Source organism: Diabrotica virgifera, chromosome 2 (genome assembly GCF_917563875.1).
Source record: "Diabrotica virgifera virgifera chromosome 2, PGI_DIABVI_V3a".
Classification (NCBI taxonomy): Eukaryota; Metazoa; Arthropoda; class Insecta; order Coleoptera; family Chrysomelidae; genus Diabrotica; species Diabrotica virgifera.
Genome location: NC_065444.1, coordinates 69,289,345 through 69,570,815, shown reverse-complemented (window position 1 = coordinate 69,570,815; position 281,471 = coordinate 69,289,345). Strand labels below are relative to the sequence as shown.

Sequence of the window (281,471 nt, the reverse complement as noted above, 5' to 3'; positions counted from 1 at the left end):
AACAGATAATTCTACATACGCACTTCACCTTCTAGATCATAATCATTCTTTCAATGAAGAGTTTCAAATTCTGCATATCGAAAATAAAGGCCTTAAGCTATCCTTTTTAGAATCTATGGAAATTAATAAATTGAAAAATACAGATATAATTCTGAATGACCAACTCGAGACAAACAGCTCCCCACTCCTCAACCTCTCCAATTAAAGACTTAAAAAGGCAAACACATTGTAAACTATATCACTTGAGAAAGGCACTCTGCCGAAATAGCTGTAGTCACTTAGTTGTAATAAATTTTGTGGAAGGATAGAAAACAAACGTTTTCAGTGTTTTATTGTTAGAATAAAAGTTACTTAAAACTAGTCAGTTTATTTAATTCCGGTCTTATTTTGGACATATGTATATTTTTTCACCCCCAAGAGGGGGTGAAAGTCACCCCCAGGACAAAAGCACACATCTGCACAATATCACTATTTTTCTTTGACATGTTAGCTATGCGTATGTCAAATTTCATGTCAATCCAAGCAGTTCTTTAAAATTTACAGCAAAAACCGTGAAAGAATGTACTACCTATAACTATTGAAGGAACAGCTATACGAGTATAACTACGAGGGTCGTTTTTTTTTCAACCTCCGTTTGTCCATAAAAAATTCCCGTGAAGCGTTTCGCCATTGCGGTGCGCAGTGGGCGACAGCGCATCTCCCCCGCTACACTCTACATTAATCCCGACTTCCACGCATCAGTCTGTATTGTGCTACACACGACACAACATGGCCGCGACAATTAGTTCTCCCGCCAAGTGTGAATTACGCGCTGTCATTCGCTTTTTGGATGTGTCAAGTGTGTGTGTCAAATGAAACTTGTGGAAATTCCATTGCCAACGATGTTAAAATGAAGCGACGGTTGTTTCTCACCGCTTCATCAACACGTTGAACATGCTCATCTGTAACGACAGAATTGCGACCTTGACCCCCTTCGTCATGCACATCATTTCGTCCTTCTTTGAATTTTCGGCACCATTCACGCACAACTCCATCACTCATAAACCCTTCTCCGTACACTTGACACATCCTTCGATGAATTGCAGCTGCACTATTGCCTTCTGCCTGCAAAAAGCGAATGACAGCGCGTAATTCACACTTGGCGGGAGAACTAATTGTCGCGGCCATGTTGTTTCGTGTGTAGCACAGTACAGACTGATGCCTGGAAGTCGGGATTAATGTAGAGTGTAGCGGGGGAGATGCGCTGTCGCCCACTGCGCACCACAATGGCGAAACGCTTCACGGGAATTTTTTATGGACAAACGTGGGTTGAAAAAAAACGACCCTCGTATGTTGTCACTATCGCCACATCCTTCTCACCGAATGCAGCCGTTGTACGTCACGTATTTGGACCCCTGAAAAAGGCATATTTTAAGGAATATGATCTATGCACGAGATCGAATAATTTATCCCAGACACACCCTATGATGTTGCAAGTATCTTGGATAAAGCATGCCTACATAAGGCCGCGTCTCACCATCAAATAATTTGATCAAACAGTTTGAGCAAACTTGACGTACTTGAGGAAGTACGTCAAAGTGACGTCACAATTGCAGTTTTTTTGAAATTCTAAAAATCTGTGCTCTTACTATCAGTCTAGTTTGATCAAATTTTTTGTATTGAGTTGTCTAACTTGTTTGTACTTTATTTAAAATTAAAATTTTTCATTATTATCCACAATGAACACTCAGGATGTGACGTCACTAACTGTCACTTTCAGTTTGCTCAAATTATTTGATCGTGGGACGCGGCCTTTAGAGTGGCCTCAAACGGTTTTAAATGCACTGGCATTTTCCAGATTCAGCCAAATATTTATACTGACAGATTTTATATCCGATTGTCAGATATCAGTTTGCTTAGACGTACAATATAACTTTGAGGATAACGCAGATATAAGCATCCACACTCATATGACTCACAAACGAACTCCCCCGAATAAGTCACCACCAGAAAGTTGATCCAGATTTGCCTCAACCCAGATATTCAAGATAGGATGACGAAACTACAGACATAAGCCTTAGGCCGGTCGTCCATTGGAAGCGTAGTCGCGCGACTCGTAGGTAGCGCGTATACGTCCGTGTATGTGCGATCATGCGACTTAGCGACTGGTATCATCCACTGCAGGCGACTGTATACTACTTAGTTCCCGACTGTCAAACTGACTGTCATCATCAAAAGAAAGTTTATTTTTGTGAATAACGTGTAAAATATACATATAAAGCATAGTTTGAAAGGAATAATTTATTACACAAATATGTATGTTATTTATTAACATTGTTATTTATTTAAAATGGTTGGTACCTTTGTACAATGGCCTCTCCTTTAACGGGAATCGACTGTTCCATATTATATTGTTGGCGATTTAAATTTACACGAAATATTTATTATCAGTATTTAATTACATTTTTCGCCAAATTGAAAAAAAAACATTAAGTAATTTGTTAATAAAAATAATTGAAAGATTTATGTAACTTTAAATTTACTTGGTTTAGATATAGGACGTTCATTATTGTAAAAATTTCAAATAAAAATTCTTTTGAAAATTTTTCATACACGGCACTAATCAGTTTTTCGTTATCAATTTCCATATCGAAAATTAATACAATCTCAAAAATACCTGCACAGATATTTATTGCAAACCATTGTAGCATCAACATGCGATTATCAGCGACTAATCCCATTCTAGGGGGATCGGTCGCCAGTCGCTTGTGGTCGGCCGAGCCCGGTCGCTCAAAGTCGTTTGCAGTAGACGTTGTTTAGTTACATTTTATTTGTTAGGATTAGTCGCTTCTATACGGGCGTATACGCGCTACCTTCGAGTCGCGCAACTACGCTTCGAATGGACGACCGGCCTTTTAGACATTCACGGTCATGTCATCGCGTCAAATGGAGTGATATACAGCCAAATTTTGATCATGAGTGTTGAATCATGTCCAAACCCACACCCACGTCCATTTTTCGTTCATTCTACGCTAAGTTCTTCTTCGGAATTCGACAATGTGCTTCTTCACTGAACCACGTCAAATACGAAATGATAACTAATTTGGAGTGATCGTGAATGGGCTATGATTTTGGCGTGGCTCCAAACGGATTGACCGTGAATGCCCAGAAATCCAAGCAATAAAGCTTAAAATAGGACAAAACCTCGCAATTTTTACAGAATGGATCGATTTGCTTGAAAATTTGAGAATAAGTAGTGGATAGTCCAAGGATTAAGATCTATATGATGCCGAAAGGCGCTTTTACTATGAGGGAGGTTGCCACCCCATCTCGGGAGTGGAAATTTTTTATTATATTTTGACCACAAAAGTTGGTAAACACATTTATTCTAAGCAAAAAACGTTCTATACATTTTTTTGATAAAATTAATAGTTTTCGATTTATTCGCTAGTGAAAGTGTTAGTTTTATATGGAAAAAATCAATGTTTTAATAAGTTTTCTGCTAAAACTCCAAAAGTTTTCGTTTTATGAAAACAACTTTACTTAACAAAAATGTACCTTTTAAAAAAATAAACAAATCCGTTTTTTTTTTAGTTTTCTTTAAGGCCAATAGTAATCGAGCTACACTTTATTATATGTTAGCTCTTCTTCGTCGAATGCTAAATATTGTAGTTTCAAAGTCAAAAGACAGGAAAACTATGCATTTTTCAAGGGTAACTTGTTCAAACTAATTTAAAGTATTTAAAAATATCTATCTCAAGAAACAAGAAAAGTCTCTAGCTCAAAAATTAAGTGACATAATGAAAAGAATGTCAGTCCCTATTTTTTTTCACCGAAAAAGTGATCGGAAGCAACCTCTTAATCACCACCCTAATTTAAATTTGGTGATGGACATTATTTGGTCTTCTTTATTTATGTACTATTAATAGGCCCCAGAAGTTTGACTGGCTTAGAATGATTAGTTAAAAAAAACGGAGTTAAATGCGAATAACGAATTTGTATAGTTTGGTAAAAATGGCCTTTTCTTCAGAACAGAAAGATTAGCATCAGAGATACGAAAAAATGTTTAAATATGAAATTGTAGTCTATTTAATTCCCAAGAACCCGGTTTACAAAAATTTTTTCTGTGGCAAAAATTGGGTGAGCTATTGACAATTAAAACTTGTAATAACATGCAAAAACCACCTTTACCAACCTGTTCGAAGTTACCTCTTTTTGCGACTGAGGATTTTAAAAAGATTCAATATTAATAGACTTGTAGATCTTCTAAAAACCTACAAAATTCTTTTTTACCAAACTTTCTAAGATAAAAAATAAAAAAGTTTCGGTTAAAAAATAAATATATTTTTTTGAAAAAAAAAGAGAAATCCAATTGGAAGTATAATAATGTTAGTTAGCGATGTTTTTAGTCTTTGGCCTTATTCATTATTCTTTATTTATGTATTATTAATAGATGCTAGAAGTTTGACTGGCTTAGAATGATTAGTTTTTAAAAAAACTGATAACGAATTTTTGTAGTTTGGTAAAGAATGGCATTTTCTTCAGAATAGAAAGATGATCTTCAGAGATAGGAAAAAATGTTTAAATATGAAATTGTAGGTTTTTTAATTCTCGAGAACTTGGTTTGAAAAAGTTTTTTCTACGGTAAAAATTGAGTGAATCGTAAATGAGTATTATCGAAAAACATTGATTTTTTCGATATAAAACTAACACTTTCGATAGCGAATAAATCGAAACTATTAATTTTCTCAAAAAAATCTATAATACATTTTTTGCTTAGAATGAATATTTTTATCAACTTTGCGGTCAAAATATAATAAAAAATTTCCACCCTCGAGATGGGGTGGCAACTACCCCCATGGTAAAAGCGCCTTTCGGCATCATATAGATTTTGATCCTTGGACTATCCACTACTTATTCTCAAATTTTCAAGCAAATCGATCCATTCTGTAAAACTTGTGAGGTGAAAAGCTTCGGTTCCTGGACTACAGCTTAAAGGCCGGATTTATGTTACAACGGGGACGGGGCACGTTGAAGGATCGTCCGATATGAAAAGCATTGGCTGATTTATCTTACGACGGAACGGGGCGAGACCGGAAAATGCCGAGGACGTGCGATTTCTATTGTTCTGCGCGCCGTGCCGTCCACGTCCCGGTGTAACATAAATCAGCCGTAACACTTCTTCAATTTCTGATATTATTTCAATGATTTCTTCCGACCCAGAAATGCCAAAGAACATAAAAAAGAATTTTCAAGACATAAACAACACGCAATAATAATTTTAACTGAAACCTCAATGAAAATATTTTTTGAAGAAAAGCAATAGAATAGACCATAACGAGAAGAAAAGGAAAATACCAATTAGTAAAAAGAGCAAACAAAAAAAAATAATGATACACCTACACCCCTAAAGAAAAATAAAAACGGCAGATTTTTGCTTCATCACCAGAAAATGAAAATATTCAACCGCCAAGTAAAAAATCAGTTTAAATATCTAGTTATTACACTACCTACCTAACTACGGAAGCTCGAAACAGAAGTAGCAGGTCAAGTGAATAGAGCAAACATAGCCGCAGGTTGCCTGAACGAAACAATATGGAGAAATAAAAATATCAGAAAGAAATGAAAGACAGAATTTACAAAATGGTCATCAGACCAACAATGACGTACGCGGAAGAAACACGACCTGACACTGACACAGAGAAGTCAAAAAGGTTGCTAGAAACAGCAGAAACGAAAACCCGTCGAAAAATCGATGGTAAGACACTATGGGACAGAGCTAGAAGTACAGATGTACGACGGAGATGCAAGGTGCAGAACAATAGCTGGGCACACACGGAGAGGATTTTTAAGAGATTTGTACTACCACCGACCAATTCCTTCATGAATCCCTCTATTTTATCTCACGTTTATGCTCCCCAGCATTCTAGATCGTTGAAATATTTTATGTAGGTTTGTTCCAACATAAACTTTTGGACGGTCCAGAAACCGCCACGAAACTACTTGTACCGTTTGTTGTGCGCATGTTCGTAATTGTATCGCCCAGTTATCGTCCCACGACGGTAATTTGGAAACCGATGTTGGAACGGTTATCTGACTGATAACTGATTTATCTGTCATTATCATTTTTGTTGGTGACAGCTTGTGTGCTTTTAGTCGATCATGATTCCCGCTTTCGATTTGCAAAAAGGCTCAAAATTTGCAAGTCAGTCCAACCAGCACATGCATTTGAAGAGGTGGATTCCAAAAGGGCTTAAGTAATTTTTTTCACATTTTGAGGTTTTAGTTGGATCTGATTCTAGAGCATCATTTCTAACATTAGAAAAACAATTCATGTCATAACAGCTTAAGTCAAGTATACTATACCAACTATACAGATTTCAAATCAGTTATGTTTTCCAAAAGTGCTTTAGTCATGCCTTTTTCTGTGCAGTTGTCTCCCACATGAATTTTCCAAAAGTGCTTAAGTCACTGACTTAAGATCGTTTTGAAAAAAACCCAATGTTTAACTTCTTAAAAGCCATGATTTTGTGTTCAAATCTTACTTTAAATTGTCTTGAAACAAGAATTTGAACCTCCAAATTTACATGACTGATTCTATTCCAAAGTAACATTTAATTATATTTTTAAAAATAGAAAAAATTCGTTCCTGAAAAATTTACTTTTTTGACTTAAGACCTTTTGGAATCCACCTCTTCATTTGCCCGATTAGGCGATTACTGAAATGATTATCACCAAACCGTCACTGAAAGATCACAATTCTTGTTGGAATAGTGGGAAGGACGATCCGATGACGATCATATTTTTGTTGGAACGGATTTTGTTTACTGCGCAGGATTGTTACCGTTTCGTGACGGTTGTTTTCGTTAATATATATTATACCGTGTGAAATGTGTATAATTATGCACATTCCATCAAAATCTTCATTCAAAGTTCAAAATATACATAATTTGGCCATGTTAAACAAAAAGCAACCAACCCTCAATTTGTAAATTAAGAGAAAATTAACTTTTTATATTTTTCTAAATATTTAATTTTTCGTCATATTTTTTTAACGATATCTTCACCAATCAATAGTTTAATTTTAAAGCAATTTTATCATACAAGTATCAAAATTATCCTAATAATTTTTTACAAAAAAATAGCCATATTGAGGGTTGGTTTCTTTTTGCTGTTCAAAAAATTATCGAAAAAACTTTTGTTTTTAATGTTTTATTTATAAAATTAAAAATTTTACAGATACTTAATTATAAAGTTTTCATCTTATTTATTATACTGATCCACATTACCAATTTTATAATTTTTCAAAATGTCAAAATGAAGCTCTTCGATGTTTAAGCCATCTACATCCTCGATTATTTTGTTGCTGTCTTTAAGATTAGTAAAGAACTCCAAAGAATCAGATGAAATTAGGTGGATCATCTCATTAAGGTTCTGTAACTTTGGTTGGGCTATGGGTTTACCTTGTGGCCATAGTGGTATCTACCAAAGCTTTATAAACAGTTCGATTAGCTTAAGGCCTTCCCCGAATATTCTTTTTAATATTAACTTTTTGGAAACTATTTGTAAATTTGCATGTGGCTTAGAATGTGAACATCCTATTCAGCACTGTTGATGATCTGTATTTAGATCGAAAACGTTCTGCATTTGTGATGTAGCCCTTTAAGGGAATTTTAATAAAATATATACTTTTATGTAATAAAGGATTTTAATTAATTTTTTTTTGCGATATATGGTATACAGCCAGCTACAGGAAAACCTTTTTCCTTGTGGATTTTTAAATCCGTTTCCATTAAATCAGAATTCGCAAATTCTTGATCTCAAATATAATAAAATGCAATCTGTAAAATCTAACCAATCCACAAAATCCATGAATAAAACCGAATAATTTCAGTCAACTCAGTAAAACCATACAGTAGAATTTCTACTATTAAACATAATATCAATACAAATAAAAAACCATAATATTTAAAAAGTACGATAAACATAGCCTTAATCCTAAAACTTACCATTTTCGGCAATTTCGCGAGCCGCTTTAATTATTTTAACAGTTCTTGATTTAAACATATTTTTCGCATTAAAGATTCAAAGATTTGTTCATATTAATAGATATACACAACAAATATTTTAGCACGAACTAATATTGGTCAGTACCTACACGTCAAAACGAAAAGATGCAACATTCCAGGAACCGCAATCGGCATAACAATATCAACCCACTTGGCTGGTACTTTTCGACAGTGCAATGTAATAGGTAATATGTTCAGTCACACAAACAATCCAAGTGGGTTGGTTGTCTTATGCGAAATTTTAAGTGAACTATTATTAAATAGAAATAATTTGGAGTAGTATTTTTCATGGTTTAATATTTAGAATGTCTTAGTTGCTTTTTACACAATGTAGAATACACATTTTTAAATCGATATATGACATTATCTTGTTTTCCTCAAAAATGTGGGTTGGTTGCTTTTTGCATAACAAGGCCCAATTTTAAAATAGTTTTTTCACTTCATGAAAAAAGTCAAATTTGGACTTTGGTCCGCCGGCCACACATATGGGTTAAACACTGCATTAAGAACATAGGCGCAAAATATCGCCCGTCAAAATGTTCACTGTGTTTTAAAAGTATTCATTTTTTTCGAATCCTGAGAAAATTAATTTTCTCAGTAAAAGTATTTTCTTCAAAAAGTATTTCTGAAAAATTTAAACTCAGAATAAAATATTACGTTATTACTGAGGGCCAAAAGTCTCCGAAAACTTCTATAATGTATATTTTAATAAGCTACATGGGTGAAAAGAAAAGAGAAAATGTAGTGTGACTTAATTTCAAATATCTTATTTAAAAGAAACATTTTTACTTGGCCTTTTTTATTTAGTGATTTCACCATACACAACCCGAGAGTGCCACTTTTATCTTTTTTTTTTTTCGTTTTAGACGACATTTTATTCCGAACGTGGCAAAATACCTCTAGATATTTTATATACCTACGCATAAAATATTCAACGTCCATTCCAGTCCCCACAAAATATGACGGAACGGCCCACTAACTAAGAGAATTGTCCCTTCGCATATCGGTACTGTGATAAAAATGAAATACGGAATATAATTAACGTTTGTGTGCAAAGACATATCCGATCTGCCGCAGACCAAATCGGTGGGAGCGTAATGACAGAGCTGATCGTAGGGATAGATCGTTCAGAAATCTTCTCCGTGTGTGCCCAGCTAATTAATAACTGAGTAAGAAACAGAAGAGTAGAATGGAATCACCACATAAGCCGAATGACAACAAATACGTATGACATAGTAAAAACGACGAGAGACGGTTCCCCAATACGAAGACTGTCAGTGGGAAGACTACGAAAACGATGGAACGACAACTTACTAGAGGCAGATTGAAAAAACAGACATAGTCATGTCCATACAAAAAGAAAAGAAAAGTAAAAAATCAGAAATAAATTAAAACCCCAACAGAAACTGAAAAACCCCAAACGCAAAGTGAAAAAGGCGTTTTCCGATGAATAATCCAATCCAGAAAGTGAAACAGGACTGTGTGATGACGATGAATGTGACGATCTTGATAATGACGGAATTCGATGTACTTATTATTTCTGACGATATTGGACACACTGAATTGTGGTATCGGTGCACTAGTTGCTGAATTTGGGCACATACTGAATATTCGGGTGCAAAGAGCCCTAAAGAATGAGTTTGTGACTTTTGTTTAGACAGGAGAATGAGAGTTTTTTGGTCTTGATTTTGTTTTTTTACCATATTCCTTTTTAATTTATTATATTTATTTATACGCACAATAGGCCGTTAAGACCTATGGCGTATTTATAAAATATAATCATAAAATTAACTAATTACAATTATTTTAAACAAAATCCATAATTAAGTACAGTGCACAGATTCTAAAGGTGCCGGTAGTGGATGGCGTATATGCGCAGTATTGTAGTCGGTGTATGAGAGAGAAAGTATTCGAAACAACGAAATAAAAAATTTTATATTACATATTTGTTATTTCATTATTTCGAATATTTTCTATTTCATACATGCATACACCGACTACGTTTACTGCGCATAGACGGCGCCCTCCCCCACCGGTACCTTTAGAATCTGTGCACTATATGTATATACAAAATTCTTAACTACTGTGAAGGACCTGATGAACAATATTTCTCTATTAAATTCTATTTTGTGCTTTTGGGGTTCGGATAAATAATCCCCACAAATTATCCCTGGACAAAAAATCCCCAGACAAATAATCCCCGGACAAAAAATCCGGACAAAAATCCCCACAAAAAATCCCGGACAAATAATACCCACACATTTTTTGGACAAAATCTCCTCACAAAAAATTCCGGACAAAAAATCCAGAAGAAAAATTTGTTGCCGAATAGTTCTCTAAAAGTTTTCCGGTGAATGCCATCGACTCAAATGTTTTTCAGAATCAGTACATAGTCCAGGGCGCATCTGTTTTGAGATGGACGTTGAGAGGTGACTCTTTTTTTTTTGGAGAAATTTCTTGGAATTAACTCCTATAATAATAATTGAGTTATCCTCCCACTCAAAAAGAACCGGAACATTGTTTAAATAATCAAAATGTCAAAAAAATAAAGGAAACACTGGATTTTTTCTTCGTTTTTTGATTATAACTTTTAAAGTGTTCACTTCCGAGAAAAATTGTACTGACATAAAAGTTGCGTAATTAAATTTCCTACAATATAGGATTGGTTACAAATTTTAAAAATTGTCACCCTTGTTGCAAAGTAGCAATAATTGCGAAAAAAACATAAAAAACAAGTATTTGCATTTTACGTTTTTCAACAATTTATTCTATACTTAGAACCTTCATATTTTACACAGAAAAACTTTATGACATAATAAAAGAACACAGTGAATTTCATTAAGATCGGTTCAATAAATTTTGCAAAATAAATTTTGCAATCCAGCTTTCGCAAAAAAAAAATCATTTTTTCAAAATGTCGCAGGACTGAAAATAAAGCAGATAGCAAGTTAAAACTTTTTTTGCATATAGAGGAATACTGTACCTTTCATTTGCAATTTTTAAAATTAAAATCCCTTAACTTCCACGGCGTCAGGAATTTTGTAAAATACACATTAATTTTTGGTGCTATGCGCAGGACAGCGGTGTTCTATTCACACAAGTTGATTTCCACCAAAATTTCCTCCAATCTTTATCTAGTATATTATTTTCTTACTCTATATTTTGTTGTATTTTAATATTTTAATTCCACAAAAACCAAACTAATTTGATTATTGTTTGTTAAATATTGTTTAAACAATTGCATATGTTTAAAAATAATAAACTTTTATTCTCTAACTTAAAATATATGAACAAAGAAAGTTTTTTCCAAAAAAAGTGTTATTTCAAAGGACAGAGTATGTGTTTTTATTTTGCAATAAACAAATTTATTTATTTATATCGAAATGTACTAAAAATTAAAATTTATCAATCACTAGCTGACCCGGTGAACTTCGTTGCACCTTAGATAGTGTGTCATAATTAGATAATCTGTCATAATTTTGATTATAGATCAGTTGCTTGAACGCAATGGCTAAAAATCAATTACTCAAAATCAACTGCTCGAAAATGAATTTCTAGACATGAAAATTGATCGAAATGCAATTTCCTCGAATAAAAAAGAAAATTATATGTCCAAATATTTTATGCAAAATTTGTAAGTATGCTCGAATGAAATCCGATAGTTTTAAGGCATTCCAGAAGCCGCTACAAATAAAATGTTTTAACAACTTATTAATCATTCAGAATTAGTCGACACTTATTAAAAGTTAAAATAATTAAGACAATAACTGGACGATAACGATTTAATGAGTGGAAAACAATTAAAAATTATTTTGCACATCATATTTGAAACAGTATTTGGTTGAAAAATCTCATTTTTGCTGGCCAAAAATATATTAATTTGTCTGGACTAAATTACAGTTCTCTTTATCTTAAAAGGGATATGATACTATCAACATTCACACAGTGTTGCCAAACTGGATTTTGTAAATTTTCCCAGCGATCTCCGAGGGTACAATACATAAGAAAGATACATAATATGACAAATTATATGATATTCCACGTATACAGTACGTAAATCGTTCAGCTGGACATAGGGAACATACAATATATAGATTTAGATACATAAATACATACATTATATTAAATTGAGATAATTGAGGCAACTGAGTTTTCTCGATGACAATATGGTTGTTAGCATTAAGGGGCATTAACCTCAAAATTTACAAATCATTTCGACTGACAAAATAAACGTCAAAATATGAGAATGTAGTAGGTAGCTAAATATTTTTGGCCTTGGCCCGGCCGCACATCAAAGAAACATGAAACGTAAATTACGTTTCATGGAAATAAACCACTGCTAAACAAATATATATCCGGCCATTTATGAGACTCTCTGAAAATAAAAATGTGTCATGAGCATGAATCACACTCGTTTCATTAGTAGGCGGACTTTGAGATGTTTTTAGCAGTGTTTTCTTTTCATGAAACATGTTTTTCGTTTCATGTTTCATGTTTTTCGTTTCATGTTTCTTTGGTGTGCGGCTTGGCTAAGAGAATGAAAAAACTGTTTAGGTTTTAAAGTAAAATAAATTTTATTATTTTAATTCATACCTTAAACTTTAACTACACGCGCTGGCGTATTTTTGTACGCCACATATAAGAATTCTACTACAAATGAATTTAAAAATTTAATTTTTGTCTTTGTTTATTTATCTAACCTATCACTGGAATGTGCTTTACACTGGATTTAGTTTCGTTATAATCGGCATTCTAGAAAGATCGTAATTTACAATTTATTATTTGTTATTTCAGGTGGTGGATAACATACGCCACAATTATAGTAATACAATTAGTAATATAAGTACATATTTCAAATGTTTTTTAGTCATTATGGCACAAATATATTTTTCTTTATAAACAATACTTTTTCTCAGGTGAAAAATATCGTTTCAAAAAAATATTATTAGCAATTTTATTTATCATGGAATCAGATTCCAGTTATATATCCCAATTTGCTTACTGAGAAGGAACTCCAAGTATCCGCTGACGCCGAGTAAGGTTTATAACAAACAAATAAGTGTAATTTTTCAAAAAAAAAACAAATCCGCTGTTTTTAAGTATATTTTCTTATGGCGTATAAAGTACGCCACGCCCGTAGTTATGTTATATTTTGATGTGCGGGTAGTTAAAGGTTAAAACCCTAAATTTTAATTAATTATCACAATAACAAAAAATATTATCAATCATTTAATACATGCAGTAGTGTACATGATATATTTCGTTAGTTCATCTAATAAACCTAAATAAACTGGATGGTTTGCCCACGCGAAAGCAAGATTTTTTGAAAATTCGTAAAATTAAAAACTTCATATTTTATCCAATTTGAGTCCAAAAGTTAATCTGTTGCACTTTTCTTTTATGAAATTTCCCATTCGTTCTTCTTCTGTGCTCAGAATTTTGCTACGGCTTACGGTTCGCTATTTCGGAAACGGACTGCGCTAGAGAAGAAAAAATAGCAGCGTTTTGTTCGGAATTCATTCATGAAAATCGGTCAATTCGTTTCGGAGGAGTATAGCAACAAAGATGTAAAATATTTAAATGGCTATTAAAAAATAACGGTTGAAGATAAAAAAGTGAAAATTTAGGATTGTATGTATCTTTTGCTTCTACATCATACAAAATTAAGAAAAAACGGTTTGTCAAAAAATTTAAAAAATATATCAGGGGGGGCAAGCCCCCTTATGACGTACGGGCATGAATTCAGAGTTATGCCTATTTCCAGTCCGGTAGAATACACGTGTAAAATTTCATAACAATCTGATGAGCCGTTTTCGAGTTATTATCAGTGTAACTAACATAACTCGACTTTCTTTTATATATATAGATGTAAAATATTTAAATGGCTATTAAAAAATAACGGTTGAAGATAAAAAAGTGAAAATTTAGGATTGTATGTATCTTTTGCTTCTACATCATACAAAATTAAGAAAAAACGGTTTGTCAAAAAATTTAAAAAATATATCAGGGGGGGCAAGCCCCCTTATGACGTACGGGCATGAATTCAGAGTTATGCCTATTCCCAGTCCGGTAGAATACACGTGTAAAATTTCATAACAATCTGATGAGCCGTTTTCGAGTTATTATCAGTGTAACTAACATAACTCGACTTTCTTTTATATATATAGATTATCAAAGGTCATTGGAATGCCCAATCAGAGCAAACTATCCGCTGTCCTGCGCGTAGCACCAAAAAATAATGTTTATTTAAAAACATTCCTGACGCCGTAGTGGTTAACCGACCTAAATTTTGCAAATTGCAAATAAAAGGTACAGTATTCTTCTACATGTAAAAAATAATTCAACTTGCTGTCTGCTTTATTTTCAGTCCAGCAACATTTTGAAAAAATGAATTTTTTTGCGAAAGCTGGATTGCAAAATTTATTTTACAAAATCTATTAAACCGATCTTAATGAAATTCATAGTATTTTCATCTTATATCAAATAGTTTTTCTGAGTAAAATATGAAGGTTCTAAGTGTAGCACAAATGGTTGAAAAACGTAAAATGCGAATACTTGTTTTTTTATCGTTTTTTCGCAATTATTGCTATTTTGCAACAAGGGTGACAATTTTTAAAATTTTTAACGAATCGTATATTGTAGGAAATTTAATTACGCAACTTTTATGTCAGTACAACTTTTCTCGATAATGAATACTTTTACAGTTATAATCAAAAAACGAAGAAAAATATCCTTCATTTTTTGACATTTTGATTATTTAAACAATGTTCCGGATGATGTTATTATTATATGATTTATTTCCAAGAAAATTCTGCAAAAAAATATGAGTCACCTCTCAACGTCCAAATGTACTAATATTTTTGCAGATGCGCCCTGGTCTAACATGAGAGTTATAGCAATCGCAATGAATCACAATGAAACCGCACGAAAATAATGATTGGCAGTTAATATTAAGTATGAATTGTAATTTCGATTATCAAATTTTGAATTCTAATTCTATGTCGAAATCTTCAAATTTTACGTGACGAAAGAGTGTGAGTTTTTTCAAAAATCGTGGAAGACATGGGGAATGAGCTAAGGCTGTGGGAATCATGTTGTAATATTATTCACTTAAATATTTTGCTCACTCTGCTTTGAATAACTATTGTGGGGATATTTTGCCTAAGAAATTTGGGGAGAGATTATTTGTCCGGGATTTTTTGTGGCGATTTTGAGGAGAAGCTGCAGAGTAACAAGGAGAGATAGAATAAATAACAGAGATTAAGAGAAGAATGGGAGTGAACTCAGGCATAATAGACTACATCGAACAGAAGAGATTAACCTGGTACGGACATGTCAGAAGAGCAGACCAAAATCGGTGGATAAACCGAATAACAGAGTGGAGCCCGATAGGAAAAAGGAAGAGAGGCAGACCCCGAAGATCCTTCAGAGATAAAGTAGACGAAGCAATGGAGAGAAGAAATCTACAGGAAGGGGACTGGCAAGACAGAAAGAGCTGGAGAGAACGGTTGAATGAAGGAATACAGTGAAAACTGTGGAAATCCTTAGTATATATATTTTTTGTCCGGGATTATTTGTCCTAGCTTCGTGCTTTTCTTTTTCAGTCCCTCACCTTCACGTGTTTAAGGTCTTTCTGCACTTTATTAATCCACCTCGTTCTGAGTCTACCTCTTCTTTTGGGACCGATTAGTTTAGGTATCCAGTTCACTGCAATTCTTTCTACATGTCCCAACCATCTGTCCTCCCAACCTCCGAATACTTGTCTCAATATTTTCCTTTCTCATCTTTCCAGAGTATTCTCTTCCTTCTTATTTAATGTCCATGCCTTACAGGGAAAATTATATGGCCTTTTTTTGAAGTTATACTTCTTTAGGCACGATTGGGAAAAAGGTTGAGATTGAATTTTTATAAAAGCGACAGTATGAAGTATGCGCATACCGACAGTATGAAGTTAGTTTCTAAATCTTTCAAGTTACTTATGTATCAATCCAAATAAAGTGTGAAAAAAATATATTGATGTTTTTAGTAAATATATTTATTATAATTTTCGTGTCTTTGGATTTGCCTTCGTTGGAAATAGGATAATTACTATTAAAATATGATGAAAAGAAAATTAAAACTTTGTGTAGAAAATCTAACGTTTTTAGATTTTCTACGATTCATCAAGGGAAAAGAGTAATTGCGGGGAGGCTACAGTTATAAAAAATCACGTATTAACGTTACCTATTTTTAATTTTTGGTATTATTTTAAGTATTAATATTAGTTTAATATTTAAATAAAAATTCAATTAAACTGTTAGAATATATTTATTTTGTTGAAGCCATAATAATAGAAATATAAATTCTTACGTGCGTACGTACAAAGTACACACACTCTTTTTTTTTTGTAGAAATTATCCTTATTTTAATTATTAAAATAACTGGTGGCTCTACCACTATCAGCATGATGGGGCAATGGAAGTCAAATCCTTTTTTTAATAAATTCTTTTATAATTAAGTAGTTTTGTTTAAAAAATGTCACATATAACAAAAATATACATGTAAACCTTTCTATATCAATATTTAAATTTGTTCAAAGGCTAATAGCATATGGTTAAAAAAATAATTCCTTAAGTGGCTCCCATTCCCCCCATCAAACCTACAAATTATTTTGTGAATACTACGAAGTTTGTTCAAGGTGTACATATTTTAATTAAAAAAGGACGTTAAAATTCCATTGTTAAATTAATCTAGACAAATAACTGGCGATATTTTTGATACATAGGTATTATGTTTTGGAATGTTTGCAGAACTATTTCGCCACGTCCTTCACCATATTTTAAGCATCCAATGAAAAGTACATGGAACAAATCGAAATCGGTTTCGAATAGTGTTTTAAAATATTACTCTTTGTGTATGAGCAGATCTTGAATTTATGGGATACGAAATAGTATATTGTGCAACAAGTGCAGAAAGATACTAATTTCTCACGAGTTTGAAAAGTTGCGGTACGAGCGCAAGCGAGTGCCGCAATTCAAACGAGTGAGAAATTATCTTTCTGCACGTGTTTCACACTATACTTTTTCTACAAGCACAGTTTTTCCTAAAAATAAAAATCACAATTTCCAAACGACGATTAATTATAATAGGTACCTACCTATGTGATAAATTTTAAACTGTATTTAATTAATACCTACTAATCAATTTAAATTCCTTATACCTAAATAAATTGCACAGAAATCAGTTAAAAAATTAATGCACTGCCTTAATTTGTTTAAATTTAAACAATTATTACACATTATTGACATTATATTTATGCAGTCACGGATTTACACAAAACCTACTTCATTCGACGTCTCTTGCACAGGTTGCTAAATCCTTATTGGTTATTTGATAATTATAAAATGTTTAATAAGAATAAAATTGTAAAATAAAACAGTTGTAACATCCATAATTTAGTTTCTATGCTATAGTTATATACAGTGCTGTTTTTGTAACAATAAAGGTTCCGGTACGCAATGTTTCGGGGGGTCTGGGGAGGGTTCATAATGGGAGTCTGCCCCCGGAAAACTTTTTAAATTTAGCCTCAATAAGGGCGTTTTAAAGCTATTTGGGAGCAAGGAAAGAAATACAGGAATTTGTTTATAATTTGGTGGTTTTTTATTTTTTGTCCCAAAAGGTGCCGGTACGGCGTACCGGCGCGTACCGTCACAAAAACAGCACTGGTTATATATAGTAATTGTCTTATAGGTTATATATTTGTCTAAAGTTTAACCACGGATGTAAACAGAATATAACGTTACTCAGAATGCGGTAGTCCACGGATGTAAACAGAATATAACGTTACTCAGAATGAGGTAGTCAACTGTGCAGAAAAGAACTTTGCGGCACAGAAACGTCACTTTGCGGCACAGAAACGTCACTTTTCTGCACACTAATGTCAAATATCTTATACTGTGAGAAAATATCAAGTTTGCTAACATAAAACCGTGCAGAAAAGTGCACTTTGAATAGTGGTTGTAGAAAAAAGTGTGCAGAAAAGTGACGTTTCTGTGCCGCAAAGTGACGTTTCTGTGCCGCAAAGTTCTTTTCTGCACAGTTGACTACCTCATTCTGAGTAACGTTATATTCTGTTTACATCCGTGGACTACCGCATTCTGAGTAACGTTATATTCTGTTTACATCCGTGGTTAAACTTTAGACAAATATATAACCTATAAGACAATTACTATATATAACTATAGCATAGAAACTAAATTATGGATGTTACAACTGTTTTATTTTACAATTTTATTCTTATTAAACATTTTATAATTATCAAATAACCAATAAGGATTTAGCAACCTGTGCAAGAGACGTCGAATGAAGTAGGTTTTGTGTAAATCCGTGACTGCATAAATATAATGTCGATAATGTGTAATAATTGTTTAAATTTAAACAAATTAAGGCAGTGCATTAATTTTTTAACTGATTTCTGTGCAATTTATTTAGGTATAAGGAATTTAAATTGATTAGTAGGTATTAATTAAATACAGTTTAAAATTTATCACATAGGTACCTATTATAATTAATCGTCGTTTGGAAATTGTGATTTTTATTTTTAGGAAAAACTGTGCTTGTAGAAAAAGTATAGTGTGAAACACGTGCAGAAAGGTAATTTCTCACTCTTTTGAATTGCGGCACTCGCTTGCGCTCGTACCGCAACTTTTCAAACTCGTGAGAAATTAGTACCTTTCTGCACTTGTTGCACAATATACTATTCCTTTCACGATGATTAAATTGAACAATACTCATACATATCTCGTCAAATCGTTGTTTAGTTTTTTCTCTCTAGGACTCGTAGGGTGCTTGTTTGTATTCAGGAATAAAGATACTTGTAGAAAAGTTCTACTCATCTCAATATTTCTTCTCCGTATTAGGTATAGGTATATAGAAACCGGACATCTTCTTGATGTGCTTATCCGTGAAGAATATTGGCGATCATCATGGCAATCTTTATCTTATCTGCAACAGCGCAGAAAAGCTGCACAGATGCTGTGTTGAACCAGGTTCTGAGGTTCTTTGACCAGGATGTTGTTCTTCCTGGACCTCGCTTTCCAAATATTGTTTCCTTGCAGAATGGCTTGTACGAGGAGATATCTGGATTCATTTCGTATAATGTGTCCAAAGTATTCTAACATTCGAGATTTGATAGTGGTCAGTAGCTTTCGGTTCTTCTTCATTCTTCTGAGGACCTCCACATTTGTGACCCGGTCAGTACATGGGATTTTAAGTATTCTTCCGATATAGCCGATAGACTGGACACTGGACATACATGCACCCAAATTTTCCAAAATATGCGCACATTTTTGTAAATACACACACCGGCAAAATTAAAGGAACACCTTAAAAATGGGACATGTTTGATGTCTCGAATCTCCTATAGCCCAGTAAATGAACGGGAAATACGGCGATACCGTGTAATTTTCAGGAGCAACTCCGAATTGCATGAAAATTTGGATTTAGGTTCTACTTACCCTCCACTTTAAAGTTGAAATTGTGCCGTTGGTTGCTTTTACGTAGGGGGTGACGGTCACCCCTTCTCGGGGGTGAAAAAACATACGTTCAAAATAAGACCGGATTCTAAGTAACTTTTGTTCTATAGAGTTTTTTATGTAAGTCAACACTTTTCGAGTTATTTGCGATCGAAAATGTTTATTTTTCGACAAAAGAACTACGTTTTCAGACGGTTTTTCGCAATTTTGAAAGGGTTATAGTTGAAAAAACTAGAACAGGTCACTAATCACGAGTGTATGCAAATTTTGAACAGCCATATCTTAACCAATTTTTGTCTTGCGGAAAAACAAAATGAAACTAGCATATTAATAATAGCAAAACCTACATTTTTTTACTCTTTAAGATTTTTCTTATCAGTAATACTTTTTAAGAGGATCGGTACGTATTTTCGGCTGCAATGCTATTCAAATGGGGATTCATTTTTTTCGAATCCTGAGAAAACTAATAAGTATTTTTGAAAAATTTAAACGCAGAATGAAAGATTACGTTATTAGCGAGGGCCAAAAGTCCCTGAGAACTTCTATAATGTTTATTTTAATAAGTTACAGGGGTGAAAAACTAAGAGAAAATTTAGTGTGATTTTTAATTTCAAATATATCATTCAAAATAAACTTTCTATTTATTCTAAGGGACTTTCGGCCCTCGGTAATAATTTAGTCTTTCATTCTGCGTTTAAATTTTTCAAAAATATTTATTGGTTTTTTCAGGATTCGAAAAAAATGAACACAATGCCGTGGTAATATTTTCCAAATCTATCTTTGTCTTACAACGCACTCAGCCGAATATAATATTGTCAGCATATATTGTCAGTCAGACACTGACAATCAGTGACAATTTTAAATATTTGACATTGCATCGGGAATATGTTGAGTTATTGATTAAATATTATTGATATATAGTGTATTTGATAAATAATTGATTTAAGACGTGAACTTAATAAAAAGTTATTTATTGTGTATTATTTGTGGAAGATCCAAGCAGAGAATATATCAGGATAATATATTCTGTGATCCAAGTATTTTGTTGTGAAAGATGTTCAAAATTGTAAGCGTTCCATAACAATATATTATTAAAAAATCACTTTAACACTTTTCCTCTTTTCTCGATTGAGTATTAGTCTTTGTTGTACAAATAAATTATTAAAATCACTGAATACATAGTTAGTGAAAAAATTATCACATTTATTAACTGAATTAATAATTTGCAATTATAAAAATAACAGTTATCCAAGAACATTCAAAACCCATCTCTTTAAATTAATGATGACATTTTCAAGTAGAATGACATTCTAGTAATGTTTACATATCCATAGCAGTGTGAATTTTACTACACGTAATTTGCCGTGTAAAGACAGAAAAAGTAGGGATACACGTAAAATATTTGCCAATTATGTACCCATAGCCTTAAGTTATTTTGAAAAAAAGAAATTTTTAAAAAATTTTTAGAAATTTTTTTTTTACTATAAAACCAATTTTTTTCAGAAATAAGCATTTCAAACTAATCAAACTTACAGATCATATAAACAATACACATACAGTTAAAATAAATGGTAAATCAGTAACGATTAATTCTATTCAGGGTGCTAAATAGAGGGAGGTTTTCACAATGTTTTTTATCAAAAAAAGGAGCCAACTTTTTTTCACTGTAACTCGTTTATTTTTGGGGCTGTAAACTTTTGCAAAAACAAATATAAAGCTTTTTTAGATACTTTAAGAATGTTATTAAGCTTTTCCCGGAAAGTGCTTAAATTTTCGGTAATTTTGCGTTGAATTATTCGATTTGGAATTAGACGAATAATAACGTATTTTTCATGAGCTACAACGTTGCTCTTTTACTCCATTTAAATACTTTACTGATACACCATTTTTTTTTGTTTTTTATAAGCTACACTTTTGCTAAGAATATTTTTTTCGATAAAATATTTACTTTTCGAGTTATTTGCGAAAAACGGTCTGAAAACGTAGTTTTTTGGTCGAAAAATCAACATTTTCAATCGTGAATAACTCGAAAAGTATTGACTTACGTAACAAACTTTATAGAACGAAAGTTGCTCATAATCTGTCAATTTATCCATTTCCGGGCTTATTTTAAACACACGTTTTTTACCCCCCGAGAAGGGGTGACTGTCACCCCCAAGTTAAAGCAACCAACGGCACAAATTCAACTTTGAAGTGGAGGGTAAGTAGAACCTAAATCCAAATTTTCATGCAATTCGAAGTTGTCCCTGAAAATTACACTCCAAAACGGTCATTTATTGGGCTACTAAACCAGTTGTCCGATTTGAATGATTTTTTTTTTTGGTATGTTGTAGCTTTATTATTTAAGAATATCGTTTATCGTTTAAGAATTTTATATTGACCATTGGCGTGCATACGGGATATATTTAAAATGTTTATACCCATATGCACGCCAATGGTAAATATAAAATTCTTAATTGTATGCCAAAAAATTCGCAATATCTACCTTTTAAAACCTACCATATTTCATTTGCATATCTCACCCGGTTTTAGAGCAATAAATAAATCATCAGTTTGCAAGAAAAAATTCAACATCCCGTATCTCGGAAACGAAGCATTTGGGGACATATGTTTATCAAGTAAACTGTCATTATTTCTTAATGCAGAATTGACCCTTAAAGTTTGTAGCACTTATTGGGAAACACCCTGTATTGATGAAGAACATGGCTAGTTGTTAAAATACCTAATTTTTTTATTATCCAACTTAAGCAAATGAATCAAAGAAGAAAATGTTAAGAAGGCCTAAGGCTACAATTGACTTTTAATTTCAATATTTTATTTAGGCTAGAATGTTCTACAGGGTGTTCCGAACTTTAAGGAAAAAACACAGTATGATTATTACACCCGGTATAAAAAGATATGTACAATGTAGGTACATGTCTAGCAACAATATTATTACACCGATATTTTAAAATAATAGGGCTACAACATACTAAAAAAAATCATCCAAATCGGACAACTGATATAGGAGATTCGAGACATCAAACATGCCCTATTTTTCAGGTGTTCCTTTAATTTTGCCGGTGTGTGTATATGCATAATTTTTATTTGGATATATATGTACATACAATAATTTTTATACTCATTATTTAGCACTTGCACATATTAAAAAACCATTTTCAAATAACATTTAATTCCGTTAATTATATTTAAATAAACATTATTTACAAAAAAACATTTTGTATATTTACTCATAAAATTAATGACAATAACATGCATACTAGTCCATGTTGTGAGGCCGGTCAGGTATTAAAAAAATAGTTATTTATGAAGCAGTTCGTGAAGTAGGGTAAACCACCCAGTTATTGTCACTTTAAGGAAAAGAGTTGTTTAAACATTAGATTTGCTAATATAGGTAACATCATAAGGGAATATTTTGAATTTTTTTATAATTTACTATTATTACTGAACACAAATTAAATGTCATTTTGTTATAAATATTGAGGAAAATACTGCAAAAATAGGTTATTTTAGACATTATACACATTTCCTAATTATTGGCAGTTATATCCTAGTTATTGGCATGTAGTAATTGGCAGTGTACTCAATCATTGGCACCCAGTAATTGGCATAATAATTTTTATATCAAAATATTGACTGAGCATTGAAAACAAAACTAAAACATAAGTACTTACGTACAAAGTGTCATTTATTTATGTATTTTTTAAAAACAAATTTTACAAAAACAATATTCTTTTTTTTTTATTAGAAAAATATGTCGCATCCACCAAAAGGTTATTAGCGACGGAACAAAATATAAATAACAAAATTAAACAATTACAGATTGTACAAAATGTTTCTGGATCTGAGATAATTAACTATATTATTGTCACAGGAACAGTTTTGACCTAGAGCCTGTGGTAGAGCGTTTGGGATCTTGTAGCGCTGTCTTTCTTGGTCATATTTACTGCATATTGTTAAAAAGTGTTCGACTGTTAATCGGACGTTACACTGATCACATATAGGTGGATTTTTCTTTGTGAATAGGTAAGAGTACGTTAATCTGGTATGACCTAGACGTAAACGCGTAACCACAATTTGTTCTCGTCTATTGCGCGACGATGGGAGCCACTGAGACACATTATTTTTAATTTTATTTAGCTTGGAATTAGTTTAACTCATTTCGCCACAAAAACAACACTTTATTTTTAAAATAAGCTTTTAAGTCACTGGAAACACACTTGTCTATCGGCTCTGAAAAATCACTTAAAATTGCCTCTCGTGCGGTCCTGTCACCTTCTTCATTTCCTATTATTCCGACGTGTGAGGGAACCCATAAAAATTGGACGCTCCTTCCATGTTCATGAGCTTGGGAAAGCTGGTATTTTAGCAACTTTTCAAAAAGGACGTTTCGGAAAAATATGTATTAATGAGTTTAGAGAGCTAAGGGAATCTGTTATGATCAGGGCTTTTGTGAGTGTAAGCTCGTTAAGAAGTTTCACAGCGCGGTATATGGCGTAGAGTTCAGCTGAATATGTGCTACATGCTGTGGCTAAACAAGTGAAATGTTTTGAATTGTACAACTGATTGGTCTTTAAGTTTGTCTCCTGTAGACAAATAATATCTGGAGAATATTCAGATAAAAGAAGCTGTAGCATCGGGAGACGATGGAAAAATCCATCAATGTTCCATTGAAGTATCGCGTTGAATGTTGTTAACAGATTCGGAGTTAGATGATACTGAACAATTGTCTACAGAAGAGTCACTGTCTAAGTCAGAAATCTCATTCCCTAAATAGTTGTGTAGTTTCTTTTGAAGTTTTGTAAACTTGGTTTTTGTAGATCTATCATTTGCATATTGATAGCTGCTTTGTAAAAGATAGAGTAAACCAGCCATATCAGTTGTAAATTCTTTAACGACGCTAATAGTGTCGGGGGAGCCTTGGACATTATCAATAAGTAAAGACAATTGGTGGTAATTTAAAACGAATGGTGGGGTATGATTATCAATAAAATTTTCAAGAGTTACCCGTGTAGATGGGACTTTAGATGAGCGCGGTTTTTTTGGTTTAGATCAGCGTTTCCCAACCGGTGGGTCGCGACCCACTAGTGGGTCGCGGGTGGATTACAGGTGGGTCGCGGCGTGGCTCTTACAGTAGCTGAGTAGCGTACAGACCGGTTTTCTCCCAGGCGCCAGCCCGACCGGTTTTCTCCCAGTCGCTCTCGTACTCGGACTCATGACCCAAATACTCACTCAGTTCTTGTTCTCAGTTTGGCTCTGGTATCCCACGTAATAACATACCATAGTGGCTTGATACTCTTTCTAGCGTTGTTTTCGTTTAAAAGTAATGAACTTTTTCACTACTTTTTATACTGTTTAACGATGGAAAACTGGCTGAAAAGTGGGTCTTATGTTAAGAGAAAACTGCAATCTACTTGCAAAGGTGATCTTATCCGTCCATCTTCCAGCAATGACGCTAAAACACCTACAATATTTTCAAATGTTAAGAAAGGGAAGAAAATGTTACGAAAATATTGTCTTCAATACCTTGAATATGGTTTCACGTTCATAGGTACGGAAAAAGAACCTATACCCCAATGTACCCCTTTGTTTAGAAACCTTGGCTAAACCTTTCGAAAGCGTTTAAAACTTCATTTCAACCACATTTCAACTAAACATCTAGAAACCTGAAATAAATCTTTGATGTTTTTTCAAAGAACTGATTTCGACTCGGTCGCATATGGAGAATGTGGCGTCAGGACAAGGTAATAAATAAAATTATCATGACCTCTTACCAGCTGTCTTTGCTAATAGCAAAAAATAGCTCTCTGCACACAGCAGGCGAGAACCTAATTTTTCCCGGGGCAGAAATAATATCGTCACTTCTGTTTGACGAAAAAGCAGATTAACAGATATATAAAATTCCCTATCTATCCCAGCGGCGGCTCGTGGGTCAATCTTCAGGGGGGTCATTTTGGTTTGAAAACTTCAAACTGTTGATTTTTTAAAGTATTTAAAAGATCTTTTAGCATTTATATTTTAGATAAAAAATACAGACTTAGATAAAACTCAATACTATTTACCCTAGTTTTCCGAAAATTAAATTTGTCTTTTTTTAGAGTAAATCTTTTAAAAAATATAGGAAAAATGGTATGAACAGGTTATTGACTGATATATAGATAGGAATATTTATAGTATAATAAATTGTAAATTTATTAAAACGAAACTTACTTTAAATATTTTTATATTTTAAGTCAATTCTTCTATCCTTTAGTTCTGCAAAATAGTCTATGACCTTCTCATTGAAATTTGGAATGCTCTTGACAAGCGTTTTCTCGATGCTCAGCATAGACAAGGCACTAAGTCTAGGTTGTCCCATCGTATTACGCAGGAATGTTTTTACTCTTTTTAAAGTAGAAAAACATCTCTCACTTTCCACGGTTGTCATAGGGAGTGTGCACAAAATATTTAATAACTTCACTGCTTCAGAAAATGTTTCAGACAAATTCATGTTAATAAAAAGCTGAAGTATGGCTACTGCACCAGCACTATTGCGAAAATCCTCACGACAATATAAGACTTCAAGTTCCGATTTTAGTTTGGAAATATTCACTGTGGGATAATTAGCCGTCACCATTTTTAAAATATTTTGCGGAAAGTTGGTAGTGTATGCTTCAAATTTCTCTATGTAGAATAACTGTGAAATCATGAGATGATCATTGAAACTAAACCTGTGATTTATTTCAGATATAATAATATCACAAATTTCAAGTGCAGTTCGTCGCTTTGGATCCTCTGCAGTAGTTTTTCTTTTTTTTGCTGTTGATGTGCTTGGTACTTCTGATTCCAAAATAGTATTTCTAATTATTTGGATATTGTTGTTAAAAGACAGGATACAATTTTTGACAGATATAACATCAATGTCTCGCATTTGCAATTGTTTAAACAATATATCAACATGGGGCATTATTTTATGGAAAAAATTTAACCAAAATAAAAAATGCTCATCTTCCAAATGTCTTTTTAAACCAGTTGCTTGATTTATATTGTTACCATCTTGCTCCTCATCAATAATTTCCTCTAAGCAAGATTTTAAATCATCTTTATAAGTGTATACAATTTCAACACATTTTGTATTGAAAGCCCATCGAGTAGGCGCAGCTTTAGGTAGCCTTACTTTAACCACTCTATCCAGAACCATCGTACGTTTTGGAGATCGGCCGAAAAAGGACGAAAATCCGTGTAAATTTGCAAAAAATATTTTTATCGGTTTGTGTTGACTCGCCGCTTTTTGGAGGATAAGATTAAATTGATGGGCATAGCAGTGAATGAAGTGTGCATTTGGGTATATTTCTTTAATTTTTGTTTGTACTCCTCCCAGTTTACCGCTCATGACTGATGCACCATCGTAACTTTGGGCAATCAATTTTTCAGGTGCTTCATTAATTTTTAATAATTGAAGTTCTTCCAATATTACATTAGTTAAATGTTGTGCTGTAGTACCTAGGGGGTTAACAAATTTCCAAAATCTTTCATGTACAATACCAGTTAATACATATCGCAATATGATAATCATCTGCGTTTTATTGGAGCTGTCTGTGGTCTCATCTACTTGAATGGCCACAAAATTTGTCTGGCCAATCTCCTTCATGATATGAGTATGCACAATGGCTAACATTGATTCTAAAATATCGTTCTGAATTGTTTTCGATGTTCCTTTAAATACTGTACTTTTTTCAATGTGTTCTTTAAACATTAAATCCAGTTCAGAAACAAAATCGATAAGGCCCAGAAAAATTCCACGATTATTGGAGCTGTCACTTTCGTCATGACCGCGCAATGCAATTTCGAAAACTCCACAAAATTTTACACAGTCGATTAGTTTGTTTAAAATATACCTATTTTTAGATACCAATTCATTAAAGTCATGCACAGATTTACGATATACACTATCAAGTTGCTGTCTTATGTTAACACGTCCTAAACTTGCGTAACTCATTGATGAATTTATATGAGTAGTTGAAGAGGCATGTTTTGTAATTTTCACTTTTAAATGCTTAATGTCAGTTACTCCATTTTTCGCCCATACAGCGTCATTCGAAAACAGTAAACACGGATAGCAAAAAAATGCATTTCTCACACTGCAGCCACAAATCCAATCACACAAATTGTACATTGATTCTTTAAAATATCTTTGAATGTCCTTACCCCTATCCTTTGTTGTTTGTTTTAAATTCATGTTTGGTTTTGGTCGACCACTTTCTTTTTTCTCAAGCCGCCGTTCATAATTTAGTGTTCCAGCAGATTTTAAGGCAATTATTTCGTCAACAACACTCATCTTGTTTTTGTTACAATCACAAAAAAATCCAACAAAACAAAATAAATTACGCAAATACGCCGCGATCGATATAGACCTGCCGTGAAGTGCGGTCAGCAGACGGTAACTAACTAAACGTGAGGCCGTCGACTCTACTAGAGGTATACGACGGAAAGGTCACTCCCACTCTCGCCCACGAAATTGCTATCTGCCGTCTCTTTTCTATTTTACATGCATTTGTCCATAAGCCATAAGAACTGTATATAGACAATTTAAAATACGGCCCAGCCACGGGCTTGTGTATAGCGCGAGGCGCGACGTTATTATATCTATTATATTTGTTTTGCCAATGCAGACTGCTGAGAGAGAATTTTATATTTCAGAGTGAAGTTTTAGATAAAAGATATTTTTAATAAAATTGGTATTTTTATGAGATTATTTTAGGGGGGTCATTGACCAATTGACCCTAAGGAGGAGCCGCGCTTGATCTATCCAACACTACTGTGAAACGTCGAATCAAGAAAATGTCTGTTAACGCAAAGGCGAGGTTAATATCTGCTATGAAAAAAAAATAATTTTATTCTTCAGATATTGCTGACAAAGTTAATTTGTTATGCTTAGTAAGGTTTAGTTTCAATGGATCGGTTGAAGAGGAAATGTTATTTTGCCACACCCTAAACACCACTACAACTGGCCAAGACATTTCCGATTCCTTGGATAGTTTTATTTGCGAAAATAGAACTAATTGGTCCAAATGTGTCGGGCTTATAACCAATGGAGGTGAGGGATGGGTCGCGAATATGAAAAAACATCACAAAGTGGGTCCCCAGATATAAAAGGTTGGGAACCACTGGTTTAGATGATTTGGGTTTTGCAAACAGATTTTGTGATGAAATTGCTGAGTCTGAAGGAGGCGTATCGATCTCACCAATACTGCGTTTTATGGAAGAACTTGCGTTTTCGCAAGTGGTATTAGAGTTTTCACTTAGATGCTGTGGCTTTATTACATTTGGAGGTACTGGAGCAAACTCATTGGTAGTGGCAGAAGTCGAGCTTGAGGTTTTATTTGTAAGATTGGTTGAAATGGTTGTTTCAGAAAATTGTGGTGATGTATCAGTTTTATTAGAGTTTTCTGCAGCTGTATCTAATGGAAAAGGTGCTGATAGATTGGAGGATATTGCCTCCGAAGTTTGTGAAAACGGTATTGCCGCTGAATGAGGTTGATTGAAAGTGTTGCTATGAGTAGGAGTATTAGTAATTTCTTGGTCATGGAGATTTGTAGGTGTAGGTGATATGCTCGAATTTGATAATGGATAACTTGATGACTGCTGAGTGTTTGGTACCTTGTGTAATATACTTGTTGGATCTGTTGGATTTGGTACTTCATTGTTTGACTCAATATGAGTTGATTCCGTTACTGAACTGTTATTGCATTGGGATGATATGTGTCCTGTATTTTTGCAAATAAAGCAGGTGAGTGTACCTTGTGACAAAAATATGCGGTGAGGTGTTTGGTCGAAATTTATTGGAATAGAATCTGGAATTGCTGATGTTATAGGGCTTACATAAACTTGCCTCCGAAAGCTCAGTATGTGACTATATTCGGGAAGAGTGGAGCTAATTTTCAGAAATGTTATTGGGGAAATAAGCTTTAAACCGATATTCTGTAATTCTTCAACTAATACTTGATGAGGAATTGACGGGCATACACCAGACAAGACTAGCCTTTCTGCTGGAGAGACAAGTCTCCGTGCTGTTACTTCGCCGAGTACTTTTATAGAGCCATGTTGTGTCATGAAATTATCTACTACGGTTTTGTTTGCTAAATACATGCAGATTCTATTATGAGATAATCTAGATGAAAAAATAATATTTTTTGGGTTGATGATTGTGCCCAAAGGAATTAAATAATCCTGCAGTTTAGCATTATCGATACAACTAAATACAATTGCTTGGGTCTTACTCGGAAAAGACTGTGAAGCGGCTGAAGCATAACTGTTTGTAATATTTGAACGTTGATTTACTGGACTGGTTAGATCGGAAGGTGTGTTTACATTTTGTGAAGTCATTTTAAGCTGCGGTGGCGAAAGCTTCAGTCCGACTCTGGTAAGTGACAAACCAACCGCATGCTAGCTAACCTCACAAAATGATTGTGCGGTATTGTATTTTTCTTATTTGACGTTATCTTTTCACAATAATAAACTAATAATTACGTATATACGACTTACGTAGTAGTATCTAGTAGATAAACACTTTAGTTTTAAAAAACTATTTAATAATACCACTTGTTTTTAGTAAAAACTAGGAGTACAATATCAGTACAACTTGACAATACCTTGCCAGGGCCGGTCTCCTCAACATACAAGTTGTTGAAGACAAGTTTTACAAACAAAATATTCTTAAATCATATTTTTCAAGACATCCCTTGTGAAATGTTCTGTAACACTTCTGGCATTTAACTCCAAACCTAATCAGGGAAAAATTGCCAGTACATGTAAAGCATATACCTTTATTCATAAAGATATTATTTTTAGGTGGTGAGCAGGGTTCTGGAACTTCTGGATCAAATCCTAATACTGACAGATTTCTAACGTGCTTTTGGAATTTACCTATTTCCATTTTTTTTTCATGGGGCTGTCGATCATCTTCTTTATTTGAAAGCTTGTTTACTTTTAAGTCCTCTAAAATACTAGGTTTCTGCTGAAATAAAGATGTTTCTTTGAGTACCTTAATCTTAGTATTTCGTTTAACACTTTTTCCTTTCATGGAATTTTCTTTACTTTTTAGAATACGTTTTGCTTTATTTTCTAACTTTGTTCGCTCCTTTTCATTTTTTTCGCGTTACTTTTCCTCTAGTTCTCTTTTATAAACTGAAGAAGAAATCACAAAACTAGATCTTTGGGTATTACGTATTCCCTTACGTTCGGGAGTTTTGGCCCAAGGCAAACAATCTTCCATGTTACTGCTTTTATTTATAGAGTTTTGACTAGTGGAGGGAACTGAATCAAAATTTGAAATTGCAGCTGATCCTGGGATTGTTTCTTGAGTATTTTCTGAAAAAGTACTAAAATTTGTGCCACTTTTGTATTTTGTTCAGGAACTTCTTCTTCTAAAAGAACAATAGGTACAGATTCTATATCGTAAGTTAAAGTCATCGCTGCTCTCTCTTCTATTACAGGCATATCTTCCAAAAACATTTCATCTATTACAATTTGTGAATTATCGCCTTCTTCATTATCTGGATTCTTTGGATGTAAAATGTTAAATAGATTAAGTAGTACCCTGAAACTTTTGCTAGTGTTATCAGAGTTTCCATTTTTTCTAGCTTCTTTTAAGAGCCGTAAAGTATCCTCATCGTATGTTACAAAAATCGGTCAAATTGATTGATTCTGTTGTGGTTTCGCAAAATTTATCTGTGGTATATTTTTTACCTAGGCATTTGCTGTAGTCAATACTATCCGCGTTCCAAGGATAGAGACCACACACTCTAAAACCACTTATAATAGCCGATGGTTTAAGAGTATCTACCGCTTCTTTTAAAATTGGAGCAAAGTTACTCTTACTTAGTTGTTCAAATGTATTTTGTCTCTTCCAATTCAACAAAGCTCTTTTCCACGCATTTTTAAGTGGCTTGAAACTAGAGACGTCGGCGGGTTGAAGAATTCTAGTGGCATTTGGATACAATGCCACTAAGATTATTTCGAGTTCTGTACATAGTTGACTTATTTGGTACGTTAAATGTGTTTTGTGCCCGTCTACAAACATTATAATTGGAAATGTAACATGTTCTTTTACTAAATAGGGATATAATATCTTAGATATATAATCATGAAAAACATCTGCTTGCATCCAACCTTTTTCACTAGTAGCAATACCCTACCCATCTGGAACACCTTGTGCGATGCTTTTGGGTAATCTTTTATAAGCATAAACGATCATCGGTGGCGTTGTAACTCCCGCAGCAGAAAATGTGAACATGACGGTAATATTTGTTTTCGATGGGCCTTGCTCTACCTGATAAACATTTTTGGCATCTTTTGGTGCAAGAACCCTATCTTCTTTCGGACAAAGGGTAAAATAAGTTTCATCTCCGTTGTAAACTCTGCTAGGATCAGAAAGAATATCAAAATAGTTCTTTTCCATTAAATATTCTTGGATATTATTAAACCACTTTCTGATATCATTTTCTGACACGTTTCCACTGGCATTGTTTACAGCTTCAGGAATTCCATTTGTTAAATTAGGATGTCTCCTTAAAAACGATTGATACCAATGATCCCCAGGAAGATTGTTTTTAAATGGATTTGGTCGGGGGTTCTGATCCAAAAATGACTTAACAGAAGCTTGGATGTCCTCTTTTCTTTTCGGAAACCCTTTTCTGTGACAATCTACTACCCATTTTTCTAATACAGTTTCTTCTGAAATACTTAAATAAGTATTTGGACCATGTGCTACTTTTTTAAATTTTTCGCTTAGTCTAAATTGCAGAGTAGCTCTGGGTATCCCATATTTAACTGCTGCCCTCGCCTTTGGCATGCCATTAATTATTTCCCGTAAAGCTTCTTGAAGCATTTCTTCATTACATTTTTTTTGTATATTTGCTTTTCTTTTGTACTTTAGGCATTTTTTTCTTCCTGAAATTAAAGGTGCCAATCACTAAATGTAAATAAACACCCCGGCTACCTAATTATTGGCAGCACTGCCAATCACTAGCATTTGCTATAATATGACATCCAATTGTTGGCATTAATAAAAATAATTATGCTTATGTAGAAAATAAGCATAAAAACGAGAAAACGGCACAATGTAATCTATTGATTAACCTGATATATCATTCTAGTTATCACAGCCAATATTACAATTATAAACTTACCTCTAACACCGATGATGCCTTACTGAAATCAGCTAAAATGTAAAGGATAACTTAACGTCTAAACTTCACTCTCGAACAACAGTGTTCCCAGATGACTTTTTTGAGGATCAGGAGGTGTCGCCACGAACGATCAGGAGATTTCAGGAGACTCGCTCGCCTCAAAAATTGGTAGAATTCTGTAGTTTCAGTCTTTACGTTTATAGATTGGCAACTAGATGTCGCCACGAAAAATCAGTAGAATCAGTTGGTGGAGTATTTTTACGTTTGTAGGTAGGCATGCAACTCTATAAAATCTGTAAGGGACGGCTGTGGCAACGCTAGATGGCGGCTAAAGCATAAAAATAAAAAAAAAATGAAATAGGATAAAATTCTGAAAAATTCAAACTCCATACAAAACCGTTCTTGAATCGTTACGCGCATGCGCAATGACGAGTGATGCTGCGCAGTAACACATTTTTCGTTACTGCGCATCCTCGTAATCATTCAAGAACGGTTTTGTATCGAGTTGGAACAAAACCAGATGATTTTCAGAATTTCATCACTTCATCAGGAGGTTTAAGGACGCCATCAGTAGGCGAGGGTCGCCATCAGTAGGTCTCCTGAAATTTCAGGAGGTCTGAGAACACTGCTCTCGAATAGTTGGCGGCATATTGACGATTATAGTAGGCTACGCCCTACCATAAATAATACATGTTGCCAGATCATTATAAAAGTGGCAGTAAGTACTTACAGTGAATTTCTCCTTAATTATTTAAAAATAAAGTGTCCACTGCCAATAATTGGGCTAGTGCCAACAATTGGGTGGTTTACCCTATGCTTTTTGCGAACGCACGCGATGTTTAGAGCACGAGCGACAGCGGAGCGAGTGCTATACATCGCGTAAGTTCGCAAAAAGTACTTCACGGACAGTTTCATAGAATATTTTTTATCTACATTAAACAAATGAAAAAACTGTAACTCTTCGTCACTGGAATTCATTTCTATAGGTACTACAATTTTTAGAACTTTGACATTTAAAAATTCTAACTTTTTTCAAACCACAAAACTGTCAAAACATTTGTTGTACCTAATTTATTGCTCCCATATGTCATCACCATAACAACGCGAAAGTTAAGAATATTTGATTATATGAAAGTGTGCCAAAAACAGTGCGAAAAAGTAAATCCCCTTTAAAATACATTGTTACTTCACGCACACTTTAAATCAACTAGTTTTGATGGGAAATAAACCACAATTTTACTAAAAAAATGTTTTTATTAGTAAAATTGTAAAACAACACTTTAAATCCTTCACGCACTGCTATCTATAATGACAGTTTTCACAAACTAAAAACTTCTACATAATATGAGATAGAGTAGATAAATTCTTATTCAGTTTTTTTGTTGCTGTTCAAAAATGCCCTCTTTAAACAAATCAGAATTCTGATTCGACTTGCACCCTTAAATTTTTGGACAGAAATTGTTTAGACAAATTCAAAAGATCACCGTTTTTGCTCCGGAAAATATTTTTTATGTTTTTGGGGTCATTTTAAATAAAAAAGGTCTCTTCATTTTTCTCAAAAGTTGATATAGATAAATGCGCTAAATGAGAGTTACCGCATTTTAGAGGCTTGAAAACTCATGTAAATTATTATATTTAAGGTTGCCAAGTGTATAAATTAAAGTTTAAACATTCAGTTTCAAGATTCTGAAGAGTAGTCTGGGCTTGTTTGAATCTATACTAAATTTACAATCAAGATGCAGTAGAAATAAACAAACCAAGACACGTTAAATGCTACTAGGAGCACTCCCAAATCATAATCTATGATCTCCAAAATTTATACATTGTAAATTATGATTCGGCAGTGCTCCTAATAGCATTTAACGTGTCTTGGTTTGTTTATTTCTACTGCATCTTGATTGTAAATTTAGTATAGACCGTTGTTTTTTATTTGTCAATTATGTGCGTCCACTCAACTTTCAAGTCGCTTTGTGTCGCACTATATGATTGGTGTATTTAATTAGCACATTGGCAATAATTAATTCTCGCGGTGCGTCGGCTTAAAATTCGAGTGGCCGCGCATAATTAACAATTAAAAATAACGCCCTACAATTAAATAAGCCCCGATTACTCTTCAGAATTTCTGAATGTTTAAACTTCAATTTAGGCACTAGGCAACCCCAAAAATAATAATTTACATACGAGATTTCAAGCCTCGAAAATGCGTATTTTGGTAAAATCGCTTATAACTCGAAAGCTATTAACTTTTTGAGAAAAATGACAAGAAAGTTTTTTTTGTTTGGAATGACCCAAATTTTTTTTAAACAATTTCTGCCCAAAAATTTCGCCCGGAACCGCTCTGATTTGTTTAAGGGGAGATTTTTGAACAGGAATCCGTAAAGAAACCGAATCGGAAAATTTTTTTATACGGGAGCGGCCCTGCAACATGGACTAAGTATAATGTACATTTACGAATAAGACACTGGCGAAGCGTCCATGTAACCATTGTTATCATTGGTAACAGTTAAAATTTGCAAATAAATATTCTATGACTACTATGAAATAATTCCATTTATATTTTTTAAAAATAGAAATATTTGTTAATAGTATCTACCTAATTCAGTAAAATAGCCAACTAGAAGCACGAAAATATCAGCGAGTTTATGTAAAATCGGTTGCACGTTATTATAATACGCCCTTACCACAGTATACAGAGGTTCCCTCTTTATACTGTGCCCTTACTTACCGTGCGCCGCGCCGTTATTTACCACTTCTGTGAGTGGCAACGATGGTACGATCTTTGTATCGGTCAGAGGACTGGATCGTCTCTGAAAATTTTGCGGGCACGATGGCTCTTAAGCCACTGTGGATTAGTATTCGTGTTACCAAATTTTAATTTGGTGACACGGCTAGGTAATGGCCGGTAGGTACTTTATGTCCCGGTTAGCTAATCGGGACAGAAAATACCGACCGTAAGAATATCAGACTTAATAAATGCAATTTTAATTATTATTATAATTATAGGTAATAATTATAATTCCATTTATGAAGTCTGTTATTCTTAGGGCCGGTATTTTCTCGATTAAACTCCGGTTAGTTAACCGTACCGGCCTTTTGGATTCGATTATTGCATAATATGCATTATTAATTATTAGTTTATAACTTGTAACTGTACTTGCTTACTATACAGATCTATACCTATCTCAGTGGCGGCTTTTCTTTATGTGCTGCTGAGCTGCAGAACTACCAAACAACCATAGCAAATCTTAATTATTAAAGAATAATTAATATAGTTTTATTTCAAATCTGCCATATTATCATATTAAACATCAACTGTTAATAATAATTCACCAACAACGATGATTAATATTATTTTTTTTACGTATTTACTCCTCTAGTGAAACCGTATAATTTTTTTACGTATTTGGTGCTCCAGTGAAGCAATCTTTTTACGTATTTGCTGCTCCAGTGAAGCCGCGTCGATAACAACCGAAACACTGGCAGCGGTAAAATGCATTTATTAGGCAAACGGCGATCTTAGCCGATGTGCTTCGGCAATCGGCTGATTAACGGCCTCGGAAATGTGTTTGCGAGCTGCAATTCACGACAGTTATTCGTGACCGTTGCATCTGTGCCGTGTTTAGAAATTCTTAGGTTACAATTTTGTTTAATTTGTTTTGTTCGAGCGTGTTTAAAACAATGGAGTTTCAATTTAAATTAGGTGTAAATAAATTTCAAAAACTTCACTATCAACAACAGTTGATTATAAAAGAACGTGGCCGTCCTATGCCTGATCTTAATATTGAAGTGTCCGGTAAAAGCCGTGGAAAAACATATACGCGTAAATTTAATAAAGACATGTATCTACGAAATCAGTGGATTTGTGGATGTTCCGAAAAAAATGCTTTTTTCTGTTTTCCGTGTGCATTATTCGGCGCAGATAAAGAGGAAAAATTGTGGCGCGAGACAGGAGTGCGGGATCTAGTGCATTTAAGTGAAAAAATAAAGAAGCATGAAAACACGCAAACTCATATGAACAATGAAATGCGATTTGCATTATTTGGGAAACTTAATATACAGGCCCAACTTGACTCTGCTTATTGGATAAATATACAAAAACACAATGAAGAGGTGACGAAAAACAGGTATGTTTTGTCAAAAATAATTGACTGTATAAAATTCTGTGGGGCTTTTGAGCTCGCCTTACGAGGACACGATGAATCTGAAACATCAGATAACCCTGGAATTTTTCGTGGTTTAGTGAATTTTTCTGCTGAACTTGATAAAACACTTAGTGAACACCTTACAAATGCGACAATTTTCAAAGGTACCTCAAAAACAATACAAAATGATATTTTGGATTGCATGCTAGAAGTATACGCTGAGGAGATTTTAAACGAAATCAATGAAGCCCCATTTTTAGCAGTGATAGCTGATGAGACAACGGATGTTTCTATGAAATTTCAAATGGTCATTGTTTTTCGTTATGTAAAAAACGGTGCTCCAGTTGAAAGGTTTTGGACTTTTTTGCTTCCAGAAAAACATGATGCTGAAACCTTAGCTAACACAATTTTGAATGTTTTAGACCCAATATTAAAGAATAACAAAAATAAGCTCATTGCACAAAGTTATGACGGAGCAGCTGTTATGAGTGGGATACATGGCGGAGTGCAAACAATAATTAAGAGAAAATATGAAACTGCTCATTTTGTGCACTGTTACGCCCATCAATTGAATCTAATAATGTCAAGAGCATGTTCTATTAATTCCCAAGTACGCGTATTTTTTGGAGATTTACATGATATACCTGGATTTTTTAGTCATTCACCTCAAAGAATAGCTGTCTTAAATCAAATAGTTGGAAAAAATATTCCTCGTTCAATCCCTACACGCTGGAATTTCAATATTCGTACAGTAAATGTCGTTTACGAATATAGAGACTTTATTATTGAGTGTATGGAGCAACTAGAAGAAGAGTCAAATGCTATTACTTCCAAGGAAGCAAGAGGACTTAGACGTATTCTGGAAGATCAAAATTTTACTTTCTGGCTGACTGTTTTTCATTATATTATGCCACATGTTGACGTTTTGTACAATAATCTTCAAAAAAAGAACATGGACCCAACCGAAGCACAGAAAGCTATACATGTTTTTGAGCAAAGTATTAACAATGTCCGAAATAAAATAGACCCTATCATACATCAAGCTTCAAATTTAAATGCGGCGCCTAGTGTCCAAAAAAGGAAACGCCCAAATAACAGCCAACAGGATCACCGTATTGCCTGTCTAGAAGTTTGTGATGTTATTATAAACAATGCAAAAGAACGGTTTGCATATACAAATCATCTAGTTGCCGCAACACTTTTATCTTCAGAACATTTCGAAAAATATAATAATAAGTTTCCTGAAAATGAATTGGATTTAACTTGTACAGCTTATAACTTCTTTGATAAAAACCGTTTGCGAACAGAACTGTCAGTTTTGTATTCCAATATCGAGTGTAGAACATTAAAAGGTGCAGTGCCTTTACTAAAATTTATAATTTCTAATAATTTAGAGGACACATTAACAGAAACCAAAAAGTTGATACAAATTCTGGTGACTACGCCAATGACCACAGCAGAAGCTGAACGTAGTTTTTCAACTTTAAAACGGATCAAAACATTTTTAAGAAATTCAATGCGCGAAGACAGATTAACAGCCCTTTCCACACTCTCGATAGAAAAAAAGTTCATCGCTTCAATACCGAACTTTAACGATAAAGTAATCGAAAAGTTTGCGACAAAAAAGGACCGGCGTATTAATTTCCAATTTAGAAAAATGCAATAAATGTAAGTTAATCAGATTTTTATAGCATGTCGTTATTAGTTACTATTAATTAGTATTAAAGCTAATTTTATTGTTTTTGTTTTCGTATGTTATTCTATTTCTATTATTTTATATTGGCCGTGGTTCATGCAGCACACCCTATAGCAGATGTCACGAGCCGCCACTGACCTATCTATACATATCTATTCTTTTTCTCATGATCATCTTTCAGTGCGTCACAGTTTTTCGATTTCTTTCTAAAGCATTAAATTGTATGTGACAGAAAAAAAGGCACGTCGGTGATTATTCTAGTTCTGTGATTATTCTAGTTGTCGATAGATGGCGCCATAATTAAAAAAAATAATTTTTTTTAATTAGATATTAATATTACAAATATAATCTGTATAATTTATAAGACTATACAAATCAAAGAAAATACCATTTTATAAATGCAAGAAACACATTTGATTTGTTTTTATTCTAAATTAAAAATAAAATGTGACAACTGTCAGATTTAACTAAAATGTCATGTTAGAATAAATGTCATAAATGTGTATTATCACGGACTTACCCTTTTTCCTATCATTTGTGACGCACTGAAAAATGATCATGAAAAGGACAATATACCTTTTTATCCTATATAAATCATATTAATCGATTTTAATTACTTGTCGAAATATATTAATTAACAACAACATTATTATATGACATATAATAATATTGATACAGTACATTGTAGTGTATAATCAATAAAATAAAAATTATTTAATATTTTAGGCTAAAAATGACAAATGAATGTACTGATTAGTATACTAATTATACAATTTGGATTTTTTAATAAAGTATAAAGGTGGTATAATACATATTTTACCTAAAAACAACAAATATGTTTTTAGTTTGTAGATACTTTATATAGTTTCTTAAATTTTTAATTTTTTAATTTTATTTCTGTATTTCATCTAGTTTTATAATAGACCTGGATCGCGAGTACCAAAAAAAAGTTGATTAATAGCAAGCTGAAAATTCACGGTGTCTAGTCGGACAAACTTTGATGTATGGGAACACTGTATATGTACATAAAAATATTTATAAAATACTTCTGGTTTTGATAACACTAAAAAAAAGTCACGCGTCGCCACTGGAATAAGAATACTGCTGTAGTTTACAATAACATGTTTTTCAAGATTGTCTACCAAAAAATTATGTTTTCTGTCAGATAATATGTATTTATATTTTAAAAATCACCTTTCAACATCTACATCTACCGATATTATTGGTGCATACCAGGGTACTAGTACTACCTAATTAATTCGGGATCTAAATTAGCAGTGATACTGATTACCATTTAAAACTTTTGCCTCTTCAATCAATATTTCCTTGATTCCAAAAAGCAAGTTCACCAATATTTCCTTTTATTAATTCTTTCACTTCTTCTTCTTCTAGTTTCATGACCGTTATCGATCGTTGGATACTTGGATATCATCAGAGGCGGCTCTAGCCCATGTAGCGCCCGTGTGCAGCCGATGCTCTGGCGCCTGGTAGATGCGCAGTCAAAATGGAATAGTCGAATAGGTACCTACCTATTCCTAGTACTAGTACATAGGGTATTAGAGGGTATTATGTACACTTATATTGTAAACAAAAATCCAGATGTAAATAGTCCAATATTAAATGATGTAGGGAGCCAATAGGTATTCACGGCGTCAGAACAACCTACCCAAAAGAGCTCCCGCAGTCTTTTTATCGGCAGATAGTTTGCCTAATTTGTCGGCCAAATATCGGCCGACAGTTTAATCAGTGTGAGCTAACTAGGACTTGCGCACACACGACGATTGTTTATCGGTCGATAGTTCAATTCTCTCCTAGTTTTGGTATCCAATACTTATGCCGTGCGAATATTTTTTTAACATTTTGCGAGGAAATGGCATCGTCTAATTCACAATCGTTAATTGTAGAAACCTGCATGGGCCAATTAGCATGACTAGCTCATTGAAGGTGACTAAGATCATCCGACAAAAGGCGAAACACTTTTTTGGGTAATCAAGTAATTTAGAATACATTGTGTAGAATTTTCCACTAAATAATCTGTCACTGAGAATTCATCATCAGCATCATCAACAGCTATTCCATCCATCGCCAGATAAAAGCCTTCCTTAGGTGTATCCATTCATTTTAGTTTGTTGTTTTTTGCATCCATTCGTGACCAGCCATTCACTTGATGTCATCAGTCCATCTTGTTTGAGGTCTGCCTCTACTTATTTTGCTAGTCGTTGGTCGCCATTTAAGAATTTGCTTCGTTCAACGGTTGTTTTCCATTCTTCCTATGTGTCCTGTCAGTTCCATTTTAACATGACAATCTTTTAGATCACGTCTTTTACTTTTAACCGTCGCGTCGTCTTATTTCTTTCACTGTAAATTGGATGCACTCAGTACTCTCGGAATCTCTTCTTGGATTTCCTCCTCCGTTATATGAGAATGATAATAACATTTCTGGATAATTTTTTCATTGTGCGACTACTAACTTCAACAGTCAAATAAGAACTTTAGTACTAAATCGTTCGAGAATAGTCGGTCGGCTGTTCATAGTGTGCGCGTGCGCCCTCTTCACCAACCCGACTGTTTAGTTGGCTTGGTATGCGCACTAACAGCCCATTCCGACTAAACTATCGGCCGATAAAAAGTCTGCAGTCTGCGGGGCTCCGCTTACTGCAGTGTTTTATCCTTCCAGTGTTTTAATTTTTGAAGGAACGAAAAAGTGTCATTATTTTGCTTTAAAAGTTCGAAGCGTTCGTCAAATTTAGTAATTGCAATATCTAATAGGTAATAGTAAGAGTTTACTTTAAAATGTATTTTCGCGTCAGTTATTGATTCATCTTCCGCCTCCTATTTAAAAAATTTTCATATTTTATGTTGAAACAAAGTAAAGGACCCGCTCTTTGGTGCTCGGCGCCCCTAACATCCCGGCGCCCGTGTGCACCGCACACCCTGCACAATAGGTAAAGCCGCCTCTGGATATCATGTTGGCTACAATATTCGCTATAATGACTTTATGGAAAACAGCTCAGAATAATGATGTAGTCGATTTTCCATATATTGCCATTGCCTTAGATTTTTCAGCCAGGATACTCTTCTTTTACCAGGACCACGTTTACCTTGCATCTTTCTCTGAATGATCAGACGTAAAAGATCTAGTCGAGGAAATGAAGCATTTTGGCTCGCAATTTTTTCGTCCAGCATGGATTTACTTGAAATTTTCACAGAAAGTAGGGAATAGTCCAAGGATAATTTTCTATATCATGCCGCTGTACGCTTAAACCTTGGGGGTGGTTGCCATCCCATCTCGAGGCTGGGAATTTTTTGTTATATTTTAACAATGTAAATCGATGTAAAAAGTAATTCTAAGAAAAAAATGGTTTTTACATTTTTTCGTAATACTAATATTTTTCGAGTTATTCGCGCTTGAAGGTAACAGTTTTTCGTCGAAAAAATCGACTTTTTTAGAGGGATTTTTGAGAATATCTCGAAAAATACGCATTTAATAAAAAAACTGCAAATAACAAAATTGTATCTTTTAGTAACACAAACTAAATTCTTTTTCTGTAATATCTTTAAGACCAAGTATATTCAAATTCAAATTATAAAAATGCCACAAGAAAATAGCTTCAGAACAACATCTTTAAGACCAGTACAAACCGAGATACGGCATGTTAAAGCTTTTCTCGTCAAATACATAATCATTTTTTTAAGTATACAATTAAACCTTTCAAAGAAAAATAATAAAAAAATTCTAGCATGAAAATAGAGCGACTTATGATCAAAAAAATGTCGGTACCTGCTTTTCTCTACGAAAAAATCAGTGAAAATAACCCCCTAACTAACTACCCTCCTAATTAAAAATTGGTCTTCACCTTTCTATAATTCCTTGTATATTTGTATTGTCAATACACCCAAGAAGTTTGACCTATTTAAAAGGCCTAATTTTAGAAAAATTGGAGTTCAAAGAAAAATTTATTTTTTGCAATTTCGTATTTTTCACCTTTTACTTCAAAATTTCTCCGAAAATACTGGAGACACGAAAAAAATGATAGACTACTAAATTGTAGCTTTTTTAATAATTAAAAATTATATTGGGCATAGATTTTCATTACAGTGAATAGTTAGCGAGATATAGCTGTTTAAAACCTCTATTTACGAGCAAACACCCCTTATTCGAGCACTTTAAACCCACCCCAATTAAAAACTAAAGGATCTAATGAAATTTAATTTACACATTCTTATAGCTCTTCAAAAATCCTACAAAATCATTTTTGAAAAACTTTTTATCGCCAAAAATGAAGGAGCTATGTTTATAAAACGATAAATTCGTATTTTTGTGTAAATAAATGTTTTTGTAATTCTTTAATTCTACTTTTTTTCTGTACCTATATACCTATCTATTAAATTATCTACTTATAAAAATTGTAATGTTCTTAAGGGTGGTTATTAAGGGTTCAAATATTATGATATTATATCCTAAAGCATGAAACGATCATTATTTTTAGCCAATCAAAACCAAATTTTACCCATATTAAAGTTTACAATATTTTTATATAATTTTTGACAATAAGGGGTAGTTTACACCCCTAAAAATAATCGACGCCCTTGAGCATGTTATATAGAATATGAAGCACAGGGTGCAATAATACTAATCCCAAATTTTTATGTAAATCGATGCAAGCCGAAATTATTCTTTTAGAATAAGTAATTTTTTATATATAGCTCCAACAAGGGTGGTTTTAAGGGTTGAAATATTATGATTATTTATTTATTTTGCTCAACAGGCCATGTAGGCCCTGGGCGTGAAAAACACAATTACATTTTTTTTACTATACATATCTAATATATACAATATTAATTTGTCTATTTAAAAAATACATCATATAAATATATACATATATATAGCTCTCATTTTATAATTCATGGCATATTCTTCTGTTACAATTTCTCTTGCGCTCTTCTTACCACTCCTCTCCATTCTTTTCGGTCTAATACCTTGTTTCTCCAGTTATCTATTTTTAATTCTCGTAAATCTGCTTGGACGCTGTCAAACCATCTTTTACGGGGTATTCCTTTCCTTTTTTCCCTACTGGTTTCCTGTTCAATATCATCCTGGTCATTCTATGGTTTTCCAATCTTTGCACATGTCCCAGCCATCTTATTCTATGCGCCTTTATTATTGCGGTGATTTTTGGTTCCGTATACAGCTCTTCCAACTCTTTATTTGTCCTTCTTCTCCATCCCATTTGTGTATTTATGCCGCCGTAAATTGATCGGAGAATTTTCCTCTCCCATCTTTCTAATCTTTCTTCATCTGCCTTTCTTAAAACCCATAATTCAGCTCCATATACAACCGTAGCTCTAATCACTGTCTTGTAAATTCTTTCTTTTGTTTTTCTTGAAACAAACTTCGACTTCATTAAGGATCTCAGCATTCCGTATTTCTGGTTGCCTTTTGTAATTCTGGATTCTATTTCTTTATCTTCATGTCCATTTTCCTTTACTTTCACACCAAGGTAAGTAAACTCTTCCACTCTGTCAAAACTGTATATGTAATCTTTCTCCCCTTGTATTTTTATAAACTCTTCATTGTCTTGCTGTGTATCACCCATTATCATGTATTTAGTTTTCTTTTCATTTATCTTTAGACCAAACCTATTTGCTTCTTTTTCTATCTTTTTCACAATTCTTTTCAATTCTTTCTTTGATTTTGCTAATATTGTTAGATCATCCGCAAAAGCAATACATTGATGTTCGTTTTTAAATATGGTTTCTTCCATTTTTATGCTGCAATATTATGATAGTATATCTTAAGCATAAAACAATCATTATGTAACTAATAAGAACCAAATGTTGACAATATTAAATAGTCCTGTCGCCAGGGGGGGTACAACGGCCTCCTTAATTCAGATGGACTTACCCAAGTTTTTTTTATGTATTTTGACCCGTAGAACACGAATTTTTTGGGTAACAGTTGATCCGGATGTCGATAAGATTGTTATAGACAAAGAACTTGAGGAATTACATAACAGCGATTTCTCGCAAAATAAAACATCTTTTTGTATTTTTTGGGTCATTTTAAGCAAAAAATATTCCTACAAGTTTTTTCGTAGAATGCATAGTTTTCGAGATAACCGCGGTTGAACTTTCAAAAAATCGAAAAATTGTAATTTTTGAACCCGAATAACTTTTGATTAAAAAATAAAGTAGCAATTCTGCTTACCGCATTTGAAAGTTTAAGTCAAATTACATCGGTTTTGATTATTTGCATTGCTAGAAATTTATTATTTTATTGTTAAACAAAGCTATAAACACCTAGTATGTGAGTGATGTTTTCAATGATTTCTCATTTAAAATCGAACGAGTAGGTAGAGTAGGTACAAGTGCAAGCGAGGCAATTTCTACGTAACATGCGTTAAAACGCATGTATTAGGCACGGGGAACACTATGTGTTTATAGATTAGTTTAACAATAAAAAAATTAATTTTTAGCAATGCAAATAATCAAAACCGATATAATTTGACTTAAACTTTCAAATGCGGTAAGCAGAATTGCTACTTTATTTTTTAATCAAAAGTTATTCGGGTTCAAAAATTGCAATTTTTCGATTTTTTGAAAGTTCAACTGCGGTTATCTCGAAAACTATGCATTTTACGAAAAAACTTGTAGGAATATTTTTTCCTTAAAATGACCCAAAAAATACAAAAAGATGTTTTGTTTTGCGAGAAATCGCTGTTATGTAATTCCTCAAGTTCTTTGTCTATAACAATCTTATCGACATCCGGATCAACTGTTACCCAAAAAATTCGTATTCTACGGGTCAAAATATATAAAAAAAACTTGGGTAAGTCCATCTGAATTAAGGAGGCCGTTGTACCCCCCCTGGCGACAGGACTAAAAGTTTAAAATGTTATTTTATAATTTTTTACAAGTAGTTTTTTAGGGGTAGTTTTCACCCTTAAAAAACGGGCAATTAAACAATTCAATGGGCACAGACCAACCAGAGTTGGTCTGTGCCCATTGAATTGGCAAGTACCTAGCATCTTCGAGCAGGGAAGCATGGCACCCTTTTAGCATGTGTTCCATTATATCTATTAACATCGACTTGTAGTCATAAAATTTTAGTAAATTATATTATGTAAACCATATATGATGGGGTTACCACTATATACAGTGTGCTAGTTTCAAACTACTCGGCAGGATGCACTGAAGATGTTCTGTATTAGAACGAAAACGTTTTGCAATCCATGACATTTTAGATAGTTTTTAAATAAACGATTTTATACCAGAATACATCTCGAAGTTTTTACTTCTGTATGAGTTTTTTTGAAAATTAAATTTAGTACCTAAAAACATAAATAATAAAATAGTAAAGTCAACCGCGTAAAGTCAGTTTTGTAACAATATTACTTCCGAGATACACGAGTTTCTCTCCCCTTTCCAGTGTGACATCTCCGACTTAAGACTCTAAAGGTCTTCTCCGCAATTATCCATCACTAATGTATTGTCGTCATATCTAATATTGTTCACGGTTACTCCATTCACAATAATATATTACAATAATTATTCTTTCATTGAAACGAAAGAATTAGAATAAAAAAATGCAGCATTGATCATCATCTTCTCGTGTAAATACCGGTTCGGGTTGCAGTTGCAGAGGAACATTATGGTAACTTTTCCTTATATAGCCCGGGAGATAATGTCAAATTTGACGGGAGCATTTTAGCATGGCTTTTTTTTAATTTAATTAGGTGTTCCAAAGCTTATTATCAAATGGTGTGTCAGCTGGCCCAAAACCGGGACATAAAATGAAAAAAGACCAGAAAAATTAATAATAAAAATAATTACCCTTTTGTAACAAAAAACTTTTTATAAAATCAATTATTTTTCAAATCAAAATGTCAATTGCCGGGAATCGAACTCGAGCCTCCAGGGTGAAAGCGTGTGAAAACCAGGGCCTAGATTCCGTGCACTGTAGATATCTACATGTCGCTTTCTATCGATATTTGAATATCAAAATATATGGATTTTTAGCTTTAATTGAATTATTTTCTAGTTTTGCTCTAGTTTATCAATTAGAGTATAACCTAGCAAAACTAGAAAAAAATTCAAATATTTTGATATTCAAATATCGATAGAAAGCGACATGTAGTGCACGGAATCTAGGCCCTGGTATCCTACCCAATAGACATAGACATAGCCACCTTTACTTTACAAGCCATGAAGAGAAAAAGGCAACGTCGCAATTGATGACGTCGGTAGTCTGACTTTCGGACTACCGCTTTCGAAACTACGATTTTAAAGTACAAATTCTGGTAAAATTTATAGTATTTTTTGAGTCGAACAAGAAAATATTATTAATTAGAAGTTTATACAAAATAATATTAAAAGTAATTGCTTGTAAGTAACGTTTATTATACAAAAAAAAACCAATAACAAGAATATAAACGGGATTCATTTTTTTCGAATCCTAAGAAAACTAATAAGTATTTTTCAAAAATTTAAACGCAGAGTGAAAGATTACGTTAGGACCGAGGGCCTAAAGTTCCTGAAAACTTCTATGTTTATTTTAATAAGTTGCAGGGGTGAAAAACTCAGAACATTTAGTGTAATTTTTAGTTTCAAATATGTCATTAAAAAAACTTTTTACTCATTCTAAGGGACTTTCGGCCTTCGGTAATAAAGTAATCTTTTATTCTGCGTTTAAATTTTTCAAAAATACTTATTAGTTTTCTCAGAATTCGAAAAAAATAATTACATTTAAAATACAGGCGTCAAAATTTTGCATATTGTTCCTTTCCCCTTAAAGTTTGTAGCACTTATTTAGAAACACACTGAATTGATAAAGAACAAATCTAGTTGTTAAACATAAGCGAATTAATCAAAAAAACAGAATGTTAAGAAAACCAGAGGCTATAGTTGGGTTTTAATTTCAGTATTTTATAAATGCCCTGTACACCATAAAAATTTAACTCGTTAGCAACAATATTATTACAGCGGTATTGTTTAAGAATTAGGCTATAACATATTTAAAAAATCACTTAAATCTAGCAACAGGTTTAGGAAATATTAAGACATTAAAAATGACAAAATTTTTAAGTGGACGGTTTTCTATATGCCCGCAAGTTTACATAAAAATATATTATATTAAACTAAAATCATCTTAATAACATACCTTTTAATGTTCTTTATAATTTGGAGCACGAAATATTGTAAAATATTTCAGTTTCTCTGTAAATACAGTGAAAATTATTTAAAAACAAATGAGAACTGTCAGAATTAATCGGTCTACCAATAGATGTTGCCAAGTTTCAACTTCATGGCTTGTTAAGTAAAGGTGGCTATGACATAGACCATATCGCACGTAGATAAATATTTGACATATAAGTTCTAGTGTTTTTTCCATCTACTTTCATAATTATTCTTTCTTGCCTAAAAGCCCCCGAATCGCGCCAGCTGAAAGACATTTTCGTTATATATCAAACAAGTACTAATCACCAAAGTAAATTCTTAGAATCCGTGCTAAAATCACTGTAAAAATTTGACACTACCTCCTAGACTATTACACACTTGAGTTCTCAAAGGAGTTTTAAGGAAAAAAAAATTGCAATTATTTATTAACAAATTGACATCTGAAAATTGGATTCTTATTTCTTCAGCGACCCTGTTTAACCCATGCAAGCGATACAGGATACATAGATTAGATATTAGATTTGCATATACCTAGAGGGCTTTTCAACAACAGTCATTTGTTTCGAGCTTCTGTCATATTTCGTATAATCCGTGTGTATTAATATTATATGACAGAAACTCGAAACAACTGACAATTGATGAAAAGTCCTATTAGTTTAAGAGCAAACAGTAGCGATCAACAGGTAGTCAAAACGCGTTCCAAGATTGCGGCTGTAATTTTGAATATTTTTTCGAGATATTTGGCACACGTATTCGTAATATAATAAAGAATGGCGGTACAGAGCCCAATTTGAAAAATATATTAGTATGTGGAAATTACTCTGTAATTAAATACAATATTAAAAAAACGAGCCTGTACCGCCATTAAGAAGAACAAAAAAATACACTTTCTTCAAATAAACTTTTTTATCCTATGCCTAGATTTTTTGTCATTTTGGAACTACTAAAATTTTAGTAGTTCCAAAATGACACAAAATCTAGACATCGGATAAAAAAGTTTATTTCAAAAAAGTTTATTATTTTGTTCTTCTTAATGGCGGTACAGGCTCGTTTTTTTAATATTGTATTTAATTACAGAGTAATTTCCACATACTAATATATTTTTCAAATTGGGCTCTGTACCGCCATTCTTTATTATATTACGGATACGTGTGCCAAATATCTCGAAAAAATATTCAAAATTACAGCCGCAATCTTGGAACGCGTTTTGACTACCTGTTGATCGCTACTATTCCCTCTTAAGGGCATAGGCGCAAAATATCCTGTCAAAATGTTCAATGTGTTTTAAATGTATTAATTTTTTTTCGAATCCTGAGAAAACTAATAAATATTTTTGAAAAATTTAAACACAGAATGAAAGATTACATTATTGTAATATATACTGAAAACTTCTACATAATGATTATTTTAATAAGTTATGTGGGTGAAAACAAAAGAAAAAATTTAGTGTGATTTTTAATTGCAAATATTTTATTCAAAAGAAACTTTTTATTTATTTTAAGAGACTTTCGACCCTCGGTAATAATGTAATCTTTCATTCTGCGTTTAAATTTTTCAACAATACTTATTAGTTTTATAGTTTTCTCAGGATTCGAAAAAAATGAATACATTTAAAGCACATTGAAAATTTTGACAGGCGACATTTTGCGCCTTTCCCCTTAAGATGTTGGCCTGCTTACCTTAAGGCAATAAGTAAGTCTCGAAACCGGTAGGGGTGCTTGTCGCACCCTCTGATTGAACTGGAATAATGATGCGGGTGTAGTTTCATGTTGCAACGAAATTGAAAATGGATATTCATTTTTGATTTACATGTTTACTTCGATTGGAGTACGAAGGGAACCATTCTCGTTGGAACTTTACCGCGCTGAGCAGATGGGACGTGAATTATAAATTGTAAAATTCCCTCATCTTCCTTAGTCTCAGCATCCGCTATGGCTTGCAAATTGTAGAAGCCTCGGAGGTGTTACCAGAGAAGGTTCCCATTATTTTGTTTTCAGTGTGGTAGGATGTAGAATAACATTTTTGGATGTTGTTTTATGTGCTATTAGGTACCCCGTCAAAATAGCCCCGTCAAAAAAGCCCCGACATAATATCCCGCACACAAAATAGCTCCGACAAAATAGCCTGCAGACAAAATAGCCGCGGAATAATAGCCCGCCGACAAAATAGCCCCGACAAAATAGCCCCGAGAAAAAAGCTCCCTTCAGAATTCATCATGAAATAATTCCTTAAAAATACATTTTTTCGGAAATGGTAATTGAATCGTTTATTTCAGAAAGGGGTCAAGTGACTAATTTTGACAAAATGAGTTTTTGGTGGAATTTTTTAATTTAAACGTAAATACAGCTTTTGTTGCAGAAAGGAATCAATTGCTGCCATATTGTTGCCTTGACAGCGCAGAGAAATTATTATCCTCTATTCAGATGTTTATCTTAACAACATTAAATAAAAATTGTCTTTTCAGAGAACTCGAGTCCTGTCTTTCCTGCCTCTTGGAAATTCGAACATTTAAGTTAAGCGAAAATCAATGTTAATTTATGATATAAACATTTTTGTCTGTTTTCGGGCAACAGTAAAATGCATTTTAAATTAAATAAATTAAATACATTCTTCCTTTTTGTCAAATAATATTAAAAAAAAGTTTTTGGACACCTTGTATAAATAATTATGTAATTGTTTATAAGAGGCTGTTTTAGCCGGGGCTGTTTTGACCGGGGCTATTTTGTGTGCGATCTATTTTGTCGGGGCTATTTTGTTTGCGGGCTATTTTGTGTTGGGGCTATTTTGACGGGGCTTTTTTGACGGGGCTGTTTTGACCGGGCTATTTTGACGGGTCACGGTGCTATTATATTGAAAACTTAGCTTTTTAACAGCAGTTGCCGCTAGGGCATATTTGCCATTCCGTACGTTGCAATCCGTGACTGCACGTCGGGGTTTGTCCTAGTTGGGTCAGAGAGAGCAGCATATGTGCCTCCTGATGAGAGACTAATAAGTTTCGAAACCGGTAGAAGTGCTTGCTGCACTCTCTGATTGAACTGGAAAAATGATGCGGCTGTAGTTTCGTGTTGCAACGAAACTGAAAATGGATATTCATTTTTGAAATACCTTTAGTATTGCTTTTTGTCGATATCAATAAAAAATTAACAATACTGCACGTTATGTTTTATGTAATAAGGTCTAAAAACAACAACTTCAAATCTTAACTGAAATATTTGGCAATAACATTGCATTGGAGATTATCACCTGTGTCAATAAACTGTGCTATCTGCTATCAATAACTTTCAAACAGAATATAGACAATAATTGGTCACTAATAGGATTGATATGAATATTCGTCGAATAGTTTACAACATAATCGTTTACATTTATCTTGTAGATAAAATGACCTATTTGACATGCACATAAAAATATTCATAATTTTTTCTTAAAAGGAAATAGAAATTTTATTTTACCAATAACAGAAATATAAATTATTTACTTAAAAGGATATAAGTTAAACGTTTCATTGTGTTTAAAATAATTTTTCATAAAAAATATTTTTACATTTGCAGCCCAAAGACAATTATAAAAACGCATATCAGAAGTTTTATTTTCTGCAATAAAGATATGTTCGATTATATCTCGATGATTCATTGATTGAGACGCGAATTCTGTGATAACTACATGCGAACCAACTACTGATTATTAATAGAATAGAAACTTTTACTACCGAAAATATGAGTATTTCACAGTCAGCAAATATTTTTTATTTACACAACAAGCATAAAGCATGGTGACAAGTTAAGTTGCACATGCGTGTGGAACACGAATCAAAACAAAAACAACTAAAACTTGAGTATAGAGCAGCGTACGCGCCACCGCGCCCAGTCTGAACGTTTTCTCTGCCTTTATGGGTTTAATTATTTTGAGTGCATTTTTAATTAGCTTACGTGTCCGTACTTAGTGATTTTACTCCGTCCATATAATGGCACTGAATAAAAGCGAAGTAGTGACGGTGGATCCAGAGAAGGACTTACAAGCTCTTTTTGACAGTGTTTTAAAGCCAGATTCCAAAAGAAACGTACAAGTACCGTGGCATAAACGCAGACTTCCTGATTCATTTTTTAATCCACCGACAACGGGATCAAAATCAATAAACCACTCTCGTGATAGTTCAGTGGATTCTTCTTGTGGAAGTAATACATCTACTACATCTGTAAGTTCCGCGTGTACAATACCTATTCACCAAAGAGCTCACAGCTCTCCAGCATCTTTTCAAGAAACATACATGGAGCAACAGCCATTACAGCACATGAAACAGAAGTCACACGATGTAAGTAAGAAATCAAAAGTTAAGAATCGTTTACCTTCAGGATGGGAACAGGGTCGAACTCGAGATGGGAAGATTTATTATATCAACCATAACACACGGACAACTACATGGGACCACCCTACAAATTCTTTAGCTGCTCAAACAGCTTCCAAAAAACATCATAGTGCCGAACAGCTTCTGTCTACTCGCCAATTATCTTCTAATCCATTTTATTATAATACGGTTGTCCAAAACAGGAACTTAGAGCATTTACCTGACGGATGGGAACAGGCAAGAACATCTGAAGGTGAAATTTATTTTATGAATCACAAAACACGTACGACATCTTGGGAAGATCCTAGAATTTCTTCACGCCAATCTACGTCGGACGGGAAGTACGCGTTGCCAGAGCTTTCACGCGCACTGCTTAAGCAAAAACATCAAAATGTTTTAAGACAACATGAAGATTCAATTTCTTCACTAGATCCTAGAATCATAACACCTACACATTTCCAACAACCTAGCTCAGAAGAGAATGGAAATGAATTTAGTTCCCAGCTACCTTCTGCTCAGCAACTACGATTGCAGGAGCTTTATCTGGAACGAGAAAGACTCAGACAAAGACATGAATATATAAGGGAACAGGAAAATATGATGACTGCTTTAGTACACTCGTTTTTACCTGATATAACAGATCGCCCAGAAAAAGAGGATATTAGAGGAGCTGTGCCTCCAGTTTCCGAAGCCTTACAGCCAATTATGGACGTCAGTAGAGAATGTCAAAATATGGATTCTTTCGATATACCCATGTTGGAAGATGACGTGAGCTCTACAGATGATTTGGAGCCTACATTTCGCCCAAACGAAGAGGTTTCTATGACAAATGTGGTGGATGCAAAATCATACTTATGGTTGTGAGTTATAATGTATAAGAGCAGTTTGAAATTGTTTATTGTTTTTTAAAAGATTTTCATTTACTTATAGCCCGATCATGGAACGCAAAATTTTACGAAAACCTCCAAAAAAATAAAGGAAGGATGAAAATGTGGGAATAGGTAGTTGAAATTGTCTATTATTATATAAGAAAAAGTTTACAACTCCATTTTACAAAAATTGAAAATACGGGGTGAAAAATTTTTTCTCGGGGGTGAAAAAATATACGTTCAAAATAAGTCCGGAATTGGATAAAATTACTAATTCTAAGTAACTTTTGTTTTATAGAGTTTTTTTACTAAGTCAATACTTTTCGAGTTATTTGCGAGTGAATGTGTTCATTTTTAACCAAAAAAAAAAATGTTTTTGGACGGTTTTTCGGAGATAACTCAAAAAGTAAGTATTTTAGCGAAAAAAATAATCTTAGTAAAAATATAGCTTAAAAAAAACTGAAAAAAATGCTGTATGCGTGAGGTCTGCAGACCCAGTAGAAGCAGAGTTGCAGCTAATGAAATGTAGGTTTTTCTTCGTCAAATTCCAGATCGAATATTTCAATGTGAAATAACTAAAAAACGGGGCACTTTTCGGGGAAAATTCATTACAACTTTTTTAAAGTGTTTAAAAAAAGGTTTATTTTTGTTTTTTTAAAAAAACTTCTAACATTAAAAGTAAGTGAGTTACGCTCAAAATATTGTTGGTCCCTTTTATTTTTGGTAAAAAAATGGCGAAAATCACCCCTTAATTAGCTTCTCAAATAAAATTAATCGTTACCGCTTTACAAGTTATTTTACTTATGTATTGTTTATATTATCTATAAGTTTCATTGGTTCAAAGTGTTCAGTTTTGCAAAAATTGGGTTTAAAATAAAACATTTTTTTTTAATTTTGAAAAAAATCGTAATTGTTTATGGAATTAACTTAAAAACAATTAGGATACCAAAAATCTCAAAGAGTACTGAAAGTTACGTTTTGCTTTTCTGACTATTTTTGATTTTTTGTTTTCTTGTTAGACAAAAATTGGTTATGCTATGGCTGTTCAAAATTTGCCTAAACTCATGATTAGTTACTCGTTCAAGCCATTTTAACTACAGCTTTTTCAAAACGAAGCACTTTGAACCGATGAAACTTACAGATCACATAAATAATACATAGACAAAGTAACTTGTGAGTGGTAATGTTAGAATTTTAATGTGATGCTATGAACACTTTAAAAAAGTTAAAATGAATTTTCCCCTAAAAGTGCTCCGTTTTTGGGTTATTTCACATTGAAATATTCGATTGGGAATTTGACGAAGAAGAACCTATTTTTCACTAGCTGCAACTCTGCTTCTACTGGGTCTACAGACATCATGTATACACCCTTTTTTTCAATTTTTTATGGGCTATATTTTTGCTAAGAATATTTTTTTCGCTAAAATACTTAGTTTTTGCGTTATCTCCGAAAAACCGTCAAAAAACATGTTTTATTTTGTTAAACATGAACATATTCACTCGCAAATAACTCGAAAAGTATTAGTGAAAAAACTCTATAGAAGAAAAGTTGTTTATGATTAGTCATTTTATCCAATTCCGGTCTTATTTTGAATGTATTTTTTTTATCTTCGAGAGGGGGGTATTCCCCTCCATTTTTATAAAATGGAGGGGATGTAGAATTGTAAACTTTTTCTTATATAATAATAGACAATTTCAACTACCTATTCCCAAATTTTCATCCTTCCTTTATTTTTTTTGGGGTCGGATTGTTCTTTGATCGGGCTATTATATGTTAGGGGCTACTTTTAAACACGTATTTTTCAATTATGACAGTATAATATATTGTCCTTTTCATGAGCATTTTTCAGTGCGTAACAAATGATAGGAAAAAGGGTAAGTCCGTGATAATACACATTTATGACATTTATTCTAACATGACATTTTAGTTAAATCTGACAGTTGTCACATTTTATTTTCAATTTGGAATAAAAACAAATCAAATGTGTTTCTTGCATTTATAAAATGGTATTTTCTTTGATTTGTATAGTCTTAAAAATTATACAGATTATATTTGTAATATTATTATCTAATTAAAAAAAAATATTTTTTTTTATTATGGCGCTATCTATCGACAACTAGAATAATCACCGAACTAGAATAATTACCAAAGTAATCACCGACGTGCCTTTTTTCCTGTCACATACAATTTAATGCGTTAGAAAGAAATCGAAAAACTGTGACGCACTGAAAGATGATCATGAGAAAAATAATAGTCGTTATTTTATGTTATTGGTGTTGCCAGGTACATGTACTTGTTTATTCTGTTTTCGATCTGCTAGCTTTATACCCATACTAGGTAGGATTCTTTGAGAGAATCTCCACTGTTGTTGAGAACACCTAATCCGTATGATCCTGCCATGGACCCACATTTATCTTGGCTGATATGTGCTATTTTCTATCTCTTCTTATTTTTTATCAGGAATCGATGAATAAATCTGTATTAAATTTAGTTTCCCATGGATTATTATCTATATACTTCTTGCGGACTTAGCTCCTGACTGGTTTTGTTAGTTTCTTGGTAAATATTATATTATATCCAGATCTGTACATCTGGAGTCACCATTATACTTAGCTCATAAGACCAGAGTCAGTCTGTATATTCTTCCTTTCTTGTTATTGCATTCTCCAGACTTAACCATGTTGTATCGTTTATTCCCAGTTTATTTCGAGATTCCTACAAGCTTCTTGCACTCTATGTCGCAATTTGTAGCTTTTAATTATTAGACCTTTGACCCACACACAAAATGTATTACCTCCCTCATTAGACTTTTTTTAATCAGTTATTCATGTCAAGCCGGACAACTTTTCTAGTTTGCAAAATTTTTGGGAGGGGAGCGTTTCGTAAATATAGAGATTTCTAAATTTGGTACGTTCGACAACTGGAGTAGGTATACTTAAAAAATTATCGGACAATATTACCAGTGAATTTTATCAAACAATCCTGCAAAAAAAATCATATATGACTCCATAGTCATAATGTCATAAAGAGTCATACAATTTATACCCTCACAGCTGATTTTTGCAGGATTGTTTAATAAAAATATTTACAATTAACTAGTCTAGCAATATTGTCCGATAAATTTTTAAGGGTACTCCAGTTGTTCGGACACACCAAAGTTTAGAAACCTCTATATTTACGAACCGCCCCCTCCCGAACATTTTCCGAAATAGAAAAGTTGTCCGAGTCAGCATGAATAACTAAGGACCTGGTTCGTAAGTGGTTGTCTGATTTTGATTTCTTAGATCTAATGCCTTCTTCTTTCGAAGGTTGGCGATCATCATGTCTGTTTGTATTCTGTTTATAGCTGCTTTAAAAAGTTGGTAAGAGAAGCAATTAAACGACTCCCTGAGATTGCGCAGCTATGACATTCATGGCCTTCTAACGCTTCTTCTTCTTCTTTTGGTGCCTATCGTTTCGAATACTGAAGATCATTCTGGTTATAATTATTTTATTAACTGTTGTTTTAAATAGATTAGTTATTGTTGTAGAGAACCATTTCCTCAGGTTCTTTAACCATGATATTCTTCTTCTCGTTGCTTTTCGAATACTGTTCCTTGAGGGATTACCTTTAGTAATCTGTATTCAGTGTCGTTTTTCATTATGTGTCCGAGATATTTTCTCCTTTTAATGATATACATCACCTCTCTTTCTTTCTCCATTCTTCGCAATACGGTCTCGTTGGTCATCTTGTCCGTCCATGATATCTTTAGGACTCGCCTGTATAGCCACATCTCGAAGACTTCAAGTTCTTTTAACGCTACGTTTTCCTAAAATCTTTCCATGCAAGATATTCTGCAGAAGCTGTTATTTTGTTCCCATTATCACGTGGCCAAGGTATTGTAGTTTTCGTAGCTTTATTTCATTGTTCACTTCTGTTACTTGAAAGTCTTCACAACACTTCTTCTGATCTAATGAGCACTTTCTTCTAATTGTAAAACAGCGGCTATGACAGTTTATGAGGGTGGTCATCTAGATAGTTTATCATCATTATTAGTAGGTAGGGTCTATGACCTAGTAGTCTTTTCAGTAAAAGAAATCTTACACTTTACTAGGACTTAAGATCTCTTCTATTTGAAACTGTCGTTATTAATAAACTTAACGATGGTTGAAATATTTTGCTCTAAAAACTCATTTATCTTGCAAAGTGTGCATGTAGGCAAGTTAAGTTTTATTAACCTCTCAAAAAACTTTCTTTTTGGTTTTCTCTGATCTTACAAGCCTCTTAGATAATCTTTTTTAATTTATTCTCCATACATAACATGATATGCGCTCCTTTTTCACATGAAAACCGTTTTTAAAATACCGTTTTTAATTTTTTTTTTCGTTTGAAACAAACAAGAACTGATCTCGGATAACAATTTAATCCTAAATGTCTCTATTAACACAATTTTAGTAATAAAATGGGTACTGTGAATACAATTGTCAACAAAGAATCTCATTTCACCAGTATTACTGTGTTTATAGTAATTTATAATTTTAGATAAGGAAAAAAATATAGATGTTCGATAGCTTTATGTACCTGTTGTTTTCTGCTTGGAAACAAATGTTTCTTAATCAGATTTGAGATATCCAGTGTGTCTACGCAAGTTGGAACCAAATGAGAAACTTTTTTTATTATTCATTTTAAGAAAAAAAGTTATTCTTCCGATCAGATCAAATCTTATCAATTTTCTAGGAGGTAGGTATGTAAAAAATATGAATTTCGCTCAAGAGTAAAGTACTTTTATATTTCACAATATCGAAAATTTGTTAGTATGAAAAGTTGTTTGGAATTAAAAACTATGTTTTAATATGCAATTATATTACATCTTTCTAATTGAAAAATTTGTTTTTCAAATTACCGATACCGAACATTGTGGTTATTTATTACAAATATGATAACTCTTCCGTTCCGATTAAAAATGATAAGCAAATTTACACAAAACAAAATTCATTAAAGGTCTAATGAACATTAAAGAGTTAATAACCTTTCACTTAGTTAATGTCTGCCTTTTAACATTTTAGCGATGCATTTAAGTTTTCAGTATGTAACAGTAGGTTAGATGTAAGGTAATACATTGAAAATCGTTTAAATGGAATAGTTATACACAGGGTTTCTGAAATTTGTTGGCCTCCTCTGTCTGCAGATTTGACGCCACTAGATTTTTTCTTGTTGGGTTTTTGAGAAAAATTTGCAAGAAATAATGTTTTTTCTACTAGAAGAATACTATTGCATATTAAAAATAATAACTCCCGATATTGTGAAATATAAAGATACTTTACTCTTGAGCGAAATTCAAATTTTTTGACATACCTCGTATAATATTGATATCTAACATTTGATATCTGACGGTTGGATCCCAGGTTTTAGATCATGCAGAACTTTTTATGAATAATAACTTTTTTTTTAAATCACAATAAAAAAAATTCCCATATGTTGCCAACTTAAGTAGACACGCTATATCATCACTAATACCTATATCTTTTCAGTTCCTATTAAATTCTGATAAATTGTAGAGTAGTATTTTGTGCTTAATTTACATTTAATCAAAAGTAGTATTAACCAAAAAATATGTGTGATCATTTATACAAGCTTGTGAACAAGTGTTAGAACAAGGTTCTATCTTTGATATGATTAAAACTATAAATATGAAATTGTGGGATACCAAATGATAATGTGTTATGAATTTTTTAGAGGATCCTTCAACCTTCAAGTTTGTATGTCGCCATCTTTTCAATATTACGTCCATCTTGTATTTTTTTAAATAGCAATATGCTTATTAGTCCAGAAAGCCACTGCGCATCCGCTAGGAAAAATATTCTGATTCGGATTTTTTGCACAATCTTACTCAAAAAGGACTCCTTTTAACAAATTTGCATGTTGCCAAGACCAAAAGGTGGTCAAAAATTTTTTAAACGTTTTTTTTTTGTTTTTTCCTAAAATTATTTTTTTTTTTGCATGGAAAAAAGTTTTTTTAGGTTTTTTGGATCATTCCAGACAGAAAAGACCTTTAGTGACTTTTCTCTAAAAATGATAGTTTTTGACATATAAGCGATTAAAAATTGAAAAATTGCGAAATCGGCCATTTTAACCCTCAAAATCTATGTGAAAAACTGAAAATTTGAATGTTGCCAAGGTAGGTAGATATTCTTTAAACATCGATTGATGAACTCCCGAAGAGTTTTTTGCAATACAATATTCAAAACTCCTTTGTTTTTTAATTGCTAATCAAGCGTGAGCGACACTATTTTCCACCGACAGTATGGTGCAAATGAAAGAAATAAATTCGTTATTTCGTAAACCGGCGACTTAAAGGAAAAATCCCGAAACAGGTCGACTTTTATTTTTAAGTTATGATATTGTGGCATATATGGTATACTAGTGACGTCATCCATCTGGACGTGATGACGTAATCGATGATTTTTTTAAATGAGAATAGGGGTCGTGTGCTAGCTCATTTGAAAGGTTCTTCAATTCTCTATTCAGTAATATAAACATTTACATAATTATTTATACATGGTGTCCAAAAAATTTTTAATAAATTAAATTATTTGACAAAAATAGAAGTAGAAGGACACTCTGTATAAATAATTATATAAATGTTTACATTACTGAATAGAGAATTGAAGAACCTTCCCAATGAGCTACCACACGACCCCCATTCTCATTTAAAAAAATCATCGATTACGTCATCACGCCCAAACAGATGACGTCACTAGTATACCATATATGCCACAATATCATAACTTAAAAATAAAAATCGACCTGTTTCGGGATTTTTTCTTAAAGTCGCCGGTTTACGAAATAACGAATTTATTCCTTTCATTTGCACCATACTGTCGGTGGAAAATATTGTCGCGCACGCTTGATTAGCAATTAAAAAACAAAGGAGTTTTGAATATTGTATTGCAAAAAACTCTTCGGGAGTTCATCAATCGATGTTTAAAGAATATCTACCTACCTTGGCAACATTCAAATTTTCAGTTTTTCACATAGTTTTTGAGGGTTAAAAATGGCCAATTTCGCAATTTTTCAATTTTTAATCGCTTATATGTCAAAAACTATAATTTTTAGAGAAAAGTCACTAAAGACCAAGACCTTTTCTGTTTGGAATGATCCAAAAAACCTAAAAAAACTTTTTTCCATGCAAAAAAAATAATTTTAGGAAAAAACAAAAAAAAAACGTTTAAAAAATTTTTGACCACCTTTTGGTACTGGCAACATGCAAATTTGTTAAAAGGAGTCCTTTTTGAGTAAGATTGTGCAAAAATCCGAATCAGAATATTTTTCCTAGCGGATGCGCAGTGGCTTTCTGGACTATATGTCGAGTTATGCAGGGTGTTTCTAAAAGTGCAACAAACTTTAAGTCAACATGAAAAAATAATGACGGTTTACTCTATAAGCATATGACATATGACCGCAAGTGCTTCGTTTCCAAAATACGGGGTGTTGAAATTTTTCTTACAAACTATCGATTTATTTATTGCTCTTAGACCGGTTGAGTTATGCAAATGAAATTTGGTGGGTTTTAATAAGTAGTTATTGCGTATTTTTAACACACAATTAAAGATTTTATATTCGCCATTGGCACGCAAACGGGTAATGGTCTGATTAAAAAAAAATAGTACGCACTGAGTTATTTTAAATTAAAAATAATTTTTAAATTCCTCGGTAAATTGGTAACAAAAAAAATCTTTTTTCCCTTTTTTTCATGCGACGCGCCGTTTTCATGCAAAAAATAAAACATCTTAAAGCTTACAAAGTATTCGACATAAGTTTCTATGTATGTGAATGTATAACAGCTTTATAGAAAGTAACTTCATTTGCGACAAAATGCAAACATTTTAGACCGATCAACTTTAAAACTCATTTTGATTTTTGTCGATAGGACACTCTGATCAAAAGATATCAAATTTTTACGTTATTGATACAAATTGTTTAAAAAATTGATTTCACGCGCGTAACTGACATTTAAAATCGCCGATTACTTCAAGCGTTGTTTCTGAGAATACGGTTCATTCTACACAAAAAGTGCTAATAAACATTTTTGCTGAAAATTATCTCAGCTACATTTCTCGTTCGAAGCATTTTTTTCTAAGGCGTACATATTCTTGTTACATCGATGTTTTCCGTTTCTCCGCCCCTACTAGGGGAGGTTTGCCGGGGTCGAAGTGGCACACTTTTTTGCATCTTTTTAGAGTCTAAATATTGATGATCTCAACAAAATACAGCTTTTTCGTCTCGGTTTTAGAGATCAAATCTTTGACGAGTGGACTATTAACAAACTATTAGTATAGTGGACTATTAACACATTTTAAAATATATAAGATGACGGTAATACAGGAAACACAATGTCAATTCTAGTACATTCTTTCACGGTTTTTGCTCTAAATTTTAAAGAACCGCTTGGATTGACGTGAAATTTGGCATACGTATAGCTTACATGTCAAAGAAAAAAAGTGATATTGTGCCGATGTGTGCTTTTGTCCTGGGGGTGACTTTCACCCCCTCTTGGGGGTGAAAAAATATATGTCCAAAATAAGTCCGGAAATGGGTAAGCTAACTAATTTTAAGTAACTTTTGTTCTGTAGAGCTTTTTCGCCAAGTCAACACTTTTCGAGTTATTTGCGAGTGAATATGTTCATTTTTCAACAAAATAACCACATTTTAAGACGGTTTTTCGCAAATAACTCAAAAAGTAAGTATTTTGTAGAAAAAAACGTTCTTAGAAAAAATATAGCCTATAAAAAAGTAAAAAAAAATGGTGTACGCGTTAGGTCTCTGGATCTCGTAGAACCAGAGTTATAGCCAATGAAAAATATATTCATATTCACCAAATTTCAAATAGAATATTTCGACGTGAAATATCCAAAAAATTAAGGACTTTTTGGGGAAAACCCATTATAACTTTTTTAAAGTGTTTAAAAAAAGCTTTATTTCTGTTTTTACAAAAAGTTTCTAGCATTAAATTTAAGCAAGTTACGCTCAAAATAAAGTTGGTCCCTTTTGTTTTGGCAAAAAAAATCGGGAAGACCATCCCCTAATTAGCAACTTAAATGAAATTAATTTTTACCGCTCCACAAATTATTTTACTTATGTTGTGTTTATATGATCTGTAAGTTTCATCGATTCAAAGTGCTTATTTTTGAAAAAATTTGGTTTCAAAGTAAAATTTTTAAAAATTTTAATTTTGAAAAATACGCTTTTTTTCAAAATAACTTAAAAATTGTTAGAGATACCAAAAATCTCGAAAAACAAAAAAAAAGTCAGCATTGCTTTTCTGAATATCATGTATTTTTTTGTTTTTCTGTTAGACAAAAATTGATTAAGATTTGGTGTTTCTAAATTGGCATACATTCGTGATCAGTGACTCGTTCAACCCATTTTAACTACAGCTCTTTCAACAATAAGGACTTTGAACCGATGAAACTTACAGATCATATAAACAATACGTACACGAGGCAAAAAACTTGTGAAGTTGTAACGATTAAGTTCATTTAAGATACTAATTAGGGGGTGATTTTCTTGATTTTTTTACTAAAACAAAAAGGGACTAACTTTATTTTGAGCGTAATTTGTTTACTTTTGATGATAGAAATTTTTTTATAAAACAAAAATGAAACTCTTTTTAAACACTTTAAATAAGTTGTAATGGGGTTTCCCCGAAATGTTTTTCATTTTTGGTTATTTCACGTTAAAGTATTCCATTTGGAATTTGACGAATATGAACCTATTTTTCATTAGCTATAACTCTGCTTCTACTAGGTATAGAGACGTGATATATACACCATTTTTTAAAATTATTTACAGGCTATATTTTTGCTATGAATGTTTTTCGACAAAATACTTACTATTTGAGTTATTTGCGAAAAACCGTCTAAAAGCGTGGTTATTTTTTTGAAAAAATGAACAAATTCACTGCCAAATAACCCGAAAAGTATTGACTTAGTGAAAAAACTCTATAGAACAAAAGTTACTTAAAATTAGCCAGTTTATCCATTTCCTGACTTACTTTGGACGAATATTTTTTCACCCCCAAGAGAAGGTGAAAACCACCCCCCAGGGCAAAAGCACATATCGGCACAATATAACTTTTTTTCTTTGACATGTTAGCTATGTGTATGCCAAATTTCATGTCAATCCAAGCGGTTCTTTAAAATTTAGAGGTTTTTCAATATTTTACCGTTAAAGAACGGACTATTCGTATTCCACAATTTCATAAATATAATTTTATTTATTTCAAACTTGGCAACTTGTTGCCAGACTCTTTCGCAGCTCTATATTATTACCTATATGTTATGTTTATTCTATAGTAATAGATATTTTATATAAAAATACAAATTCTAACATTACTAGCAAAGTATTAAGTAATTATATGTAATTTAAACAATTATATTTTTATATGTTTATTTTAATAAAATTAAACAAATCCACTTTTGCACTTGGTCTATCTGTACCTTTCTGATATAATAAATATTTCACATTTCATCGAATTCATTTCACGTTACAGGCAAGTAGGGCAGATCCGAACCTGGTTGGTTACTTTACAAGCACTTAAAATTCATTCTGAGAAATATCTGTGAAATCCATAACTCCGATTTATGTACAAGGGTCGTTTCCCTGCAAGGAAAGATCAGTTTCGTTATCATAAATCTGTTCAGTTTTTGTTAATTAACTTTTACTACGTTAACATTTGTTTTTTGCTAAACGTTTTGTTTAATTAAATTTTGCAACCATTACTATACGTGGTTCGTGGTTCTAATACCTGTTAGATACTTCAAATATTATTTGTCGATCTTCATAGTAATATTTATCAAATATTTTATTGTATTTTAGGTACACTTCACATTGTGCTTATTGTGGATATATAGGGTTATGCCATATAGGCATTAGATCTATAGTTCTGCAATCAAACTAAGAGTCATTATTAATATTCAGCTCAGCGGGGTACTATTATTGGAAATGTGTACCTACTTAAATAAACAAGGGATGTTCCATAAAACATTATGGAATTTTCAGTGCCGGATTTAGTATACTTGCGGCCCTAGGCCAAATTACCCCGAGCGGCCCCCGATAACTTCACGAGTATGTAATTAAAGCATAAAGCACATTTCATATTAATACATAACGTTTATTTTAATTTAACTTTTTAAAATTGGTACAACAAACAGAGCATAACATAAATGAATAGAAATACCACTAATGTTCTATTTGAATACGGTACATAAATAGATCGAAATGTTGTATTCGCCAATTAAATAATCTTGGTTTACAAATTTGGCTAAAACCCCAAAACAGCTCTACCAACAACTTCTATTTTTATAGAAAATATCTTAGTCCAGGGTAATAAGGTTTTTTCCATGACACTCGAGCAGCCAGGGTACTGAAGCGTTTTTTCGACAGGTTATACCTATAACAGCAAATTGTAACTATTTCCTGCGTAGGATCTGGCGGCCATTTTTATTTATAAACAATTAAGTGCCAAAAAATGTCATTTTCCCTTTTTTTCAAATCAATGGAAACCAGTGAAACTTATGGTTTTTTTAGTACAAATATTTTTGAGATTATAGAAAAAGCTTTAAAATGACGTATTACAAAATTTGATATACTTATTTATTGTTAATATAATTGCGAAAAAAGGTCGGAATTGCAAAAAAAAATTAATTTCGCAATATCTATTGTAAAAATTAGTGTACAGCTTTGAAATTTTTGTCATATAAGGGTTCTTTGGTGCTTAATATGTGATAAAAATTTCAACGCGATTCATTCGATTGTTTAAATTTTATTCAAATTGTTTATCCCAGAGAGCATTTTTTTTGCAATAACATAAGTCAGAAAAAAATGACGTTAAAACCATTCTACAGGTGTCAAATGAAAGAGCATGAGCTATATTTATTTTCAACTTGGTTTAAAAAAAGCGAATAAAAAATGCATTTATTAGTAATAAATAATTATGCAAAAGTATCATAACTCTTTCCTTATAAACTTTTTATTTTGTTATATAAGAAATTATATATATTTGTTACAATTTTTTATCAATTATGATATAAATAACATTACTTGGTAGTTTTGCACTTAAAACAGGGTAAAAAAGTAAATTTTTTTGGAAAAATTTATTCAAAAAGTTTATAAGGAAATATTTACGATACTTTTGCATAATTATTTATTACTAATAAATGCATTTTTTATTCGCTTTTTTTAAACCAAGTTGAAAATATAGCTCATGCTCTTCCATTTGACACCTGTGGAATGGTTCTAACGTCATTTTTTTCTGACTTATGTTATTGCAAAAAAATGCTCTCTGAGATAAACAATTCGAATAAAATTTAAACAATTGAATGAATCGCTTTGAAATTTTTATCACATATTAAGCACCAAAGAACCCTCATTTGACAAAAATTTCAAACCTGTACACTAATTTTTACAACAGTTATTGCAAAAATAATTTTTTTTGCAATTCCGACCTTTTTTCGCAATTATATTAACAATAAATGAGTATATCAAACTTTGTAATATGTCATTTTAAAGCTTTTTCCATAATCTCAAAGATATTTGTACTAAAAAAATCATAAGTTTCACTGTTTTCCATTGATTTGAAAAAAAGGGGGAAATGCCATTTTTTGACAGTTAAATGTTTATAAATAAAAATGGCCGCCAGATCCTACGCAGTAAATAGTTACAATTTGTTCCTATAGGTATTACTTGTCGAAAAAACGCTTCAGTACCCTGGCTGCTGAAGTGTCACGAACAGGGTATATTTTTGTCTTATTACCCTGGCCTATATATGTAATTCAAAAAGTTAGCAAACAGCAGTTATGTATTTGAAAAATTATTAATATTGCTAAAATTATTATATTATAAATTAGTATTGCAGTTAATTGTTAAAATTAAATAACATTTGTTTCATTCGGGGGGAAAAGTACAAGTGACAACAAAAGACTAAAAAAGCCGAGTTGAAAAGACATGATAAGTAAAAGAACAAGCAAAATCATATATGAACTGTAATAGTAATAGGCTACGGTAGATCGGTCAATTCTCACATTATTCTCTTATACTGAAAAATGACACTGAAAATTGACACTCACTGAACTCCATACTTATAATAAATCTCATATCTAAGCTCTACACACTCCAGCTTTTTTGGCTGCAAAATCTTTAATCAAATCGTTAAAGTCTAAGGCTTAAAAAAGCTCTGCATTTGAAACAAAACTAGCCAAACTAGACAATCTAGAATCTTCGTCAGAAGTTCGAGTTCTCAAGTAGTTTTTGATTCTTTTCAACAAGCTGAATGATCTTTCTCCAGATGCATTAGATGTCATCATCCATAGTAGAATGTCCAAAGCCGTGTCCATATTCGGAAATAATGTTAACTGTTTTTCACGAATGAGTTTTAGATACACCAAAAGTGTATTCCTCGGAGGCTTGGTAAATTGGTAATCTTGTTATGATGAAGTTCTCTTTCTTCATCAAATATACTTTCAACAAAGCCTTTGAACTGTACCTACACACTCTTCTCCAAAGTCACCGTCTATGCCGATTCGATACTTTTTAGCCAAAATAGAAGCTTTTCCCCTGATTTCTTCATTGGAAATTGACGATAAGTTGTTTTAAATCCAAATTCTTCATTAAGGCTGAAATAAATTTCGGACCTTTTATTCAATTCTGAATAAAGCCCGTCAATTACAACATTGAATGTATTAATCTTTAAGTCTTCTTTGCCATTAAATTGGGGTTCATGTTCAGTGGCTTCATCTTCTTTGTCTTCGCCAGGGAGAGCTTGTATTTTCGGTCGTCTTTTTATTTCAAGAATATATGTTTCATTTTTAGACAACTCTTTTCCTCTTTTTTCATAGGAATCAAAGTTGTCTCTCAGACTCAACACTTTCCTTTAGGGATTTGTATATGTTGCAAGTCACATTCAAGTCTGTAGCAGTATTTTGCAATGTTTTGCTACTCTGTCAAAACGTGGTAAAATATAGTACCTCATGTTTAGTAGAATACCATTCTCTAATTTGAAAAATTGTTTACTGATTCCATTAGCTTCAGCTCGGCTCACATTTGTTTCCCCTGTATCGGCTGATATTTTTTTAATTGCATCGTAGTAGCTCCAGTAGTACTAAAATAGCTTTTACAGCATGTAATTTCTTGTAACGTGTACTCTTTTTGGAAGGAGTTTCTTTTCGTTATTGCTATTTTTGACAAAGTTTTCCAACACGGCCCATCTTGAAGTAGATGCACTCATGAAAACGTAAAATTCTTGAATAAACGTTAATTTTTTATTTATTAATCAATTTTAATAATATGTAATAATTGTATATGTTACAGTTCAAGTTGATTATCCAGTTGGAGTTGACTCCAACTAGTTGGAGTCAACTCTAACGGCTGGTTTCAGTAAAAGTTGATTATAAATATAAAATGAAGATTTATATTCAACATGTACTAGTAAAAGTAGACTCCAACTAGGAAAAGTATACTCTTTCCAATGCCATTTAGTAAAAGTTGATTCTGATTCACACAAACAGCCGATTCTAGCAATTAAATGTTACTGAATATGTTCAAATTAGTCTAAGCTGTATCGTCGCCCCCGTTAGGTAAATTACTCCGATTCGAATTTTTTGCACAAACTTACTCAAAAAGAGGTCCTTATAACAAATCTACTGGGTGTCAGGCAGTACCTTGATCGATAAATTGTTTAAACAATTTTTTTTAGACAAATTCACAAAAATAATTTTTTCACTTCGAACAATTTTTTTTAGATCATTTGGGTTATTCTGAGCAAAAAAAGGTATTTTGTGATTTTTCTCTAAAATTGATTGTTGTCGAGTTATACGCGATTTAAAATTTGAAAAATGCGAAAACAGCCATTTTCAAGGCTTAATAACTCGGTTAAAATCCATTATTATGAAAGTCAGAAAGTGACCAAATCAAAGTTTATAGCCCCCTCTACAAGATCCAGCAGAAATTTTTATCACTATTTTATTACTAAGCTTTATCTTTAATTATTAACAATGAGCGCTAAGTGCGTATTAGGCGGCCGTCAATGGTGAGTGCTAAAGAGATGCACCATTCCAGCCGTCCAATGGTGAATCTCACTCGCACTTACATTGACGGCCGCCTCAATACACGGTTAGCGCTCATTGTTGATAATTAAAAATAATATCTTATTAATGAAATAATGACAAAAATTTCTTCAGGATCTTAGAGGTAGTTTTATTCTTTGATTTTTTTTAGTTTCTGACTTTCATAATATATAATATCCTATGGCATTTTTGCCTTTCGGACAGTTCCGGCGCCAATTACATATTTAACCCTGTTTCAAGTAACTAGTGTCGATGTACATTAGCCCAGGGGGACCGACTGCTTAACGTGCTCTACGAGGCACGGTGAGACGGCTCGTGTCATTATTGAAAATGAAAATGGTTTGTCTTTAGCAGGGCTCGAACCCACGTGCACTGGCGTATGAGGCCAGCGATTATGCCGTTACTCCACGGCCGCTCGCTCGACTTTCACAATAATTATCTTTAACCGAGTTATTAAACCTTGAAAATGGTTATTTTGGCGTTTTTAAAATTTTAAGTCGCTAATAACTCGATAACAGTCAATTTTGGAGAAAAAAGGCCCAACGGATCAAAAAAAAATTTGTACGAAGTGAAAAAATTATGTATTTTTGCGAATTTGTTTAAAATCATTGTTTATCGCCAAACTTCACTAAAATCATTCATTATTGTACTCATTTGCCCTCATTTTCGGCAGTAAAGTAACACTTTGTTGTATTGAAAGAAGAATGTTACTTTACCTGCCGCGATAATTAATCAAATTAACCGAAATTGAATGTAAGTGGTCAATGGCAGCAATCGATTATTTATTTGAGTGAAATTAAAATTTATTTACTTTAATTATTAAAAATATTGTACAAAATTTATCTTATTATTAATAAAATTTATGTCAAAAAGTAAAATTCTATAGTGTTTCGCAATTATATTCATACAAAATAAATCAAAACTTTACAGATTTAGTAATTAGGTAGGTATACAATATTGATATAACTATCGATTAAACATCAAAACCGGCCATCATGCAAAAGTCATCTGTCATTACTGTCATACGAGATTTTTATTTCGTCTAAAATTAAAAAAATTTCCTCAAAGTTGTAAGTATAAGTGTTAATGTTTTTTATGATTGACGATACAATTTTGTACGCACCACCTCAATACTCTTTATCGAAATTGGTTAAACAATTTTTCGACCGCGGTACCGCGTGACACCCTGTGTATTTGTTATAAGGATTGTTATACGGATGTATTTCTTTGAGCAAGTTTGTGGAAAAAATCGAATCAGAATAATTTACCTAACGGGGGCGACGTTACAGACTATACTAATAAGTAGTTGAAACGGCCAAAACAAAGAAACGCACACTCATCAAAAATGCACTTGAGATTCTCGTATAATCAACATTTACTGAATCGATCCAGGAAGAGTCAACTCCAACTAGTAAAAGTTGATTTACATTTTTAAAATCAACTTTTACTGCTCGTTTCAGTTGGAGTTGACTCCAACTAGTTGGAGTCAACTCTAACTGAGAATCAACTTGAACTGTAACATATGTTTAAGTGTATTAATAAGCGGTAATATTTATTTTTGATATGAACGTTGGTTATCTTAATTAGATTCTACCTATTGTTTATATACAAAAGTAATGTACTCGATTTACAGTAGAGGTAATTATTAATTAATTTTGGAAAATAAAAACTAAATTTTTGTACCAAAAAAGTTTTTTTGCAAACAGCTGCGGCCCCCTTTTGCTTGCGGCCCTAGGCGCGGCCTAGTGGTAAATCTATCACTGGAATTTTACACCTCGAACAATGGCACCCCGCTGAGCTGAACATTAATGACAGTTCCATTTCGCCGGTATCCGTATAGTTCTGCAATCAAACTAAGAGAGTCTTTAATATTCAGCTCAGCGCGGTACTATTATTGGAAATGTGATGTGTACTTAAATAAGCAAGGGATCATTCCATAAAACAGGTAGATCCCTTGTTGATAGAATTTCACACTTTGAAGAATAGCATCCCGCTGAGCCCACTATTAATGACTCTTTTAGTTCGATTGCACCGGTATAGGGGACATCCATAAACTACGTCGTTGTGAAGAGGGACGGGGGGGGGGGCTTGTTTATTTCGACGAAATACGACAGGGGATGGGGGGTATGAGTGCACATTCGACGTCGTTTAATATATTGGTATATTTAAGTTTGTCGCTATTGTCTCTATAAATATAATTTTTTACTAGCTTTTACCAGCATTAAAGTATCAGATATTCATATAAAAACGTATAGTTTTTGAAATGAAATTGAAAATAAAACAAAACGTTTACGAATAAATACACCTTTGTTAAAATTAAAAAGAATTCTCTTATAGATACTTTTATCGCATACATTTCGTTTTTATCAGTCACAGCCTTAAAATAATATTAGGTAGCACTTTTGTACAGGACAACAAACAATAAGACATTGTTCTTTGGGTTTAAACAAGCGCTTCTATATATACAGAACAACGTCTGGAAGCAAACAATATTAAATTGTTAATTCATTTATGTGCTGCATACTGTGTGTGAAAAAATAGTTCTGAAAGAATGAATGGAAATAAAATATTGTTTTCTATTTAGTTAGTAAGTCGTATTTATACTTAGAGAAGATTTATACGTAAAATCTTGGTCCAATGCTATTTAAATGCATTCATTTTTTTTCGAATACTCAGAAAACGAATAAAAATTTTTGAAAAATTTAAACGCAGATTTAGAGATTACATTATTACCGAGGGCCAAAAGTTTCTGAAAACATCTATAATGTTTATTTTAATAAGTTACAGGGATAAAAAAAGAGAATATTTAGTCTGATTTTTAAGTTCAAAAATTTCATTCAAAAGAAACCTTTTGTTTATTCTAAGGGACTTTCAGCCCTCGGTAATAATGTAATCTTTCATTCTGCGTTTATATTTTTCTAATATATTTATTAGTTTTCTCAGGATTCGAAAAAGAATGCATTTAAATAGCATTGGACCAAGATTTTGCGCCTACCCCCTAATTGTTCTTGTTATGATACATTCGCAAATAAAGTTTCAAGGTTGATTAAAAAAAAACAGAAATAACATTGAATTTTTTTAAATCACTGAAAGGGGGGTCGTGAACTGCAATGACGACGTCGACATGCTGAGGGGTTCGTCTGTAAACGACGAATTACGACTGAGGGGGGAGGGTATTAAAAAAATCAAATTTTTTACGATGCCCCCATACGTATAGTTTATGGATGCCCCCGGGTATCAACACCTACGATAAACAAGGCTTTTGAATAATGGATAGCTACATATACAATTTATTTGGATCTCTTTAGACTTTGTATTGTATCAGAGGTCACATCACCAATGTAGATTTGAGCTGTTATATTTCGGAATATATATTCGGAAATTTTTTAATCATTATCATTATTGTGTCATTATTAATAAATTCATGAAAATGTTTTAGTTTTACTCTATTTTTAGTCTGGGCAGATTATCGGAGAATAGGCCATTTTTAAGGAAAGTTATTTACCAGCAATTTTATTGCTGGAATCGAATCTTATGATTGTATATATTAATAATATAGTGTTGTTCTGAAGCTATTTTCTTGTGGCATTTTTATAATCAAGTATATTCAAATGGGAAATAAGCCACAATTTTACCTAAAAATGATTTTATTAACGTTTCGACGCCCAAGTCGGGTGTCGTTGTCAAAATACAAAATAATACTAAATAAATAAAAATGTTGTTGCTTAGTAAAAAATTCTTCTAATAATTTATTTAATCTGACTCATTTATAGGGGAAAGGCGGGCAAAATGGGGTACTTAAGGTTGAAAGATCAGTACAAAAAAAATGTGTATATTTACAATAACATCATATGATTTTATTAATAAAAGCATATTTGGACATCCAAAAAAAACATAAATTATTCCTAGCAAAAAACAAATACAACATGAAAACAATAAAAAATTAAGAAAAGTCCTTTTACCCCGTTTTACCCGTCAGGTAGGGTAAAATGGGGTAGGATCAAAATAAGGCATAATAACCCAATAAACACGTAAACTACCTATTTGCAGAGTTCACAAACAAAAATCTCTTCGTCATCTTCTTCAATCCTAGCGCATGACATATGCGCCCAACGAATGCACCTGGAACATGAAGACCATCCTTCAGAGGATGTAGAATAAAGATCTCCACAATAAAGGCACTCTGCGTCACTAGCACATGATTCACTATCACTTGAAGAATCATACTTTTTAGAAACTTTTACTTTTTTCGTGATAGTTTTCCCTTTAATACCATCGGTTTGTTTGATGGTTCCTATTTTTCTTTTTACTACCCCAAGCATTGGCATTCTTTTCGGCTTATTTTTTTCTAAAGCGTCTTCCAGCTCTTTCTTGTAAGGAGTAGAAGTCAAAATAGCAGTTTTTGCCTTTCTGTGTGAACTCCGTTTAGTTGAAGCACTGGCTTGCGGAATAGGCATAAAAACGGTTGGTGATACTATCGGAAAAGCTGAATCATTGGAACTAGAGGTACCTGGCTTCGCATTGCTGATTGGTGTTGTATTCTTTTCAGGGGTTCTTTCGCCGAATGGAACAGTAGCTCTTGATGTGTCTGGTTGTGGGCTAACGGTGGGTATCGTTTTCTTTCTTGGTGTTATTTCTTCGAATTGAGTAATAGCTTTTGAAGTTGATGGCACTGCATCAGAAAACGTCGGATTATTATTTGTTTGCTGGTTTGGCTTACTGCTAGTTCGATAGACCTCACAACTTTGTTCAGGAGTTCTCTCTCGTAGCAGTTGTCATTGTAGCCGCCCTTATAAAAGCAGCACTAAATAATGATGAGAGTTGGTGAAATGTCACTACTCTACCTGGATTGGTTCTCAGCCATTTTCTCACTTCGTCATCGTAATAAGTGCTTAGCGGCTTCATGAATGAGACGTCAAGAGCTTGCAGCCGATGAGTTGTGTGAGGAGGGTAACATAAGAGAATTACACCGTTATCTCTTGCATAATTTATTAATTCCAAATTCTTTGTATGGGAAGAGTGGCCGTCCAATAAAAGAAGCACCGGTGCTTCTTTTGACGCTTTAGAAAATTTTACGAATTTCTTAAACCATTTAAAAAAGAGTTCCATGTCTATCCACCCTTTTTGATTTAACTCCACCCAACCACCAGGCACCAGTCCATCCATGAACCCTTGCTGCATTCTTTTGCGAGGAAAAATCAACATAGGAGGCATGTAAGCACCTGTTGCTGACAAACATATCTCCGCAGTTACTAGAGAGATATTGCATAGTCACTTTTGCACTTGCTGTATTACAGCACGCGTTATTTTGACAGTAGAGCATGCGCAGATGTGATATTTGGCTTACGCTGCGTTATTGGAAATAGTGCCTGCCGTTATTAGGGGAGTCGTTACGCTGTGCGGTATTCGATGCGCTATTTTATTTTAAGGTTATGTTTGTTGTTTGTCTTTCATTTAAAACCAAGTTTATTTGTAATAATTTTCAAAAATGAATACCTCAGACAGTAGCAAACGAAAGATTTACATCTGATGACGATTTGTGTTTATTAAAATAAGTTTTAGGTCAAAATCAATTGACTTATTCAGAAAATTGGACGTTAGTTCAGGAAAACATGAAGTGTACAACAGGAATTTTTTTTTTATTTTAAGAACACTCAAGGATCAATTGTTTCTCATGCTCGATATTTGGAAGAGAATTCAATCCTTCCTTCCATTTAAATCAAATTCTTTATTTTTAGCATGTAATAGGTGTATGTTCATCTTTCAGAATGTTATGCAAGATGATAAACTAGATGTCTTCATCATTAGCATTGGCCAAAATGAGAGCTTCTAACTAAATATTGATCCAAAATTGCATACAAATTAGACAAACAAATAATCTTAATTGAGCTGTAAAAATACCGCCACCAAAATGTTGAGCAATATCTGTATTTATGACACGCCTGAGAAATGTCAAATCTGTCAAAATAGCGCGGTTTAAATAGTGCAACGTAGGCTGTGTTAAATTTGCAATATCTCTCTACTAACTCTCCGCGTTCTCCGGATGTTAAGTTCCCCACCTGCCGTTTACCCTTCGTAGCTATAACTTTGGAACTTCCCTTTGGATTCACTGTAATTCCGGTTTCGTCGACGTTATATATTTTTTCTGCTGAAAAATTATACTTTTCAACTACTTCTACCAGTAGTGTAAAAAACTGTGAAACAGCAACTTTATTGAACCCTCTAGCTCTCATTCCAGACGTAGCCTCAGGTTTTCTTATCGACAGCTCCGCATGTCTCTTTAAGAAGCTTTGCATCCAAGCTTTTCCAGCCATTCGAGTTCTTTTGTTGAATGGATGATCAACACCATTTAATTCAGCTAACTGAAAGGCGAGACCTCTGCATTCTTCCATCGTAAACCCAAATAATCGTTCTTCCATATTTTTTAGGTAACCAGCGATTTCCTCTTCCTGCGTCTGTGTAAAAACTGGCTTGTAATTTCCCATAGTTTTTGAAATAGGCACATCTGGATCATTTTTTCGTTTTTTCACATAACGTTCGAGTGTGGTTTGTGGGACATTAAACTGAACCGATGCACGGTAATGTCCCATTTCGCCGTTGATTACAGCTCTGACCGCCCCTTCCATAGACTGTGTAGACCAGCTCTGCCTCTGGGTGACACGTTTGTATTTAAACACCATCTGAAACAAAGTACCTAATTTAAGGAAGGGCAAAATGGGGTACCCCATTTTACCCTACCCTACTCTACCCCGTTTAGCCCGCTTTGCACTACTTTTAGGTTAAGTGTTAAAAAATTCTTAAAACATTGTTTATTTGAACAACCGCTACGACATATTACGCTCAAAATAGTACATGTTTAGCTGAAATGAAAAAAAATAATGTGCAAATAACCTAACAGTACTTACCTTAGTTTAAATCGGTCTTAACAATTAAAACTACTACTCGTCCGTTAGTCACACAATACACTTCAGTCGCCTACAACGGTATTGTTTGCACTACCGGTTTAAAACTCGATCAAATTACAGAGGCTCGTCTCCTGCAAGTACCTGTGACGGTACAAAGTAGATATAGTTGGGGGTTTCGTTCTCAATCGCGGTACCCCGTCTTGCCCGTCCACCCCGTTGTGCCCGCCCTTCCCCTATCGGCAATTCAGACACGTATTATACATTTTAAAGTAGACGACTTTAAAATGATATTGCCAATATTGATGAGTTGCGTTCCTGGGACGACTTTACTAAAAGATAGTTCATTCGATTACATGAAATCAATCCCAACTCAAGAATATCCGCCACAAAAAATCATAGCATGTGATCTGTCTTTAAAAAGACAACCAAATGCAACGGTGGCACTGAAATTCTCGCGTTAGAGATTCCATAGTAAATCACGAGGGAAAACCAGGAAAAACCTCGTGATACTATCCCGACATCGTAAGTATTTGGGTTTACATTTAGTTTACTCTCAAAACTAATACCAAATTCTGACTTGATATTTTAAATTTTAAATAATACTAAAATACTAAATATGTACTAACTCGATATGTTACTGATTTACTAATTGTGGTATTTTCTTTCTATTGACTTCCTCCTTTAATATGGGTAACCACATCCTACTGCATTCTACCGAGGAATTTGCGACACAATTGGTTTCATTTAGCATAATTAGAGCCGCTTCTTTGATTTTTCTCTTTTTACTATCTGCTTCTTTTAGGACTATACTTGAATCTCTCCACTGAACTCTACGTTCATTATCCCATGCGTGTTGACATATTTGAGATCGATCAAATTCTCTATTTTTTATATAAGACTGATGTTCATTTACTCTAACGTCTATTGGTCTTGACGTTTCACCTATATAAAATTGTTATATACTTATATACATATATATATTCACCTATATACAATTCTAACAATGAACAAGAAAGAACAAAGAATTGTATTTATAAAATACCTTGTGAATGCGAACAATTTTATATAGGTGAAACGTCAAGACCAATAGACGTTAGAGTAAATGAACATCAGTCTTATATAAAAAATAGAGAATTTGATAGATCTCAAATATGTCAACACGCATGGGATAATGAACATAGAGTTCAGTGGAGAGATTCAAGTATAGTCCTAAAAGAAGCAGATAGTAAAAAGAGAAAAATCAAAGAAGCGGCTCTAATTATGCTAAATGAAACCAATTGTGTCGCAAATTCCTCGGTAGAATGCAGTAGGATGTGGTTACCCATATTAAAGGAGGAAGTCAATAGAAAGAAAATACCACAATTAGTAAATCAGTAACATATCGAGTTAGTACATATTTAGTATTTTAGTATTATTTGAAATTTAAAATATCAAGTCAAAATTTGGTATTAGTTTTGAGAGTAAACTAAATGTAAACCCAAATACTTACGATGTCGGGATAGTATCACGAGGTTTTTCCTGGTTTTCCCTCGTGATTTACTATGGAATCTCTAACGCGAGAATTTCAGTGCCACCGTTGCATTTGGTTGTCTTTTTAAAGACAGATCACATGCTATGATTTTTTGTGGCGGATATTCTTGAGTTGGGATTGATTTCATGTAATCGAATGAACTATCTTTTAGTAAAGTCGTCCCAGGAACGCAACTCATCAATATTGGCAATATCATTTTAAAGTCGTCTACTTTAAAATGTATAATACGTGTCTGAATTGCCGATATAAATGAGTCAGATTAAATAAATTATTAGAAGAATGTTTTACTAAGCAACAACATTTTTATTTATTTAGTATTATTTTGTATTTTGACAACGACACCCGACTTGGGCGTCGAAACGTTAATAAAATCATTTTTAGGTAAAATTGTGGCTTATTTCCCATTTGAATATACTTGATTTTAATAATATAGGTATGCAAAGTCCGAAGATAGTGTGCTACTTTTTTTATAAACAAAATGGCGCCCGAAAATCGTGTTTTTTCAAACTGGACATTTACTTTTAAGAAAACACCTATACAAAATCTTATGCATCTCATGCAAATCCAGTGTGCTAAGTGCTATAAGTGATATGAGGCAGGAATTAACTGGTAAACTTAGAATTGAAGAAAAAGGAACACTAAAGCTATGTACCAATGGGGAAACTGTTGACCTTCGTTGAGGCCACAGGACAGTTTAATGGAAAAAAAACGGGGTACCCGTACTAGAGGTAAACGTATCACGCTTGAAGTAAAAAAGAAAAAGAAATGGCTGAAAGAAGACAGACAACCGCCAACGTATGCGGCTAGGCACAAGAAATTCCTTAGAAATACGACAATGTTGCTGTCAATATAGAACAATAAATTTATATTCCATGCATGTGAGGTATAGAAAACAATAAACGGTTGTTAAACTGTTTAATTGTTTAAAGATAATAACTAGTCCAAGTAATGAAGCTTAAAATAGGACAAAACCTCGCAATTTTTACAGAATGAATCGATTTTCTTTAAAATTTCCAGTGGATAGTCTAAGGATCAAAATCTATATGATGCCGAAAGGCGCTTTTACCACGGGAGTTGTTGCCACCCCATCTCGGATGGGGTGGCAACAATCCCGTTCCACGAGGGTGGAAATTTTTCATTATATTTTAATCACAAAAGTTGGTAAAAATGTTCATTCTAAACAAAAAACGTTCTATACTTTTTGATAAAATTGATAGTTTTCGATTTATTTGCTATCGAAAGTGTTAGTTTTATATCGAAAAAATCAATGTTTTTAATAAGTTTTCTGCTAATAACTTCAAAAGTTTTCGTTTTATCAAAACAACTCTACTTATTAAAAATATACCTTTTGAAAAAATAAACATAACCGTTTTTTTTTAAGTTTCTTCAAGACCAATAGTAATCGAGCTATGCTTTATTATACATATGTTAGCTCCTCTTCGTCAAATGCTAAATATTGTAGTTTCAAAGTTATAAGAAGGGAAAACTATACATTTTTCGACAACAACTTATTCAAACTAATTTAAAGTACATAAGAATATCTATCTACAGAAATAAAAAAGAAGTCTCTAGCTCAAAAATTAGTGACATAATAAAAATAATGTCAGTCCCTATTTTTTTCAGCACAAAAGTGATCGCAAGCAACCCCCTAATCACCTCCCTAAATAAAATTCGTCATTGACCTTATTCGGTCTTTTTTATTTATGTATTATTAATAGGTTCTAGAAGTTTGACCGGCTTAGAATGATTAGTTAAAAAAAAAGTTAAAAGCGAATAACGAATTTTTGTAGTTTGGAAAAAAATGGCCTTTTCTTCAGAATATCAAGATTAGCATCAGAGATACGAAAAAATGTTTAAATATTGTAGCGTGATTAGTGTAATTACTTCTAATTACAATAAAACTAGCGGTTCGTAATTTATATACGACTTTATTTATATAAGTTACAGACGAATTTATCTTATACACTAAAACTTATTTACAAAATATGCCCGTATTTATACCCAGTTGTTATTCTGGAACAATCGACTCCCATCTCGAGCTATCGGCTTGTTCCGCCTACGTGACGTACCTTCCAGAATTCTCCGGCGAGGCCTAGCACATCCGATTACGTCATTCTCGAGGTGTTTACTGTTATACGGGGATCGGCCAAGATTTCTCTTCCGCTACACTGCTCCCCTCTTAAGATCTGAGCGTCTCGATCAGCAACTCTAAATGAAGGCCCAGGATGGCGGAATCTACACGACTCTCCAGCTCTGCATACACCCTTCAAGAAGAAATAACAGTCTACTGTCTTTGAAGGGTACGACATCTTCGGGTTCATGCAACACACAGTGATTTGTACACCAGTTCCTCTGAAGACCACTTCAAGCATGCTTCTCACAATCTTCCAATCCAGATTTTCTACTGCATGGCCTATTTTTGGTAAAGCCAAATTTTTGATGTCATAATTACACACGATTTTCTTCAAATTAGTTAGAGCACGCCATATGTTCTCGTAGCTTGGCGTGTCCGTATAAGACTTTCTGGTCACCATATACAGCAAAGATCGAGGACCATCTTCCAATCGCAGTACTCTTCCAATTTTAGGCTGCTGATTTCTTAACTCGTCCAGGCGGCCGAACTTTCTATTGAATACGGACGATATTCCTTTAGTCATCTCGAGGTCTTGGGCAACACAGTGGGCCAGAGAGACGTTTTCTGGAACACCAAACAGATCTTGCTGAACTTCTGTGGTCACGCCGAATCTAGCACTCTTTCTCGCTGCGTAATTTGACATAAATTGATTAAAACTTGGCTGTGCGACATCTTTCATCTCCTGTTGGAGGACTCGTGCTTCTTCTGTTTCATTTGAGCCAGCATATGGTGCAAGACGATTTATGTGAATAACTTTTGGTTTACCGTTTGGCAACTTCTTAATTCTATATATTACGTCATTTATTTTCTTCTTAACTTCATATGGACCTTCCCATTGTCTTTGCAGTTTAGGACATAAGCCTCGACGACGTTGCGGATTATAAAGCCAGACAAGATCACCTACTTCGAAGCTTTCATTCTTGCATCGAGAATCATATTGATCTTTCATTCTGTCACTGGCTATCTGGATGTGTTGTCGGGCAAGTTCATGAATGTTGTTCATTCGTAATTTCAGGCGGTCAACGTAGTCTTCGCCTGCAACATGTTCCTCGGAAGGTCCGCAGCCAAACTCTAGGTCGCAGGGTAACCGAACTTCACGACCCAACATCAGGCAGGTTGGTGTTTGACCTGTAGTTTCATTTACGGCCGAGCGGTAGGCCATCAGGAATAAATGAATGTGTTGGTCCCAATCTCGCTGATGTTCAGATACAACTTTGGACAAGTGTTTACCCATCGTTCGGTTCATCCTCTCGACCATCCCATCTGATTGAGGATGCAGGGGTGTTGTTCTGGTCTTATTGGCACCAATCAATTTACAAACGTTTTGGAAAAGAGCTGACTCAAAGTTTCGCCCTTGGTCGGAGTGGATCTCCAAGGGAACACCAAATCGGCTAAAGAATTCTTTAACAAGTACCTCTGCAACGGTAGCAGCTTCTTGATTTGGTAATGCATAGGCCTCAGTCCATTTTGTAAAATAATCCATGGCTACCAGGATGTATTTATTTCCAGCATCGGTTTCTGGAAATGGACCTGCAATGTCGATAGCTACTCTTTCCATAGGACTTCCAACATTGTACTGTCTCATGGGTGCTCTCTTTTTACCAACCGGACCATTACCGGATGCACACAGTTCACATTTTCGGCACCATCTTCTTACATCATCTTTACAGTTCACCCAATAGAACCGTTCTCGAACCTTTTGCAGAGTCTTCGTAATACCAAAGTGTCCACCTGATGTACCGTCATGCAACTGACGCAATACTTCTGACACTTTACTTTTAGGTACAATTAACTGAAGCTTAGATTCTGTACCATCATCGTTCTCAAAGGTTCTGTACAGAAGATCATCTTTTAGTACCAGACAATTCCATTGGCTCCAGTAGGCCTTGACTTCTGGACTACATGCACTAATGTTCTGCCAACTAGGTCTTTCACCTTGCCGCATCCAATCCAATACTCTTTTTATACATGGATCATCTTCTTGGGCGTTTTGTAACTGTTGGGGCTGCCATTGCTCATTAACTACGGTGGTTCGTCTCACGGGGCAAAATCGTTCCTCTAATTTGGCACAGTGATTACAATTTGCACTGCATGGTCGTCTCGAAAGGGCATCAGCATTTGAATGAACTCTTCCGGCCCTGTGTTCTATCTCATAATCATATTCTTGCAGTCGTTCTAACCATCTTGCCATCTGGCCCTCTGGATTACGGAATTGTATGAGCCATTTTAGAGCAGCGTGATCTGTTCGAAGAAGGAATTTTCTGCCGTACAAGTATTTATGGAAATGTTCGCAAGCCTTCACTACACCCAGCAGTTCTCTTCTGGTAACGCAATAGTTTCTTTCTGGTTTCGACAGGACTTTGCTGAAATAAGCGATGACTTTTTCCTGTCCATCCTGGATTTGTGAGAGAACAGCTCCTATGGCACTGTTGCTAGCATCGGTATCCAAAACAAATTTTCCTGCCTGTCCCGGGTAGCTTAATACCGGTGCACTGACCAGAGCCCTTTGTAGTTGTTCGAAAGCTTTTTGACACTCCTCACTCCATGTATATTCTTTGCCCTCCTCCGTCAACTTTGTTAGGGGCTTGGAGATATTGGCAAATCCTTTGACAAATCGTCGGTAATATGTACATAGGCCAAGGAAACTTCTAATTTCATGTTTATCTTTTGGTACTGGCCAATCTTTAATTGCTTCAATCTTTTCAGGATCAGCTGTTACACCATTACTCGATACAATATGTCCCAAATACTTAACTTCTCGTCGAAACATGTGACATTTCTTCGGACTTAACTTCAAGTTCGCTGCCCTCAATCGTTGAAAGACTTCTATTAGATTCTTGGCATGTTCATCAAAGGACCTTCCAACCACAATTACATCATCCAAGTAAACCAGGCATGTTTTCCATGTTAGACCTCTTATAACTGCCTCCATTAATCTTTCAAATGTGGCAGGGGCATTACATAAACCAAACGGCATAGCCGTAAACTGCCAAAGCCCTGATCCTATCGAAAATGCGGTTTTCTCCCGATCGGCTGGCTCCATGTCTACTTGCCAATATCCACTTTTTAAATCGAGTGTGGAAAACCAACGAGAACCGGAGAGAGTATCCAATGTATCGTCTATTCTGGGCAAAGGATAACTATCTTTTTTTGTTACCGCATTGAGCTGGCGGTAGTCGATACAAAAACGCGTTGAACCATCTTTCTTCTTTACCAGAACTACTGGTGATGTCCATGGACTGTTCGATGGTTCAATTACCCCTTGTTTGTCCATATCCTTGATAATCTCTTCGGCTTCATCTCTTTTCGCGAATGGAAGTCGTCTAGGCCGTTGTCTGATTGGCTGAGCGTCTCCGGTATTTATTTTATGCGTCACTATGCTTGTTTTTCCCTTATCCTTCGTGTCAATAGCAAAAACATCTTGATACTCTATCAGCATAGACGTCACTTTTTCCGTTCGTTCATGATCAAGATCTTGGCATCTTTCAATGATCATCTCAACAAGCTCCTTTGGATACTTCGCCTTCGATGATTTCTCATTGGTATTCACAGAGCAAATTGAAGCCACGGGAACACACTGCCCGATCAAAGCTCCTCTACCTAACTTGATAGCAGTTTCCCTTAAATTCATAACTCTTACAGGGATCACATCTCGAACTTTTACCAAAGTTTTCGTCGTTAGGAACTCGACATTATCCACATCTTCGACCATCCTTAAACTTCCCTCTCGGCAGTGTCCATCAAGCATGGTCATCAGAATTTTCTCACTATTACCGGGTATGGTTACGTCGCATGTAGTAAGTAAGCGGATGACATCTTCTTTGTCGTCGTGAAAGGGCAACTCTTCACCATTGATCTTGAGAACTCCATTTTGAACATCCAATATTGCCCCCACTTTCCTTAGTACGTCCATCCCCAATATGAATTCGTCGGAGATCTCGGCAATTAATACTTGATGTTCAACTGTGGTCTGGCCAATGGATACTGACATATTAGCCTCGCCATATGTATTAATTAGCTGACCAGTCGCTGTTCTAAGCTTTACTGTTGCAGGTGATAATTTATTATGGTCTCGTACTACATCTGGACGTGCGATAGTTCTCGTTGCACCTGTATCCACCAAAAATGATCTACATCTATTACTGATACGACCTTCGATGTATAAGTTGTGGATTCCACCGGAGGACGTGAGGTTGACAGTTACTAAGGGGGCTCTAGTTCTCGAGGTCGGCAGTTGCCCCTTGGTGTCGACCCGCTCTAGTTTTCCGACGGCTGTACGATCTTCTTACAATTACGACGAATGTGGCCTACGTCTCCACAATTCCAACATCTAGGCTCGCGTCTCTTTGGCATCTGATTACTTAATACTCTCCGTATCATTTCCTCCAGACGTTCATCGTTGTGTTCGTCACTTTCTTCAATGGTTCTTACTCTATGGCCTCGTGAAGTTTGACTAGCCGTTTCATGTTCCAATGCAATAGCAAGTGCTTCATCTAAAACTTTCGGCCTTGCTAGTCGTAAAGCTTTCTGTAGTTCATTATCTTTCAGCCCATTGACGAAGGTATCTACTGCAATTTCTTCTAAAACGCTGTCTGGCACCTCTGGATAAGCCAACCGCACCACACGAGCCACATCTGCTTCAAATTCTTGCAGATTTTCACTTGCTCGTTGACTTCTACTTCGCAGTTGTGCTTTGTATACTTGTTGTAGATGGGCATCTCCATAGCGTTTTTCTAGACGAGTGAACAAGGTCTGGTAACAATTTTCTTGACCCTTAGGAATTGATCTTAATATATCTGCAGCATCACCTCGCAAAGCAGCAGTCAAGGAAACAGCCTTTTCCTGTTCGGTCCAATGATTGGCGGTCGCAATAGCTTCAAATTGTCTAAGATATATGGACCAAGAGGACTTTCCATCGAATGGTGGTAATTTGAATCTCATATTATGCGACGTTTCGTCTCTCGGTAGTTCATCTTTCACTACAGGATCTAAAGCTACTGCATTAACTGACGGTTGCACTTTTGTATCGGTTATCATGCTCTCTAATTCTTTGATCTTCTCTTCTACGGCCAAAACTACTGCATTAACTGAAGGTAGAACTTTCGTATTGGTTACCATAGTCTCTAGTTGTTTGATCTTCTCTTCTAACATTTCTTTATTGTCGTCTACACTTTTCTGTATCTTATCGAATGTTCTAGAAACTTCTTCAAATTTCTCATTGTTCTGTTTACAAACTTCTTCAAGTTTTTCGTTGTTTTGCCTACAGACCTCTTTAAAAGTTTCTTCAATCTTTTGAGAAGTCTCGTCGAATCTTTTAGCAACGTTTTCGAATTTCTCGTCGCTTTTTCTACTAACTTCTTCAAGTTTCTCGTTGTTCTGTCTACTAACTTCTTTAATTACTTGAGAAACACTTTCAAATTTCGATAAGATCGCTTGTTCTGCTGTCTGGAAGTGGAACGTCTTTGGGTCCTCTCCATTCTTCTTGAGGACCTCGTCGAGTCGTGCTTTCAGGACTTTCTTGGACCCACTGGCATCTTGCTCGTACTCTTCCAATTGTTCACGGAGCTGTTTTAGCGAGAGTTCTTCTAGCAACATCTTTAGTCGGCACACACGTACTTTTCACAATGTCTTTTAAGTCTTTCCGAATACCGAACAATCAACGCACTCCGGTTATTCCCGACGAATAAAGTTCAAAAGTCTTTTAAAGTCTCTCTGTAATTCACTTATTTATATCGCACTAAGTTTACCGAACACCGACACCAACTGTAGCGTGATTAGTGTAATTACTTCTAATTACAATAAAACTAGCGGTTCGTAATTTATATACGACTTTATTTATATAAGTTACAGACGAATTTATCTTATACACTAAAACTTATTTACAAAATATGCCCGTATTTATACCCAGTTGTTATTCTGGAACAATCGACTCCCATCTCGAGCTATCGGCTTGTTCCGCCTACGTGACGTACCTTCCAGAATTCTCCGGCGAGGCCTAGCACATCCGATTACGTCATTCTCGAGGTGTTTACTGTTATACGGGGATCGGCCAAGATTTCTCTTCCGCTACAATATAAAATTGTAAATTATTTAATTCCCAAGAACCTGGTCTGCAGAAATTTTTTCTACGTCAAAAATTAAGTGAGCTATTGACAATTAAAACTTGTAAAAACATGCAAAAACCACCTTTACCAACCCTTTCAAAGTCACCTCTTTTTGCGACTGATGATTTTAAAAAGATTTAATATTAATAGGCTTATAGACCTTGTAAAAACCTACGAAATTATTTTTTACTAAACTTTCTTAGATAAAAAATAAAAAAGTTACGGTTAAAAAATAAATATATTTTTTTGAAAAAAAAAGGAGAAATCCACTTGGAAGCATAATAATGTAAGTTAGCTGTGTTTTTAGTCATTCTCCTTATTCATTCTTATTTATTTATGTATTATTAATAGATTCTAGAAGTTTAACTGGCTTAGAATGATCAGTTTTAAAAAAGCTGGAATTAAAAGCGAATAACGAATTTTTGTAGTTTGGTAAAAAATTCCATTTTCTTCAGAATAGAAATATTAGCATCAAAGATACGAAAAAATGTTTCAAAATAAAATTGTAGATTATTTAGTTACCAATAACTTGGTTTGAAAATTTTTTTTCTACGACAAAAATTGAGTGAATCGTAAATGAGTATCTCGAAAAACATTGATCTTTTCTATACAAAACTAACACTTTCGATAGCGAATAAATCGCAAACTATTAATTTTATCAAAAAAAATGTATAGAACATTTTTTGCTTAGAATGAATGTTTGTATCAACTTTTGCGATCAAAATATAATAAAAAATTTTCACCCCCGAGATGGGGTGGCAACCACCCCCATGGTAAAAGCGCCTTTCGGAATCATATAGATTTTGATCCTTGGACTATCCACTACTTATTCTTAAATTTTCAAGCAAATCGATCCATTCTGTAAAAATTGCGACGTGAAAAGTTTCAGTTCCTGGACTATGTTATGAATGTTGTAATTTTAAAGATAAGTATGTATATGCATAATCTATTCAAAAAAATTTCCGTATCATTCATTATTTACATAGAGAGTACAACTGTAACAAGTTCAAATAAAGAAAAGACAAGTATTGCTTGGTTGAATAAGTAATAAATATGGCGAAAATTATCATATTTAATTTTTTATCAAAAATGAATCTTTAGACAATTGAATTTGCATATAGTACTTTAACTTTAACCTACAGATTCAAGACTTGATTGCTAGTTAGGTACTAAGTTGGCTGTTTCAGTTTCTTATTATTGAAAAAATTTGAGACAAAATTAATAGCACCATTGAAAGAGCAGGAAAAATAAAAGATGTGAAGTTAATACTATATTTCCCTTTATCTTTTCCTATCTGAGCTACCAAGCGAATGTGGCTCATATATGAGCCACATCGATTTTTCCCATAGACCAGCGTCTCTCATCATTGTGGCAATGGCAATTTAAATAGCTCTGGTCTGTGAGGACGAAACTTAAATACCCCTTGGTCCTTGGTAGCAAACGGGTTAAGGTATTTTAGACACTCTTCTGCCTCGATACTCCCCTTTCTTTTTTGAATGATTTATCCTTTGCTTTGCTCTCTAAATTATATAGATTGATGAAAAAGTGGTTTCTAGTCCAAGTGGTTTCTGCAGAAAATATCGGAGGGAGTACCAATATCTGGGCCAATGTGTGCTAAGCAAGAAGAGATTTTTTACAAACGCTTGAAAATCATAGAACATTTTAATACATTCAGTGGTTTGTTAAATTGCTTTAAAAAAAGTCACAGGATTCATGAGTTTGCCATTCAAGACAAAATGATAAGTGCCAATGAAAAGCAATGATAGAATTTTGCTATGAACTGGAGGTCATAATTACAGAAAATAATCTAGTCTAAGATACGATTCGGTATAGAGAGATATATCGACAAATAAGATACGAGGTTAAGCGAGCAAAAGAGGACTGGATGGAACAAAGATGTCCTGAAATGGAAGAACTACAAAGAAAACATGACGAGTCTAATATACATAAAAAGCTTAAAGAAATTACCTACACTCAGAGAAAAAGAACTCCTCACTTTATGAGAAACTCCAAAGGTAACATAATTCTCGACTTGGATGAAAAAAAAAGGAAGAATGGACTAACTATATAAAAGAGCTCTTCCTGGATACGAGACCACCACTTAACACCACAAAGTATACGAATACTGGTCCTAGCATTTTAAAAGCGGAAGTAGAGAAAGCCATCAAACAGAGCAAAAATGGGAAATCTCCAGGCCCTGACCAAATACCATCAGACTGGCTCAAACTTCTGGATGAAGACAATGTCTCACAATTAACAAACATTTATAACCATATATACGAGACTGGAATGATGCCACAGATATGGTTGGAGTCTACATTTATTCCACTCCCAAAAAAACCTAATACATCATCATGTAAAGACTTTAGACTAATTAGTCTCATGAGCCACTCTCTCAAGCTACTTCTTAAGATAATTCTTAATAGAATCAAGCAGAAATGTGAAGAGACAATGGGAAACAAACAATTCGGTTTCAGAGAAGGATTGGGAACAAGGGAAGCTTTGTTCTTAATGTTAACATTACTTCAACGATCATGGGAAGTACAGAAACCAATTTACGTCTGCTTTATAGATTTTGAGAAGGCGTTTGATAGAGTTCAACATGATAGGTTGTTTGAATATCTAGAAATGATTGGAATAGATGATAAAGATCTGAGACTTTTACAACATCTATATTGGAATCAAGAAGCTTCTATTCTGGTAGACGGCAAAGAAACAGACAAAATTTGCATTCAGAGAGGTGTCAGACAGGGTTGTGTGTTATCCCCAACTTTGTTTAACGTATACTCAGAAATAATTTTTAATGAAGCCTTGGAAGGACAATGTGGAGTTCGAATCGGGGGAGAGACTATTAACAACATCAGATATGCAGACGACACCGCGATCATGGCTGAAAATATCGAAGATCTTCAATTCCTTATTGATCGAGTCACTAGAGAATGCTCCAATAACGGACAATAACATAAATGCAACAAAGACAAAGTTACTTGTGGTTAGTAAACAAGACGTCGGCCCTATGCAACTAATTGTCAGTGATGAGTCAATAACAAAAGTTAACCATTTTAAATACCTAGGATGTTGGATAAACGAGACACTAAATCCGGATGAAGAAATTAAAACTCGTATAGAAATTGCAAGAGGAGCATTTATGAAACTTAGATCTATTCTGAGCAACTCTCAGCTGAACTTACAACTAAGAATCAAGTTCCTAAAATGTTATGTGTATCCTGTTTTACTATATGGATGTGAAACCTGGATCATGAAGGTTAACATGATGAACAAATTAGAAGCCTTTGAGATGTGGTCGTATCGTAGAATGCTCAGAATATCTTGGGTTCAACGCATTTCAAACAGAGAAACACTTAATGAAGATGATAAAAAAGAGAAAACTTGAATATCTGGGGTATATAATGAGAGGTAGCAGATACAGGATGCTGCAGTTAATACTCAATGGAAAGATCGACGGAAAAAGAGGAATTGGTCGAAAGAAATATTCATGGCTCCGAAACCTTCGTCAATGGACTGGCTTATCAGCAGATCAATTGTTACATGCCGCACAAGATCGAGAACGATATCGGCAAATTGTTATGGAAGCTACCCACGCCTAAAAATTTGGGCACGGTACTTAAAGAAGAAGAAGATACGATACCTATAAGGTCAATTTGCACCGATCTGTTTAATGGATAAAAATTATTGGATATGTAATTTAGCATGTTAACAATTAGGTACAAAAAACAAGGGTTGCCCGATCTAATCTTGTTCTAACTATAATTAATTAATAATTAAAAAATGACTTTTTTTTATAAATTAAAAAAATTTTTTCGACCCGGGCATATATTATTTCACATTTTTTAGGTCATTCCAAACAAAAAAGGTCTTTTGTAATTTTTCTCTAAAATTGATCGTTTTCTAGTTATAAACAATTTAAAACTGAAAAAAAAACGAAAGATGACGATTTTCAAGGCTCAAACACATAAGTACATATAAAATATCATTTTTGAAATTACGAAGTAACTAAATTCAAGTTCAAACCTTATTCTATCAGTTCTTGATAAGACTTTTGGACTTATTTCATTCTGAAACATTGTTTTTCAGTTGTTAATGCCCGTCTCCCCATAAGAAACCTTCCTCATTAACAATTAAAAAAATATGTTTTAGAATAAAACATGGCTAAAATTCTTATCGAGACCTGATAGAAAAAGGTTTGAACTTAAATTTATGTATGTACTTGATGATTACAAAAATGATATTTTTTACTTGTGTTTTTGAGCCTTGAAGGCTCAAAAGTGTTTGAAGTGTTTTGAGCTATGGGGATTGGGAACATAATATCTGACTGGCATGTGTCGGATGCGTTATCCTTATCGGATCATGCATACATATGCTTTGAGATAAACTCAGTCAAACCGGAACCAAGGTTCTATAGAGACCCTAAGGTGACCGATTGGGAATCCTTTAAGAGGGATCTTGGAACAAGGGTACGGAATTATCCTAAAAGGCCAAAAAACAATGTTGAGGTTGAGATGGCAGTAGACTGGTTGCAGCATGCAATAGTCGTCTCATATGAGGAAAACTGCCCGTTACAAGAAAGTCACCCTCCCAGGCAAGTAACTTGGTGGAATAAGGAGCTGTCTGATCTCAAAAGAGAAACAAGACGGCTCTTCAATAGGGCGAAGAAATCAGGTGATTGGGAAGCATATAAGGCTAAACTGAAAACCTATAATAAGAAAATCCAATCCGCTAAGGAAAGATCCTGGAGAGAATTCTGTGAAAACATTGAAAGTGTACCTGAAAGCGCCAGGGTTAACAGAATCCTCAAAAGAGATAACATTAACAAACCCAAGTCAATGAAATTGCCCAATGGGAAGTATAAGGACACAGAGAAGGAGGCTGTAGAGCATCTTTTAAGTGTTCACTTTCCAGGGTCGACGCAATTGACTGCTAATAACAATCATCAAGCAAACAATAGCCCAACCAAAAGGGACTGGCTGACCTCTGACGAGATCTTTGGTTCTCACAAGGTCAGATGGGCTATTGAAACTTTTGAACCTTATAAAACTGCGGGACCGGATGGTATATTTCCTAAGCTTCTCCAGGAGGGTCTGGAAATAATCATGGGTCCCCTGATCACAATATTTAGAGCTAGCCATGCTCTGGGATACATTCCCAAAGCTTGGAGAAGGGCAAGGGTGGCGTTTATTCCCAAACCAGGAAAAACAGATTACACCTTAGCAAAATCCTACAGGCCTATAAGTCTGACCTCATTCATGTTAAAAACCATGGAAAAAATGTTGAACGAACACATCAAGAAAAACAATTTAAATGAAAATCCACTGCACCAACGGCAATGGGCGTATCAGGCAGGGAAATCAGGTGAAGCCGCCCTGCACAATCTAGTGTCGGAACTCGAAAGGAGTCTGCATCAGAAAGAAGTCGCCCTTGCTGCATTTTTAGATATAGAAGGTGCATTTGATAATACCTCAATCGAGTCTATACAAAGCGCACTGGTGAGGAAGAAAATCAACAACACAACATGCAAGTGGATTATTCAGATGCTTCAGAGCAGAATAATATCCACAGATACGCATGAAGATACCATAAATCTGAAGGCAACTAAGGGATGCCCTCAAGGCGGTGTATTGTCACCGTCATTATGGAACATAGTTGTCGATGATCTGATTCATGGGCTAAGCGCCCAAGGAATCTGGGTCCAGGGTTTCGCAGATGATATCGTGATAGTAACTAGGGGAAAATTTCCCAGCACTGTTGCGTATCAGATGCGATATGCCCTTCACTACATAGAGAACTGGTGTCTGAAAGAGAACCTCTCCGTGAACCCTTCTAAAACTAAACTGGTAGCCTTTACAAATAAGAGGAAGCTTACTGGACTGAGTGAGCTGAAATTATTTGGAGAGGTACTGGAAAGAACCAATGAGGTTAAGTATCTAGGGGTAACCCTGGATTCGAAACTCAATTGGAATACTCATATTACCAATATAACCAATAGGGCTAAGCGACTCTTCTGGAACTGCAGACGAGTTGTAGGTAAAACCTGGGGATTGAAACCAAAGGTGATATGTTGGTTGTACACATCAGTGATACGACCGACAGTTACTTATGGGTCAGTACTCTGGTGGAGAAAGACGGCTTTGCAATCTTGTGTGACCACTCTCACCACCCTACAAAGACAAGCGCTTCTAAATATAACAGGAGCCTTGAATAGTACAGGAACGGCTTCATTAGAGGCTATCACAGGTCTCCCTCCGCTGGAATTGTATATTTCGGCGGTAGCCTTTATGACCATCCTGAGGCTCAAAGCAAACAATACTTGGAGGCCAAATTATGTATTGAATAGCCACACAAACATTACTGGGACTATACTTGAGGAATACATCTTTATGATGAACTTAGATATGATGACACCAGAACTAATCTTCACTGAGAAGATTAACACAATTATACCATCTAGAGAACAAAAAGTCTTAAACATTAATGGAGACTTAATATGGTTCACTGATGGATCTAAAACTGCCCATGGTACTGGATCAGGAGTCTTTGGGCAAACATGTAACTATAATAAATCTTACAGCCTAGGTCAACATACAACGGTGTTCCAGGCTGAAGTTTTTGCTTTGGTGGCCTGCATTGATGAAATAATTGATGAGGACCCTAAAGCTAAGAGAATCAACATTTACACAGATAGCCAATCGGCTATTCTGGCTGTAAAGAACCCTCTCACCAAATCAAAACTGGTGAGAAACTGCAAAGATCTCCTCAATAACCTGGCAAAAGACAACAAAGTGTCTTTAATATGGGTGCCGGGTCATGAAGGGGTGCATGGGAACGAACGAGCAGATATGTTAGCGAAACAAGGCTGGAGAAAAACTTTTGAAGGCCCAGAACCTTTCTGTGGCATCACCATTAAGATGCTATGAAAAACGAGGTTCAGAAATGGCTGATAAAGAATCATCAAAATAAATGGAGAACCACTCAAGGGCAAATCCAGACTAAAAAAATAATCAAGAATATTGATAAAAAACTCTCGAACAGTTTGATGAACCTCAATAAAAGAGAGATCAAAACGGTCACTGAAATGGTGACTGGACATTGTCGTTTAAGAAATCACCTATACAAACTAGGTAAGGTGAATGAACCATGGTGCAGAAAGTGCGAAATGGAAGAAGAAACTGCCATACACATACTATGCTATTGCAGTGTGCTAGGTGATGTAAGGCAGAACTTCACTGGTCAAATGAGGTTTGAACCAGAAGAGATCTTAAAACTACCAATAAGAAAACTGTTGGCCTTCGTTGAGGCCACAGGACTTATTAAAGTTTAAGGAGAAGAACAGGGAGAAGAAACATAAGTACAAAGGTCTTATGACCAAGTGCCAGAGACTAACGAGTCTCGCCTGAGTTAAGAAGAAGAAGAAGAGAGAAGAGCCTTGAAAATTGTCATCTTTCGTTCTTTTTTCAGTTTTAAATTGTTTGTAACTCAAAAACGATCAACTTTAAAGAAAAAAAAAACAAAAGACCTTTTTTGTTTAGAATGATCCAAAAAATCTGAAATAATATCCTCCCTGGTCGAAAATTTTTCTTAAAATTCATAAAGAAAATGTCATTTTTTAATTATTAATCAATTATGGTTAGAACAAGATTATATCGGACAACCCTTGTTTTTGTAATTGTTAACATGTTAAATTACGTATCCAATAATTTTTATCCATTAAACAGATCGGTGCAAATCGACCTTATATCAGATCCTCTACTAATCTATAACTTTCTCAAACTTATAATGCTGACCAAGCAGCATTGGCGAGCAATACCTACAAAAACCTTAGCTGCAAGTAAAGAGATAAGTGCTCCGGGGTATAAAAATGTAAAATACTGGATAACAACGTTGTGTTGTGCCAATGCGTCTCTCAGCAATAGACTTAATCTGATTCTAATTCTTCTTCTTCTTTCTCATAATCCTTAGTGCCCTTCAGGGCGTCGGATGTCGGGTTCCGCCTTTTATCCACTTCTTCCAATTGCTTCTATTGGTGGCCAGGTTCTTCATATCCCTCATACTGATGTGTCTCCTTTCACCTATATTCTGGATCTGGTCCATCCATGTCTTCCTCGGCCTTCCCTTTTTTCTTTTGTTTCCCATTTTGGCTTCATGTACCTTCTTTGTAAGTCTATTTTGCTCCATTCGTTGTATGTGTCCAAACCAGCTTAATTGTTTGTTTTCGATCTTCCTCATTATCGGTTCTTGTTCCAGCTCTCTTCTTATATCTTCATTTCCGAATCTATCAAACTTCGTAACTCCGGCTATTCTTCTCATGTATTTCATCTCGGTCGCGTTTACCATTGATTCATGTTTCTTTTGGACAATCCATGTTTCCGCCCCATATGTCATTATCGGATTTACTATGCTGTTATATACTCTGAGTTTAGTTTTGTTGCATATTTCTGACTTTCCAAAAATTGTATTATTTAAGAGTAATACACGCTAGTTGCCTTCTCAGTTTATTACTTATTGCCAAGTCCATTTTCCCATCATCTGTTATTATGTTTCCCAAATATTCAAAAGTAGATACGTGTTCTATTACTTTTTCCCTTACTATTATATTAGTATTCCTTTCTCTTTTCTCATCTTCATTTATTATCATAAGTTTTGTTTTGTTAAGATTCATTTCCATTTTTAATTTATGTATCTCTTTTTGCCAAATATCTATTAGTTTCTGGATTTTCTCTACTGTGTCTGTGATTAAAACTATATCATCAGCGTATAGAAGGGAGTTGATCTTTATTGCATTTAAGTTTTTATACCCTACTATGTATTGAAGGTTTCTTGTTTGATCTTTGGTATTTTTGATTAAAGTATCCATGACTATTATAAACAAGAGGGGGCTTAGTCCATCTCCTTGTTTAATTCTCTTATCCCATTTAAAAGTGCCTGATCATTCTCCATTTATTTGTACTTGCCTTCTACTTCCATATATATATAGACTTTATGACTTTTATCATTTTTTTTTGGTATATTATAGCTTTCCAATATTTTCCACAATATTTCTCTGTTTATCATATCAAATGCCGCCTTCAGATCGACGAATATGAGAAATAGTTCATTCCCTTTAAGGCATTGTCTCTCTATTATATTTCTTATGATGTAGACGTTATCGTTTGTTTGACGGTTTGATCTGAATGCAGCCTTCGTCTTCCAATTCTTTCTCTATCACTGATCTTAGACGCTTCTCTATAATTCTCGTGTATACCTTGAAGGCAACCGATAACAAGCATATTGCTCTATAATTCTCGCATTCATTATGTTGTCCTTTTTTGTATATTGGTAGAACTATGTTCTTTTTCCAGTCATCTGGGATTTTCTCTGTACTCCATGCTTCCTTGCATATCTGTAATAGCCAGTCCTCTCCTTTTTCACCCATCCATTTTATCATTTCTGGATCTAGTTCGTCCTCTCCTGCCGCTTTTCCAAGTTTAATATTGTTTATAGCTTCTTCCAGTTCTTCCTTCCTTATACTCTCTGGTTCCTCTTCCTCCTCCAGTTCTGGTCTATTTCTTCCTGCTTCATTTCTTTCTACTTCTTCGTGTTTGAATTTATCTTCGTAGTATTGTTTCCATACTGCTACTATTTCTGTAGTCTCTATTTTCAATTGGTTATTTTTATCTTTGATTCCATACTGTTCCTTACCTTTTTTCCCTCTTAAACCCTTTATATGGTTCCAGAATTTTCTGTTATCTGTTTTGTAATTTGCTTCCAATTCTTTTCCGAATTCTTCCCAGCTCAGATTTTTCGCTTCCCTTACTGCTATCTTTGCTCTATTACGTTTCTCTATATATTCTGCTTTGTTATTTTCATCTCTACATTGTTGATATTTTTTCCAGGCTTGCTTCTTTTCCTTTATTATTTTCTTTATTTCTTGACTCCACCATTCTGTTCTCTTATGATATTTATTTATTTTTTCCACAAATTTTCTCTGCTGTTTTATATAGTGTGACTTTTAGTATTTTCCATCTTTCTTCCATATCCAATTGCTCTCTTTCCAGCTCCATTCTTTGCAATTCCTCATATATTTCTTGTTTATAGTCATTTTTCTCTTTCTCTGTTTTCAGCTTCTTAATATTTATCTTAGTGTATGACTTATCGACTATATATTGCTTTTTCTTTGTAGTCATTTCGGCTACGAGTAGCTTGTGTTGAGTGTTTAGTTCTGCAAATTTTTCTGTTTTTATATTTTGATAATTAGATCGGACAACCCTTGTTTTTGTAATTATTAACATGTTAAATAACGTATCCAATAATTTTTATCCATTAAACAGATCGGTGCAAATCGACCTTATATCAGATCCTCTACTAATCTATAACTTTCTCAAACTTATAATGCTGACCAAACAGCATTGGCGAGCAATACCTACAAAAACCTTAGCTGCAAGTAAAGAGATAAGTGCTCCGGGGTATAAAAAATGTAAAAGACTGGATAACAACGTTGTGTTGTGCCAATTGCCAATGTGTCTCTCAGCAATAGACTTAATCTGATTCTAATTAAAAAGTCAAAAATCCTTGTGCTTTTAAAAAACAAAACTACATGATCTTGCAATTCACTATTATAACCAGTAAGCCTCCCGGATAACTTGTGACAACCTCCAAGATGGGTACCATAGGAAGTTCATTCTTAAAGTCTTATTTGAAGAAGGAACAGTTGCCACAAAAGGTGCTTCTTTTGGATAATGCTGGTGCTCATCACAATGAGACAGCTCTACGAGCTGACAATGGAAAATTTTTTGTTCTTGTTTCTCCAGCCAATGTTACATCAATTGCTCAAATAAAGGATCAGCATGTTATTGAGACAATCAAACACTTCTGCCAAAGAAGGAATGGATCAGGGTGTTATTAAATCAATGAAATGTCTTTATCAAAGAGAATGTATGATGAACTTGTTGGATCAAGTCATGGAATATGATGATACAGCTAAAGAAACTGAAGTTGGACCCTGGACCATGGACACAGTGTGGTCTTGTGTCAAAGATGGGCTATGTTATCAGATTATTAGCTACGAAGATATTGTTGAACTAGTTTTGAATCAGCACAGTATGTCACAACACAACCTGATTCATCTAAAATGAGAGTTAAGACAGAGAAAATGAGATGATATCAATCAAAAGAATAACTAATCAGGAGTCTGAGTAAAATGCCAATGTTCTATTAGACTATGTACAGCTGTGGTCACTGAATAGTTTAAACTTTTACATTGTAATACTGTAAAATCGCAGTGTCATATGGATTTGTTAACACCTTATCTGCGTTTAGAGATACATATTTATAAACTTATGTTGAGTGTGTTACGAACCATATATGTCCCGGCATTGGCATGCAAAGGTTTTTAATGTCAAAATATTTGTCAAAAATTTCGTGTGTATTGAAAAGTACAATATTAATTGTGTTACTGATATTCATAATTTAATATAAAATAGATTTAAAATAAACTGGACATTTTTAAACCAGACTTCCTTATTTTCGTTATTAAGAACTTACTCTATTTGATTAAAAAAATATGTGTAAGGGTGTGGTAAACTATTCAATGGCCGCAGCTGTACATATAATATAATAAATATAAGAAGTAAATGTTCGGATTATCCATGCTTTTCAATTATCTGTGCCACATCCTGTGCCGAAGAGCACAGATTATCGGCATTCTACTGTATATAAAAAATGAAAACAGAACATGAAGTCAAATAATCATTTCTATATCGAATGTCATGTGATAAAAAATATAAAATATTACTTACTTTTTAACATGTATATTTGAAAACAAATAAAGTTATCAACAATTGTATATAAAATTTTTAAGGTATATACAATTCTACTATATATCCGTGATTAAAAATCAGTCATCCATTAATTGCGAAAACGTTTGATGTTGCACCAACTCTCTAAAAGGTCCATTACTTTGTAGTAACTGCTCGTACTTTCCTTGTTCTACAATTTGTCCATTTTGTAGAACGGCAATAATATCGGCATTTTGAATAGTAGATAATCTATGAGCTATGGTTAAAACGGTTCTGCCTTTCATAACTCTATCTAAAGCTTCCTGTACATAATGCTCAGACTGGGCATCCAGCGCACTAGTGGCTTCATCCAACAGTAGTATCTTTGGATTTTTGATAAGAGCTCTAGCTATTGCTACTCTTTGTTTTTGGCCTCCACTAAGCATAACCCCTCTCTCTCCTACAACAGTTTCAAAACCTTCAGGTAGGTTTTGAACAAATTCGTAAACATTGGCTTCTTTACAAATTCTTATAAATTCGTCATCATTGATTTTCTGAGGATCATCTGCTCCATACAGTATATTTTCCTTTATCGAACAAGAAAAAAGTATGGGTTCTTGACTAACGGTACCGATGTGTTTCTTAATCCATGCAGGATCTAACTCCTTAATATTCTGGTTATCAATGTATACTGCCCCATCTATAGGATCATATAGTCTTAATAAAAGCGCCGCTAAAGTACTCTTGCCCGAACCACTAGGACCAACAACGGCGAGCGTTTTGCCTGGTTGGATGTCCAAAACTAAACTTTTGAAAATTTCAATGTCACTTCTTGAAGGATAACAGAACTTAACGTTTTTGAACTCAATATGACCCTCAACGTCTGTCATTGGAATTAAACCTCCTTGGGTAGGAATTGTGGGTTCTCTGTCAATTATTTCCCAAATTCTGGTTGCTGCCCCTAAAGATTTGTTTAGTTCTGAATAAAAACTGGATAATCCACCAACAGAAATACCAATGTATGCGGCATATAGTAGGAATGATGAGAGATTACCTACTGTTATGGTATTTGAAGACACCATCACCCCACCATAATACAAAACTGATATTATTATAATATGACCACTAAACCCTGTCATGCCATAAAATAAAGCTCTTGCTTTTGCTTCTTTGTAACAATACTTAAGAACATTTTCAATTGAAATATTATAACTAGTTATTTCTCTAGGTTCTTGTGCAAATGATTTCACTGTTCTTATATTCGCAATTCTTTCCTCTGCCACCTTTGTAGAATCTGCTAACGAATCTTGGACTTTCCTTGAAATCTTTCTCACAAATCTACCATAAAGCACAGCAACAACTGCTACTGGAGGTACTATTGCTAAACCAACCAATGCCAACTGTGGAGACATGTACAACATCATACCTGTACCAGCAAATACCATGACTAGAGACCTTAAACCATCAGATATATTCTGAGATAAAGCAGATCCTACTATTTGTGTGTCTGCTGACAGTCTGTTCACAAGTTCACCTGTAGGTCTTTTGTCGAACCAACCTTGTTCTTGTCTTAATATTGCACCAAAAACTTGTCTTCGTAAAGCATTTGTCATTCTATATCCTGCTGTAGACATTAAGTAAACTCTGGCATAATTACAAATGGCCCCTAACACAAACACACCTAGCAATATACCACACACTTGGTTTAACCGTGCTCTCGCTGCATCTGAGTCTCCACTACCCACATATATAATATCTAATATTTTTCCTAAACTATAAGGGATTGACATTGTTACTGTACTCGACACTACAAGGAAACCTATTGCTGTAGTTAACTTCCATTTTTCAGGTTTGGCAAGAGAAAACAATCTCTTGAGTTCGGATTTTTTCAATCTAGGTTCTTGTTTTTCTTTTACTTCTTTGTTTCTTTTAAAAATTCTACTGAAAAATCCTCTTGAGGCACCTTTGGTTGTTTCCGGAATTTCTACTGAAATATATGTTTTATTTTGACTTATTTTCTGAGACATGTTGCTAAAGTATCTCCTACTATTAACCAATTTCAAAAGCTTGAGCGACTTCGATAGATTATGACTACTGACTATCACTGAATATACATTCATTCTTGTCTGGTTTTGGCAGTAATCCTATCGATAAATAATAATTATCTCATTATGTATATATTATTTACATCAACGTTTACACATTGGTTTGCAATGACTATCACATATTTTATCATTGTTAACTAAACAATAGGATGTGAATGTAATACATTGACCGCCAGAAATGAGGTTACAAAAATTAGGAAAACATTAAAAATATGTCAACTTTTTATTACATCTCACCATCTGGCAAGTTAACATTACGTCATATGATGTATGACGTATGACCTTCGACAATCGTATCAAAGAATACATATCCGTGAGAGATATTTGATCGTATTATTAATGACTTTTCTATAAATACGACTTTTATATTATATTAATAAGATTATTTATCGTTTAACTTTAAAATTAAAAAAAATTTATTTTTGTATTCTTTTTTCCAAAAACAAATTTTTGAAATCATCAATTTGAAATTGTCATATTAAAAATTGCCTAGAATTACATGATAGCCAACCATGAAAATTTGAATTACCTTGTTAACGTTTTCTTTTAAATTTTTATTTTCTATATTATTTATCTAAAACTTATTATTTCTAAATACGTACCATAAATTTTCTTCAGATGTATTTTACTTATATAAGATCCATAGGTCCAGGTTATAATATATGAAACAAACTAAGTAAACTGTAAAGATTTGAATTTTTATTACCTTTCCTAAACTTAAGGCTGTATGACACTATACATTTTCTTGTATCATTTCTAATATCGTTTCTGATATGTCAAAAAAATGCATAGTGTCATGCACAGATACAAGAAACGATATCAGAGCAAAAACGTAAAACCTGCTGGTAAAACATCTAAAATGTCAAAATTACTTACTCATAATGGCGGCAGAAATGAAAATGGGATAATGTATTGATGAATTTATTTGTGTTTTTGTAGGTATTATTTATAAATATTTTATTGATACTTAATATACCGTTTGGTATGGACTACTGTTCTACTAATAACCATATATTTAGCTCCTAGTAAAGTTCAAACTATAAATTTAGGTTTCATGGTGCATAATTTTTTAATAGACGAAAATACAATAGTTCCTAATTTGGATCAAACTGAAGATAATTCTAATGCAAATATTTTAGCACAAATATCAAAACAAAATAAAAACACAAATAATCAACCTCAGTCAACGTAAAATTCTGGTTAACATTAAAATGTTAATTATATAAAAGTTTATAAATTTTATAAAATATTTAAAATCAGCTGTGTCTGTAGATGCAGTACTACCATAACGTGACACAGGGTGACAAACAAAATTTCGACCAATCACGTGCCGAATTTCATACAATTTTCGATACAAGAACTTGCATAGTGTCATACAGGGCACAAATGTACGTACAAGAAATGATACAAGAAAATGTATACAAGAAACGATATCAGAAACGATATTAGAAATGATACAAGAAAATGCATAGTGTCATACAGCCTTTAGGGTACATTTTCCTGGTAAAAAGTTCTCATTCATATGAAAAAGCGGTTCTCGATCAAATAAGCTTATAAATAAAAGCTCAAAACATTTTATGATCGATAAAAACATTGCGGGGATAATGCAAAAGGGCCGATATGGATGTCCACTATATAATCAAATATAATAATGACTCCACTTTCATTTATGAAACTAAATATTTTTAGATATGTATTATATTCTATATTAAGATATATACTGCCGTGATAAGGTAAAAAGCAGTAAGTGCCAAAATAATGGTTTTGAGTTATATGTAATTTAAAATTTTTTCTTTCACACAATTTTATTATTTCTTTAATTTTAAACAGAAAAACTTTAAAAAAGATTAAAAAATAGGCATTAATTTTTGACAAATCAAACAATTGTGTTACTTGTTTTTTTGGCTGAAAATTCAGCAGTTACTGGCTTTTTGCCCTAATAATGAAGTTGTTTTCTTAAGCAAAAATGTAGAACTGTCAGCTTTATGTAAATATCGGTTTTAAAAATAAAATAAAAATGCAGAATAAAGCGGCCAGCTAGTGTAATCAAATGTAATTCACATTAGAAAAAGAAAAAGAGTCTTGATTAATTACATAATATTGAAAAAAAAAGAATGTGTGTGTACTTTGTACGCACGTAAGAAGTTATACTTCTATTATATGATTTCTTAAAAATAAATATACTTTATACAGTTTGTTTTAATTTTTTTTAAACACCAAACTAATTTTGTGCTTAACGCTTTCAAAAAAATAAAAAAAAGTATAGGATTGCAATGGATTCGAATTCAAGACCTCTCGATCTCTGGCCGAATGCTATTCGCTCCGAGCGTTAACAAAGTGTCAAAGCATAATCGACCGACCTGCTCATGGTGGCGGTTTTTTGAAATTTTATAAGGACGCTTTGTGTATGTTTAAATGAGATATTTAAAAAAATGCCGTGTGACGCTAGTGATACTATGTATTAATATAAACAGAAAATAAAAACGCACTTAATCTGATATAAATTCTTCACTTTCCAATATTGATTATCAGTTTGATTTTGTATACATAACCTCACTATCGCAGTTTATGTCAATAAATCTTTATTAACGAAAAAGAAAATACTTTTGTTGCACTATAAATTACAGTATAAATTAATAACTAATTAATTCTAACAATTGTATTCGGTTATTATCACTACAAAATAAAATATTCAAGTTTAACAAAATAATCCCATAAGACTCAATGTTAAAACGTCCTTACAAAATCTGACAGCGTGTCATGTGACTGTAAGTAGAGGGGAGACACACGGAGCCAATACCAAATACGCTACGAAGACTGCATAGGGATTACGAACACTCGATACGAATCGTATCCGCCATGTTTTCCCATAAGGCGCTATGGTAAAACATGGCGGATACGATGCGTATCGAGTGTACGTAATCCGGGCCCTGGACTCGATACGCATCGTATCCGCCATGTTTTACCATAGCGCCTTATGGGAAAACATGGCGGATACGATTCGTATCGAGTGTTCGTAATCCCTATGCAGTCTTCGTAGCGTATTTGGTATTGGCTCCGTGTGTCTCCCCTCTACTTACAGTCACTCTGATGTGTCTGTATCGGTTCGAACGTACCTAATGACAATTCACGGTAACAAACAGACAAGGTGATGTATGGTTCATTCCACGAATATACGGCTGTTTTGGATTATCGCGACAACGAATATTTTAGTGTACAACATAAGAAGTACGAACGTAAATGGCTCTAATAATTATTCCAATAAACAACAATGTAATTTGCAATTTACTTTCGTTCTTCATATGCACAATAAAATATTCGTTGTAGAGATAATCCAACACAGTCGCATGTTCGTGGAATAGGGTATACAATAAATATATAAAAGAATGTTTTAATAATACTCATATTACTCCTGAGGAAGACAAATCCAAAGACACAAAAATTATAATAAATATATTTACTAAAAACACTATAGTATTTTTACTACAAAAACGTTATTACGTAGGTCAAAATTTTTGACGTAAGAGAACTGTCAAAACATTAGAATGTCAATATGAAAAGAGAATGGCAATAATGAAAAGTCACATTCTAATGTTTTGACAGTTCTCTTACGTCAAAAATTTTGACCTACGTAATAACGTTTTTGTAGTAAAAATACTATAAAGGCCCCGTCTCACCATCAAATAATTGACAGTTATTTGATCAAACTTGACAGTTAGTGACACAAAGTGACAGTTAGTATGTATAGTTTGTGTCACTAGTCAAGTTTGACTGTCAAGTTTGATCAAATAACTGTCAATTATTTGATGGTGAGACGGGGCCTTTATATATTCTTTTCACACCTTTTCTTGCACTGATATATTTATACATAACTAGAAAGATTTAGCAACTAAACGCCATACTGTCTGTGTGCGCATGAAATTTTAGTCTCAATCGCGCCTAAAGAAGTATAACTTCAAAAACTATTCGAAATTTATTAAGTCTTCTACGTCATCTTCTTTTAATGAAAACCAAAAATGCCGTCTGTTTTCAGGTATGAGAGGGCACAGTTGCGAAATTATACCTTGTTTCTTTTGCGTAGGGACACCTCTACAATTATCGCGTAATTTAACTAAGAATTTCTAGTTCATTTTCTGCCATGTGTTTATTTTAACGGATGTTAAATCAGGGGATGTTTAAATGGCTGTATCTGAGAAGATACTGCCTTATGTCATGATAATAATACAAACTTTGAATACAAATGTGAAGGAAAATAGCAGTATATCTACTTTACTAAGTAGATACTGCCATTTAAATTCACATTAAACATTATGTTCCAGATCTCTGTGTAGGCAAACAGCAGTACTTAGTTATTTATTACGTTGGATACTGCCCGTTACCATCACATTGAGAGTTACTTTGTTAGTTACTGCTTTTTGCCATTGGTAGTTCTGGTATAAGTTGACTATAAATCTGCACCAAACCCTTTGTAAAAGTAAGAGCAGTTACTACTTATTAGGTAGGATACATTAATATCTCATTTTTGACAAAAATGTCACTTACTGCCTTTTACCTTAACAGGGCAGGATAATGAAGGGTATGCAAGTAGGTACATCTTAGAACTCTTCTAGACACAACGATAAACTAATAACAAAAATACGATAAATATATTTTATAATATTTATTTAGAATGCAAGTAAACACACACTAGGGTACGTTCACAACGGAGACCATCGCATAGTATAATAGTGTCCTTGCCTAGAGCACATTAGACAAGGCGAAAACGGCGGGTCCGTTGGGAAAATATTCCCATGAGATTTTTTTGCATAATCACATTCGTGAGACACCCCAGCATAAGGTTGAAGAAGTCGCCCACGTGAAAAGTGGTTCAATTTTTTTTTATCAAATTGCAAAAATCAATATTTTTGGATAGGACAAATTTTTTTTAGGTTTTTTGGACGATTCTGGACAAAAAAGGTCTCCTATAATTTTTCTCTAAAGTTGATCTTTTTCTAGTTATAAGCAATTTAAAATAAAAAAACGCGAAAATTACCCTTTTTAAGACTTAATAACTCGGTTAAAAATTATTATTATGAAAGTTAGAAAATGACTAAATCAAAATTTAAAGCCTCCGCTACATGATCCTGAAGAAATCTGTGTTATAAATTTATTACTAAGCTGTTATTTTTAATTAATAACAATGGGCGGTTAGATCGTATTGACGCGGCTGTAAATGTGAGTGCAAGTAAGATGCACAATTATTGGACTACCGGAATGGCATCTCTCTCGCACTCAGCATTTGCGGCCGCCTAACACGTGCGTGGTGCTCATTATTATTACTTAAAAATAATAGCTTAGTTATAAAATAATGACAACAATTTCTTCAGGATCTTGTAGGGGGGGCATTAAACTTTGATTTAGTCACTTTCTGACTTTCATAATAACAACTCTTAACCGAGTTATTAAGCCTTGAAAATCGCCATTTTTCGTTTTTTTCAATTTTAAATTGCTTATAACTCGAAAACGACTAACTTTAGAGAAACATTGTAAGAGACCTTTTTTATCCAGAATGGTCCAAAAAAATCTACAAAAAAATTGGCCGAGCCAAAAATATCGATTTTTGCAATTTGATTAAAAAAAATTGTTATAAAAAATTTGGACCACTTTTTACGTCGGCGACTTCTTGAACCTTATTCTGGGATGTCCCACGAATGTAATTATGCAAAAAAATCTCCTGGGAATATTTTTCCCAACGAACCCGCCGTTTTCGCCTTGTCTACTTATAGTATCGACGTTTTTACCTGGCGATCGATATATCGCCGATCGCCGCTTCGCAAGGAAAATTTGACGAAATTGACTTATTTATGCAGATCTACTAAAAATAAAAGTATCTATCGCGTGAATAAAGACCTATGACGTTAATAATAATAGTCGCTAAGAGATGACACCAAGTGTCTATATTTGTTTAGCGCGAAGTTAGTTAAATACTTAACATTTTCGTATGAATACAGACCCAAGTTAGTTACGCCGCAGAATAGCGCAGAATGTGAAGCAATTTGTGTGTTTACTTCTCGTCAAGGATGACCGATCTTATACTTACGATTAGTTTTTGTAAAAATTCTCTCTAAAATAAGGACCCTTTTTGTAGTCAGGTCAGCGTTTTAACAAAGTTGAAGTAAATGTTTCTGAGGAAAAAAAGACTCCAATGTAATAAGGGTTAACAAAAACACTTTATAAGTTTATCTAGTTATGCACAGTTTGTATTTAGATACACACACCGGCAAAATTAGCCGAACACGTTAAAAATGGGACATGTTTGATGTCTCATATTTCATAAACCAGTGGTCCGATTTGAGTGATTCTTTTAGTATGTTATAGCCTTATTATTTAAGAATATCGTTGTAATAATATTGTTGCTAGACAGGTAAATGTCATTTTATACCAGGTGTAACAAGCATACTGTGTTTTTTTCTTAAAGTTCGGAACACCCTGTGGAATATTCCAGCATATATAAAATATTAAAATTAAAACTCGATTGTAGAATTATGCTTTCTTAACATTTTCTTTTTTGATTCATTTGCATATGTTGGAAAATAAAAAAGTTATGTGCTTTAATAACTAAGCATGTTTTTTATCAATAAATCCTCATAGTAGGGGAGAAAAGTATTCTAAATTTGCAATTACCCGAGCGTTCTTGAGACCTGGAGTGGATTGTGAAGAGTGGGTGCTACAACCAAAAAAAGTTAAGTTAAGTTTTTTATAAAGTGTGGGACTCTCCATTTTTCAATTTAATTTTCCATTTCCACCAATCGTTTTTTCCGATTATAGCGCCATTTATCCATAATAGGAAAAAATGTTGCGAATAAAAGTTGCTTATTTTTACGTCAAGGATCCAAATCTACAATAAAAATTGGGGGCTCCTATTTAATATTTTAATGTAACCCCCCCACCCCACCTCAGTGGGGGGTCGTGTTTGGTGCCATTCGGTAGATTTTTGAAAAATATTGAATAGGTGTATTTTGCAGTTTTACGATCTGATGTTCATTTCGCAAAATATCACAGGGTTCGTATTTATAATTTTTAATTTACCCCCCACCCCTCTCCGTGGGGTGTCATGAGCCCCCACGGAGGTGGGGTGGGGGACTTAATTTATAATCTTAAATAGGAGCCCCCAATTTTTATTGCAGATTTGGATTCTTTACGTAAAAATAAGCAACTTTTATTCGACTTTTATTCGAATTATGGATAGATAGTTCGATAATCGGAGAAAAATGATTGTTTCAAATGGAAAATTAAATTAAAAAATGAAAAGTCCCCCACTTTATGGAAAACTTAACTTAACCTTTTTCTGATTTTAGCACATACTCTTTACAATCCAATAGGTCCCCATAACGCTCGAGTAACTGCAAATTTAGTATACTTTCCTCCCCTATTATGAGGATTTATTGATGAAAAACATGGATAGTTGTTAACGCACATAACTTTTTTATTATCTCACGTAAGTAAATGAATCGAAAAGGAAAATGTTAAGCAAGCCTAAGTCTACAATCGAGTATTAATTCTAATATTTTACATATGTTAGAATATTCCACAGGGTGTTCCAAACTTTAAGAAAAAAACACAGTATGATTGGTACACCCGGTATAAAATGGTATTTACCTGTCTAGCAACAATATTATTACAACGATATTCTTAAATAATAAGGCTATAACATACTAAAAGAATCACTCAAATCGGACCACTATGGTTTATGAAATACGAGACATCAAACATGTCCCATTTTTAACGTGTTCGGCTAATTTTGCCGGTGTGTGTATATTTCTAACAAAATTGTATAGGCAATTTCTTTAAAGTAACAACTTATTCGGAGTTATGCTCATAAGCATATGCCTACGTTCTTGCGAAGCGGCGATATATGGAGCGAGGGTCGGCGCCTTGTTGTGACCGCCCACCGCCCACTAATAAATGCGCGAAACTCTTTGTTCACTTAACACTAATCATAGGTATCGAATTTATACTTATTATAAACAGCGAGCAAAATGCTAATGAACACCTCTCAGAGGAAATTGAAATTAGACGTGGTGTGAGACAGGGATGCGTATTGTCGCCAATTCCTTTTAATTCCTATTCAGCTATTTGGAAGATATTCTGAAAAAGTTCTCAAGGATGAAACAGCTGGAATAAAGGTAAATGAAGATCCCATTCACAACATTAGATATGCGGATGACACTGTTTCGCAGCCCAAAATATTGATGATTTCCGGAGACTGGTGATCAGAATAGCGAGTATATGGAAGAGAATACGGTCTAGCAATGGACATCAAGAAAACAAAAATTTATCAGAATATCGAAAACTCAATGAAATAACGAGAATATTCTAATAATCGGAACCGATGTCGAATGAGTGGGAAAATAGGCAAATCTTGGAACATTGGAAAAGGCTATAGCAAATTTCAACAAAATGAGAACAGTGCTCTGCACAAGAGATTTAAAGTTGGTTGTAAGAGTTAGGTTGGCAAGGTGCTATGTTTTCTCGACTTTTTTCATGGAATGGAAGCTAGGACCTTGAAGAATACATCAATGAAAACACTGGAATAATTCGAGTTGTTGCTATAGAATTCTGAAAATATACGCCACAAACGCCGAGATAGAATACGCCACAAACGGATAGAATACGCCACAAACAAAGAGGTTCTGAGAAGGATCAATAAATAAATGGAAATCTTAAATACCTTCGAAACCGTATCCACCTTTACTTAACAAGCCATGAAGTTGAAACTTGGCAACATCTTAATGGTAGACCGGTTAAGTCTGTCAGTTCTCATTTGTTTGAACTGAAAAATTTTACAATATTTCGTGCTACAAATCAAATTATAAAGAGCTTTAAAAGGTATGTTATTAAGATGATTCTAGTTCAAACAGCTTGTTGTTTGCAGTAAAGGAGAGACAACTGGAGAAGATCACTATGATTATTTGCAAAGGGATGGTTTGCGCTTAGCAAGGGATTCAGTAAAATTTATTTATTATCACCTTTGTTCAACATTTGAATTTATTATTAACAACCCCAATCTTAAAAAATTATTTTTGCAAAACAATTATTGTCACCTGATGTTATTATGATCTTTGGTAATGAATAGTTTACAACAGCATGAAGGATTTCACTTAAATGCCTTCAAAGTTTATTCTGCTGTTATAAAAATTATGTGTAATATTGTTTTAAATAATTATACAAAAATAGCAGCCATAAAAGTAATGAATCTTCAAAAAAGTATAAAAAGAAAAATAACGATAAGGGCGATAACAAGAAAGAAAGTTATTTACTCTAAACCCCAACAATACACATCAAACATTGTGAGCAATTGTTTTTATAGTTATTTCTAGCGATATTTTGTATATAATTTAAAATAAGATATTATTTATTTAAAATCAAGTATTTTACACATATTCTTGTCATTGTTTGTTTTTTTTTTGTATAATAAACGTTACTTACAAGGAATTACTTTTAATTTGATTTTGTAAAAGCTTCTAATTAATATATTTTCCTGTTCGACTCAAAAAATACTATAAATTTTACTTGAATTTGTACTTTAAAATCGTGGTTTCGAAAGCGGTAGTCCGAAAGTCAGACTACCGACGTCATCAATTGCGACGTTGCCTTTTTCTCTTCATGGCTTGTAAAGTAAAGGCCCCGTCTCACCATCAAATAATTGACAGTTAATTTGATCAAACTTGACAGTCAAACTTGACTAGTGACACAAACTATACATACTAACTGTCACTTTGTGTCACTAACTGTCAAGTTTGATCAAATTAACTGTCAATTATTTGATGGTGAGACGGGGCCTTAAAGGTGGCTCTGTTCGAAACAGAAAAATTGGAATATCTCGGACATATTACACGTGGAGAGGGATACAAGCCAATAGTATTCGATGCGCCTTAGCAAGACGAGAACAAATATATACTTCCGGTTGCATTAATGTCTGTCCGCGAATATAACTCCTCCCTTATTAATAGCGACAGAATGACATATGAGGTGTCGAATAAAAACTTATATCAAAAGGATTGTATTAAAGATGAGAAATTTGACCTCCGTCTTTTGGTTTTACCGAAATAGTATAAGCGATATATTATTCGACGTGCCTTACAAAGACGAAAACAAATGTATACTAACGCTTCGAATAACAACAGTACACTAACGCTTCGAATAAATATCATTTTACAATGACAACACAGTCTTCGCAATAAAAAAAGGTATATATGTAAAATTAGAAGAAGAAAAAATGTAGAAAAGATTTTACCGATATTTAGATATTTATACGCTTTTATACAAATACCAACTTCACGAGTGCTTGAAAATTTTTGAAAGATTAAAATTTAATGGTCGCTCGTATCAGAGACAGCGTGTACATTATAAGGGGTTAATGTGCAAGCAAGTATTGCATTGTGTATGCAAATAAAAGTAACTGTATTGTTATTCGTTACTGTGTATTATTCGTTATTAAACTTCTAAATTTAGGATATTATCTTCAAATTTGAGCAGGTTTCAGTCAAGAACAGAAAAAACTGTATACTTCAATTTTTTATTAATATAATTTTAACTGCATTGGAACTATATAACGCTATTGAATGGTAAAATAAATTTAGAGCAATAAAAATGCAAAAAATATATTTAATGATAATTGAATTGATTATGTTGTAGCAATTATGAGTTTAACATATAAATTAAAAAAATACTAGTTTATTTATTTAGTGATTACAAGAGGGAAGGTAAATTTTAAAAGAGGACCGGGAAGAAGAGGCATTTCCTGGCTTCAAAATTTACGAAAGTGGTATAACACGACTACCACTGAACTGTTCCGCGCTGCGGTAAACAAAGTCAAGGTAGCCATGATGATCGCCAACATCCGGAACGGATAGGCACTTTAAGAAGAAGAAGATTACAAGAGGCATATCACAATATGTTGTTTTGCACCAATAGACCAAATGACATAAATGGTAGTTGGTCTAGTAATGTATAACAGCTAAACTCCCTAAAATATATTTAAAGTCTAAGTAGACCAAGCGACATTTTATTTTTTTTCTAGAATATGTTAGCTGCGATTATATTGAAACTTTGCAACCAAAAAGAGTTATAAAGTTATCATTCTTCGGTCACTTTGAGTGAAAACCTAGGACTTACGAAGTCCAATTAGTTGTTTATTTATTTACACGGAATATGAATTTATTTTGTTGTATAATCCACTTCTGCAATAATTATGTGATATATTTGATTTAAAATGAATTCCGAAATTTTTAATGTAATTTGGCACCAGTCATCAACTTGGAACTAAACATTAATACCCAGAAAACGAAAAAAAAAGATTATCAGCAAGGAGAATCTAAAGGGGACTCATCTACACATTAATGGAACGCAGATAGAGCGCTTAAAACAGTATTGCTACCTGGGAACTATTATAAATGAGCAGTGGAGCAATGTACAGGAAATAAAGTGCCGCATAGGAAAGGCAAGAACGGTCTTGAGGTCCATCTTCAAAAGCCACGACAAATCCCTAGATACAAAAATGAGACATTTGAGATGTTTCGTTTTCTCTGCATTGTTGTACGGAACGGAGGCATGGACGCTTACAGACACCACTATTAAAAAACTTGAAGCGTTTGAGATGTGGTTTTATAGAAGAATGCTATGAATATCATGGACAGCAATGATCACGAACAAGGAAGTCCTAGGAAGAATGGCAAAGGAACCAGAGATTGTGTTTACCATCAAACGGATAAAATTGCAGTATCTGGGACACGTTATGAGAAATCAGCACCGTTACTCCCTGCTGCAAGATAAACTCAAAGGTACGCGAGGACCCGGTAGAGAGAGAATATCATGGCTGCGTAATTTGAGAACATGGTTTAATAATGGTCTCAATAGAACTGTTTCGAGCCGCAGCGAGCAAAGTAATGATTGCCAATATGATTTCCAACATCCGAAACGGATAGGAACCAGAAGAAGTCAACTTGGATCTCTGACGTAGATAATGACGTGCAATGGTATTTATACTGTCATAGCCACCTTTACTTAACAAGCCATGAAGTTGAAATTTGGCAACATCTATTGGTAGACCGATTAATTCTGACAGTTCTCATTTGTTTTTAAATAATTTTCACTGTATTTACAGAGAAACTGAAATATTTTACAATATTTCGTGCTCTAAATTATAAAGAACATTTAAAGGTATGTTATTAAGATGATTTTAGTTCAATATAATATATTTTTATATAAACTTGCGTGCATATAGAAATCCGTCCACTTAAAAATTTTGTCATTTTTAATGTCTTATATTTCCTAAATCTGTTGGCAGATTTAAGTGATTTTTTAATATGTTATAGCCTAATTCTTTTACAATACCGCTGTAATAATATTGTTGCTAACCAGTTAAATTTTTATGGTGTACCGGGCATTTATAAAATACTGAAATTAAAACCCAACTATAGACTCCGGTTTTCTTAACATTCTGTTTTTTTTTTATTAATTCGCTTATGTTTAACAACTAGATTTGTTCTTTTTCAATTCAGGGTGTTTCTAAATAAGTGCGACAAACTTTAAGTGGAAAGGAACAAAATGTAAAATTTTGACACCTGTATTTTAAATGTAATCATTTTTTTCGAATCCTGAGAAAACTAATAAGTATTTTTGAAAAATTTAAACGCAGAATGAAAGATTACTTTATTGCCGAGGGCAGAAAGTCCCTTAGAATGAATAAAATGTTTTTTTAATGACATATTTGAAACTAAAAATCACATTAAATTTTCTTAATTTTTCACCCCTGTAACTTATTAAAATAAATATAGAAGTTTTCAGGGACTTTCGGCCCTCGGTCCTAACGTAATCTTTCATTCTGCGTTTAAATTTTTCAAAAATACTTATTAGTTTTCTTAGGATTCGAAAAAAATGAATCCCGTTTATATTCTTGTTATTGCTTTTTTTGTATAATAAACGTTACTTACAAGGAATTACTTTTAATATTATTTTGTACAAACTTCTAATTAATAATATTTTCTTATTCGACTCAAAAAATACTATAAATTTTACCAGAATTTGTACTTTAAAATCGTAGTTTCGAAAGCGGTAGTCCGAAAGTCGGACTACGGACGTCATCATTTGCGACGTTGCCTTTTTCTCTTCATGGCTTGTAAAGTAAAGGTGGCTGTGATACTGTACTAACCATAGACTATTTTGCATATTTTGTAAAGTTATTCCTGTTAATATGCAACCAATAATACATTGCAACAACCCACCGCTTAAGGGGATGGGTACGTAGTTTCTGCTCCAATGCTATTCAAATGGGATTCATTTTTTTCGAATCCTGAGAAAACTAGTAAGTATTTTTGAAAAATTTAAACGCAGAATGAAAGACTACGTTATTAGCGAGGGCCAAAAGTCCCTGAGAACTTCTATAATGTTTATTTTAATAAGTTACAGGGGTGAAAAACTAAGTGAAAATTTAGTGTGATTTTTAAATTCAAATATATCATTCAAAATAAACTTTTTATTTATTCTAAGGGACTTTCGGCCCTCGGTAATAATTTAGTCTTTCATTCTGCGTTTAAATTTTTCAAAAATATTTATTGGTTTTTTTCAGGATTCGAAAAAAAAAATGAACACAATGTCGGTGGTAATATTTTCCAAATCTATCTTTGTCATACAACGCACTCAGTCGAATAGAATATTGTCAGCATATTGTCAATCAGACAATCAGATAGTGACAATTTTAAATATTTGACATGGCGTCGGGAATATTTTGAGTTGTTGATTAAATAATATTGATAGTATATTTGATTTAAGACGTGAACTTAATAAAAAGTTAGAGTTAGACAGGGATGTGTTCTGTCGCCTCTGCTGTTTAATCTTTACTCCGAGTTTCTATTTAAAGAGACACTAGAGGACTCCAAGGATGGAGTCAAGGTGAATGGCGTAAATATCAACAGCATCAGATACGCCGATGATACGGTGTTGATTGCGGATTCCGACTTGGGTCTACAACGACTCATCGACAAGACCAACTCGACCTTTGAGCAGTTTCCAAAGAAATGTGAGAAATCTCCAAAGAAGTGCTGCATACACTAGGCAAGGCAAGAGAACTTTTCAACGCAATGAAAGTTAGAAAAACATCATACCTGGGCCACATACTGAGAAATAATAAATACATACCAATATGCTCAACTTATAGTGGAAGGAAAGATCGAGGGAAGGAGGGGACTAGGAAGGAAAGGACTATCGTGGCTCAGAAATATACGACAATGGACAGGGCTAAATTTTGAACAGCTAATAGGAACAGCTGAAGACAGAGAAGAGTTTGCAATTGTAGTAGCCAACCTCAATTGAGGAGACGGCACTTTAAGAAGAAGAAGCAGAAAATACACCAGGATATATTCAGTGATCCAAGTATTTTGTTGTTAAAGATGTTCAAAATTGTAACCGTTTCATAATAACAATATATTATTAAAAAATCACTTTATCACTTTTCCTCTTTTCTCGATTGATTGTTAGTTTTTGTTACAGTAGATAAATTATTACAATCACTGAATACATATTAGTTAGTGAAAAAATTATCATATTAATTAATTGAATTAATAATTAAAGCAATTAATTATACAAGTAACAGTTATCCAAGAACATTCGAAAGCCATCTTTAAAGTAAATGATGACATAGTCAAGTAAAGTTTACATCTTCATACCAGTGAGAATTTTACTACACGTAATTTGCCGTGTAAAGACAGAAAAAGTAGGGATAGCCGTAAAATATTTGCGAATTATGTACCGATGGCCTTAATGATTTCAACTTTTACACGTTGTGTGATATTGGCAATGCCCGTTGATATATCAATAAACAAATACCTAATATAATTTTTTAAAGTTTTATTTTAGCTCTAAATTTCAATATGGCACTTTCATGCATCCTCATATTAAATACTATTGTTACAATTCATATTCATCTCTCAAACACAACAGAAATAATTAAACACATCTGACATTACAACAATATAAAATTACAAACATTAACAAAGTATTTAATATAAGTCTATGAATTTCTTATCAAAAATATGTCATTAACAAAATTACAAACAGCAATACAAAAAGATTTGTCACGATTGATGACAGCCGGGGAAATTCTTAACTGATATACAGGAAACTGGTTTTTTGGATCTCCTCCGCCTATTTGCGCCTCGGCTAGAGTGGGCATTTCCGTTTGAGTATTCAGCTTCTGCTTTTTTCTCCATTTCTAAAATAACAGTCATAAAATATAAATGATAGTTTATGTTAGTAATATAAGGTTTGTCTTTTTAGTTTTGCATATAGCCGCTTAGGGGGCGCCACCAGTAAAACCTTCTGACATAAATGTAACCTCAATCTTTTGACATAAATCCAGAGTTTCATTGTGATATAAAACAAGTCGTGTAGAAACAGTGAATTTTTGAAATTAGCAAGTCTGTCGAAAAATAGATATTGGCCGAGAACATTTTCGAGCAATAATTTTTTACAATTTTCGGAGAGGATTATTCCAACAACAATGTCTCCCTGAAATGGTCTCTGCGTTTAGGAATAAAGCATCACACCAGTCAACTATTTCCCGCTAGTATTGGGAATTACAACGTGGTCGATCCAGTCTCAGCGACGAATCCAGGCCAAGTCTACCCAAAATAGCAGTCACACAGGAAAACATTGATTGGGTTCGTTAGCTAATTAAGAGTGACAACTGTGTAACTTACCAGGAGATTGGGCATTTCACCCCAAGATCTCGATCCAAAAGATCCTACATGCAGAAATGGGTGTTACGAAGTTGGTTTCCCGTTGGATCCCTCATTTTTGCTCACAGAAGAGCAAAAGCGGTTCGTGTCAATTGGTGTCGAAAAACATTGAAACGGTCCAACAAAGGAAGCTCAAAAACGTTTATAGTCGAAAGAAGGTCGCTTTCATGGTTGTGTAATATTAGACAATGGTGTGGTTCCACAGTAGAACAATTATTTCATGCAGCAGCCCATAGAGAAAGCTTTCAGAAATTGGTAAGCATGATGTCGGCTAACGTCTTAATACGGACATGGCACCTAAAGAAGAAGCATGACGATGAATATTGGATTTACTCCTACGAACCGGAGAATAAACGCCAATCCGCAGTGTGAGTGTTTCACGATGAGAAAAAACCAACAAAATTGATCCGTTCTCGAAGTATCAAAGAAAATCGTCGCAATTTTTGTGTCAAAATCTGGTCATGCAGCAACAATTGCTTTAGAAGATCGAAAAACGGTTACTTCTGATTGGTATATAACAGTTTGTTTACCAGAAGTTATGGCGAAACTCCGACAAAGTAACACACAACGAAGAATCATCTTACATCAGGACAATGGAAGTGCTCACACTGCCCTAAAGACAATATAGCGTTTGGAGCTTCAAAACATCGCATTGGTAAACCATCCACCGTATAGCCCCGACCTAAGTTCCAACAACTTCTTCACGTTCGCAAAGATCCAGAATTCAATGCGTGGTCAACGATTCCAGTCGCCAAAAGAAGCCATCGACGCCTTTAAAACAGCGATTTTGTAGGTGTCAACTGAAGAATGGAATAACTGTTTTACCAATTTTGAAAAGCAATAAAGCACTTTAAATCTATATATTTTTGTCTTTGGACTATGGCTATATGCAAAACTAAAAAGATAACCCCCATATATATTAATAAAGTAATATGTACTCTTAAAATAAAAACGAAACAAAAAAGAAAACAATAAAATCAAATGAAATAATACAAATGGCAACATGAAATAAAAGATAAAGCTACAAAGAACAAAAATAAAAACAAATTGTACTTGAATTTTTAAAAATATAACAACGTAAAATGAAGTAAACACTTCTGTTGTATGTAGATAAACATATATGAATTTATTAAAAATTCTTTAAAATTCATCCACAAGGTAGTGGAAAATTACAAAACAGAAAACGTTTTCGGTCTAAACTGACCATCATCGGTGTGAACGTCCGGTGTACAAGTATTTGGAACTAGCCACTTCATTAGGTGTAAAAACCTCTATAAAATAAGCGACATTAAAGTTGGTCGTGACCTCTCATCTGAGCACTAAGTGCGTCTTTCGAGCAAGGATGAAATACATCCGAGCAAGGATGAAATACATCCACATGGTTCTCAATTACTTTATTACATCGACTTAATGTCGCTTACTTTATAATGTTAACTACAACAACAATGTAATTTAGAGGTTTTTACACCTAATGAAGTGGCTAGTTCCTAATACTTGTACACCGGACGTTCACACCGATGATGGTCAGTTTAGACCGAAAACGTTTTGTGTTTTGTAATTTTCCACTACCTTGTGGATGAATTTTAAAGAATTTTTAATAAATATATATGTACATAACTACATACAACAGAAGTGTTTACTTCATTTTACGTTGTCTTATCGAAGGTATAGAGTCAACTACAACAGGGGTCCTATTTTCGAATTCATTCGAGCATATTTCGCGTACGAAATTAGAAGAATTTCGCTTGAAATCCGGTGTCTTGTATTTTCGAATACTTCGTGTACGAATTTTTTCGTATTGGGACCGTGCAAGTTCGGCAAAGCGACCCCTATTTCTACGCTCTGTACTTTTATTCGCACTTTTAATTATATTGGCCAATTATATTAGTCCTGGTTACTGGATAATTGTCAAGGCCATAGTCCAAAAAAATAGTAAGAAGAAAAAATAAGAGCCAGGTTATGTTATGAAAACGTGAACAATTGTATGTAGTAAATAAAATTAGTTATTAAAATGCAGTACTGCACTCAAAATACAATTAATTAAATTTGCCTTTATAAAATAATTGCATATCATATCAATATTGTGGAGCAATATATAATTTTTCTGCTTCAATGACAGAAGGTATGAAATATACGTCAATTTGACAATTTGAATTGACAATATGAATTATTTAAGATAGTTGCAATATTTCTCCGCGACTCGCGCACGGTCGTTTCTCGTTTCCCTTCCAAGTACTTGCACACCGCGAATACGACGACTCGAATGGGTATGAACCATTCGAATCGTGATGCTCGTATACGAATTATTGTTGTCATTTCAAGGTCATTTCAGTTGTCATGATAGTTTTAGCTGATAGTGTTAATTGTGTTGCCTACAATATTTTACATTGAAATTTATTTTCAATGGCTGGTTTAAATAATTCTTTAATATTAATAGAAAGAAAGGACATGTTGTACGATTATGCCTTGAAAATATAACCTAACCTAACTTTATGTACGCATTTTAGCATTGGATCTAAGCTCCAAACTTGACATATGACACCGTTGCAATATCCTCAATTTTTTGCCAGTAAAATATCAGTGTAAATACTGGATACAAAAATAATATTAAAGAAAATCGCACACTCCCTGCGGACTTTGCAAATCGATATTACTAATATACCTATGCAATCTTAAGATTCGATTACACTTAAAATAACTGCTAAACTTTTCCCAAAAATGGCCTTTTTTACAATTTTTTCAGACTATAAGTCGTTATCTCTATACATTAAACGTTCTTATACAATCTTATTCTTGTACATTATACCATACCCCAATATAATAAATATAACATTTTGTTTTTAATAGTGCGATTATACCATTGATAGAAATTATACAAGAAATGGACAAAAAAAGTATGGTAACATGGTGACTCTTCAGATGACAAATAAGTTCAATGTTATACGAATTTGCAGTGTTGCCGGTGCAAATTCTGCTCGTACACGTAAAACATTTCGAAGGACGTTCAAAAATACACATTCACGTTCGTATACGAAATTTTTCATTCGAGTTAACTCGTATGCGAAAATATTCGATTGAATTCGAAAATACGACCCCAGGATTTACCCTTTTTAAAGTTTTTGGAAAATATAACTTTCAGATCGTAGCATTATAACAACCGAAGCAGTTAGGGCAATATGGTCAGGAAATAGAAGATTATTATTCGTTAATAGCGGAGGAAATAATAGAATGATACAGATTTTTAATGCATAAGAAGTTTAGAGTGTCAACTGTCGAATTCAGGTCAATATTCGATCGACTTAGTGTTCTTTGAGTGAAGGGAAAATTCCAAAAAAATTAATTTGTAAATATACACGCGTCTTCGGAATAAATAGAAATAGATGCAAAGGAAGAATTTTATAACTTACTGAACCAAGTATGTGAAAGCATCCCCAAGGATGATCACAAAATAGTTCATAGAGATGCCACTCTTAAAATAGGTAGACAGAACATACTTATGCCTACGATAGGAAGATAGAGCTTGCATTCTACAACGAATGAAAATTGTGACACGCTAATTGATTTTGCAAAGGAGAGAATGATGTAGAAAAATGCATATTGTACATTCGTTCATATAGAGGGTCAGATATAGACTCAGGCCACTTTTTAATGGGAATCAACATGAAATAAATAATACCTATAACCTATAAATAGAAACAAAAACAGTGATCAATATAAAATAAACAAACTAGGCAGGTTACAAACGGAAGAAATCAAAAGGAATACGACTTAACACTCAACCAAAAATTGGAAATTATTACAGAAAATATCAATACTATCAAGTCTATCAAGAAACTACATATTAGACCGGGCAGTATCGTCGCCCCCGCTAGCGAAATTATTCCGATTCGATTTTTTTGCACAAACTTACTCAAAAAGAGGTCCTTATAACATATCCACAGATTGCCGGGCGGTGCCGTGGTTGAAAAATTTTTTAAACAATTTTTTTTTAACAAATTCACAAAAATAATTTTTTTATTTCCAACAATTTTTTTTTAGATAATTTGGGTCATTCTGAGCAAAAAAGGTCTCTTGTCATTTTTCTATAAAAATGACTGTTGTCGAGTTATACGCGATTAAAAATTTGAAAAATGCGAAAATGGCAATTTTTAAGGCTTCATAACTCGATTAAAAATGATTATTATGAAATTCAAAAAGTGACAAAATCAAGATTCAAATAATTTCTTCAACGTCATGAAGAGATTTTTGTCATTATTTTATTATAAAGCTGTTATTTTTAGTTATTAACAATTAGCGCTATAGTCCAACTGTATCGTCGCCCCCGTTAGCGGTACTATTTCGATTCGATTTTTTTGCACAAACTTATTCAAAAAGAGGTCCTTATAACATATCCACAGGGTGCCGGCCGGTGCCGTGGTCGAAAAATTTTTTAAACAATTTTTTAAAACAAATTCACACAAATAATTTTTTCATTTCCAACAATTTTTTTTATATAATTTGGGTAATTCTGAGCAAAAAAAGTCTCTTGTCATTTTTCTCTAGAATTGACTGTTGTCGAGTTATGTGCGATTAAAAATTGGAAAAATGCGAAAATGGCCATTTATAAGGCTTAATAACTCAATTAAAAATGAATATTAAGAAAGTCAGAAAGTATCCAAATCAAAGTTAAAACCCTTCTTTCAAGATCCCGAATAAATTATTTTATTACAAAGATGTTATTTTTAATTACTAAAGATTAGCGCTAAGTGTGAAATTATTTTCTGGTGTTGATGTTAATGGCAACTACTCTCGTCAAGTAAAAAGACGAATTAAATATTTTATTTAGAATCAATTATGTCAATTACATATATTGGTAATTAAACATATAGGTACATAATATAATAAATAAGTAAATAAACGAAAAAGAATAATTTTTTCATTAAAACGTTTATTTTTACATTTTTTTATTACCTACGCGGTAGCATCAGTTTCAAGCGGTTTGAAACCATCAGCGAATAGTCGACCAGCGTCAGTAGAGGGGATAGCACTGGTGACTGTATTATGTTCTCTCACTGACCAACTGTTTGCTGTCGTTTTCTGACTAGTTTGACTGTTTGCTTCTATTATAAAATATTATGCATTTAACTTGGCGATAGTTGATGCAAAATTGAATAACATTCGCAAAAAAAAATAAACAATATACTTGCAAAATAAATAAACAAAACAAAGTTTTAAACTTTGATGTGGTCACTTCCTGACTTTCAATAATTTTTTGCCCTTAAAAATGGCAATTTTCGCATTTTTCAAATTTTAAATCGCGTATAACTCGACAACAGTCAATTTTATAGAAAAATGTCAAGAGACCTTTTTTGCTCAGAATGAACCAAATTATCTAAAAAAATTGTTGGAAATGAAAAATTTATTTTTGTGAATTTGTTAAAAAAAAATTGTTTAACCAATTTTTCGACCACGGCACCGGCCGGCACCCTGTGGATATGTTATAAGGACCTCTTTTTGAGTAAGTTTGTGCAAAAAAATCTAATCGAAATAGTTCCGCTAACGGGGGCGACGATACAGTTGGACTATAGCGCTAATTGTTAATAACTAAAAATAACAGCTTTGTAATAAAATAATGACAAAAATCTCTTCAGGAAGCTGAAGAAGGTATTTGAATCGTGATTTTGTCACTTTTTGAATTTCATAATAATCATTTTTAATCGAGTTATGAAGCCTTGAAAATGGCAATTTTCGCATTTTTCAAATTTTTAATCGCGTATAACTCGACAACAGTCAATTTTAGAGAAAAATGACAAGAGACCTTTTTTGCTCATAATGACCCAAATTATCTAAAGAAAAATTGTTGGAAATGAAAAAATTATTTTTGTGAATTTGTTTAAAAAATTTTTCGACCACGGCACCGCCCGGCACCCTGTGGATATGTTATAAGGACCTCTTTTTGAGTAAGTTTGTGCAAAAAAATCGAATCGGAATAATTGCTCTAGCGGGGGCGACGATACTGCCCGGTCTACCTGGTTCCACGATGAATGTAAATTAGATATAGAGAAATAGACCAATCAAGTTTTTGCCGTTTTTCGACATAATTGAAAAGACGAGGTTTGACAGTTGAAATGTGTAGTATGATATATTACAAAAGGGCTACCATCTTGGGATTCAACAATTTTTTAGTGGAACAATTTTTAAATAAACAATCAAAACGTCAAACTTGGTTTTGTGCTCATAACTTAAAAACTTGTTTATTTAGAGATTTGACGTTCACAGGTAACTTTTTTAGAATAAAAAGATACATCGAATGAGATACGCTAAATGAAAATCGGTTAATAAACAAAAAAGTTATTGCAAAACAGACGACAAAATCATTGTTTTTTAATATTGTTAATAACAATTTTATTGTTTATTAGAATATGTTTAAATATACCTAAACTTTAGGGCATTATGGTGTTTGAATGGTGTGCAAAAAATGGTCCAGATCTGTTAAATAGTTTTCGCAAAATTGAATTTGTTTATAAATTTTTTTGAAAAACGAGCTAATTTCTGAGGCTGGTCCAGTTACTATAGCTGAATGTATCTGAATAATCCGGAGCTCATTTCCTTCGTTAAGATGTATACTAACAGCCTATGAAAAAAAAGTAAAAAAAAAATTACATATACGTACACAAAATTATTTGTTAATAAATAGCAGTTTTTAAGCTTATAAACAATTACAATAATTTCGTAGAAATTAGATCAAATTAAATGGCAATAAAAAATACGGAAAGCTGGTTAAAATACACAACTTTAAAAAAAAAAAATTAGGTCGTACGACCCTTGGGGTCTGAGATAGCCCCTTTTTTTGAAAAAATCACTGTTACGTTAATTAACAACACTAAGATCTGAAATTAACCAATATTTTATAAGAAAAGTCAAAGTTTTTAACAAAGTTTTTAGCAAGAAAAAATGTTAAAAATTGTTTAAACAGTAGTGTTATAAACAAAAAGTATTTTGCGTTCCGACTAAAGTAAAAAATAGCGGGCGTAGTTGACTGACTGAATAGTGGGCGCGGTTGGCGACCAGCAGCAACTCCTAAAATTACGTTATACCGACCACAAAAATCAACTTTAAAGTGAATAACAAATTTTCGTCATTCCTTATGTTTTCGAGGTCTCCGAATCCGAATATGGAGTTTATTTTTTTCTAGAATTAGTGGAACATGTTCAAAAATCAAATTTTATGCCAAAATGCGATAAATCAATTTTGATGATTCTTCAATTTTAACTCACTGTATTTTTGGTCGCTGTAAATATTTCCTTTTGAAAGTTTTACTGTGCTATCTTTGAAGCATTTAGATAACAATGAGATTTGTCCAAAATGATTAAACACATTAAAAGAGAAGTTATTAATTTTTAAACATTTTGTCGTCAGATTTCGTTAGTTTCATGTTTACTTAAAAAAGTTGAGTGACAAACTTTTAAGCTTATAATTTTAACTAACACAGAAATAAAATATAATTCATGAAGAAGTTTTCCAAAAAAATTTAATTTAAAATATGCAATAGGAAAAATGTTATGTGACTTTATAGACGAGCGGCACACTGGCACACCCCAAAAAAAGCTTATTTCTCGAGATACTGATACTAATTTTGGTAATACTTTGTATTTTTTATGGTGCTGAAAACGAAAATTAGGGTTGTTTTGAAAAAATGTCCCTTTTTTTGAAAAAATCACTGTTACGTTAATTAACAACACTAAGATCTGAAATTAACCAATATTTTATAAGAAAAGTCAAAGTTTTTAACAAAGTGTTTAGCAAGAAAAAATGTTAAAAATTGTTAAAGCGGTAGTGTTATAAAAAAAGTATTTTGCGTTGCGACTAAAGTAAAAAAAAAAAAATAATGGGCGTAGCCGAATGAGAATAAATTCGCGGACTACCATTCGCTAGCGCTAGACCGTTGCAGCCCATTTTTAACATTTACAGTATACCGGATTTGAAAAATAAATTTAAAAAATGACAATAAAAAGGCCACTTAAAAAAGGTTTATACATCCCATTAGCTGCTTTGTTTTGGATAATTTTGCAATGAAAATAAGATAAACATTTTTATTTTAATGTGGTACCATAGATAAAAAAAATAGTAAACTTGGTACAGTAGAACCCGATTGGTAGGTATAGGCCATTTTTTATTCTCTATTTTGAATCCGTGTGTAGTCCAGGCTGTATCGTCGACCCCGTTAGGTAAATTATTCCGATTTTTATTTTTTGCACAAACTTACTCAAAAAAAAGTTCCTTATAACAAATCCAAAGGGTACCAAGAGCTACCGCGGCCGGAAAATTGTTTAAACAATTTTTTCATTAGTTTTCTGTTAACTTATAAAAGTTGGGTGACAAACGGTTTAGTTTATAATTTTAATCAACGCAGAATTAAAACATAGGTCCTGAAGAAGTTTTCTGGAAAATTTCAAGTCAAAATATGCAACAGAAAAAAAGTTACGCGACCTTATAGACGAGTGGTACTCCCCCCCCCCCAAAAAAAACGCTCATTTCTCGAGATATCAACGGTGAATGGCTAATTTTGGTCTTACTTTATGTTTTTGATGGTGCTGCAAACGAAAATGAGTTTTATTTTGAATTTTAGATGGGGAAACACTGTCAAAATCGAAATTTTACCCTAAAAATAAAAAAAATGAAATCACGTTTTTCTTAAAATTAAAAGTTACACCACCTTTTTTCTATAAAACATTTTGTTCTCTGTACTCTAGATTTTAACATAAAATTAATTTAACAGCTAAATTTCAAATTTTGTCACTCAACTTTTGCGATTAAACTTTGCAATTCAAGAATCTGCACCTTTTACTTCAAACAATTTATAACTTTCTTTTTAGGAAGACAGAAATATTGAAGCAGGTGCCATTGTCTTCAGAATGGTGAGAAATATATACTATAAAAATTTCAGAAAAAAATATTACAATGGAACTGAGTTGTAGCCAGTTAAACGCAAAAAACGTGATTTTTATTTTTAGGGTAAAGTTGCGATTTTGATAATGTTCCCCCACGTAAAATTCAAAACAACCCTAATTTTCGTTTTCAGCACCATCAAAAATATAAAGTACCTATTACCAAAATTAGTATCAGTATCTCGAGAAATAAGCTTTTTTTGGGGTGTGCCAGTGTGCCGCTCGTCTATAAAGTCACATAACATTTTTCCTATTGCATATTTTAAATTAAATTTTTTTGGAAAACTTCTTCATGAATTATATTTTATTTCTGTGTTAGTTAAAATTATAAACTAAAAAGTTTGTCACTCAACTTTTTTAAGTAAGCATGAAACTAACGAAATCTGACGACAAAATGTTTAAAAATTAACAACTTCTCTTTTAATGTGTTTAATCATTTTGGACAAATCTCATTGTTATCTAAATGCTTCAAAGATAGCACAGTAAAACTTTCAAAAGGAAATATTTACAGCGACCAAAAATACAGTGAGTTAAACTTGAAAAATCATCAAAATTGATTTATTGCATTTTGGCATAAAATTTGATTTTTGAACATGTTCCACTAATTCTAGAAAAAAATAAACTCCATATTCGGATTCGGAGACCTCGAAAACATAAGGAATGACGAAAATTTGTTATTCACTTTAAAGTTGATTTTTGTGGTCGGTATAACGTAATTTTAGGAGTTGCTGCCGGACGCCAACCGCGCCCACTATTCAGTCAGTCGACTACGCCCGCTATTTTTTACTTTAGTCGGAACGCAAAATACTTTTTGTTTATAACACTACTGTTTAAACAATTTTTAACATTTTTTCTTGCTAAAAACTTTGTTAAAAACTTTGACTTTTCTTATAAAATATTGGTTAATTTCAGATCTTAGTGTTGTTAATTAACGTAACAGTGATTTTTTCAAAAAAAGGGGCTATCTCAGACCTCAAGGGTCGTACGACCTAAAATTTTTTTTAAAGTTGTGTATTTTAACCAGCTTTCCGTATTTTTTATTGCCATTTAATTTGATCTAATTTCTACGAAATTATTGTAATTGTTTATAAGCTTAAAAACTGCTATTTATTAACAAATAATTTTGTGTACGTATATGTAATTTTTTTTTACTTTTTTTTTCATAGGCTGTTAGTATACACCTTAACGAAGGAAATGAGCTGCGGATTATTGAGATACATTCAGCTATAGTAACTGGACCAGCCTCAGAAATTAGCTCGTTTTTCAAAAAAATTTATAAACAAATTCAATTTTGCGAAAACTATTTAACAGATCTGGACCATTTTTTGCACACCATTCAAACACCATAATGCCCTCAAGTTTAGGTATAGTTAAACATATTCTAATAAACAATAAAATTGTTATTAACAATATTCAAAAACAGTGATTTTGTCTTCCGTTTTGCAATAACTTTTTTGTTTATTAACCAATTTTCATTTAGCGTATCTCATTCGATGTATCTTTTTTTTCTGAAAAAGTTATCTGTGACGTCAAATTTCTAAATAAACAAGTTTTTAAGTTATGAGCAAAAAACTAAGTTTGACGTTTTGATTGTTTATTTAAAAAATGTTCCACTAAAAAATTGATGAATCCCAAGATGGTAGTCTTTTTGTAATATCTCATACTACACATTTCAACTGTCAAACCTCGTCTTTTCCGTTATGTCTAGAAAAAACCTAACTTGATTGGCCTAAAACGCAACAACTATGTTTGGAAAGTTTAAGACTAAAAAAGGGCGGAAACACGTTACACAGTGCAAATAAAAACCAGTGCAACATTACGAAATAAAAAGAGAAATTTTTATGGAGATAAGTTGAAATATAAAAAAGACAACCATAAAAATAATTTAATTAAAAAATTTATATCAAGGCATTAAAAATAAAAAAAGTAATATAGACCGCAGCCTACTTATTACAAAGATAAAAAAGAAAAAAAAAAAAGATATTTAATGGCCAAGAAATATTAAGAGGGTGGAAACAACATTTCTATGAATTGTTGTTAAACGGGGAGTATATAGGGTGAGGCAGATAAAGGGCCTATTAGAAATATCTCGAGAACTAATGGCAGCACAATCATGAAAGCTGGAATGACGGGGGTTTGAAGGGTGATCTATTTAATGAAAATATTTTCATTTATTTGCTACTTCCGGTTATACCGGAAGTTGCTTATAACTTCGTTTTTATAAATATATTTTTACATTTTTGGATTTTTCTCGATGTCTTGTTTCTTAAAATATGAGATATTGTAATGGTATATAGGGTGATTTAAAAAATAATTACCTTTTTTATTAATTTCGTAGCAACTTTCACACCCTGTAGAATTAGAAACTACTATTAACACCTACTATTGTTAGAAATTATTAGTGTAGCCAAATGTTGAATTTTAGTATACAGGGTTGGTCGAAACTCGGAATGAGTATTTTCTGAATTGTCTTAAATGGAACACCCTGTATTTTAGTATTGTAATGAAATTGTATTTTATGATACTTTTTTATTTCTTAAGCATTCCCTATACCTAACTGCTTTAATTTGATCTTAATTTTTAATCGCCCCAACAATCTTAACTACGTAGGTATTTTGATAACTCAACCATTACTGGAAATTTTAAGGATTAGTCTAGATTAATATGTATTTATTTCTGAAAAATTATTTGTGATTGAATATTTTCGCGGACAACCTAACAAAATTTCACATATTTTTTGGTGCAATTAATGTTTGGCTTGAATCACGAATAACTCACAAATTAAAGCAGTTAGGTATAGGGAATGCTTAAGAAATAAAAAAGTGTCATAAAATATCATTACATTACAATATTAAAATACAGGGTGTTCCATTTAAGAAAACTCAGAAAATACTCATTCCGAGTTTCGACCAACCCTGTATACTAAAATTAAAAATTTAGTAATACTAACAATTCTTAACAATAGTAGACTATATTAAAAATCATTTGAACATAAATAAAGTTTTTGATGTCAAACTACTACAATTCTACAGTAATTATCTTTTAAACTGCCCTGTATAACATTACAAAATCTTATATTTTAAAAAGGAAGACATCGAGGAGAATCCAAAAATGTAAAAATATACAGGGCGTTCCATTAAAAAAAAAACGAAGTTATAAGCAACTTCCGGTATAAGCGGAAGTAGGAAATAAATGAAAATATTTTCATTAAATAGATCACCCTTCAAAACCCCGTCACTCCAATTTTCATGATTCTGCTGCCTTTAGTTCTTGAGATATTTCTAATAGGCCCTTTATTTTCCTCACCCTGTATACATAATGACAATGATGAAAGCAAAGATAATGGAAATAAAGAAGACATATGCCACGATAATCAAGAGTACATAGATTTAATAATAAAATTATTAAGATTCTATATAACTACAAATGTCCTGAAAGTGATTCTACAAAAGCGAAAATGTTAAAATATAGAGGAGCGTAGCTGACAAACCAAATACACAAACTAATAAAAACCATAATGGTAAAAGGAAGAACTACCAATGGAATGTAAGCAAGCAGTCCTAGGTCCTCTTTTTAGAGGACCTAGTACCGGTAACTGCTAAGTTTTACCCAAAATAATAAGAATAGAGGCTAATATTAACAAATACATAAGGTCGCATATATCATAAAAATCTTCAATGTTCGGCATTCGCGGATTAAAAAAGGAAGTGGGACAACTAGAAAAAGTAGGTTGAGAAAAAGGAATCTATAAACGAAACAAAAACTACGTACATGGACTGGGCGGACAAGGAATTTGAATACTTTAACTAATGTAAGGAAATATTTGCATGTATGCACTCAATAGAATACTCAGAAGCAAAAATATATCCAAAGCAGCTAAATTAAGAACGTATAAAACTGTAATAAGACCGACAGTTACATGTACCTCAGAATACTGGACTATGACAAAAACTGAGCGATCAATGTTACAACTATGGGAAAGAAAAATACTTTGAAGGATATTTGGCGGAAAAATGATAAACAATCCGTAGACATGAAGAACAAACAAACAGTTAGAAAAATTATATAAGGAGCATAATATAAGTGCAGTAGTACGAGCACACAACCTTAGATGGTTAGGGCGTGTCCAATGAATGACTTAAGTTAGATTGCCAAAAATCTTGTTAAGCGCTATAATAGGTGGTAAAAAGAGAAAATGTCTCGGACCAGATGGAGTCAAGTTAATGACGACCTAAGGTATCTCAATGTAAGCAATTTGAAAGAAAACGCAAAGAACAAATAGGAATGGGGAAAGATTGTAAACCAAGCCATAGACCTGTTTGGCTCGAAGTGCTAATATATTCTTATTTAATAATAATAAATATCGAACAATTCATTGGCAAAATATCGAATCGTAGTCAAATTTGAAAAAAAAAAACTAATCTATGAAAACATCCCAATTTATAGCAAAGTCAAATAAAATTTACATACATGACAATGTTTCAACTTGGGATTTTTCCAAATCAAAGTTTAGGTAATCGGTTTCATTTTAGGGTAGCGGTTTTCAATCTTTTTGAGTCATGTACCACCAAATACTTTTTATTATTTTTGGTACCACCTAACTGAAATACCTATATAGCTAGGTGATCTAATTAACTATAACAGTGGTTTGGCTGTTTTGCGTTTTGTGTACCACCTCAAATAATGAAATGTACCACCAGTGGTACATGTACCACAGATTGAGAACCGTTGTTTTAGGGGATCATTGTTAGATGTTAGATTATAAAAAATAGATTCCTAAAAAAATCGGCCCATTTTTACTGTTATTTTCATGGACTTTTAGACTTTCTAAATAATCGTTGAAATTAGAATTAGCATTAGAATAAATAAAAATGGATAATTTAATTTTAGAACGTGTCTCACAAAACTAAACCGATACTTTCATGAAAAATCATTTTTTTTTCTCCTAAACGTTGATTTGGAAAAGATCCCAATTTAAAACTAGTATATTTTTTTTCTTTTGACTGGGCTATTAACTTAAAAGTCCTGGAAGTTAATGACCAAACGTACATCTTCATGCAAAAAAAATTAGCGGGACAAAAACTATTTCAAAACGTTCCTTATGGTTATTAACACGTTGGCTGCCGCAAGTATTGAACAAGCCACAAAACAGAAACCGTCTCACACTTGTATTAACTTACATATTATATTAGACTAGTGACAACACTGGATACTAACAAATTAACAACATATTAATTGGTTATTACCATTTAGTTCGTGTTCGGTATAATATTGTTCATCGTTGGCACTCTCGTCCGGGTCGTCGTAGTAATGGTTTACCAAATAAGGCAATACTGTCATCTTATGCAAATAGTCGTCCTTGAAAGGAGGTATGGGTACTCGCGGACTACAATCTGGTGGACGTCTATTAAACCATCTACAACAAAATTATTGTCAATATTATTTAAATAAAATAAGGTAGGTATCACAACTCAATAACTCCATTTCACACTTCCGCACTCGAAACAAATTACTTTACAAACATAATCATGAAAGAAACAGGCATTAAAACCAAAAAAATCAAAAAAGCACCCCTTATCCTGTCCAATGAAGAAAAATGTTTAGCAAACTTATCAGCGGAATGTAGCAGGATTTAGTTGTCAATACTAAAAGAAAACGTCTTACAACAAGAATATACCAACAATAACGGATAAAGCCACCTTTACACGGTCAATATTATTGATGCAATATTTTTTCAATGATATTATTGTTTCAATGTATTCCTTACACGTTCAATATATTGATCAATATTAATATTGCTTCAATAATATTGACCGTGTAAAGGTGGCTTAAGAAAATCTGGAACACATCGTCTACTACTGTCATATACAATACATATGCATGCAACACTCAATATACACTATCAAAATTAACGCACCACCTTAAAAATGGGACATTTTTGATGTCTTGTATTTCCTAAACCTGTTGTCCGATTTTAGTGATTTTTTTTTAATATGTTATAGCTTTATTCTTCAAGAATATCGATGTAGTAATATTGTTGCTAAATAGATAAGTGTCATTGTATACCGGGTGTAACAATGACAGTGTGTTTTTTCCTCAAAGTTTGGAACACCCTGTGGAATAATCTGGCGTATATAAAATATTGAAATTAAAACTCAACTGTAGCTCAATACAGGGTGCTTCTAAATAAGTGCGACACACTTTAAGGAGTAATTCTGCATGAAAAAATAATGACCGTTTGCTTTATAAACATATGTCCGCAAATGCTTCGTTTCCGAGATACGGGATGTTGAATTTTTTCTTACAAACTGACGATTTATTTATTGCTCTAAAACCAGTTTAGATATGCACATGAAATTTGGTAGGTTTTAAGAGGTGCTCATTCATTGCTCAATTTTTGGCATACAATTAAGAATTTTATATTCACCATTGGCGTGCATACGGGTAATATGACCCGTATGCACGCCAATGGTGAATATAAAATTATTATTTGTATGTCAAAAAATGCGCAATAACTACCTCTTAAAACCTACTAAATTGTATTTGCATATCTAAAACGGTTTTAGAGCAATAAATAAATCGTCAGTTTGTAAGAAAAAATTCAACATCCCGTATCTCGGAAACGAAGCATTTGCGGAGATATGTTTATAAAGCATGTTTTGCATGATGAAAATTGGCATGGTCATTATTTTTCATGCAGAATTACCCCTTAAAGTTTGTCGCACTTATTTAGAAAAACCCTGTATTGACGAATAACATGGCTAGTTGTTAAAGTACCTAACTTTTTATTATCCCACATAAGCGAATGAGTCGAAAAGCAAAATGTTAAGAAAACCTAAGGCTACAGTTGAGTTTTAATTTCAGTATTTTATATAAGCTAGAATATTCCACAAAGTATTCCAAACTTTGAGGAAAAAACACACTATCATTGTTACACCCGATATACAATGACACTTACCTGTTTAGCAATAATATAATTACGTCGATATTCTTGAAGAATAAAGATATAATCTACTAAAAAAAATCACTCAATTCGGACAACAGATTTAGGAAACACGACACATCAAAAATGTCCGATTTTTAAGGTGGTGCGTTAATTTTGATGCTTAGTGTATAAACACAATACATGAACATGCAGACAAACAAAAAATGCAGAAAATATTGCAGAAACACACGGAATAATCAAAATTTGATATTCCAAAGGTCAAAAAATCCACCCTCAGTCAACTAGACTTAACCTCTGTAACAACTTGGCAGTTATACACCTAGTCCAGAAAGCCACTGCGCATCCGCTAGGAAAAATATTCTGATTCGGATTTTTTGCACAATCTTACTCAAAAAGGACTCCTTTTAACAAATTTGCATGTTGCCAGGACCAAAAGGTGGTCAAAAATTTTTTAAACGTTTTTTTTTTCGTAAAATTATTTTTTTGCATGGAACAGAGTTTTTTAAGGTTTTTTGGATCATTCCAAACAGAAAATGCCTTAAGAGGATCGGTACGTATTTTCGGCTGCAATGCTATTCAAATGGGGATTCATTTTTTTCGAATCCTGAGAAAACTAGTAAGTATTTTTAAAAAATTTAAACGCAGAATGAAAGATTACGTTATTAGCGAGGGCCGAAAGTCCCTGAGAACTTCTATAATTTTTTTTTTAATAAGTTACAGGGGTGAAAAACTAAGAGAAAATTTAGTGCGATTTTTAATTTCAAATATATCATTCAAAATGAAATTTTTATTTATTCTAAGGGACTTTCGGCCCTCGGTAATAATTTAGTCTTTCATTCTGCGTTCAAATTTTTCAAAAATATTTATTGGTTTTTTCAGGATTTGAAAAAAATGTACACAATGTTGTGGTAATATTTTCCAAATCTATCTTTGTCTTACAACCCACTCAGCGGAATATAATATTGTCAGCATATATTGTCAGTCAGACACTGACAATCAGTGACAATTTTAAATATTTGACATTGCATCGGGAATATGTTGAGTTATTGATTAAATATTATTGATATATAGTGTATTTGATAAATAATTGATTTAAGAAGTGAACTTATTAATAAAAAGTCATTTATTGTGTATTATTTGTGGAAGATCCAAGCAGAGAATACATCAGGATAATATATTCTGTGATCCAAGTATTTTGTTGTTAAAGATGTTCAAAATTGTAAGCGTTCCATAACAATATATTATTAAAAAATCACTTTAACACTTTTCCTCTTTTCTCGATTGAGTATTAGTCTTTGTTGTACAAATAAATTATTACAATCACTGAATACATAGTGAAAAAATTATCACATTTATTAACTGAATTAATAATTTGCAATTATAAAAATAACAGTTATCCAAGAACATTCAAAACCCATCTCTTTAAATTAATGATGACATTTTCAAGTAGAATGACATTCTAGTAATGTTTACATATCCATACCAGTGTGAATTTTACTACACGTAATTTGCCGTGTAAAGACAGAAAAAGTAGGGATACACGTAAAATATTTGCGAATTATGTACCCATAGCCTTAAGTGACTTTTCTCTAAAAATGATAGTTTTTGACATATAAGCGATTAAAAATTGAAAAATTGCGAAATCGGCCATTTTTAACCCTCAAAAACTATGTGAAAAACTGAAAATTTGAATGTTGCCAAGGTAGGTAGATATTCTTTAAACATCGATTGATGAAATCCCGAAGAGTTTTTTGCAATACAATATTCAAAACTCCTTTGTTTTTTTATTGCTAATCAAGCGTGTGCGACACTATTTTCCACCGACAGTATGGTGCAAATGAAAGGAATAAATTCGTTATTTCGTAAACCGGCGACTTAAAGGAAAAATCCCGAAACAGGTCGATTTTTATTTTTAAGTTATGATATTGTGGCATATATGGTATACTAGTGACGTCATCCGTCTGGGCGTGATGACGCAATGATTTTTTTAAATGAGAATAGGGGTCGTGTGGTAGCTCATTTGAAAGGTTCTTCAATTCTCTATTCAGTAATGTAAACATTTACATAATTATTTATACAGGGTGTCCTTCTACTTCTTTTTTTGTCAAATAATTTAATTTAATAAAAATTTTTTGGACACCCTGTATAAATAATTATGTAAATGTTTATATTACTGAATAGAGAATTGAAGAACCTTTCAAATGAGCTAGCACACGACCCCTATTCTCATTTAAAAAATCATCGATTACGTCATCACGTCCAGATGGATGACGTCACTAGTATACCATGTATGCCACAATATCATATCAAATCGGCCATATCATATCAAATCATCAAATAAAAATCGACCTGTTTCGGGATTTTTCCTTAAAGTCGCTGGTTTACGAAATAACGAATTTATTCCTTTCATTTGCACCATACTGTCGGTCGGTGGAAAATAGTGTCGCGCACGCTTGATTAGCAATTAAAAAACAAAGGAGTTTTGAACATTGTATTGCAAAAAACTCTTCGGGATTTTATCAATCGATGTTTAAAGAATATCTACCTACCTTGGCAACATTCAAATTTTCAGTTTTTCACATAGTTTTTGAGGGTTAAAAATGGCCGATTTCGCAATTTTTTAATTTTTAATCGCTTATATGTCAAAAACTATCATTTTTAGAGAAAAGTCACTAAAGACCTTTTCTGTTTGGAATGATCCAAAAAACCTAAAAAAACTTTGTTCCATGCAAAAAAAATAATTTTAGGAAAAACAAAAAAAAACGTTTAAAAAATTTTTGACCACATTTTGGTCCTGGCAACATGCAAATTTGTTAAAAGGAGTCCTTTTTGAGTAAGACTGTGCAAAAAATCCGAATCAGAATATTTTTCCTAACGGATGCGCAGTGGCTTTCTGGACTAACCCCTTTTAACACAATTCTTAAATAATCCTTTTTTTGAAAACAATTTCCGGAGTGGAAATCGAAATGTCAAATTTTTAGTTTAAAATATAATTTTCACTACAATTAATTGTAGAGTCCTTTTCATGAGCATTTTTCAGTGAGTCACAGTTTTTCGACTTCTTTCTAACGCATTAAATTGTATGTGACAGAAAAAAGGCACGTCTGTGATTACACACATTTATAACATTTATTCTAGTTGTCGATAGATGGCGCTATAAATGAAGAAAAAATGATTCACGAATTATATAATATATCTACGAATATAATCTGTACAATTTATAAGACTATACAAATCAAAGAAAATACCATTTTATAAATGCAATAAACACAAATTATTTGTTTTTATGCCAAATTGCAAATAAAATGTGACAACTGTCAGACTTAACTAAAATGTCATGTTAGAATAAATGTCATAAATTATGTGTATTATCACGGACTTACCTTTTTTTCGATCATTTATGACGCACTGAAAATGCTCATGAAAAGGACTCTAGCTTAATCCTATATAAACACAACATTTAACTTAGACAAACTACAAGAAAAGAAAAAATAATTACTATTAGAAAAATGCTTGAAAGGTATTGGGAGTATAATCAAAACGTGTATCAGATCTTTATAGATTTTAAACAGGCTTATGATTCAATTAATTGCCCAAGACTATGGAAGGCAATGGTCGAGCTGGGCGTACCCAAGAAACTAACTGTGGTAACGCAAATGTGTGTAGGTAACTCCTTTGCACAAGTTAGAATAGGGGGGAAATATCAAATGCTTTCTGCGTAAATTCTGGACTGAGACAAGCAGATCCGTTGTCCCCATTGGTGTTTAACCTGGCCTTACAACATGTCATGCGGAAAATATATCACAAAATCAAACCAGACATCGCTGCTCGGGGAGCAAAAATCGTACTCGCCTTTGCCGATGACGTAGATGCAGTGGCACAATCAACATTAGAATTTAAGGATATTTTGCCGAGCTTTGAAGAAGCTGCATTAAATATCGGTCTAAAAATAAATAAAGACAAAACAAAATACATGGTCGCCTCAAAACAAGAACAACTGCGAATAAGGCAAAATATTACTATAAACGGTCATAACTTCGAAGTGGTTAAAGAATTTAAATATCTAGGAGCAACAATCACAAATGACAATACAACAAGATCGAGAAGTTGAAACGCGAATAATTGCAGGAAACAGTTCTTTCTTTGCAATGCAACATCTAATGAAGTCTTTAAACTACTCTCACGAGGTGCCAAAATCCAGATATATAAAACCATAAGGGTAAGAACAGAACAAGTGGGCCGCGGTGGAGGTGGAGGTCGCGGTGGAGGTGGAGGTCGCGGTCGATGTCGACATCCATGTAAAACAAATAGATTGTAGTGAATGAAAGAGAACAGAGCAGGTAAGTCGCGGTGGAGATTTAGCGCGATGCCATCCAGGATGTTCAAATCGATGCTTTTGAAAATAAAATGAGTTTGTTTTACATGGATGTCTACTGCACGGCCTACAAGGATGCTTCCCTGTTATTGGTCCGTTCGAAGCCAAGTTGTCATTACCTGCGCTATCTGAGTTGATACTTTTTATACAGGGTGTCCCGAAAAGATTGGTCATAAATTATACCACACATCCTGGGGTCAAAAATAGTTCGATTGAACCTAACTTACCTTAGTACAAATATGCTCATAAAAAAAGTTACAGCCCTTTGAAGTTATAAAATGAAAATCGATTTTTTTCAATATATCGAAAACTATTAGAGATTTTTTATTGAAAATGGACATGTATCATTGTTATGGTAGGAGCATCTTAAAACAAAATTATAGTGAAATTTGTCCACCCCATAAAAATTTTATGGGGGTTTTGTTCCCTTAAACCCCCCCAAACTTTTGTGTACGTTCCAATTAATTCATTATTGTGGTATAATTAGTTAATCACAACGTTTTTAAAACTTTTTTGCCTCTTAATATTTTTTCGATAAGCCAGTTTTTATCGAGATGCGGCTTCTTATTTAATATATTTACATAAAAAATTTATGGGGGTTTTGTTCCTTTAAACCGCCCAAATGTTTGTGTACGTTCCAATTGAACTCTTATTTTGGTACCATTAGTTAAACACAGTGTTTTTAAAACTTTTTTGCCTCTTAGTCTTTTTTTGATAAGTCACCTTTTATCGAGATGTGGCTTCTTTTTCAAAATATACCTAAAAATGTAAATTATAATTAAATTTTCAGATTATTAACAGGTCTCTATAATCGTACTTAACCATATACAAATATGTGGTGGATTCGACAAATATTCAAAATATCTCGATAAACAGTGGCTTATCGAAAAAGTACTAGGAGGCAAAAAAGTTTTAAAAACATTGTGTTTCACTAATGGTGTCACAATAATAATTTAATCGGAACGTACACAAAAGTTTGGGGGGTTTAAGTGAACAAAAACCCCATAAAATTTTTATGGGGTGTACAAATTTCACTTTAATTTTTATTTAAGATGTTGCTGCCATAAGCATGCCACATATCCATTTTCAATAAAAAATCTCTAAGAGTTTTCGATATATGGAAAAAAATCGATTTTCATTTTGTAACTTCAAAGGGTTGTAACTTTTTTGTGTGCACTATTGTATATAGGTAAGTGAGGTTCAATCAACCTATTTTTGTCCCCAGAATCTGTGGTATAATTTATGACCAATCTTTTCGGGACACCCTGTATAATCCCTTTTTTGTATTCAGTTTATTTTTGAAATTTTAAAGTAATTAAATTCAGTAAATTTTTGAAATATGAAGGAGGATCTGATTATTTACAGCTGACATTTCATCACTATCATCACTTGACTGAGACAACATCGCAAAAGCACAGTTTTTTTGTCATTCAAATTTCATTAAACTACTTCACTTGATAGTGGTCCTAGCTCGACTGACAGCGCAGGTGACCTCCTTGCTATGTGCTGTCGACATCGACCGCGACTTAACTATGGTTTATTTTTTAACCAAGAGGAGTAAACCAAACAGACAGATTCACACCCAAGAAAGTCACTAGAAAAGTCACCAAAATACATCTTCTTTTTTGGTTGATCATGTCGGCCCTCAACGGTAATCCATCAATATTATATTATATTAATACGTCGCTAAAAAGTTCTAAAAACAATTGCTTTTTATATAAAAGCAGACTAAAAATCTAAAAATTAAAGGAATAGCACAGAAAACACAAAAATTCGCCGATATTACTTATTTAACCTATGAAATGCCAAAAGTGTTAAAATTTGTTAAATATCATTAGTGTCAAAATTTTATAACAGTGGACTAAACTTGCCTGCGGTTGGACCAATTACAAACAAGTATTACAGCGCGGTAAATTTGAATCACTCCTCTTGGTTTAAAAATAAACTATACTAGCATCCACCGCGACCTACACCTCCACCTCGACCCACTTGTTCTGTTCTTACCCTAATACGACTAGCAGTCGCGTTCATGACGAAACATGGACGATAACAATAAGAGAAGTAAATAAATTGCTGCTATGGGAACGGAAAATCCTTCGAATGATATATGGCCCTTGCAGTGACAGCGTGACAAACGAATGGAGGCGCGGATACAATAAAGAGCTAGATGAGCTCTTCGGAAAGGAAAATATAGTCAGATATATAAAGGCCAATAGACTCAGATGGGCAGGGCATGTGATACGCAGTAACGACAATTGCCTTATAAACAATGTGTTTTGGGAACGGCCAGATGTACGCCAGGGAAATAAGGTAAAAATATACCATGTTCGGGACACTTGAGCAGCCAGATTGCAAATGGGTTTTTTGGGTACTATATACCTAATACATTATAAATACAAAAATGCCCGTCACAGTTCGGACGAGAATTTTAGTTATTAAGAAATAAGTGTCAAAAATGGCAGTGTTTTCGTTTAAATCGCCACAGGTAAAAATAGGGTAATTAAATATCTTATTTATAGTATCCTTCTTTTAGAAGATGAGCAAAAGTTTAAAATGGCAGTTTTTGAATTTTGGTCCAATCATTTGTTGCTTCAGAAATTTCAAAATAAAACTAAAATTTCGAAAATAAAAAATTTACTATAACTTTTGCAAAAATGACCTTAAGACTTTCATATTACACGAAAAGTTGAGTCAAACAGTCCATATAATGCACAAAAAGTTTTCGGCAATTAGTTTAAATTTTATTCCATTTGTTTATCCCAAAGATCTTTTTTTGCAATGTTATTGTTCAGAAAATAATAATGATATAGCAATTCTGTTGAAACTGCGTGAAAGAAGAATAGTTATGTTTTCAAAGTATATAAAAAATCATTAAAAAGTCATTCCTATCATTCCGAAAACATTTTACTGAAGTAGAGTCATTTTTGGCTTATAAACAATTTGAATACCTTTGTTAATATTGCCTCTAGACTAAAACTACTTTGAGATTTGAAAAACTGGTATTTTTACACGAATTTTCAAAAAAAACTTTTTGCCTAGGTAGATTACAGTCAAAGTTAGAAACTTTTGTTTTATTTAATTCACAGCTACTTTGTTTATAAAAATTAAGCAACCTTACTAGCGCCACTCTGAAGTTCAAGGTATATAGTTTATGTGTAAGAGTTTGAGTAAACTTTGAACTTCGACAAAGTGGTTAATAAAGCTTTAAAAATGACGTCCTAATGAAATCGATTCATGGTCGGTGAAGGGGAATTATTAAAATCCGTGTACTCAAAAAATGAAATTGATTCTTCAAACATATGCTGCGATTAATATCTCCGGAGCTTGTTGATGGATTTTGATCATATTTTTTAATTTGTATATACTCGTAGTCTTGTAGAGTACATTATGTACACATATCCCCACCTAACATTACAAAATGTTAGGGGGAACCCCCGTATCACTCAGGGATATGAAAAATAGATTACGACCGATTCTAAGGCCTACCGAATATACATATATAATTTCATAAAAATAGGTCAAGCGGTCTCGGAGGAGTACTGCAACTAACACTGTGACAGGAGAATTTTATAGATGTAAATATATAGATGGCTATTAAAAAATAAGGGTTGGTGATAGAAGAGTGAAAATTAAGGGTTGTATGTATTTTTTAATTCTACACGATACAAAATTAAGGTAGATAATTTTGTCCAAAAAAATAAAAAAAAATGTCAGGGGGCCTCCCCCTTATAATTTATGGGTATGAAAAATAGATTAAAACCTATTCTCAGTCCTATAGAATACCTATACATGTAAAATTTCATAAAAATAGGTCAAGCCGTTTCGGAGGAGTATGGTAACTAATACTGTTATATGAGAATTTTATGTATATAGAAGTAACTGTGAATTAGATAATAAAAACGGATAACTTTGACCGCAATTAACCTAGGCAAAAAGTTTTTTTTTGAAAATTCGTGTAAAAATACCAGCTTTTGAAATCCCAAAGTAGATTTACTCTATAGTCAATATTAACAAAGCTATTCAAATTGTTTATAAGCTAAAAATGACTCTACTTTAGTAAAATGTTTTCGGGATGATAAAAATGAATTTTATTATTATTTTTTTAATTTTATTGCAAAAAATGCTGTTTGGGATAAACAAATTGAATAAAATTTAAACTAATTGATGAATCGTCTTGAAATTTTTTGTACATGATACGTACTGGTTGTCTCAACTTTTCATGCAATATCAAAGTGTTAAGTGCATTTTCTCAAAAGTTATAGCAAATTTTTTATTTTCGAAATTTTAGTTTTATTTTGCAATTAGCGAAGCAACAAATGATCATACCAAAATTCGAAAACTGCCATTTTGAACCTTTCCTCATCTACTAAAATATGAATACTGTAAATAAGATATTTAATTATCCTATTTTTACCTGTAGCGATTTAAACGAAAAAACTGCCATTTTTGACAGTTATTTGTTAATAACTAAAATTCTCGTCCGAACTGTCACGGGCATTTTTGTATTTATAATGTATTACAGTATTTCTCATGATCATCTTTTAGTGCGTCACAGTTTTTCGATTTCTTTCTAACGCATTAAATTGTATGTGACAGAAAAAAAGGCACGTCGGTGATTACATTTCGTCGGTGACATTTTTATAACATTTATTCTAGTTATTCTAGTTGTCGATAGATGGCGCCATAATAAAAAAATTTTTTTTTATTAGATAATAATATTACAAATATAATCTGTATAATTTATAAGACTATACAAATCAAAGAAAATACCATTTTATAAATGCAAGAAACACATTTGATTTGTTTTTATTCCAAATTGAAAATAAAATGTGACAACTGTCAGATTTAACTAAAATGTCATGTTAGAATAAATGTCATAAATGTGTATTATCACGGACTTACCCTTTTTCCTATAATTTGTTACGCACTGAAAAATGATCATGAAAAGGACAATAGGTATATAGTCCCCAAAAAACTCATTTGCAAACTGGCTGCTTAAGTGTCTCGACAAAAACCTTATTTCTCTGGACTAATGGGAGAAGGCCTGTAGGACGGCCTAGAAAAAGGTAGAGAGACGCAGTCAGAGAAGATCTGGAGAAGATGGAAGGAAAGAGACAATGGGAAATAGTGGCACAGGAACGGCAAACATGGAAGGCAATAGTAAATGCAGCAAAGAATCACGAAGAGTTGTAACGCCATAGATGATGAAACAACAAGAAAACAGTTTCAGAACCTTATTAATAATATTTAAATAAACCCATCGATATAATTCAGCTACACAGACGAAATCGCTGAAGTTGGTAATTCATCCCGCGTTTTAAGAAGCCGTTACAGGTCCGGATTCGCACAATATACTTACTAAAAATAAATATTACTTACGCATGTTGCCTTATTTCTTGGAGACTAAATCTAATTTCTGGATCTTTCTGTAACATTCCCGTTAATAAACTTCTAAGAGGATCTTCGATATCATCAGGAATCGTATAGTCACCTTTGCCTATAGTTTCAAATAGCCTAAAAATTGTATCACCTTCGAATGGATAGATTCCGGTAGTTAGATTGTACCTAGAAATTTGAAAATTATATAGCAAAAGTTGAAAAGCTGATGGTTGAAGTTTTGACAAACGCTTATCTATTTACCCTTTAAAGAAAACCATTTTTCGGCAGAAATAGAGAATTTCAAGGTGTGTCTAGCATTGTGTGATGTACCTTATCCTGTTTTCCAAGTATTTCCAAAAAAATCTAGGAATCTTAAAAATGAATAAACATTTTCTATTTCAAAAGTCTAATAAGTCAGGAAATAAAATTCGAAATTATTTATCCTCTGAGCTTTTTAAGTTGGAAAAATAAAGTAAAGCATAACATAGTGGCGAAATACTCGACAAGGGAAATCTAAATTGCATTTCACGTCCTGTCATTCACCGTGATAATAATTTTAGCGAACTATTTCCTTTAATATCCACCACAGGTGAATAAAGTATAAACTAAAAGAAAAGAAAATATAAAAAATGAATAACCATCACCATTCCAGTCCAATCAGAGAGTGCAGCAAGCACCTCTACCGGTTTTGAAACTTATTAGTCTCTCATCAGGAGGCACATATGCTGCTCTCTCTGACCCAACTAGGACAAAACCCGGCGTGCAGTCACGGATTGCAACGAACAAAATGGCAGGGATGCCCTAGCGGCAACTGCTATCAAAAAACTAAGTTTTCAATTTAATAGCATATAAAACAACATCCAAAAATGCTATTCTACATCCTACCAGACTGAAAGCAATGGGAACCTTCTCTGGTAACACCTCCGAGGCTTCTACAATTTGCAAGCCATAACGGATGCTGAGACTAAGGAAGATGAGGGAATTTTACAATTTATAATTCACGTCCCATCTGCTCAACGCGGAAAAGTTCCAACGAGAACTGTTTTCAGTCTGGTAGGATGTAGAATGACATTTCTGGATGTTGTTTTATGTGCTATTAAATTGAAAACTTAGTTTTTTGATAGCAGTTGTCGCTAGGGCATCCCTGCCGTTTCGTTCGTTGCAATCCATGACTGCACGCCGGGTTTTGTCCTAGTTGGGTCAGAGAGAGCAGCATATGTGCCTCCTGATGAGAGACTAATAAGTTTCGAAACCGGTAGAGGAGCTTGCTGCACTCTCTGATTGGATTGGAATAGTGATGCGGCTGTAGTTTCTGTGTTGCAACGAAATTGAAAACGGTTATTCATCTTTGATTTATGTTTACTCCCATTGGAGTACGAAGGGAACCATTCTCGTTGGAACTTTTCCGCGTTGAGCAGATGGGACGTAAATTATAAATTGTAAAATTCCCTCATCTTCCTTAGTCTCAGCATCCGCTATGGCTTGCAAATTGTAGAAGCCTCGGAGGCGTTACCAGACAAGGTTCCCATTGTTTTCAGTCTGGTAGGATGTAGAATAACATTTTTGGATGTTGTTTTATGTGCTATTAAATTAAAAACTTAGTTTTTTGATAGCAGTTGCCGCTAGGGCATCCCTGTCATTTCGTTCGTTGCAATCCGTGACTGCACGCCGAGTTTTGTCCTAGTTGGGTCAGAGAGAGCAGCATATGTGCCTCCTGATGAGAGACTAATAAGTTTCGAAACCGGTAGAGGTGCTTGCTGCACTCTCTGATTGGACTGGAATAGTAATGCGGCTGTAGTTTCGTGTTGCAACGAAATTGAAAATGGTTATTCACTTTTGATTTATGTTTACTCCCATTGGAGTACGAAGGGGACCATTCTCGTTGGAACTTTTCCGCGTTGAGCAGATGGGACGTGAATTATAAATTGTAAAATTCCCTCAACTTCCTTAGTCTCAGCATCCGTTATGGCTTGCAAATTGTAGAAGCCTCGGAGGTGTTACCAGAGAAAGTTCCTATTATTTTGAGTCTGGTAGGATGTAGAATGACATTTTTGGATGTTGTTTTATGTGCTATTAAATTGAAAACTTAGTTTTTTTTTAAAGAAAATATGTTTCAGATTTTATTACAGTACAGAGCCTCTACTATGTGCTTATACGTATTTCGCAATAACCGAATTTCGGTGGATATTAAAGGAAATAGTTCGCTAAAATTATTATCACGGTGAATGACAGGACGTGAAATGCAATTTAGATTTCCCTTGTCGAGTATTTCGCCACTCTGTTATGCTTTATTTTTCCAACTTAAAAAGCTCAGAGGATAAATAATTTCGAATTTTATTTCTTGACTTATTAGATTTTTGATTCATAGATGATGCTAGTAGCATTTTTGGTAATTATTTTGATAATTACCCGGAAAGGATGAAAGGATCTGATTTCAGTTCAGTGCCTCTACCCAGGTGCTCCGATGAGGAAACGGTTATTCCGAAATACGTACAAGCACATAGTAGAGGCTCTGTACTGTAATCAAATCTGAACCATCTTTTCTTTTATTTTATTTTCAATTTCACAACGCGAATCTACAGCCGCATTATATTTTAATTCAATCAGAGAGCACTGTAAGTGTCCCTACCGGTTTCAATACTTATTAGTCTTTCATCAGGAGACACATATGCAGCTCTCTCTCTCTCTCTCTCTCTCTTTCTCTCTCTCTCTCTCTCTCTCTGGTTCGCAGACCAAACCAGAATAACCCCCGGCGTGCAGTCACGAATTGCAACGAACGAAATGGCAGGGATGCCCCAGCGACATCTGCTAGAAACAAGTTTAAGTTTTTAATCTAATAGCACAAAAAATAATATTGAAAATACCATTTTATATCCGACTAGATTAAAAACATTGAAACCATTCTCTGGTTACACCTCCGAGGCTTCTAAAAATGCAAGCCATAACGGATGCTGAGAAAAGGAAGATAATCATGAAATCGGGAATGCTCCTCGTAACATTTAACGTGTCTTGGTTTGTTTATTTCTAGTGCATCTTTATTGTGATTTTAGTAAAAATGAATTGACGTGTTGTGGAATGCATATTGCAGATTCCCCATTTATCGTCCATCATCATCATCATCATCAATGGTACTACAGCCCTATCAAATAGCCTCGACCTTCCCAAGTCTATTACGCCAGTCAGTCCTATCCATTGCCAACCGTTGCCAATTTGCTGCGCCTATTTTCCTCCCATCCTCATTTACACCACCCTTCCATCTGAGTTTTGGCCTACCCCTATTTCTACTTCCCACAGGTTGTGACATAAGGATTCTTCTAGGAGGGTTGTTATGCTGTGATCTTGCTGGATGTCCTGCCCATCTTAGTCTTCCTATTCTTATAAGAGATACTACGTCTTTACCACCAAATATATGTTTATATCTGTGGTATACCTCGTAGTTGTATCTATTCCTCCAAATACCATTTTCACAGATGCCACCGAATATTCCTCTCAGGATCCTTCGTTCAAATATAAGCAGAAGATTTTCATCCATATGCCTTGTAAATTATAGAAGAATCGGATTCAGGTGTAACCAGACTTTTGTTTTCCAGCGTAAGAAACCTTTAGTTCACGATTTTTCAAGACCATTCCATTGCAAAAATGGACTGACAGGGTGATGGACTATCGTGTCTCTTATTTAACTTGGCTTTAGAGAAAATAATTCGAGAGTCTCAGATTAATAAGAATGGAACTATAGCGACACGCTTCATTTATTATTTTTTTAATTGCTAATTTTAAATATTAACTTTTCTCAAAACGAAAGAATACGTCTCATGTTAAATTCACATGTGTTTTTCGTTCCTAAAATACAAAACCAGATTGTATAAAATTAATGGCTTTTTCAGGGAAACACAAATTGCCAGATTGGCCACGCTCTTTATGCCAACTTCTTAAAAACTACAGAAAGTTGCTCAGCTTTTAAAACGCCAGATTTAGTCATTTATCGCCTTTTCTGGCCACATGGTAGAACCGCATACATGATGACATAATAGTGTTGTGGTCTCAGTCGCTACACAACCCCAGCAGGCATCGGTCGGTCATACAACCCTCGCTGGGCCCAAATAATAACAAACCCTCTTACGAGATATAAGCACGCCTTTTTTAACCAAAAATAAATAAATATATTACTGTTCGTTATTTTACACTCATTTTAATTTTTAAGTTAATTCTTTCCGTTAACCACCCACGGAACAGTACTATATTTAACAAATCAGTACAAATTGTCGGATACCCAGACGACATAAACATCATAAGTATTTAGGTCGTTAAGAGCGTCTGCACAGAGAATGGGACTAAATATAAATGTTCAAAAGACCAAATATATGTGTTGCACTAGGTCCAGCAACCCGACAGCTACAAGAATAATAAGTGCCTAAAACTGGAAGGTATCGACACCTTCATATACTTAGGCTCGTTGCTAACTAAAGATAACAATGCCAGTGAAGAAATTAAAAGAAGAATAGTGCTCGCCAAGTGTTACTACGACTTGAGAAGACAGACGAAGACAGAAGAAGACTATAAAACACTAATAAGACCATTGCTAACATTTGGTACAGAAACTTGGTTCACGATTTTTCAAGGCCCTTCCATTGCAAAAATGGACTAAGACAGGGTCATAGGCGTAACCAGGGGGGTTTGGGGGTTATAACCCCCCATTGGGATGTACTTTGAGCTCTATACGCTTAACACCATACGCGCTAGAGACCTTCCAGTAGTTGTAACCCACCCCCCTTAGGACCTTGTAACCCCCCCTTAGGGCCATCCTGGTTACGCCTATGGACAGGGTGATGGACCATCGTGTCTCTTATTTAACTTGGCTTTAGAGAAAATAATTCGAGAGTTCCAGATTAATAAGAGTGATACTATCTTACCACAAATCAGTACAAATTGTCGGATACGCAGACGACATAGACATCATAAGTATTTCGGTCGTTAAGAGCATCTGCACAGAGAATGGAACTAAACATAAATGTTCAAAAGACCAAATATATGTGTTGCATTAGGTCAAGCAACCCGACAGCTACAAGAATAATAATTGACGACCTAAAACTGGAAGGTATCAACACCTTCATATACTTAGGCTCGTTGCTAACTAAAGATAACAATGCCAGTGAAGAAATTAAAAAAATAATAGTGCTCGCCAATAAGTGTTACTACGACTTAAGAAGACAGATGGCCTCAAAACTACCTAATAGAAAAATTAAATTGACTGCCTATTGGGACCGTGCAAGTTCGGCAAAGCGACAGCTGGTTTCTACGCTCAGCAACATTATTCGCATTTTTAATTATATTGGCCAATTATATTAGTCCTGGTTACTGGATAATTGTCAAGGCCATAGTCCAAAAAAAAATAATAAGAAGAAAAAATAAGATTCAGGTTATGTTATTAAAACGTAAACAAATGTATGTAGTAAATAAAATTAGTTATTAAAATGCAGTACTGCAAGCAAAATACAATTAATTAAATTTACCTTTATATAATAATTGCATATCATATCAATATTGTGGAGCAATATATAATTTTTCTTCTTCATTGACAGTAGATATGAAATATACCTACGTCAATTTGACAATTTCAATTGACAATGAATTATTTAAGAAAGTTACAATATTTCTCCGCTATTCTCGCACGATCGTTTTTCATATCCCCTCCAAGTACTTGCACACCGCGAATAAAACATTAATAAGACCATTGCTAACATTTGGTACAGAAACTTAGTCACTTACACATAATGACCAAGAACTGCTCAAACGTTTCGAGCGAAACATTCTAAGAAGAATATATGGAGTGATAAAAGAGCAAGCTTTGTGGTGCAGTTTTAAAAGTTTTGGAGAACCTGACGTTGTAAAATTAATTAAGGTAGCACGCCTTAAGGCGGATCCACATCAATAAAACTTTGTGTATGTGTTGTATTTTAAAATACATACAGAAAATATATTTGCGGCACAAATTTAACTCTGGTCAAGTATTTTTACGACGTAAATATTTAATTCGTGTGTTGTACTGCTGAATCCACTTAGCGACAAGTGGATAATCAAGTCCACACTAACATTGCTGTGCGGCGCAAATTTCTTTAAAGTCGACTGAAAAACCGACAGCACGACGGATAGCGTGCGCTGTTCGTCACGAAAATATTTTTGCGTTATTCTATGCGGCGTACAGTCCAAATCAACAAAAAGTTCAGCACACACGAGCAAATTTGCGTCAAATACAACGTACAAGATAAATTTTTATTGATGTGGATCCGCATTTAGATGGATAGGGCATGTAATCAGGCGAGAGGAAGATTCCATAGTCAGAAAAAATTTTGACCGAAGAGGGCCGATAGGACAACGAGCAAGAGGAATATCGAGACTTAGGTACCAAGACAACTTGAGAACGATTTAAAATCTATTGGAATTAGAGCATGGAGAAGAGTTGCCAGAGACAGGGGCGAATGGAGTATTGTTCTGAAGAAGGCATTGGCTCATAAAGAGCTGTAACGCCACTGATGATGATGATGATGATGAAATCTTTAGTTTTCCGGTTCTATAGATTCCTCTTTGTTTTTAGAATATATTTAGTAATTTTCTCAACTATACCTACGTCTAAATGTTTAATATTACTTACAACGTGACACCACTGCTCCATATATCGACTTTGAATCCAGGAAACGAATCTAAGCCATTGGCAATCTCTGGTGGTTGAAACGCTGGTGATCCTTGACCTATGTAACACGTGTCGTCTTTAGCAAACAGGTCTATGGTCTAAAATAAGTAAAGGTTAGTTTTGTTGAACAATTGTTATTATAATATTCTTACTTGCACTTTAAGGTTTAAAGATTATAAAGCGTTTTGTATGTAGAATTGCAATTTATTTAGTAGTTTAAAAAAATATTAGAAAAATCACTAATAAATAACTCGAAAAGGAAGTATTCGAATAATTACCAAGAGAGAAAAATGGTTTGTTTCGACGAGATACGTCTAAAAAACTAATTCCGAAGCGATTCGATGATTTTTTTGTATAAGTTATTTGTTAAGGGACGATTCCGAACAAGACCGCAAACTGCAAACCGCAGAGACAGACCTACTGGTTCATATGGTTTCTTCTGAGCTGTATGTTGAGTAGAGCGGCACTGTCGCCGCCGCACGCAGAACCTCGCCACCGCAGACCGCAGTACTGCACCGGCACCAGAACCAGTAGTGTCGCCGACCGCAGAGCGACAACATGTATTTTTGCTGTTTCCAAATTTACTAAAAAGTGAAAAGAATTGAATTTCTTTTGAAAATGAGTATTTCAAATGAAGAAGAAGAGCAATTAATTAATTTTGTAGCAAAATATTCAGTTATTTACGACGCAAGCTTCCTTCAAATTGTCTATTTTGAAATAGAGACCTAGTTGACTTCCTTTTTCTTTTATAATGCAAAAGTAAAAGATTGTCGTCATCTTTTTCTTCCATCAAAAGATATAACATTAATTCATCGTTGTTCATTGCGTCTGACATCCTACTTATACGACTTTTAATAATATTATACTATGTATTATAAAATCCCATCGTGCAATGCTGTTGTCGCTATTATGTAGATGCAGTGCAGTTCTGCTCGGAATTGGTCTGACCGCAGACAAGGTACGATTCCGGAAGTGGCTGCACACTGCAGACACTGCAGCGACAGTGTCGTCTGCGGTCAGACCAATTCCGAGCAGAACTTCACTGCATCTACATAATAGCGACAACAGCATTGCACGATGGGAATTTATAATATTATAATATTAAAAGTCGTATAAGTAGGATGAATTAATGTTATATATTATGTCGATTTATGTCGACAATAACTTTCTAAGAAATATTGTGTCTACCGATGAATCTTCTTTCACCATCCACAGACGTCATAATCCATCTGTCGTCCGCTATTGGTCTAGGAAAAATAAACGATTGAGTATTGCTGTGCGAACACCATACCCAAAGAAATTAAATGTGTGGACTGGACTTTATAGCGATCATATAATTGGTCCATTTTTTATTACGGGAAATCTGAATGGACGTAAGTACCTAGAATTATTGCAAAATCAGATTATTCCCGCAATTCGAAACGTCGCGCCCAACTTCGACGCGCCCAACTATGTCTGGTTTCAACAGGATGGTTGCCCAGCACACAATTCAGCCGCAGTCAGAAATTATTTGGAACAAACATTCCCGGGACGATTAATTTCTACTCGAGGAACAATAGAATGGCCCCCTAGATCACCAGACTTAGCACCTTTAGATTTTTATTTCTGGGGTATGCTAAAATCCAAAATATACCAGCATGAATTTGAACGAGCGACCACTTTAGCAGAATTACAACAAAAAATTGTTCAGCTCTGCAGTGAGGTAGAGCCAGATCAGCTGAATGCAATGAGATCGTCATTGTATGATCGATTCGGTTTTTGTTCACTGCAAGAGGGTGGTTTGTTCGAACATTTACTCGTTTAGAATTGTTTTTGCCTTTAATTTTAATTTAATTATTTAGAATAAATTCTTCAGTTGGTTTTCTTAAAAAATATATTTTTTTAAAATGACTTTAATTTTAATTTGATTATTTAGAATAAATTTTTCAGTTGGCTTTCTTATAAAAAAATATATTTTTTTAAATGACCTTAATTTTAATTTAATTATTTAGAATTGTTATTGTTATGTTGGTTATATTTTTATAAAAAAAGTACTTATTTTGTTATTTAGGTTAAAAATTTTTTTTTTGGGGGATAAAGGGGTAGAATGCGAAAACATGGAGTTGATTCCAGTTTACTCCAATTAGCCTCTTCTACTCAAATCCGACTCTCACCTTCACGTTGGTGTCCCCTGTTAACCGAGCAAACCCAACCTAGAGATCCCAACCCAACCCCGGGTGGAAAGTTGGGTCGAGAACTGACGAGAGCGGGTGAAATGGCCCTCCGAAAAGGGGGTTTGGCGTTGGGTTAACTACCCAACCCCGTAAAAACCCATATTTACGAAATCTAAGGGTTTGTTCACTACGGAGAGCAATGGATTGTATCCTCGCCTAGTATCTATTATTGTTGTCGTCCCCCTTCGTATTTACTCAGTGTTTGTTGTACGTTTGCCGACAGTATTTAAAATATTGCATATATTTTACCTGGTATTGGATACATGGGTACGATACATTGATCGGAGTAAGGCTTGGCGCCTCGTAATGAACACAACTTAAAGTTGAAAATGCTGGACGGAAATCTCGACGACGACCTATGCAACGAAATAAGGACAAATATTAAATTGTATGAAGCCATGGATGAATTCCACATCCCTGATAAAATGATAAGATTGGTTAAGGCTACAATGCGTAAAGTTGTTTGTAAAGTCGAAATACAGGGCGAACAATGGTGTTTGAAACGCATGTTGGGCTGCGACCGGGAGATGCGCTGGTGTGTCTCATTTTCAACATATCTCTGGAAAAGTCGGCCAGAAATGCTCGAATAGACAACAGAGGAAATATTTTTAATAAATCATCCCAAATTTTGGCATATGTAGATGACGTGGACCTAGTTTCCTGCACAACACGCAAGCTAGAAGAAATGTCACCTTCTCAAATGCTTCAAAAAATATAGGCCTGTAAGTAAACGAGGAGAAAACCAAGACGATGGCATCAACACCCAACAATAGAGCCAGAAACATCAGTCACCAATTTACTGTTGATAACTCTACCTTTAAAGTGGTGGACAAATTCACATACTTAGGCACCCTGATCGCCAAGGAGAACGTCATGACGGTAGAAATCAAGTGAAGGATACAACATTTTTGTTCAATTTATTATAATATAATATTTTGTATTTTGTACCAGACAGATTTACTTAACTTTTATGTTTTTACATAACACAAAATATTGACGATGAATGGCGATTGTATTGTTAATCTTTTGCAGAAATTCCAGACAATATTCAAAAATAATATCTTACGGGTAATAAAGTTAGTGCAATAACTGATACTGCAGCAATGCAGAAATAAAAAAAATCACGTTTTCTTAGATATCGTTGTCTGTCGACGTTTAAATGCGATCTGTGAGCAAGTATTAAATTAGTGTTAGGAAAAGTGAAGGAGTAAAATAATGGTTACTCCTTCCAAACAGACAAAAAATGTTAAATTATTTTAATCACATAAAGTCTTCATTTTCACAAGATGTGGAAATTTTATTTGAAAGCGTTCCAGATGTAGTTTTATTATAGTATAATATATGATATTACATATAATTTTGTTACAAGTATTTTTGAATTAACAAGTTAAGTTGAATAAAATAACTTTTTTCTTAATGTATTTTTATTACCCTTACCAAGAAACTACCAGGAAACTACCAAGATCAAAAATTTTAACATAATTTTTGTCAAAATCTGATCATTTTAGCAGTGGCTTAATATAATTTCATATAGTGACATCGGCAACACTGATGAACGAACACATCACATCACCACTGAGTTGTATTACGCGAAAAATGGCGACTCTGTACTTTTCAACTTCAAAGGCGGCATCGGGAAGTGTCCTTGCTGGTCTAGTTTATTATGCTGTGGTGCAGTACTGCTGTCTGCGGTGGCGACGTTCTGCGTGCGGCGGCGACAGTGCCGCTCTACTCGACATACAGCTCATAAGAAACCATATGAACCAATAGGTCTGTCGCTGCGGTCTGCGGTTTGCAGTATGCGGTCTTGTTCGGAATCGTCCTTTTAACCTCGTAGATTTTTAGTTCAACAACGGTGCGGGGTGCATTTGCATCCGATCCGTATATCCATTTTTTTATATGTAAACGTCGAGGAAATTGATTTGAAAGATAATTAGAACTTGTTTATTATACCATGAAAGGATTTTACAAAGACAGGACTTATTTCTTAAAAAAAAATTAATTATCGTTACAAGAGAAATACATGAATTTTTCACAGAGTGAGCAACACAAAGTTTTTACACAAAATACTTTCATACAATTCATACCGAAACTTTCGGTTTTTTTTTCTCTGGCATAAGTAACACCGACCTTGTCCCGTAGCTCTATTAGCTCCAGGCTCCAGGTGGAACATCAGAAACCTCCAATTCAGGATATGCAATTTTCATCATTTGACGTAACTGAAAGTGCATATTATTTGTATTTTGATATCTGTAGATAACATTCCCTTTCACCGATTCCCGTCATAGTCTTGCATCCAAATGTTTCCCATCGTAATTTGGATTTTTATTTTCCAAATTTTGAAATCGTGTATGTCTAAAATATCCGGGAAATAAGTGATAAAACATTATCAAGAGCCATCTGCGTGTTTGGCGCTGTGTTGTGTATAAGGCTTTTCATCGATTGTCATTTGTTTCGAGCTTCTGTCATGTGTCACATAATATTACTTTATCTCCGTCATACGGCTTTGGTTTGTATCACTCGTATATACCAATAACGTATGACGTAGGTATAGTAATATTATGTGACACATGACAGAAGCTCGAAACAAATGACTGTGAATGAAAAGTCCTATTGTGCCATTTTGTCTACTACGTCAACAGCTCCTTTTGTTTTGTTATAATGAAGTACAGTATGCACCAAAACAAACGACACTGGAAAACTAAAGCTTTATTAAACATGAAAAATTAAATAACAACATTTCAAATAATGCGAATTTTAAGTTTTGCTTCTATACAAAATGTACTCATAACGCTTAGCATGTTATTAAAAATAGGCTGCTGCATTCTTCTGAAAAACGTCAAAATTTTTTCACAGAGTTCATCAATAGTTGCCGGTGGGTTTTCTGTAAAAACTGCTTGTTTCAGCATACCCCATACGTAAGCATCAAGAGTTGTTAGATCGAGTGAATAAGAAGGGTAAGGAAAATTCGTGTTACGGGAAATTACGCGGTCTTCAAAATTTTCTCGAATCATATCTAAGGATGCTCTCGTGGTAAGACAAGTAGCCCCATCCTGTTGGAACCATTGGGTATTCAACTGTATGTTTCTGGCACGACTGAATTGTCTGACATCAATAAAAAATGGTGTAAAAATTTGTTTCTATATCGCACTTGATTTAGTGTAACGGGTAATGATTAAACTAGGTCCATTTGATCGTCCATTCCCGTATGAGCTGAAATAATACTCAATAATAAATATTTTTTCTTGCGTTGTAAGCACCATTTCGAATATTTTTGACAGTTTGTTAGAATAAACAATGTTTAAAAATACCATGACAACTATTGTCACTTGTTTCATATGACGCGATTATATTTCACAGGTTTCCTGATTTCAGTGTCCTTTGTTTTGGCGCATACCGTATCATTTCAGGTTTATTGGGACCGTGCAAGTTCGGAAAAGCGAAACCTGGTTTCATAGCTCGGCAACTTTTTTTGGACTTTTAATTATATTGGCCAATCATATTGGTCCTGGTTGCTGGATAATTGTCAAGGCCGTAGTCCAAAAAAAAATATAAGAAGAGTAAGATTTAAGTTATGTTATTAAAAGGTAAACAATTGTATGTAGTAAATAAAATTAATTATTAAAATGCAGTAATGCAAGCAAAATACAATTAATTAAATACACTTTTATACAATAATTGCATATCATATCAATATTGTGAGCAACATATAATTTTTCTTCTTCAATGACAGTAGGTATGAAATATACGTCAGTTTGACAATTTCAATTGACAATATGAATTATTTAAGAACGTTGCAAGATTTCTCCGCTATTCACGCACGATCGTTTCTCGTATCCCCTTGTACTTGCACACCGCGAATAGGAGTTCGTCAGATTCACTCTGGTGAAGCAATTCTCTATCACTCACCTCGTCACTATATTCTTGGTTTGGCACTTTTTGGTTAAATTCCAGATCATCGTTGTCCATTAAAAATCTTAGTTCTTCTTCGGCATAAAATCAAGAATCGTGAAATTTAGATGAACAAGTCATCTCGTACCAATAAAAAATTCGAAGTGCCACTTGCTCAAACCAATTTACTACACTCAACAAGACAGGAAGAAACTGAAATATAAACTGAATCCACCAAAACAAATAATTCTTACACGTGTATTGGGATTCGATTGAGACAGTTACTGACAAAGACTTCCATAAATTTTCCTACACAAGAAACCGCACCAATTCTAGTAAAATCTTGAGGATTGTATTAACAAACTGACACTACAATTAAAAAAAAAAAAGTATTTATCTTAGGATGGACCGTGTACGACACGAGCCATGGAACAAAAGACGGCGCACGTCCCCGTTGTCGCCCCGCTCCGTTGTACTATAAACTAGCCAATGTCTTTCATATCACACGATTCTTCAACGTGCCCACAAGACTGCCGTGTCGTACACGTCTCGTCCTAAGATAAATCAGCCTCAATTGTAACAAAATTCTGTCGAAAACACACTTGAAAAATTATAAGTTTTAAAATATTATGCCAAACGTTAATGACGGTGCACCCCAAAAACAATTTTTTTGCTCCCCAAAATCACTTTTTCAACAAAGCATGTAAACGTGATGAGTTTTAAATGCTGTAAACTCTGTAAAGGGTGATATGCGTTTGGACTTAAAGTACCCCGCACAAACCTTACGGAAATTAGGTCCCAGTGGATTTAGTTCATACTTTGGGAAAATACTCTTTGAAGCATCCTGATAAAATGTTCTCATGGGCACATCTCGATCGTATGGAGGATTTTCAAGATATAGAGGCACAAACTCGGAAAATTATAAGATTTATCGGGTATTCCAATTCCCTGAGTTACTGGTTATCTGGCAACATGTAAAAGTTTGGATTAAATAAAAGTACTAGTAGTTAGGATGTTTTCCTGGCTATCCAATGGCGACCTTTACTTTGACCTTGACCTTCAACGGACATCATCTTCTAGAGTTTCGAGGGTTTTCGGCATTAAATTGATATAAACAGATTACTCATGGGTTTTTGGGATCGCTAAACACGAATATACCATCAGAATTGACCTCCGGAGCACGTGGTGGCCAGGACAATTGCAAGGGACGTCATCTTCTAGAGTTTCGATGGTTTTCGGCATTTAATTGATGCAAATGAATTACTGGAAGGTTTTTTGAGGTCGCTAAACACGAATATGCCACCAGAACCGACTCCCGGAGCACCTGGTTTTCAAGGTCAATGAAAGGGGCTCCTGGAGTTTCGACGGTCTTCGGTACTACATTAATGCAAACGGATTAATTATCGGTTTTTGGGGTTGCTGAACACGAATACGTGACCAGCACAGACACAGGAGCACCTGGTACCTAAGGCACGTCATGCTTTGGAGATTCGAGAGCTTTTGGTAGTAAATTAATGTAAGCTGATTACTCACAGGTTTTTGGGGCTGCTGAACGTGAATATGCCATCAGATCCGACCCACGGAGCACCTGGTGCCTAAGGCAGGTCTTTTTCTGGAGTTCGACAGGTGTCGGCATTAAATTGATGCAGATGGGTATTACCCATGGGTTCTTGGGGCTGCTGAACACATATACGCCATCAGGACAGACACCGGGGTACCTGGTGCCTAAGTCACGTCATCTTTTGTGGCTTCGAGAGTTTTCGGTACTAAATTGATGCAAGCGGATTACTCTTGTGTTTTTGAGGTTGCTGAACACGAATATGACTTAGATAAAATACTCTGGAGTATCTAGTGACCACGATTAATAACACTATCAAAATAAAATATGGTAAATCGATCTTAAAAAAAAGAAGGAAAAACATTGGCAGATATAAATTGAGTTTATATTTATAAATAATTAAAACAGTTGAATAACACAAAATAGTTATTTTAATAAAAATCTACAAATAGCAAAAAAAAACTTTTCAGCAATTTGTACCCTTTCTTTGAACAGCAACTCACAAAACCTCCGAGGACTCGGTATGTACCAATCCGTTTGGATCAATTTAGTACCGAAAACTCTCGAAACTCCAGAAGATGACGGGCCTTAGGCGATAGGTGCTCCGGTGTCTGTTCTGCTGGTGTATTCGTCTTCAGCAACTCCAAAAAGCCATGAGTATTCCATTCGTATCAATTTAATGCCGAAAACTTTCGAAACTCGAGAAGATGAATAACCTTAGGCACCAGGTGCTCCGTGGCTCGGATCTGATGGCGTATTAGCGTTCAGCGACCCCAAAAAGCCATGAGTAATCCGTTTTTATCAATTTAATGCCGAAAACCCTCGAAACTCCAGAAGATGACGTGCCGTAGGCACAATGTGATTCGTGGGTCGGGTCTGATAGTGGATGCATGTTCAGCAACCCCAAAAACCTAAGAGTAATCCATTTGATTCCTCCGAAACTCCAGAAGATATCCTGTCTCAGGCACCAGGTGCTCCTGTGTATGTGGTGATCACGTATTCGTGTTCAGTAACCCCAAAAACCTATAACTAATCCGTTATTTGCATTAATGTAGTACCGAAGACCCTCGAAACTCCAGGAGCCCCTTTCATTGACCTTGGAAACCAGGTGCTCCGGGAGTCGGTTCTGGTGGCATATTCGTGTTTAGCGACCTCAAAAAACCTTCCAGTAATTCATTTGCATCAATTAAATGCCGAAAACCATCAAAACTCTAGAAAATGACGTCCCTTGCAGTTGCCCTGGCCACCACGTGCTCCGGAGGTCAATTCTGGTGGCATATTCGTGTTTAGCGATCCCAAAAACCCATGAGTAATCTGTTTACATCATTTTAATGCCGAAAACCCTCAAAACTCTAGAAGATGACGTCCGATGAAGGTCAAGGTCAAAGTAAAGGTCGCCATGGGATAGCCAGGAAAAAATCCTAGACTACTAGTACTTTTCTTTGATCCAAATTTCTACATATTGCCAGATAACCAGTAACTCAGGGAATTGGAATACCCAGTAGATCTTATAATTTTCCGAGTTTGTGCCGCTATATCTTGAAAACCCTTCATACGATCGAGTTGTGCCCAAGGGAACCTTTTATCACAATGCTTTAAAGAGTATTTTCCCGAAGTATGAACTAAATCCACTGGGTCCTAATTTCCATAAGGTTTGTGCGGGGTACTTTAAGGCAAAAAAAAGATGGACCAAAATCAAAAAAATTTATTAAGAAAGATAGGTGAGAAAAAGAAGGTCTCGGGTGCAGCTGCACTCCGCACCGGCTTACGAGAGTTAATAAAAATTGCCGGCTCACTTGGAAAATTATAAAACAAAACATTTGAATTTAGAAAAACATAGAATCGAGTAAAAAAGTTTTGGTGCAATAGAAATGAAAAACCGTTTCTAAACGTCTTTTATGGGTAAACCTCTCGCCTAAAAATTACTTTCATTGAAAGTGAGATCATTATTTACGTACAAATTCCATAGATTTTCGTTATCTAACAACAAAAAAATGAAATGCATTTGTCTACTACTTAAGTCCACGCATGATCACCAAGTTTGAAGATGATTTACTGCTGATGATAACAAATAAGTCTAAAATTAGTACAAAAAATTACACTTTGATTATTTGATCGGTAAAATATAAACATCCTTATCGCATTTTCGGAGACCGATGCTATTAACTTTAACACAATAAAGAGATTAACTTTGAAAATAACAAATTCATCCACTAGCCATGCAGGATTCACGTTTTTAATGAATGAATGTACTACTTTCTTGTTATCTAAATGGAGGAGATCGATGATCTAAGGAATAAAAGGAATATAAAAAATTGCATCTAAGAAAGAAACTGAATAAAAAAAGACTGGTACTGTGAGGTAGGTCTTGCGAAATGCACAAGCCGAAATTATTGTAACATCTAGAGATAATTTTCAATTTCTCATTATCATTGATAAAAAGGTCAATAGATGTTTACAGAAAGTATGTCAAAAAAGTAGCGAAGGTACAACGTGTAGAGAATAGTCAGTCTGAGAAAAACTGTCCTTTGCATTTGCAGCGTTAAAGATCGGTCTCAGTAATAAAATTATTTGTAGAGTTTGCAATTTCCTGAAAATAGTGACCTCTGATAAAGTTCACAACAGTTCAATAATTGGTAGTGGCGCATATCAGTGTCTTTGACGAAGCCATGATTAATATAGCTGGTGGTGCAGTGATTTCTTCGTTTGCGGTGTATTTGTTATTAAGGTACATATTATTTATTTATTTTAGTTATTAAGACTATTTTGACCATAATATTATACAATCTGCTACAGATAAGGCGATTAATAAATAATTGGATAAGAAATTACGTATTTTTTCCAAAACTTATATAAAGCATATATATTTTCTTAAAGTTTCAATCTTAACACCTTATCGAGGCTTTTTTCTTCTTTGGTGTTATGACCTTGGCCTGAAATACCTCTCATATACCCGTCTCTTTCATTTTTTTTAAATTTTCACGTTTTTATGTCTTCCAGTCTCTGAACACGCTGCTGCCATGACTGCTGTACGATAAATCGTACAATATGTACAGAATATCTTCGAATTCTTAAAATGCCATGATAATATTGTACTTTTTTCAATCTCCTATCAAATATTTGATCTTCATCTTTGCTTGTCATTATTCAAGAGTCGCATCCATAGGTTACTAGAGATAGTAACCATACTACTCACACTCCCTCTAAGGGCAAAATTCACTCATTCCTGATACTTTCAGAATCAAAAGGATTGAACTCTTTGAGAGGGACTCGTGTTACGCCGTACTAGATAACCTAATGTGCTGTCAAATCTTATCTTTCAAAACTTTTCGTACTCATTTAAACGTGGCGAGAAGTACCGCTTTTTCTTCTTCTTCTTTACGTGCCATCTCCGCGACGAAGGTTGGCAATCATCATTGCTATTCTAACTTTTGACACTACAGCCCGAAAGAGTTCAGTTGAGGTGCATCCAAACCATTCTCTGAGGTTCCTCAACCAGAACATTTTTTTTCTACCTATGCTGCGCCTTCTTTAACTCTTTCCCTGCATTATTAATTTTAGGAGTTCATATCTGTCACCACGTGTTATATATGACCCAAGTATTGCAGTTTTCTTATTTTCGATGGAATCCAATCTCTCTGCTGTTCTCTATTCTTCTTAGCACTTCTTCATTGGTCATTCTGTCTGTCCAGGAGAGTCTTCTAGTATTCTTCGATATGTTTACATTTCAAATGCTTCCAATCTATTAAGACATTGTTTATTAAGAGTCCATGTCTCATCACCATAGACATAAAAGAATACAAAGTAAAAAACACTTTAGTACTCGTTTTCTAAGAGTTAGGCTGAGGTCTCTACTACATAATATTTGTTTCATATTATTGAATGCACTTCTAGTCTTTTCTATTCTAACTCTTTCTTTGGTATTTCTTTGGTATAATAGTTTGTTTCATTAATTGAAACAGACTGTAATTAAACTATGTACTGTAATGAAACTGTGTTTCATTAATGTTTGTCCCTAAATAGTTATAATTCTGAACTCGTTCTATCGTCTTATTATTTACGTGTTAGATTGATGTTTCTAATATTTTTCTTTGATATAACCATGAATGTTTGTTTTCTTTATGTTTAGTGACAGACCAAATTCTTCACTCGTTGCAACAACCTTATGTAAAATTCTTTGTAGATCTGTAGATCTGACCGCTTTTCACTAGGTCATAAATAGATTTTCACTAAAACCCATATTAACCTATACGCTCTGAGCTTCGCTGGTGTCGCTCCTAGCGGATTAGTAATGCAACTTTCACCGGTAATTTTTAAATTTATTATTTAATTGTTATCGCTTAATATTTACAACGCAAAAAAGTAATTAAATTGTAATTGATTTTTTTAATATTTTGCTAATCATTTTGACGTTCTATTGATGAAATATTAATTTCTTACTTCGGATATTTTCACAATTATCGTGTTGATGGCGCTAAGATTAATAGATTAATTTATAATTACATATTACGGAACATTAAAAAAACTTAAATTCAGTATTTAAAACGTAAGTATATTTAAGGTAAAAATATATACCACAGCTTTGACCAACTAATATTTTTTATAATTAATGTTTTTATTTTTAATTTTAAATTAATCACTTTGACATTTATGTCAAATTTCCAGTAAACGTTTACAGACTTGTCACTACTGGCGCTCGCGAATTTTTAAATATCCCCTCTACGTACGAGCTCACAGCGTATACACATACAGTGATGAGCGCGCTAATACCCGACAAAATAACGCAAAAGATGGAAAACATAATACATTGCGAAACAAAAAGAGATGAAACTAGTGGAGGTGGAAATTATCGTTATAAACGTGTAAATTAACATTACATAGTGTTCCACCTTTAGACGAATTTTATTAAATTCTACTGTCACAGTGACAGTTATCATACTCCTCTAATACGTCTAAAGGTGGGGAACTATGTAATGTAATGTCAATTTATACGTTTATAACGATAATTTCCACCTTCACTAGTTTCATCTCTTTTTGTTTCGCAATGTATTGTTTTCCATCTTTTGCGTTATTTTGCCGGTTATTAGCGCGCTCATCACTGTATTTTGTTACCAGTAGTAGAAAGAATAATAGATATTGTGTGGTAACTTTCCATGGCCTCGATTTTTGACCCTTCGCTTCGTTATCGAACGTATTCGTTACGTATACTAAACATACGAAGCGAATAAGTTCGATAACGAAGCAAAGGGCCAAAAATCGAATCGAGGCCCATTCTCGTTTGTGTTGTTATCTGTGCGTCAAGGTTTCTATATTATATTTGCCATCAAATTATTGCAGAAAATCTTAATCTTAATCTCTTATTACACAGTCATTTGTATTTGAGTGATGTGGTTAAGTTTCCGGCACATGTGGAAAATAATAATAAATATTAATCTATTGTCCCTTTACTTATTATATCTGCTATTCAGTATGTTTACCTTTCGAAACTTAAGGATACCATTCAAATACAAATGACCTTGTAAAAGGATTAATATACGATTTTCTGCAATAATTTGATGGCAAATATACTTGGTTTCTTGTTGTATTTACAACAAAGGCCGTTGTTGTTAGCTTTTAAAGAGATTTTCACTCAAACACAGCTGTTTGGTAGTACCTATCTAGGATGTTGCCACCAGTAGAAACAATAATAGATATTGTCTGGTAACTTTCAATTCTCCTTTGTGTTGTTATTTGTGTGTCAAAGTCTCTGTACTTGGTTTCTCGTTATATTTACGAAAAGAGTCTTGTTAGGTTTTAAAGAGGTTTTCAATAAAATACATCTGTTTGTTATCACCTAGTAGATTGTCACCAGTAGTAGAGGGAATATTAGATATTGTTTGGGAACTTTCCATTCTTCATTGTTTCGTTATTTGTGTCTCAAGGTCTCTGTACTTGGCTTATCGTTGTATTAACACGCAGACGATGTTATTTGTCGCCTCATCAATAAGTGTTTGTCTAGTTCAGGCATGGTCAAACTTGTTAAGGGTGTAGGCGCAAAATTTCGCGGCAATGTGTTTTAAATGAATTAATTTTTTTCTAATTCTGGGAAAAATAATAAGTATTTTTAAAAAAAACTAAACGCTGAATGAAATATTACATTATTACCGAGGGCCGAAAGTCCCTTAGAATATCCAAAAAAATTCTTTTGAATGAGATATTTGAAATTAAAAACCACACCAAATTTTCTTTTTTTTTTTCACCCCTGTAACTGATTAAAATAAACATTATAGAAGTTTTCAGGGACTTTTGGCCATCGGTAATAATGCAATCTTTCATTCTGCGTTTAAATTTTTCAAAAATTCTTAAGTTTTCTCAGTAATTAGTTTTCTCAGGATTCGAAAAAAAATGAATGCATTTAAAACACATTTTAGCGAAATTTTGTGCCTGCGCCGTTAAGGGGAGGGCCAGATAAAACTGAAGTTAATTATTATTATAAATATTAAATAGATTGTTCTTCAGAATATGATAAAATCGTAAAGAACAGATTGAAAGCTTCTAAAAATTGTTCATAAACTGGTAGAAACTTAGATACATCACCAGATTTTGTCCCTATCATATTCGGTGTTCCATCAATCATTAGTAAAGTTACAAACATTGATCAAAGGTATTTCCAAAAACGTGATCATCCTTATCTCTCACAAATGTCATGTGATGGGATGAGAATAATTAATTGGGTTTCATATATATTAGGACTAATTGTAACATTAGTAACTTTACTAATGATTGATGGAGCACCGAATATGATAGGGACAAAATCTGGTGATGTATCTAAGTTTCTACCAGCTTATGAACAATTTTTAGAAGCTTTCAGCTCTCAATCTGTTCTTTACGATTTTATCATATTCTGAAGAACAATCAATTTAATATTTATAATAATAATTAACTTCAGTTTTATCTGGCCCTCCTCTTAACGGCGGAGGCGCAAAATTTCGCGAAAATGTGTTTTAAATGCATTCATTTTTTTTTCGAATCCTGAGAAAACTAATTACTGAGAAAACTTAAGAATTTTTGAAAAATTTAAACGCAGAATGAAAGATTGCATTATTACCGATGGCCAAAAGTCCTTGAAAACTTCTATAACAGCGGTTCTCAATCTTTTTGAGTCATGTACCACCAAATATTTTTTTTATTTTTGGTACCACCTAACTGAAATACCTATTTAGCTAGGTGATCTAATTAACTATAATAGTGGTGCTGATTTTGGCTGTTCTTGCATTTTGTGTACCACCTCAAATAATGATATGTACCACCAGTGGTACATGTACCACAGTTTGAGAACCGCTGTTCTATAATGTTTATTTTAATCATTTACAGGGGTGAAAAAAAAAGAGAAAATTTAGAGTGGTCAAATATCTCATTCAAAAGAAATTTTTTGGATATTCTAAGGGACTTTCGGCCCTCGGTAATAATGTAATCTTTCATTTAGCGTTTAACTTTTTTAAAAATACTTATAATTTTTCCCAGGATTAGAAAAAAATGAATTCATTTGGGGCAACAAAGTCAGATTGTCAGTTGTGCGTGATACAACATTAGTATTCAATAATAAAATTATGAAATTTTTGGATAAACAATGACATATTTGCTAATTTTCTACCCTTTCAAGTGGCTTTAAGGGAGGGGGGAGGGTGATTAGAAAAATCCTAAAAAAACTGTATATATAGTATAGTACACGCTAATACTAATAACTAAAACCATGGACAAAAAATTTCTACTTTCTCTTGTAATTTACATCTCATTTTTGGCCCTTAACTAACTTTCAAAACTTTAAATTTGTATTCTCAACAATTAACAAAGGACTTGTGTTTCACAAAAGCTGTGATTTATTTAGCTTTTTTCATCGATTATAAAAAAACCGACAAATATTATATTCAACGATGCATCAGACAGGGATGTTCTATCCTCGCTGTTATTAAATATCCACTTGGATATACCTTTCAAACAGACTTGCAAGATAAGGAGTTTGAAGCGAAAATCAATGGTGAACTGATTAATACTATGCGATATGCTGACGACACTGTCATCGTTTTCGATAGTATTCAAGACCTTCAAAGATTGTTAAATTGCGTAAACATGACATTAAGAGATTATCTAAAAATAAATGTCGATATCTATATCCGAAGGGGAAATCGAAACGTCAAATAAACTTAATTTTAAAGCAAAATTGTGATTTATTCCCAAAAAAATAATAAAATACACAAAATTGATGATATTCAGCAGCCAACCGTACAACAATGCTTCACTACAGATAGATAGACAGAACACTGAGAAATTTAAATACGCTACCTACATTACAAAAAAACTACACCCAAGTAAAGAGATGTGGTTAAGAATAACGAAATCATTCTTCAGTAACCAGAACTTAAACTTAAAATTTCGTCAAAGAATGATCAAATGATTTCAAGATTTCAAAAATAAAAATACCGTGCATCATATATCAAAAAGTATTCGACCAAAAAAATTTTTAGACCCCTAGCCCCCAAAAAATTAAAACGTGTTTCATCGTATTTTGGCGACATCTTCGGTTCTGATTATCGTAGATACATACTTCTTTTTCCTTCCATTTTGTAGGATTTTTCATTGCCTATGGCATATTTTTTTTTCAAAATTTTATTTAATTAATTAATTAATTAAATAAATTTTTTTAAATTAATTTTTTTTTGTTTTTGAAATTATTAAACTTTGTTTAAAAAAAATTAGGTCGACCAAAATGCCAAAAAAATATATTATTTATTGGGTGTCAATTTATCTCTATGATTTCTTTTCAGATTTTTATAGGTAGGGCATCATGGTCAAAATAATGAAAAATCATTTTTCGCTATTTTCTTTAATGATGGTTTTGACTTCTGATTCAATTTTAAAATCATTCTTTGCCTTATTTTCCTTCAAATACATCCCAAAAAACACGTTGATAGAGATGTTCACATGTTGACTAAATGATGGCCATCATCTAGTAATCTAGTCAACATGTGAACAAGTCAATTTTGGGCTCAAACGGTACCTCGAGCAGATTACATGGGATATTTTGTACATCCCTGTTCAAGTTCACGAATTAAATCTACGTTTCAATGACCGATCAATTTTAAAGGGTTTTTACCCTTATATTTTTGTATTTTGGTGGTTAGCATGTTAACGCGTCAGCACTGATGATGACCTGTCATCCGATCGAAAACTAGTTCTGTGATGTAGCCCATTTAGGAAATTTTAACAAATATATCTTTTATAAGATAAATATAAAATATAAAATTCTTAGCTGTAAGTCAAAAAATGCGCAATAACTACCCCTTAAAATCCAACATTTCATTTACATACCCAACCGTTTTAAAGTAATAAACAAATCGTCAGTTTGTAAGAAAAATTTCAACACCCCCTATCTCGGAAATGAAGGATTTGCGAGCATGCATTATTTATAAAGCAAACTGCCATTAAAGTTTGTCACATTTATTGTGAAACACCCTGTATAAGAATTTCAAAAATGTTAAAAAAAAGAAATTTCGCGCCAAAAATTTTGGTCTAAAAATTTTTTTGGTTGAATACTTTTTGATGTAGAACAGTATAGTATTTTTATTTTTGGAATATCGCTGGGGGCATTTTTCACTATCTTAACCGGCTCGAGCTAGACCCTTTATCAGCCCCGGACATCCAAAGCCTGTTTAGCTTTATAAATAAATAAATAAATAAATAAGAAAATAAAACTTACCTCTGCGACGCCCAAATCACTTATCTTCAAATCCCCTTCAAGCGTAAGCAGCAAATTACCCGGTTTAATATCTTTGTGTACGACCCGCATGCTATGAAGATATTCCAGTCCATCGATGAGTTGTAGAAAATACCCATGAGCCTGGCTCTGTGGAAATTTTTTGTCTGGCGTCGATTCTAGCATATTTTGCAAGGATCCTACGCAGAATTCCATTATCAAATACATTTTCTGCTTTTCTGAATTATACAATTCGTCTACTAAATTAATTAAGTTTTTGTGTTTGAGCTTCCTAAGTAACGTGATTTCCCTAAAAAGAAATTTTAATGCACCAGGCGATATTTTTCATAACATTTAACAATAAATATATATTTTTTAGATACAGGACTAGAATGACGTCCCTTTTGACATGGATTATTGGAAATATTAGATCTCAACAAGTAAGTGCATATCATTCATTTGGAAGAAGAGGGTTACATCTCAAAATGTTAAAGTTTTCTTTATTGCATCAATACCTTCCCAATAATGACTTCTACTATGGAAAAATAGTTACATGTGTAAGTACTATAGTCTCCGAGAGATGGCAGATGTAACTCTTTGGTTTTCCCCTAACTTTCTCTACAAAACATTATTCGCTTTAGAGAATACCTTGGAATATAATAGAAAAAAATAAGTTAATTTAATTAAAAGGGTGATTTATTTTTGGGATAAAGAGTTATAAGTAAAGATATAACCATTTTTCTTAAAAGTTATAACACTAAAAGTGAACAGTATGTTCTGATAGAAGGATACTTTCTTAGTTGTAACTTATTTTTGGATAATTCATTATAAAAAAGAAGCAATTTAATGTGCGTAAAAAGTAGTTTTGTAAAATGTAACCTTATTCTTCAAAGTTATTTTGTTATAGGTATGTGAATTATCTTTTTTTGCATTGGGTAAATTATTATAAATTAAACTGTAGTATTATTTCAGGATTAATTTAATTGAACAACAAAACAAATGCTTGTTGTGTTTAATAGAGAAACGCAATGTTTTCCTGAATACTATTTAAGTTTTCACAAAAATTTGTAAAGAAAAACAATTACTATTATTGCTTTATGTTTCATTTTGTGTTATACAGGGTGTCCCGAAAAGATTGGTCATAAATTATACCACAGATTCTGGGGTCAAAAATAGATTGATTGAACCACACTTACCTATATACAATAGTGCACACAAAAAAAGTTACAGCCCTTTGAAGTTACAAAATGAAAATCGATTTTTTTTCATATATCGAAAACTCTTGGAGATTTTTTATTGACAATGGACATGTGGCACTTTAATGGCAGCATCATCTTAAAAAAAATTAAAGTGCAATTTTTGCACCCCATAAAAATTTTGTTCCTTTCAACCCCCCAAACTTCTGTGTACGTTCCAATTAAATTATTATTGTGGCAACATTAGTTAAACACAATGTTTTTAAAACTTTTTTGCCTCTTACTACTTTTTCGATAAGCCAGTGTTTATCGAAATATTTTCAATATTTGTCGAATCCACCACATATTTGTATATGGTTAAGTACGATTATAGACCTGTTAATAATCTGAAACTTTATTTATAATTTACATTTTTAGGTATATTTTGAAAAAGAAGCCGCATCTCGATAAAAGGTGACTTATCAAAAAAAGACTAGGAGGCAAAAAAGTTTTAAAAACACTGTGTTTACCTAATGGTACCACAATAATAGTTTAATTGTAGCGTACACAAACATTTGGAGGGTTTAAAGGAACAAAATCCCCATACATTTTTTATGTAAATGTATTTAAAAAAAAGCCGCATCTCGATAAAAACTGGCTTATCGAAAAAATACTAAGAGGCAAAAAAGTTTTAAAAACGTTGTGTTTAACTAATGGTACTGCAATAATAAATTAATTGAAACGTACACAAAAGTTTGGGGGGGTTTAAGGGAACAAAACCCCCATACATTTTTTATGTGTTGGACAAATTTCACTATAATTTTGTTATAAGATATTCCTTCCATAAGAATGATACATCTCCATTTTCAATAAAAAATCTCTAATAGTTTTCGATATATTGAAAAAAATCGATTTTCATTTTGTAACTTCAAAGGGCTAAAACTTTTTTATGAGCACCTTTGTACTAAGGTAAGTTAGGTTCAATCGAACTATTTTTGACCCCAGAATGTGTGGTATAATTTATGACCAATCTTTTCGGGACACCCTGTATAAGGGATACTTAATTAAGAGATATTTAATTAGTTTTTTTAATGTTTTATTAATTAATAAGTTTTATTAACTCATAATTGATAAATAATGGCATTTTTAATAATACTTTATTAATACAATTCATAAAATGTAACTTTATGAGCAAACATAATGTATTAAAAAGATAATATTTCTTTATTCAAGAAGGTTATAATATAACCTAAGTTTTTTTCTAAACCTGATATCTAAAAAAAGAAAATTCTTGTCAGAGCCATAAAAAGATCAGAAATCTATCATACTCAATCATTAAATCCTATAATATTAATAAACACTAAATAAATGAAATAAAATATGAATCTTAAAACCTTTCTACTAAAAAAGTGAAAATTCTTAGTTATAACCCTCTTCTTCCAAATGAACGATATGAATTTCTAAGGACCACTTATTTTATATTATAAGGTACAGGATAAAACTCTTGAACTTTCACATTCGTAAATTGAATGATAATAACTAATAACACTTCAATAAATATTTAAAATTGGTGTTAATTAACTCAACATTGATCTCTTAACATTTCCCTATTAATTCCCTTTCACTGCTTCAAGTTATTCTACCACCTCACAGCAATTGCATGACATAAGCTTGGAGAACCTTACTAATTTTATCGTGGATGCCCTGGTAAATTGGGCATCCCAGAGGCCATTGCTTTGGTGAAGCTGCCTAATTGTAAGATTAATGTCAAGTGCCTTCTTTATTTTGTTTAGAGAGGGCATTGTCATAATAGCTATATAAATTAGGTGGGGAACACATATTAGGACAAACGCATAAATATGCTCATACACAAGATTTGGAATGATGAAAAGATTCCTAGCTACTGGAAAGACAGAATTATATTATCCAATCTATAAAAAAGAAGATAAACTGAAATGCGAAAATTATTGTGGCATAACCATCTTGTACACAGCGTACAAAGTTTTTTACTTACATACTAAACAAACCGGCGTTATCTAACTGCCCCACGAACTACCTGGGCCCATTAATCCCAAGTACCTGCTGCCCCATCGCCGAGAAAGTTGAGGATTAAGTCTTAATGACCGGAAATTCCAAATTTGATTACAGTTGAAAGTAAGAATATAAATATTTTCAGTTATTCACTTCAGTTGCATGTACTACGGTATAGTGTCCGGTTTTGTCCGTTAGTGTTTAACTTTTAAATGGCGAATCCAACGACTATGTTTAGTCAAAGGAGAGAACTTTTATTAATAATTAATGAATATAAATATTCAAAGGCCCATGTCTCCAAAGATGGAAAAGTTAGATGGCGATGCATCAAAAAAGGGTGTCAACAAAAGTGTACACAAAGGATGGTGATGAAAATTACGTTATTCTTGAAAAAGCATCGGTGTAGCATAATCATGTCCAGATATCCACGTTGACCGGCAAATTTTTAGTAATTCTACAAAGAGGAAAGCTGTAGAAGATATATGTGAAAGACCTTTAAAGATTGTCCACAAGGAATTGAGGAAGGAAAATTTCAGCAATTTACCGCTGACGACGAAAGACATTTCTTGCGGTCGAAGAAATATCTATGCTGCAAGACAAAAATCGACATCATCATTGCCCAAGTCACAGGAAGAAGTTCTACAAGTGTTAGTGAACTTAAATTTAAAAACAAATACAGGTGAAAACTTTTTATTATCTACGAAAAATAATTGCGCAATTTTTAGTTGTTTCACAAATCTTTACTTTTTGTGTGATTTAGATCTTTGTATGTAGATGGAACTTTTCAATACTGTTCTAAATATTTTTGTCAGATGTTTACTATGCATGGCTACAAAAATGGTTTTTATGTTCCTCTAGTATTTTGTTTGTTACCAAATAAATCACAGCAATCGTACAAAAGTACTTTTGATACATTAATAACAATATGTACAGATTTGAATTTAAATTTCAAACCGAAGCGAATAATTTCTGATTTTGAAATAGCAATTCAAAATACAGCCAAGTTAGGGTGGCCCGACATTATTATTTTTTGTTGCAAATTTCATTTAACACAAAATTGGTACCGAAAAATTCAAAATTTAGGTTTGTCCTCGGAATATAAAAATCAAACTGTTATTGGAAAATATTTAAAATTGTTTTTCGGCATTCCCTATTTAGATCCAAATTATGTTGGTGACTTTTTTTCTAATGAACTTTTTAATATTACGCCAGAAGATGACAGAGTTTTGCAATTTTGTGATTACCTAGTTGATTATTATTATTTAACGGAAGAGTCAACATTTCCACCTTACATGTGGGCTTCAAATTCATCATCTCTAATATTTACTACAAACGCATGTGAATCATTTCACTCGAAATTTAACGAATGTTTTTATAAATCACATCCTGGCATATTTAAATTTACAGACATTTTGTTAAATTTTCAAGCAGAAGTATATGTGAAAATTAGAACTGCACATAGATTCGAAAAAAAACTTGATAAAACGGCAAAAAGAAAAGTTGATTTTATTGAAAATAGGCTAATATTACGTTAATCAAAACATTACTAAATTAGACTTCATTAAGTCAGTTTGCCATTATTATGCAGCAACTTTTAAAATCTAAAATATAGTGTTCACTCTTACTTATTTTAATCACTAATCAGACATTAGAATTAAGCATTGTTATTGTTTAACTGTAGTTTTTGTTATTGTATATAAGTTAATGTAGATTTATAAATAAACTTTATTCGATTATATTGTTATAGTTTCATTATTTAATCATTTCAAATTTTCGCTCATGCTTTGGGAATTGGGTTCCTTTTTGAATACAATAAAGTAAAACAAAAACTATATATGTTCACAAAAATATTATCTAAGTACCTAGGTAGCGTGGGGCAGTTAGTAGTCGCTTTTAATCCTACTATAGGTTTGTTCGTAGTACGATCCAATCGATCAGCAACCGTTGCCAACCGTCAGACGCAAGCGCGTTCGTAGTCTACGAACTCGAACTGTTAACTGCGCAGCGCTAACTGTTAACTACGCATGCGTCTGATGGTTGGCAACGGTTGCTGATCGATTGGATCGTACTACGAACAAACCTTATAAAACCGAACCCATTAAAATCTAGGTAACGTGGGTGAGTTCGTAGTCGCCCAATAAAACGACGCCAACAATTAACTGATAATATTGTCGGGATGTAAAACCAGTTTCCGACAAGGAAGATCTACAACTGACCAGCTATTCAAAGTGAAACAAATTCTAAACAAATCGTGGGGATACGATATTGGCATCCACAACATATTCAGATTTCAAACAGGCCTATGACTCAATTAATAGACACAAGTATTATACCCTATTCCACGAATATACGCCTGTTTTGGATTACTTCGACAACGAATATTTTACTGTGCAAAATAGGAAGTACGAAAGTAAATGGCGCTAATAATTATTCCAATAAACAACAATGTAATTTGCAATTTACTTTCGTTCTTCTTATTTTGCACAGTAAAATATTCGTTGTCGAAGTAATCCAAAACAGGCGTATGTTCGTGGAATGGCCCATATCAAATATTGCATGGCTTCAACATCCCCCAAAAATACACCAGATTAGTAAAAGCAACAATTGCCTCGTTAACAGCAACTGTTAGAATACAAAATTAGCTCACTGAGAACTTTTCAATAGTAAAAGGAATAAATAAGACACTAAAGCTATTCAACCTGACTCTCAAATATGTGTTAAGACAGATAAATAAAGGAAGAGCTAATCTCCTAACAGATAAATCTATACAGATTGCCACCTATGTCGATGACATCAGCATTATGTCTCACAGAACGGAAGAGGCGGCAGAACTGTATTAACAATAAAAATAAAGAGACCGGTCTAAGAATAAATATTCAAAAGACAAAAAAGCTAACACAGGGTGCTAGCGGAAACAGGGGCAGAGTTGAATTAGAGGATGATATTGAAACTGTAGAAAGTTCCACATATTTGTAAGTTGGATTAAACACGGATGGAACAGAAGAAGCAGAAATTCAAAGATGACTATTAAAGGGAAGAAAAGTTTATTTACTACTCACGGGTGTATACTCACCCATGTGTGTGTGTGTGTGTGTGTGTGTGTGTGTGTGATCCAGGTACGACCATGAACGCTACTAACTGTTCAAAGAGACACTGATCTCAGAATGAGTTAAACATTAGAGACTTCGATAGACTGATCATGTAGAGAGAATGGAGACAGATATATTGCCGAAAAGTGTCCTAGATAGTAAAATGCATGGCGTAGGCCAAAAGGAAAGCCACGAAAAAGGTGGGAGGATTAAGAGAAAAATCTGCTAGACGTGAGACCTGGAGAAAATCGGCGCGGGACCGGCAATGTTGGAGGCATAGTTTGGAGGAGGCCAAGGCTCGATTTGGAGCGCCATTGGAAGGAGAGAGGGAGAGGTAGTGAAAAAAGAGAAAGAGAGAGAAAGAAGAGAGAAGAGAGAGAGATAGAGGAAAGAGAGAGGAAGAGAGAGAGAGAGAGAGAGAGAAAAGAAGAGAAGGAGAGAAAGAGAAAAATCTGCATTTATTTCCGAGTGTATTTGGAATTTCTTTCCTACTATGTGGAAATTTCATGTTATTCTTTTTGTGCCATCTATGTTTTATAGTTAACTTCTTAGGTTGTCGAAGATTCCATACCTGGCACATAGTTCAGGATGTTAACAGCTTCTCTTATGTGATTTTGGGCTTTTTGTATCTTCTGTTGCCTTGGAAATTTGGCCTCATCCTGCTGAAGCATACATACATCATTCAGTTTTGTTTTCAACCATACTTTGCTTTTTTCTTTGTATGAGAGATCTTAGTTCGCTACTCAATGCCTTGGATTTGTTGACATAAATTTGACATGTATATTAATATTTTCTCCATCATCACTACTAGATATTTCCCTTAGTGGGACAAGTCTATTTTTGTGTTGAACATTCCCATGGTCTGCCAAATCCTTTTTGAAACATAACAGCCTTTGATTTATCTGGGCTTACAGCAATTTTTCAATGTATTTGCTAGTTTTCCAGATGATCTAATGCATTCTTTAGATATATTCTTGATCGGTTAGGGTTAAGACTTCTTGCTGCTATATGTGTCTGCAAGTACATATAGTGCCCTTGAAAGATGTGAATCCCATTCACTGTGATAGCCCAGGGCCCAATTGTTCCAGTTTAAGAAAGGACTTGTTTTATCTGAACTCTGTTAGCTAAGTATGAAGACATGTCGTCTTACTCTATTCATATAGGCCCATTTTGTGAATGAGCCCTTAGTGCTTCAATCTGTCAAATGTTTTTCACTGTATGGTTGTGACAGTATCTTTGTTCTGGTTGAATCCCTGTGATGTATTCTGTCAACTGTAGCACTTGTAATTCATATGAATCTTATGATCTAAATCCAAATTGTGTGATATAATTCCAATTAACCCTCTCAGTAATCTTGCTTATTAATGACAATACAATGATAGGTTTATAATTTTTATGAAAGGTACCATTTTTTTCCATGCACTCTATTAACCAGATATTCGCGGTGTGCAAGTACTTGGAAAGGGAAACGAGAAACGACCGTGCGCGAGTCGCGGAGAAATATTGGAACTATCTTAAATAATTCATATTGTCAACTGAAATTGTCAAATTGACGTATATTTCATACCTTCTGTCATTGACGCAGAAAAATTATATATTGCTCCACAATATTGATATGATATGCAATTATTATATAAAGGTAAATTTAATTAATTGTATTTTGCTTGCAGTACTGCATTTTAATAACTGATTTTATTTACTACATACAATTGTTTACGTTTGCTAAACATAACCTGCATCTTATTTTTTCTTCTTATTATTTTTTTGGACTATGGTCTTGACAATTATCCAGCAACCAGGACTAATATAATTGGCCAATATAATTAAAAGTGCGAATAAAAGTACAGAGCGTAGAAATAGAGGTCGCTTTGCCGAACTTGCACGATCCCAATACCCTCTCTGATTATTTGCTATTCCCAAACTTGGTAAATTTGGTAAATAGGACAATTTGTTCTAGGACCTGCCTTGTACATTAAATTAACAACAACAATTAACAATAGCATGAATTTTAAATAATGGATGCATATTTAAATGTTCACATGATTGGTAGACATAAATAACAACAATTAAAAAAAATCTTGTTACAATGTTTTTATAAATATAATTACATATTACTTAGTACTTAATAATTAAGGAAATACTTAATGTGAATTTCAGGTAGTTTATACTTTTTAATGCATAAATTTAAAGGTCAACATACATTTAGTTTTACATTAATAATTTTATTAGAAAAATACTTCTTATTTTTTGTTTTAACCTTTAAAATTGAGTTTTTCTAAGGAACATTAACAGGTGCAAGAATGAAATGAGCCCATCTTACACAAGACCTACCTTGATAATAATTTTACGTTTATAAAATATTGTTTGTCACACCTATACTATCCATATTAGCCACTACAATAACCTAATGATACCATTTAGACTAACAGCACTAACTTTTATCATGTCTTGGTTTCCGTTTCAATTTTTGACATTTTTTATTTAAGATATTTTTTGTATAGCTTTCTTCAAACTTTTCCTAGATTATTCTTATTTTTATATGCTTTTAGTTGCCTTATAGCTACTTTCTTGATACCTCTCTCTGTTCTGTAAGTGCACAAATCACTGTGGCCTTATCTTTTTACAAATAGTACTTTTCTGTACACGTCTATTCACTAGCAATCAAACCATTACCAAACATAAAGGTATGAACACATAGAAAGCCAGTAAACCAGCACGCTATTGCTGGTGCTGACCATTGCTTATTTTCAGCGCTTTTTTGCTTTTATGTGGACACGTAAACAGCTGGATATTGTTATCAGTTTATTCAAAATTTTTTAGAGGTGCAAGATGTTGTTGGATTCCGAAACTGAAGATGATATGTTTTTATTAGAAAATGCATACTTAAAAATTTTACATAGAGGGACGGTTGGAGTGCATGAAATTAATTTTAAATGGCGGGAATTCGAGGAGTACCTTCATCTATTTCCGCAGCTAAAAATGGACAGTCAGAGATTCTTTAGATACATGAGTATGAAGTTGGACATATTTGATTACATCCTGAGTAAAACGGAAGAAAATTTATCAAAAAAGCTGATAAATGCTCCTATAATCTCAAATATTGTGTAAATGCACTTAAACAAACACTCCCAAATATGACTATCAACATTGTGTTTTCTTAATGTTTGGATAGTTTTCCATAATTGGAATTTTCCACAATTTGAAAACTTTTACAGTATGACAAATAGAGCAATTATTATGGCTAACTAAGACTTTTAGTCATTAGTGCAGTAGACAAAAAGTAGATATATTACATTAACACATTGTATGCGGGTGTCCGATCCTAAGACTTATACTCATGACAGACAAAAAAATACATATTTAAAATGTGTATAATCAATGGCATACATGTGCATCGTCCGCACATTGGTGAAGGCATCATGTGGCTCACATGTATGCCATATGCATGGAATGTGTTAATATGATGCAATAAACAATATTTTCATAAAATCTGATGTATTGTAAATATTTCTAGTTTCATTCCTATTATGCTATATCTAGTTTCATTCCTTCTTGTGGAGACAATTTTTTTATTTCTATGTTTTATGCTACATCATTAAAAAATACATACAACCCTTAATTTTCACCCATCTATCACCAATGATATTTATGAAATTTCATGTGCATATTCGGTAGGTTTGAGGTCTGGATTGCTTATCAGAAATCATTAAGTCGATTCAACTTTTTTCATACATAATATTTTTGAGTATTTTTTTTTGTTTTCTGTTAATTTTTAGTTATTGAACTTTGACACGTTATTAACTAGTTGACTGTCGATAAGAATGTGGAGAGTATCGGAAAAACCGGTACTACTTTATTACTAATATGTCATACCGTCATACTGCGCACTTGACTCAAGAGTTGAGTCATCAGTCTGTAAGTGGAAACTGTTGTGACTCAACTCTTGCCTCATCAGCATTCAACATTCAATGAGTTAAATTCTATGATAATACGAAGTACGAAAAAAAAATTACTAAACAAACAGAACAAAAACTAAATCACAGGAGGAATCCAAAACCACAATAATAAGTATTTTCATCCTTTGATAAATTTTAAAAGTTTTGGCATCAGAACAGAAGTAAACAGTATAAGAAATTTTAATAGGCCTGGATCCCTGTACCAAAAAAAAGTTGATTAACGGCAAGTTAAAAATTTGTTAATAGCTTAACAGTGTCTCGTCAGACAAACTTTGATGTATGGGAACACTGGAACAGGGGAAGTCTTAATTGTGGAACAGATTAAAAATTTGAAATGTCAGACTAGGAAAGAGTCTTATGTATTTTGTCAGACAGAACTTCCAATTGATTTATTACCCTTTCATTAAACTCTCATGCAAAAATCAGACTGGTATTTATCACCCACTGGGCATTTTAATAAGTCCTACACGTAGAACATGTCAAATGACAGGAGTTGTGACAGGTGATAAATAGCAATCTGATTTTTGCATGAGAGTTTAATGAAAGGGTAACAAATCAATTGGACAAAATTGAACAACAATTCTGTCCGACAAAATACATGAGACGTTTTCATAGTCTGATGTTCCAAATTTTTAACCTGTTCCATAATTAAAACTTCCCCTGTTCCAGTGTTCCCGTACATCAAAGTTTGTCCGACTAGACACCGTTAAGCTATTGACAAATGTTCAGCTTGCTATTAATCATCTTTTTTTTATACACGGGATCCAGGCCTAATATGATTTGAAACAAAATAACAAGTGATTTATTTCTTTAAATTATAGCAATAGTATTATATTAGATTCCTAGTAATGTTAGAGACAGAGTGACAAACATATAAAGGCACAAATACAATAACGAGTTAGCTCTCTTCGGAAAGGAAAATCTAGTCAGATATATTAAAGGCCAATAGACTCAGATGGCCAGGGCATGTCGATGGCTTAAAGCACACTTATTGTATGTCCGTGCATATACTTTTTGAGAAAATCAAGTTTGAATGTTTAAGCTCTTGTAGTACAGCGCTATAGCACACAGTTTTGAAATGTCATTTACGCCACACCAAACGCGTTAGACATACAATGTCTGTGCAGGATGATAGACTGTTATGAGGTCATCAAGGTACAGTGCATAACTTAATAATAGAAAAAAATTGACATACAATAAGTGTGCTTTAAGCCATCGATGTGATATGCAGTAACGACAATTGCCTTATAAGCAACGTGTTTTTGGGGTATGACAGATGGGAGAAGGTCTGTAGAATGGCCTAGAAAAAGGTGGAAAGATGCAGTCAGAGAAGATCTGGAGAAAATGGAAGTGAGACGATGGGAAATAGTGGCACAGGATCAGCAAACATGGAAGGCAATAGTAAACACGGCAAAGACTCAAGAAGAGTTGTAACGATATTGATGATGATGAAGAATGTGTTGGAATTCTTCTTTTTAAATTCCCTTAGAATTTATAACACATAAAAGCATTGATTACAATTGACTAATGCCTGTTTTCACTATTGTAATGGCTTAATTGTTTGGGGTAAATAGCAAGGCATTAAAATGTAATTATTGTTTTGATATTACCTTTGTACATTTTGTTCACCATTTGGTATCCTACGTAATTTTTTCTGTTTTAAAATTTTTACAGCCCTTCTACATAACGTTTCAGAGTCCAACATCTCCTTCACTTTGCCGTAGGCCCCTTCCCCGAGTAAGTCCCCCATCACATACTTCCCCACAAGCTTAAGTTTTCGTTTCTTCTTCTGATATATAATTTGATCACTGTCAACTCTATGAAAAAAAATTGCAATATTAACGTTCTCAAGATCATCGTCAAAATCGGCACCATCCGTTTCATTTATACAAATATCTTGGGCTTCTTCACTTTCAACAGGATCTGATTCATTTTCTGCACTATATATAAAATTACCTAACTCTTTTTCTTGTTCTGCAATATCTATACTTTCACTATCTACACTTTTACAATTACTCACATTCCGCATTTCACTGCTCATCATATATTTTTTATAATTTTTTAAAAATAACTATTTAATTATTTTTTGAAATCTCTTAAAGCATTTTTGACATTTGTTGCCATATTTTCATTAACAGCTGTTTTTAATGTTCACGTTGGCACCATTGTCTATTACGTAATTTTTAAAATAAATCATTTCTGAACTATTTGTAAATGAAATATATTTAGCTTTATCAAACTTCGATAAACACAATGTAAATAAAATAAAACAGCAAAAATTATATTATTAGTTTAAGTTTATCAAGGATATTACATTTTTAAATAATATAATAAGGCATTTTTTTACGAACTGACATATTTAACAAAAATATCAAGTTGTTTACTTTGCCGTTAATTTTTAAATATGTCAAAATAAGTACAAATAGATAATTATTTTAATTATTTGCATTAAAGAATTATTAACTTTTTAATATATTTTTTTGAAATATGTTTCAAACTCAGAAGTTTATTTATTTGATTTTTGAAAATTTAAACTGTCACTTGTCATATCAATGTCACCTTGAATTAAGTAATGTCACACAACACACACCACACACTGGTAATGTTTTGAATTTAAAAAGGTTTGTTTTATTATGATTACTTTAATATTTTTTATAATTCATTTCCAAATATAGGTATTTGTAAGATAAATTGTTTATAAATAAAAGTCACTGCTATTAATGTTGAGTGTTATGAATGCTATTAACCTATTATGTATTATCTCACTTGACCTATGCCATTTAATTAAGATTTTAAAAAATAACAAATTTACTGGAAAATAAGCCGGAGAGACTATCAACAGTTTGCATTTTGAGAAATATGCTTTGGTTAATTGTTAGGTTTACGTTTTATGGTGTTATATTTGTGATACAGTTGACTTGCTCTATAACTTGTGAACTTTTCCGCTTGACATCACTATGGGTGGTTCTAGGATTATTAACTATATCAGATGGCATAAATACTGTAAGCTGTTATTTGATCCCATTTCTTTTCTAACCGGTTTTAGTTATGATTGTGTTTTAACTTAGTTTTTGTTATAGGCTGTCAGCAGTACATCACAAGAAGAAGAGAAATCTGACAAATCCAGCAGCAATAAACCCAAGCAACAGTTTAAAGGTGGCAAAGTTCGACAGAGGCCTAAAAAACTTAACGAAGATCCCACATTTAGTACAAGTTTATCAACCCCCATTGAAGATATAATAGAGGAAACAATCAATGAAGAAGGTAACATATTATGAATAGAATCAAAACAATTTGAAATAAAAATAGTGTGTAATTGCTTAAGTAGTCTATGAAGTAAAAAAAGATAAAACAGCTTTTAATATACCTTGATCCATATTTAAAACATTTGCCAGTATTTCTTTTGTTCATTTTTTTAAAGCTTATATTTAAGTGCTTAGTGATTCTCTCTTTATCCTATGGCGCTATAGCACAAGTCAGGCTCGGGTCTAGCATCTGCCTCTAAGTATCTATGTCCCTGGCTGCTCCCCTCCAGTTATCCACTCTCAATATCTCTTTAGTATCAGTTCTCAGTTTATCTCTCTACCTCTTGGTCTTCCTACTGGCTGACATCCCACCATAGTTCCACTAATGTTCTACAAGGCATTCTGTCATCCATTCTTATAAGGTACCCTGCCCAGCACAAAATTTGTATTTTTGCTAAAGAGGGTTCTTTGTAATATTGATACAACTCGTGGTTGAACCTTATTCTTTACATACCATTGTAGTAGATGGGTCCCAATATCCTTCTCAATATCTTTCTTTCAAAAGTATTCTTCCTCTTTATAAAGCAGTTCGGCTTGTTCATTGGCGGATTGATACCTCTATTCTGTGGTACTGTAACTGTATGGTTGTCACTCCATCTTTTGCAAGGTCGGCCTGTACTTCTACCTATTGGTGATTTATCTGTTGCTATTTTGACCACACGTGCCTCCCCCATTCTACTTTAGTGTCCATTAGTTATACACTCTATGTTACATTTTTTTCTAATGTCTTCACTCCTTTTTCGATCTCTCAGCATATTTCCTGTAATTCTTCTCATAGTACTCTCATCTTTGCCGTTTCCAGTAGTCTTTGTGTTGTGGCTGTATTGGCTCTTGTTTCTGATGCATATGCCATTAGGTATTGGTCTTACACTGGTCTTATAAATTCTTTACTTCATCTCAGTGTTAACATGTTGGTTTCGCCATACTGTGTTATTAACGCATTCTGCCAGCCTTTTTGCTTTTTGTGCTTGATTTCTCACTTGTTTAACCAGGTCTCCACAGCTGGACAATGTAATTCCGGTATTTTTATTTCCATTACTTGTTCAATACTGATGCCATCAATATGTCTTCAAAAGTATTGATAAGGCTTATTGCCTTTTCTGTCATGATCCATGTTTCTAGTGCTTAGTGTTTACTCAAATTATTATTTACATGGTAGCTTAAAACCTATGAAGTTCTATTGTGGCAGTAGGGGAAAAAGTGTACTTTAGATTTTGACACAATTTTACCAAATTTAAAGGTGTATTGTGAAAAGTAATTCCAAAAAATAATTAAGGGTCAATAAAGTCATGATTTTACTTTCATTACTTAAAAGAGTTGAAACATATACTTAAGGTGCTAGTACACTTTAAAAGACCAAAAATAAGCATGTTTTCAAGATTTTTTTTCTCAGAACCTTTATTAAAAATGAACATAAAACTTTTTACATATTAATATCTAACTCTCAGAGAATACAAAAAATATATCTTTTTTCATTTATGCACGTACACTAATATTGTAGAGGATGCCAAAGTCAAGGCCACGAAAAAAAGTAGTTCCGATAGCGGATTGTTAATCTCAGGATTGGGATCTCTGAAACAAAAAAAAAAACGTACGGCATTTGAAAAAGAAAGGTTTTTTACGTGACAATTTACCACTGTTAGTGAAAAATTCCGCAAAAAGAAGATTTTACGGAAATTTGAAAAATTTTTGTTAAAAAATTGCCCGTTTTTCTTCAGTTTTTCATGGTTAAAAAATATTTATTTTTTATTTTTGGTAAAATTGTGGTAAATTGTCACGTACGAAACCTTCCTTTTTTCAAATGCAGTACGATTTTTTTGTTTCAGATATCCCAATCCTGAGATTAACTCTTCACCATCATTTTTCGAGGCCTCGACTTTTGCGCCCTCTACAATATTAGTGTACGTGCATAAATGAAAAAAGATATATTTTCTGTACTCTCTAAGAGTTAGATATTAATTAATCTGTAAAAACTTTTATGTTAATTTTTAATAAAGGTTCTGAGAAAAAAATTCTTGAAAAAAATGATTATTTTTGGTCTTCTAAAGTGTACTAGTACCAAATTTTGCACAACTTTTATTCATTGTCTCTATTTTACGCAATAAACTGTTTCATATTTTGTTTCAGCAGTAGCAGTTAATAAGAAAAAAGGAAAATCATCCAAAAAGCAAACTGAAGAATTGCCAGTGAAAAAGGAAAAACCCACAAAAGATCTAGATGATGACATAGGTTATTCATTTTTCAAAGTTAAAACTGTTTCCAAAGGAAATCCAGAAGCCAAGCCTAAGAAACAAGTTTCTGTTGACCTAAATGAAGATAACACAGCAGATGATATAGGTTTCTCATTTTTACCTGTCAAAGAAAAAGGCAAAAAATATAAATCTAAGAGTAATCCAGAAAATAAAGACCAAGAACTGACTTTAAACGCAGTGGTAGATCAGACACTGAGGAAAGCTAAATATGATACATCAAAGCCGTCAATAATAGAACATTACAAAAAGAGAACAACTGACAAAGCTTTTTCCAAAAAGGCTGCAACAAAATTTGAAAGTCCTTCAGTATCTACAATCGTAGAAAAGAGATTGTTGTATGAAAGCAAACTTAAAAGTGAAACTAAGGAGAGCAAAAAAGTTACATCTTCTATTTCCTTTGCTAGCATAGTCAGTAATGCTACTGACGCCCCTTCAGGTTCTGATATTGAACAAAATTCCCAGTTACTAAATGGACCTAAGCCTGATATTCAACAGCATATCTTTGAGTCTTTAGAGTCAGTAAAATCTAGTGCTGAGTCCGTAGAAGTAATTGATGATAGCAATTCTGAATATCAAAACAGTCAATCCACCAATTTTGAGACAATCAAAGAAAAATTAAATACTTTACTCGATGAGGATTCTGATTTTAATCAAACTCAAATAGAGCAATCAAATGTATATGAAATAGATCAATCTTCAAAGCATTCTTCTGTATATATTGTAGGAAGTAACGAGGTATTGGAAGAATCATCCTCCACACAAGATTCTTATATTGGTCATACAGGTTTTGAACAAGAACCTGAACAAACATTCAGTCAGAAAACTCTAGAAGCTTCTATAGACAACAGATTTATAACAGATGCCAGTATATTAGAAAAAAGTACATCCACTGAAGCTTTTCTTAGTTTTGAAAGACATATCGAATCACAAGATCTAACACACAGTCTTGAATCCAGTAATTATTATCAAAATAATTATTCACAGTTAAATTTTGACAATCAACTTCAAAACTCTTCAGAAAGCCATATTTCTGATTACAGCTATTCCCAAAATCAACAGTCCCTAAGCTCAAGCGACTTTTCTAGAGACTACAATTCTACAGACCATTCCTTTACAGAACTAGTTGACAATTGTGCTATTGCAGAAACCTATCAAACAGATACTAATTATTTTCAGTCCAATAGTGAACTGTCCCAGCAATTTGAAAGAGTTGTTAGTAATCAGTTTATCTCTACAGAAAGTTTTCATTCAACTTCACAATCATCATTTCAAGAGTTGGTGTATGAAAATCAGAATTTGGTGACTGAAAATAATTTGGAGAGCAGTGAATATATCGAAAATTCAACCAAAGGTGAGTTTTTACATACTCTCATTGTATGAAATACCATATTTTCTTTATCAGACTAGGACTTTTATGTTTCATGGCTAAACTAGCACTGAATCTTGTCCCAAGATAGTATCTGTGTAGGTGGCATTAAGCATTAAGAGCGTAGGCGCAAAATTTCGGCTCTAATGCTTTTTTAAATGCATTCATTTTTTTCGAATCCTGAGAAAACCAATACTTAAAGAAAGGTTTTTTAAGATTACATTATTACTGAGATACCGAAGTTCCTGAAAACTTCTATATAAGTTACAGGAGTAAAAAAAAAGAGAAATTTTAGTGTGATTTTTAATTTCAAATTATCTCATTCAAAAAAAATTTTTGTTTATTCTAAGGGGCATTCGGCCCTCGGTAATACATAATGTAATATTTCATTCTGCATTTAAATTTTTCAAAAATATTTATTAGTTTTCTCATGATTCGAAAAAAAAATGAATGCATTTAAAAAACATTGGAGCCGAAATTTTGCGCCTATCCCCTTAACAAAAATATTCCATAAAATAAAACTAAAGTTTTTATATTGGCAAAAGTAGAGATAGATAACCACCTGTCTTTACTTTTGCCAGCATATAGTTTTGGCAAAACATATGTATACATATGTTAGTTTTGGCAAAAGCAGAGATAGGTACTCATAAGAAAAATAATTTTTATTGTCGGTAACCACCTGTCCTTACTTTTGCCAATATACAGAGTATAACAAAAAGGCAGGTCATGAATTAAATCACATTCTGGGACAAAAATAGTTCAATTGAACCTAACTTACCTTAGTACAAATATGCACATAAAAAATTTACATCCCTTTGAAGTTACAAAATGAAAACCGATTTTTTCCAATGTATCGAAAACTATTGGAGATTTTTTATTGAAAATTGACAACTGGAATTCTTATGACAGGAACATCTTACATTCCAATTAAATTTTTATTGTGGTACCATTAGTTAAACACAATGTTTTTAAAACTTTTTGCCTCTTAGTAGTTTTTCGATATGCTAGTTTTTGTCGAGATATTTTGAAGATTTGTAAAAGCCAACAAATATTTTTAAATGGTTAAGTAAGAATATAGACACCTGGTAATAATATGAAAATAATATTCTCATATCAGGTAGAGATAGCCTCCTGTGCTTTTATTGAAGGAGCTAAAATCAACCTCACAATAATGGACCTTTTGGGAATAAAAATTGGTCGGAAAATATCTACAAAGCTCATATTGACCAAGCTAATAGAAGGATCACCGAGACATTGAAAGAGGGTAGAATTATGAAAAAAAAAAGCTTTGATCGACATTTGATTCTGGTCACACTTCTCAAAATCTAAGATATACTTGAAAATCCTATAAATTTTTAGATTCTCAGCATATAAGAGGAATTGTAAGAAAGCTAATTCAGATTTTATGTAATTGATGAATATGTTACGTAAATCGTTCAGCTAGACATAGGGAATGTACATTGAGATAAGTGTGGCAACTACACTCTCTTGATGGCAATATGGTTGTTAGCATTAAGAGGCATTAACCTCAAAATTGACAATTCATTTCGGCTGACACAAATACCTAAACGTTAAAACATGACAATGTAGTTGCTAACTATTTTTGGCCTTCATCTACAGCTTTTGAACTGAGTAGAGAGTTGTGGAAGAGTTTGCTATGGAACTCTAAGGACCTCATTGCCTTCTTTATGTATGAATAGAAAACAAAAAAGTTGTGACTGGCTAATTGACACCCAAGTCTATGCCATAAAACAAAAAAAAATACTATTTTTGGCCTTAGGGAATGGAAAAACTGTGTTTGTTTATTTTGAAATTAGTTTTTAAATAAAAAATATTTTAAAAATTAAAAATTATTAACTTATTAATCATAATCTTTGTTTTTGATTTATTTATGGACAGCCTTGCTTCCAAACTCACTCATTCTATTCGTTCTAATAGCTCTATTTCACCAGAAACTAGTACTCAAACCGAAGCTTCAAATAACACAGGTAAGCGCAGTTGCCACAATTATCTCAATGTATATTCCCGATGTCCAGCTGAACGATTTACATACTGTGTATTCAAAATATAAGGCACAAAGTGGCAACCTTGAGGTACTCCTGATTTTACTAAAAATTCACGAGATTGGAAATTTTTAATGTAAGATATCTGCCTCTAAACTGTCTCTTCTAAGGTATAGTTTATGTAAGGTTGGTGTATCTTTATACTGGTCGTCATTTCCTGAAAATTTGTTGAGCACTTCGATGTCTTTGATTATTTCTTTTCTGTTCTTCTTCAGGTGCCTTCTCCTACCGAAAATCAGCAACTATTTCTTTTTTGTTCGTTATGATAAATTCTATCTCATTTTTGTCACTGCCATCTGGGCCTATCCTATCAAAAAAACAGTTTATCATAGAAAATTCTGTATTATTTTCTCGTCTTAAATATTTATTGCCATTCGGACATAATAATCCCTGGGTTATTTAAAATAGCTAACATGGTTATCTAACACTCTATTAAGATTTTTTATTTGATCAAATTTGAACAGAGTAAATAATATTTTTTTATTACTTAAATTATTTATATAATGTCCTATCCTTATCATTGTTTATGTTTACATGCTGTAAATAGTTTGGCGTCAGACATGATATCAACATTTTAAACACCTTCAATAAATATAGCATCATGCAGTACAGTATTTAGATCAGTTTGCAAATTATATTATATTGTAATTATATTTAGAGAAAGATTTGTATCGTCCTTATTCTAACATTCCTCCAGCATTACTGGTCTTTACATCCTGCTATATTTTGTGTTTCCTACATCCTATATTCCACTACTTGTCTTTTTAAAATTTAAACTATCGTAATTTTTATTTTCCTACAAATTGGGTAGAAGTTATTATATTCTATGAGTTAATTCTTGAACTACAGCAGTCTGGTTACAAACATGAGTTCTCCGTATTTCATAAACCTGCCCATACTGATACAACCATATACAAATCATCATCCCATCATACACAACATAAAGTAGCAGCCTACCATACCATGTTACATAGATTGACAGAAATTCTCATGTCAAAAAATAACTTCATAGAATTGAACATCATTAAACAAATAGCAGTAAACAGTGGATGCAACGAACAAACAATTGACAAAATATTAAACCAAAAACTGCATAAGAAAGCCCTGAAATTAGTATTCCGACTACCACAGAAAATACCCAGTAGGTACTTTATGCTCTATCACATATACAGGCAAGATATCAACAAAAATAACCAAACACATAAAAACGCTGGACGGAAGGGCCGCCCGAGAACTTTATCGTACCGATCTATTATCGTTATCGTACTAGATACTGGCATTCTATAAAAATAACAAAGTTACTCGTTATTTTGATATTTCAGAAACACCTTGTATACTTGAAAATATTTTATGGTTCTACGCATCATTAATTCCCGCATTTGAGAAAATGTTCGGGGACACACTATAGATTATTGCATAAATCAATAGAATATTAGTCATACTTTCATTTCAAATTAGTCCATTTTTCTGAGAAATTAATAGTTTACAATATTTGCATTTTACTGCATGGATTGTAATGAAATTTTGGGAGTAGTCCAAAGCCCAATCTCCTAATTAAAAGTCTATCCTATATACTATGGCGCTTTTATCATGGGGGCGGTTCTTACCACTTCTCGGGGATAGAACATTTTTATTTTCGAATTGCATGGAGCAAAAGGAAGAATTTTAAAAAAATTTAAAAATGCGCTCTATAATTTGATCTTATTTTTTTCACCCGTCCAACTTTTTGAAAGTAGAAATAACACTATATTAAGAGGAAATTGCAAAAGAAAAACAATGCATTTAAATTCTGGTGATTGAGGGGTTAAATGTATGTACTTCTCATTTTTCCTTAAAGTACATTAGTCATATATTTTTTTGCACCATATCTCGCTTAGTTTGAATGTAACCGACATTTAACGGTGCTCGTTTTAAAGGCCTTTTCAAACACTACAAAAGCATGAGCACTTTGAGCATGCACCAAAAAACAAACTCTTTTTACCTACCATATCTCTTTTTGTATAATAAATAGAAAATTTACGAAGGAACGAATCTCTTTGTTATTTATAATTAAAAAAAAATGTTATATAGTGTTTTTAGTTTGATGCATAGTTTTTAAGGTATTCACAAAAAAACCGTCCGAAAACGTGTCATTTTTAAATGAAAATGACCAATTTTCAACTAGGCATAACTCAAAAAGTATTGAGTTCTCAAAAAAAAGTATAGATCAGTTTTTGCTTAAAAATAGGTTCTCTAGCCACTTCCATGCTTATTTTGACCAATAAATTTTCCACCCCCTTGAAGGGGTGGGAATTGCCCCAAGATAAAAGCGCCATAGTATATAGGGTAGATTTTGTTTCTTGAGCTATTCCCTACTTACTGTGAAAATATCAAGTACATCGATGTAGTAGGATGGAATTCGGAGCCAAATACCCTCATTGACTGCCCTATAATAATGCTCTGCTATGATCGCGTGAGAGGGGACACACACAAGATTCTAGCAAAATTTCAATTTTCTGTAACTTTTCGAGTTTTTGAGTTACAGCAACGAGTTTTATGTCATTGGAAAGATAATTTTACATTCTTTCAAAATATGTAAAAATATACAGGGCGTATGTAAAAAATTAAGATTTTTTTCATTTCCGGTTAAACCGGAAGCCATATTGTGAGTAAAATTTATTGTGCTAATAGATAACAAAGTACTATATATGTCTGCCAAATTTCAAATTTTAGTTTCTATTACAGAGGTAGTTACGGGCACTCGAATATTTTTTTATAAAAAATTCGTAACTCCCCTCTTATGAGGAGTTAAGAAATCTGACCAATGTTATTCAATTTACCGATAGGATATCAAAAATATATCAAACAATAAACAAATTCCTTGGAGTCATTTTTGAGAAAATTTAGTTCAAATTTATGTCAAATTTTGACCCCTTAAATATAGGCAACCCATAACTTTTTCTGAAAAACGATAATATTCTTGTTATAGCTCCATCTTTAGGCTATATAAATGTTTTTTCAAATTAAATTTATCTTAAACAACTTTTTAGATTGATAGGGAAATGTATCGGGTGGGCGGTCGACCATTTTGGATTTGGAAATGTCAAATTCCGTATTTCTATTTAGCTATCGATGAGCTAACTTTAAGTTAAATTTCATTCGTTTCGGTCAAAATTTGCAAAAATGTGCCCCAAATAACCCCCCTATTTCGGCCCCCTTTGAGAGGTTTTTTTCAAAAGCTTAGTTTCTCGACAAAATTCTCTTAAACTTACTCATACCGAATTTCATCGAAATCGGTCCAGTAGTTTTTGCTGGGCGGTGGCGACATACGTACGTACATCGTACATACGTACGGTCGTACATACGTACGTACGTTCGTACATACGTACGTACGTACATACGTACATACTTCCAACATGTTTTTTTTATTTGCTTTTTAGACTCAGGGGGACTCAAAACGTCGAAAAAAAGTGAAATCTGAAAAAAATTTTTTTGCACGATCCTATAACTTTATCTATTATACTCATACTGCGTATGTAGTACGATAAAGTAAAAAGGAATAATACCAGCTTTCAGAATTAACAGCGACTTAGGCAAATATATTAAGAACAATTAGAGCCAAAATAAAACCCAGTTACAGAGTGATGTGTACAAATTGACATGTGGTGACTGTCCAAAAACTTGTATCAGTCAAACTGGCAGAACCTTTGAAAAACACATAGTAGGAACCCAAAAGGGCTTTGAATAATAGAAAAACAGATTCTACGTACGCACTTGATTCTTTTAATGATCAGTATCAAATTCTTCATATTCAAAATAAAGGTCTTAAGCTATCTTTATTAGAATCTATGGAAATTATTAAATTAGAAAATACCGTGACCCGTCAAAAAAGCCCCGTCAAAATTGCCTCGACAAAATAGCCCGAATACAAAATAGCCCCGACAAAATAGATAGCACACAAAATAGCCCCGGTCATATATGGTTATATAAGCCCCGGTCAAGACAGCAGACAGCCCCGGCTAAGACAGCCCCGGCTAAAACAGCCCCGGCGAAAACACCCCCAATAAAAAGTTTTACCTTTTAACGGAGTACCATTAATTTTAAATCACTATTCTAATTGGGATATAAGCAATGAACTGTCAATACGGATGGAATGGCGATGTCCCATTCAAATAGTGAAGCAAGATTGACACCAACATACAAGAGAGAGGTCGTAGAGAGAGACAGACAAGGTGGTGGAGAATTTGACAGGCCGTGTAATTTGAGTTGCCTATATAAATGGACCCGATTGAATCAGTATTTACAGTTCGTTGAATATTTTAACTTATATTTTAACTTGGCTAAGGCCTAATGCTGATTGGCAGTACATATTTCAAAATTTAACCACTTTTTTGTATTTAGGGGATAAATAGAGTACACAGTGCCATACTTGGTGTTTAAATACTTTTCAGAATTGTTATTTGTATTTATCAAAACAAATACCTACTTTCCTAAAGTATTTGGGAGTTAAATAATTTTAAAACTATTTAAATTATACTAAATTAGTGACTGTTTTATATAAAGTGAAAGAAGTCCTTGATTATGTTTTTATGTTACTTTTATATTTCCCCGATTTAAGTTGACATAGGCAACTCAAATTACACGGCCTGTCAAAGTTTCCACCACCTTGTCTGTCTCTCTCTAGGACCTCTCTCTTGTATCGTGGCTGCATTAGTTGTCTTTGTGCCTATTCCATCCGTATTGACAGTTCATTGGATATAAGCCACAATTTAACTTAAAGGAGCCACTGACACAGACTCCTTCCTGGTATCCGATTAGAGGAATTATGTACTTAATGTGCGTTGTCATTTATTATAGGTAATAATAATGCCTGCAGAAAGATTTATGAACTGCCGATTCCCAAAATCTCTTTTCAGTAAAGTATGCTAAATGTGAAGTCACTCGAGCGTTATGGGGACCTATTGGATTGTGAAGAGTAGATCCTAAAACTAAAAAAAGTTAAGTAAAGTTTTCCATTTTAGTGGGCGCTTGCCATTTTTTAATTTAATTTTCCATTTCCAACAATCGTTTTTTCCGATTATAACGCCATCTATCCATAATTCGAAAAAATGTTTCGAATAAAAGTTACTTATTTTTACGTAAGGAATCCAAATCTGTAATAAAAATTGGGGGCTCCTATTTAAGATTTTAAAGTAACCCCCCACCCCACCTCCGTGGGGGTCGTGTTGGGTGCCATTCGATAGATTTTTCAAAAATATTGAATAAGTGTATTTTACAGTTTTTCGATATGATGTTTATTTCGCGAAATATCGCGGGATTCGTATTTAAAATATTAAATTTACCCCCACCCCTCTCCGTGGGAAGTTGTGTTTGGTGTCATTCGATAGATTTTAAAAAAATATTGAGCACATATTTTTTAGTTTTTCAATCTGTCATTCATTTCGCGAAATATTCGCTTTTTTCTTGTGAAACTTTGGGACTCACCCATTTCCTTACGCCCGGCTCAAATCGTCAGATTTTTTAAATATACACTCTTTTGAATGTACTTAACTTACCTTATCTTAATCTGACAATTTCGAGTTTTGTTAAGGATAGATTTTTTTTCGGGCCCCCCTTAACGAACTCCCCTGTGTTAAGAGCCAATATACGGTATAGGTAAATCTGCAGGGTACCAGGTTTCTCACCATATGATAATCTGACGCGCTCGAGTAACTGCAAAAATCCCCGCTTGGGCTCCCCTACCATAATCAAAATGTCAAAATATGAAGGAAAAATTCGATTTTTTTATTGATTTTTTGATTATAACTTTAAAACTACATATTCATTTCTGAGAAAAGTTGTACTGACATAAAAGTTGCGCAATTAAATTTCCTACAATATAGAATTGGTTAAGAATTTAAAAAATAGTCACCCTTGTTGCAAAAATAGCAATAATTGAGAAAAAAACCATACAAAAACAAGTATTCGCATTTTACGTTTTTCAACCATCTATGCTACACTTAGGACCTTCATATTTTACCCAGAAAAACTTTATGATATAGTAAAACAACACTGTAAATTTTATTAAAATAGGTTTAATATATTTTGCAAAATAAATTTTGCATTCCAGCTTTCGCAAAAAAAATTCATTTTTTTTAAATGTTGCAGGACTGAAAATAAAGCAGATAGCAAGTTGAATTTTTTTTGCTTATAGAAGTGTACTGTACCTTTCATTTGCAATTTGCAAAATTAAAATCGATTAATTACCACGGCGTCAGGAAATTTTTTAAATAAACATTAATTTTTGGTGCTAGGCGCAGGACAGCAGCGGTGTTCGATTCACACAAGTTGATTTCCACCAAAATTTCTTTCAATCTTTATCTAATATATTAGTTTCTTACTCTACTCTATATTTTGTTGTATTTTAATATTTTAATTCCACAAAAATCAAACTAATTTTATTATTGTTTGTGAAATATTGTTTAAACAATTGTATATGTTTAAAAATAATAAACTTTTATTCTTTAAGTTAAAATATATGAACAAAGAAAGTTTTTTCTAAAAAAAGTGTTATTTTCAAAGGATAGAGTATGTGTTTTTATTTTGCAATAAACAAATTTATTTATTTATATCGAAATGTAATAAAAATTAAAATGTATTTAAAGGTCATTATCAAAGGTCATTGGAATGCCCAATCAGAGCAAACTATCCGCTGTCCTGCGCGTAGCACCAATAATTAATGTTGATTTAAAAAAATTCCTGACGCCGTGGTAGTTAATCTATTTTAGTTTTGCAAATTGCAAATGAAAGGTACAGTACAGTTCTATAAGCAAAAAAATTTCAACTTGCTATCTCGTTTATTTTCAGTCCTGTAACATTTTGAAAAAATGAATTTTCTGTGCGAAAGCTGGATTGCAAAATCTATTGAACCGATCTTAATGAAATTTACAGCATTGTTTTACTGTATCATAAAGTTTTTCTTGGTGAAATATGAAGGTCATAAGTGTAGCATAAATGGTTGAAAAACGTAAAATGCGAATACTTGTTTTTGTATGGTTTTTTCGCAATTATTGGTATTTTGCAACAAGGGTGACTTTTTGTTAAATTTTTAACCAATTCTATATTGTAGGAAATTTAATTACGCAACTTTTATGTCAGTACAACTTTTCTCGGAAATGAATACTTTTAAAGTTATAATCAAAAAACGAAGAATAAAATCGAATTTTCCCTTCATTTTTTGACATTTTGATTATTTAAACAATGTTCCGGACCTTTTTTGAGAGGGAGGATAACTCAAATATTATTATTTGAGTTATTTTCAAGCAATTTCTGCAAAAAAATTTGAATCACCTCTCAACGTCCAAATGTACTAATATTTTTACAGATGCGCCCTGGTCTATTCATGTAAATTTTATTGCATTTGAATGACATTATATTTTCCATAAGATGTGTGCGGTGTCCTTTTGGCAAAAATTAAACGGTTGGTTCTTTTTTTTTATTTGCCGTTGGACATCATTTAACTAACAACATGTATTCCTATCTTGTTTATATTTTTGTACCTTAAAAATCCTAGTAGTACGGCACTGTTTTAATACCACAGTGTTTGTTATGTGAATACAGATTATTAAATACAAAAAAGTGACCACATCGAGGTCAAAAAATTCAAAAATATTTTCTAACACACTTTGGAGCTAGAAAACAGGTCTGAAAATAAAATAATAGTAATAATTATACTGTATCAAATCATTTCTGGTAAGTACTTCTGTATTTCTAGCATTTACCGTTTTCAAAAATATACCATATCTTCTTAATGAATTTCTTGTATCAATTAAATATTCTTATCTTAAAAAAAATCCCATGATAATTTTTTCGCAAATATTGAAATGAGCATTCGAACAGTAGGTGTTAAGACAATCAAAACAAATGGTTGAGTGTTGTGTTAGTGTCTTAATTGTGTATGCTTTTAATATAATAGTCGCCCATATGTGTAAATTATTTGGCTATCTTCGAAATAAATTTTCACGGCGAAATGAAAAAAAGAGTAAGTTTTTATTATTATTTTTTGTTTGATTTCTAATACCAATATCATCATCATCAATCAGCCAGTCGCGTCCACTGCTGGACGTAGGCCTCCCTCAGTTATTTCTACTGTTTTCTACATTGGGCCGCTTGTAGTCAGTTTCCCGTTACTCTATTTATAGTCCAGGGTAATAAGGATTTTCTCGGGACACTCAAATATCCAGGTAGCTGACTACTTTTTTAGTTATTGTAGACCTATAGGAAGAAAACCTACCTGTTTCCTGCCTAGAGTTCGCGTCCGTTTTTTAATTATTAACAATTTAGTGCAAAATCGCGATTTTTTCGATGTTTTCACTCCATTCAAAAACTAAATTAATATAAAATTACAATATTCAGTTTTTTAGAACATTGAAAAACCTGCAAAATGCCGATTTTTGAAAGTTAAAAAGTTAATTTGTTGCTACGCAAACTGCAAAACAAGAGAAAATCGTTATTTGTTAATAACTTTTACTAAAACTACCTTAGAACTTTGGTGTTTCACCCAAAGTTGGATATTGGGGTACTTAACAAACCCTCAAAATTTGAGACCGATCCATTAATTAGTTTAAGAGTTATTCTATTTGTTTATCCCAGAGACCTTTATTTTGCAATAAGATAAGACATAAAATAATGAAGATAGAGCAATTCTGAGTATGCCAAATGAAAGTAGAAGAGTGATAGTATCAAAATGTATTAAAAAAAGATAAAAAAATAATTAACATAGTCAAAAATTATAATGCCAAATTTTTAAAATTTTGTAGTTTATAAACATTTAGAATAACTTTAAAAATGTTGTCCGTAGAAACAATATTTTTATATATTCGAAAAGATAGTATTTTAACACGAATTTTCAAAGAAAAAAATTTTCATTGGGACAAAGTTAGCCATATGTTTTTTAATTCACAGCTAATTTGTTTATAATAATTAAGGAATCTCATTAATACCATTTTAAAGAATGGGATTTGTATTTTTTCTTAAAAAATTTGCACAAACATTATACCTTCACAGCACCCTCTACGATTTTTCAAAAATGTAGTGCAAACGATTACTAGGGGGAACCTACAAATCCAGCGAGTTAAAATACCGAAAAAGCAATTTCAAACGAATATAATTTGCTGTATCTCCGGATCAACTCAATGGATTTTGATCTTTCTTTTTTAATTGGTATGTAATTTTTATGTACATTACAAATATGCAATTTGTTTATAAATTCATTAATTAATAAACAGTCTAATTTGTTTAAACAATTCTTGAAAAAATATTTTTTTTACAAAAATCTATTTTTTTAATCATAGTATCATTAAAGATCACAGAAAAAGTTAAAGTACACTTTAATAAATAAATGATTTTTATTAAATAATTATTTATTGAAGATAATTTATTTATTAAAGTATACCTTAACTTTTTCTATGATTAATAGGGATAGTATGATTAAAATCATGGATTTTTGAAAAAAAATTATTTTTTTAAAAATTGTTTAAACAAATTAGACTGTTTATTAATTAATAAATATCTAGACAAATTGCATATTTGTAATGTACAGAAAAATTACATACAAATTAAAAAAGAACAATCAAAATATATTCAGTAGATCCCGAGATATAGAAAATGATAGTAGTTTTAAGTTGCTTTTTTTAGTATTTGAACTCGTGCATTTGTCGGCTGCCAGCTCCCCCTTCACTTACTACGAATTGAACTACATTTTTAAAAATTCGTGTAAAATACCAGCTTTTCTAATATGTGAAATGACTTTTTCTACGGACAATATTTTTAAAATTATTCTAAATGTTTTTAAACTACAAAATTTCACAAATTTGGCATTAGGATTTTTGACTATATTAGATAATTTCTTTATCGTTTTTTAGTACATTTTGATAGTATCAGTTTTCTACTTTCATTTGGCATACGCAGAATTGCCATATCTTCATTATTTTCTGTCTTATGGTATTGCAAAATAAAGGTCTCTGGGATAAACAATTAGAATAACTCTTAAACTAATTAATGGATCGGTCTCAAATTTTGAGAGTTTGTTAAGTACCCCAATACCCAACTTTGGGTGAAACACTAAAGTTCTAAGGTAGTTTTAGTAAAAGTTATTAACAAATAACGATTTTCACTTATTTTGCAGTTTGCTTAGCAACAAATTAACTTTTAAACTTTCAAAAATCGGCATTTTGAAGGTTTTTTAATGTTCTAAAAAATTAAATTTTGTAATTTTATGTCAACTATTTAGCTTTTGAATGGGGTGCAAAAAATCGAAAAAATCGCGATTTTTGCACTAAATTGTTAATGATTAAAAGACGGACGCGAACTCTAGGCAGGAAACAGGTAGGTTTTCATCCTATAGGTATACAATAACTAAAAAAGTAGTCAGCTACCTGGATCTTTGAGTGTCCCGAACGTGGTCTATTTCTAGCTTATTACCCTGGAGTATTATGTTGTCGGTCCATCTAGTCGATGGTCGTCCTCGTCTTCTTTTATAGTTTCTGGTCCTCCATTCCATGATTTGCCTTGTCCACCTTCCATCTTGCGTTCTAGCTAAGTGTCCTGGCCAGTTCCACTTAAGCGTCGTGATTCTTTCGATGACGTCTTGAACTCCTGATCTTTGACTGATTTGTTGGTTTGTTATGTGGTCTCGAAGGCTCACGTTTAGAATTGCACGTTCCATGGCTCGATGTGTAACTCTGAGTTTATTCGCGGATTTTTGCGTCAGTGTTAAAGTCTCTATAAGTTTGTACAGGGAAAACACATTGGTTGAAAATCTTTCGCTTGAGACATACATGGGAATTTAACTTTTTAGAATATGGCTTCGTTTGCCAAATGCTGCCCATGTCAGGAATATTCGCCTCTGTATTTCATGTGTTTGATTGTCTCTGCTTATTTTGATCTTGTGTCCCAGATATTTGTGTCTGTTTGTTGTATGATTGTATGGTATAGTCGATAGTTATAATTCCACTCATTACGAGATTTGTCATAAGTCCAGTTTTCCCAAAGTTTATTTTTAATCCTTCGGTCTCAGACAGAGTTTTAAACGAATGTATCATACAAATCGTATCTTGTAAGTTGTCTGCGATTAATAAATACATACATGCTACAGTATTGCCCAAAATAAACAGTACCATAGACACCTTTACTTTACAAGCCATGAAGAGAAAAAGGCAACGCCGCAATTGATGACGTCCGTAGTCCGACTTTCGGACTACAGCTTTCGAAACTACGATTTTAAAGTACAAATTCTGGTAAAATTTATAGTATTTTTTGAGTCGAACAAGAAAATATTATTAATTAGAAGTTTGTACAAAATAATATTAAAAGTAATTCCTTGTAAGTAACGTTTATTATACAAAATAAAACCAATAACAAGAATATAAACGGGATTCATTTTTTTCGAATCCTAAGAAAACTAATAAGTATTTTTCAAAAATTTAAACGCAGAGTGAAAGATTACGTTAGGACCGAGGGCCCAAAGTCCCTGAAAACTTCTATGTTTATTTGAATAAGTTACAGGGGTGAAAAACTAAGAAAATTTAGTGTGATTTTTAGTTTCAAATATGTCATTAAACAAAACTTTTTATTCATTCTAAAGGACTTTCGGCCCTCGGTAATAAAGTAATCTTTTATTCTGCGTTTAAATTTTTCAAAAATACTTATTAGGTTTCTCAGAATTCGAAAAAAATGATTACATTTAAAATACAGGCGTCAAAATTTTGCATTTTGTTCCTTTCCCCTTAAAGTTTGTCGCACTTATTTAGAAACACCCTGAATTGATAAAGAACAAATCTAGTTGTTAAACATAAGCGAATTAATCAAAAAAACAGAATGTTAAGAAAACCGGAGTCTATAGTTTGGTTTTAATTTCAGTATTTTATAAATGCCCGGTACACCATAAAAATTTAACTGGTTAGCATTAATATAATTACAGCGGTATTGTTAAAGAATTAGGCTATAATATATATTAAAAAAATCACTTAAATCTGCCAACAGGTTTAGGAAATATAGGACATTAAAAATGACAAAATTTTTAAGTGGACGGATTTCTATATGCACGCAAGTTTATATAAAAATATATTATATTGAACTAAAATTATCATAATAACATACTTTTTAATGTTCTTTATAATTTAGAGCACGAAATATTGTAAAATATATCAGTTTCTCTGTAAATACAGTGAAAATTATTTAAAAACAAATGAGAACTGTCAGAATTAATCGGTCTACCAATAGATGTTGCCAAGTTTCAACTTCATGGCTTGTTAAGTAAAGGTGGCTATGACAGTACTGAAACTGAAACACAGATGTATTTTTGTGCGCGCTGTCATATTTAAATTAACTAGTATAGACCTGTCGAGTAATCTTTTAATAATTACTTATTAAGGCCTAATTGTTTAAAATAGTGTTAAATACAGAAGCGAAAGTGTTTCTCGTGGAGCATTATTTTCGCTCATACGGAATCGGCCGACGTAATAGTGCAAGTCTGCAATACGTGTGTGACCAATTCACACAACGCAACTGTTTTAATAAACGTTCTAATGCTGTAATTTTCAACAACCTTCAAAATTACAGCATTACTTGGACAACGTTTATTAAACTGTTGTGTGAATTGATCACACACTATAGCAGACTTGCACTATTACGTCGGCCGATTCCGTATGAGCGAAAATAATGCTCCACGAGAAACACTTGCTCCTCTGTATTTAACACCATTTTTAACAATTAGGCCTTAATAAGTAATTATTTAAAGATTACTCGACAGGTCTATACTAGTTAATTTGAATATGACAGCGCGCACAAAGATACATCTGTGTTTCAGTTTCAGTACTGTTTATTTTGGGCAATACTGTACTATGCTACTGACATAAAGTGAGACATATGTTTTCAGGTGTCCGCTCTCTGTTTGAACTATTTCTTCGTCTATCGTACATATTCAATTTCTTCTGTATCGTCTTCTTTTGCTTCCTCCTTCTGGCTTTCACTTATTCTTCTTCTTAGTTCAGGTGAGACTCGTTAAGCTGTGGCACTTGGTCAGAAGACCTTTGTATCCTACCTTGTTTTTTCCAATAAACTCTAAGACTTGTGACCTCAACGAAGGCCAACAGTTTCCTTCTTGGTATTTTTAGGATCTCTTCGGGTCCAATCCTCAGTCACAGTATATGCTGCCCTGTTGTAAAAGACAGTAAGTGACATTTTTGTCAAAAATGAGATATTAATGTATCCTACCTAAGTAGTAACTGCTCTTACTTTTACAAAGGGTTTGGTGCACATTTATAGTCAACTTATACCTGAACTAGCAATGACAAAAAACAGTAACTAACAAAGCAACTCTCAATGTGATGGTAACGGGCAGTATCCAACGTAATAAATAACTAATTACTTCTGTTTGCCTACACAGAGATCTGGAACATAATTTTTAATGTGAATTTAAATGGTAGTATCTACTTAGTAAAATAGATACTGCTATTTTCCTTCACATTTGTATTCAAAGTTTGTATTATATCATGACATAAGGCAGTATCTTCTCAGATACTGCCATTTGCGTAAACATCACCTGATTTAACATCCGTTAAAATAAACACATGACAGAAAATAAACTAGAAATGGACCGTGATAGTGTGACGTCAAAAGGTTTCCAAACACGTTGTGTCTAGGTATTGTCCTTTTCATGATCATTTTTCAGTGCGTAACAAATGATAGGGAAAAGGGTAAGTCCGTGATAATACACATTTATGACATTTATTCTAACATGACATTTTAGTTAAATCTGACAGTTGTCACATTTTATTTTCAATTTGGAATAAAAACCAATCAAATGTGTTTCTTGCATTTATAAAATGGTATTTTCTTTGATTTGTATAGTCTTATAAATTATACAGATTATATTTGTAATATTATTATCTAATTAAAAAAAATATTTTTTTACTATGGCGCCATCTATCGACAACTAGAATAACTAGAATAAATGTTATAAAAATTTCACCTACGAAATGTAATCACCGACGTGCCTTTTTTGCTGTCACATACAATTTAATGCGTTAGAAAGAAATCGAAAAACTGTGACGCACTGAAAGATGATCATGAGAAATACTGTATACGCTAACGTGTACGCAAATAAAAAAGTTAGGTAGAATTAAACGTCATAACAAATATTTTTCTACTAAACAAACACTAAACATATCAAAATAGCGTGTATCAAAATATACAGTTACTGCCCACGCTAAATAGTCACTAGCTTGATGAAGTTTAACTTTTTTATTTGCGTACATTTTAGCGTGTACCTAGACACAACGTGTTTGGAAACCTTTTTTTGGCGTTTTGACGTCACGACTATCGCGGTCCATTCCTAGTAAATTACGCGATAATTGTAGAGGTGTCCCTACGCAAAAGAAACAAGGTATAATTTCGCAACTGTGCCCTCTCATACCTGAAAACAGACGACATTTTTGGCTTTCATTAAAAGAAGATGACGTAGAAGACTTAATAAATTTCGAATAGTTTTTTCAATATTATGTAATTAATTAAGACTTTTTCTTTTTCTAATGTGAATTACATTTGATTACACTACCGCTTTATTCGGCATTTTTGTTTTATTTTTAAAACCGATATTTACATTAAGCTGACAATTCTACATTTCCGCTTAAGAAAACAACTTCATTATTAGGGCAAACAGCAGTAACTGCTGAATTTTCAGCCAAAAAACAAGTAACACAATTGTTTGATTTGTCAAAAATTAATGCATATTTTTTAATGTTTTTTAACGTTTTTCTGCTTAGAATTAAAGAAATAATAAATTGTGAAAGAAAAAATCTTAAATTACAAATAACTCAAAACCATTGTCTTGGCACTTGCTGCTTTTACCTTATCACGGCAGTATGGCTTTAATATTTCTTTTGAGTCATCCTCATTTTCTTGTTCCTCCTGGCTTCTACTTCTTAGTTCAGGCGAGACTTGTTATTCTCTGGTACTTGGTCATAAGACTTTGTACCATACCTTGTTTTTTTCCATTAAACTCTAATAAGTTATATGACCTCAGCGAAGGCCAACAATTTCCTTATTTGTATTTTTAGGATCTCTTCTGGTTTAATCCTTAGTCACAGTAGATGGCTTTAATATTTCTTCTGGGTCGTCCTCGTTTTCTTGTTCCGCCTAGCTTCCCTTCTTCTTCTTAGTTCAGGCGAGGTTTGTTAATCTTTGGTACTTGGTCATTAGACTTTGTACCATACCTTGTTTTTTTCCTTCAAACTTTATAAGTTATCTGGTCTCAACGAAGGCTAACAGTTTCCATATTGGTATTTTTAGGATGTCTTCTAGTTCAATCCTCAATCACAGTATATAACTTTAAAAAGAATCCTCAGTTGATCAGTGAACTCCCGTCTCATATCACTTAGTACACTGCAATGGCATAAAATGTATATATGGCAGTCTCTTCTTAGCACATTACAACAGGATAGAATATGTCGTGGCTGAGTTGCAAAAAGGAGCCAAGTAACATTTTTATATTTTTACCAAGTGGAACTTAGCTCCTTTTTACACAACCAGTTTAAGAAAAAATGTACTGGGCACCAAAAAATAATTATGAGACTATCTCAACAACAATAAGTAATACACTTGTCCCCTTTTTACAGAATGGGTAGAACCTTCGTTCCTATCATTTTTGCACATAGGCCCTCTTTTGAATAAAATGTCACTTGGCACCTTTTTGCAAATCAGCGACGATGTATACCAGTCTCTTTTTCTATTTTGCATTTTCTCATTTATAATATCTCGTTTATTGATGTTCATCAAATTGGCTTCCACTTATTAACTTGTTTTGTTATTGTTTTTTATTTGTACGTGGCCGAACCATATATGTTGGTTATCAATCATATTGTCTATTTTTGTGTGCTTTTCTTTCATATTTTCTCTTATTTTATTTATTTCAGTAGCTTCTAGCATTTTTGATATTCTCTTCTTTACTGGCCATGGCCATACATATGAATATATGGGAATACGGGATAATACTTAGAGTACGTTTCTCGCTTTCCATAAATTTGTTATCTTCTTTGAATCCACCCTGTTTCGGGACATACTACTATTTATGAGCTGTATGAGCTTATAGTATATCAGTAGGATTTTACTATAGACTCCCTTCTTTATCTGGGATTTCTGTTGAGCTGTTCGATCCACTCAACAGCATTTCAGGCAGAATTTACAATTTTACAGATTATATTTATTTATTTATAATTGAAAAAGACTTCGTAAGAATCAAAGAATAATTTTTAAATTTTCACAAAGTTTCCTCAACATACATTTCTTTCAACTTGTACACACTTTGATATAATATCAAATGCAGAAAACACCTCGTTTTTATTACGCCAAAGAACTTAATTAAGCATAAAAATATCGATTTTATAAAATTAAGGTCACTTTAACATTTTCCTGTCTTTTCAAATTCCACTATATTGATTTTGTTGTAAATTAGCACAACTTTAGAATGGTATAATGTAACACCAAAGACTATAAAGTTTTATTATCAGTAGTCATAAGAATATAGTTTAGATTTGACGTTTTAATTGATTGTATTCGTGCGTTGATTATATAAGAGTGAAAGGTAAAAACTTCTCGTGATAGTGGAAAAATAATTTTTGTATACAGGGTGAGGCAGATAAACGGCCAATTAGAAATATCTCAAGAACTAAAGGTAGCTGAATCATGAAAATTGGAATTAAGGGATTTTGAAAAGTGAACCGTTTAATGAAAATCTTTTCATCTATTTTCTACTTCCGGTTATACTAAAAGTTGCTTATAACTTCCTGTTTTTTTAAATCTGACGCCCTGTATATTTTTACATTTTTGGATTTTCCTCGATGTCTTCTTTTCACTGTTCTTCATATTTGGGATACATCTTGACATGATCTCGGATGTTTCTGATGGTATTGTTCATTCGCTTTAACTTTTCCCATGCGTCACGATTCATTTTCAAACAAATTAAGTCAAAACATAAAGTGAAACGTACGCCGATGTGTGTAGTATTGGGACCGTGCAAGTTCGGCAAAGCGACCTCTATTTCTACGCTCTGTACTTTTATTCGCACTTTTAATTATATTGGCCAATTATATTAGTCCTGGTTGCTGGATAATTGTCAAGGCCATAGTCCAAAAAAATAATAAGAAGAAAAAATAAGATGCAGGTTATGTTATGCAAACGTAAACAATTGTATGTAGTAAAAAAAATTAGTTATTAAAATGCAGTACTGCAAGCAAAATACAATTAATTAAATTTACCTTTATATAATAATTGCATATCATATCAATATTGTGGAGCAATATATAATTTTTCTGCTTCAATGACAGAAGGTATGAAATATACGTCAATTTGACAATTTCAATTGACAATATGAATTATTTAAGATAGTTGTAATATTTCTCCGCGACTCGCGCACGGTCGTTTCTCGTTTCCCTTCCAAGTACTTGCACACCGCGAATATAGTATACAGTATACAAAATGTATATACACATCGACGTTCGTTTCACTTTATGTTTGGCGTAAGGGTTTTGGTAGTCCTTGACGTGTAGAACAAGAGACTCAATGGGCGCGTAGCTCCAAAAAATCATAGTTTTAAGATATAAGCCTCTGAAGTTATAGGTACAATGAGGACGTTTGAGTTGGAATAAATTCATTTTCTCGAGAATGGTCGACTCTGGAGATAAATTACTAATTAGGTCGATTTTTATTTTTAAATTATAATTTTGTGGCATATATATCATACTAGTGACGTCATCCATCTGGGCGTAATGACGCAATGGATGATTTTTTTTAAATAAGAATAGGGGTCGTGTGATAGCTCATTTGAAAGGTTATTCAATTCTCTATTCACCAATAAAACATTAAGATAATTATTTATACAGGGTGCCCAAAAATTTTTTTTTAATTAAATTAGGTGAGACAAAAAGAAGAATGCATGTAATTTATTTAATTCGAAATACATTTTACTGTTGTCTGAAAACAGGAAAAAATGTTTTGAAAAATAAATATTGTTTTTCGCTTAAATTCAATATTAAAGCTGCACCCACCTGCCTCTTAGCAGTTTGAACATTTAATTTAAGTGAAAAGCAATGTTTATTTTTCAAATTAACATTTTTTTCTGTTTTCTGACAGCAGTAGAATGTATTTCGAATTAAATAAATTATATACATTCTTCTTTTTGTCTCAATTAATTTAATTCAAAAAATTTTTTGAGCACCCTGTATAAATAATTATGTTAATGTTTATATTAGTAAATAGATAATTGTATAAACTTTCAAATGAGCTATCACACGACCCCTATTCTTATTTAAAAAAATCATCGATTGCGTGATCACGCTCAGATGGATGACGTCACTAGTATGAGATATATGCCAAAAATTATAATTTAAAAATAAAAATCGATTCGAATTAGAACGATTTTTATTTTTAAATTATATGATGGAAATTAGATGGAAATAATTTATCTCTAGAGTCGCCCATTCCCGAGAAAATGAATTTATTCTAACTCAAACGTCCTCATTGTACCTATAACTTCAGAGGCTTATATCTTAAAACCATGATTTTTTGGAGCTACGCGCCCATTGAGTCTTTTGTTCTACACATCAAGGACTACCAGACCCTAAAGTTTCAGAGCATTTGACAGAGAGCCATTTCCCATAAGGTTTCTGCGGGGTCCTTTGTTTGAAAATGAATCGTGACGCATGGGAAAAGTTATAGCGGGCGAACTATACCTTAGTAATAGTAGTTTCCACTTTAGAATTCTTTGGAACCCTTTGCAAAGAACACTATTTGTGACTTCATCTAAGTTGAGAAATTTTAATTTCTAAGCTTTGAAAAGCTAATTTTCTAGGTTTTGTTTGTGGTAGTTCCTTTTCTTTTGGCCGTTGTGTAGTGTTAATTTCCCAAACTTTTTAAAAGTTTGCTTTTTCTTGGTGAGTTCAGCAGCTGTCTCTGATCGAAAGTTTGTGAGTTTCTCAAAGATGTTCCACAGAGTCGGATGTACCTACTATGTGCAGGGTTATTCACTATCTTTTGACCCCCCTCTAAACTTCTTTATTTACAGAATTAAAAAAATGTAAAATACAAAAGTTATTCGATTTTTAAAATATGATTTTTTGACATATATAACATACTAGTGACGTCATCCATCTGGGCGTGATGACGTAATCGATTATTTTTTTTAAATGAGAATAGGGGTCGTGTGCCAGCTCATTTGAAAGGTAATGTAATTCTCTATTCAGTAATATAAACATTAAGATAATTATTTATACAGGGTGTCCAAAAAAAATTTTTGAATTAAATTAATTGACGCAAAAAGAAGAATGTATGTAATTTATTTAATTTAAAATACATTTTACTGCTGTTAGAAAACAGAAATATAAGTTTATTGCACAAATAAACATTGATTTTTGCTTAAGTTCAATGTTAAAACTGCCAAAAGGCAGATGGGTGGCAGCTTGAACATTGAATTTAAGTAAAAATTAATGTTTATTTGTTCAAGAAACATTTATTTCTTTCTGACAGCAGTAGAATGTATTTTGAATTAAATAAATTACATACATTATTCTTCTTTTTGTGTCAATTAATTTAATAAAAAAATTTTTTTTGGGCACCCTGTATAAATAATTATCTTAATGTTTATATTACTGAATAGAGAATTGAATTAACTTTCAAATAAGCTAGCACTCGACCTCCATTCCCATTAAACAAAATAGTCGATTACGTCATCACGCCCAAATGGATGACGCCACTAGTACGATGTATATGTCAAAAAATCATAATTTAAAAATCGAATAACTTTTGTATTTTACATTTTTTTCTAATTCTCTAAATAAAGCAGTTTACAGGGGGGTCAAAATATAGTGAATAGCCCTGTACATAATTTTTCTGAACTTCCTTGTCTTCACTTCTCATATATTATTTTGTATTTTCATTTTTTCAGAATCCATACCAGAACCAGAGGAACAAACCTCTCCCCAGTTTATCGAGGCTCCATGCAGACAAGAACCCGGTGTTGAACAGAAAATTTCTTGTACGGAAAATCCGACTTATTCCAGTACTAGTGACTCTGAGGCTACCAGTGAAAATACGTCACCATACAAAGTTCATCAAACAGAATCTTCTTCTGTAGGATTCAAAAAAGTTGTTTCAGAAGAAAAACAAGAAACTACTTATTCACGCCGCAGCCAAGAAGATTCTAAAGAAAACCGTACATTCTTGGTAAATGAACAAAATCAAGTTGTAGATGAATATTCGTTAAAATCTGAAGAACAAGATCGACAAGAAGCTCAAATAGACGATTATTCAAATCAACAAGAAATTAAAGAAGAAAACCAAGTAGAAGAACAGTCTTTAACGTCTGAAGAAGAAGATTATCAAGAGAGTAAAGAATACGAATTTGTTAATGTTCCAACAGAATCAGAAGAACAGGAAGAATTAGCAGAAGAAAATAGACATAGTCTGTCTTCCAATCATCTCAAAAAAGAAACTAAAGTTGAAGAAGAGTTTGCTTATTCATCTGCCAAGGAAGATAGCCAAGTTATAGAAACAGAAGTTGTTGAAAACGGAACTGACTTTACTACAACCGAACAGTTTGCGCAAATAACTACAACTAAAGTTGAAGAAGAGGTTTATGCATCTGATAAGGACCAAAGGCAAATTATAGAAGAAGAAAGTGTTCAAAACGAAGATAATTTAATTAAAACTAAGCAGTTTAATCAAGCAACTACAAGCGAAGAACATCATCGAGTTACAGAAAAGGAAACATTAATTGAGCAGCAGAATTACTTTTTAGAGGAAGAACGAAAGTTACCGTCTGTGCAAAACCAACTTGAAGAGTATAGTGAATACGAAGAGGACATAGGAATAGAATACAACAATATCATGTCGGAAAAAGCTCAACAGGTCCGAGTTTTAACTCTAAACGATCACGAACACCAGGAATGTACTCTCTACAGAATAGAGAAGAACTGGGTGATACAGTTCCGTGTCGGACCATCTCTATTCGGCAGAAAGGTTTACTTATATTGTAATTATCCTTCTAAAACCAATAACCAACTTAACGAATTTAGACGAAACAAATATCAACAGTTGCAATGGTGTGCTGATGAAGGTTGCGAGAATGCCGACGATACCGGGTTTTACTCACAGATAAAGGCGGAGCTAGCTGGTAGTTTCCATTATTTCTTCACTTATGAGAAAGGGTAAGTGTATCACTGTATTATTGCCTTTTTACACCAATTTACGTGATTATAAAAATTATTACGTAAAAGGTAAAAAGATACTACCATGTCAAACAAGATACTGCTGCAATAGGCTATTGATTATGTTCAAAATAAGAGAGTTAAAAGGAACTACAACGTTAACAGGATTTTATTGTCTCATATGGTCAATGGATCTCTATATTTGAAAAAACCGCAGAGTGCTACCATTGATATGGGTGCGTTTTTGAGAAAGTGGTAAATTAGTCCCTAGGCACAGGGTGAATTAGGGTGAGTTCTATACACTTTTGGTACAAACACGTCTAGAGGAAAATTGTTTCAGGTTAAATTTGTTATCAAAATATCACATTTTAAAGTCAAAAATATTTCTTTTACAAAAAAATATTCAAAAGAAAAGCAAGAAAAAAACACGAAAAAAAGCATTTTTGTTTTTTGCCCCATAACTTTTTTCCACAGGGATATAGGTATAGGCATTGATTCAGCGAAAAATAACTTCCATCCTTCCTCTTTAAAATGAAGTTTGGTAAAAGTTTCTAGGTTTTATAATTTCCGAAATAGGATTTTTCAAAGTTTGTCTCTCACAGCATTTTTGGGCCATTTCCCCATTATTTGGCACACATTGTTCTGTAACTTTTTCCTACGCATCTCTAGGTATATGGAATGTACAATTAGTAGAAAGAGAAATAAATTACCTTTAAAGTAGTCTATTGTATGTATAAGGTTGTACGGCTCTTTTTAAAGCAAGTTATGCTTTTTCAAGGTTTTATACTTTTAATGATTTTTTATATTTTTAACGATTATTTTTTTAATTTCTCATTATGACTTTTTTTCTTGTAAATTTATGTATATACATTGTGGAATAAAAAAAGCTTATTTTCTTTACTTTAAAATGGTGTACTGCAAAAAATTCTAGGACTATTTTTAAACAACATATCTGTAGGATATCCAAGGATAGGTATCCGCAATTTGAGAAAAATTTTATTTTTTTTATTTTTTTTTAATTAGAAGAATATAATTGCATGTTATAACATAGTTTTTAATTCCAAATAACTTTTCTTAATAAAACTTTTTGATATTGTGAAATATAAAGGTACTTTACTCTTGAGCGAAATTCCTATTTTTTAACATACCTCATACACTATTGACAAAAATTTTATATCTGATGATTGGATCTTAGGTTTTAGACTGTGTAGAGCATTTTATAAAGACTAATTTTTTTTTCATAAAGTTAATAATAAAAAAATTTTCCATATGGGTCCAACTTAGTGGGACTTATTGCATGTGTATGTGTCACATTTTGAAAAAGCATATCTTGTTTAAAAATAGTCCTAGAATTTTTTACAATACACCATTTTAAAGTAAAGAAAAAAAGCTTTTTTTTTATTGTACAATGTATATACCTAAATATACAATAAAAAAAGTTATAATGAGAAATTAAAAAATAATCGTAAAAAATATCAAAAATCATTAAAAGTATAAAATTTTGAACAATCATATCTTGCTTAAAAATAGTCACACATCTTTCCGTAATAGACCATTTTAAAGGTACAGTATTTCTCATGATCATCTTTCAGTGCGTCACAGTTTTTCGATTTCTTTCTAACGCATTAAATTGTATGTGACAGAAAAAAGGCACGTCGGTGATTACATTTCGTCGGTGACATTTTTATAACATTTATTCTAGTTATTCTAGTTGTCGATAGATGGCGCCATAATAAAAAATATTTTTTTTTAATTAGATAATAATATTACAAATATAATCTGTATAATTTATAAGACTATACAAATCAAAGAAAATACCATTTTATAAATGCAAGAAACACATTTGATTGGTTTTTATTCCAAATTGAAAATAAAATGTGACAACTGTCAGATTTAACTAAAATGTCATGTTAGAATAAATGTCATAAATGTGTATTATCACGGACTTGCCCTTTTTCCTATCATTTGTTACGCACTGAAAAAGGATCATGAAAAGGACAATAATCGACTTTTCTTCCTATTAAATGTCACACTGCATATACCTAAACCTACGTAGAAAGAAATTACAGAACAATGTTTCAAAAGTAACAAGGGAAATTAGCCAAAATCGCTGTGAGTGGCGAACTTTGAAAAATCATATTTTGGAAACTATAAATCATAGAGACTTCTACCGAACTTCATTTTAAAGAGGAAGGATGGAAGTTTTTCTTTTGTGAAGCAATGCCTATATCTGTATCTCCGTGGAAAAAAGTTATGGGAAAAAAAACTATCTTTCGTGTTTTTTTCTTGCTTTTCTTTTGACTATATTTTTGTAAAAGAATATTTTTGACTTTAAAATGTGATGTTTCGATAGTAAATTTAACCTCAAATTATTTTCCTGTAGACGTATTTGTAACAAAAGTGCATAGAACTCACCCTAATTCGCCCTATGCCTCGGGAATAATTCACCCTTTTCTCAAAAACGCACCCCTTTAAATGGTAGCACTCCGCAGTTTTTTCATATTTAGAGGTCCATCGACTAAATGAAACAATAAAACCCCGTTAACGTTGTAGTTCCTTTCTAAAATAAATAATCAATAGCCTACGAGTATTTACCAAAAGATCATCCCGATATTTGGCATGGCACATGCTAGTCCATACACTCACGGTAAAATATTGCGAAACCTCCGAATTTTAAAGAGCCGCTTCGATTGGCATGAAATTTGGCATACACATAGCTAACATGTCAAAGAAAAAAACTGATATTGTTCCGATGTGTGCTTTTGCCCTGGGGTGAGTACCACCCCTTTTTGGCGATGAAAAAACATACGTTCAAAATAAGTCTGGAATTAGATAAGCTGACTGATTGTAAGCAACTTTTGTTCTATGAGTTTTTTCAATAAGGCAATCTTTTTGAGTTATTTGTGAGTGAATATGTTCATTTTTCGACAAAAAAAAACACATTTTAGACGGTTTTTCGTAAATAATTCCAAAAGCAAAAATTTTATCTTTATCGAAAAAAATATTCTTAACAAATATGTAGCTTATAAAAGTGAAAAAAATAATGTGTTATGTATGAAGTCTGTACACGTACACCCAGTAGAAGTAGAGTTTTAGCTATAGTGCAGTCACTGAAAGTTTTCACCTCCGATTTCGTTGAACCTCCATCGATTTTCATGAAAATTGGTGAGTAGTTAGAGGATACCTCAAGCAACAAAGGTGACATGATGCAAACTTGAGCTTTTACCTTGGGAGTGAAAGCCATTCCTTCTCGGGGGTGAAAATTATTTCATTAAAAATAATACCACAAATCGATAGAGGGACAAATTCTACGCAAAATTTGTTATATAAAGTTATTAATATAAATCAATACTTTTTGAATTATTAAAGATCAAAGATTTTATTTTTTCGTAAAAAAATGCATGTTTTAAAGCTGTTATTCACGTATAACTCAAAAACTATAAGCTTTTGCAAAAAAGTTATTATTACCAAAATTAAAGACAATAGGAAATTGAATACAATTCCCATTTAAAGAACTACACTAATGTTAATTCAAAGTGAGTTGTGGGTAATTGAAGGTGTATTTTTTTCGACGAGTACGCAAATCTAAATATTCAAGCTTACATAACGGGAAAACGATGCAGTTTATAAAAAATACCTACAAAGCACTTGTCAAAGTACTTCGAAATACCTATCAAATGAGCACCAGAAGAAGTTAATGGCATCAAAATTAAGCAAGTTATGATGAAAATAAGAGAACCCTTTCGAATTTTTCTGGATAAAGTGAAAAATAAAACATACGCCATTTCCACAAATATTAAAATTTATATAAATTCTTACAAGAATTTCTTTATATTAGCATAAGTAATGATTTCAACAATTTTGACCGGTTTAAATTGCATATTTTTGAAAAAATATATATAATTTTAAAAAATCAGAATTTTTTCAAATTATCGTAATTTTTATTTTCTTTTAATAATAACTCAAAAAATACTTAATATAAGAAAAAAATTACATATAACCAAATTTTAGTTTTTTCTGTATCAAATATTTAACTTTTTTTACTATTTCTGTAGGGTACAAAATAACCGAGATAGAAACGTTTCAAACTTAAATTTTGCTGCGAAAACCATGTAACCGGGGCCATTTAACCTTTTATTTTTTTTAAAGTAAGGGGTTTAAAAGATTACATTCAACGTGGTTTAAAAGCCCTTAGTTTTTGCTTTCAAATGGTTTTTAGGTGAATCCGATATCTTAAAAGTAACGGAGTTATTTTAAAAAAAAAACAATAACATTTTTTGGAAGAAATTTTAAAAGATAAATTTTGAAAAATTTTTGGAGCATAAATTTTAATGCTATTAACTTGTTCGGGGGCTCATTTGATAGATATTTTTAAATACTTTGACAAATGTTTAATAAGTTTATGTTATAAAATGCACCATTTTCCCGTTATTTAAGCTTGAATACTTAGATTTGGGTAGTCGCCGAAAGAAATATACATTCAATTACCTATAACTCACTTTCAGTTAACACTAGAAGGTTTTTCCAGCAAGGAATTTATTTTTTTTTATTAGCTTCAATTTTGGTAATAATAACTTTTTTGTAAAAACTTATAGTTTTTGAGTTATTTATAAAAAATCGGTTAAAAACATGCATTTTTCTCATGAAAAATTAAAATCTTTAATCTTTAATAACTCAAAAAGTTTGGATTTATTTCAATAACTTTATATAACAAATTTTGCTTAGAGTTAGTTCCTCTATTGAATTATAAGGTTATTTTTACTAAAATAATTTTCACCCCCGAGAAGGGGTGGTATCCACCCCCAGGGTAAAAGCGCAAGTTGGCACCATGTCAACTTTGTTCCTTGAGATATCCTCTAACCACTTACCAATTTTCATGCAAATCGATGAAGGTTCAACGAAATCGGAGGTAATAGCTCATATCCACCTTCAGTGACTCCACTACTAATGAAAAGTAGATTATTATTCGTCAAATTCCAAATCGAATGTCAAATTCGGAGAAAACTCATTACAACTTTTTTAAAGCGTTTAAAAAACCTGTAAATAAAGTTTGTCCTTTTTTTGATGAACAAAAATCGTGAAAATCACCCCTTAATTAGCACCCAAGTGAAATAAATCGTTACCGCTTGACAAGTTACTTTACTTATGTATTGTATATGATCTGTAAGTTTCATAGGGTCAAAGTGCTTATTTTTGAAAAAATTTGGTTTTAAAGTAAGAATTTTTTTAATTTTGAAAAAAATGTATTATATTTTCAAAATAACTTTAATAGTGATACCAAAAACGTCAAAGTAAAAAAATGTCAACATGCTTTTCTGAATATTTTCAATTTTTTGTTTTTCTGTAAGACAAAAATTGGTTAAGATATGGTTGTTCAAAAATTCCATACACTCGTGTTAGTGACTCGTTCAAGCCCTTTCAACTACAACCCTTTCAAAAATAAGCACGTCGAACCGATGAAACTTACAGATCATATAAAAAATACATAAGTAAAGTAACTTGTGAAGCGGTAACGATTAATTTCGTTTGAGATGAAAATTAGGGGTGATTTTCACGATTTTTTTTTATAAAAAAAGGGACCAGTTTTATTTTTAAAACTTTTTTTAAAACGTTTTTTAACTTTTTAAAAAAATAAAAATAAGGCATTTTTTAAACACTTTAAAAAATTTTGATGAGTTTTTATAAGCTGTATTTTTGCTAAGAATATTTTTTTCTATAAAATACTTTTTGAGTTATTTGCGTAAAATCGTATAAATACGTAGAGTTTTTTGCTGAAAAGTGAACATATTCACTCGCAAATAACTCGGAAAATATTGACTTGGAAAGTGAAAAAACTCTATAGAACAAAAGTTGCTTAGAATTAGTCAGTTGATTCATTTCCGGACTTACTTTGAACGTTTGTTTTTTCACTCCTGAGAAGGGATGGTTCTCACCCCAGGGCAAAAGCACACATCGGCACAATATCACTGTTTTTTTTATATAATATGTTAGTTACCGGTCTCTCATAGAGTACCACTTCCCGTTGTAATATTAATTTCCAGTCCATACTAAAAAAATACATTATTTTGTTTCTTAAATTTGATGTTTTTGGTTTTAGTGAAAACTTAGAAAGACAAGGATCTGGCTATTTTCTTGTAGATCCTGTCCTCAAATACGGCAATAACGAAGATCTGCCCCTGGATTGCATCCAATGCCAAACCGTTCTAGCGAAGTGTTTGGGATCTTTCTCCACTTGGGAGAACAAACTGCAAGTAGCTAAAGAATCTGGTTACAATATGATTCATTTTACTCCTATTCAGGTAAAGTAATTGACGAATAATGACGAAGATATTTTGAACAATTAATTATTTGTATTTCAGGAATTGGGCGAGTCTAACTCGTCGTATAGTTTGAGTGAACAGTTGAAATTAAATCCAGTCTTCAAGAAGAGTGATGGAAAGATGCCGACGTTCGAAGAAGTGGAACAGTTTACCGCGAAGCTTAGAAAAGATTGGAAGGTAAGAAAGTGCATTTTATTCTCTTACTCTTTGCTTTTTACAAACAGTTAAAAATAGTATTGGGACCGTGCAAGTTCGGCAAAGCGACCTCTATTTCTACGCTCTGTACTTTTATTCGCACTTTTAATTATATTGGCCAATTATATTAGTCCTGGTTGCTGGATAATTGTCAAGGCCATAGTCCAAAAAAATAATAAGAAGAAAAAATAAGATGCAGGTTATGTTATGCAAACGTAAAAAAATGTATGTAGTAAATAAAATTAGTTATTAAAATGCAGTACTGCAAGCAAAATACAATTAATTAAATTTACCTTTATATAATAATTGCATATCATATCAATATTGTGGAGCAATATATAATTTTTCTGCTTCAATGACAGAAGGTATGAAATATACGTCAATTTGACAATTTCAATTGACAATATGAATTATTTAAGATAGTTGCAATATTTCTCCGCGACTCGCGCACGGTCGTTTCTCGTTTCCCTTCCAAGTACTTGCACACCGCGAATAGTATAGTTGATCCAAAAGATGGCATAACCCAGACATCCAAAGTGAAAGTTATCCTTCAACACCAAATTGTTCTATATGGTCCACACAATGTCCAGAAAAAAGTCACACCATTTTGAGCGTCGGGTTTGGGGGGGAGAGGGGGGAGAAATCGGTAAATTCGTAGTTTTTCAAGTTTTCTGCCAATATTTCTAAAACTACGCGGTTTAGCATGAACAACCTTCTATTGGGACCGTGCAAGTTCGGCAAAGCGACCCCTATTTCTACGCTCTGTACTTTTATTCGCACTTTTAATTATATTGGCCAATTATATTAGTCCTGGTTACTGGATAATTGTCAAGGCCATAGTCCAAAAAAATAGTAAGAAGAAAAAATAAGATTCAGGTTATGTTATGAAAACGTGAACAATTGTATGTAGTAAATAAAATTAGTTATTAAAATGCAGTACTGCACTCAAAATACAATTAATTAAATTTACCTTTATATAATAATTGCATATCTTATCAATATTGTGGAGCAATATATAATTTTTCTGCTTCAATGACAGAAGGTATGAAATATACGTCAATTTGACAATTTCAATTGACAATATGAATTATTTAAGATAGTTGCAATATTTCTCCGCGACTCGCGCACGGTCGTTTCTCGTTTCCCTTCCAAGTACTTGCACACCGCGAATACAAAATTGTTCTACATTAAATTTGAAATAAAAGAGGCCCTATGCATAATCTTTCTAAAATGAATGGTTCCAAAGTTACGGAGGTGGTATAGTATAACTGGTCCAAAAAAGGCCTAACCCAAACATCCAAAGTAAAAGTTTTCCTCCAACACCAAAATGCTCTATATGGTCCACATATTGTTCAGTAAAAAGTTACACCATTTTGAGAATCCGGTTTGGGAGGGAGATGGGAGAGAAGCCGGTAAATTAGTAGTTTTTTTAAGTTTTTCGTCAATATTTCTAAAACTCTGCTTTAGCGTAAACAATGTTATATACAAAAATGTTCTACATGAAATTTAAAACAAAAAATGTTCCATACATAATTGTTATCAAAGCAACAGTTCCAGAGTTACGGAGGGTGAAAAGTCGAGGTTTTCGATACTTTTTATATTTTTTGGGCAATATTTATGATACAACTATACCAAAAACCCAGACATCCAAAGTGAAAGTTATCCTCCAACACCAAATTGTTCTATATGGTCCACATAATGTTCAGAAAAAAGTCACACCATTTTGAGCGTCGGGTTGGGGGGGGGGAGAGGGGGAGAAATCGGTAAATATAAAAAGTATCGAAAACCTCCACTTTTCACCCTCCGTAATTTTGGAACCGTTGATTTTATAACAATTATGTATAGAACCTTTTTTATTTTAAATGTTATGTAGAATATTTTTCTATAGAACATTCCTTACGCTAAAGCATAGTTTTAGAAATATTGACGAAAAACGTAAAAAAACTAATAATTTACCGACTTCTCCCCCCTCTCCCCCCCCCCCCCCCAAACCGGACGCTCAAAATAATGTAACTTTTTACTGAACAATATGTGGGCCATATAGAACAATTTGGAGTTGAAGCAAAACTTTTATTTTGGATGTCTGGGTTAGGCCTTTTTTTGGACCAATTATACTATACTACCTCCGTAACTTTCGAACCGTTCATTTTAGAAGGGTTATGCATAGGGCCTTTTTTATTTCAAATTTAATGTAGAACAATTTTGTGTAGAAGGTTGTTCATGCTAAACCGCTTAGTTTTAGAAGTATTGACGAAAAACGTAAAAAACTACGAATTTGCAGATTTCTCCCCCCTCTCTCCCCCAAACCCGACGCTCAAAATGGTGTGACTTTTTTCTGAACATTATGTGGACCATATAGAACAATTTGGTGTTGGAGGATACCTTTCACTTTGGATGTCTGGGTTTGGGTCTAACTATACCATACTAAAACTTATGTAAGTGGAAATAGTCTTCCTTGCCGATTTTTTTTTTCGAAAAGTCATTAGTGTGACAAAATAAAAATATCTATTCTGGGAGCTCTTCCACACTGGTTTTGAATTTACCGTTATGTTCACTTGATTTTAGGTAACTTCTATTTGCGATATTGTTCTAAACCACACTGCAAACGAGAGCAAATGGATTCAAGAACATCCCGAAGTAACGTATAACTGTGTTAACTGCCCCTATATGCGTCCCGCATACTTACTAGATGCTGCTTTTGATTTCTTTTCCTCCGAAGTTAAAAGAGGAGTGTACGAGGACAGAGGTAAGTGATGTATATGATTATTTTAACTGAATATACTCAACTCATTGATTAAGTGTATAGTTCTTCCTCTCTATCTTTGCCCATGAATGAAATGCTCACAGAAATTAGTATCGTAAAATTAAGCCGCTTCTCCATAGAAATCACAATAAGTTAAGGTACTAGTAGATACACTTTAGAAGACCAAGAAGACCAAAAATAATCATTTTTTTCAAGAATTTTTTTCTCAGAAGCTTTAGTAAAAATGAACATAAAACTTTTTACTTATTAATATCTAACTCTTAGAGAGTACAAAAAATATACCTTTTTTCATTTATGCACGTGGACTAATATTGTAGAGGGCGCAAAAGTCGAGGTCTCGAAAAATGATGGCGGACAGTTAATCTCAGAATTGGGATATCTGAAACAAAAATATCGTACTGTATTTGAAAAAGGAAGGTTTTTTACGTGACAATTTACCACAATTTGACCAAAAAATAAATATTTTTTAACCAGGATTAACTGAAGAAAAACGGGCGATTTTTTCACAAAATTTTTTCAAATTTACGTAAAATCTTTTTTTGTGGAATTTTTCACTAACGGTGGTAAATTCTCACGTAAGAGACCTTTCTTTTTCAAATGCCGTACGATTTTTTTGTTTCAGAGATCCCAATCCTGAGATTAACGGTCCGCCATAGGAATTACTTTTTTTCGAGGCCTCGACTTTAGCGCCATCTACAATATTAGTGTACGTGCATAAATGAAAAAAGATTTTTTTTGTATTCTCTAAGAGTTATATATATTAATATGTAAAAAGTTTTATGTTCATTTTTAATAAGGGTTCTGAGAAAAAAAAATCCTGAAAAAATGCTTATTTTTGGTCTTCTAAATCTAAAGTGTACTAGTACCTTAAACAATAATAAACACTACGGCATGTCTTTGATACCTTGTGTACTATGAATTTTGACGTTTATCATTTTCAGTGGCGGTGACATTAGCGCATTTGTTGTATTTATTAGTTTATTTGAATTTATTGTTTATCTGGTTTTATTTAAAGTTTTATTTATTTATCATAAAGTTTATTTGGTTTTATATTTATAAAAAATATATATAATATCCTCCTCAATACTGAAAAAAGATTAAACACTTCAATAAAATAACTTTATACATTTCCTAATTATTACATTGACAGTATATATCAATGATATTACAACATCGACGTAGGTTTCACTTATGTCTGGTTGCACCAACAGATCTTAAGCTCCAGCTTAGCTAAGCTCTACTTATAAATAGGGCCTCCTTGAGTATCACTTACGTTGCACCATAATTTTAGATTCTTATCTTATTATCAATTATATCTATTATTATATTATGGTATTCTTATTGTAATATATTATAATTATACTACATTAATTCTTATGATATTAAAAAAAAATCAATGGGAAAATCCCAATAGTTGGCTGTATACCATAGTTTAAAAAACCAATACAGAAGTAAAAACTTCGAGATGTATTCTGGTATAAAATCGTTTATTTAAAACTATAAAATGTCATGGATTGCAGAACGTTTTCGTTCTAAACAGAACATCTTCAGTGCCTAGAATGAAGTATTTCCACGTTAGTTTAAAGCAAAAGGTTAAAACTGTGACTGTTAAAATGAAAAATGTGGGAATACTTACATCCTGCCGAGTATTTTGAAACTAGCACACTGTAAATAGTGTTAACATCATCGTATATGGTTTACATCTTAGACAAGGAAAAAAGAGAGGACGGGTAACACTCATTTAACACACACGTTCCAAAAGTGAAGCCAGTTTTTGGTTTGTTTGTCACCAAAAACATGGCGGTCACGTCAAAAATAACAATGGGTTGCCAGTGGTGGGTGTTCGTTGAAGGTTAAAATTTCATAAAAAATAAAGTAAATCATCATCTAAAATTCGTAATAAAAACATATGTATGTATTGAAACATATGTACGTAATATGAGCAACTTAATAAAACATTTACCGTACACAAATTCTTCATTTTAAATACATTTCATGTTTTTATTTTAAATACTCAATGCATAACAATACCCCAAAGATACGTCGATGATCAAAATCTCTGGTGTCGGTTTGGCTTCACTTTTGGTCATAGGATTACTCGTCCTCTCTCTTTCCTTGTCTAAGGTTTACATAATGTAATATATTAAAATGTTATGACTACAAGTCGATGTTGATAGATAAAGTGGAACACATGCTAAAAGGGTGCCATGGTTCCCTGCTCGAAGATGCTAGGTACTTGCCAATTCAATGGGCACAGACCAACTGAAAAATTAGGAAGTGGATATACAATTTGACAAGGATGACATGACATGACAAGATAAAGCCAATTTTTGGTTAAAGTTTCATTTGATTTTGGATTTTTTTGCATTTTATTAAAAAGCATTAAGGCGGGTTGACATTACTAGTGAATAACGAACGTGGCTCGCGCTTACTTATTTTGCCCGTGCTATTGTTAGATATTTAATTATCTATTTTCAAACTCGAGCAGTACATTTGTATCTATGCATTGAAAAAATACAAATGTACTGCTCGAGTTTGAAAATAGATAATAAAATATCTAACAATAGCACGGGCAAAATACGTAAGCGTGAGCCACGTTCGTTATTCACTAGTAATGTCAACCCGCCTTTATGGTTATTAATGAAGTAAATATCGCAATTTACGTCTCTGTATCCTTGAAATAGCACTTGTATACTAAAGAGAGCCTCTCTCGTACCCACTGCATTCCTAAAACCAAAATGGTTTTAAAATATGGCTCATTGGCCGAAAATCACTGCATGATACGAATTTTGTTTTGTTTAGTAAGGAAATAAACGTCGACTTCAGCCATGTTCTTGGTATTACTCCGCTTAAATATATTATGTCATTAAATATTTTTGTTAGGCGTCGAGTACCGTCGGTATTAAATAGTTTTATGAGTTCAGCATAGGCATTGTCAGGTCCAGGAGCTTATTCATACTCATGCTTTTTATATTACAGGTATACCACCAGATGTTACCAGCGAAGACCATCTCAATGCTATTCGCTATCACTTCCGCGCCAGCATTTTGGATGAACTGAAAATTCACGAGCTGTTTACTTGTGATACCAAAAAGCTCATAGCAAATTTCTTATCTTTAGCCCGTTCAGGTCAGCCGAATCCTCCAAAATCTCCAGATTCCAAGCCCGAAACTGAGGAACTGAAGCTCATCCAAGATCCCGAATACAGACGTTTAGAAACTTCCGTGGACATGAAACTAGCTCTTAAATTATACAACATTTACTGGAGCGACACATTTGACGAAGATTCCAGGCTTAAAAAGTGCGCTGAGCAGTTGAAGAACAAACTAGACGAACTGAACAACCGGGTCATCGACGAAGTCAACGATCATTTAAGTGCTGCGATTGAAAACGTTATCGCCGGGATTAGATACTACAGAATTCAACACGACGGGCCTAAATTCAAAGACATTACGATTAAAACTCCTTTGGTGTATCGCTACTTCACCGATTATGGAAGTCCGAAGACATTGAAAGAATTCGAAGACATAATGTACAGCGATAAGGGCAGGTTTTTGATGGCGCACAATGGATGGGTGATGGAGTCTGATCCTTTAAGAAACTTTGCTGCTCCAGACACAAAGGTATTGATTAATATTATTGTTTTATTAAGTTCATATCATGCGACATAAGAGGATTGATGAAAAAGGTCTAGTATTCTTTTTCTCATGATCATCTTTCAGTGCGTCACAGTTTTTCGATTTCTTTCTAACGCATTAAATTGTATGTGACAGAAAAAAAAAGGCACGTCGGTGATTACTTTGGTAATTATTCTAGTTCGGTGATTATTCTAGTTGTCGATAGATGGCGCCATAATAAAAAAATGTTTTTTTTTCATTAGATTATAATATTACAAATATAATCTGTATAATTTATAAGACTATACAAATCAAAGAAAATACCATTTTATAAATGCAAGAAACACATTTGATTTGTTTTTATTCCAAATTGAAAATAAAATGTGACAACTGTCAGATTTAACTAAAATGTCATATTAGAATAAATGTCATAAATGTGTATTATCACGGACTTACCTTTTTCCTACCATTTGTTACGCACTGAAAAATGCTCATGAAAAGGACAATACTAATTTTATTTAAAACAGTTATAAATTATAAGTATATCTTTCAAAATATATAGTATAGTTAGATATACTCTTTTTCTAACGTGGTTTCCACAGCTAGAAGGATGTTGACAACTGTCCAGTAATTTATCTTGAAGATTTTAAAGATCTCTTGAGTTTGGGAAGGGAGAAAAAGTCTACTTGTGTTAGATCTGGTGAGTAGGAGGGCTAAAAGTTTAGTAATACCGTTTTTGATTCAGAGGTGGCGGACGAAGAACACATTATAAACTGTTGTGTTATCAATTTACAACGCCCGGTATCCACGTCGGCCTCTTCCTTCACACAACTTCACGCAAATATTTCAGGGTTTGAAGACATGAAGAATTGAAGAAAGCATTTGACAGAGTAAGACTCAAAGATGTAATCCATTTTCTGTATAATAGAGAAGTCCCCTAGATATCATAAAACTATTGAAAACATTTACCAAAACAACAAAATGGAAGACATAATAGATGGAAAACTTACAGAACTTATAGGCATATATAGCGGAATAAAACAGGGAGACTCATTGAGTCCTATGCTCTTCAATTTAATCATGGATGAAATCATCAAAAGCGTCAACAAAGGAAGATGATACAGAATGGGAAACAAAGAAGTAAAAATACTCTGTTACGTAGACGACGCAATATTGATAGTCCAAGATGAAGATAGTCTGCAAAGATTAGTCCACAGATTTAACATAAGAGCAAAAGAATCCAATATGACAATTTCTTCCCAAAAAACTAAAACAATAGTAATCAGTAAAGAACCAATCAGATGTAAAATGGAAATTGATGGTATTAATGGTAAATAATGACATATACATCAGAAACAAGACCCGATACAGCCACAATACAAAGACTACTGGAAACTGCAGAGATGAGAGTACTGAGACGAATTACAGGAAATACGCTGAAAGATCGAAAGAGGAGTGAAGCTATTAGAAGACAATGTAACGTACAGTGTATAAATGAATGGATACTAAATAGGAAAGAAGAATGAAAAAACAAAGAAGAAGACAACGAAAACTGTTAATTGTTTCATCTCGTGAAAGAAATTCGCAGTACAACACATCCTTATGCTCTAATACCCCAATCGAAAAGGAAACAGTGAGAGTTTCACGTTAGTTTCAGCTTCTACTTAGGCGATTTGTACCTTTTTCCAAGCCATTTACCAGTTCAAGAAGTTCCTGAAAAATCGATACTCATTTTGTTTTTGTTCCTCTGTTGACAACCTCGGAATAAAATTTTTGCACACATTTTAAAAAGTTTCGGCAAAGTTTACCCAATTTACTACTGCGTATTTCGGAGCCGCAGCGGCCATAAACGTTGCCGCTCTTCACGGTAGCGGCCGTGGAAGGTAGTAGTAGCGGGGGGTATTCCCATCTCGGCTCAATATAATCCTTTAGTCCTTTATGATATCCCAGGTACATTTTAAAAACCCCCAGGTCGGCTCGAGGATTAACAGGTAGGTATTAGTACCCCACTAGTAGGTATAATAATAATTTTATCTTAGAATTATATCTCTCTTTCTCTCTCTCTCTCTCTCTCTCTCTCTCTCTCTCTCTCTCTCTCTCTCTCTCTCTTGTCTTTTCCCCATTACTGAGGATCTTGATGTCTTCCAATATTCTTAACAATTTTTTTCCATTGGTCTCTATCTCCAGCTGCTCTAAGAGCTTCACAGTTCTTTGCTAATTTAAGAAACAGTTTCTCTTCGTTGGAAATGTTGGCCGTGGAATCGATTTCGCTACTGATACATAGGATAATGCTTGGTTAGATGTTTGAGACATATTGACTGTTTGTTGCTATTGACTGCTGCGCCACTGCTCACGTAGTCAAAAGCAATTACCTACGTTTTTATCTTGAAATTATACTTAATTTAGCTTCTATGTACCTATTATGGTAAATATGTATTTACTATAAATGTATTTTTTTCCATTGAGATGTAAAATTATTTGATAGTAACAATTAATATCCCATGAACCGAGCTGGTATATTTTATATCGGGCAGTTTTATTCTTTGCGCCGACTTGGGACATTTTTAAAAGATCTACCTGTTTCTTGGGCCGAGATAAGCACTGCCCAGTAGCGGGTACTTGCAGAGGATTATGGCTGTTAACTGCTGTGAAATACTAATGGAGGATTTATTTATAATTCACGGAATGCCAAACCCGCTTGCAATATACAACCATACTGATTCTAACGTTTGAAACGGAATGTAGATACAAATATATTTCGTGAAAATCGCACTGCGCTATATTGCGACGTTACCACGCAATTAAATAATTCCTGTAAATGAATTATCAGTCGTCATAGTATATTTTTATATTTTCTTCTATTTTTCAGAGCAATCTGTACATAATATAATGGTTACTGGGGTTTATTTGCAGTATATATGGCATAGTTTCATTTTCAGGTATATATTAGGCGTGAATTGATTGCTTGGGGTGACAGCGTCAAATTAAGGTTCGGCGATAAACCCGAAGATTGTCCTTTCTTGTGGGATCACATGAAGAAGTATGTGGAAGAAACCGCCAGGATATTTGATGGTGTCCGCTTGGATAATTGTCACTCAACTCCAATCCCCGTTGCCGAATATTTGTTGGACTGTGCCAGAAGAGTCAGACCCGATCTTTACGTAGTAGCTGAATTATTTACCAATTCCGATATGACTGACAATATCTTCGTGAATAGGTAAATTGATTCATATATGGATGCATATTATTAGATAAACTACACAAAGTTCTTTTTCAGATTGGGAATAACGTCTCTCATCCGTGAAGCAATGTCAGCGTGGGATTCCCACGAAGAGGGCCGTTTAGTTTACCGCTACGGTGGCTCCCCCGTGGGATCTTTTTATCAACCTAACGTGCGTCCTCTTGTACCGTCAGTAGCACATGCTTTGTTCCTCGACCAAACTCATGACAATCCTAGTCCAGTTGAGAAACGATCAGTATTCGATCTGCTGCCCAGTACTGCATTAATCAACATGGCTTGCTGTGCTAGTGGATCAAACAGAGGCTACGACGAGTTGGTTCCTCATCATATTCACGTAGTTGATGAAGATAGGGAGTATACAGAATGGACTGCCACTGATAATTTGTCTGTGGGCAACTTGCGTTATGTTACTCATAAGTGTGGTATCCTCAAAGCCAAGAAAGCAATAAACGATTTACATTTTCTTCTTGGAAAACAAGGATTTAACCAGGTAAATTAGCAATAACTGATAAACTCAGATTTCTCTAAATTCGTAATGAATTATAGGTATATGTGGACCAGATGGATGCTGATATAGTAGCTGTGACTAGACACTGTCCCGTTACCCATCAAAGCTATATTTTGGTAGCTTTTACAGCATTTGGACATCCAAATGAGGATGCAGGAGAGCACCAGAGAGGAATAAAACCTTTAAGATTCGAGGGAAATCTAGACGAAATCGTCTTGGAGGCTACTTTGAGTCACGTAAAGCACAAGTAAGTCCTTGCCTAGATATTGTTTAATAAAAAGGTATAATATGGCTTAAAAACAAAGTTACATTTATAATATATTTTTTAATAACAAGGTTAAACAATAAAATATAAGTATGTCTGTTTTGATGATTGATGAATAGCTGTGTAGAAGTAAATTATCTATATATTATTCTGAAGCTATTTTCTTATGGAGCTTAATACAATTTACTATTTTTATTCGGAATGAGACACAGTGTTCAAAGTGGCAAATAAAAATTTTACGAAATATTTACTACAAAAACACGCTTAGGTACGTCATTCAAGATTTCTGACGTCAGAACATTGCCAAAACATTAGAATAATATGACTTTTCATCATGGTCATGTTCCTTGTATAGTCCTATAGCTAGGCATCATTACTTGTCAGATATATTTTTCTTTGTTATTGTTTACTGCAGGGGACACTAATTAGCGGACCGCGGTCCGCAACCGGATCGTGAGCTAGTTTTGTGCGGACCGTCAATAAATTTCGAATATACCTAGTGTTTGGCCATGAAATTGTGTACTATATTTGGCTCAACTTATGTGTGCGAAGCCGCTTTATCAAGAATGAACTTTATTAGAAATCGGTAGAGATCTCACTTAACAGATGAATATCCTAACTCCCTAATGAGACTCAGTTGCACTAAGCTCACTCCAAACTTCAGACAGGTTGTACATAAAAAAATGTCATTTTTCTCTCTGATAATTTAATTTTGCAAAGAGTTTTCCCCCTTATTGTTATACTTACTAATCATTAATTTTGAAATTAAGTAAGCTGTAATATAAAATTGTCATGTGCATTTTTTATATTCATTTCCTCTCTGCTATATGTTAAGTAGGAGTACTTTTCAGATGTGCATTTAATTAAAATAATTTTCAGATTTAATAAATTTGCAACAAACACCTTGCATTGAAACTAATGCAGAAAAAATAACATGTTAATTAGCATTTTGTACTATGATTATTTATTTTAAATTCCTCAGTTTCCTTTCTACAAAATTGAAGATGTCTAAAAACTTCATTGGCATTCAAAATATAAATTCCTAATTTTTAAAATATTCTCAGTAACAATTTACAATACTGCTGTTTTCAAAATATACTGATAATAACATCAAAACAATACACAATGAATTTATAAATATAGTAATGAAACACAGACTTACTCACAATCATTTAATTATACTTTGACGACCGGTTTCGATCTCTACAATATACAGATCATCTTCAGGTCGGCGTTACAAGTAGTTAAATGCTACAATAAGAGAAAACTTGTGTTAGACCAGTGTCTGATTGAAGAGATGTTAATAGAAAGCCAAATTTAAAAATTTTTTATAAAATTTTTTGAAATAAAGGTTTGCAACTGTTGACATTTCAGAATATTGGTATATACAAAGTCAAACCTATGAGTAAAAATGCTCATAGGCATGTATGTGCAAATGGGTGCATACAGTTTGAATTTGTTGAGATTAAAATTTTTTTAACCATTAAAAAACAAAATAAACATAAACTGACTTAAATATGCTTCCAAATTCAAAGTAGTAATAATAAAAGAGATAGTAATATTGTTCTAATCTACTTACATGCCGTTACAAGGATTGCGTTGCAACTTAGTTGTTGTCATATTAGTACGTCCAAATTATGCTAATTGGTTTGTTGGGATAGTGATAGGGTAAACAGACATGTTACGTAGGTTAAAACACAGTAAGATTTCAAATTTGGAATTGATCCTGAAGGAAGATGCGTATGTGAAACGGGTGATGTTTTGTTCGAATGGAGAAAGACAATGCTCCAGGAGTTGCGTATTAATTGTAGCAAAGTATGAAATGTTATTCTAGGATCTTGTACAAATGTGATGGTCTAAGCTCGTAGATGTTATACGATGCGGGCAGAGGTCAAAGTATAGGACATGACAAATGAATTTATAGTTTATTTATTGTACCAGGAAAACTTACAGAAAAGTATACAGTAACCAAAAAACAATCAGATATTATTAGTTTTCCTTTCCATATTAGTCCATGTGTGAGGCCACTTTCGTATGCACAATGTTTCTGACTCGATTTCTTTGCGGATTCCTGTTCAAAAATGTCCCCCTTTAAACAAATCAGAAGGGTGCCGGCTGAAACAATTTTTTAAACAAATTCAAAATTACTTTTTTGCCTCGAAAAATGTATTTTTAGGTTTCTTGGTAATTATAAACAATAAAGGTCTCTTGTCATATTTCTGAAAAGTTGATAGTTTTCGAGTTATAAGCGATTTAAAATATGAAAAATACGAAAATTAAGATGATCCATTTAAGATGATCCCTTAAATGACCCCTTAATTTATTTAAGATGACCCAAAAATGCTAAAAACATATTTTCGCGGGCAAAAAAGGTGATGTTTTGTTAATTTGTTAAACAATTTGTTAAAAAATATATTAAACAATTTCTGCCCAAAAATTTCGCTTGGCAGTTTTCTGATTTGTTTATACGCTGTGAGCTCGTACGTAGAGGGGATATTTACAAATTCGCGAGCGCCAGTAGTGGCAAGTCTGTAAACGTTTACCGGAAATTTGACATAAATGTCAAAGTGATTAATTTAAAATTAAAATTAAAAACATTAATTATAAAAAATATTAGTTGGTCAAAGCTGTGGTATATATTTTTACCTTAAATATACTTACGTTTTAAATACTGAATTTAAGTTTTTTTAATGTTCCGTAATATGTAATTATAATTTAATCTAAAAATCTTGGCGCCATCTATACGATAATTGTGAAAGTATCCGAAGTAAGAAATTCATATTTTATCAATAGAACGTCAAAATGATTAGCAAAATCTTAAAAAAATCGATTACAATTTAATTACTTTTTTGCGTTGTAAATGTTAAGCGATAACAATTAAATAATAAATTAAAAATTACCGGTGAAAGTTGAATTAGTAATCCGCTAGGAGCGCCACCAGCGAAGCTCAGAGCGTATACGCTGTGAGCTTCGCTGGTGTCGCTCCTGGCGGATTACTAATCAACTTTCACTGGTAATTCTTAAATTTATTATTTAATTGTTATCGCTTAATATTTACAACGCAAAAAAGTAATTAAATTATAATCGATTTTTTTAAGATTTTGCTAATCATTTTGACGTTCTATTGATAAAATATGAATTTCGTACTTCGGATACTTTCACAATTATCGTGTAGATGGCGGTAAGATTAATATATTAATTTATAATTAGATATTACGGAACATTAAAAAAACTTAAATTCAGTATTTAAAACGTATTGTATATTTAAGGTAAAAATATATAACACAGCTTTGACAAACTAATACTTTTTATAATTAATGTTTTTAATTTTAATTTTAAATTAATCACTTTGACATTTACGTCAAATTTCCAGTAATCGTTTACAGACTTGTCACTACTGGCGCTCGCGAATTTGTAAATATCCCTTCTACGTACGAGCTCACAGCGTATAGGGGATATTTTTTAACAAGAATCCACAAAGAAACCGAATCAGAACAGTCAGACACAGGCAGCATAAATCCGGACCCCGGAAGTGTCATAGGTTTTCGAAACGGACCCTCAGGGAAACTAATTGGTGACCCCTGGTTTACTGTACAAAATAATATCTATAATTCTTTATTATAATTAATAATGTCATTCGCTTTTCATTACTTGCCGAAATATATTAATTAACAACAATATTATAGTGTATAATCAATAAAATAGATCATTTAATATTGTAAGACTAAAATGACATGTATGTACTGAAAGCTTGTTACGCACGAGTAGCTATACTTTAATATCATTATATCGTGCATACACGGAACCATATGTATATATCATGGTTCTGTGTATGCAGGCTCATTCATTGCTATAGTGAGCGATATGAGATATAATATAATATTATTATAGTATAGCTCCCCCTGCGTAACAAGCTGAACAGTATTAATCCGATTTGGGCGTCGAAACGTTAATAAAATTATTTTTTTCAATTTAATTGTGGCTTATTTTCCATCTAAATAGTTAAGTATTAATCTGAGTAAAATATTGTAGGATTAGCACGAGATTGTTTATAAAGAAATAAAGACTTTGGATTTTGTTTTATCCATCTAAATAGTTAAGTATTAATCTGAGTAAAATATTGTAGGATTAGCACGAGATTGTTTATAGAGAAATAAAGGCTTTGGATTTTGTTTTATCTAAATTATGTGTCCACAATCACTTTATTATTATTGTACACTATAAAATTGTTGTTAATTACTTAATATATTTCGCCATATTATTATCTAATATATTTCGGCAAGTAATGAAAAGTGATTAACATCATTAATTAGACTAAAGAATTTTAGATATTATTTGTACAGTAAATAAAAACAAAGAAAAATATCTCTAACGAGTAATGATGACCAGCTTCTCACTGTAAAAGAAATATGGTCATGATAAAAAGTCATATTCTAATGTTTTGGAAATGCTCTGACATCAGAATTCTTGACTGCACAAGCGTGCTTTTGTAGTAAAAATAGTGTACGCGCGATATCTCAGCATATATTAACACATTAACGGCCACATTGAAATTTGTTGTTTTTGCCTTCAGGCTCCACCGTCAGAATCTCAATGTTAATGTAAATTATATTTAACTCACAGAACCCCTGGTCCAAACAGGACCAGGTTAAATATAACTCACGTGGCGTTTAATGTGTTAAACAGTGGAGAAGTAAATCATAGATATTTTGTGTTGTGCACCTGTATGAGTCATTTCCAGCAAGAAAACCAATAACTTTTTGTTGTTTCCTTAAAAAAGTTACCTAGTTCTTATAATTAAGATAATTCCATTTGTAGATCCGGTGGTTCTAAATATACCAAATGGCATCCATTTATCAAGGATTGCAAATGGATCAACGGTCTTCCTGACTACCAAGTATGTGTGAAAGAGCACATTCAAGTTCCGGACTCCGATATATTTGAAAAAGTCGACTCGGGAACGAAGAACGTCACTCAACTGAACTTCAAAAACTTCAAACCAGGCTCTGTAGTTGTTATTAAGTAAGTAAAATAGACCAGGGCGCATCTGTAAAAATATTAGTACATTTGGACATTGAGAGGTGACTCAAATTTTTTTGCAGAAATTGCTTGAAAATAAATCAAATAATAATATTTGAGTTATCCTCCCTCTCAAAAAGGTCCGGAACATTGTTTAAATAATTAAAATGTCAAAAAATGAAGGAAAATTCGATTTTTTTTTCGTTTTTTAATTATAACTTTAAGAGTATTCATTTTCGAGAAAAGTTGTATTGACATAAAAGTTGTGTAATTAAATTTTCTACAATATAGAGTTGGTTGAAAATTTAAAAAATAGTCACCCTTGTTGCAAAATAGCAATAATTGGGAAAAAACTATACAAAAACAAGTATTCGCATTTTACGTTTTTCAACCATTTATACTAAACTTAGGACCTTCAAATTTCACCCAGAAAAACTATATGATATAGTTAAACAAAACTGTAAATTTAATTAAGATCGGTTCAATAGATTTTGCAAAATAAATTTTGCAATCCAGCTTTCGCAAAAAAAAATTCATTTTTTCAAACTGTTACAGGACTGAAAATAAAGCAGATAGGAAGTTGAAATTTTTTTTGCTTATAGAAGTGTACTGTACCTTTCATTTGCAATTCGCAAAACTAAAATCGATTAACCACCACGGCGTCAGGAATTTTTTTAAATAAACATTAATTATTGGTGTTGCGCGCAGGACGCCGGATAGTTTGCTCTGATTGGGCATTCCAATGACCTTTGATAATTATTGATACATTTTAATTTTTATTACATTTCGATATAAATAAATAAATTTGTTTATTGCAAAATAAAAACACATACTCTATCCTTTGAAATAACACTTTTTTAGCAAAAACTTTCTTTGTTCATATATTTTAACTTGAGAATAAAAGTTTATTATTTTTAAACATATACAATTGTTTAAACAATATTTCACAAACAATAATAAAATTAGTTTGATTTTTGTGGAATTAAAATATTAAAATAAAACAAAATATAGAGTAAGAAAATAATATATTAGATGAAGATTGGAAGAAATTTTGGTGGAAATCAACTTCATGTGAATCGAACACCGCTGTCCTGCGCGTAGCACCAATAATTAATGTTTATTTAAAAAAATTCCTGACGCCGTAGTAGTTAGTCGATTTTAATTTTGCAAATTGCAAATGAAAGGTTCAGTACACTTCTATACGCAAAAAAAAATTCAACTTGCTATCTGCTTTATTTTCAGTCCTGTAACATTTTGAAAAAATGAATTGTTTTTGCGAAAGCTGGATTGCAAAATTTATTTTGCAAAATCTGTTTAACCGATCTTAATGAAATTTACAGTATTGTTTTATTGTATCATAAAGTTTTTCTGGGTGAAATATGAAGGTCATAAGTGTAGCATAAATGGTTAAAAAACGTAAAATGCGAATACTTGATTTTGTATGGTTTTTTTCGCAATTATTGCTATTTTGCAACAAGGGTGACTATTTTTTCAACTTTTAACTAATTCTATATTGTAGGAAATTTAATTACGCAACTTTTATGTCAGTACATCTTTTCTGGAAAATGAATACTTTTAAAGTTATAATCAAGAAACGAAGAAAAAAATCGAATTTTTCCTTCATTTTTTGACATTTTAATTATTTAAACAATGTTCCGGACCTTTTTGAGAGGGAGGATAACTCAAATATTATTATTTGAGTTATTTTCAAGCAATTTCTGCAAAAAATTTGAGTCACCTCTCAACGTCCTTCTCAAAACAGATGGGCCCTGGACTAAAAGTAATTTAGTTTTTTTGAGGTTTTACACAGTCTGTTTGAGTTAAAACCAACTGGCAAATTCCAAGTTTCAGTTCACAGGAACGATACTTTTCCTATTCGAATTTGCTTATCGAATCCTTTAAGGACGTTGGCGATCATCACGGCCATTTACTCTGTCTACAGTTCTAAAGAGTTCTTCTTGTTTTTTCACTCCACTGTTTTAACCCCAGTGTTTTTCAACCAGGACATGCGTCGTCCCTCCGGTCTTTTTTTTCCTTCCACTTTCCCTTGTATAACTAATCGCATCAACTCATATTTTTCATTTCTTAGTATTACGCCAGTCAATGGGAGCAAGAATAGGATATTACCTCCGAATTCTATCCTACTGCATGGATTTTAATAAAATTTTGGAAATAGCCTCTACTTATCTCCTAATTCAAAGTTTACCCTATGCCGATGTGTGCTTTTATCTTGGGGGTGGTTCCCACCCCTTCAATACTTTTGAGTTATTCGTGGTTGAAAATTGGCCATTTTCATTGAAACATAACACCTTTTCGAACGGTTTGTCGCAAATACCTTAAAAACTATGCATCTAACTAAAAAACTATATAAAACATTTTTGTAGGTTATAAAAAAACAAAGAGACGCTTGCCTTCTCAAATCTTCCACTTATAATACAAAAAGAGATATCATAGGTGACAAGAGTTTGGTTTTTTTTTTGTTCATGCCCAAATTGGTGTATTCAACTTGAAATAACAGAGAAACGGTCGATTTTAGGTGTATAATGCTATCAATACCTTTTGTAGTGCTTGAAAAGACCTTTAAAATGAGCAATATTAAAGATCCATTTCATTCAAACTAAGCGAGATATGCTGCAAACAAAATTGATAACCCATCTATTTTAAGAAAAAATAAGAAATAATTTTAACCCCCATCCACCAGAATGTAAATGCATCGTTTTCCTTCTACAATACCTTTTAGTATACTGTTATTTTTATGTTCAAAAAGTTGTACGAGTTTAAAATGAATGGTTTAAAAAAAATAAGATCAAATTATAGAGCGCATTTTTAAATTTTCTTAAAAATATTCCTTTTTCTCCATGTAACTTGAAAATGATAAAAGATACAGTAATGAAAAATAAAAACGAAATTTTTTTCTAAAAGAACCCCACATTTTTGTGTGGTATCTTTTTTCGTATCTCTTATCATTTTCGAGTTACATGGAGAGAAAGGAAGTTTTCAAGAAAATTTAAAAATGCGCTGTATAATTTGATCTTATTTTTTTCTAAAACCGTTCATTTTAAACCAATCCAAATTTTTGGACATAGAAATAACACTATAATTAAAAGTATTGTAAAAGCAAAACGATGTATTTTAATTCTGATGGATGAGGGGTTAAATATACTTCTCATTTCTTTTTAAAATACATTAGTCATCAATTTTTTGTAGTATATCTAGCTTAGTTTGAATGTAATCGACATTTAATATTGCTCATTTTAAATGCCTTTTCAAGCACTACAAAAGTTGTTAGTATCATTATACACCTAAAATCGACCGTTTCTCTGTTAATTCAAGTTGAATACATCGATTTGAGCATACACCAAAAAACAAACTCTTCTCAACTACCACATCTCTCTTTGTATTATATCTAGAAGATTTATGAAGGAACGAATCTCTTTTTTTTTATAAGGTACAAAAATATTTTGTATAGTTTTTTTGTTAGATGCAGGGTTTTTAAGGTATTATTCGCAAAAATCCATCCGAAAAGGTGTCATTTTTCAGTGAAAATGGCCAATTTTCAACCACGGATAACTCAAAAAGTATTGAGTTTTCAAAAAATAATTGAATGGTGGGCTGCAACAATGTTGTAAGCGACATATTGGGTCAAAGTGAGGTTTTAATGCAATATTATTGTATATCCAAAGACCAATGCGAGCATCTTTCAATCTGGCTAAAACATTTTGCCTTCCCTGAATTTTTCGTACCGCAATGTTGGTATCCGTATGTTCATAAATAGCTTGTCAATATGTTTTTTTCATCTCCTGCATAATCTCAATTCTGTCGCTTACAACATTGTTGCAGCCCACCATTCAATTATAGAACAGTTTTTGCTTAGAATTGGGTTCTCTAGCCTCTTCCGTGGCTATTTTAACCAAAAAATTTTTCACCCCGAAAAGGGGTGGAAACCATCCCCAAGATAAAACGCACATCGTCATAGGGTAGACTTTGTTTCTTTAGCTATTCCCTACTTCTTGTGAAAATATCAAGTAAATCGATGTAGTATGATGTAATTCGGAGCCAAATACCCTCATTGACTGCCTATATGATCATTTTTCTTTCCTCCAAAGTGCTGAGTATTTTCTTTTCTTTTACGATATTTCTTAATGTTTCCGTGTTCTCTTCGACTTACCTTATCTTAATCTGACGATTTCGAGTTTTTCTAAGGATAGATTTTTTTTCGGACCCCCCTTAACGAACTCCCCTGTATTAAGAACCAATATATGGTAGAGGTACATTCACAGGGTACAAGGTTTCTCCCCATATGATAATCTGACGCGCTCGAGTAACTGCAAAAATCCCTGCTTTGGCTCCCCTACCATATAGGTCTCTTCCATAGATATCTCTTTAGATTTTTGTTGTTCTACTCGTATTATGGCGTTCTGTGTGGTATTTTGTCGAAGCCTTTCTCAAAGTCAACTGGACATATGAATCCGTCACAGTTGACATCTTGAAACCGTTCTATGAGTGTTTATATAGTAAATAATGTCTCTCTAGTGCCAAATCTTTTCTAAATCCCAGTTGATTTCCTGTTATTCTATCGTCTAGTTTTTTGTAGATACGTTCCTGTATCACTCGTAGGAAGACTTTTAAAACATGGTTCATGAAGCTGATCGTTCTTCACATTTCATTGCGTTGAGTTTTTTGTGTATTGGGATGACCTCAGATATTAGCCATGCTTTCGGTGTTTCACCGGCATAGTAAATTTCATTTATTAATTTTATTACTATATCAATGTAGTCCTCTGTTAGTAGTCTTAAGATTTCTGTAGGTGTCTCATCCGGTCCCATGGTTTTATCATTTTATATACGTTTTAGTTAAAGCTGTCATGTTGGTTTTCTAATCTTTCTATTTCTGTACATTTTTCTGATAGCCACAATTCCTTCGCTACTTTGATTTTTTGTTTTATTTGCGTTTTTGTATTGTTATTCGATTTTTTTTCTTGCATTCTTCCTTTCCGATATCAATGACTTCATTTCTTGTGTTACCCAATGTTTGCTTTTGGGAATATATCGCCCTCCATTTGTGGTTGTATGATGCTCCTCGGGATCTGTTATCTAAGGCACAGGGAAAAATCTAAGGGAAAAATCCTACTCCATTAGTAGGGTTTTTTATAAATATATTTATGTATACATTTATATATTATGGTTATTGCAAAATCCCTGCGGAAACTACCCCTATCCCTGAAAATAAGTTTGGCGAGCATGTTTTTACGATTTTCTCATTACCTATATATTTTTTTGAAACAACGCTTATAAAGAATTAAAGACCACTATTTACTCTACAAATAAGTTCCTATGCATTTTTTTCGTATAAGCAACAGTTACGGCACAGTGGCGCCGCAAACCTCAGAAATGCTTTGGCGGGCTCCAGTTTTTGTTTTTTTTTTCGTCACCTACTCATTTTATTAATAATATACTTATGACAAATAAAAGAACACACTGTCTGCTACATATTATGACCTATATATATTTAACTTTTTTCTTGGGGTGGTTTCGGGGAAAATGTGGGGGTGAATTATACAAATTTGTAAATAATACTTGTACAGTTACGGCCATTGAATAGTTTACAGGCTTACGTATCTAGGAGCCGATTTTTTAAATTATTACCTCGTTTAAACGCACCTTTTACGTCAAAGTGACGTTAACAGTGGTGTACCTAGGATAGGTTATTTAAAATTAAAAAATAAAAATAATTAAATATATTTTACAAAGTTTAACAAAATGGAAAGTATAGAAAGAAGTTTTTTTTAAAATAGAATGGATTGTGGTCTTAATAATGAAAACAAGGAAGTCTGGTTTGATAATACCGATTTTATTTTATCGTCATCATAAGTAGCTCGACAGTCCGTTGTGGATCTTGGCCTGCTCACAAAGAAGTCGCCACTCCTGTCGATTCCTGGCATTTTTATTTTATATCTATCCCAAATTATCCAATCTTTATTTGATTTTCCATATGAACATATATGGCTCCCGTCCAAATCTGCAGCAACTTGTCTTAAAGCCTCTATTAAAGTCTTAAACCTTCTTCGAGTTTGGCAATTGCTCTTGCTTTTGCGCATCATTCAAATTCATTATAACCATTTTGGATGAGTTTGATATCGTTATTTTATTTTTCAACACTCGCGAAATTTTTGACAAGCATTAACTTTTTGAAATTTTTTTACTTTGACATTTATCAAATCCGTACGACACTGCAATTTTACAGTATTACAATATAAAAATTAAGTTGTAAACTATTCAGTGATCGTAACTGTACATGGGTAATCGCTGAAAGTTTTTTTACGCTAGCATGAGCGGTTCAGATGGTATACATAAAAAGGGGCTTTTTAAATTTTAACACCCTGTAATTAAAAAATGGACAATTGCCCTTAAATGAAACTTATACCAAAAACTCAGACATTTATTTGTGATTAATTGCCGCTGGGTTGCTTCTTGATTCCCATTACGGTTAGGGAAAAATATTTTTTTAAAACACCTTTTTTTAAAACTTGCCAACTTTGGGGCGCCACCTCCGCTAAACGGTGTGTGACAGATATATGCTTTCGCGGAATAAATTGTAGGAAATATAGTCCTCATCATATTTCTATTAAGTAATTTTTTATAATGATGTACAGGAAGGGCTACGTTTCGCAAAAACGACAAACTACCCCCTTTAAAGGGATGAAAATGGGTGTTCCGGGGCGAAATCTTTTAAGAAAAAGTTAGTCTCATTAAAAGCACCCCTTGACATACTGAAAAAAAAATATAACCGGACTTATTTGCGAAGTTCAACCTTTGTTTCCTACATAACATGAAACGGTTTCGTTCTTCACAATTTATTTTTGTTTCATGTTTCACGTTTCTTTGATATTAAAAAGCAATTGCTGCACATCAAAGGAACATGAAACGTAAATTACGTTTCATGGAAATAAACCACTGCTAAACAAATATACGTCCGGCCATTTATGAAACTCTCCGAAAATAAAAATGTGTCATGAGCATGAATCACACTCGTTTCATTGGTAGGCGGACTTTGAGATTTGTTTAGCAGTGTTTTCTTTTCATGAAACATGTTTTTCGTTTCATGTTTCATGTTTTTCGTTTCATGTTTCATGTTTTTCGTTTCATGTTTCTTTGGTGTGCGGCTTGCCTTAAAGAGCGGCGCCGACAGCAACGACCACGTCACTATCCATTGCCGACTATACAAATTTTATTTTTGTTTTATCGATTAGTTTATCACATGAAAGGGTTACTTTTTTTACAATCTATTTGTTTCATGTTTCACGTTTCATGTTTCTTTGGTGTGCGCCTTCGGAAGATAAAAATGTTTCACACGCATGAATCACACTCGTTTCATTGGTATGCGGACTTCTATTTGTTTAGCATTGTTTTATTTTCATGAAACGTGTATCACGTTTTATGTTTCATGTTTTACGTTTCGTGTTTCTTTGATGTGCGGCCTTACTCTCTCCATTTTTCTGTAGCGTTAAGTTGTCCTTGTCTTTCTACTGTCTAGACTTCCTTTACTATTTTAACTATTAAATTTTTCAGATCTTCACTGCCAGAACCAATGCGTGCTGCTATAAAGACCGTCAGGACCTTAATCAGTTCTATTTCACTGGCTAAACCCACCGAACTAGCCACCATAGTTAACAAAATGACGTTAGCTGATATGAATAGAGCCTTGTACAGATGCGGCCAAGAAGAACGCGACGAAGGATTTGGTTTCGATACATACAACATTCCCAGCTTTGGTTCGATGGTGTATGCCGGATTACAAGGTACGATTTTTAGAAAGTACCCCGCACAAACCTTATGGAAATTAGGTCCCAGTGGATTTCGTCCATACTTTGGGAAAATATTCTTTGAAACATCCTGATATAAAGTTCTCATGGGCACAACTCAATCGTATGAAGGATTTTCAAGATATAGAGGCACAAACTCGGAAAATTATAAGATTTACCGGGTATTCAAATTCCCTGAGTTACTGGTTATCTGGCAACATGTAGAAGTTTGGATCAAGGAAAAGTACTAGTAGTCTAGGATTTTTTCCTGGCTATCCAATGGCGACCTTTACTTTGACTTTTACCTTCAACGGACGTCATCTTCTAGAGTTTCGAGGGTTTTCGGTATTAAATTGATATAAACAGATTACTCATGGGTTTTTGGGATCGCTAAACACGAATATGCCATCAGAATTGACCTCCGGAGGACTTGGTGGCCAGGGCCACTGCAAGGGACGTCATCTTCTAGAGTTTCCATTGTTTTCGGCATTTAATTGAAGCAAATGAATTACTGGAGGGTTTTTGAGGTCGCTAAACACGAATATGCCACCAGAACCGACTCCTAGAGCACCTGATTTCCAAGGTCAATGAAAATGGCTCCTGGAGTTTCGAGGGTCTTTGGTACTACATTAATGCAAACGGATTAATTATAGGTTTTTGGGGTTGTTGAACACGAATACGTGATCAGCACAGACACAGGAGGACCTGGTGCCTAAGATAGGTTATCTTCTGGAGTTTAGGATGATTCAAATGGAGGAATCAAATGGATTACTCTTAGGTTTTTTAACTCCAGAAGATAACCTGTCTTAGGCACCAGGTGCTCCTGTGTCTGTACTGATCACCTATTCGTGTTCAGCAACCCCAAAAACCTATAACTAATCCGTTTGCATTAAAGTAGTACCAAAGACTCTCGAAACTCCAGGAGCGCCTTTCATTGACCTTGGAAATCAGGTGCTCCGGGAGTCGGTTCTGGTGGCATATTCGTGTTTAGCGACCTCAAAAACCCTCCAGTAATTCATTTACATCAATTAAATGCCGAAAACTATCGAAACTCTAGAAGATGACGTCACTTGCAGTGGCCCTGGCCACCACGTCCTCCGGAGGTCAATTCTGAAGGCATATTCGTGTTTAGCGATCCCCAAAACCCATGAGTAATCTGTTTATATCAATTTAATGCCGAAAACCCTCGAAACTCTAGAAATGACGTCCGTTGAAGGTCAAGGTCAAAGTAAAGGTCGCCATTGGATAGCCAGGAAAAAATTTCCTTGATCCAAACTTTTATATGTTGCCAGACCCGTGTTGAGCTGGCCCCCCCCACTTGCAAAAATTAAAAAACAAAGAGCCCTGATTTATGAGCTATTTATGAGCTCTCATATTCCGCAAACTAAAAATTTTGAGCTCGTTCCACTGAGCAGGAATTTAATACCCTAGTGGGGGGGGCTGAGTCAGCCCCCCCCCCCACTACTTAAAAATAGGAATATTGAATCGTTTTTTGCGGCAGAATTACGAGCTATTTATGAGCTCTTGAAATTATATACTTTCGATTTTTGAGCTCATCCCCTTCACCCCCAAACAACCCTTTAATTGATTTAACTTAAGAGAAAGATGCTGAGAAAACTTAAAATATATCGTATTGCAGATATAATTCATATAGCTTATATACTCTAAGAATAAACTATTAAATCAAGAGCATTTCGATTATTGAGCTACAACCCCTTCGCAAGAAAACCACCCTATCTTCCCGGCTTAAGAGAAAGTTGTACTTAAAATGCATTAAACTAATTATTTGGCGACTACATATCATTTAATAATTTATAACCTTCCAAATTACGCGCATTTAGATCAGTAAATTGCAATTTATTTTGTATAGTGCAGTCACTGAAGGTAAAAATCAACGATTACCTTCAATTTCGGTGAACCTTCATCGATTTTCACGAAAATTGGTCAGTAGTTAGAGGATACGTCAAGAAACAAAGGTGACATGGTACCACCTTCGCCTTTACCCTGAGGGTGGATACCGCCCCTTCTCGGGGGTGAAAATTATTTTATAAAAAATAAATGCACAAATCAATAAAAGAACAAATTAAAAGCAAAATTCATTATATAAAGTTAATAAAATAAGTCAATACTTTTTAAGTTATTAAAGATCAAAGATTTTAATTATTTGTGAAAAAAATGCATGTTTTGGAGAGGTTTTTTGTAAATCACTGAAAAACTTTAAGTTTTTACAAAAAAGTTAATAGTAGTTTAATTCGTATAGCTTATATTCTAAGAATAAACTCTTAAATCACGCGTCTTTCGATTATAGAGCTACAACCCCTTCGCAAGAAAACGACCCCATATTCCCGGCTTAAGAGAGAGTTGTTCTTAAAATAATTTAAATTAATTATTTGGCGACTACATATCGTTTAATAATTTATGAGCTTGCAAAATATACGCATCTCAATTATTGAATTGCCATTTTCTTTCTATAGTGCAGTCACTGAAGGTAAAAATCAACTATTACCTTCGATTTCGGTAAATCGCCAATTATTTTCACGAATTGACAATAACAACTTGGGGTTTTAGCCTGGGGTATATGTCACCCCTTCTCGGGAGTGAAAATTACTTTATTAAAGATAACCCCACAAATCGAGAGAGGGACAAATTGTAAGCAAAATTTGTTATATAATGTGATTAAAATAAATCAATACTTTTTGAGTTATTAAAGATCAAATATTTTAATTTTTGGAAAGAAAATGCATGCTTTAGAGCGATTTTTCATAAATGACTCAAAAACTGTAAGTTTTTACAAAAAAGTTTTCATCACTAAAATTGAAGCTAATAAAAAATATAATAAATTGCTTACTTGAAAAACCCTTTAATGTTAATTTAAAGTAAGTTATTGGTAATTAAATGTATATTTTTTTCTGCGACTGTTCAAATCTAAGGGTTCAAGCTTAAATAACGGGAAAGAGATGCATTTTATAACACTTAGGTACTAAATACTTGTCAAAGTACTTAGAAATACCTATGAAAAATAAGATCCAGAAAAAGTTGATAGTATCAAAATCCGCTCACCAATTTTCGTGAAAATGAATGGAAATTTACCGAAATCGAAGGTCATAGTTGATTTTTACCTTCAGTGACTGCACTATAGAAAGAAAATGGCAATTCAATAATTGAGATGCGTATATTTTGCGAGCTCATAAATTATTAAACAATATATAGTCGACAAATAATTAATTTAAATTATTTTAAGTACAACCCTCTCTTAAGCCGGGAATATGGGATGGTTTTCTTGCGAAGGGGTTGTAGTTCAATAATCGAAAGGCGCGTGATTTTAGAGTTTATTTTTAGAATATAAGCTATACGAATTAAACTACTATTTACTTTTTTGTAAAAACTTGCAGTTTTTTAGTGATTTACAAAAAACCTCTTCAAAACATGCATTTTTTTCACAAATAATTAAAATCTTTGATCTTTAATAACTTAAAAAGTATTTACTTATTTTAATAACTTTATATAATAAATTTTGCTTTTAATTTGTTCTTTTATTGATTTGTGCAGTTATTTTTTATAAAATAATTTTCACCCCCGAGAAGGGGCGGTATCCACCCTCAGGGTAAAGGCGCAAGGTGGTACCATGTCACCTTTGTTTCTTGACGTATCCTCTAACCACTGACCAATTTTCGTGAAAATCGATGAAGGTTCGCCGAAATTGAAGGTAATCGTTTATTTTTACCTTCAGTGACTGCACTATACAAAATAAATTGCAATTTACTGATCTAAATGCGCGTAATTTGGAAGCTTATAAATTATTAAATGATATGTAGTCGCCAAATAATTAGTTTAACGCATTTTAAGTACAACTTTCTCTTAAGCCGGGAAGATAGGGTGGTTTTCTGGCGAAGGGGTTGTAGCTCAATAATCGAAATGCTCTTGATTTAATAGTTTATTCTTAGAGTATATAAGCTATAGGAATTATATTCGCAATACGATATATTTTAAGTTTTCTCAGCATCTTTCTCTTCAGTTAAATCAATTAAAGGGTTGTTTGGGGGTGAAGGGGATGAGCTCAAAAATCGACACTATATAATTTCAAGAGCTCATAAATAGCTCGTAATTCTGCCGCAAAAACCGATTCAATATTCCTATTTTTAAGTAGTGGGGGGGGGCTGACTCAGCCCCCCCCCCCACTAGGGTATTAAATTCCTGCTCAGTGGAACGAGCTCAAAATTTTTAGTTTGCGGAATATGAGAGCTCATAAATAGCTCATAAATCAGGGCTATTTGTTTTTTAATTTTTGCAAGTGGGGGGGGGCAGCTCAACACGGGTTGTTGCCAGATAACCAGTAACTCAGGGAATTGAAATACCCAATAAATCTTATAATTTTCCGAGTTTGTTCCTCTATATCTTGAAAATCCTTCATATGATTGAGTTGTGCCACTGAGAACTTTTTATCAGAATGCTTCAAAGAGCATTTTCCCAAAGTATGAACGAAATCCACTTGGACCTAATTTCCATAAGGTTTGTGCGGGGTACTTTGGAGCTGGTGGTGTTATAAACGTTTCGTATTGTTTCAGGTTTCATGTCGTTACTTGCAAATATAAGACCGAATAATGACCTTGGTCATCCGATGTGTGCTAATCTGAGAGATGGTAACTGGATGATAGGTAAGCATGAACATATTAAATATCGAAGCATTTTAACACGTTAACTGCCATAATATTAAGAAAAAATCGGTCCCTCGGGCAAACTTACAAAAAAGTTTTAAACATTTACAGCCGTGATCTTTCAGTACTTCGCACAAAAAGATACACAAAAATAAACTATATTAATATTATTTCCAGAATTTATTTGGAAAAGGCTCAAACTGGACCCTGGCACCAAAGAACTAGGGGATTGGATCGAACGCAATACCAAGAGTTTTGAAAACATTCCAAGATACTTGGTACCTTGTTATTTCGACATCGTTGTCACGGGTCTTTATCTGGTTCTCCTTGAAAAAACCCATAAACTAATGTCCAAGTAAGTCAATATTTTGAATTATGTTAGAATAATTGTATAGGTTTTGTTAATATCATTTGAAGGGTGGTGATAGAGGTCGCACAAGACTGCAAAGCCGTCTTTTTCCACCAAACTACTGAAACTGTCGGTCGTATCACTGATGTGTATAAGCAACAGATTACCTTTGATTTCAACACCCTGGTTTTACCTACAACTCGTCTGCAGTTCCAGTAGAGACGCTTATCCCTGTTGGTTATATTGTTAATATGACTGCTCCAATTGAATTTGGAATCCAGGTTTACCCCTAGATACTTGACTTCATTGGTTCTTTCCAGTTCCTCCACAAATAATTTCAGATCACTTAGTCCAGTAAGCTTCCTTTTATTAGTGCTGCCAATTTAGTTTTAAAGAGGTTAACGGGTTCTCTTTCAAACACTAGTTCTATATGTAATAAAGGGCATATCGCGTCTGATCCGCACAGTATTGGTAAATTTTCCCCTAGTCATTGATAGTCATTGATACCCTTTTAGGGTTATGGCACCTTCATATGTATCTGTGGACATTATTCTGCTCTTAAGCAGCTGAATAATCCACTTGCATTTTGTGTTATTGATATCAACATCGAAGTTGGTCTACCTAGCTGGTGGGGGACATGAAATGGAAGGAAGCCCCCCAATTTTTTTAGAAACGTATTTGCTATCAAAAATATGTCTTTCAATTATGTCAAGAAGTCAATTAAGGATTTCTTTTTAAAAGTGTCTTCTGTGAAATCGATGAATGTTTTCTGTAAATTCTGTAATTCTAACTTATTTGGTGAGCTTCCTGCAAAACAATTTCTGATCCAGTCAAGTTTGGAATAATCTTCAGAGAAATATTTGTTAAAACTTTTTTGAAGAGATTCCAAGTGATAAATTATATCAGCAACCACATCTCTTATTCGAGCTATTTCGTTTTCGTCAAAAATGATGACACGGTCGGAAACGCAGAGACAACCTTCCCCAGTACTTGAGAACATAAAGGAACTAACTTTTTCTTGAAGGAGTTTATTTCCTCATTGGCTGTGAAGGGTGTTTGCTCTCTGAAGACCTATGTTCAGCGTGTTGAGTCTGTCATTATTTTTTTCAGCTAAAAGCATTAAAACTTCTGACCTCAGTTTGAAGAAGCGGGTGAAAAATGGCACTTCCGCAGTCAAAGACCCATTGTAATCGCTTGGTTCACCCACGCGACGCGTACCACCTGAAACCTTTCCGCGTACCACCAGTGGTACGCGTACCACCGGTTGGGATCCCCGGTACTATACCTTTATAATATCAAGGAATAATGTACATAGATCGAAAAAAATCATCAATAAGCCATTGAACGCTGTTTTATATTGTTTTGTAATATAATATTGATATAAAAAATACTGATTTTACTTTATTTTTTAGTTTCGTCAAAAATGGCTCAACGTTCGTGAGAGGCCTGGCTCTAGGATCGGTACAATTCGGTGCTTATATTAAGTCCGCCGATTTGCCGACATTATCACCGAATTTAGCACCTCCGAAACCGCCATCTAGAAAAATTGACAACGACACTGTTCAAGCTTGTGTGACCTTATCAGCAGGTAAGCAGAACTGTCACAAAAGTGGACGGACTTTTAATGACGTTATTTATCTCATCTATAGTCTTTTATTGATTATAAATTAACTATACTACAACAGAGTCGTTGAAAAAAACATTTTATGATTTGTACTCAAGAGTTACCCTACCCATGTCAATTGCTTTGTTTGCGGAGTTAGTCCTGACTAGTTTTTGGCAAGTTTCGGACCAATTAGGGATTATGGTACGGGAACCCAAGCGGAGATTTTTGCAGTTACTCGAACGCGTCAGATTATCACATGGGGAGAAACCCTGTACCCTGTAAATGTACCTCTACCATATATTGGCTCTGAATACAGGGGGGTTCGTTAAGAGGGGTCCGAAAAAAAATCTATCCTTAGAAAAACTCGAAATCGTCAGATTAAGATAAGGAAAGTTAAGTACATGCAAAACAGTGTATGTTTCAAAAATCTGACTATTTGAGCGGGGCGTAAAGAAATGGGTGTCACAAAATTTCACAAAAAAAGCAAATATTTCGCGAAATGAACGTCAGATCCAAAAGCTAAAAACAATGTGTTCAATATTTTTCAAAAATCTATCGAATGATACCAAACACGACCCCCCCCCCACGGAGAGGGGTGGGGAGTAAATTAAAAATTTTAAATACGAACCCCTCGATATTTCGCGAAATGAAAAAACTGGAAAATACATGTATTCAATATTTTTAAAAATCTATCGAATGACAGCAAACACGACTCTCCAAGGAGGTGGGTGGGGGGTTACTTTAAAATCTTAAATAGGAGCCCCCATTTTTTATTGCAGATTTGGATCCCTTGCGTAAAAATAAGTAACTTTTATTCGAGATATTTTTTCGAATTATGGATAGATGGCGCTATAATCGGAAAAAACGATTGTTGGAAATGGAAAATTAAAGTCCCCCACTTTATGAAAAACTGAACTTTTTTGGTTTTAGGAGCTACTCTTCACAACCCAATAGGTCCCCATAACGCCCGAGTAACTGCAAATTTAGCATACTTTCCTCCCCTACTATTAATGTCGTGCCCTGGCGCGGATAGTTTTTAGTTTACAGGTTTCAATTCTCCGCGGATCAGTTTCGGACATTTCTTACTTTCTAACTTTTTTCTAACCTCAAAGTACACAAACATTTTTAACTATAACAAACAATATCTTATGGGTTTCTATTATAAAGTAATGAGCGCGCTAATAACCGGCAAAATAGCACAAAAGTTGGGGAACATAATACATTGCGAAACAAATAGAGATGAAACTAGTGGAGGTGGAAATGATCGTTATAAACGTATAAATTAACAATAAATTACATAGTTTCCCACCTTTAGACGTCTGTGACAGGAGTATTTTATAAAATTCTACTGTCACAGTGACAGTTGTCATACTCCTCTGATACGTCTAGAGGTGGGAAACTATGTAATGTAATGTTAATTTATACGTTTATAACGATCATTTCCATCTCCACTAGTTTTATCTCTTTTCGTTTCGCAATGTATTATGTTTTCCATTTTTTGTGCTATTTTGCCGGTTATTAGTGCGTTCATCACTGTATATACAAGTAAATGTGTTTTTTAGACGAAATTATCGAAATGGGTCAGTTAAAAATAAAACTCAAGTAGGTTAATGATTTCTAAAATTAATCAGTTGGTTATGATTAACCAACAACAAACAAAACAAGTAAATGGATTTCGTAAGTCGTAGGTTTTCACCCAAAGTCACCAGAAGTCGATATTTGAACTCTTCGTGTAACTTTGCGTCGATTGATATACGATTTCAATAATTTTTTGTCGTTTTTACTAAACTTTCGGTCATAACTGCTTAAACGGAAATGACTTAAAACCGGAACTAAAGATTCAAGTTCGACTTTTCAATACGCTTCCATTGATATGTCACGTATACTATCCCTGCGGCTATAATATGTCATTTCTGGTTTGAACTTTTTAACCGGAAATGACATAAAACCAAAAAGTATACATTTGTTCTCATCTTGCTAAGGCACGTCGAATAATATACTATTTCGGTGACTTTAAAACGGTAATTCCGGTTTAAATTCCAAAAACCTGAAGTCCAAGGTCAAATTTCTCATCTTTAATACCATCCTTGTGTTACACAAGCTTTATAGCAGAAAATTTTTAAGCAGAATAATATATCGGTTGTACTATTCCGGCGACTTTAAAACAGTATTTCCGGTTGCATTTCTAAAACCGGAAGTCCTAGGTGAAATTTCTTACCTTTAGTACCACCCAGCCACCCATTTGTCATTCTATCTGGTATAATGACGGTGGAATAATTGTGTTTACGGACGGACAGACGGACGTGGATAATTCAACGTATTCACATTTTTTCAAAATTGGGTGAAAACAAATCTTGACAACTTACAGTGTCTGTAAGAATAGCGCTTGAGCTGACTAAAAATCCGCACATGAACCCAATGAACCGGTTTTTGACTGATTATGAGCCAGTTAGAAAAACTCCTCGAAGATCAAACTTTCTGTCAAAGTCCAGGATTCTCAACACCGCGAACGCTGAAAACTGCGTATGCGAATTATCAGAAACCAGTCATGGATTGTCTCCGTGAACGAAGCTAATATAATTGTATTTCAGGTCTTCTCTTATTCTATAATATTATTGTCGTATTTTAGGTTTGCCACATTTCTCAGTCGGTTACATGAGAAATTGGGGAAGAGACACATTCATCGCCTTGAGAGGACTCTTTATTTTAACGGGGCGTTATCAAGAAGCTAGGGAACACATTCTAGGTTACGCTGCTTGTATGAGACACGGTCTAATCCCCAATTTGTTAGATGGTGGACGAAACTCAAGGTACAAACTTAAAACACAGTCTCGCACATAATAGACTAAGGGCCGGTTGTTCGAACGCTAATCAAGAAGTTGATTATAATTAAGTCCCCTTAAGAACCATCAAATAACAACACCCCTCATTCGTACGTCAATCAGTTGATTGTAATCAATTATGTTAATTATCATTATGATGATAATTAATATAATTGATTGATTAATTAATTATTAATTAACATAACAATTATTAACATAATTGATTAATACATCTCATAATTGTAATCAATTATGTTTTCAGCAACCCAAAGTTGACATTGACAGTTGGTGACAGTGATTAAATATTTGATAATGATCAGTTGATTCCATGTTTGATTAGCGTTCGAACAACCGGCCCTAGGAGCCGGTATAGATGAAATTTGCTAATCATTTTAGGCACGATAAGATTCTATAACTTAAATAGTAGAACCTAAAAGGAAACGTTTGAACAATGTGCCGTCACCTTTTAGTGGCACATGCGTCGACAGTGGCGCATCAAACTCTCCACTTATGGACAAAATAAATAAATTAGAAGGTATTAAAAAAAATACCCTCCCTCACTACCAGAATTCAATTTTTTTCACTGTTTTAAGTTCTGTGTGATTAACAAATAAGACTGAACCTGATTTTAACCCACCATCCCCTTCCCCATTCCCCCACCATCAAAAACTTCATTTTTGTTTTTATTTTTTTTTTTTAGGTGGGATGCAATCAATTTTTAAAATTTCAAAAAATTCACACGCATAATTGAGGCCAGGTCTATTTTTTATATACCCGTAAGTTGAGTGTAAATAACACGGAAAAAGTTTTTTTCGGAAAAAAAAATTAAAAAAAAAGCGTAGATATAATTTTTTTGGGAATGATCAGATTTTTCCGTAATGTTCGCCGCTTTCAAAAATCCGAAAAACTTTTTTTAGATGATTTTTGGGGATTTTCCCTATTTTATATACTTCAAAATAGGTAAAATCATGTTTTTTTATTGGTTGCATGAAAATTGAAGTAAGAGTCAATTAAAATCTTATTTAAAAATGAGAGAAACACGTTCAAATCCTCAAAAATCCAAAAAAACAGTTTTTTGGATGTTTGAAGGTAGCAAACATTACGATCTTAGATCTGAAAAAAATTAGAAATTTAGTGTTTGATAAAACACATAAGATTAAAACCAATTAAACCTGCAGTCATCCCCAAAAAAATTATAGGTTTTTCCAAAAAAAAATTAAATTTTTTTGAGGTTATGTACACTCAACCTATGAGTCCATAAAAAATAGAAATGTCTTGTAAAGGCCTCAATTATGCATGTGAATTTTTAAAAATTTTAAAGTTGATTGCATCCCACCTAACAAAAATAAAATCGAAAAATGAAATTTTTGATGGAGGAGGAAAGGGGTGGTGGGTTAAAATTACGCTGAGTCTTATTTGTTAATCACATAGAACTTAAAACAGGGGAAAAATTGAATCCTGGTAGTGAGGGAGGGTACCTTTTAATTTACTTATCCCGTCCATAAGTGAAAAGTTTGATGCGCCATTGTCAACGCATGTGCCACTAAAAAGTGACGTCATAGTGTTCATACGTTTTCTTTTACGTTCTACTATTTAAGTTATAGACTCTTATCGTGCCTAAAATGATTAGCAAATTTCACTTATATCGGCTGTTAGTGTACCTATAACCGAAACTAACCTATTCAAATTCTCTTCCAGATTCAATTGCAGAGACGCCATCTGGTGGTGGTTATACTGTATTAAAGAATACGTCAACGAAGCTCCCGAAGGAATCAAAATTCTTTCAGACAAGGTTTCCAGGATATTCCCCACGGACGACGCCACGAATCAACCTCCAGGAGCCGTAGATCAACCTTTATATGACGTTATTCAAGAAGGACTCAAAATACATTTCCAAGGACTCGCTTTCAGAGAAAGAAATGCGGGAAGACAAATCGACGAGCACATGGTAGATGCAGGTTTTAATAATCAGATTGGAGTTCATCCAGAAACAGGTATAAATCTTCACTAATTTCATTCCTTAATGTAAATTAGTCATTTTATCAGTCAGTCGAAACCTTCTAAAAGGCTTGTCGACATATGCACATAAGTCATCATAAGTGGCTCGACAATTCGTTGTGGATCTTGGCCTGTTCGCAAAGAAATCGCCACTCCTGTCGATTCCTGGCAACTTCCCTCCATCTTCTGACCCCTAGAATCTTTAGGTCTTTTTCCACATCATCAATCCATCTTCTTCGTGGTCGTCCTCTACTTCTTGTGCCCTCTGGTTTTGAAGCATGCACATTAGTACGCGTAAAAATATTTCATTATAACAGTATATCAGTACAAGAATAAAAAACCGCTAAACGCCGTAAAAATGAGTGGCGCATAAAATATTCCAGCTACAAAAGATTTGATATGAATATTACGTGGCGCGAAAATGGATTTTCATTTGATGCAAAACAAAATTCTAGTTTTATTTTAAAAGATTTTTCCATAATATTTGCTAAATTTGAAGTAAACGCGCCACAAAAGAGTAACTTTGATACAGTTTGAATTTTGAAACTCTTTTGTGGCGCGTTTACTTCAAATTTAGCAAATATTATGGAAAAATCTTTTAAAATAAAACTAGAATTTTGTTTTGCATCAAATGAAAATCCATTTTCGCGCCACGTAATATTCATATCAGATCTTTTGTAGCTGGAATATTTTATGCGCCACTCATTTTTACGGCGTTTAGCGGTTTTTTATTCTTGTATCAGGAGTTTTTCAAAGTTATTTATAAATTAAATGTATGAAGTTGAATGCAATGTTCCTCTATTACACGTCAAGCTTTATAAATGGTCACCTTTGTTGCATTATCTCCCAAATGATCTAGTGTCCTTCGAATGTACACTAGATTTTTTTTTTATTCGAAATAGATTGAAAAAAAATTGAGATGACCGGTAAATGAAGTCGGATTGCCCGTTGCCAGATCAAATTTAGCGTCGTAACCACTACAACTACATAAACCATTTCGGGAATAATCGTAAATTGGATTATACTTTTGTAGCTTAAAAACTTCTAAACGGCTTAACCGATTTTGATCAGTAAACATGAGTTTGAAACGTATTGACCAGTAGTATCTGATGGATCTAAGGTCAAGTATGAAAATTGAAGCTACTACAGGAATTATTGAGCTTGAGAAACCGTTTTTCCCACAGGAAATAGATTTTATCATACTTATGAAGCCTATAACCTAAAAAATTCAAATTCACCGTTAAATTCGTCTGGTGTACTTCTATAAACGCTAAGTTATTGGCGCAATTTGTAGGTTGAAATGTTGAGTAATTGTCGAAAAACCAAAATTTTCAAAGTTTAGTTTTTCAGTTTTTCGGCTATACTGAGCCGTGTGTATGTCTGATTCTGACGGCTTAAACACCATTTGAAAGCTTAAGTCAACACTATTAATTTGATGTATTTGCGGTTCTCCTGGCTCTTCTTGATCCGAATATATATACCCCCAAAACATATGCCGTTTTGTACCTACCAAGTACTATAGCTGGCTTATGGGTGGTCAAAAGTCACAAACTACACCGGTTCTAAATCGGCCCTGACCCCCTCTTCAAACACAGAGGAAAAATATCAAATCGGTTTAACTTTCAAACACACATACATATATATCCACAAACATTTTCCCTTTTTTAAATAAAAATTAAGTCACATTTCTAAGCTCTATAACTTTTGAATGTTATAACCGATTTTCAAAATTAGACATGCGTTGGAAAGGTAATGATCAGTACTGTTAGAAGCCGCAAAGGTCGGACTTAAATTTTTGAAGTTTTTGGGAGTTTTGTGGGCCAGAACGAAAAACAGACCTAAATAGGAAGGGCCGTAAAATCGACACCCTTGGACCAAAATGGATGGTTGACATATGAATGGGTGAGTCTTTTTCTGAACTTGAAGATGGGAGTTGGCACAATTTTCAATTCAGTCAGATTTAGAAAATTGAAAATTTCGTGTATATAATAGTGTCGCGTGTAGGGGGGCGTATTTCTGCGCCACTGGCGAGAACTGCCGTTCTCTGGTAATTTTTTCGATATAAAACTAACAGCTTCGATAACCAATAAATCGAAAACTATTAATTTTATCAAAAAAATGTATAATGAACATTTTTTGCTTATAATTAATATTTTTACCAGCATTTGCGGTCAAAATATAATAAAAAATTTCCACCCTCGAGATGAGGTGGCAACAACCCCATGGTAAAAGCGTCTTTCGGCATCATATAGATTTTGATCCTTGGACTATCCACTACTTATTGTCAAATTTTCAAGCAAATCTATCCATTCTGTAAAAATTGCGAAGTGAAAAATTTCAGTTCCTGGACTAATTATACTTTTGGAGCTCTATAACTTCTGAACGGTTTACCTGATGTTGATCACTAAACATGAATTTGAAACGTATTGACAAGTAGTATCTGACCAGCATCCAAGATCGAGTATGATAACTGAACGTATTACAGGAATTATTGAGCTTGAAAAACCGTTTTTCCCGTAAGAAATAGATTTGATTATACTTATGAAGCCTATAACTTAAAAATTCGAATTTTCCCAGATATGAGGTATACACCGTTAGACGCGTCCTGAGTCCTTCTACAAACGCTCAGTTATTGGTGCAATTCGTAGGTTGAAATTTTGAGTAATTGTCGAAAAACCAAAATTTTCAAAGTTTAATTTTTCAGTTTTTTGGCTATGGCGAGCAGTGTGTATGTCTCAGCTTGATCGCTTAGGCGCCACTTGAAAGCTTAACTCAACCCTATTGATTTGGTGTATTTGCGGTTTTCCTGTCTTTCCCTGAACCTAAGATATATACGCCCAAAAAATATGCTATTTTGTATCTACCTAGTCCTCTAGCTGGCTTACGGGTAGTCAGAAGTCAAAAATTAGACCGGTTCTGAATCGGCCCTCACACCTTCTTGAAACACAGAAAAAAAAATTCAGATCGGTGTAACTTTTCCACACACATACATACATACATACATACATACATATTTATCCACAAACATTTTCCATTTTTTAAATAAAAATTGAGTCATATTTCTGAGCTCGATAACTTTTGAATGGTATAACCGATTTTCAAAATTAAACAAGCGTTGGAAAGGTATTGATCTGTGCTATCAGAAGCCGCAAAGGTCGGGCTTAAATTTTTGAAATTTTTGGGAGTTTTGGGGACGAGAACGAAAAACAGGCTTTAAATGGGAAGGGCCGTAAAATCCACACCCTTGGACCAAAATGGAGAGGTAACATATGGATGGACGAGTCTTTTCCTAAACTTTAAGATGGGATTTGGCCCAATTTTCAATTCAGTCAGGTTTAGAAAATCGAAAATTTCGTGTATATATAGTGTCGCTTGTAGGGGTGTTGTGCGCCACTGGTGAGAACTGTCGTTCTCTGTGGATAAACTTATAGTTCGGCCATGTAATGAGACGTCCAGAGAGGTATAACCGTCTACTTATCTGCCTCATAATACAGTACAAGATCGCCGGAAGAAGCGACCCAGGCCGAAGAACATCCTGGCTTCGAAATATCCGAAAGTGGTATCAAGAGACATCCGCTAATATGTTTCGAGCTGCTGTAGACAAAGTTATTATTGCCAATATGATCTTATATGCCTTATACAAAAGTAGAAAAATAAAAAGTTTATTATCGAGAGCGGGGTGTTTTTTTTACAATTAAAAAACTGTAAAAGCAATAGAAAAGAAACCTCTACATCTGCTGCTTTGTTTATTACAGAAACGCTTTTGATCAAATCAAGACTTAATATAAATTATCCAACAGGTGAGGGAGAATGTACGTGGTATCACTGAATTGTTGAACCGTGAACTAGGAGTATGTCAAGGGTGTGTTCTGTCCCCATTTATTTTTAAAGTATATGCTGAATATATAATCCGATCTTCGTTAGAAGAACGTCCGGAGGCAGTAAGAATGAATGGCATTGTGTTAAATAACAAAAGGTATACAGACGGTATGTTGATTATAGCAGAAAATAAAGAACATCTCCAGATACTAATGAATATACTTATAGAAAAGAGCACCAGCATGGTGTCAATAGAAATATAAGAGATTGGTCCCTAACCTAAGGAAATGCTTTCATACACCAAGCCCACAATAGACAAGACTGCCATACTGGTCATCAACCTCAATAGAGATCGTATATAGGAGGAAAAAATGTTTCTAAGCAATAAATAATAACTCTCTCCCTCTCTCCAATGATAATATAGCTTAAATTGAACCTTGGTCTCCTCCAAACTATGCCTCCAACCTTTCCAGTTCTGCGCCGATCTTCTCCAGATTCTGACGGCTAGTAAATTTTGCGCGTCCGCTGCCACTTTATCCTCCCACCTTTTCAGTGGCTTTCCTTTTGGTGTTTTGCCCTGAATTTTACTATCTAGGGCTATTTTCGGCAATCTTTCGGTCTCCATTCTCACTACATGACCAACCCACCGAAGTCTCTGAAGTTTAACTCATACTGAAATATCTCTCTTTGAACTGTTGGTAGAGTTCATGGTTGTACTTGGATCGCTATACTCCATTTTCGTTAACAGGTCCAAATATCTTCCTTAGGAATTTTGTTTCAAATATTTTCAGCTTTCTTTTTGTGTTTTCTGTCATCGCCCATGTCTCGCATCCATAACATACTACATAACATACTATTGGTCTGATAATAATTTTGTAGACACTGATTTTCGATCTCCAGTGTGTATTTTTGGAGCGCAACACATGGGCGAGTTAAAAATAAGCTATGTTTCCCTTTACTATTCTTCTTTGAATTTCTGGTTTCCTTTGCTCCATCCGTGTTTAATGCAACTCCCAAATATTGAAACTTTCTACAGTTTTATTATCGTCCTTCAATTCAACTGTGCGTCTGTTTCCCTTAGCTCTTGCCTGTGTTAGCTTCTTTGTATTTTGAATAAATATTTCTAGCCCGGTCTTTTCTGTACCTGTTTTTAATTGTGAATATATTTCTACTGCCTCTTCCGTTCTGCGAGATATAATGCTGATGTCATCGGCATAGGCGGCAATCTGTATTGATTTATTTGTTAGAGATTATTAGTTGTTTGAGATTAGCTCATCCTGTATTCAACTGTCTTATTACATATTCGAGAGTCAGGTTGAACAGTTTCGGTGCTAGCCTTTCTCCTTGCTTTAATCCTTTCACTATTAAAAAGTTGAATAAATAATAATTAATAACAGATCCCTTAAATTGTTAGTCAGACTATCTACACATATCTAATACAATTTGTTTCAGGTTTCGTCTTTGGCGGTAATAAATGGAACTGCGGCACCTGGATGGACAAAATGGGATCATCCGACAAAGCCGGAAACCGCGGAAAACCAGCCACTCCAAGAGATGGCTCCGCGGTTGAACTTATCGGACTGTCAAAATCGGTCATCTCCTGGTTAGCCAAATTGAGCGAAGACAACAAATACCCTTACAAGGGAGTAGAAAGGGTGTCCAAGAGCGGCACAAAGACCAACTGGACGTTTAAGGAATGGGCTCTAAAGATACAGAACAATTTTGAAAAACACTTCTGGGTTAATTCCAAACCGACAGATGGAGAAATTCGACCCGATTTAGTAAACAAGAGAGGCATTTACAAGGACTCTCATGGCTCAAGCTTAGAGTATACCGATTTCCAATTGAGATGCAACTTCCCTGTCGCCATGGTTGCGGTAAGTACTCAAATATGTTGTATAACAATTTTCAGATTCACTTTAACATTCAACGGTACATTTCATGTCAAATCACTCAGACAAAAACTTTTGGATCTCCAATTTGTCTGAAAATTGGTGTACAGCGTCTGCGGAACGTAAAAATAATTCATTTAAGCCCGTACAGTCTTCTTCTTTTTTTTTCTCAAAATATTAAGCGATTTTACAGTGATTCAATTTTACATTCAGAGTTTACAATTCATTAATTCATTCGTGAAGCAATTAACGCAATAAAACCAGAAGAATGGGTAACTCATTTCGAGAATCTATACAAAGACGATAACGATAGTAATGAAGTACAAAGAAATGACCTACAAAACATTCACCAAGAAGAAACAGAGAATGGCAACATCACCCAAGAAGAAATACACGAAGCAATCAAAGGATCAAAAAATAGAAAATCACCAGGTCTGGACAATATATCAAATGAATTAATTAAATACGGGGTACAAAAATAATAGAAGAGGTAACAACATTATTCCAAAAAATTGTAAAGAACATGACAGTACAAGAGGAATGGAGAGAGAGTATAGCAATACCCATCTACAAGGAAGGCGTAAATACAGATCCTACGAACTACCAAGGAATTACACTACTCAATTCTACATCAAAACTATTGACAAAAATTCTATCCCAAAAAATATACAAGAAAGTTGGTGTATCGGAAGTACAACAGGGTTTCCACCCAAACAGGACGCTATTTTCATCATGCGACAATTAGTTGAGAAATCAATAGAATTAGACCAGCCAAGAAAAATATGTCAGAAATATAGAAACATAATCAAAGATCTCAATTGGTCCAACAAAACACGAATAAAAACCACACACGGGCTCACGGAAGAAATCAAAATCAGTGTCGGCATTAGACAAGGGGACAGCATCAGTCCATGCCTATTTAATTTAATAATGGATGAAGTTATAGGTAGTGTTAACAAAATGAATCAAGGATACAAAATGGGTAACCAAACTATGAGAATACTTTGCAGATGATGCAATCTTAATAGCCAAAAACGAAGATGACTTACAACGCCTACTACAAAAATTTAAAATAACCGCCGAAACGTATAACCTGACACTATCCACAGAGAAAACCCAATCGATGGTAATATCCAAGAACCCAAATAAATATAAATTAGTAGTGGACGACCATATAATCGAACAGGTAATGGATTGTAGATACTTGGGTGTGGAAATATCTAGCGACAGGCATCTGTGGCAAGAATCAAAACAGCAGGCAATGAAAGCAGCGAGAATATCTGGTTTCCTGAGGAATATAATCTGGCGGAATAAATATATGAGCACCGAAAGCAAAGTCCGCATTTATAAGACATGTGTTAGACCCGTACTGACATACGCAGCTGAGACAAGGGCCGAGACAACAAAAACCAAACAAATAATGAGAACAACAGAGATGCAAACCCTAAGATCCATAAGAGGTATCACACTCAGAGATACAATACGAAACGAAGACACATTGAGAGAGCTAGGCGTTTTAGACGTAGTGAGATGGACAAGAGCACGACGACGCATGTGGAGAGACCACGTAGATCGGATAGACCCTGAACGTATGGCTAAATGGGCGAAGACGCAGAAGTCCAACACCAAGCGACCCATAGGAAGACCCAAAAAACGATGGTACGAAAACTGGAGCTCCGGATCGCAGCAGAGACCGTAACAAAAGAAACAGGACATAGTTCTAGTACAAGAAGAAGAAGAAGAAGATTCGTGAAGCATTACAACCTCTAGGGCTAACACCATGGCGTTCAAAATCCTATTCTTGGTTGAGGTGGATTACTCCTCTATGTCATTTATAGCTTGCTTTGAGTCTTTATTGCTGTCGTGACTGACTGTTTTCTATTTCTTTCTGTCCTTGCACTGAAGTTTCCGGTCTTTAACGTTCATTGCTCTTATGACTTCTTCTACATCTTCCAGCCATCTTCTTTTAGGTCTTCCTGTACACCTGGGCCATTGTGGTGTCCAGTTAGTTACCCTTCTCAACATATCTGAATGCGGGCGTCTCGTATATGTCCTATCCATTCCAAGTGAAGAGATTTTATGTATCTGACCATATTTTATCCCTTTAATTCTTCTTCAAATTCGGCATTTGTTTTCATTCTTATTTCTCCTTCTCTTGTTACATTGTGGACCAGTATAGTTCTCATTATTTTTCTTTCAAATTTCAGAAGACTATCATCATCCTCTTTCTTATTAACAGTCGTTGTTTCCATCCTATAATTAACTACAAGTCTTATTAAGATTTTACATATGTTCATCTTTGTTCTTTTACCGAGTCTTGCTTCTTAACAGATTTCTATTCATTCAATATGTTTTTTGCCTTTCAGGATTCTTTCCTCTGGTCTCTTTTCCGGTTTCCCTATTGTTACTCTCAAGTAACTAAAGGTGGATACAGTTTCAAATTTATGGTTCTGTGTTATTAGATATTTCTAAGTTGTTGTGTCGTCCTTCCCTATCGTCAAGTATTTTGTTTTGTGCTGGTTTACCTCTAGTCCTATTCTCTTCACTTCCTTATCTAATTTTCCACTGCTTCTATAAGTGTCATTTTCGTCTTCGCTCTGATGACTAGATCGTCTGCATATGCTATTACTTGAAGTTGATCTGTAATAATGTTTTTATTTGCAAGTTTGTCCTTATTATTACTTCCAATATCAAGTTAAACAGTGTTGGGAAGATAGAGTCAGTTACCTTGTTTCATGCCTTTGTTTACTTTGATCTCCTCAGGAGTTGTTCCGTTGAAATAAATCTTTTCTGTGGTGTTTTTAGGCTTATGTCTTAATTTTTTTGGGATTCCATAATTCTCTAGCTCAGCCATCATTTTCGTCCGATTAATTGTATAAAAGCACTTATTATGAATAAATCTATGAATATTAGGTTCTCTGTTGTATTCTCTCGATTTTTGAATTATTTGCTCCACTGTATGTATGGAATGAATATTCGTTCAGCACATGATTAAGTCTCATGTTTAGTAAATCAATTACAGATTTTTATATTCTCATAACTGTATTTTTAATTTGAAACTTCTTTTGACCACAGGCACCAGAACTGTTCACTCCAAGCCGTGCTTGGGAAGCTCTGATACAAGCAGAGAAATATCTATTAGGTCCTTTAGGAATGAAAACACTCGATCCTGAAGATTGGGCATACAAAGGTGACTATGACAATTCCAATCAATCAGAAGATCCTTCAGTTTCACATGGATTTAACTATCATCAAGGCCCCGTAAGTATTAAATGGTATTTTCGAAATATTATTTTTATTAAATAGTTAGTTAAATAGATAAGAATAGGCAGTCAACATAGGGGTTTATAAAAGACAGTGGCAATAATGTATCCAGAAATAAATTTACACCAGCGCACAGTGGTTCCAAATGCTGAAAACGTGGCCATGAAGTAATATAGAAAGTCCCTATTTAGGGATTTTCATGTTTACAGTTATTGTTTTCTCATACTATCGTAAAGTCGTAAGAATCAGACCGGATGTATTCTTATTCATAACTCCGGGACAAGTGAGCCATGTACGACCTTATTTTGGCCGGCAGTGACAGTCAAAAAGAACGCGTACCTATATTGAAAACGCTGTAAAACGTTTTGTGGTTTATCAATTTTATTGCTGTAAAGCAGATTCTTCTTTTTCAAGTAGGTATTAATGTAAGGTAAAAGTTGACTAAAGATTTGATAACAATAAATGCATAACGTTTGTTAGTGAGTAAACAGTAAAAATAATATATTTTTTTTTTTGCTTGAAAAATGGCTTTGGCAGAGCCAATTAAGGTAGAATTCCGCACCAAGCGACCCAGACAGGAGACCGCGACAGGCGACAGATAGGCGAGGTCTCCCCACGACTGCTCTCAATGCAATTATATCAGGGTAGTTCTGCAGCCCGCGACCGAGACCAGCGACCAACTATCGTCTATCGCGACCTATCTGTCGCCTGTCGCGGTCTCCTGTCTCGGTCGCTTGGTGCGGAATTCTACCTTTAGCCAGACTTGTTTGTGATTGATTGCAGATTCATAGTCATAAATTTCTTATTTCATAACGTAAGTACTACAATATTATTTTTTTGATACAACATATTATTATATTATATTTTTTTTATTATATATTTTAATTTGTGGTAATCACTTTTTTACTTCTATTTTTTTTAATTTTTTTTACTTGTTTTTTTTTTATTTTTCTTTTTTTTTGTTTCTATTTTTTTATTTATTTATTTTTGTTATTATTATTTTATTATATGTTCTTTTTTATATATTATTTTTTTTCTTTTTAATTTTTTCAAACCAAATTAACAAATTATTCCTAGTTTACAACTTGTATTTACATAATTTAACATGTTTATAAATGAGATGAAGAATTTCCATACCATTTGTAAATATAAGGGCCGGTTGTTCGAACGCTAATCAACAATGATCACTATCAAATATTTAATTACTGTCACAACTGTCAATGTCAACTTTGGTTGGGTTGCTGAAAACATAATTGATTATAATTATGAGATTAGTTAATCAATTAACATAACAATTATTAACATAATTGATTAACTAATTTCATCATTGTAATCAATAATTATGTTTGTAGCAACCCAATCAAAGTTGACGTTCACAGTTGTGACAGTAATTAAATATTTGATAATGATCATTTTTGATTAGCGTTCGAACAACCGGCAAGTATTAAGGTTTATTGGGAAACAACATTTAAAATTTTTTAATTCCTTATAAAGGTCGTTTATGTTATTTATCTGTAAATGACATTCCAATATGACATGTGTTAGATCTCCGATTTTGCCACAAGTACCATTGGGAGTATCTGCCAATCCGATTCTATGCATGTAAGATGGAGTAAGAGCAAATAATATATTTGAAATAATCAAAATTTGGTGTCGTAAAAATACATTCAAAAAGTACATAATTCTGCGATTAATGTAAAATGTACAGTCAGAAGATACAGAATCACATTGGTTTAGCTGCCTTTAACTGCTTTGCATTACTGGCATTTGTTTGAATACAAAAGTGTGAAATACGGATATTACATTATTCTGGCGATTGATGCTCGTGTATGGGCGGTTGTATCGAAGTAATAGGTTGTAAATATTGTTCTTTAAAAAGAAAATGTATTGGTAATCAGCAATTTCAAAAGTTCTTTATAATATAAAATTTCAAAAACGTATGCGTTTAAAATAAAATTTTCGAATTTGTTTCCGCCATGTTGGATCCGCCATTTTGTTTTTCAAAAAAATAATATCACATTCGTACAGCGATGCGAAAAACCCGTAAGTAGGAAAGTAATTCCGAAGTTTATGAACAATATACGCGTTTAAAGGTTCATGACAATCTTTTCGGCATTTGGAACCACAGTGGCAGCGGATCAATAGACATGATGAAGGTAATTGAACACCACCCCTTTATTCTCCCAGAGCTCAAATCACAGAACGTGCTAATAATCTCTTATTAAATTATGACCAAATAGAAAATTATGATTTTAATTTCCATTTTAGGGCCGGAGAAACTTATGGCATCTGTGAAATGACTGAATGATGAGTGACTTTTTGATTAATTTCACATAACTCCTTCTTCGAGATATTCCTTTTTGGAGATAGAGATTTTGGAAGATCATTACTGTCTATTATTTGAAAACGTCCATATTGGCTTCAGTATGGCTTTATATATTAAAATCTTATTTGTTAGATTTAATTGTGATTTCCTGCCAATAAGCCAGTAAAGTTGTCTTAGTTTGAGTCCCAATTGTTTTCGTTCTGTAAATGTGTTCTCCATATTAATCTTCTGTCAAGATGTAAACCTAAATATTTGACTTCGATTCTCTGAGTAAGCATTTGATTATTTAGAAACTGCGGGAAAATACCTCTTCTTAGTATAGGGCTTTTCATTCACAGTCATTTGTTTCGAGCTCCTGTCATGTGTCACATAATATTAATATATCTACGTCATACGTCTTTGGTTTGTATCATTGGATGTACCAATAACGTATGACGTAGATATATTAATATTATGTGACACATGACAGAAGCTAGAAACAAATGACTGTGAATGAAAAGCCCTATAAAGGTAACATGAATTGATTTGGTCTCATTAACTCTTTCGTGTCGCAATAACTCACAGTGTCAACTGCGAAGGGTAAGATTTTACACGACAATAGGTTTTTTCAGTTTCAGTTCAAATAGTAAATACAAACTAATCTTTAATCAGAACTGTTAATCAGAAATATAAACTGTTGTGGGAAAAACATAGATACATAGTTAGGTTGTAAAATGGAATGAATGACGTCACAATAATACGGAATATTCCGTTATATTACCTTTAGTGATAATAATTTATGAAAATTAGAAATCAATATCTCATTTAACAGGTTTGAAATGAACTACGGTGGAAAAGCAGATTGTCGGTTGTTTAAAATCGATATAACCTCAAAAATTAACTAAATGACGTCACATTAATATGGAATATTCGGTAATAGCCTTTGTTGATATATATGAAAATGTTATTCTTAATACTTTAAAAATGATTATGCAGTTTCTTCGCTGATAATTTTTATTACAGTGACATTTTAGCTCATTTTTTCATGACATATTTGTTTACAGGAATGGGTATGGCCTATTGGGTTCTTCCTTCGAGCCAAACTCATTTTTGCCGCACAAAATGGAGCGTTGAGAGAAACAGTCGCTAGTACGAAACTGATCCTTTCGAAACACTTCGTCGAATTACAGACTTCTGATTGGCGAGGTCTGCCGGAATTGACGAATAAAGATGGTGCCTATTGCAACGATAGTTCAAGGACTCAAGCGTGGAGCATGTCTTGCGTTCTTGAGGTAAAGTATTAAATAGTTTAGTGTACCTATTTATTTCAATGTACATATACAGGGTTTTTCAAAAAAAGTAACACCGTCTCCAGAATAGGTAAAAAACTGAAAAATAATTGAGATTTGCTTAGTAGACATTTTTTAAAGAAAAAATAGTACGCCACTGAGATGTTTCAAATTAAAAAATAATTTTTGAATCCATCGTTGAATTTGTGGCACAAAATCTATCTTTACATTTTTCATACGACGCGCCGGCCGCTTTTATTCTTCTTCTCGTTGTCCTTTTGCCCTATAAGAGCGTCGGACTTTGGTATCACCTATCCATCTTTTACCCATTTCTTTCACGCCTTCCGGTCTCCTGCCATTTCCTTTATCTGTTGCACTGTTTTCCCTCTCTTTGTCCCGATTTCCTCGATCTGCTCCATCCACCCCTTTCTAGGTCTGCCCCTTCTTCTTTTCCCCTGTCTTTTGGCATCTGCCACCTTCTTTACTAGTCTGTTCTCGTTCATCCTAGTTATATGTCCAAACCAGTTCAGGTTTCTTTTTTCAATTTTTTTCTCTATTGGTTCCTGACTTAGCACGTTTCTGATGTTTTCGTTCCTTTCCCTGTCCATCTTCGTCTTTCCAGCTATTTTTCTCAGCTGCTTCATTTCTGCTGCATTTATGGCACTTTCATGTCTTTTATTTGTGACCCATATCTCGCTTGCATATAGAAGAGTTGGTACTGTGATTGTATTATATACATGCATTTTTGTTTCCTGGCTGATTTCCCGTTTTCCCAGTATCGTATTATTAATCGCATAATATATTTTCGTAGCTTTCTTTGTCCTATTTGCAGTTTCTGGGTCTAGCTTTCCGTCATTCGATATTATCGTGCCCAGGTACTCGTAGGCCGTCACCCTCTCCAATTCTTGTCCTTTACAGAACACTTATGTTTCGCCTTCAATCTCCTGCTCCTGCTGACCTATTTTCATCGTCTTGCATTTGCTGATGTTTATTTCTAATTTCATTTTCTCTATTTCCTCAGTCCATACATCAGTTAGTCGCTGCTTCTTTCTCGGGTTGTGTGCTAAGAGAACGACTTCGTCCGCATTCAATAATCCTTCTATCATAACTGGTGTTAGGTGCGTGTAGCCTATTATTGTTTTTAAGTGGTTTGTTCTCCTTTTTACATTTTTAAATAATTTATCCATAATTATGACGAATAGGAGTGGGCTTAGGCTATCTTCCTGTTTTATACCCTTGTTCATCCTAAATTCTAGTGATCTGCTACCTCCCATTTGTACTTTTCCCACCACTCTGCTGTATGTACTTTTAATTATCTCTAATAGTTGTCTCGTTATTCCCAGCTCCTCCATAGTATTCCATAATACTTTCCGGTCTACTGAGTCGAACACTGCTTTAAGGTCTATGAAGGTCATATATATGTTTGTTCCCCGATCATTATTTTTTTCTATTATATTTCGTAGTATGCTTATGTTGTCTACTGTTTGCCTTTTGGCTCTGAATGCTGTTTGTTCGTCTTCAAGTTTTTCTTCTACCTCTGTTCTTAATCTTCTTTCTATTATTCTCGTATAGAGCTTGAACACTACTGATGAGAGGCATATATCTCTATAGTTTCCGCAGGTGGATTCTTCTCCTTTCTTGTGAATTGGGATCAGTAAGTTTTCTTCCCATTCTCTCGGCATTTTGTTTGTTCTCCATGCTTCTCTCATTATTTCCAGCAACCACTTCTTTCCTTCTTTCCCTATCCATTTTATCATTTCCGGATCAATTTTATCTGCTCCGCTCGCTTTTCCTATTTTTATTCTACTTATCGCTTCTTCCAATTGTTCAGTACTTATTTCTTCCATTTGGTATTCGTCTGCTGCTGTCTGTTCTATGGTTCCATCTGTCTGTATTTCTTCACTTTCTTCGCCCATATATTTCTCTTCATAATATTCTCTCCATACCTCTAGTATCTCTGTTGTATTTGTCTTTAGTTTGTTGTGTTTGTCTTTTACTCCTCTGAGTTCTTTTCTTTTCTTTTCTTTCCTCTTAGGCTCCTTACTTTATTCCAGAAACATCTGTTGTTGTCTCTGTAATTTTGGTTTAGTGATTCACCGAACTTCTTCCAACTCTCTTTCTTTCCTTTTCTAACTAGTTCTTTCACTGTGTTACTGTGTTTTTGGTATTCTTTTTTATCTTGTTCCTCTCTTGTACTATTGTATTTTTTCCATGCCTTTTTCTTTTTCCTCACTTCTTCCTGTATATCTGCATTCCACCATTCCGTCTTTTTGTTTAATTTTCTGACTGTTAGATTTCCGCATATCTCTTCTGCTTTCTTCATTATTATCTCTTTAAATTTTTCCCATTTTTCCTCCATATCCATTTCTAATTTCTTTCTCTCCTCCATTTTGAACTCCTTATCAGTTTCTTCTTGATATCTCCTTTTCTTTTGCTCATCTTTTAGTTTTTTATGGCTATTCTGCTGTATTCTATCTGTTCTTGTTGTACCGGTTTTTGCCATGTCATCTCTGCCATTACCAGTCTGTGATCAGTTCCGATCTCTGCTCTCTGTTCTGTCCAGACTTGTTTTATATTTTGTTTCATTTCTTGCGTGTAGACTATGTAATCTATTATGCTTTTTGCATCTCTGCCTTCTGCTACAAATGTATATTTATCTTGTAGTACTTGCTGTGTAAACGAGTTTCCTATTAACAGGCCATTTGTCTGGCAGAATCTGATCATTTTAATTCCATTTCTGTTTAGTATCTCTTCACCATGTTTTCCCATGCACCCAAGTCCTTTGTTTTCATCTTTCCCTATACTTGCGTTCCAATCTCCCATTAACACTACTCTTTCACATTTTTCTCTTATCTCATCTAGGGTATTCTGTAGTTCATTGTAGAAATCTTCCATTTTTTCTTCTTCCGTTCCTTCTGTTGGTGCATATATTTGCACTATGTACCATTCCTCTTCCATTTATATTTTTATATACATTATTCTCGACGATATAGGTTTGAAATCTGATACTCTTTTTTCTATTGTCTCTGTGACTACTATGCCTACTCCTTCTTTCGCTCTAAGTTCTTTGTCTACCCCGGAGTAGTACATCGTGTAATTTTCTGATACTATTTTTTCTTCTTCCACATTTCTTTGTTTCGCTAATACCTATTATTTGCATTTTAAATTCTTCCATTTCTTGCTCTAATTCGCATTCCTTTCCTCTAAGTGTTGTTAAATTCCATGTAAAAATTTTCAAGTTGTTATTTTCGTTTATTCTAGTTTTTGCGTCTTGTCCTTGTTTCATTTCCACGTCAATCGTACTAGCTGTTTTTTCAATGTCCTTTTTCTTTTGTTCATCTTCTTGTTGATTATCCTTTCCTTCTATATGTTTTTCTTTATCCAAATTCCATTCCGTTGTCTTTGCGTTGTCGTCATCGTCTTTACTATCACTCGTTTGTTGTTTCCGCTTTTATTCAAAAAAATAAAACATCTTAACCTTTACAAAGTATTCGAATTAAGTTTCTATCCGTCGTCATCAGGAACATAGAGATGGCTTTTTGGTTCAGTTTTTGAATATTTTTAGATAACAGTTACTTTTTAATCGCGTAAATTATTCATTAATTTAATTAATATGATTATTTTTTCACTATGCCTGTATTCAGTGATTACAATAATTTATACAGTATGCAATAAAAACTAATGATCGAGAAAAGAGAAAAAGTGTTAGTGATATTAATAATATACTGTTACTATGCAACGAGTAGATAAATTTTAAATACTTCTAACAACTAAAATCGTTGTACATGCATGTTTTATTGAAATTTAGTTTAGAAACTTAATTTGAATACTGTGGAAGCGCTCAGATACTTTATTTTTTGCATGAAAAATATCTTATGAAATACATATCTTATGAAAAAAGGGAAGATAGATTTTTTGTCACAAAATGAAAGAGGAATTCAAAAATTATTTTTAAACTTGAAATATCTCAGTGGCATACTTTTTTAATTCAGGCCATTACCCATATGCGCGCAAATGATGCATAAAAAACTCATTGTATGTCAAGAAATGCGCAATGATCACCTCTTAAAACCCACTAAATTTCATTTCAATGTTGCCAGTAGTTTCGGCAAAATCGTAAAAAATGTGAAATTTTTTTCCTCATTGCCCTTAATCTTGAAAACGGATGGTGTTACAACAATCTTGTACTAAGTAAACCCCAATTATTTTTCAGTTTTTTACCTATCCTAGAGACGGTGTTACCTTTTTTGAAACGCCCTGTATATAGCATTGTGACCACTAGAGGTTAGGAAGTGACTCATTCTTGCATTGTGCAACGAATGGTATTCACTATCTCGCTTTCTTTGTTTCACTTCTGAAAAAACTGTTACTTCCAACATTATAGAATATCTTAAAGCTATTATCATTTAAATGAAATGATAAAATTAATATTGAGTAACTCTAAATATATTTTTACAACTTCTCTTTCTTTATTAACGAGTCTAGTATTTCACAACCCGTGTCTTTTTTAAATGATACATTAGTTGAAAATACCTATATTAGACCAGTAAGGATCTGCAAAAAACGTCTATTTTTGGATGTGACAGGTGGCATTCGGATTTTTGCAGATAAAGTTAGGTGACACTTTCAGTAATAATAATTGATTATGCTCCTTCTCAAATATGCCCGGAACATTAATAAAAAAATTAAAATATTTAAAAATTTCGAAAAACATTGATTTTTTTCTGCTTTATTTGCTTATAACTTTAAAACGATTTGTTTTGGAACAAAGTCGTAGAGAAATAAAATAAAGATAATTGAATTTTGTATTGGCAAAAAATGTCTTAAGGTATTAACTTTTCTGCAATATAGCAATAAATACAAAATAAGGGGGCAAAATAAGTCTGTTGTTATTCAATATTTTTTAACCACTTTGGTGGCACTTAGAACCTTAGTAATTCGCTTAGGAAATTCTTTGTAACATACTTAAATCGTGTACCAAATTTCATTAAAATTGACCTAATAAGTTTTGCATAATAAATTTGCAATCTAAATGTTTTTAAAAAAGTTCAAATTTTTTAAAATCTTTCTGAACAAAAAGTAGACCATTTAGAAGTTGGCTAATTTTTTTACATATAAAGAGGTGCTCTACCTATCTAATACACTTTACAGAATTAAAATCGGATTATTTAAGGGGCCTCAGCAATGTTTTAAATTTATAAACAATATTTTGGCTTATAAACAAATAGCTTTGTTTAATAGTAAAAAAAGTAATTTTTAGCAATGCAAATAATTAAAACCGGTATAATTTGACTTAAACTTTCAAATGCTGTCAGCAGAATTGCTATTTTATTTTTTAATCAAACGTTATTCGCGTTCAAAAATTGCAATTTCTCGATTTTTTGAAAGTTCCACTGCGTTTATCTCGAAAACTATGCATCCTACGAAAAAACTTGTAAGAACATTTTTTGCTTAGAATTACCCAAGAAATACAAAAAAATGTTTTATTTTGCGAAAAATTGATGTTATGTAATTCCTCAAGTTCTTTGTTTATAACAATCTTATCGACATCCGGATCAACTGTTACCCAAAAAATTCGTGTTCTACGGGTCAAAATACATAAAAAAACTTGGGTAAGTCCATCTAAATAAAGGAGCCCGTAGCACCCCCTCCTGGCCACAGCACTAATTTGTTTATAAGCCAAAAAATTGTTTATAATTTTAAATCATTGCTGAGGCTGCTTAAATAATCCGATTTCAATTCTGTAAAGTGCATTAGATAGGTGAAGTACTTGTTTATATGTAAAAAAATTGACAAATCTTTGTATGTTCTAGTTTTGTTGTGCAAGATTTTAAAAAATTTTAATTTTTTTAAAAAAATTTAGATTGCAAAATTATTATGCAAAATTTAGTAAGTCAATTTTAATGAAATTTGGTGTACGGTTTTAGCACATTACAAAAATTTTCTAAGCGAATTAGGAAGGTTCCAAGTGTAACCTAAGTGATGGAAAATCATTGAATAAGGACAGGCTTGTTTTGCCCCCTTATTTTATATTTATTGCTATTTTGAAGCAAGGGTGATAAATTAAGACATTTTTAACCAATCGCATCTGATAGAAAATTTAATTATCTTTGTTTTATTCCTATACGACTTTGTTCTAAAATGAATAAGTTATAAGCAAAAAAAGTAGAAAAAACGAAATTTTTTTAAATTTTTAAATATTTTATTTTTTTTTTATTAATGTTCCGGGCATATTTGAGAAGGAGCATAATTCAATTATTATTAACGAAGTTATCACCTAACTTTATCCGCAAAAATCTGAATGCCACCTCTCACATCCACCTAAAAACAGATCCTTACTGGTCTATATCGCGTAGAAACAAATTTCTATAATAGACCAGGGCGGATCTGTTTTGAGGTGGATGTGAGAGGTGGCATTCGGATTTTTGCAGATAAAGTTAGGTGACAACTTCAATAATTATAATTGACTTATGCTCCTTCTCAAATATGCCTGGTCTATTTGTTTATAAGCCAAAAATTTGTTGATACCTTTAAAACATTGCTGAGGCCGTTTAAATAATCTGATTTTAATTCTGTAAAGTGTATTAGATAGGTAGAGCGCCTCTTTATATGCAAAAAAATTAGCGAACTTATAAATGGTCTACTTTTCGTTCAAAAAGTTTTTAAAAAATTTTAGATTGCAAAATTATTATGCAAAATCTATTAGGTCGATCTTAATGAAATTTGGTGGACGGTTTAAGTATGTTATTAGAATTTTCCAAACGAATTACTAAGGTTCTAAGTGCAACCAAAGTGGTTGAAAAATATTGAATAAAATCAGGCTAATTTTACCCCCTTATTTTGTATCTATTGCTATTTTGCAGAAAGAGTAATAATGTAAGACATTTTAACTAGTCGTATGTCATACAAAATTCAATTTTCTTTATTTTATTTCTCTACGACTTTGTTCTAAAAGGATTCGTTTTAAAGTTATAAGCAAAGAAAGTAGAAAAGAATCGACAATTTTCGAAGTTTTTAAATATTTAAATTTTTTTATTAATGTTCCGGGCATATTTGAGAAGGAGCATAGGTTAATTATTTATACAAACTTTATCTGCAAAAATCCGAATGCCCTCTCACATCCAAAGATAGACGTTTTTTCACAGATCCGCCCTGGTCTATAATTTGTTTTATAGAGGGCACATTATACACTAGAACAGGGGTCACCAATTAGTTTCCCCGAGGGTCCGTTTCGAAAACCTATGACACTTCCGGGGTCCGGATTTATGCTGTCTGTGTCTGACTGTTCTGATTCGGTTTCTTTGTGGATTCTTGTTAAAAAATATCCCCTATAAACAAATCAGAAGGGTGCCGGGCCAAATTTTTGGGCAGAAATTGTTTAATGTATTTTTTAACAAATTCAAAACATCACCTTTTTTGCCCGCGATAATATGTTTTTAGCATTTTTGGGTCATCTTAAATAAAAAGGATCTATCATTTTATTAAAACTTAGAGTTTTCTGGCATCGCGAATGCATATTTTCGCATTTGTCAGATTTTAAATCGCTTATTACTCGAAAACTATCAACTTTTCAGAAATATGACAATATGACAAGTAAAAATATATTTTTCGAGGGAAAAAAGTAATTTTGAATTTGCTTAAAAAATTGTTTCACCCGGCACCCTTGTGATTTGTTTAAAAACAGCAGTATTGTAAATTGTTACTGAGAATATTTTAAAAATTAGGCATTTATATATTGAATGATAATGAAGTAGTATATTGAATGATAATCTTCAATTTTGTAGAAAGGAAACTGAGGAATTTAAAATAAATAATCATAATAATCATAGTACAAAATGCTAATTAATATGTTATGTTTTCTACATTAGTTTCAATGCAAGGTGTTTGTTGCAAACTTATTAAATCTGAAAATTATTTTAATTAAATTCACATCTGAAAAGTACTCCTACTTAACATATTAGTAGAGAGGAAATGAATATAAAAAAATGAACATGACAATTTTGTATTACAGCTTACTTAATTTCAAAATTAATGATTAGTAATTATAACAATAAGGGGGAAAACTCTTTACAAAATTAAATTATCAGAGAGAAAAATTACATTTTTTTATGTACAACCTGTCTGAAGTTTGGTGTGAGTTTAGTGCAACTGAGTCTCATTAGGGAGTTGCGATATTCATCGGTTAAGTGAGATCTGTACCGATTTTTAATAAAGTTCATTATTGATAAAGCGGCTTCGCACACATCAGTTGAGCCAAACATAGTACACAATTTCATGGGCAAACATTTTTAAAATTGCCAAACACTAGGTATAATATTCTGAATTTATTGACGGGTCGCACAAAACTAGCTCACGGTCCGGATGCGGACCGCGGTCCGCTAATTGGTGACCCCTGCACTAGAAGACATGGTTGCTTACCTTTCCTCTCTAAAAGTTTATCTCGTTCACACTAAGACAGGTTTCGTTTGGTCTGGCACTGCTTGATGAGTCTCGACCAAGACGAAACATGTAGTGACTAAACTTACTTTTCGAGAAAGTGCAAGTTTTATACCGTTCTTTTGCTATTGTTTTCAAGCGCATACTCATTCGAATTGTTTCTGTTCCAGGTCCTTCATGATTTAAAGAAAATTGAGTCCAGTATAGACCTACTAGGCAACTGACTTACCAGTACCTTAGACACTAAGACAAATAATAGCGTTACACAAAAACATACATACAACAAAACCATACGAAGCGAATTAGTTGAGAACAAAAAACTTTTGTCGCCGAAATTTTGTAGAATATTGAGACGGCAAAAGATTTACACCGAAATCGAAGAAATCAAAATAATGAACCACTCAGACGATCAAAATTCTTCCAGTGAAATATTAAGTTCTTCCATTTTTAGTGATACGTTTCTGCCATACAGCGACCTCTATTTTAAGCATAATCAAACATTGCCTAACGCGGTTGTAAGTTTAAATAAGTTTATACAGAGTGATAATTTATTATTAAGCAACGATTCTCTCATTTGTTCGTCTAATTTTGTGCCTTTTTACCAAGAGGTTCCCAAATATTGCATAGGAATATTAGACAGCAAACACGGACATTTGACATATAAGGAATTAAAATGTTCTTATGATCCTAGTAGTTACGATGCATACGTTCCTATATTTTTATCTCTTCCTACCAATAATCACTTCAAATCTTTTACAAATAATTACATATCTCGCCGTACAATGGGTCTGTCGAAGAAACGAAGACCGACAGTGCAGAACTTGGATGAAATCATCCCGATGATGGACGAAATGTACCGAAACATCGAACACAGTCCGCGCCAGCACGAACCGGAGCCGTATTTGGAACGGAACGTTCTGTTACTGGACCCGTTATTGCTCGATTTGAACGAGCGAAGAACCAAGCTGCAGATCAGTCGTTCGGAACACAAGAAGATTGTACGCATCACTATAATGTACGTTTTAGCTTTCTTTGCACTTGCACTGGTGACGTTCTTTAGTTTGTATTTACTCTAAGATCTGATAATAAGAGACTGCTTACGTGCCATTAGTTGTTAAAGATATTTATTTTTATGTTAAATTTGTTTTTAAGTGCTGTTAAATTTTATGTACACTGTTTACTTTTATGGATGTATTGTTAAATTATATTTAAATTATACATTACTGAAGTCAAGTCTTATTCTTTAATATTTTGTGTAAAAAATAACCCATACTGCTAGGTGTTACTGTACTAGGCTTGAAGTAAAATTAACAGATAGTAGTGACTCAAGGTATGTATCAAATGAAAGTCCTCAATTTTCTCATAGTCCAAGTAATGAATGAAGCTTAAAATAGGACAATACCTCGCAATTTTTACAGAATGGATCGATTTGGTTGAAAATTTGAGAATAAGTAGTGAATAGTCCAAGGATCAAAATCTACATGATGCCGAAAGGCGCTTTTACCATGGGGGTGGTTGCTACCTCATCACGTGGGTGGAAATTTTTTATTATATTTTGACCGCAAAAGTTGGTAAAAACATTCACTCTAAGCAAAAAACGTTCTTTACTTAACAAAAATGTACCTTTTGAAAAAATAAACAAAACCGTTTTTTAAATGTTCTTTAAGACCAATGGTAATCGAGCTGTACTTTATTATATGTTAGCTCTTCTTCGTCAAATGCTAAATATTGTAGTTTCAAAGTCAAAAGACGGGAAAACTATGCATTTTTAGAGGATAACTTGTTCAAACTAATTTAAAGTATTTAAAAATGTCTATCTATAGAAATAAAAAAAGTCTCTAACTCAAAAATTAAATGACATAATGAAAAGAATGTCAGTCCCTATTTTTTAAGCGAAAAAGTGATCGGAAGCAACTCCCTAATCACCACCGTAATTAAAATTAGTCATTGACCTTGTTTGGTACTCTTTACTTATGTATTATTAATAGGTTCTAGAAGTTTTACCAGCTTCGAATGATTAGTTTTTAAAAAAATGGAGTTAAAACGAATAACGAATTTTTGTAGTTTGGAAAAAATGGCCTTTTCTTCAGAATAGAAAGATTAGCATCAGAGATACGAAAAAATATTTAACTATGAAATTGTAGCTTATTTATTTCCCAAGAAACTGATTTGCAAAATTTTTGTCTACTTCAAAAATTGAGTGAGCTATTGACAATTAAAACTTGTAATAACATGCAAAAACCACCTTTACCAACCCATTCAAAGTCACCTCTTTTTGTGACTGAGGATTTTAATAAGATTTAGTATTAATAGGCTTACAGATCTTGTAAAAACCTACAAAATTCTTTTCTACCAAACTTTCTAAGATAAAATATAAAATAGTTACGGTTAGAAAATCAATATATTTTTTTGAAAAAAAAAAAGAGAAATCAAATTGGAAGCATAATAATGTAAGTTGGGCGTGTTTTTAGTCATTGGCTTTTTTTATGTATTATTAATAGATTCTAGAAGTTTGACTGGCTTAGAATGATTAGTTTTTACAAAACTGGAGTTAAAAGCGAATAACGAATTTTTGTACTTTGGTAAAAAATGCTTATTTAATTCCCAAGAATTTGGTTTGAAAATTTTTTTCTACGGCAAGAATTGAGTGAATCGAAAAACATTGATTTTTTCGATTGGTATAAAACTAACACTTTCGATAGCGAATAAATCGAAAACTATTAATTTTATCAAAAAAATGTATAAAACATTTTTTGCTTAGAATGAATGTTTTTATCAACTTTTGAGGTCAAAATATAATAAAAAAATGTCCATCCCCGAGATGGGGTGGCAACCACCCCCATAGTAAAAGCGTCTTTCGGCATCATAGATTTTGATACTTGGACTATCCACTTCATATTCTCAAATTTTCAAGCAAATCGATCCATTCTGTAAAAATTGCGAGGTGAAAAGCTTCGGTTCCTGGACTATGCGCAGAGCAGATCTTTTTGGCTTATTATCCAAAAAGTTTCTAAGGGAGCTGTTCCAGAGATCGAAAAATTCAGACCAAATTCGATTCATCTAAAAATCTTGGAAGAAGTTCCATTGAATTCTAAAGACAGACCGACAGATGTCATGCCAGTCAAATTCGACTCCGGAACGCCCTTTGAAGGGTGAAATATTAAGTTGAATAACGAACCACTCAGACGATCAAAATTCTTCCAGTGAAATAATGTGACGGGTAGTTCTTTCAGGACAACAGACTCAGTAAAACACAGGTTTAAAATATAAATAAATATATTAAGGATATTTTTATATACAGAGTATAATTTAAATAATAGAGTAAAATAGTATTCTACTGTCATCGCTCCGCTCTGAAGAAAGCCCCCTTGGCAGAAGAAAAATAAAAAGAAGCAATTACACACATACTCACACCTCATTACACTTCAATCCAGTGTAATCTCTCACAATCAAAATATCAATAACTACACAGATACCAATTCCGGATCGGAGATGGCAGTATCCGTTCACTACAAGTGTTCCTCCACCCAGATTGGCTACCGGTTCAGTACACTGATTCGCCGGGGAGCCTAGAGCTTAACGCTGCAAAAGAGTGTTTGTTCTTTCTCGTTTCTCTTGAATACCATTTCGATAGCCCCTCAGCTGGCTTCCATCGGTAGAGTGGAGGGAGTATAGTGGGAGTGCGCTGGAATTGATGCGCGCACGGTACTTTGTCGGTGATCTGCTGAGAGGCCTATCATCGTAAATATTAAGTTCTTCCATTTTTAGTGATACATGGTGATACGTTCCTGCCATACAGCGACCTCTATTTTAAGCATAATCAAACATTGCCTAACGAGGTTGTAAGTTTAAATAAGTTTATACAGAGTGATCATTTATTATTAAGCAATTATTCTCTATTTTGTTCGTCTAATTTTGTGCCTTTTTACCAAGAGGTTCCCAAATATTGCATAGGAATATTAGACAGCAAACACGGACATTTGTCATATAAGGAATTAAAATGTTCTTATGATCCTAGTAGTTACGATGCATACGTTCCTATATTTTTATCTCTACCTACCAATAATCACTTCAAATCTTTTACAAATAATTACATATCTCGCCGTACAATGGGTCTGTCGAAGAAACGAAGACCGACAGTGCAGAACTTGGATGAAATCATCCCGATGATGGACGAAATGTACCGAAACATCGAACACAGTCCGCGCCAGCACGAACCGGAGCCGTATTTGGAACGGAACGTTCTGTTACTGGACCCGTTATTGCTCGATTTGAACGAGCGAAGAACCAAGCTGCAGATCAGTCGTTCGGAACACAAGAAGATTGCACGCATCACTATAATGTACGTTTTAGCTTTCTTTGCACTTGCACTGGTGACGTTCTTTAGTTTGTATTTACTCTAAGATCTGATAATAAGAGACTGCTTACGTGCCATTAGTTGTTAAAGATATTTATTTTTATGTTAAATTTGTTTTTAAGTGCTGTTAAATTTTATGTACACTGTTTACTTTTATGGATGTATTGTTAAATTATATTTAAATTATACATTACTGAAGTCAAGTCTTATTCTTTAATATTTTGTGTAAAAAATAACCCATACTGCTAGGTGTTACTGTACTAGGCTTGAAGTAAAATTAACAGATAGTAGTGACTCAAGGTATGTATCAAATGAAAGTCCTCAATTTTCTCATAGTCCAAGTAATGAATGAAGCTTAAAATAGGACAATACCTCGCAATTTTTACAGAATGGATCGATTTGGTTGAAAATTTGAGAATAAGTAGTGAATAGTCCAAGGATCAAAATCTACATGATGCCGAAAGGCGCTTTTACCATGGGGGTGGTTGCTACCTCATCACGTGGGTGGAAATTTTTTATTATATTTTGACCGCAAAAGTTGGTAAAAACATTCACTCTAAGCAAAAAACGTTCTTTACTTAACAAAAATGTACCTTTTGAAAAAATAAACAAAACCGTTTTTTAAATGTTCTTTAAGACCAATGGTAATCGAGCTGTACTTTATTATATGTTAGCTCTTCTTCGTCAAATGCTAAATATTGTAGTTTCAAAGTCAAAAGACGGGAAAACTATGCATTTTTAGAGGATAACTTGTTCAAACTAATTTAAAGTATTTAAAAATGTCTATCTATAGAAATAAAAAAAGTCTCTAACTCAAAAATTAAATGACATAATGAAAAGAATGTCAGTCCCTATTTTTTAAGCGAAAAAGTGATCGGAAGCAACTCCCTAATCACCACCGTAATTAAAATTAGTCATTGACCTTGTTTGGTACTCTTTACTTATGTATTATTAATAGGTTCTAGAAGTTTTACCAGCTTCGAATGATTAGTTTTTAAAAAAATGGAGTTAAAACGAATAACGAATTTTTGTAGTTTGGAAAAAATGGCCTTTTCTTCAGAATAGAAAGATTAGCATCAGAGATACGAAAAAATATTTAACTATGAAATTGTAGCTTATTTATTTCCCAAGAAACTGATTTGCAAAATTTTTGTCTACTTCAAAAATTGAGTGAGCTATTGACAATTAAAACTTGTAATAACATGCAAAAACCACCTTTACCAACCCATTCAAAGTCACCTCTTTTTGTGACTGAGGATTTTAATAAGATTTAGTATTAATAGGCTTACAGATCTTGTAAAAACCTACAAAATTCTTTTCTACCAAACTTTCTAAGATAAAATATAAAATAGTTACGGTTAGAAAATCAATATATTTTTTTGAAAAAAAAAAAGAGAAATCAAATTGGAAGCATAATAATGTAAGTTGGGCGTGTTTTTAGTCATTGGCTTTTTTTATGTATTATTAATAGATTCTAGAAGTTTGACTGGCTTAGAATGATTAGTTTTTACAAAACTGGAGTTAAAAGCGAATAACGAATTTTTGTACTTTGGTAAAAAATGCTTATTTAATTCCCAAGAATTTGGTTTGAAAATTTTTTTCTACGGCAAGAATTGAGTGAATCGAAAAACATTGATTTTTTCGATTGGTATAAAACTAACACTTTCGATAGCGAATAAATCGAAAACTATTAATTTTATCAAAAAAATGTATAAAACATTTTTTGCTTAGAATGAATGTTTTTATCAACTTTTGAGGTCAAAATATAATAAAAAAAATGTCCATCCCCGAGATGGGGTGGCAACCACCCCCATAGTAAAAGCGTCTTTCGGCATCATAGATTTTGATACTTGGACTATCCACTTCATATTCTCAAATTTTCAAGCAAATCGATCCATTCTGTAAAAATTGCGAGGTGAAAAGCTTCGGTTCCTGGACTATGCGCAGAGCAGATCTTTTTGGCTTATTATCCAAAAAGTTTCTAAGGGAGCTGTTCCAGAGATCGAAAAATTCAGACCAAATTCGATTCATCTAAAAATCTTGGAAGAAGTTCCATTGAATTCTAAAGACAGACCGACAGATGTCATGCCAGTCAAATTCGACTCCGGAACGCCCTTTGAAGGGTGAAATATTAAGTTGAATAACGAACCACTCAGACGATCAAAATTCTTCCAGTGAAATAATGTGACGGGTAGTTCTTTCAGGACAACAGACTCAGTAAAACACAGGTTTAAAATATAAATAAATATATTAAGGATATTTTTATATACAGAGTATAATTTAAATAATAGAGTAAAATAGTATTCTACTGTCATCGCTCCGCTCTGAAGAAAGCCCCCTTGGCAGAAGAAAAATAAAAAGAAGCAATTACACACATACTCACACCTCATTACACTTCAATCCAGTGTAATCTCTCACAATCAAAATATCAATAACTACACAGATACCAATTCCGGATCGGAGATGGCAGTATCCGTTCACTACAAGTGTTCCTCCACCCAGATTGGCTACCGGTTCAGTACACTGATTCGCCGGGGAGCCTAGAGCTTAACGCTGCAAAAGAGTGTTTGTTCTTTCTCGTTTCTCTTGAATACCATTTCGATAGCCCCTCAGCTGGCTTCCATCGGTAGAGTGGAGGGAGTATAGTGGGAGTGCGCTGGAATTGATGCGCGCACGGTACTTTGTCGGTGATCTGCTGAGAGGCCTATCGTAAATATTAAGTTCTTCCATTTTTAGTGATACATGGTGATACGTTCCTGCCATACAGCGACCTCTATTTTAAGCATAATCAAACATTGCCTAACGAGGTTGTAAGTTTAAATAAGTTTATACAGAGTGATCATTTATTATTAAGCAATTATTCTCTATTTTGTTCGTCTAATTTTGTGCCTTTTTACCAAGAGGTTCCCAAATATTGCATAGGAATATTAGACAGCAAACACGGACATTTGTCATATAAGGAATTAAAATGTTCTTATGATCCTAGTAGTTACGATGCATACGTTCCTATATTTTTATCTCTACCTACCAATAATCACTTCAAATCTTTTACAAATAATTACATATCTCGCCGTACAATGGGTCTGTCGAAGAAACGAAGACCGACAGTGCAGAACTTGGATGAAATCATCCCGATGATGGACGAAATGTACCGAAACATCGAACACAGTCCGCGCCAGCACGAACCGGAGCCGTATTTGGAACGGAACGTTCTGTTACTGGACCCGTTATTGCTCGATTTGAACGAGCGAAGAACCAAGCTGCAGATCAGTCGTTCGGAACACAAGAAGATTGCACGCATCACTATAATGTACGTTTTAGCTTTCTTTGCACTTGCACTGGTGACGTTCTTTAGTTTGTATTTACTCTAAGATCTGATAATAAGAGACTGCTTACGTGCCATTAGTTGTTAAAGATATTTATTTTTATGTTAAATTTGTTTTTAAGTGCTGTTAAATTTTATGTACACTGTTTACTTTTATGGATGTATTGTTAAATTATATTTAAATTATACATTACTGAAGTCAAGTCTTATTCTTTAATATTTTGTGTAAAAAATAACCCATACTGCTAGGTGTTACTGTACTAGGCTTGAAGTAAAATTAACAGATAGTAGTGACTCAAGGTATGTATCAAATGAAAGTCCTCAATTTTCTCATAGTCCAAGTAATGAATGAAGCTTAAAATAGGACAATACCTCGCAATTTTTACAGAATGGATCGATTTGGTTGAAAATTTGAGAATAAGTAGTGAATAGTCCAAGGATCAAAATCTACATGATGCCGAAAGGCGCTTTTACCATGGGGGTGGTTGCTACCTCATCACGTGGGTGGAAATTTTTTATTATATTTTGACCGCAAAAGTTGGTAAAAACATTCACTCTAAGCAAAAAACGTTCTTTACTTAACAAAAATGTACCTTTTGAAAAAATAAACAAAACCGTTTTTTAAATGTTCTTTAAGACCAATGGTAATCGAGCTGTACTTTATTATATGTTAGCTCTTCTTCGTCAAATGCTAAATATTGTAGTTTCAAAGTCAAAAGACGGGAAAACTATGCATTTTTAGAGGATAACTTGTTCAAACTAATTTAAAGTATTTAAAAATGTCTATCTATAGAAATAAAAAAAGTCTCTAACTCAAAAATTAAATGACATAATGAAAAGAATGTCAGTCCCTATTTTTTAAGCGAAAAAGTGATCGGAAGCAACTCCCTAATCACCACCGTAATTAAAATTAGTCATTGACCTTGTTTGGTACTCTTTACTTATGTATTATTAATAGGTTCTAGAAGTTTTACCAGCTTCGAATGATTAGTTTTTAAAAAAATGGAGTTAAAACGAATAACGAATTTTTGTAGTTTGGAAAAAATGGCCTTTTCTTCAGAATAGAAAGATTAGCATCAGAGATACGAAAAAATATTTAACTATGAAATTGTAGCTTATTTATTTCCCAAGAAACTGATTTGCAAAATTTTTGTCTACTTCAAAAATTGAGTGAGCTATTGACAATTAAAACTTGTAATAACATGCAAAAACCACCTTTACCAACCCATTCAAAGTCACCTCTTTTTGTGACTGAGGATTTTAATAAGATTTAGTATTAATAGGCTTACAGATCTTGTAAAAACCTACAAAATTCTTTTCTACCAAACTTTCTAAGATAAAATATAAAATAGTTACGGTTAGAAAATCAATATATTTTTTTGAAAAAAAAAAAGAGAAATCAAATTGGAAGCATAATAATGTAAGTTGGGCGTGTTTTTAGTCATTGGCTTTTTTTATGTATTATTAATAGATTCTAGAAGTTTGACTGGCTTAGAATGATTAGTTTTTACAAAACTGGAGTTAAAAGCGAATAACGAATTTTTGTACTTTGGTAAAAAATGCTTATTTAATTCCCAAGAATTTGGTTTGAAAATTTTTTTCTACGGCAAGAATTGAGTGAATCGAAAAACATTGATTTTTTCGATTGGTATAAAACTAACACTTTCGATAGCGAATAAATCGAAAACTATTAATTTTATCAAAAAAATGTATAAAACATTTTTTGCTTAGAATGAATGTTTTTATCAACTTTTGAGGTCAAAATATAATAAAAAAAATGTCCATCCCCGAGATGGGGTGGCAACCACCCCCATAGTAAAAGCGTCTTTCGGCATCATAGATTTTGATACTTGGACTATCCACTTCATATTCTCAAATTTTCAAGCAAATCGATCCATTCTGTAAAAATTGCGAGGTGAAAAGCTTCGGTTCCTGGACTATGCGCAGAGCAGATCTTTTTGGCTTATTATCCAAAAAGTTTCTAAGGGAGCTGTTCCAGAGATCGAAAAATTCAGACCAAATTCGATTCATCTAAAAATCTTGGAAGAAGTTCCATTGAATTCTAAAGACAGACCGACAGATGTCATGCCAGTCAAATTCGACTCCGGAACGCCCTTTGAAGGGTGAAATATTAAGTTGAATAACGAACCACTCAGACGATCAAAATTCTTCCAGTGAAATAATGTGACGGGTAGTTCTTTCAGGACAACAGACTCAGTAAAACACAGGTTTAAAATATAAATAAATATATTAAGGATATTTTTATATACAGAGTATAATTTAAATAATAGAGTAAAATAGTATTCTACTGTCATCGCTCCGCTCTGAAGAAAGCCCCCTTGGCAGAAGAAAAATAAAAAGAAGCAATTACACACATACTCACACCTCATTACACTTCAATCCAGTGTAATCTCTCACAATCAAAATATCAATAACTACACAGATACCAATTCCGGATCGGAGATGGCAGTATCCGTTCACTACAAGTGTTCCTCCACCCAGATTGGCTACCGGTTCAGTACACTGATTCGCCGGGGAGCCTAGAGCTTAACGCTGCAAAAGAGTGTTTGTTCTTTCTCGTTTCTCTTGAATACCATTTCGATAGCCCCTCAGCTGGCTTCCATCGGTAGAGTGGAGGGAGTATAGTGGGAGTGCGCTGGAATTGATGCGCGCACGGTACTTTGTCGGTGATCTGCTGAGAGGCCTATCGTAAATATTAAGTTCTTCCATTTTTAGTGATACATGGTGATACGTTCCTGCCATACAGCGACCTCTATTTTAAGCATAATCAAACATTGCCTAACGAGGTTGTAAGTTTAAATAAGTTTATACAGAGTGATCATTTATTATTAAGCAATTATTCTCTATTTTGTTCGTCTAATTTTGTGCCTTTTTACCAAGAGGTTCCCAAATATTGCATAGGAATATTAGACAGCAAACACGGACATTTGTCATATAAGGAATTAAAATGTTCTTATGATCCTAGTAGTTACGATGCATACGTTCCTATATTTTTATCTCTACCTACCAATAATCACTTCAAATCTTTTACAAATAATTACATATCTCGCCGTACAATGGGTCTGTCGAAGAAACGAAGACCGACAGTGCAGAACTTGGATGAAATCATCCCGATGATGGACGAAATGTACCGAAACATCGAACACAGTCCGCGCCAGCACGAACCGGAGCCGTATTTGGAACGGAACGTTCTGTTACTGGACCCGTTATTGCTCGATTTGAACGAGCGAAGAACCAAGCTGCAGATCAGTCGTTCGGAACACAAGAAGATTGCACGCATCACTATAATGTACGTTTTAGCTTTCTTTGCACTTGCACTGGTGACGTTCTTTAGTTTGTATTTACTCTAAGATCTGATAATAAGAGACTGCTTACGTGCCATTAGTTGTTAAAGATATTTATTTTTATGTTAAATTTGTTTTTAAGTGCTGTTAAATTTTATGTACACTGTTTACTTTTATGGATGTATTGTTAAATTATATTTAAATTATACATTACTGAAGTCAAGTCTTATTCTTTAATATTTTGTGTAAAAAATAACCCATACTGCTAGGTGTTACTGTACTAGGCTTGAAGTAAAATTAACAGATAGTAGTGACTCAAGGTATGTATCAAATGAAAGTCCTCAATTTTCTCATAGTCCAAGTAATGAATGAAGCTTAAAATAGGACAATACCTCGCAATTTTTACAGAATGGATCGATTTGGTTGAAAATTTGAGAATAAGTAGTGAATAGTCCAAGGATCAAAATCTACATGATGCCGAAAGGCGCTTTTACCATGGGGGTGGTTGCTACCTCATCACGTGGGTGGAAATTTTTTATTATATTTTGACCGCAAAAGTTGGTAAAAACATTCACTCTAAGCAAAAAACGTTCTTTACTTAACAAAAATGTACCTTTTGAAAAAATAAACAAAACCGTTTTTTAAATGTTCTTTAAGACCAATGGTAATCGAGCTGTACTTTATTATATGTTAGCTCTTCTTCGTCAAATGCTAAATATTGTAGTTTCAAAGTCAAAAGACGGGAAAACTATGCATTTTTAGAGGATAACTTGTTCAAACTAATTTAAAGTATTTAAAAATGTCTATCTATAGAAATAAAAAAAGTCTCTAACTCAAAAATTAAATGACATAATGAAAAGAATGTCAGTCCCTATTTTTTAAGCGAAAAAGTGATCGGAAGCAACTCCCTAATCACCACCGTAATTAAAATTAGTCATTGACCTTGTTTGGTACTCTTTACTTATGTATTATTAATAGGTTCTAGAAGTTTTACCAGCTTCGAATGATTAGTTTTTAAAAAAATGGAGTTAAAACGAATAACGAATTTTTGTAGTTTGGAAAAAATGGCCTTTTCTTCAGAATAGAAAGATTAGCATCAGAGATACGAAAAAATATTTAACTATGAAATTGTAGCTTATTTATTTCCCAAGAAACTGATTTGCAAAATTTTTGTCTACTTCAAAAATTGAGTGAGCTATTGACAATTAAAACTTGTAATAACATGCAAAAACCACCTTTACCAACCCATTCAAAGTCACCTCTTTTTGTGACTGAGGATTTTAATAAGATTTAGTATTAATAGGCTTACAGATCTTGTAAAAACCTACAAAATTCTTTTCTACCAAACTTTCTAAGATAAAATATAAAATAGTTACGGTTAGAAAATCAATATATTTTTTTGAAAAAAAAAAAAGAGAAATCAAATTGGAAGCATAATAATGTAAGTTGGGCGTGTTTTTAGTCATTGGCTTTTTTTATGTATTATTAATAGATTCTAGAAGTTTGACTGGCTTAGAATGATTAGTTTTTACAAAACTGGAGTTAAAAGCGAATAACGAATTTTTGTACTTTGGTAAAAAATGCTTATTTAATTCCCAAGAATTTGGTTTGAAAATTTTTTTCTACGGCAAGAATTGAGTGAATCGAAAAACATTGATTTTTTCGATTGGTATAAAACTAACACTTTCGATAGCGAATAAATCGAAAACTATTAATTTTATCAAAAAAATGTATAAAACATTTTTTGCTTAGAATGAATGTTTTTATCAACTTTTGAGGTCAAAATATAATAAAAAAAATGTCCATCCCCGAGATGGGGTGGCTACCACCCCCATAGTAAAAGCGTCTTTCGGCATCATAGATTTTGATACTTGGACTATCCACTTCATATTCTCAAATTTTCAAGCAAATCGATCCATTCTGTAAAAATTGCGAGGTGAAAAGCTTCGGTTCCTGGACTATGCGCAGAGCAGATCTTTTTGGCTTATTATCCAAAAAGTTTCTAAGGGAGCTGTTCCAGAGATCGAAAAATTCAGACCAAATTCGATTCATCTAAAAATCTTGGAAGAAGTTCCATTGAATTCTAAAGACAGACCGACAGATGTCATGCCAGTCAAATTCGACTCCGGAACGCCCTTTGAAGGGTGAAATATTAAGTTGAATAACGAACCACTCAGACGATCAAAATTCTTCCAGTGAAATAATGTGACGGGTAGTTCTTTCAGGACAACAGACTCAGTAAAACACAGGTTTAAAATATAAATAAATATATTAAGGATATTTTTATATACAGAGTATAATTTAAATAATAGAGTAAAATAGTATTCTACTGTCATCGCTCCGCTCTGAAGAAAGCCCCCTTGGCAGAAGAAAAATAAAAAGAAGCAATTACACACATACTCACACCTCATTACACTTCAATCCAGTGTAATCTCTCACAATCAAAATATCAATAACTACACAGATACCAATTCCGGATCGGAGATGGCAGTATCCGTTCACTACAAGTGTTCCTCCACCCAGATTGGCTACCGGTTCAGTACACTGATTCGCCGGGGAGCCTAGAGCTTAACGCTGCAAAAGAGTGTTTGTTCTTTCTCGTTTCTCTTGAATACCATTTCGATAGCCCCTCAGCTGGCTTCCATCGGTAGAGTGGAGGGAGTATAGTGGGAGTGCGCTGGAATTGATGCGCGCACGGTACTTTGTCGGTGATCTGCTGAGAGGCCTATCGTAAATATTAAGTTCTTCCATTTTTAGTGATACATGGTGATACGTTCCTGCCATACAGCGACCTCTATTTTAAGCATAATCAAACATTGCCTAACGAGGTTGTAAGTTTAAATAAGTTTATACAGAGTGATCATTTATTATTAAGCAATTATTCTCTATTTTGTTCGTCTAATTTTGTGCCTTTTTACCAAGAGGTTCCCAAATATTGCATAGGAATATTAGACAGCAAACACGGACATTTGTCATATAAGGAATTAAAATGTTCTTATGATCCTAGTAGTTACGATGCATACGTTCCTATATTTTTATCTCTACCTACCAATAATCACTTCAAATCTTTTACAAATAATTACATATCTCGCCGTACAATGGGTCTGTCGAAGAAACGAAGACCGACAGTGCAGAACTTGGATGAAATCATCCCGATGATGGACGAAATGTACCGAAACATCGAACACAGTCCGCGCCAGCACGAACCGGAGCCGTATTTGGAACGGAACGTTCTGTTACTGGACCCGTTATTGCTCGATTTGAACGAGCGAAGAACCAAGCTGCAGATCAGTCGTTCGGAACACAAGAAGATTGCACGCATCACTATAATGTACGTTTTAGCTTTCTTTGCACTTGCACTGGTGACGTTCTTTAGTTTGTATTTACTCTAAGATCTGATAATAAGAGACTGCTTACGTGCCATTAGTTGTTAAAGATATTTATTTTTATGTTAAATTTGTTTTTAAGTGCTGTTAAATTTTATGTACACTGTTTACTTTTATGGATGTATTGTTAAATTATATTTAAATTATACATTACTGAAGTCAAGTCTTATTCTTTAATATTTTGTGTACAAAATAACCCATACTGCTAGGTGTTACTGTACTAGGCTTGAAGTAAAATTAACAGATAGTAGTGACTCAAGGTATGTATCAAATGAAAGTCCTCAATTTTCTCATAGTCCAAGTAATGAAGCTTAAAATAGGACAATACCTCGCACTTTTTACAGAATGGATCGATTTGGTTGAAAATTTGAGAATAAGTAGTG

The 281,471-nt window shown here is 33.3% G+C and overlaps 4 protein-coding genes across 12 annotated transcripts; 2 read left to right on the top strand and 2 right to left on the bottom strand.

The window, feature by feature from the left end:
• The first annotated feature begins 51,612 nt into the window (after nt 1-51,612).
• LOC126880078 (transcriptional coactivator YAP1-like) lies at nt 51,613-53,031 on the top strand. Its single transcript, XM_050643743.1, has one exon. The coding sequence runs from the start codon at nt 51,710-51,712 to the stop codon at nt 52,952-52,954; it is 1,245 nt and encodes a 414-aa protein (XP_050499700.1). The 5' UTR covers nt 51,613-51,709; the 3' UTR covers nt 52,955-53,031.
• Nucleotides 53,032-96,521: 43,490 nt separating this feature from the next.
• On the bottom strand, nt 96,522-98,833 carry LOC126880074 (ATP-binding cassette sub-family B member 10, mitochondrial). The gene has a single exon (XM_050643736.1). The coding sequence runs from the start codon at nt 98,622-98,624 to the stop codon at nt 96,624-96,626; it is 2,001 nt and encodes a 666-aa protein (XP_050499693.1). The 5' UTR covers nt 98,625-98,833; the 3' UTR covers nt 96,522-96,623.
• Nucleotides 98,834-113,480: 14,647 nt separating this feature from the next.
• On the bottom strand, nt 113,481-176,705 carry LOC126880076 (serine/threonine-protein kinase STK11). 2 transcript variants are annotated; one of them, XM_050643739.1, is made up of 6 exons: nt 175,957-176,705; nt 164,099-164,405; nt 146,662-146,798; nt 140,013-140,198; nt 128,559-128,728; nt 113,481-113,859 (listed from the first exon to the last, which is right to left on the bottom strand). In XM_050643739.1, exons 1-6 carry the CDS (start codon nt 176,388-176,390, stop codon nt 113,723-113,725), a joined length of 1,371 nt encoding a protein of 456 aa, XP_050499696.1. In that variant the 5' UTR covers nt 176,391-176,705; the 3' UTR covers nt 113,481-113,722. The 2 variants fall into 2 exon arrangements, with proteins under 2 accessions (XP_050499696.1, XP_050499697.1); XM_050643740.1 differs by having other exon boundaries at nt 113,632-113,859; nt 128,493-128,728.
• LOC126880072 (glycogen debranching enzyme) lies at nt 156,822-281,251 on the top strand. Of its 8 annotated transcripts, none has more exons than XM_050643733.1 (23): nt 156,822-157,090; nt 164,475-164,535; nt 177,427-177,610; nt 179,779-181,254; nt 203,290-204,550; nt 210,648-210,849; nt 210,910-211,047; nt 213,631-213,811; nt 216,809-217,452; nt 220,386-220,663; nt 220,724-221,177; nt 221,234-221,442; nt 226,279-226,482; nt 234,048-234,277; nt 238,846-238,935; nt 239,113-239,290; nt 240,697-240,872; nt 243,520-243,700; nt 245,411-245,706; nt 250,982-251,406; nt 254,497-254,682; nt 258,055-258,282; nt 266,886-267,948. In XM_050643733.1, the coding sequence occupies exons 1-23, from the start codon at nt 157,032-157,034 to the stop codon at nt 266,937-266,939; spliced, it is 7,395 nt and encodes a 2,464-aa protein (XP_050499690.1). In that variant the 5' UTR covers nt 156,822-157,031; the 3' UTR covers nt 266,940-267,948. The 8 variants fall into 8 exon arrangements, 4 of the variants coding, with proteins under 4 accessions (XP_050499690.1, XP_050499688.1, XP_050499687.1 ...); XR_007696394.1 differs by lacking the exons at nt 156,822-157,090; nt 164,475-164,535 and adding exons at nt 177,156-177,349; nt 280,627-281,251 and having other exon boundaries at nt 266,886-267,323; XR_007696393.1 differs by lacking the exons at nt 156,822-157,090; nt 164,475-164,535 and adding exons at nt 177,156-177,349; nt 277,301-277,925 and having other exon boundaries at nt 266,886-267,323.
• The last annotated feature ends 220 nt before the right edge of the window (nt 281,252-281,471 follow it).

Bases quoted from the DNA above. Each gene is read 5' to 3' on its own strand.
- LOC126880076 (XM_050643739.1), bottom strand. From the start codon at position 176,390: ATGATGAGCAGTGAAATGCGGAATGTGAGTAATTGTAAAAGTGTAGAT. The intron at 140,199-146,661 runs GTAAGTAATATT...TCAAATTTCTAG, and splicing joins TGGAGCAGTGGTGTCACGTT to GTACAATCTAACTACCGGAA. The intron at 113,860-128,558 runs GTAATAACCAAT...CTGTTATTTTAG, and splicing joins TACCGAACACGAACTAAATG to AAATGGAGAAAAAAGCAGAA.
- LOC126880072 (XM_050643730.1), top strand. From the start codon at position 177,206: ATGCTTTGGTTAATTGTTAGGTTTACGTTTTATGGTGTTATATTTGTG. The intron at 243,701-245,410 runs GTACAAACTTAA...ATTCTCTTCCAG, and splicing joins GATGGTGGACGAAACTCAAG to ATTCAATTGCAGAGACGCCA. The intron at 258,283-266,885 runs GTAAAGTATTAA...TTTCTGTTCCAG, and splicing joins GCATGTCTTGCGTTCTTGAG to GTCCTTCATGATTTAAAGAA.
- LOC126880078 (XM_050643743.1), top strand. From the start codon at position 51,710: ATGGCACTGAATAAAAGCGAAGTAGTGACGGTGGATCCAGAGAAGGAC.
- LOC126880074 (XM_050643736.1), bottom strand. From the start codon at position 98,624: ATGAATGTATATTCAGTGATAGTCAGTAGTCATAATCTATCGAAGTCG.